This window comes from Lytechinus variegatus, chromosome 2, assembly GCF_018143015.1.
Source record: "Lytechinus variegatus isolate NC3 chromosome 2, Lvar_3.0, whole genome shotgun sequence".
Lineage (NCBI taxonomy): Eukaryota > Metazoa > Echinodermata > Echinoidea > Temnopleuroida > Toxopneustidae > Lytechinus > Lytechinus variegatus.
In genome coordinates this window covers 3,317,803-3,605,092 of record NC_054741.1, presented here as the reverse complement: position 1 = coordinate 3,605,092, position 287,290 = coordinate 3,317,803, and the positions used below count along the sequence as shown (strand labels likewise).

Below are 287,290 nucleotides of genomic sequence, written 5' to 3'. Positions count from 1 at the left end.
CGGTCCGCTGCTCTTCATCGTAATTCTCCGTAGCTCAGCCGCCTAAACTGGCGGGGTGGGATTCAGCCCGAATCCACAATGGAAGTGGGCGTGCACAGTCAAAGAGCTGAGCTTGACTGAGTGAGAGAGAGTGAACTCGAGTTTGAAGCTTGGCAGTGTCGTATAGGCTCTGCCTTTTTTTGTAAATATATATTTTTCAATTTTTTCTATATTGATTTTCCCTGGTTTCGAGCTCTAAGATTGTAATGATATAATTATGCTTCAATTTCTTTGACTGAGTGTGACTATGGTGTGGATGTTTGACTTTGAGTTGCTCAAAAATATTTTACGTGGGTGGGGGCTCGGGGCGATTTCACTCTTGCCCCCGAAATGCGAAAAAAATATATTCGGGGTGTAGCTGTGTGGGCATGCCGGGCTGAGGCTAGCCATCAATAATTTTTTTTTTTTGAGAGAGGGGGGGTTAATTTTTCACTTTAAATTGATCATGTTTAGGCCTTTTTTTCCATTTTATTTTTCATATTGAGTTTCCCTGGTGTAGAGAGGCGAGTTTTAAGTTGCAATAATTAATATGCTTCAATTTCTTTGACTTTGAATGTGACTGTGGTGTGGATGTTTGAGTCGAACAAAAAATACTTTTACGTGGGTGGGGGCTCGGGGCGATTTCACTCCTGCCCCCTAAATGCGAAAAATATTCGGGATGTAGCTGTGTGGGCATGCCGGGCTGAGGGTAGCCCTCAATAAAAATTGGTTTTTTTGGGGGGGGGCTTAATTTTTCACTTTAAATTGATCATTTTTCAGCCTTTTTTTTCCATTTTATTTTTCATATTGAGTTTCCCTGGTGTAGAGAGGCGAGTTTTAAGTTGCAATAATTAATATGCTTTAATTTCTTTGACTTTGAATGTGACTGTGGTGTGGATGTTTGAGTCGAACAAAAAATACTTTTACGTGGGTGGGGGCTCGGGGCGATTTCACTCCTGCCCCCTAAATGCGAAAAATATTCGGGATGTAGCTGTGTGGGCATGCCGGGCTGAGGGTAGCCCTCAATAAAAATTGGTTTTTTTGGGGGGGGGCTTAATTTTTCACTTTAAATTGATCATTTTTAGGCCTTTTTTTCCATTTTATTTTTAATATTGAATTTCCGTGGTGTAGAGTTGAGTTTTAAGTTGCAATAATCAATATGCTTTAATTTCTTTGACTTTGAATGTGACTGTGGTGTGGATGTTTGAGTCGAACAAAAAATACTTTTACGTGGGTGGGGGCTCGGGGCGATTTCACTCCTGCCCCCTAAATGCGAAAAATATTCGGGATGTAGCTGTGTGGGCATGCCGGGCTGAGGGTAGCCCTCAATAAAAAATTGTTTTTTTTTGGGGGGGCTTCATTTTTCACTTTAAATTTATTATTTTTAGGCCTATTTTTTTGTACATTCTATTTTTCATATTGAGTTTCCCTGGTGTAGAGAGGCGAGTTTTAAGTTGCAATAATTAATATGCTTCAATTTCTTTGACTTTGAGTGTGACCGTGGTGTGGATGTTTTGAGTCGAACAAAATACTTTTACGAGCTAGGGTGGTGGCTCAGGGCGATTTCACTCTGCCTCCGAAATGTGAAAATGATCTAAGTGTATCTGTGTGGGCATGTCAGGCTGAGGGTAGCCATCAATTAAAAAAAGTGTTTTATTTGGGGGCTTGATTTTTAATCAATTATTTGTATTTTTTACAGGATTTAAAATAAAACTGATTTACTTTCTTTAATTTCATTTCTTGGTCTCAAGGGTGGATGTCAGGCTGCCGGGATGGAATTCAGCCACAATTGCCAATGGAAGTGGACATACTTGTACAGTCGTGAGCTTGGAGACTGAAGCTTTGCCCTACAGCTTAGAATATTTTTTAATCAAGTTTTAGGCCACTCAGTCTTATTCCCATTTGAAATATAATCAGGGCCGGATCCAAAATTTCCCTACAGGGCCGGGGGGCATTTTGTCTAGGAATTTTTGACAAAAGGTCTTTACTGCCAAATCACAGTAATTTTTTCTCAGGAAAAATTTGACAAGCAAAAAAAAAAAGAAAAAAATGTTGTAAGTTGCCTTTTCAGTACTTTTTAAGGGGGCAAATGTGCCCCCTCCCTCAATTCGCCACTAGAACTTATGTCCATATTATTTAGTTTTAATTTTTACAGGAGGAAAGAATACCAAATTAAATAATTTTTATGTTTTGCATTTTTACCAATTATTGTTTATTCAAGTAAAATGTATTTAATTTAGTATTGTTCCAAAATGCATCACCTAATTAACTTGTTTGAATTTAAAATGCAAACCTGAATAAAAATAAATTATGAACTTTGAATAAATAGAAAATAATATGTTATATTCTGTAAATTGTAATATTTTCAAATCATATTTTATCTCCATTCTTATCTTATCATTGTCTCCCTTTCTCATTATGTTCATCACTCTCATTTCAATTAAATTTATATTCTATTACTGGAATAAAAAAAGACAATACTCAACAATGAAACATCGATCAATAGAAAAAAAACAAAGAAAAAGAGGGAAAATACAAAGAAATGACAGGTACAAGGAGGGGGGGGGGGGGGGTAACAACAAGTCATTCTTGTCTGGGTTTTAAAAACAGGAGAAGAGTCGTCAATATAATATTGCAAATAGCAACTATGAAGAGGGTTTGGTTTTTATCAAATAATTTTTGCAGTTCCTTTGGAGTGATGTTGTTTTTGTTTCACCCATTCTAGAAAGTGAACTTTGTATCTAACACTAAGTTGCCCTAGTGTTGTTTTCCAATCTACACTTTCTAGTTCCTTGTATCAAGTATGGATGAAATCATTTAAGGTGTACCAGTTAGAAAATTGTTGACTTTTGGTATATATTTACATTATTTATGCAAGTTGCAGGTATGATCACCTTCTCAATGACTCTTAAGACAAGCTTCTGCAATTAATAAAATATATTGTATTTACTAGATAATTTGAACAACTGGACCAAATTGTGGCAAGATTAATGAGCTATATAAAAGTGACAATGGGGAACCCGAGGCTGATAATGATATGATTTGAGCAAAGAAACAATAAAAATTTGATCAAAATCGGATAAGGAAAAACAATATTATCGCTGCATTTTAAAGAATGATTTGTATTTTTCTGGTGAAACAGGTCTGGCGTTTCTTCATGGATATTTAATCAGCAACCTCATACATGATGTCATATCCTCACTTGTTCTTTGTATTTTATTATGTGAAATTAGATTAATTTTTTAAAGTTGAATTCAATAACCCCGCTATTTGTTATCAGATTTTTATGAAATAAGCACTTTGATATTTGAATGTTGCTATGTCTACATTATTCATATATAAATATTTTCATCCCGGAGCATCCCTTTAAATGATTTATTTATTATTTCTTTTTCTCGAGAAAGAGTATAGTCTCTACAATAAAACAAGTGGAATGCCTCTGGCGGTCTCACCTGCATCACGTGATTCAATATAACAGTAGTGCTGACTTTGAAAACTACTATATACAACTCGCACAAGATGTTCAGTGATACTGGGTTACTCTTATTTCCATGTCTTATGAAATATACCAATACACTTAAAGATATATGGTAATTCAACAAATACCCCCAATGTGGCCAAAGTTCATTGACCTTACATGACCCTTGACCTTGATAATGTGACCTGGAACTCGCTGCAGGATGTTCAGTGATATAAGTTATGCTGTCATTTAATAACCTTCGGTTATTAAATGACAGCATTAAGATTTGATGTTGATGCTGCCGTCGGAAAAGCGGCGCCTATAGTCTCACTCTGCCATCCAGGTGAGACAAAAATCATGACATGCACAGTGATGAAAAATAAAGCAATAAAATGAATTTAATCAAAAAGAAAAACCACATGCTATGTAAAAGAAATTGAATTTAAAATCATAAATTCGTCATTTTTATTGAATGAAGAATTTAATTTATTTATAATTGGAAAAAAAGGATTACCCCTATTTTCTTTCAATGTAACCAAAATACTTGTAGGGCCTAATATGATTTTTCATCACATGACATGATTTTGAACAAAAACCAAGCCATATTTTTGGGTTACATGTATGTGGGACGGAATTTACATGGCGGCATTCGTGGGACGGATTTTTCTTCTTAAATCTATCTCTGCCGGCTATTCACCTTATCCCCATCCCTCCCCATCATCCTCGTCCCTATCATCATCCCCTTGGGCGCAAAACTGTCCGCAAAGGTAGAGGGGACCACAGGCTGCAAAATTTGACAAACATTTAAAAAAAGGTTATCGCCCAAATGTAGGGTAATTTTTAACCCCAAAACAATTGACAAGAAAAAAGAGGGGGTTTTCAATAATAAAAGGTCATTTAGTCCTAAACACATGTATCATTTCAATTGTGAATGATTCATTATTTTGTTCTCCATGAAGAAAAATAGTAGGGTGGACATTTGGTATTGTGTCCCCCTATTTTTGGTAGGGGGACACGTCCCCCCCCCCCGATTTCCTCCCATAAACATCCCTCACATCCTCGTCCTTCTCACCATCTCATGCACCCCTCTTCAAGAGTCATCATCATCATCTCTCTTATTTATATCCCTCATGCACCTCCTATTCCTTCTCATCATCAAGGCCCACCCCTTATCATCGCCATCCCTCACATCCTCATCTCCATCTCTTTCCCTTTGTCCCTCTCATCATCCCCTCCCCCCCTCATCAAGAGTCATCAAAGATCCTCATCCCTCTTATCATCACCATCTCTCACCTCCTCGTCCCTCTCATCAAGGCCCACCCCTCGTTATCGCCGGTATGCTATCATCGCCATCCCTCACATCGTCCCTTTTACCCTATATCCAAAACTCTGCTCTCTACACAAAGGAAACTTAATATAAAAATTAAAAATTAAATTGGCATGCCCACACAGATACACCTAGAACATTTTCACATTTCGGGGGCAGGAGTGAAAATGCTCGGAGCCCCCATCCACGTATTTTTTGTTCGGCTCAAACATCCACACCACAGTCACACTCAAAATCAAAGAAACTGAAGCATATTAATTATTGCAACTTAAAACTCAACTCTCTACACCAGGGAAACTCAATATGAAAAATAAAATGTACAAAAAATAGGCCTAAAAATAATTTAAAGTGAAAAATTAAGCCCCCCCCCCCAAAAAAAAAATTTTTATTGAGGGCTACCCTCAGCCCAGCATGCCCACACAGCTACATCCCGAATATTTTTCGCATTTAGGGGGCAGGAGTGAAATCGCCCCGAGCCCCCACCCACGTAAAAGTATTTTTTGTTCGACTCAAACATCCACACCACAGTCACATTCAAAGTCAAAGAAATTAAAGCATATTGATTATTGCAACTTAAAACTCAACTCTACACCACGGAAATTCAATATTAGAAATAAAATGGAAAAAAAGGCCTAAAAATGATCAATTTAAAGTGAAAAATTAAGCCCCCCCCCTCTCAAAAAAAAAAAAAAATTATTGATGGCTAGCCTCAGCCCGGCATGCCCACACAGCTACACCCCGAATATATTTTTTTCGCATTTCGGGGGCAAGAGTGAAATCGCCCCGAGCCCCCACCCACGTAAAAATATTTTTGAGCAACTCAAACATCCACACCATAGTCACACTCAGTCAAAGAAATTGAAGCATAATTATATCATTACAATCTTAGAGCTCGAAACCAGGGAAAATCAATATAGAAAAAATTGAAAAATATATATTTACAAAAAAAGGCAGAGCCTATATGCTATACGACACTGCCAAGCTTCAAACTCGAGTTCACTCTCTCTCACTCAGTCAAGCTCAGCTCTTTGCTGTGCACGCCCACTTCCATTGTGGATTCGGTCTGAATCCCACCCCGCCAGTTTAGGCGGCTGAGCTACGGAGAATTACGATGAAGAGCAGCGGACCGTTCATCGGTTGTTCGCTTCTTGCGACCAGAGAGAAAAAGGTGAAAAACTTGATCAAAATCGTGCAAATACACCAAATTTTATCCTTGTGATGAGAAAATGGAGGTAATGGAATACAACAAAGTCCATCTTCTGCGATAAAAGTGGTACTTTGAGGAGAAATGATCACAATATCAAGTCAGTTATTGAGCGGGGCCGAGCCGAGCACCGACACAGTTAATACACGCGCGCCTATGGGAATCGCGAGCTGTCGAAAAACGCCTAAAATTACACTTTTTTTTTTATTTCAGCGAAAAAAAAAGTAATAGAAAGTGAAGAACATTACCATCAGACCATATCTCTAGAAAATCTTTACAAGAAATTTCGAAATTACGGAAAAATAGACGCAAATTTGTGAGAAAAAAATCTCGTACTGGGTGGGACAACTCGGCCCGCGGTCCGAGATGTCCCGTGGTCCGAGTTGTCCCGTCCCCGGTGATATTTTATTCGTCGATCCGTTATTAAAAACTAATGTTTAAAATTTCTTTCTACCTCGATATCTCACGACTTTTATTGAATGAAAATCGATTTTAAAGCAAGCTAACGAATTTATTTGTTTATTATAAATTAAAAAAAATAATATCCCACATACAGCGCATCACAAAAGATACATTGTAGCTAGGCGACACGCAAGACGGTCCTTAATTGGTCCTTCCAGGGGGGCGTTTCATCAATATTTTTGTCCGACAAGTTGTCCGATCTGACAACTTTCCTGGATTCTGATTGGTTAAGAAGCACTGTTACTATAGTAACTGTCGGTATTTCTGAAAATTCATCTCAGGTCCCTCGGAGAGGACCTTAAGCCGTTGGTCCCCTGGTTGCTTGCTCACAGGCATTCGTGCTTTCTTAGCACTCAGGTAAAATAACCTCGGTATAACTATTAAACCCCATATTGGAATTCCGTTATGCAACTCCTTTTCATGATAATATCGGCATAGACCATGCACACTGTAAAAACTGTGGTGTTAAAACTGACACCGATTGGTGTCAATAGAGGACCACACCCTGAGTTGTTAAAATTACACCCTAAACATTGAACATAACAACAAAGAGTGTAAATGTAACAACCAAAGGTGTACACTTATAGGTGTAAAACTAACACCACCAATTTAACGGCACCGGTGTAAAATAACTGGTGTGGTCCTCTATGTACACCGGTTACTGACACCACAGTTTTTTTGCTGTGCAGGTAGAATCAGAAAATGAGCTTGATCAGATTCTCTTGAATCCTGAAACAATTGACTCATCGATCAGTTTTAAACTCTCTTACTGGGAAGAATTTAATGATTAATTCTTCAAAGAAAAACCTACCAAAATTTGTCAGCTGTTTTAAAAAATAGTAAGATTTTATTCTTACAATCTTGATCGTAATAGTTGATTCAATTAGTTCAATCGTAAATTGCCATGAAGCTGTAGGAGTAGGTTTACCACCCTTTCACACGGTACCAAAATAGTAATTTGAATGATGATTCCAGTGAAAACAAAAATTCTAATGACGATTTTTAGCACGTGTGAAAACCAAACTAGAATCATGAACGCTAATCACAATTACGAATTCAAATACTCCGGAGGTGAATTCCAGTTAAGTTACACTCACATTTACGGTTCGAATTTTACGTCTGAAAGGATTAACCTCTAAAACATATTTTGAGGGGCGGAGCTCACGGACGTGACCTTTATTGTGCTGTATAAGCTTGCTAAATAAGCTACCGGGGCTTTGCCCCAGACCCCACGATTAACCTTTAGATGGCTCTATAACGCCCCGTTCAATCACGTTATCAATGGCATACAGGGGGGGGGGGGCTTAATTGGTTCCACACCCAAGAGCAAATGAAAAAAATTATAGCAGACAAAGTATAATGAAATGAATGGAAACGATGCAATGTGTTATTTGCTGAATATAATGGAAAAATCTATCACATAATTGGAATCTAATTTCAATAGGCATTTTTTTCCAGCTCGCTTTGCACGCTGGCAACTTTTTACAAATTTTTCCATAATTGCTATGTTTTGCCCCCTCAAAATATTTAGTCCATTACGCAACTGGGTTGAATAAAAGTTCTGTGCAAAAGCTATATTCTGTATATGCCCGCCAGTTGATTAAAATAGCGGCAATCTGCGAGGTTTAAATGGCTTTGATATCAAGAAGTTCCGGGGGCTCCGCCCCGGACCCCAACCGCACAGCACTGCGGATGGAATTAGGGTTGGGCCATGGCCCCAAAAAGCTCTGCAAACAATTAAGAACAAACAAAAAGGAGAAAAGAAAAGCAAAGGAAAAGTGTTGGATATGATTTTATTTACAGAATAATAATGTCAAAAATAGCTCAAAGTTAGATTCTCATGAAAAGGTGATTTGTTTCTTGCTCACTTCACTCGCTCGGGACTTTATAAAGCAGCATTTTAGCACATGTGCTATACTGTGCACCCCTGTTTTTTTTTTGTTTTTTTTTTACTCTTCACGCTACTGTCGCAAAGAATCCCATACAGACCACAAGAAGGGAATCTAAAGAGATAAATATATTATTCTCTGGGTATCGAGTCAAAATTTATCACAAATTTGATTTTTTTTTATTAAAAGGGTCAAAATTTTTGCTCGCTCGCTACGCTCACTTGCAACTTTTTTTAAAGATCAATTATGCCCGATACGCAATGTCTGGCCTTCTCAAAATAGTCGCCTCATTACACCATTACGCCTTTTATACCATAATATGACGATATCCTAGTCCAGATTGGACCTTGTTGTTTGGAACAAGTTGTTGGGGAGTCAAGATGAGTAGATTGGCGCTAATTAGAGATTGGGAGACATGTGCCCTCTATGTTAGCTTTTGGGAAAGGGCACTTCCAAACAACAAGGTCCAATCTGGACTAATGAGATCCCTGGATGAGATCCACATGCCTCAGAGCCCGTTTTCTGGCTTTGGCCTTTAAACGATCTCCGAATGACAATTTCTTTATATTCATCAAGGGGGATTCTCTTTGTTGGATTCGAGCCTTTCACGTATGGGGGCATGCTGATCATGACTCAACAAAGAGCCAAATATACAAGCAATTGTGCCCTAGCTAGTGAATTCGGCCAACTAAGACATTCATATTGCTAAAGATTTAGGCAAAAGACTACATTCTGTGACTATCTTGATTTGGGAGGAGGATGAGTGGGGTGGGAGACTAACCAAGATTCGGAGCTCATCAGAGGCCTGACACAAAATGACATCAGGCAAACAATAAATCACAGGGGCCGCAGAACGGTTTTCAAAGTCGCCCCCCCCCCCCCGCTTCCGCGGCCCCTGAATCATTGTCTTGCTCAAATATAACCTTAGCTAACCTTCACCATGTTAGCTTTATTTTCCTTGTCAACAATGATAATAGATCTAGAGTTCGCTCAGCCTCTTCCTTTTTAGCTATCCGGCTAATTCAAACTAAACTAGTAGGCCAAACGTTGTTAGCTATCTTCCCTGGTCAGAGCCAGAATCCAAACGGACTCAGTCTAGCTTTCCAACATGTCACACGTTCGGGAGTTTGATTATATCGTAGTGGGGTGTGGCGGGATCGGGAGTGCCACCGTCTACTGGTTGTCAAAGAGAGCGGGAAAACGTGAGTATAGTAACTCTTTGGTATCTTAGCAATAGTAGTGACAGTACAAAAATTATGGATCCTATATTGTCTATATACTAAATGCTGCATGCAGTGTGGTGTGCGGTTTTGACATGTTTGAAGTAGCTCAAGCCGGGAAGAAAAAAAAACACATTCAATGGCTTGTGTAATGAATCTGGTGTTGCTATGTCAGTCAGTTCGTAAATTATCTTATGTAATGCACGTATCAACCCCCTCTCCCTTGTCCTCGTTAGAAATAAACACTGATCAATCGCATTCCAGGGGCGTATTAGCTTACGGTATGGGCAAAAGAATCAAGGAAATTGGACTACGAATGATATCTCACATTTCAATTATTTCTAAAGTACCCTCATTCCAACAAAAAGAAAATAAACATGTTATGTTATCATGGGGAACGTGCTTTTAATCTATCTAGTAATTGACATAAGTTATATCTAATTGTCAGGTTTTGACACTCTTAAGGCTTTATACATGGAACGTTTACATTCAATTTTACATCATAATAGGCCGAAGTTCATTTTTTCTGTACAGTAGGCCTACTATATTTTGTATAGTGCAGTTAGCTGTTAGTGTATCGGGGGGCCGTTTCATAAAGCTGTTCGTAAGATAAGAGCGACTTTAAGAACGACTGGTGAACCTTTCTTACGCGCTAAACCATCGCCAATTCAATATACCACTTACCGCAAGAAGGGATCACCAGTCGTTCTTAAAGTCGCTCTTAACTTACGAGCAGCTTTATGAAACACCCACATGTTGTACAAACGATGTAATTGAAATGTAGATCTGTCATGCATGTATTCGAGGGCCGCACCGCAGGGTATTCAGATGGGGGGCAAAGGGTTTCCCAATTTGTTCTCACTAAAAAAAAATGAAATTCAGTCTTGTCTTTTGAATATATTATAAACATTTCGTTTTTCTTTCTTCCTTTGCCTTTTATTTTCTTTCCACCTTTGGATCGCTTAAAAAATATAGGTAATTAACCCGCCCCGAATGTATTTAGGGATCGCTGCATCACGATATTGTCCTGAAGTTGATCTGAACTGAGAAAATTACTAAAACGAGTGATGTACATAATGAGTGAGCTTACACAATATGAGTTTATTAAAAAAAAACAAGAGCACGGATTAATGGCCCACAAAAGCAAATACCTGAGGATACGCCAATACAGACATAAATACCTTCCCAACATATTATTTTCCTTTCACAACCCAAACCTTCGGTGGGTCATTGGATCCATGTCATCAGTGATATATGACACACTGAGGTTGGACAGGATTCCTAATCACATTTTACACAAAATCTACACTTGATTTTGAAACCAAATCACTGAAAAGAATAAGATTGATTGCAACGAAGGATGTGATTACAGCGCGAATATCAGAGCTACTAAATGTGGTTGGATATTTTGTGGTAGAGTCCATGGATATAAAAACTGATGAATATGGAAGCAATCATCAGAGGCAGATTCAGAGGGTGGGAACATCCGGTCTTCCCCCTCTTGATATGTTTGACAACCATATACAAAAATATTTTAGTGGAATATTACGTGTCTACCCTTGAATAAATCACCGTCGTTTAGGTGTAAACAACTTTATGTTTTTTTTGGGGGTGTTTTTGCTTGTCAATTTTGTTTGAATAAAAGTATCCCCTTTAGAAAAATCCTGGATCCGCCCCTGATAAGCTAGTTTGCTATTTGGACAAGGGCGCCTTTTAGTGAGATTTAAGCTAATGAAATTCTTACATCCGATTAACGAGACCGTCAGTGAGAATTATCTTTCTGAAAACATGTTTTGTTACATAATCATATTCATCAAAATAACTAAAGGATTCTTTCGTCATGATAGGTTTGCTAAAATTGGTTTTGCAGTATGAAATAAGCATCAACCAAAGGAAATAGATATCAAATTCATATAAGAGCGAGGGGGATCAGTTTAAGGTGTTTTGGAGAAAAAATTCCGGTGGTGGAATATAGACTCAGTTTACGATAAATGCAAAACAGTTTCTGACATTAGAGCGAGCGAAACGAAAAGGACAAGAGTGCGACATTTTTCAATATTCTGTCACAGTCTGTGAGTTTGATTGAATATTATAACGTGTCACTTAAAGGTCCCATCTTCAGCTCCAGGCTGACATCATTACCAGAGTACCTTAGCGATAAGTGGCGTTATGAGCCCCCCCCAAAAAAAAAATGAGGGGGCGAACGTGTGTATACTGGGCAAAATGTATATCTATATAAAAAAAAAGTCGCGAGCGAGTGGAGCTGAGCAAGACAAAAAATGTATTTTTATTGCGGGGGGGGGGGAGCATTACAATAGAGGCTTCAGAGCTCTTTTTAATACCATAAGCATGATAAGGAAATCTATTTATAGAATCAGCTTTTTTTCGAGGTTCTAAATGCGGAATAAAAAAATAATAATAACTGGCACTTTTTTGTAAGTGTTGAAATGAGCCCTTAATTGTCTACAATGCATTATTTTGGTATCTCACATGTTAAAATGAATAACCTATTTTTTAATCAATGTCAGCTTAAACTGTTTTATATATCAGGAGTGCTTGGACTTGAGCAATTCAAATTGGGGCATGACAATGGAGGATCACAAGATCACTCGAGGATTATGTAAGTTATTCATCATATTAGGCTACAAATGTATGTTTGCTTATTTAATCTTTATTCCTTTCCTACAGTGCGATGCCTTGGGTCTGTGGATTAGTCTCCGGACTTTGGACCACATAGTCCGGGGTTCAAGTCTCACCGCGGTTTTGCATCTTTTGGTGGGTCATTAATTTTCATTAGTACATTTCAAGCTCTCTACCCTGTCCAGTATAATTCATTGAATACCTGGCGCTCGATCAGAACATACAGCCGTGCTAAACAAGGTCAAGTATGCATCGCTTACAGAAACATTGCATTAAGTGCTATATGAATGCTACAAAATATTTATCACTATTATTACTGTTATTATTATCATTGTGATTATTGCTATTTTTTATTTTTATTATTATTATCATTATTATTCTACATTAAAATTATAACAGTCGTCTTTCATACAACGCCTGTGAGTACATCCCTTTGGCAAGGGGCACCTACGAGGCGTGGGGAGAAGCCGAGATGGACTCCGGGATTCAGCTTGTTTACAAGACTGGTGGGCTAGATATCGCCAAAAAGGGCACCCCTGGATACGCCGTCTTGGAAAAATTTGCTTTATCAATGAAGGAACAAAATGTCGAGTGAGTATAATAATAACATTAATAATATAGGCCTACCTTTTGTAATTTGCATAAAAAGGTAAGGAGAAATGAGGGACAAGCCAGTATATAAAGTAAAGTCAGCTCGCGCTTCGCGCTCGCATTGTGTGGTGAATGCATCCTGTGATGATAAAAAAGTGCTTGAAATGTCCCATTTTCATGTAGGATTATAAAAAAATCAAATTGCGTATCGCACTCACACTAGACCGACTTTATATATGGGTTACTTTTTCATGAATTCCTACAACAGTCCTTTGAAATGTACCTTTCACCCAAGTATACAAAAAAAAATCACTTCGCGCTTCGCGCTCACATTACATACGCATCCTATAATTATAAAGATTGCTTAAATTGTCACGTTTTTAAGGTCGGCCCCGGGTCGGCCTATCAAAAATTTACAACTCGTGCTCATAATACTTATCCTCTTCATGATTTACTACAACAGTATACTTGAAATATCCCTTTGCCAAAATTACGATAACTTTCACGGGGACTTTTCTAAGGTCGCACGTTTTTTGGCAGTATGAAAACAAATTAATGGAACGTTTAGCCCCGCGTAGTTGGGAGCGGCCGCCGTGGCCGCCCGTGGGTGGCTGCTGATCGAGCTAGCGATTTTGAATCTCGCGCCTTGCTTGCTGATCAGGGGTCCGTTGCAGAAAGAGTTGCGTTTGAACGCAAGTCAAAAAATCAATCGCAAGTCCCAAATGCGCGCTGTTGATTGGTTGAACATCAAGATGCGCATGATTTTTAGAGTTGCGATTGATTGCAACTCTTTCTGCAACGGGCCCCAGACCGTACTGCGCGTGCTCGTATAACTTTAGAAACTTATCCCGAAGAGTATGTTTTGGGAAGATGGGAATGCGGGTTTAACGGGTATTTTTTAGCCTGAGTAAGTTCTGGTAATTAAACGGGGATTCTTGTGTTTTATAGGCGATTTGAAACGTACCCTTTTGAGGTCACTTGATAAAAAACACAGTAATAACGCTTCGTGCTCTAATATTAGTTGTATAAAGAAATCTTTATTTATTTATTGACGAAAGCCGGATCCGCCCCTGAATTTAGGCCTAATTCATCCAAGAAATCATTCCCAGGGCCCTGGACTTACGTCAAATGTACAGCAACAGAGCAAATGCGCAGTGCAATACAAATATCATTAGTACTGTGTGATCCGCAACATTTGCATGAATTAGATGTTCACAGTTCAAGATTGATATTTGAAGGCAATAAAATACCCCATTCCACATCATTACATGCCATAATCTATATCATAACGATCTGAACTGACATGACCTACGCATGTTGTACCCATTCATGATTTCCTCAAATATTTGACATTATAATTTTGCTTAATCAGCATTTTTTTTTAGAGGGAAAGAGGTAAACAAGTAAAGGGGTGTACTTTGCGATTTCGCAAATCCATTTTGGCAAGAAAATCACCACCGAAGCTCTCTCAAAAATAGTTTCACACATTGACAAATTATGTCAAGATTAGGGTGGCATAATGATATTGATTATAAATTATATGCTCCGGGTAGGCCCTATATTTCTGCCAAGTAAGAATTAAAAGTATAAAACCTATAGGGGCTTCGTGTATACATTATATCTAAATATTTTGAATCGGGTATTTTACATGGAACATCCCTGTAGAAAGACCACAGTGTAACAGAGGGTGTGTTCAAGGGCGCCGGAAGCGGGGGGGGGGGGGCAGGGGGGGCACTTGCCCCCCCAAAGAAAATTTTGGGGGGGTAAAACGAGATTTTGCCCCCCAATTTTCCCCTAAAAGTAGAAAAATTATATTATTTAAGGACAAAAGTAAACGATGAAGGCACTTTTCTGCCTAAGAATTGTCATTTCTTTTGTCAAAAATGAAAAAAATTCGCCCCTGACGGGGCAATTACACATCATAGTAAGCCTTGCGTCTTTTGACGAACATGTCCCTCTGTGAAACATACCTTTGATAAGCCCCTTTTCCATCTTATTACAGTGTGATAAACAAGACCGCTGAAAGACCTTTGAAAGACCATGAATTTTGGTTGATCTTTCAGAGGTCTCTCAATGAACCTACAATGGTCTTTGAGGTCTTACGCGAGTCCTGACCAATCTTTCAGTGGTCTTCATGGGCTCCAAAACTTCTTGAAACGGTTCAAAACAGTCTTACAACGGTCTTACAGGAAAATTGTCTTTCAGTGGTCTTTCAGCAGTCTCAAGATTTTTGCGGAGATCACTGTAAGACTCATGAGAGATCATTGAAAGATCATTGAAAGACCATTGAAAGACCAGGCAAAGTCCATGGAAAGAATTCTGAAAGATCACTTATTGCATAAAAAATCTCTGAAAGACCATTGAAAGATCTCGAGAGGACTAGTCTAAGACCAGTACGACAAGAAATATCTAACTAGTCTTTCAGAGTTCTTTGAGGGGTCTTTCTGAGCCATTCCACAGAGTCGACAAATTTAATTGATCTTGAAGACCGCTGTAAGACCTCACCAATCTTTCAATGGTCTCCGTTCTGTGGAATGGGGGCCTATTATAGTATTAATGAATACATTTCAGACTAAAACCGAATGGCAAATTTGCATGCTGTGTCGGCTAACAAACGCGCGGTCGCCCAGAAACGCTCAGACCGGGGTAGTGTTTCATAAATATTTTCGTCCGACAAGTTGTAAGATCTGACAACTTTCCTGTATTCTGATTGGTTGAGAAGCATTGTTACCATAGTAACTGTCGGATAAAACGTCCTACAAGTCCTTTCATGAAACGCTCCCGGACCTGGGGAGTGTTTCATCCGACAAGTTGTCAGATCTGACATCTTTCTCTGATGTTGATTGGCTGAGAGGTACTGTTACTATGGTAACTGTCGGATGAAATGGGACTTTTCGGATAAAACGTCCGACAAGTCCTTTCATGAAACGCCCCCCCCCCCCCCCCGATATCATCAACGCGCGTGAACGCTAGTTACTCGAGCAACACATGGAATCTGAAAATAGCTGTATAACCGAAAAGTTTAAAGAGTTATAGAGGATTGAGTAGTTGCTTATTGGATAAATCAGAAGATGCTATGATTCGGCGAATGGAGTGCAGAGCAGGAGTACTCATCTATCAACTAATCAAGCCTCTTCTTCAACCTTTTCTGGTTTACTGTCTTTATCAGGACTACGCTCATTTGAACAAAACATTACTCGACTTTCACTGTCTACTTCCTCCTATCAATTTCAATTCTTCCTCTATCCACTTTTTCTCTTTTTTTTTCGAAAACTCCACATGGTGTACCGTCAACCACATCCGCTGTTGGAATGTAATTGTTTTCTTCTATAATGTACATTATGAACTGCCGTAGTTTGTTAGTTCATGATTATTTACCAATGAATATTTCCAGGAATTCGATATTCATCATTTCCTAGTTATGGTCACATTTTCCCCAGAAAATATGTAAAGAAAAAAGAAGATTTTGAAGGGGTCATCCAAAAGTGCTTCCCAGCCATACAAAACATGCCAAAGGAAACACATAAATCGAGTAATGTTTTAAATTTTCAGAAAAGTTTTAAATTGTTAGACAATAATTAAGCAGGTCATATTTCTTTTTCCTCCAGTTACAAAATATGAAACGTTTTGCCTATGTATGTATAATCAGGGACTCTCTCCAATGCTGAGGTCAGAAATGATTTAAATAGAATGGGTATTTAAGCGCTTATCGTCGTCTGCCACGTCAGAACACCCGCCATTTTGAATGTAAAAAGACATTCATTGGAATGTATTTTGTTTCTGTTGTTACGCTTCTTCTGCTTCTTCTTCTTCTCGCGTCGTCGGTGTATGTAAATGTACATAAATAAATATTTCTGAAAGGATATTGCATGAAAAATGTAATTTTTGGTATTTTGAGTCAATATAAGCGTATTACGTAATTTAATTGATCAGACACGAAAACCACATTCCGAATTAAGCGATCGTTTTGCGCGTAGATTTGATAGGTTCTCATAAACTCTGAGTAGGCCTATAGTCTTTCGTAGTGAATTCTATGTTTAATTCTCAAGAAATTTATTTTTGAATTCTCTTAGAAACGTAACTTTTAAACTCCATTTTTACACAAAGTCCTTACCGTGGGGGGGGGGGGGGGTCCCACGCCCTCTACCGCTCGATCGCTTCGGTATCACACGCTGTCAAAAATATTGTGCCCCCTTCGGGATTTTGCCCCCCCAAAACTGAAAGTGTTCCGGCGCGCCTGGGTGTGTTCACACTGCACTGTGGACTTTGCGATGATGTGATTTTCAATTTGATAACAGTTTTTAGATTCAACATTAATTACAAGATAACATCATTCAGACTGGGCGCTGTGGAGTGCGCCTGCATTCCAAGCTATTATACATACTACATATACTAGTATTATAAAGGGGAACTTACGAATTGATTCAAAGGTTCGTGGTTCGAGCCCTATGGTCACGTCTCTCGGATGGTGGCGTTTAAAGGTCGGTCGCAGACGTAAATAATCATATCTGATTGATGCATGTCTGTAAAAACTCAATTACACACACCCTCACACACACACAACACTCACACACACCCACGCTCACGCCCTCCCTCATAGAGCACTTCGTGCACTTCTGCAGTGTGAGTGCTGACAATAATTTTGTTCATGCAGTGGATTCTGAGAATATGCGATTTACAATGTCAATTTTGAACTTTTTAAACAGTTCCGTGAATAATTGATTTACAATGTTAATTTTGAACTTTTTTGAAAGTGTAGCTGTGAAGATTACTTCACATAGTGTGTGACACACTGTGGGATATTTATTGTGATCTTTCTAACATGAATGGTTTATGTGTATGACAAAGCTTTGAGAGATACGAAGGAGAAAGCATCAGGAAGAAGTTCCCCCAGTTCGCCGCCACACCCCAGTGGACCTGTCTCTATCAGAAAGAATCTGGGCTAGTAGATGCTGCTATGGGTAACGCCGTTCATATTCAACTAGCCCGAAAGAATGGGGCAACTATCATTGACAACGCTGCCGTCCTAAGCATCACCAAACAAGGCAGTCTGACCAAGGTATTTTGTTATCATTGCCTTAATATTTTTTCGAGTAAATGTCTGTATTGTAAAATACTTTGATATAAGAGATGAGACTTTGGGGAAGGGGGGGGGGGGGGGCAGAGCATCAACGACCAAGGGGAAAATGAAAAAAAGAAGGAGAAAAAGAAGGGATTTTTCTATTTCGGGTAATCTTGTTATAAAGAGTTATTTCAAAAAGGTTATCACTAAACAATTTAGCCTTGTTGTATAAGAAAAAAAAACAGAAATACATAACTAACTAAATATATATATATTTGTAAGATTGTCAATTATTCCCCTTGGAAATAGGTTTCCACTAGTCAAGGTGATTTCCTGTGCAAGAAAGTGATAGTGACAGCAGGGGCCTGGATGAATGATATTCTTTCTTCCATTGGAGTTAAAATACCACTAACAGTCACCCAAGAACAGGTCACCTACTTTGGTACTCCTCACATGAAAGAATTCACAAAAGAAAGGTTAGAAAAAATAGGATGGAACGATAAGTTTGTAGAATACTGGGGCGGCGCCATAATAATATTTTTTTTTGGGGGGGGGTAGGCGTGCAAGACGATGCATAATGGTTCCTTAATATTTGTTTCTCAAAGGTTTATTATAGATACACAACCCGATTCTTTCCCTTATATGCTCATTTTCCTTCTTTCTTTTCTTCTTTTCTCCCTCTTTAATTTTGTCTCTTATTTCTTTTTTGGGGATTCATTATAAATCTAAGGGGGGCAGACGGCCCTACCCCTCCCACCGTCTGTGGCACCGCCCATGGATTGGCAGATCTGTTGGAATTAGATTGACCTTACTGCTCACGGTCACCAAAGAAACAAATCCCTTTGGGTATTTGCATAAATTTGAAGCTCAAGAAAAGATTGATGCTGTAACACCAATGAAATCTACTTCAAACCGTACGATGATATCCGATTCCAAATAACCTATGCATCATTCATAGGGACATGGCCATTCGCAGCGGGAGGGGGGGGGGGGGCAGGGAGCAGTTGCTGCCCCCCAGAAAACTTACATTATTCTATTGAAAATTTCACAATATTCAACAAAAGTGGACAAAATCCTTCAATTTCACTTAACAAAATGGAAAAGCGCCCTAAAAACAAGCTCAGTAGATTGCTTCGCTTCCTCGCTTTTTTAAAGAAAAACTACGCATGCTGCCTCCCCAGCCAAACATATCTGCTTACGGCCATGTATGGGGAAGATATCAAAACGTATTATTTATTTTCATTTCATTCTCGTTCAAAGCCAACGAAGATTTTTGTTTTTTTTTGGGGGGGGGGAGATATGATAAGTATTTGAAAACAAAAAGTACGTGAGAGGGGCAACTGCCCTTTCCCTCGATGTACGAGCTAATTAAGGCCGTGATTTATGTCTTCATAGAGTGATTATAGATGTCTTAACTATGTACCTCTAGGTGTCCAATATTCATCCTGCATACTGGCCAGAAAGGAGAGCCATATTTTCTTCCGTTGCATGGAAACACCGGTTTCAAAATTGGGTTGGATGTCGGCGGACCGGTAGTCACTGCTCAGTCAAGGAACTTTATACCCGATCAGAAACGACAAGAGATGGAGAGGAACTATGTCGCCGAACTATGTCCCAGGGTAAGATATTGATAGTTTATAGAGGTCCAGGACCGTAACCAAGGGGGAGGGGGTCCCTGGGTCCGCGGAACAACGCCTTTGCCAAAAGCAAAAAAAAAAAATAATAATAATACCGGTACTAATTAAAAAAAAAAAGAATGAAAAACGGGAAGGAGGGGAGAAAAGGTATAAAAAAAGTAAGAAAAGTGAATGAAACAAGGCGCTTAAAAATCTAGTTTTGAGTAAATATTTTCAAATTATTCTGCTGGCGATTCGAATTTCATAATTTTGTTTCAGTGAGATTTGCAATAATGCATCCTGTTCATGATCACAATAGCGCTGAATATAAGAGAAGAAAAAAATATGGTACTGGCGATTTTTTCGATGGATAATATTGCAATGTATTTGTTGGGATATAAATGTAATTGAATACAGAAAATCAAATGTGTCGAAGGCCTTGGAGAGATCCAGAAAGATACCAACCATTATGTGAATTTTTTATGAGAGTATGCATCTGTTTGTCATTAAAATTTAATGTGATATGTTTTTTTTTCAAAAGCCAAACTGGTAATCGGAGAAAATATTATGTGCTTTAAAAAAGTTCTACTGTAAGCAACCTTTTCTATTTTTTTCATAAGGAGGACAATAGGAAAAAAGATATGTAACTATTTTGAAAAGAGGTATTACTTTTCCAATTTTCATGTTGTCTGGGACTTGTCCATTTTGTAATGATATGATAAAAATGTACACCAAACAATTGAGGAAATTACACCCTTCAAAATGAAATTGTTGATGTTAGCTATGTGTTTATACAATATAACTTTCTTTCAGTTGAAGGCCTATCGCGATTTTTTTCGATGGCTTTATTGTAACGTATTTATCGGAATATTAAGTAATGAATTACTGCAAATATCACTATGCGAGCGAGCACAATTTTGATAGTTGGAAGACATAATGATGACCAAAATCGTCTTTCAAGGTGTGTGTAGTTGTAAGAGAAATGCAGCGATTGAGCGAAGCGAGTGAGCGCTGAAAAAGTTTCAGTCGTCTGAAATGATATGCATATTACAGAGGATGATAACGGTAAGTTATCAATAACGTAAATTTTGGAAAAAGGGAATAAAAGAAGACAAGAAATATAAAAAGCAAATGAGGATTAAACAGTTCAAATTTTGTTCAATGAAAACGCATTTGCACCCTGGTTAAAGGTGAGATGAGAATGGTAAAAAATGGGATTATGATTATAGGGATTAAGAGTGCTTTATGAAATGATTTTATTACATTTTATTTATTTCTGCATTCACATAAGTATTAGAATTACAGGTAATACATATAACAAAATAACAACATTCGCATAGTATGAATATTGTAAATAAATATCAACAAGATGTGTAATACATTTTTTTCAAAACAAATGAATGCAGGAGACCGCCATCGTGAGCTATTAGGCTTGATGATGATGGAGGCCTCGTAATGATTATAGGCCATCTCAGGCCACCCCCCCAAAAAAAAAAAAAAATAATAAACAAACGAACTAACATGGAAATAGTGATATGCAAATCGAAATAAAAAAAAAATTGCAGAAAGGGAGGATTTTAGATAATATTTTGAGATGATGCAGCATTCAAAATTTTAGGCCAAATTCATATGTGAAATATTCATTAGACTGTTATGGAATAAAAGTGATTTAAAGTGTCATATAATCATGATAAACGGATGAAATTGTAAAGTGTGTAGAAAACATGGCCGCCGTTACTTGCCTCTGTGTTTCATTAACGGCATTGGTTTTGTCAATTTTATCAGTAACTCAACGTATACGTAACTTTAAGTAAAGGTATGCCTATATTGTCTGTACAAATTATCCCCCACTTCCACAAAGATTCTAGGCTGTGCCCCCCCCCCCCTCCCTTATTCACGCCAGTTTATTCGAAGGATGCTTTGATTGGTTTATGATCAAATTAATAACCACATATAAAAGTCATTGCTACCATACAATTCATAAATGGAAGTATTTATAGCCATATTTTCACGATGCAGCGGATATAACCTTAGGAATACGTTAAAGGTAGGGAATTGTCATGGCCAAAATGTTGTAAGATTAGATGGAGTGGGGGAGCGGAGCGACTGCGCGAAAAATTGAGCATTTTTAGAATGCAATATTGGGCAAATTTAAGCACTTTGACTGCGTTATTTTGGTTTTTGAATGATAAATTTTTTCCATCATATAATACCACAAAGAGTGAGTGGGGCGCGTCCCCCTGTCCCCTGGTTTATCTGCCCATGAATAATGCGTTTCTCCTATTCAAAGAATACGTGCGTTTCATAGTTTATCTATCCATCTCACGATCGAAATGTAATAAATATGCCAACTTGCTCAGAAGCATATATTTTCTTCGCTTTTAGGCTGTTGGACCGATTCTCTATACTAAGACCTGTTTGTATACGCTGACACCTGATAGAAACTTTGTGATAGACAACTGCAGGAAGGTTGGCCACTCAGATGTCATCTTCTGCTGCGGAGCTGGTCATGCGTACAAGTAAGTGCGGTTTGCATCGAATGGTTGCGAGAACGTAACCCGAATTTTCGTGAAAACACCTCGTGCTGTTTGTGAAATCTACAGACTGGAGGAGTATTTTCCGGTACGCCTTTTTTTTTTCTATTACAGATAATAATTGTCATAGCTATCTTCGAACCCTTGAGTGTATGTGTTCAATAATTCTCTGACCATATCACAGTACGAGTAATTAGAAAATTGCGACGGTCGTCCCGCTTATAAAAAGCGAGCGATAATCAACTCGTCTCAAACTAGCTTCCAATGTCATTACCAACCTGGTTATGAAAAGTTCTTGAAGAAAATTTGTTTACAAGAAGTACCCGTACCACTAATTGTAATAAAAATCGAAACCTTATTTTTGCTTCGTAAAAATCATAACACTTCGGAAATACCTATTTTATTTCATAATTGAAGTTACCACATTCATCCATAAAAGATATTGTTTTTTCGCAACTTCTCAAATACCTTTGAAGACTTTACACATTAGCATTCTCCCGCCTAAGCTTTCTAATTATTATTTCAGAAAAGAAGTTCATTCGGTGGTTTAATAGCCAGATCACTGGTCTGATTCAATCCGGATCATTTAGTAACTGCAGTTTTTCGACTCTCCATTTCACATGTGGGGTTCCACAGGGCACTGAGACAGTTTATCCAACCCCCTTGTTATCACTCACGGTGGCATTCCCAAAACCTAAAATTTACCTTCATTCATCATGTTTATACGTTTGCTCATGATGACGGTAGCCTAGATGTGGTTCGCTATGAATTTGCAAATAATTACGATGTATAGCTAGGTTCAAGACCAACAAACTATATGATTCCTTGAACTTTCGTTAGACCAACTTGATTTTATTTTTGCGACAAAATCAATAGTTTACTTTACAACATCATAATTACGTATAGATCTAGCTTTTCTTGTAAATGTTTCTGTAACCAGATTATTGGGAATACAAATTGATAATAAATCATCATTGAAACCTCACTGATTGCCATCATTACATTTTACTTTCAGAAAAATGACATTTGATACAACACTTCCAGATATTTTACCCATCAACAAGCACTTTCTCTTTCTCCCAATCGTTCGGAATTAAGACACAGGAAAAATTCTTTAAAATCATAAATCGACAGTTTCGTGATAGTAGCTCCTTTTGAAGTGCCACCAACCGTATAGTGTATGTCTCGCTTTTTGACAACATAGGTAAATCCCTTTCCGTTGTTTGTCTTTAGATTTTCGGCCGTTCTTGGCAAGATTCTTAGTCAGCTTGCAATCGATGGGAGAACGACGTTTGATATCTCTTGTTTCAACATGGATCGTGCAGCCATCAGTGATCCCAACTATCCAGCCAATTTCCAGCTAGGTGTAGATGTCGGGGACAACGTCACTTCCAAGCTCTGAAGAACTTTAGAAATGGCGCGGTCCGGGGGAGCGTTTCATCATGAATATTTTCATCCGACAAGTTGTCAGATCTGACATCTTTCCATGATTTTGATTGGCTGAGAGGCACTGTTCGTATGGTAACTGTCGGATGACATGGGACTTGTCGGATAAAACGTTCGACAAGTCCTTTCATGAAAGAAACGCCCCCGGGACAGAATGACTCTTGAATGGAACGTTCTTAGGCCTACTCCGTGATACATTCACACCCGTGAAACCGACTCTAGACCGATAAAAGCTATCTCGTTATTTCCAATGACATATCTATCGGTGGGTTTGGGTAGTTTCATTGTTGTGGCTGCAACATCATTTATTGACCCCCAAGCCAAGATATAGGCCTACATTTTCTGGTTACCTGAAAGGATCAATTAAATCTAAGTCAAGGCTTTGAATTCCATGTCATTCTCCTCATATATAGACCTACTGCATCCACAAAAGAGTGTGGTAAATGGAAAATAAAATACTTGATGCATCAGACCGTTATATAGGAAATATAAGTTCAATTCCACCTTATTTCATTTTATTAGTCTATCATAACGAAACACATATAGAAATGTTTCTTCGATTCACTGTAACGTAATATATTAACATATACATAGCAAACGTGGCTATGAGTAGCATGAATCGGTTGTCAATAAAACAAAGACAAAGACGGGGAAGAAGAAGAAGAAGAAGACTTTTTTTTGACTTTTCAAAGTAAAACTTTATTTACATTACATATAATAAATAATACAAATAAAAATATACAGACATTGATGCACTTAATATGTCAAGTGTTTGTGAGGAAGAAAGTGAATAATAAAGAAATAAGATAAATGGCTTCATAAGGTAGTAGTTAGGTTCATAAGGTAGTAGTTATTTTCCAAATAGATAAACGGATATTTGCAGTATAAAACATAACATAGAAAATTAACCTATTTACAAAAGGTCAAACTCTTAGATAATATATATACGAATACACACGTGTAGAGGATTTAGAATGTTTTATGTAATTAAATTGACATCAAATTTAGATTGAAATCGGAATTGGCATTGGAATTGGAACTGTTACTAATATTGTAAATTTGAATGGAATTTGAATATGAATTAAAATCAGTACTTAAATAAAAAAAATAATTTCTCTCAGCATCAACTTTCCATTGTAATTATCGAAACAATTTTTTATCCTTACAACTGTCTTACATTCTTCATATTTTGAAAATAGACTTTACATTTTCATGACATGACTGTACATTGTCTCATCGAGACATTACATATTCAAAATTTTACTTTATTATTCAATGTATATACCATCATCATTATGACTACTGTATACTTGCTTTACATACCGTCTGGCCAAATATTGCGCAACAAAATGAATTGAATTGATTTGCATTGATCCCAACTTCAGGCCATCGTCAATAATGGTACCTAGGTATTTGAACTTGTGAACTATTTCAATTTCCTCTCCATTGATTCTAAAACGTGACAATCACGTGGTTCTAGTTGTTAATTATTTCTAAAGTCAAATATCATTTGTTTTGTTTTTGTTGCATTGAGATCTAAGAAATTATCCTTACACCAGTCAGTAAACAATTTTTTTAAAGGTGTTTTATTGTTTTTTTCTCTCAAATTAAATGCGTACTGGGCGTTGTGGCGTGCGCCTGTAATCAAGATGTGGGGAAGTTACAAATTGATGCAGAGGTTCGAGCCCTGATCACGTCCCAGACGTCACAGACGTAAATAATCATACCTGATTGATACACGTCTGTCAAAATCTCAAATCACACGTGCAATACAGTTCACAAAGTCACAATTGTAAAAATATATCGCACAAATTACTTTATGCACATCATGTAATATTATTCAGACACTGTATCTTACCAGATGAGGTGTGACCAGGGGCGGATCCGGGATTTTTCAAGGGGGGGACACATTTTCCCCCGAGGAAAAAATTGACAAGCAAAAAAAAAGGTCTTCACTTTCGAAAGGGAGAGCACACTTCGGTTTTAAAGGCATTTTCACATTACAAATTTTAATTGTGCCCCTCAAGGGGGGGGGGCACAGGACAGCTGTGCCTCCCCCCTGGATCCGCCAGTGGGTGTGACTCACAAATATCTGAGAAAAAACTTATAAAAGTATAGGCGCTGTTCTACCATCGAGCTCTATGCACAAACACTCACACACTCAAACGCTCACACACTTATACGCCCTTGCATTCGGTGCTCGCGTTCCGTTTGAAACGAGCAAAATGTAAATTACCGAACATAATCTCGTGAGCTCTATCGACTCTATACTTAGGCCCTAAGGTTTTTGATTTGATTTCAGCATTTTTCCAGCAGAATGTACAACATAAACAAAGTTGTGATACATTTCCTTTTACAAAAATAAGCCCTAAGGTTTGATAATTTACCCCGTGTTACTGATAAAATCACGCCTTACATTAGCATCCCCTTTCTCCACTCCCTGGGGAGTAGAGTTCCAATATTAAATTAGTACGATAAGTGGCTTATGTGCCGGGGGGCCACTTAAATTGACGAGTGGATACCATGCGCGACCAAAAAAACACGTAAAAATGATGTCCTTTTCACGATAGGGCACGTTACGTACGTAACGTGAAAAGGGTGTCAAAAACACAAAAATAATGAAAAAAGGGTATCTATTTCGCTAGGAAAATAACGTGTTTAGGGTCAAATTGGCGGGGATGATAAAATAAAATTAAAATGTTTTATAAAGGATGTCCTTTTTGCCCGAACACTTCGTGTTTAGAGTCCGATTTGTGGGAGGTGTCGAAGGTGGGGTCGTACTAAACCAAATAAGGTAAAGCCGACGACCGAAGGACCTAGCTGTAACAATAAAAAATTCCTGTACTTGTTTAGGGGTTCATTTCAGGGAATACTTTCCAAGAGTATCATTTTGTTTCTAATACTTGTTAAGGGTAGGGTTTCACACGCCAATACTTGTTAAGGGGTGCATTTTCATAATATGGAAATTACGTGTTTAGGGTGCTTTTCGAGACCTCATGGTCGCGCATGGTATCCACTCGTGAATGGAAGTGGCCCCCCGGGCTTATGTGATATGTTAAAATTATTACAATCATCTTATAATCTTACTATAACAATAAACGTTACTTTGCATAGACTGGTCAATTCGCTCGGGAAATGTAATTAGAATATCACTAATATGGTGCAATTATTAAGAGAGATACACAACTAAAGATTTTTGTTGTTTTGGTTTGCACGTGATGAAAGAATTCATTTTGACAAACAATCAAAAATAGAACTCTTGAAATCGAAGTGGGTGGGGGGGGGGGGCATTTGAGGAAAAACACGTTGTAAGCCTCGTGAGCGACGGCGAGCCCTGACAACTTGTTGAATTCCTCGCGTTGAGTTAATTTTCTTGGCGGTTTTGCACCCTTCACCTGTATTCAGCGACGATGCGGTCATTCGTCAGTTTCACCCTTCGACTGAGGCGTCATCATCGAATTTCCTTACCAATTATCTAAAATAAGTTGACTTCGACAGAACGAGATATTTTTATATGGTTTCAGGATTTCAGCGAGAGTGTAAATCTAAATCCATTTGATCACCAGCACCAGAACGAAAAGTAACAAGCATTAACAACTTGAAAGGCTAGCGGGAGGCTAAGATTTTAAGAAAATGTAAGTAAAACTCGTAATTTGATAATATAATTCTATGCTTATTAATGTGTTATTATTTTTTGTGCTTAACCTATATCACTCATTAATTTTATAAATCTATCTTTCATTTAAAGTGATGTCTCAAATTGCTATTGTTGCAAATGATGCAAGAAAGTTAAAAACGTGACCATCAATAAAAGGAGTTAAATGAGATAAAAGTTAATGTTTCATTGAAACAAGTTTTTGAAATAATGTCAGTCTTGGATTCTCTTTCATGGTATGAAAAATTAAGTTGTTTGACTTTGTCATATCTTTCATTAATATCTTGAATCTACTATAAATAAGGGGAAAACTAACATTTATTTTATTCACTTATTCATTTAAATAGACGTTTGCAACATTTTCTTCTCTTTTCGCAAAATATCACTCTTCAACATAAGTTATAGTTTCATCTTTAATGAAAGAATATACATTTATAATATATACACGTTAGCAGAAGAAGCTTTAACTCACTGAAGGCAGAAAATTTAGGTGTAAATAATTTACATGTATTTTGAGGTTAAAAGAAGAATATTACAAAGCCCAAATTTTCTGTCAGAGGCTATTAAGTACGATGAAAGAAATATCAACGTTTCTTTCCTGAATAAGTGGTTGATAATTAGAAATAACGCCTTCTTTTCTACAATAGTTTAGTCAACATGAACATTATTTTATAAGGAAACATAAAGCCTCAAGCTATACAACACTCTTAGAAAAAAGTACGAGTACAAATTGGAACCCTGTCCCGTATATCGAACCCTCGAGAAAAGGAATTCCTCCCCAAGAAGCATCTTTACGTGCTCAAGAACCTTAAATTGTTATACTTAAATAGATTCTAAAGTGGCTGTGTAAGAACATTTAGAACCTTTTATTGAATATACGAGACAAATATAAAACCCTCTAAGAACCTCCTTTCAAAGAGTGAAATAATGCGCATTTTTGTAAGAATATTGGTAAAACGCAGATTTTACCAAATATTTTACTCGACAAGCAAACTTGCATTTTCTTGGTTTACCTTTCGGAGCATGGGTTGCATAGATTGTATCAATTTGTTTTCAGCTATGATTTTCATACTATAGAATAGATACTAAATAACAATTATAATAAAAATAACCATTATTACATTATACATATGTTTCCTTCTAATAGAAAAATAATTTTCTGATCAACCCAAATATAGCAACAGTATTATCGGGGAAACTGAATTACAGACAGAACACTTAATATTTAGACTGTCATTATAACTTTATAATGGATAAACATCCGGGTGCAATAGTGATTATTGTTCATTTATCCTTCGTCAAAAATACATCATCGGCATGTCTAATACAAACAGTATGAAATTATTGTTTTAAGTAGGGGGCCTATATGGGAATACCACTATTACTCCTTTGTACAGTGCGTATCAAAAAAAAGTTTACACTTTGAAAAAGCCCTGTGAATTAAAAAATATACAACATGTGGGTAATTTTTTCACATATAATCTTGGATTTAGGTCTCATCTATCAAATGAAAATAAAAGTTTTGTCAGAATGTTACACTTGAGTGAGCACTGTCTATTTGTGTAAAGCTCGCAGAAATCTGTTTGCGCAGAAATGCTTGTTTTCATACTGTGTCAAGTGGAAAGGGCGAAATCAAACTTACCCTGCGAAACATTTCTCATACATTTCCCTTGCACTTGTAGTCAATTGAAATAAAACGGATACATTAAAGCATTTTGTAACAATTTTGCCACCCAAATTGAAATGTCAACACTAAGTAAGCACAACCTTTACCCTTTTTGTGCCAGCTGGATCTGAGGACATAACTGAATCTGAACAAAAGTTTATATCAGACATCTCCAGCATTTTTTCACTAGGTTTTTTATCATTGAAAGTGGGTTTACATTTCATTTTTCATTTAATACTTGTTTCTCCACACTTTCCCCAGCTTGACAATGATTAACGAAATGAAAATCAAGCCTAAGCCATTTCATGTAAATCACAGCTCAGTGTAAAGCAAATATCGTCACGATGGCCTCGGTGTGTGGCGGAGTGGGGTGGGGCAAAATGCACTCTTCGAAGTGTTTTGGGCAAGAAAACAAGTGAAAAAGGTAGAAGATATCTTCAAATCAATTTTACGAGCTAAATTCAACGTGTTCTTCATGATTAAGGTCTGCTTTTATTCGCATAACTAATTCGAAGTTCTGCGCAAATCATTTTTCACTAACTTTTCAAAAGTAAGTGGTGCTCACTCAAGCGGAAATATTTTTCGACAGTTAAATCGTCATTTGCTTAAATGGATCTGTACCAATGTTAAAATAATGTGGAAAAATCTTCAGGATATTACAAATTTATAATTTTACAGGATTTTTTCAAAGTGTAAACTTTTTTGATACGCACTGTATAATGACAAGGGACTGATGAATGGTAAACCAGAATTAACGTTAGAGAAGCAAATCAGACTTTGGAAGGAAAAAGTAGCCGCACTGCTGAGTAAGAAGATGTGTGTAACGATGGGCGACGTGTCGCGACGGTGAGGGAGGGTGTGTGTGTGTGTGTGTGTGTGTGTGTGTGTGGGTTTGTTCATGTATATATGAGGTTGATCGAGTGATAGATAATGAAAGGGGGAGGAGGTATAGATTGGGTGTGCGCCAGTCAGTGCGTATGGGTTATACATAAAAAAGATCATGATCTTATATGTCTTGATGAGCTAGATGTGCAATCCAAGGTTATGATATGATTAAAGTTCACAATGATAGCGATGATGAAATTGATGTTGAAGCACGATTAAATAATAAGAGTCACTGTAACGAGTTGAAATGTCTGTGAAGACAATGTTGATGATGATTAACATTCCATTTCAGCAATCCATAGGTTAAAAAGCGTTCATTAAAACAGCTTGATGATCTCAATGAGAACTGAGAATTCCCCTCTCAAAGTATCTGCAAACATTTCATTGATGGCATGCAAATAATTCCACAGGGGATCAATGTTGTATTCCAGTTGAAAATAAACTATGCTCTGACATAAAATCTAGCGTGAATTTCTGAGTTCTGATGTAATGTCATGATGATCTTGAAGAAACTGCCTGCTTATATACAAATTATTCACTATTCTGGAAGCTTCTAGTATTGTCTACAAAAAGAACATTCTCCTTTCTAGAATAGTCCACATCTGGATGACTCTTGAATGACCTCAGTGAAATTAATAATGTAAAAAACATAGCCAATCCTATTGTCCTTTTCACTGCCACTAGCAGTCTATTGTCTATCTTAGTACATTCCAGAAATAACAAAGATTATTCTATCTCATTAAATAGCATGCCTAACAAAGCTTTACTGAGACATTCTGGGATATTCTTAATCATTATATGCTATGAATATCCTTAAAGAGGAAATGACTAAATAAATGAATGTAATCGCTCTTACAATTCTACTGATATATAACAGTTACTCTTCAAGGGTTTTGCCAATCATCTTGAGAATTTTTCAATTATTCGACTGATATGAGTGACATGATTTCTACAGCAGTCATAACAATTCCTTTTTAGTTAATTTAGGGATTAGAAAGAGGAACAATGATATGAATAATCACAAAGATATCACGGCTAGGTTTCGATAGCTGTCACACCAATTCAATATATATATTTAAGTTATTCTTATTCGAGTGCGAAGTAAGGAATCTGTCCTTTGGATTTTAAAAGAGTATATTTCACTACTGTATATAAAATGAAAATATATGACGAGCAGTGGAGTTCTGTTATCTGAGAGCATTGCTCACTCTTAAAACAAAGGATATTCTAAAAGAACTTCAGAAAGTAGATTTAATTCGAAGTGAGTGAGAGTAGTCGATGAGAAAGGTGGGGTTCAAATTCAAGGAGTATATTTCTACAGTGCGTATAAAAAACGGGACAGATTTGAAAAGTCTATAAAATTTTTGTTTCAAATGATGTCCATATTTTGGTTTTAATAGGTGCTCTGAAGTATTTCAAATGCCATTAATTTTTTTGTTTGTTTCGTTCATGCTTGAGCGAACACGGAATGTTTTTGTCTGTGGTTAAAAACGAGGCTTGCGCCAAAATGGCTTAAAAATGATAAATATGATGATCGGACTTCTTGCTAATCAGCAGACTTCCTTGTAACATTTTCATTATCTTTGCCATAATATTTTAGAATTATGCGGTCAAAATTCATTTTCAAATCTATTTATATGCTTGAATTGTTCTGTTGTTTCTTTTTAATATGTTCTCTTTTAGCTTTGAATATTCCTTAATTCTTCAAGCAAAAACTTTTTTTTTCAACCGAAGTATGGGAGAGCGTGTATCTTTTTTTTCAATTCCTTATATTGTGTGCTACAAAGGTTATGGTGCCTTTTGAACAGTCCCATACAGATGGGCGGTGGCTCGGGGATGCCCCCCCCCCCTTAATTAAAAAAAATCATTACCAAGAAAAAAAAGTGGAAAGGAAATATAAGGAAAGATAAAAAGTAAAATGTGATATTATTTTCTGAATATGTCAAAATCTATCACAAAAATTGAGATTGTAACAAAAAAGTGGGAATATTTGCGTGCTCGCTTCGCTCGCTCACAACTTTTCAATACATTTTACCCGATCTGCCATATCTAGCTCCTTCAAAACTGACTCGATACACCATCATTGCTATGAAAAGACATGAATCCCTTCCCGTTTGTCCTGTCAAGCGTATAATTCAACTTGGTCAAGGAATTAATAACCCTTTGAAAATGGATTCATGTCTTTTAAAGGTACCGTTACATAATTTGTTTCACATAACAAAAGAATTTGAATAATTACAAGTTTTCCCAATTAATAATGCAAATCTACTTGCTTGTGTTGACAAAAAGTCTTCTTTTCTTGCTTATGAAGGAAAATTCAAAGGTTAAAGAAGTTCAAATAAAAAAAATCAAGTAGATACATAAATTTGTAAATAAAATATGACAGCATAATTCACAAATTATGACACAGATAATGAAAAGGTTAAGAGGAAGTTTGCTGATTAGCAAGAAGTCTAATCATCACATTACTCATATTTTGCCATTCTGGCCCAAGCCTCTTTTTGAACCCTCGACAAAAAGTCCCGTGTTCGCTCAAGCATGAACAAATTAAAAAAAATGCATTTCAAAGATAAGATTTAAGAGCATCTATTAACATCAAAATATAGATATCATAATTTGAAACAGATTTTTATAGACTTTTCAAACTGCCCCGTTTTTTTATAAGCACTGTAGTACCCTGATCTTAGAGCATCACTCATTCGAAAAATGCAGGGCCTTGTAAGAACACTTCCCAAAAAGTAAATTTCGCTCTTGTAAATGAGAATGAGAGCAAAAAAGACGAAAGTTGTGAGTTCATTTTTTAGTAAAGAGTAGAGATTACTAATCATTTCTCGAATACACCCAATTATATGAATATGAAACCAATTCATCTTGCAAACCAATTCATCTTGCACAACAAACTCTTTACATGGTGTAGAATTGATGATTGTAGATGAGGGGAAAGTGATAACAAAATGTAACATAGTCATTATCTTATGGAGACCCTTTCCGCTTACCCCCCCCCCCTCCGATATACGTTAGACAATGTTAGAAGACGTTGATACAAGCCATCATCGAACGACTCCGCTACATAATTATACAGAGAGAAGGTCTATGTAAGACTCGTGGTCACACATAATTATTACAGGAGACATACTCAAGCTTCCTCTTGAGGAAAATTATGACTACAAAAACGTGATTACTATATCTAGAAGTAGAAGTTTACGAAATCAATGCACATAATATAAACGAGGGGGGAAGGTCGACAGTTATTCAGGTGGTAAGAGTGATTAAATGAATTGGAATTGAATGAGATCAGGTTTTTTTCTGTTCTCGTTCGTTAGTTGATTGAACCCACAAGAAGGCTAGCTTGATTGAAGGACTGTCACGTGATGTTGCCTTGTGTTGTTCATGTAACTTGAATTTACCGCGAACTCGAGATTAAGATGACAAAATCTTATAACAACTATTACTCCCTATCCTCCTTCTCCTCATCCAACTACAACAACAACAACAACTACTATCACTACTACTTTTACATCATTTAAAAAAAAGATGTGGATATATTTGAATTTATTTCGTTCCAAATGTGCATTAGAACACTCTTATCTGAATAATCTTAGCTCGCGGGTGATATGATTTTGAATTTTTGCGTATATGCTTTAACTTGCATTCAGCATTAGTATTAACTCAAACTTGAGTAATTCCAAGCATGATTCATGCAATTTTTTTTTATAAAAACCAATACACTTTCAATGTTTAAGGGCAAGCCAACCACGGCAATCAACGGTGAAGAGTAAAGATGAGGAATATGAAGCATATATGATCTGAGAGGCGCCATGCTAGCTCATGCCATCACGCGTGAACCATGCATATCTGATCGTAGATAATGCTGCGGATTGAGGGGAGGGGGGTAACTCAACAAGAATAATTCGATTAAAAGTTATTATTTTTGTAAGGTACGAATAACAACGGAACAGGTCGAATTACTTCTTGCGATTTCCTTCATTGTTCAACTACCAAAAACAAGACAAGGACTCTATGTGAATATTCTGATAGGACAAGGACGATTGTTATTTGAGATACGAAAATGAAGGATGTGAGCATTTTTACTCTCTGCTTTTTCACTTTCTGCTTTTTCAACCCTCAAACCGAATAAAAAAAACCATTACCTGTATACAAGTTTTGATCAGACCCCACGGATTATCCAGCATAAGTTTAAGTCGGTCGATATAAGGAGGTAACGCAGAAGGAAATTGAAGTTGCTTTTTATTGCAACTGATCATTTCTCCTTCACCCAATGCAAATTGACGGACACAGGTGCCCCCTGTATATGTCGCCGCCAGCATAAAGACGTATCTCGGAAGAAACAAAATCGCGCCCTTTTGGTTGTTGATTCTCATGTGGTTTTATGCCATTCATGTCCTTCCTGTGCCCCTCACAGGAGCCCCTTCTCCCTTTTAACGTGCCCCATCCTAAATATAACATACCTCTGCATGTACGCCTTGTCTTATCAGGTCATCAGTGGCGCCTGGAGAGGTACACGATGTGCTACACGAGATGAAATTGCGTGCTTAGATCATTGATCGCGTGCAGATTTATATCATTTTTTTTTGCCTTGTACTGTCAAAAAGGGCGTTACTGAGGTATGAACTACATTGGTGACATTTTAGAGAAAGTGTGCATTTTAGGCCGAATTCGCACAACCTGTTTTACTGAATGTGATTGATGCCATCGACCACATTGAAAAGGTCGAATATCGAAATCTTTCAGGGCTATTAGTTCTGCTTGCATGGTCAAGGCGTCTTGATGAAAAGACGAGAATGGTCTGAAAATTGGCTGTATAGTGTGATAGTGTATAGTTTAAATAACTTTAATTGTGTCTACCTCGTCTTCTTTTCATACCGACAAGGTGGGATGAGTACAAAAATTAAGTTCTAGAGAATGATGTTGATTCCAAAAACAGAAAAGTTTGCCTCCCCCCAACCCCCCCCCCCCCGTAATGTTGGGTAATCTAGGCTGCTGTCTACATGTCGGGTTTCATACCAGTAGGCCCACCCATGATCATGCTAAAATAAATAATCAAATGTTTGGCCTTTGGGGAGGCAATGCATCATGGGATCGTATCAATGGCGTAATGTGCCAGACATTTTGAGGGGGCCAGATATATCGAGAAAAGTTTATTTAATAAAGTTACGAGCGGAATATTACTACGAAAATCTAATTTTGCCCTAGATTTTTATGTGATATTCAGAAAAAAATGTTTTCTTAGTTGCGTTTAAATATAACTCTCTGCAACGGGTCCCGAATAGATACGCTTCTTTCCTTTTTTACCAACCATTTTGCAAGAAAAAAAATCAGATTTGTTTCCTGCCTCCTTCTGCAATTGAAGAGGTCTCCACCGAAAACGTTACCTTATCTGTCCATCTCCATCAGAATGAATATTTTAATAGTCAAACTCTGTCGAAGTGTTAGAGTGGAAACTGTGTTAGTAGAGAAAGATTAATGTTTGCGCTGAATAAAAAAAAGCAAAAATACCTGACCCACTGCTCTCCGATTCGAATTCTAATTTCCATAATTTCCACGTCCTCAATGGCAAGAAGAGATGATGTTGTAACTCGTCAGAAAGTAGGTTGCCTTTTGGTCATCTCTTTCTCTTGATCTATAATAATAGGGAAATATTTGCTCCTCTCCTTCGAAAGTAGGTTATATCACCAACCGTTCTCAATCTCTCTCGTTTTGTCTTTTTTTCATTTGGTTATATATCTAAAAAAAAAAGAAAAAAAGAAAGAAAATGGAACAACTCTCCACAAAGACTCGACTTCGCCACGGTCAACGCTGGTGAAAAGGCTCTTGACTTAACCGCAAATAAGGTAATTATCACGAACAAGACTGCTTTTGGCACAAGAATGGATCTTTCGAAGAAAAGGACCCTACACTATCGAATATTAATGAAAACGGTGTATTCCTATTTTGTCCACACATCACGATACTTGATTGCAATGATAAAGCCATCACCAAACTCTTCTTTTTTTATGTAGAATGCAATTAATTACCATTTCTTTATTGGTTAGTTTATTTTCATCCCGATGCATCAATAATGTTTGTGTTCCTTCTTTCTCCTACCACATATCCTTCTCTGTCAAGGATTCCTTTCTTTTCTTTTCCTTGTCTACTCAAATCTTGCGCCTTACCAACTCATTTATTCCCACCTTATTCCACCTCTCCACTTCATGGTGCAAATTGTTATAAATAACCCCTCTCTCTCTCCTACCTATCTCCCTTTTTCTTATTACACGCCCCCCCCCCCCTTCTCCTGCATTTTTACCTTTCCTTTTCTCCTACTCCTTTTCTTGATGCCCACTATAGTAACCACTGCTTGAAATTCTACTTAGTCTTAAAGTTTGCAAATTGCTTTCCATTATAATTGAATTGTGTTTTGACAAAATTGATGTACATTGAAACAAAAACGATAAGATGAAACAAAGAGTAACCTGGCAGTAGGGGTACCGAACATATGATGATGATAATGATAATAATAGTAATAATTATAATAATAACAACTTTAAAGATAATAGTAATAATAATAACAATAATATGCAACATTTATATAGCGCTAAATACAAATGTTTCTAAGCAGTGTATACTATTGCCCTGACTTAGCACGGTTATCATGATCAGACGCTCGAGCATTAATGAATTCCTTCCTACCGGGTACCCATTTACTACATCTGGGTGGAGAGTGGCAAATGTAGATAAATGCCTTGTTAAAGGACGTGAGTGCTACGGCGGGACTTCAACCCCGGTCCCTGTAGTTCAAAGTCCGGGGACTTATCCACTGAGCCACAACACCTCTACAATATAATAATAATATAGTAATGAATAACACGTCATATTCACATTTACCCGGGGTAACCACTTCAGCTATCAGCTGGTCTTCCATCCTGGGAGCCATGCTTAACATAAAGGACAAATACGAACAAATGAAAGCATTTACCCCGGCGCTATACCTTTTATGCAGATAATGGAGAAATGGAGAAGCAAAGACGAAAATGTATGATTAAATGGGGAAATAGGCTTGAAGGAAAGAAGAATTTGTCCGTAGAGTCTGATATGCCCATACGAAACATGATATAGAAAAGTTTTAGTCCCTATGTTACACCATCCACAAGTTTGTTGGAAATAAACTAATCTAAAGCCTGTATACATGCCTAAAGCCTAGCTAGAATCTTTGAATCCACAGGGAGGCCAGTGACAATACGAACGTTTTTGAAAGATATTTCAGGTTTTCATTACAGGTAGAAACGTTATAGGTTCCTTAAAAGAACTTAAAATGCGATGTTTTCCCTGGTCAGGTCCCTGGAAACTTTTTTTTTATAGCGGCGGATGCTGATGTAAATTTGACAAGCCAAAAATGGTTTTCACTACAAAATGAAAGTCAGTTTGGTCTAGAGAAATTTGACGAGCAAAAAAAAAAAAAAAAAAGAAAAGAGAAAAGTTTCACTACAACATGAAGGGCATTTTTGTCCAGAGAATTTGACAAGCAAAAACAAAAAGAATTCAACATCTTGCCACATCTACCGGAATTTCAGAGGGTGTTGCAGTGCCACCTGGGCATTTTTTGTAACACAAACAAGACAAAGGTTAGCAATTAATCGCTAAATGAAATGGCCAATGAAGACGATCGTTGCATGAGCATTTTACTCAGTAGACCATAATGTAGATTGACATTAAGGAACCAAATTAGCGATTAATCGCTAAAAATGAACTTGTTAAGGGGCACCGGTTGGGATTGGAAAATGTAGAAAAGCACCTTTCCAAATAAATGTGGGATCCGAACCATGAACCATTGTGGTCACAGTCCAGAGACTTATCCACTGATCCCAATTATTTCTAATGTCAAGAGTCTCCGACATTAGCAAAATAGTCCCCAAATAAGCCAAAAGCATTTCCTCACTATAGAAGAACTGAATCTATTGATCTTATGATAAAGGTTATTCCTGAGTTTAAGTCATACCCGTCAAGGTCTCTAAATTGTTTGAGATGTAGAAATAATGCACCCTTTTCCCTTTTTTCTAGAACGAAGAAAGCTAAAATGCAATCATGCAATATGAATGATTGACTTTTCTTGTGAGGCGTATTTTGTGTGAGTGGAAGTGGGTCGCTTTCTTGTTTGTTTGTTTTCGTTTTTTGCCTTGTGGAGAAAACTGAATACCGATTGCCAAATGACATGTATTGAACGAATAAACATATTTACCCCTTCAACAGCTAATCGAATAAGAAACAAGCAGCGAAACAAATGAGATTTCGCATTGCATTAGCTCACTTAATTAAAACTGATGTGAATATAGCTGACGTTCTCGAGCAGTTTTCATCCTCCTTATTAAGAAAAAAAGATGAAGCTTGTCAGCATGCTACTGTTGTAGAATGATGTAGCACATCTCCATCAAATTATAACAATTTGTAATGATAATTTCACAATTTGCATTCTGTTAAAAAAATCAAATTCAGCCTTAAGTTTTCGGAAAAAATTGAAGTATACATAATTCATATCATAAAATTAAAAGGAAAAAGTGAGTATGTGGATTGTGTGGCGTCATTTGTTCCCTCACTTGGATAAAGCTCATGCTGAGCACACACACCCTCGCACATACCCACCCACACACACATTATAATATGTTCTCTGTACGCATGTACCTATATGAAATAAACCTAACTTATGTTTAGTAGAATCCATGTTTAAACGAAGTCCTTGAATACTCGTCATATTTTAGATCCTTGAAAACTGCCAAAGAATCATGCAGATGTAACCCATCGTACCTCATCCTCCCGGGGGGGGGGGGGGCACTTCCATTCACGAGTGGATACCATGCGCGACCATGGGGTTTCAAAAAGCACCGTAAACACGTAATTTCCATATTCTGAAAATGCACCCCTTGGCGTGTGAAACCCTACCCTTAACAAGTAGGCCTATTGGAAACTCTTGGCAAAAATTCCCTGACTGAAATGAACCCCTAAACAGGAATGTTTTATTGTTACGGGTCCTTCGGTCGTCGGCTTTACCTTATTTGGTTTAGTACGACCCCACCTTCTACAACTCGCGCAAATCTGACTCTAAACACGAAGTGTTGGGGCAAAAGGAACATCCTTTATAAAACATTTTAATTTTGTTTTATCATCCCCGCAAATTTTACCCTAACACGTAATTTTCCTAGCGAAATAGATACCCTTTTTTATATTATTTTTGTGTTTTTGACACCCTTATCACGTTACGTACGCAACGTGCCCTATCGTGAAAAGGACATCCTTTTTACGTGTTTTTTTTTGGGTCGCGCATGGTATCCACTCGTCAAAGTAAGCGCCCCCCGGGCTCCTCCTTCATTTTGTTCTTCCTCCGCTTTTATCGGAGATAAGCGCATCCCATCCATCCAGTACATCGCATTTGAAGGTTAAATTACAGGAAAGAGATACGTTTCATGTGAATTTTACATAAAAAACAACAGAGTATCTGTTACAAGCTGACAGCAAACTGGAAGGAAGATTAATAGCTCTATGGTTATAGGAGTACCTCTCTACTATAATTGCTGTTCTTGATGGGGTCATATAATATTTCATCTTGCAAATGCCTTCCTTTCAGTTTTGCAAGAAGGTCGATTTTGTCGGATAAGAAATAGGCACAGGATCCCACAAAAAGATCACTATCACTCGGTAAATGTTATTTCATTTTCAGTTCAAACAAAGGCCGTACAAAAAATGCAAATGTTACTGTTCTTTGGTTGCTTTGTCAGATTTCCTTGTCTCTTAAAATGTGCAATATTGGTAAGGCAGTAAACATTAAAATAGTAATAAAAATAGTAGTAGTGTTAAGAGCATTACTAATGGTGGTAGAAACAATAATGATAGTTTTGAAAATGATAAAATGGTAAAAACAATGTTAATAAATGATGATATATATATTATATATATATATATATATATATATATATGTATATATATATATATATATATATATATATATATATATATATATATATATATATATATATATATATATATATATATATATGTATGTATATATATATATATATATATATATATATATATATATATATATATGTGTGTTGATTACGATTTCATCATAAACCTTATAATTGCACTTAATACTTTATCGAAAGTTGTTGAAAGGTTTGGATAACAACATTGCACAAGATGTGTTTTAACAGACCTCTCTTGTAAAGACATTTTGTACTGAAGAGACCACTCTGGGAAAATGAAACAAATGAATACACTGATACTATTATCAGTAATTCAGAAAATAAAAGAATATGTGTTATGTAAATTTTGTCATAAATTCAGGGGCACAGCACGCTTAGAAATTGGTCCCGTCGCTTTTTGATTAACAGTTGTTTCTGATGATGTTTTATCCATTCAGATTTACGAAATGCCAGCCGAATGCCCCACAGGGATATCTTATTGGTCCTTAATTCGTCATTATTTTGTACGAATTATATTATACTTTAAGGTTTGCATGTAAATCCAGTACGGTGTGTCGTCGCTTCTGCACAAATAGATAAGAAAACATTGATTATACAAAAAACACGCTCAAACTTTAACGAGTCTTGAACCGCTGATCAATAATCAGAATACTGCTGAGTAAACCTTTGGATAACCATGGACCAAGACAAGTAGGTCCGTGGGATAACGCAAGTTAGCAGATGGGATTCAGCTTCACCTTTTATTATCAATGAATGCTGCCAAAGTTAGTGAAAATTAGTTTTCCCTATTCATATTGTACATAATAGAGTATACAATGGCCTATGGCGGCCATTTTGAATATCAGGAAAATAAAAACTTTGTCAAAAATTATTTTTTCAGAGAGTATTTCACTCCTGCCACACGATTTCATGCATTTCATAGTCAATGTGCGGAAATTTTAGGATTTTCATGGGTAATTTGCATATTTTGGCGGCCATATTGGATTTTGCCAATTTGCGGAAAATGCTCAAGGTTACACGAGTGGCATCATCCAGATTCGTAATCAGCACTCTCAAATTGACAAAAAACCATCAAAAAATATTGTATATATAAAAAGGTTTGGTCAAGTTTCTATGGCGCCTATCCTGGACTACATGGGAAGTGTGACCTTCCCACGAACCCAGGCACTGGGACCGTTGGAATTTGCCATTGTGTGGTCTCTTCGACCAATCAGAGTGCAGTATTCTTGTTTTCAAACTGCTTTATGCAGCTTGCAAATGAAAAGTGTGATCTTGACTCGATTAAACCAATTCTTATTTTGAAACCTATATTAGAGCATACATCAGCTTTATCATGATATAAAAATCATTTGGGCTCAAACAAAATTAAAGGGTGAAAATAGCAGCTTTTGTCAGGTGAAAATATTTATTTGTAGCATATTTCAGATCAAAATTTTAACCTATGTTACAAAATCTTTGAATAAATCCAAACACATGACCTTAAAGAATGATTCTTCTTCTTTACAATGGTACCAAATTTATGAAATTCGATGCACAATTAGAGCAGCAATGACTGAATGAAAAGAGGTGTTTTGGTCCGCATCAAGCTCATTAAATATGCAAAACATCTCAAGTCATGAATATCACTTGGATGAAAGAAGTCACTTTGTTGGGACCTGCAGTCTGACTGTGTAATTTTTCCTTCTTTTCTTTTCTTTCTCTGTAAATTATCTGTCTTTCTCCCCTACTTTTGCAATATACCCTTTCTTGCTTTTGTTTTATGTCTACTTTACATAGGCTATGCCAACTGTCAGTGACTGTTCGTTTGGCCAGCCATTTCTTATTTAACCCCATTTAATGAAATCGAATGATGAATATATATCAAATTAAAGGAGAAAATAAGAAGAAAACGATGGTGTTCATCATTTATCATGGAGACCGATGAAAGTCAGCTAATTGATAGTTTAAAGGTCAAGTCCACCTCAAAAAAAATTTGATATGAATCAATAGAGAAAAATCAGACAAGCACAATGCTGAAAATTTCATCAAAATCGGAAGTAAAATAAGAAAGTTATGACATTTCAAACTTTCGCTTATTTTCAACAAAATAGTTATATGAACGAGCCAGTTACATGCAAATGAGAGAGTCGATGATGTCACTCACTCACTATTTCTTTTGTTTTTAATTGTTTGAATTATACAAAATTCCAATTTTTACGAATTTGACGATTAGGACCTCCTTGCCTGAAGCACAAAATGTTAACATAATGGAATTCCACGTGTTCAGGGAGGAATGAAACGTCATTTCACATGACAATGACGAGAAAATAAAATATTTCATATTTCATATAATACAATACAAAAGAAATAGTGAGTGAGTGATGTCATTAACTCTCTCATTTGGATGTAACTGGCTCGATCTATTTTGTTGAAAATAAGCGAAACTTTAAAATTCCATAACTTTCTTATTTTACATCCGATTTTGATGAAATTTTCAGTGTTATGCTTGCTGAATTTTTCTCTTTTTATTCAAATCAAGTTTTTGTTGGGGTGGACTTGTCCTTTAAAGTTCTCTCTCTGAATGCTTCATACACGCATAATTACTTTTTATGAAGTGCATGAGTACGTGATTGGCTCTCCCACGTCAAGCTCCACTTGCATGCAAAACCTGTTGCGAGGGTACTTTTTCTCCATACTGTCGCTGAATACTTCGACCACGAAATGAAAGAAAACCCAGAATCTAGATTTGGATTTGTAACTATATACAGTTACATGTATATCATTATTTTCCTTCTTTCGAGTAAATTTTGTTGGTTGAGGGAAGAGACTCTGTCTTGATGTGGTCATGTTGGAATTCATTTCATGGATTTGACCCGCGGGGCAGCTAGCAGCTGCATGAGTTGGTAGCAAATCAGCATGCAAACGAGTTGAATTGTCTGACCCATCATCACCGGCGTAATTCCGCTAATTTACACTCATACACGTCACTTTGTTGCTTAGCAGAGCTAGAAACTTCATCATCGATTTCTTCATCTTCAAAACCATCAATTTCAAAATCCAAATTTAGATAAACTTCTGGGTTTTCTTTCATTTGTGATCGAAGTATTCAGTACCATCGCAAAAGGTTTTGCATGCAAGTGGAGCTTGACGTGGGAGAGCCAATCACGTCTCTCGTACACACATACACGTCATCAAATTCGAGTCAATTCAGAGACCGATGCGATGATATTTCGGAGATGCGTTTTAGCGCTTTCTAATTGGCGATTTCACCCTTATGTATTATTTTTGTTATTTTTGAATGACCAAATAATAATCCTCATATTATCATTACCGTTCCACTGATATATAATAAGGTCATATTCATAATCAATTTAACCATATTACTTCCGGGGTATTTTACACCTTGTTATTACCGGGAGGGGCCATTATGCACCCTGAGATCTCAGCATCTCGCCCGGTTGCCTCAAAAATTTGCACAAGGGTCAAGAATTTTTGTGCATTGTATAGCTGCAGCTAAATTTACGGTATTCCTTTTTTTATTAATTAATTAATTTATGCTAATTTATGCGAGAAATCATAGATTTTGGTATTTTTCACTAAATAAAGACTTTGGAATAGCATTTTTGAACAAATCTCTTTCATAACTCCTTCATCAATTTCTAAAAGAGGATGATATGCTAATTATTTCTTATGTATTTTTTTTATGTATTTTTTTCTTATGCATTTCTTTGTTTTCATATGCGTATATGTTGGTGTGGGTGTGTGTGCATAAGTGAGTGGGTGAGGATGGGTGGGTGTGTGTGATAATTATTTACACTATTTGAAACAATGATGATACTATATTAACATAAATTGGATAAGCTCCTGATATACACAGTCATATAGAGAAATAGCCAAATTTCATTGACATGGTGTTCGGTAAACGTAATCTGACACCCGCACAGTAGGTCCGATTGCCGTAAAATTTCGTTTCAAAAAATTGAGGCGTTGGGATGTACCGACAAAAATTTGACAGGGGGGGGGCATAATAATACACCTTATTACAACAACTTCGGTTACACTTACACTCTTTGGTGTTATGCACAATCTCTATGGTGTCATTTTTACACCTCAGGGTGTGGTCCACTATTAACACCAACTGGTGTCAGTTTTAACACCACAGTTTTACAGTGTACATCTTGGATCAACCTATGACACAATCCGAAACATGTGACTAGGCCTGATGTTAATATTCTGTTGGCACAAACAACCTGTCTGTGCGGCCGGTACCTTATTATTGACAACTGGCTCCTGTGTCATGCAAAGTGTCGTATTGAAGTCAGCAATATGTGAGGTCACGAATGGATAAATAGGGAAACATCTCTGCCCGTATTCTGAACTGTAGTTCAATTTAAACTATTCTCTATAGATTATCGGGTCCATGGTTTGATGGAGCACCAAATGGTACCAATGGATTTCTGTGAATTATTACTTCAATTGTGTAGATATTTTATATTCATCATTAAAGGACAAGTCCAGTCCAGGAAAATTATGATGTGAAAACAATGAAAAATGAGCGTAAAGTTTATGTGTATGTTTAGTTATCAAGAAAAATAAACAGGAAAACCAGTAAACCAATAAATCATCTTCACTTAAAAGTTCCTTTTCATTGTCATTTCGGCCACAACTTGGACAAAGCTTTTCTTGATTAATAAACATACCCATAAACTTAACGATTATCGTTTGTGTGAATGCCCAGTCTCTGTTTCAGCAGGTACATATAATCACCGGACTTGGCGCAAATGGATTTTGACACTTTTTCAAACAATGGCTGTTGTGCACTCAACCATAACAATAACACTGAAACAAATTTACCAAGTGACAAAGGAATATATACTCTATCCATACATGCTAGAAATTCTCTCTGAATCCCACATTTTCATGAAAAATACTTAATTTAAAAAGTGTAACATTTTTTTTCTGACTCGCACTGTAGTTAAACTTGCCATCACAAGTAACATGAGGCTTGTCGCGATATGCCCAATATGGTGTTTGCGTGACTTGTTTATCTAGAGGATTGAAAATAGCGACATAATTAGGGGTATAATTAGTCCAAACCTTTATAATTCATCCATGGGGGCGTCGAATGTATCATAAATACCTGATCAAATACATAAAAAAACAAAAAAATACATAAAAACAAAATCGTGCAAGATTATAATCTCTCACAGAGAGAGAAAAAGTGTCCTCGCCATGGATAAGAGATTTTTCAAGGCCTTCTTGAAATAAGGAGATTAGTTTGTTATGTGTCTAGCACCACTATTGTGACACTAAGTAACTAACATATTTCAATGTACGGTAACTTAAAGCCATTGACGTCATCATGATGGCATATTGAAAACAAGGTAAACCGAAATCATAACTAGTCGACAGTTCTGTCGATATTTTGAAGAAAACAAAATTCTGCATTGCGGGCGCTAATAACGTGGTGGGTCGACGAGGGAAATTTTCTCATAATAGATTTTCCCTCTTTTCAAGATGTTTGTCAATTTCAATTGTAGACCTCCTGCTCAGCCATTTGTTGCATGTAAACTGCAACATACCCTGAATATATGACCAAGTTACGTTTAATAACAATAATAATAATTAAAAAAAACAGATATAAGAATATCAGGCTGCGGACCCTCCGCTCCGTCATGTTCGTGGAAAGATAAATGCGTATGCACCACCACGCATGATTACATTAGGCTAGTAATGATAACAGTCGTACAATAATGTTTACAATGTGTGACCTAAATATCATCTCATGTGTTTCATGAGAGAAAGCATCGAGGTGAAATACTGGACATCAGATGCATGTATATTTTTAAAGTTTGATTTATCTTACCATTAAAAAAAACCAATTCCAGTCTATGTTTGGTACTTTCTTTTTAGGAAAATGTTTCAGTTGACGCTTGATATCGACGCATGTGACCTTCATTTCTCTTTTCTCACAGAAGAAAGTGGCATATAGACGGTACCACGATGGGCTCCTTGTCCGATGATAGTTTTGTGACGGATGAGATGACGTCACAATCTCCCCAAGTACTCACGCCACTAAGTCGAACAGGGTATCTGCTTACCGCCCTCTATCTGACCTTTGTGGGTAGGTCTAATATTTCCTGAAAGCTAATCCTCAATCTTCATAGTTATCCCGTCACACTGAAATTTTCCCCCATTCTTTTCTTTCTATTTTTTTTTACTTCTCCCCCCTTTATTATGTTTTATTTCACCTCTTTTCCCTTTTTTCAGACTCCGTTGCTACCATTCTGCCCTGCCCCATCCTTTGGTACACTGGCACCCGATAACCTTAATGTTTTGCACCCACTACATCTCCCCTCCCTCCCTCTTGACTCTCAATTTTTCGATAAACACGATTTTTCTTTTTGCTCTTCTTGCTTTCCCCCAAACATTTTCTCGTGCTCTTCATTTACCCCTTTATATGAATAAGATACATGAGTTAATATATTTCAATGTGAGCGCAAATCCCCAGCCGAAAATTGTTAATATGCTGTCATGAAATTGGGATTTTAAGTAGTTTGTTATTGAATTAAAGTTGAAATTTTCACAACTCACTTATCAAAATGCGAGCGTGCAGCGCTAGCTGATACGTTTTCACAATTTGACATGAATAAGGATATTTTGATAACTATATGGAATACAGAAAAATAATAGGTACCTGACAAATCAAATTTTGTGAGCGCGCAGCGCGAGCAGAAAATGTTAATATTCAGACAATGAAAAAAAATAAAGAACACTTTTGATAAATGAAAGTTCGATTTACGAGATGAAATATGTTGCGTATATTGACTTCAAAATTTTACATATTAAGTTCCGTATAATTAATAATTATATGGAAATAGCGACACGTTGTTACTTTGACTAGTTCATCTCTGATACTTTTAAGTTTGCACTGAAAAAACCTGGCAAAATCGTTTGCCAAAATTTCATCATTATCATGACTTGACAAACAATTGTCTGTTGTCTTAGATGTCAGATCATTCACAATCTTGAAAAGCATAATTACATAATATGTAATTATGCTTTTCAAGATTGTGAATGATCTGACATCTAAGACAACAGACAATTGTTTGTCAAGTCATGATATGATGAAATTTTGGCAAACGATTTTGCCAGGTTTTTTCAGTGCAAACTTAAAAGTATCAGAGATGAACTAGTCAAAGTAACAACGTGTCGCTATCCATTGATCTGCCAAAAGGCTGTCCCTCATCAATGATAGAGTTTGAAAGTGTGACTGAGGACGCAGTTGAAGGTATGATAAAATCATCTTCGTCCTCTACATCTCCTCTGGATCATTTGCCAACATCACTTACCAAGAGATGTGCTCAGATATTGCTTCCACTCATCACGGCGTCAGTTAATGTTAGTCTTGGCTCCGGAGTTATGCCTGTCAGCTTGAAGAGAGCTGTTGTCACGCCACTGTTAAAGAAGACCGACGCCTCACCTCAAGATTTGTCAAACTACCGCCCCATTTCAAATCTATGTTTTCTTGGAAAAGTGATTGAAAAGGCGGCAGTGACACAAATTCAGGAATATCTTAGTGACAACAACCTTCATAGCCCCCTACAATCAGCATATAGACAGTTGCATAGTGTTGAAACTGCACTTGTCCGTGTCCAGAATGACATACTGTTGGCGTTGGATCAAAGGAAGGAAGTTTTGCTTGTGTTGCTCGACTTCAGTTCGGCATTTGACACTATCGACCATGCCATCTTGCTTGTTCGTCTGAAACATCGTTTTGGTCTTGATGGTGTGGTTTTGAAATGGCTGACTTCTTATTTGTCTGAGAGGTCTCATGTTGTAAAGGTTGGGGATGCACTCTCAAGTCCTGTCGTGAATAGCAGCGGAGTACCTCAAGGATCAGTCGTCGGGCCACTCCTCTACACACTTTACAGTGCTCCCATTGCTGACATTATTTCTGCTCACGGACTTTCTACGATGTTATACGCTGATGACACTCAAATTTATGTGACTTATTCTGGAAGCGATCAGCAGACAAACATTTTGAAAGTTAATAACTGTTTGAAAGATATAATTTCATGGGCATATATTAACAAGTTAAAGATAAATGCAGATAAGACTGAACTCATTAATTTTTCGTCTAAGTTTAATCCATCGTTGTACCCTGCATCCATTAAAGTTAATGGTCTAAATGTCCTTGAGACAGTAACAACAAGAAACCTGGGTGTATTTATGGATCACCACTTGCAACTTAAAGATCATCTCAGAATCACATGCCTTTCAGCAATGGCTGCAATTAGAAAAAATTGGCAAATAAGAAATTTCCTAGACAAGAAAACCACGGAAAAATTGATTCATGCATTTCCTCAAGGATTGATTGCTGAAATGCCCTGTTATTTGGTTTACCGGGGAAAGATCTAAAAAAAAATTACAAATAGTGCAAAACAGTGCTGCAAGACTTGTTGAACGAGCAAGAGGCAGAGATTCTACCACACCCATGTTGAAACACCTTCATTGGTTACCGGTAGAGGATAGAATTATCTATAAAGTTTTAATGTTATGTCACAAAGTCATCACTCATAAATCTCCCTCTTACCTGTTTGATATTATTAGCTCCTATGTACCCATCAGAAATCTCCGTTCTTCAACCAAAAATCTCCTTAATGTTCCAATTACGTCAACCCAAACATACGGCTCTCGTGCATTTTCAATAGCAGCACCTGTCTTATGGAATAAGCTTCCTGACCAATTAAGAGGAATTGGAAGTTCTGATAGTTTCGGGAGAGCCCTAAAAACATATCTATTTTCAAGGCTTTAATAATAATATGGTTTTTAGTCTGGATCTGGATGTGTGTCATCGTTTCATCTCTGCACCCATGTTTTTGAAAGGTGGATGCAGAGAGGAAAGCACTCACATACGTCCAGATCTGGACTTGGTTATGTACCCCATGTTATATTCCTGCTTATGCATTGTATTGTAATTGTGAATCATTTACTTATTCTTGTATATATATGTTCTGTTTATTCATAATTTGTAAAGCGCATAGAGAACTAGACCAGTTATTATGGGCTTAATAAGTATCCTCTATTATTATTAATATAAATCACCTAAAAGGCAATGCGAGCGCGAAGCACGGCGAGCGAAAATTTCTTGCAATGACATGAAAAAGTTTTTTTTAAATTGTATTCGATTTCTTCCCCTCATCTTATTTATTCACTCGTTTTCCTCCTCTAATGTGTACCAATTTTTCTCCTCTCTTTTCCCTTGGCTTTTGGGGTCTTTCTTCCCCCCTTTTTTTGCTCCGCCAATAGGGGGAGGAGGGAGGGGAGAGGGTGTGCCCCCTGGATCCAACTCAGGAAAAAAAGATCTGTTACCGAGAGTGATGACATGCCTTCCTTTAAGGATACATTACAATGGAATAGTGCTGGAAATATATGGCTGAATTCACTTTTGTATAAGAAAGAAATAAAGCAATAAATATTAAAGAAGAGGAATAGTCCAGGATAGCTAGCCCAATAGAAAATTGACCAAACCTTGTTTTTTTATATATACAATATTTTTTTACGGTTTCTTGTCAATTCGAGGGTGCTGATTACGAATCTGAATGATGCCACTCGTGTAACCTTGAGCATTTTCCGCAAATTGGCAAAATCCAATATGGCCGCCAAAATATGCAAATTACCCATGAAAATCATAAAATTGTCCGCACATTGGCTGTGAAATGCATTAAAATGTGTGGCAGGAGTGAAATACAATCTTAAAAAATAATTTTTGACAAAATATTTATCTTCCTGATATTCAAAATGGCCGCATAGGCCATTGTATACACTATCATGTACAATATGAATAGGGAAAACTAATTTTCACAAAAATGAGCGCTAAACTGCAAAAATCGCGATGTATGAACGAAGTAATATGCAAATCATCATTACTAATGAGATATATTATTTATTATGTCAAATATGGGAACATTGCTGTATTTCGATATCTAAAATAGCCGCCACTGGCCCAAACAGTATTGCGTACAATGGCAATGGCCGGGGCCAAAAAAATGAGAAGATTGAGCATTGAAATGCATATTATTAAGATAATCGAGTGGATTACTGACAAAAAAACTTAATTGTAAATATGCCATTTATGTGGTAAATGCTGTATTTTGAAATTCAAAATGGCCGCCATAGCCCCTAAATTCATCATGTACAATGCGAATAGAGAAACTAATTTTCACACGAGTAAGAAACATATAATGTAATGTAATTGTGATCTATGAGTAAAATATTGTTTGACAACATGTTTTATAGCAAGACATATCATTTCTTTTGTCATGCGTGATACTGTATACTGTATTATGAAATCCAAAATGGCCCCTATAGGCCCTATCAGTATTATCTATAATGTGAATTGGGACATATAATTTGTAGAAATTTGGATTTGCTTGACTATGACATCCATATAATCCTGTTGTAGGAGTAAAACGTTGTTTGAAAACATTTTTTTTAATCATCGCATTTCTTCTTTCATATAGGTGATAAATACTGTATTTTGACATTCAAAATAACCTCTACAAGCCCTAACTAAATTATGTAACATGCGAACAGGGAAACTAATTTTCACAAGAGTGAGAATCATAAAATGCATATAACTGTGATGTACGGGTAAAGATATTGTCTTAAACATAATTTCTAACTAGATACATCACATATGGGTCGTGGACATGGTGGAGGTAATAAATGCCGTACTTTGAAATCCAAAATGGCTGCCATAGGTCCTAAAAGTATTGTGTACATTGTAACATGGGACATATAATTTTGACAGAATTTGGCTTTGCTTGACTCTAAATATTGCATATAATTGTGAATTGTGATGTAAAGGTGAATTATTGTCTAGAACCATGGTTTCTAACTAGATATATCATAATGTTGTGTAATTAAGGTGATAAATGCTGCATTTTTAAATTGAAAATGGCCACCATAGGCACTTATCGTATAATATACAATTTGGGTGGAGACAAATGATGTTCACAAAAAGAGCATATGACAGCCATTTTGAATGTTGAAATACAGCATGTATCACCTAAATTACATAAGATATGATATGTTTTGTTATAAATCATGTTTTCAGACAACATTCCACTCATATATCACCATTTGACCAAGCAGTCAAATTCTGTTCAAATGATTTGTTCCCATTCATATTGTGTATAATACCGTAAGGGACTGTAGCGGTCATTTTGACTTAAAAATAACCGTATTTATCACCTAACTGGCAGAATAAATGTTATATCTTAATAGAAATGATGCTTTCAGACAATATTTTACTCATAGATCACTATTACGTGCATTTATGGTGCTCACTCCTGTGAATATTGGTTTCCCACTTTGCATTTTACATAGTACGGTTAATGTCGATGGCGGCCATTTTGAAAGTCGAAATAGACTATTTAACACAAACTTGAAACCTGAATGATATATTTCGTTAGAAAATACGTTTTTAGACAGTATCCAATTAATTTAACACATATTTATGCATTTTAGCGCTCACTCTTGTGATTTCTTTTCTCCCATTTCTCATTGTGTATTATACGTTTAGTGCCTTTGGCAGCCATTTTGAATATCAGAATACAACATTCACCACATACATGGCATATTAATAATATATGTCGTTAATGATTATGTTTATAGTCAGTATTCCAACTGTTTAATCTTCATTATAAGCATTTTAGTGATCACTCTTGAGAATTTTTTGGCCCCCTTTGCCAGTGTACGCAATACTGTTTGGGCCAGTGGCGGCTATTTTAGATATCAAAATACTGCAATTTTCCCATATATGACATTACAAATGATATATCTCGTTAGTAATGGTGATTTCCATATATTACTTCGTTCATATATACATCGCGATTTTTTGCAGTTTAGTGCTCATTGTTGTGAAAATTAGTTTTCCCTATTCATAATGTACATGATAGTGTATACAATGGCCTATGGCGGCCATTTTGAATATCAGGAAAATAAATTTTTTGTCAAAAATTATTTTTTAAAGATTTTTTCACTCCTGACACACAATTTCATGCATTTCACAGCCAATGTGCGGACAATTTTATGATTTTCATGGGTAATTTGCATATTTTGGCGGTCATATTGGATTTTTTGCGGAAAATGCTCAAGGTTACACTAGTGGCATCATTCAGATTCGTAATCAGCACCCTCGAATTGACATGAAACCATCAAAAAATATTGTATATATAAAAAACTAAGGTCACGCCTCTTCTATCCTGGACTAGAAAGGAGAGTGCAAGGTGTTTGCTTGAAACGCGGCATCTCTATTATTAATCTATTTTAATCATTCCTTGGACACAGGAGTCGTAGCTTCAATAGGAAACATCACTGTCCTCTGTGTCCTCTGTCGGTACGGTACATTCCGGAAACGATCCGTCAACATCCTTCTCATGAATATGGCCATAAGCGATCTGGGTGTGTCGATAGCCGGCTATCCGCTCACCACAATATCCGGATACCGAGGTAAATGGTTGTTCGCGGACATCGGATGCCAGTTCAGCGGGTTTTGCGTCTACACGTTGTCTTGCAGTACGATCAGTTCCCACGCGGTCGTTGCGATCTATCGATACATCTATATCGTCAAGCCAAACCTTCGTGAGTATTCGTGAGTGTATTTGGGAAGGGGGTTGGAAAAACTACAACTTTCTAGGTGATCAGAGAAGCGTTTCATCAACATTTCGTCTGACAACTTCCCTTTACTTTAATATTGTCTGAGAAGCACTATTACTGTTGTAACTATCAAAGAAAACAAGACTTGACGGATAAAATGTCGACAAGTTCTTTCATGAAACGTCCCGCTGTATATATCTCCTGTAAAGAGGGCATATTAAATAACTTTTTTTTACAACACAGCCATTCATCATTAACTAATTGTGCAAAATATCAACATTCTTATATTTTGGGGCCATTGACCTCTTGATGTCATAAAAGATTCAATCTGACTTACATTCCAACCATGAAATGAAGTTTATGACATGAAGTGACCACTGGCGTAAATTCATGTTGATGGGGCGGGGGGGGGGGGGTGACTGAAATATTTTGGCTTTTTTTTTTGCAATCATGTTTTTAGATATGCAAGGAATTGTCATTGATATGTCCACACTGGCGTTCCGTGGGCCACGGCATCGTGGGGGCACCAGCAAATTTTTTGAATCACTGAGTGAGCGCGCGAAGCGCGAGCTAAATTTTTTATATTCACACCTAAAAAGGGTCATTATAATCAAATTTATGTAATCATGATAGGTACCTGCCTTGCTAAACAATGCGAGCGCGAAGCGCGAGCTGAAATTTTCGTATATTTTGACCCCAAACAGCGAGATTTTAAGGAATATATTTTAGGAATCCATTAATAGTATGCATATCTCACCATAGTCATCTAATGCGAGTGCCAAGCGCTTGCTGATTTTATTAGAATTACATCTGAACACATGAAACACTTTTTGTAGTCATTGTAATCATGATTATCATACGCATCTCACCAATCAAATATTGCGAGCGCGAAGCGCGAGCTGAAAATTTAGATAATTCAGACCTGAAGTGGGGCATTCTAAGGTTTCTTTGTAGGAATTAACTAGGACCATATAGGTATTTCATTAATAAAATGATGCGAGCGCGAAGCGCGAGCTGAAAATTTTGATATTCAGATCAGAAGAAGGGACATTTTAATTAAGGACTGATTTTAGGAATACATGAAGAGTAGACATATCTCACCAATCCAATAATGCGAACGTAATCACGGACAGGAAATGTTTATATACGAAGACCTTAACATGGGGCAATCACTTTTTGAGTCATGTAAAAGAAGAATATGTCACTACATGATAACTCAAGTGCTAGGAAATATATTTGGTTTATATTGACTTGAAAACGTGATGTTTTAGTACAACAGGATTATATATATATCTTGTTAAACAGACAATGCGAGCACCAGGAACAATGAAGACGTAGGCCCTGGGCAAATTATGTTTCATAGATAAAAATGTTTCTTATGTAATGTAACATAAATAATTATAATATATCATTATAATGAATATTTTCTTCTTTCCCACTATACGTTTCTCTTCCTTTCTCCCTCATTTCTCCTTTTCCCCGTTTTTTTTTTTTTTTGGGGGGGGGGCATGTGCCCCCCCATGCCCCCCGACCGTTAGTTACGCCACAAAATGTTTTGACATTCCATCTTAATCCCTCCCCCAAACCCCAACATTGATGAATTGGAAGAAACGAGGGGTTTCTCTTCAATGTAATAATAAGGACAGAAGTATTTCGTTTGCAAATGGTGAACTGGCTCTTTATTTGCATTTTATGATTCAATAATATTGTTTTATTTGTTAAGCGGTATTTTAGGAAGAATTTTCACCAACAAAACAATTATCTCTTGTGATTTTTTTTTCATTTCTTCCATAAAAGTGTGGGGGGATGTTTGTACAGGCCATCCCCCCTCCTCGAAAAGTGGGGGATATATCCCCATCCCCCCGGGATTTACGCCAGTGGAAGTGACATTGGTATTTCGTTTTTAGTCATAATTTTCAAAATTTAGAAGTAACTTAGTCCACATTAGCAACAACAAAAAATAACCAAATGCCCCATTTTCTTCCTACGCAATCAGGTCCGAGGCTTTCGACATGGAACAGCTGTCTATGCCTATTCGGTATTTGGGCCTTCTCCCTGTTCTGGACCGTCGCGCCCTTCTTCGGCTGGAGCAGTTACACCTACGAGCCGTTCGGCACATCGTGTTCGATAAACTGGTTTGGTAACACTCTAGGTGATAAATCCTATATGATAGCCTGTACAGTCTTTGTCTTCATCCTCCCGATCGCCATCATGCTTTACTGCTACATAAAAGTAGCTAAAAAGTGAGTTTTTCTTTGGAGGGGGGAGGGGTATAACTACTTTTGATTGGATTTAATTTGATTTATTGATATCCTTTTCATAGCTTTACTTACTATCATGATAAACAAAACAAATTAAAAATATTACAAGACACAATAACAATATTATAATACAATTGTAGAGGATTTATGGAACACAAGTAAAAAGAAGGCTCAGATGATTTTTATTAAAAAAAAAAAAACAGAGTGACATGGCCATGTGAAGCGGGGGCGCTAAAGATTTTCCCGGTGGTGCTGTGTTTGTTATTCTCCATAGGCAGCACCCCTGGAATTCGGTAGTTGTGGAAAATGGAGAAATATAACAAAAATTTCCTAAATTTTGTATTGAACCCCCCCCCTTTTTTTGCATGTCAGATTTCTCTGGACTGAGATGACTTACATATTTATTGTGTAGTAAAAACCTTTTTCCTATTTTTAATTTCTTGCTTATCAAATGTACATCAGCACCCCGTGTTAAAAAATTGTTCCCAGTGCCCTGCGGAGAGGCTTAATTGCGAAAAAAGCAAAGCAAAAATTGTGACTTAACGCCCGGCGGTGAAATTTCTTCGGCGTACGCTATACCATCCGGTGCGATCCGATTTTCCTTTGATATGAACATTCCTACCTATAAAATATTAACAACCTAAGTTCCAAATAGAGGTATGAATAATGAAATCGAATATTCCGGTGTATTTTAAGCTTTCCTGACATGCCTGTGGGCACGAATGAAATACCAATTCCAAATCGTAATGGCGCAATCGTCAGCAGTGATTTTAAGCTGACTGTACTTTACTCCGACCAAAAGGCTTTAAAAAAGCAAAAGTCTGATTTTAGCATTTTGCCAAACTTCAAATGAACTAATTTTACTTCTCGGGGCTTTATTATTTGATGCGAAATGTAATTTGTTCGTAGTGTGCTGAGGGCTTGATAAACGCCAACGCGCGTTTCATCAATATTTTTTATCCGTCAATTAAGTTGTCAATTGTGACTTTCCTTGTTTCTTATTGGCTGAGAAGTAATGTTACCAGATTAACAATGCTTCTCCGCCAATCAAACTCAAGGAAAGTTGTCAAGTCTGACAACTTGTCGGACAAAATAGGCCTAGTTGATGAAACGCTCCCATGAGGGACAATTCATGAAACGATAGGACAAGTCCCATTTTATCTGACAGTAGGATTTGCGCATTTGATTAAAAAATTCTATGGCACTGCCTTGAAAATCCCCACATGTTTCTAAAACTTAAAAAAATCTCCCTATAAAAATTCAATTGTGTATAAAGTATAGGACTTATATTTTCATTTTCTGCAAAAATCTCAAAATCATTTTTAAAAACCAACATTGACTGAAACGACGATTGGGGCGAACGCCGACGATATATGGGGGCACATGTCCCCTCAACCCCGCCCATTTGCATTCGCACCTGATAAGATGTAAGTGTAATAATAATAATTATTATTATTATTTGTTTGGCGTCACCTGTGCCTGTGAGGCGAAAAGCGAACTGAATCACTGTGACCCGCAGGTCTCTCCTCCCGATATAACTGATTGGGGGGAATGCAGGTGGACCACTACACCGGGGTTTCCCCCTACTCTTACACGAATATTTATGTTCAATCTGCAGAATCAAAGGTATCAATCCTTTGCGAGCAGAGGAGAGAGATATGGGCGTGGTCGTGTTCGGGAAACTTCGAAAACACGAGGCAAAGATCGATTCCCACGTGACAAAGGTGAGTCAGAAGGATGAATCCATGCCCTGAGAAGCGGGAATGCTGTGTATGTTCTATTTACCAAGTTGACAAAAAGGTTATGGCTCCCATCTGAAGTAGATTTTGGAGGAATTTATATATTTTTTGCTTGTAATTTTTATTATGACGATATTCCCCTGAACAAAACACTAGCACCACCTATTTAAAAACTGTTTCCAGGGCCCTGGATGAATCCTCGTCTTGAAAAGCAAATTTCAATCTACCCGTGAGCTTTCGTCTTAATACTTTCTTCCAGGTGTGGCGACTTAGAATTTTGTTGCGGGGATGGCAAGACTATTTAAAATGACCGGCATTATTTTATTTTCATTAATGAAATTTCAGGTTCAGGCGAAATCGGTGCTCTAATTCTTTTTTCCTTCTTTATCTTTGTTTGGTCTTCCGTTTTTCTTCCCCATCTTTTGTTACGTGATAAATCAAAGGAGAATTCGCCCCTGTCCACTTGCAGGAATACCACCTTTAGTTTCTCATTCTCATTCATGTTGGATTTATCAGCTTACCTCTTACTCAGATAATTCATAAGTCATACCTCTCTGGGAATAATAGCTGATGCTAGAGCAAAGTGAACATTTTCATTTTATTTCATATGTTTCATTTTCTACAAAATATGAATCAACTACAATCTTAATAAGTCCATTTCATAATATATCAAGGTCATTGAATCAACATAAAATAGACTATAATATACACAGGATTATAATTTGCGAAAATGGAGGATCCCACTAGAAAGCTAAGCTTGTATCTTCTGGGCTCCTCAAAGGAAGATATATCATGTATATTGAGACATTTTTTTAAATATGTAAACGGGTAACAAAATTTTAAGTTTAATAAACGGGTTCATTGGATAGAGAATATTTTCAGCTTTCTATAACTTTAACACAGAATTAGACCATGGACCTACTACTCAGAGTATAGTAGGTACATGGTTAGACCAATGTCTCAAGCTAAACCGTACTTCCGAATACGGTTTCCTTTCTGGTATAGGGTTGCAACATTGGGTTATATCCCACGTCTTTACACAATTGGGGAAGCCTACAAAGGTTTAAACACTTTCAGGAGTGTGTGTGTTTTTACTTTTAATCTGGTTGTCTTTTACGATCCATTTATCCAGATATGCTTCATGATGATGGCAAGTTTTATCATTGTTTGGACACCATACGCTGTTGGTAGCATATGGGCTTCTCAAGTCGACAAAGTAAGTGCAGCCGCTTCAGTCGTCCCGACCATGTTCGCCAAGAGTTCGTGTATGATCAACCCCATAATATTCCTCACATCAAGTTCCAAGTTCCGGCATGACCTGGGCAAGTTGTGGAATCGCCCATCTCCAGAACACACCATCCGATTCGAAGAGCGCTCTCGGGAACAACGTTCTTTTTACGTCCGACAGAGCGCCCTCTCTGACGCCATGGGAAGCCATTCTGCATCTGTCTACTATGACAAGGAGCGAATATACATCGGAGAAATGCATGCGGCGAGCATCCAGAAAGAATCAGACCTCTTGCAACGTGACCCAGAGGCCATATCAATAGGGTCGTCTACGAATTCTAGTCTGCAATTTGTCCTCAAAGATCGACAAAAGCGCTATAAGAAAAAAGCGGGAGAACCTAGCAAGAAAGGTGTAGATACTCCCCATTTCCCATATGACGACAGTGAGAGAGGCGTCATTGGCAAATGGATGAGGCCGAGATCGCATTCAGTCGTATCTGACAATATCAACAGAGATGCCATTCAGTCAGTGAAAAGACCTACCAAGAAACGATCTGTGTCTCAGCCGGACATCCACGGTGCATCGGCAGAACTTTTCATCGTGAGTCCTACTCGCAGTACAAATTTTCAGAAGTAATCCAGATACCAAATTCTGGGGTTAGAATGTACAACACCAAACCGGTGTTAGTTCACTCATCGTGTTATCTGGACACAGAAGAGTGAACCTTTAAATCTTTAAAGAGATTTGTTTATAAATGGGTACTCTCTCTTATTCATGTTGATTTTTAACAAGAAGTATTACCTTTTCAACAAACAAACAAAAGAATAACAGCTTCAGTGTCAATTTATTAAAACCAAAGTCCCTATTCTGAGGTATGGCTTATGTGAAACCAATTTCGAACATTTAAAAAAAAGAATTGGAAGTAAAAAATGTGAAATTCTTGTTAGCATTGTAGGTTGCTCATGTTTCCTGTGCACTAGCGTACCTAAGGGGCGGGGGACAGGGGGGGCTGACCTGATGAGTCACAACTAATGCAGGGGACGTGCCCCCCCCTTTTGAGAAGCAAAATTAATAATTTGTAATGTAAAAATGCAATGAAAACAGACGTGCGGCCCCTCTTTTGAAATTTTGACCTTTTTTTTTGCTTGTCAAATTTTTGCGGACGAAATATCCTCCAAAAATGATGATAATAATAGCCAATTTTTATAAAGCACTTTTCCCAGAATGGCCCAAAGCGCGTTACAGCATATTATTACCCCGGTCATTGGATTCACTCCAATCAAGCACGAAAAGTGCACAATTTCCACTCCCTGGGGAGCATTCCTTGCATTCATCGCAGCCACATTATGGCGCTGACAAAATCAAACATACAATATCTTTCGCATCCTACCGGGTACCCATTTAGCACCTGGGTCGAGAGTGGCAAAGTGTGGATTAACGCCTTGCCAAAGGACGCTAGACCGCGGTGGGATTCGAACGCACGACCCTCTGTTTACAAGGCGAGAGTCAGAACCACTACACCACGGCTCTTTCACTTTTGGAAAATCCTGGGTACGCCGCTGTTCCTGTGCTTTCCCAATGATCTTAATATGATTGGGAAAACTATTCTAATATAATTCGCTGGCAAAATGATTTGAGTATCAAATGATCTGATAAATAACTGATCAAATACTGGAACAGAAGTGTGTCACAATAGACCAGTTCGTAGTTACTTCATGGGCAATTTTGGTCAAATGACCTTTCATTTCTTTCATCATGATAGGCAGATTTCAAGGCAAGATATTACGTAAGCTTGCCTTACATGGCAGGATGAAGAAATTGAATAGACCAGGTGACTAGAATAGCACACCAATGAACACTTAATGAAGGTATTTGTTGCATTCCTACTTTGAATGCATATCTTAGCATGTTGCACAATGTACTTGACAAACTGTGAAATACCAGTCGTTCGTGGAAGCATTATTTTTTGTGGATGTAAATGAAAACGACAATTCAAAAGAATATATGAATAATCAAGTCATCAAAAGTGGTGCTCATCTAATTAGATTTTGAAGCATATTACTTTAGTACAAATGACCTTCTTCTGATCATGCGTAGAATCTTTTGATCATGCGCAGAAAGGAACTACGAACTGGCTTATTGGCTTTCGATAATCAAACCACAACTTTAGACCAGAGTTTAAATTAAACACGTGATCAGAATACAGACCCAATAATTGTTAGATTATACTTTAGATTAGACAACATTACCACGGTTTATTTCCAACTCCTCCTTTGGACCCTGTTTGGAAGATACTTTTGGCCCGGTCATTAAAAAACATTTTGAAAATAAAAATTAGTAAATCCTGCATTGCAATGTTATTTCACGTGAGAAAATTCCCTTCATGTCCAAGCTGTCAGTGGCTGCGCAGTAGTAGTAGTAGTAGTAGTAGTAGTAGAGACGTACTTTGAAGCTGACGTCAGTCCCGCAATTAATGGTATGTTTATCACCACCAAGTGGATTCAGGCCGGTTTGAGCACTAAAATAGCGTACAATAGTAGCTAACGAACAATTGACATGAAAAGTTAGGCGAGCGAGTAAAAATTTGACCCTAATAATAACTTCAAAAATTGTATTTCTCCCTTTTCCTATCCTTATGTTTAAAAAAAAGGTTCACACCTATTTTCCAAGAATGCACATAGCATAGCAGCGTGTGCGCTGTAATCATAGTAATTACGGCAGCCAAGCTACAGCTGGGGTAATAATATCCAAGTCCTTTGGAAGCGCATAGAGACATTATTCATAATTGTGATATGCGCTATACAAGAACTGTTAATTATTATTTTATTATTTATTATTTTCCATTTATTTGAATACAGGATAAAAGAGCACTGTCGAGTAATGGATTTGCCCACGGGCATATGTGCCGTGACTGGGGATCGAACCCCAGCAGACTTTCAGATGTATAGTCGGCGCCTTATAGACCACTCGGCCAAGGCACCTCCACTTTCCTTTATGTTCCACCTTTTTTCGTAGTAGTGAATATTTTGGGGTTCATGCCCTTAAGCCCCTATCTGTTTGCCAGTGGAGCCAAGCGAACAAGGGGAAAATATCCTTTCTATCTACAATGACAATATTAAGAAGATCCCATGATGAACTGTATGACGTCACTTCAAAGTTCATCACAACTACCCACCTGGCTAATTCCATCTTCCCTGAAGCAATCTCCCACTGGAATAGTCTCACAGCCGATATGGTATCCTCCAAAAGCATTGACATACTTAAGTTAAACTAAACATGCAAAACCTGTAACAACAAAAAAGAGAGTGATCATACTCCCACTCTCGTCAGCCCTGAGTTACCCTTCCTGGTGGAGGACTTCATGGAATGGAACTACAAGGTACAAGTAATATTATAACAGGGTTTTACGGGGAGTGCAGTTTTTAAAGGGATGGTCCAGGCTGGAGATATTTATATCTCAATAAATAAAATAAAATTCACAAGCAAAATGCTGAAAATTTGATCAAAATCCGGTATATAACGAAGTTATTGAATTTTAAAGATTTGCATTCTTCCGGTGAAACATTAAACTAGGCATGTCTCATAAATATTAATTGGGTGGGCTAATAATGTCATAATTCCATTTGTTCATTTTGCATTTTGAAATATAAATAAGTTTTTTGCAAAATTTTTCTTCCAAGAAAAAAAAAATTGGATTGACAGCTGATTAAGTGCATTAGATATTTTTTGCTGCAACTTATTTCATCAGAATGGAGACACATCATTTGCACATGTATGAAAAATGAAATAATTATTATTTCATGTAATAACATAAGGAAAAAAGTCCACCTAATGAATATTCATGACGATGTGCATAAAACTGTTTTCACAAAATATTGATAATCTTTAAAATGCAATAACTTCGTTTTTTGTTATCCCATTTCGATGAAATTTTCAGCATTTTGCTTTATGAATTTTACTCTATAAATATTTTCAGCCCGAACCCTCCCTTTAAATAATAATAATAATAGGCATTTATATAGCGCCATCTATCTAGAAATATTCTATTCCGAGGCGCGTTGTTATTGTTATTATTACCCCGGCTTTAGCTCGAGCTGCCTCTCAGCGCTCATGCTTTCAATGAATTAATCCTGCCGGGTACCCATTCACCTCACCTGGGTCGAGTGCAGCACAATGTGGATAAATTTCTTGCTGAAGGAAAGTACGCCATGGCTGGGATTCGAACCCATGACCCTCTGTTTCAAAGTCAGAAGACTTATCCACTGGGCCACAACGCTCCACTAATCGGCAATGACATCCCCCATCAAAAAATACTAAGGAATGTTGTAACCGACAACTACCATTTCGAGGAGAAATATATGAGCATATGAAGCACTTAATGAAGTTGTCATTTAATTTTTCTTTTTTCAAATATTTTATTCATGTTCTAAAAAAATAAATAGAACTTAATCATATTACGTGAAATATATATTATGGGAGCTACTCGCATATGACTTTGATTAGATTTATTTTCATCTACATAACAATATAATATAACTGTAATATTAAACAGATATTGCTTACCTAGAGTTTGAATATAACATTTCCTCTCCCCGACGGAGTTATATTTTTCCCAAGGGATTATATTTTGCCCGAAGCGCGCAGCAATGAAGGAAAATATTCTCCCGAGGAAAAAAAAATATAGCTTCTGAGGGGAGTTGAAATGTTGTTTATTTAAACGATAGACCAGGCAGTATCTGTTATATTATAAAATCTATGTGGATTCGCCATCAGATATTAAATTTATCACCTGCCTGGCTCCAACTCGAAATTCTTACTACAGCTCTTATCCATCTACGTCATAATAGAATTTGTTTTTTTTTTAAATACATCAAGCGCGTTCTTTATGCAATCGACGCGTTAGCACTAGCGCGTAAATCAAATAAACTACCTGATTACGCAACTTGTAAACAGCGAATGACGTCACCTTAGCGAATATAACGCCGCAATTGACTATTCACTGAGGTGACGTCAAAACCTAACGCTAGTATATAACAAATGCGATCCTCGCAGCTATGGTCACGTGATGGTGTATTGACCTATCACTGATTCGAATCTACATAACCTATGTAATATAATCATATTATGAGCAGAATGGACAAATACGAAGTATTAAAATGTCAATTAAATATTAAGAAAAAAAGAAAATCAGTCAAGACTACACTTGCTATAATTATACAATCAAGAAGAAAATACTGATGATAATAAAAAATAAAGATGATGATGAAGATGGCGGTCATGATGGTGGTGGTGGTGATGATGGTACTGGTGGTGATGATGATAGTGGTGCTGCAGTGGTGATGATGATGGTGTTGGTGGACGTTACTTGATAAAAACTTAAAGTCCTAACTCTTTTAAGTACGGTACAATCTATATTCTATGATTTTTAAAATGTATATTTACTGTTCAAATTTTAATCTACGATTCTAAGCATTAACCAATTTCACTCACGCGTAGAGTCACTTGAATATTTATCGCGTCTATTAAGAACTGTATCATCAATTCATCGAACCTTCACGAATCTTCACCATGTTTTTACTTTATCTACTAATATTAAAGCTAAATCATATTCAGGGTGAACTTCCCCTTTAAGGACCTCCCTCCAAATCTTAAAGCAAATTCTGGATACATTTTGCGTTCATTTCTTCTCTTGTGTTTTCCTCCTTCACCCAACTTCTTCTTCCTCTAAAGTACACCCACCCCACCCCACCACCACCACCACTTCCCCCCTTTTTGCGATCTGCACTCAGATCAAAACTTCAGCACAAAATAAATATCTGCTGAAAGTGTATGAATTTAGAGACTTCATACATGAAATGATTCTGAAAAACATTTCCAAGTCGTTTGCGCATGTAATTTTTTTTCGCTCGGTGGCTACGATCACTCGCATAATATTGAAACCAAAATGTTTTGGGGCAGGGGACCGACGAGACGGGATGATACTACATATACCAATTCCCAGATGCATTATCAGTATATACTCCCGCTGGCCAAGATATAGGTTGTATTGTATTGAAATTACCAACGTAGAATTTTTTCTAGCCCCCGGCAGAAGCCCCCTCCCCCCAAAAAAGAGGGTTCTAGTCTAGAACTACACTTAGAACTTTTTTCTGGGATGTTAATTTCCAAATGGTAGCGATCTTTCAGATTTTCTTCTTTTTTTTGGGGGGGGGGCGTTGATTTAGATATGCCTCCCCAATGTATACTTCCTCAACCGCCCCTTCCGCTAAAACCCCCTCCAAAACAAAACTTCTGCATCTGCATTCACAAGTTTTGTTGCTTCACAGTTTCAGCACAAACAAAATATCAGTTCAAATAGTTTGAAGTGTGAGATTAAACACATACAAATACAATGGTAATACATTGCAATTTTACTTTTGGGTAATGCTAGTCTGCGAAGTCAGACCCCTTAAACTTCAGAAGTTCTTCTTCTAGGCCCACTTTCATTAAATCATCAAACTCTTCAGATCAATTCAAGAAACTTCTAAAAACATACCTCTTTTCTGATTAATTTCTTTTGAATGTATTTTTATTGTAATTATTATGTACTCTTGTTTAAACTCGTTTGTAAACGCTGTGATATAGTTAACTATGGAGAGCGTACTAAATGCTAGTTATTATTATTATTATTATTATTAGGCAACTACTCACCGCCAACAAAATTGTCTGCCATTATTTTTTTTAATGTCTCTGGCGCTGAGCACGACAATATCCCACAAATTTCAAGAAGTTTCTTTTTCAGCTAGGCTATCCTAGTTTTGGGCGTCCTTTTCATGGCCCTTTTTGGCCACACCCACCGCCAACGGTAAACTCCCGATTCGTCTCGTGCCAACTCGGCTAATCATTACATGGTCTACCTTCATTCAGTCTGTTGGGCGGTGGATCTGTATTAGTTATATTTTAAGATGTTTTAGCAATTACATTTATGAACACTTCTCATAAAACAACAATAATAATGACGGCAATTCCGCACCCAACTTTTTAGCTACGTGATCAAACGATAAATAATCAAATGCTAACAAGAAATGTGGTTTATGATTTCGTATAATTAGGCAAATGCCCTGTTTCCTTAAACATGTAGCAAAGTGAAATTAAAATAAAAGCTCAGTTACATTCAGGAATATCATGCATATTATCTTTATCTCTATGCTGTTCAACGTGTATTCCGAAGATAAATGCGATAAACAGGTTCAAATTGTTTGGATTGATATATACCTTAAATGAACAAAGAGATATTATGACACCTTTGTATTTTATCTTGTATGTATTAGATTCTTGATTAAGACAATAATGCATATATTGAAAATAAACTTCAAACTCAAAGCCTGCAAACATGTGATGTCAGTTATGTGATGAAACGGAGTCACATCAAGAGGTGAGTGAAGACTATCAAACGTTCGTTGTGTTAGATGAATTTAAAAGTCACGAAAACCTTCCGGAAATCGACGATACCGGGATAAAGACGACGGACGTCGATGACCATGGATGAAATCGTGGACCTAGGAAGTATCAGGGGCCCGGGGGGCCACTTACATTGACGAGTGGATACCATGCGCGACCAAAAAAACACGTAAAAAGGATGTCCTTTTCACGATAGGGCACGTTACGTACGTAACGTGATAAGGGTGTCAAAAACACAAAAATAATTCAAAAAGGGTATCTATTTCGCTAGGAAAATTACGTGTTTAGGGTCGAATTTGCGGGGATGATAAAACAAAATTAAAATGTTTTATAAAGGATGTCCTTTTGCCCCAACACTACGTGTTTAGAGTCCTATTTGCGCGAGGTGTAGAAGGTGGGGTCGTACTAAACCAAATAAGGTAAAGCCGACGACCGAAGGACCCGTAACAATAAAACATTCCTGTACTTGTTTAGGGGTTCATTTCAGGGAATATTTGCCAAGAGTATCGTTTTGTTTCCAATACTTGTTAAGGGTAGGGTTTCACACGCCAATACTTGTTAAGGGGTGCATTTTCAGAATATGGAAATTACGTGTTTAGGGTGCTTTTCGAGACCCCATGGTCGCGCATGGTATCCACTCGTGAATGGAAGTGGCCCCCCCCGGGATCAGGGGGAAAAATTAAGAAGTCTTGCAGAATGACAAAACAGCTTCTAATTTGAAGTTATAAAAATATGAGTACATTTCGGCTCCACCTCGATAAACACCACTGAGGTTATAATATGTGCCGGCAGCATCGGGGAAATGATGATTCGAATTCCCATACAAAACTGTTGATGAGTGAAGCACAAAACTGCTGGTAGTTATGCCGAAAGTTTCGGGGAGGTAAAGGTTCGAATCCCTATTAGAATAAAATAAAGCTGTTAAGCTCACGCATGAATGTAGCGATGGAATGAGACTCTGACTAACTGAACCTACGAGAAAAACGCCCTGAATAACGAGTTATGATTGATTGCCTGGTGTAACCAACAAATGACATCGTGCTTTACAAATTCCTTCTTTGGAAAAATAACGGAGACGTTAAAGTTCATTTGTATCCAACTCAATTAGGGTATACAAAATGTTGATAAGCTCTTTAATTAAAGGGAGTGTCACTACAAGTCTAATGCCATTCCGTCCATCAACATTTCGTCTAAGAACCATTTGGTCCAAAAATTCGTCTTATTTCGTCTAATAACCAGTTGGTCTGACACCCATATTTTTCATTTATTTCGCCCAAGTAACACTTCTCCAATGGACCAAATTGTTTGTGGACTAAATGGCTATTGGACCAACTATTTTTTTAGACGAAATGGTGAGTGGATGAAATAGCAATTAGACCATGTGGATAGTAATTGAAGATAGACCAAATGATAGTAGACGAGTTGGTAATTAGACGAATTGGCATTAGACCAACTTAAACCCTACCAACGACCATACGGATGCAAAGAAGACATAAAAGATTTTTTTTTCTATCCGTTGAAAAATGCCAATGCATCCTTTGTGCATTTATTGCATTTAAGTTCTACTCATCGAGCATCTGTCCACTGTTATTTGCAGCTGAAAACGGAAAGAGGGAGGAAATATAAGGCACATCGTTAGTAGCAGGAAATAGAATATCGTATAAAAGTATTCGAAACCCCCGATTAGCCCACTTCCATCCGCTTTCATCCCCTAGGCTTCCGATGAATATCCGTTTAACCAAGGAGATAATTATCTCCTTGGTTTTACATCCCAGCTTCATACCGCATACATTCGTAATTCCGAAGATTCGTTAATCCGAATACGAAATAAGGTTCGTAATTCCGAAGGTTCGTGAGTTTCGAAAACGAAATAAGGTTCACAATTCCGAAAGGTTCGTCAGTCCGAAAACGAAATGAGGTTAGCAATTTCGAAGGTTCGTCAATCCGAAAACGAAATAAGATTCATAATTCCGAAGGTTCGTTAGTCCGAAAACGAAATAAGTTTCGTTAGTCCGAAACTTAAATAAGGTTCGTATTTCCGAAAATGAAATTAAATCATTTTGGTAACAAAAACGGTGTTGTCATTTCAAAATAACACGATATTATGCAATAATAGTAATAACGATCGATGATACATGTGTGTGTTGTGGCAAAATTGCATGTATTGCATTAAAAAATAGGCGCCCGGATCAGGTCGAGCATATTTTTCAAATATGTGTTCGTGCTTCTTGCTCGCAGTTATTATCTAGTTACATAGACATCTCGTTTTGAAGATCACAAACATAATTGCCCATCATATTGAAAAAAAATATAGCTCGCACTTCGCCCTCGCATTGTTTAAAAAGGGCTTATGATGCATTACATAATCATTTATTGTATAAGAATAAGGCTAATTATTGACTGTTAGGACTACTTTTTCAAAGAATCAAACAAAAATCAACTTTTAGATGCAGATGGGGGAAAATATGGGTGAAAAAAAATTCGCCCCCCCCCTATTAGCGAAATTGGATCCGCCGGGTGGGGGCACTTGTACCTCAAAAAGAAAAATATCAGGGAAATGCTATTTTTTCCAAAATGGGAATTCCCTTTTTCAAAAAAAGTGCCGTTCTTTGAAATTACTCTTTTTAAAGTATACATTTTAGTTTAGTTTTCAGGCTGGAATACTAGAAATTTTCAGCTCGCCCTTCGCTTTCTCATTGGTGAAATATGTATCCTAAAGAGGTCACTAAATGCATTCTTTAACAGGTTTTCCTTTTCTGGTCAGTATATTTGAGCTCGCGTTTTGCGCTCGTGTTAATTCTTTAAATAGATGCACATCTTTTTAATAACAACAGAAACCTGTTCGGATTTTTTAATTTTCATTTCTTATTGAAATGCCCTAAAGTATTAGCTTGTGATTCACGCTCGCAACACCACGCAATGATGTCATTTAAAAAATAATTGACCCCCAAAATGAGTTTTACAACTTTGAATTTTTTCTAAGCTGCTCGCTCATTATACTCTCTCGTGAAAAATAAAGCCTACATCTTTCCAAACTCAGAAGTCACTTCAAAAGGCTTTTCTGTCCTTAAATACTATAAAACACACAATGACTTCACAGATGCTAATTTTAAGGTGAAAATATCACCAAAGTGCCCATTTTTTGACGCATGAGTTTCATTTTTCGGCTTTGCCCCCCCCCCCAAACGAAAGTTCGTTCGGCCGCCCTTGCCTTCCCATTCTCATAACAACTGAACAGTAACGGTGTCCCCCCCCCTTCCCACTTGCCCCTGCTTCTGCTTTCCCAGATTTATTTTTCGGATAAACGAACCTTATTTCGTTTTCGGATCAACGAACCTTATTTCGTTTTCGGATTATCGAACATTCGGAACAACGTCACAAATGTTCGGATTAACGAACCCTTTTTCTTTTTCAGATTAACGAACATCGAGGTATGGGCAATTTTTTTTCAGAATTACGAAGTGTAACCGCTACATACTACCCACATCCGTTCCTTTTTGTTCTGCTCTCGCAAATTTCATCTATTTTATGAATTTATGGAGTGGATAAAACGGCTTAAGTCACGTAATTTTGCTTGTCCGCTTTGTCCTTATGCATGGATACCTTGAATGGTTTCATTCTAAAGTGAGCGGTTAATGACGAAATCAATCAAATATCTGACCATCTTAGACATGACACGAACTAAAAATGGAGTCATTAAAATAAATGAATAATTTTTACTGAAATTCCCTTACAAGTCATGAGCTCGTATAATAGTAACCTCATTAGAGAGAGTACCTTTTCAAGGTTCAACAGTCTGGGGAAGTAGTTTTTTTTATATGGCGTTTAGCGGCCATCTTGAAGAAGTTGGATTTGATCTGGAGATGATCCTATATTGAAAAATTATTAACAGAAATGGAGTCAACATACCAAATAACTCACGAAAAGAGGTATTATTCATGATTCTGGGACAAAGGGTTGAGAAGTTAATTTTTTTAAATGGCATCTAGCGGCCATCTTGGATTTGACCTTAAGATGACATTACATTGCTAAATAGAAAGTAGAAAGAGATTCTTCACACCTCAAAACCTCTGAACAGAGGTATTTCTCGTCATTCTGGGGCAAGAGGATCAAAAGTCAATTTTTCAAGATGACATCTGGTGGCCATCTTGGATTTGACCAGAAGATGTACTTATGTTGCAAAAAATGATAACAGAAATCGGTTTTACTCACTTTTAAACCCCTAAAAAGAGTCATTACTCATCATTTGGGGGAAAGGGGTTCAAACGTAAGGTTTCAAGATGGCATATGGCGACCATTTGGGATTTAGGCAAATTGGCAAAATTTCTCAAACGGTAACTTTGGGCAACCAAGCTGAATTTGTTCATTTTACGTCGATCAACTTCCTAGCTGACAATGGCTGATATGATCAGAACTAGTTGGTGGTAGGAATATACCGCTTTCAGAGAACTCGAGAACATCTCCCCCCCCCCCTCTCCCCCCTCTCTATCTCGCTCTCCCCCTCTCTCTCAATACCAACATCACTCCCAAAGGAGCAAAACTGGACAAATTATATTGATGCAACCAACATCAATTTGCTGTTTTCTTTACAGATTTCTTTATCTTGCACCTTTGCATCGCATGACAACAAGCAACTGAATGTTTCTCTGTATACTTGAAAAAAAGCAGCGTCACATATTTATTTTTAATCATGAATATGCATGGATTATATGACAATTAATGCCTAGAGATCGTTTGCGTTTTGGATAGCTCTGCTCCGCCTCCTACACAAGCTCTTGTAGGGGTTCTTTTAAAAAGACCCAATGGGGATGTTTCCTCGCCATCAATATCGCGGATACGGCCGTTGTGATTACGCTCATTATCCGTTCATTATTTTGTAGCAGTCAGACGAGATAACTTCAACGCCCCTTCTGAATCATCAAATTCATCGATGATCATCGCGTGGAATTCACCTATGCAACCTTTTCACTGTACAAGAAACTAGATCACTCACTATTCTCCGAGTTCGAAACTGCTTCTTACATGTATAGCTCTTGCTAGATGGACTATTTTGTACTCGGCCAGTAGATAGCCCTACATCGTTTTATCTTCCATGTAAGTATGATTAAGATTCTTGGCTATGATTTCTTTTGAAACTTTTCAAATTACCAGAAAAATCTTACCACCCGTGTTTTTCTTCAACACAAAGAATGCGAAAGGGACCACACATCGATAATAGGAAGACAAGAGTTTTTAATAGCAGCATAGATTTCCGTATTGTATTTTTTTTTCACTAATATGGTTTGTAGTATATATTTCTATGTATTGTTTTCAAGACTACTATATACCAGCCCAAAGGTCGATTCAAAACGTATAAAATAACATCGCTAAACAAGGTTAGAATATTCAGGATGCATTCAACATGAATTCGAAGCTTTACGTCTAAAAAACGGTGTAGATTTAAACATTCTTTTCTTCAATAGAGAGCAAACATTGATTATATTCATCGTTGAATGTGTAACACCCCCATTTCACAAAAGGAAAGGGCAAAAATCACCAATTATATTGCAGACAAGCAAATACACTGATCATACGATATTTGTCCTTTTTTATCTGAAATCAACACCAGCATCAGTTACCATGGTTATCAAAAATCAAGGGCAACTGAATGCGAGTAAACACACCTTTAGTTCAGTAAAAAAATATTCATGTATCTTCATCCACTCCACAGTAGCCGCCATATTCACATGACCATACATGTTTTAACGTCCAGTAGATAACTCTTTCTGGCGAATTCTTGATTGTTAACAGTAGTATAATAAAACCGAAGTTATACATTTCAAGTTTCTAAATAATACTAAAATAATCCTTTATTCTCTTCTCTGATCAAACGAATTTGAACATAGTAAAATATTACATTCATGATCATAAATTCAAAACAGTATCAAATCAAATTACACCATAATTACAAAGCTTGGTTTGAACGTACAATTATTGTGATCAGCACATCCATACATTTGACAATTCTTAACTAAAATGAAGAAAAACAATGTCATGAATAAATTCAAAATCAATTCAATTTATTCTCAAAATACCTGATATACATATTGTCTAACAAGATTGATTCCATAATTATTTGTTTTTCAAGGAATACATATTATTTTCTCTTATATTCATGCACATTTAATATATATTTTCAATTGAAAAGCAGTACAACCTAAAATCAAACAAATTATTCACCACTTTTTTGATGATGGTTATATCACCATGATCACACACACAAACAAACAAAATCTTGAATCCTGTAAATTATCATAAATAAGATTTATGAGAGAAGATTTAACATTCATAATCCTCGGACCCCTCCCACACACTCACATCCCCCACCAAACTCACGCACGAACATCCTTGCACACCCCCCACACACACACCCTCCCTGATCAAATGCATTTCATCTGTCCGCATGAGTGTCATGGCAGCTGTCATGAATATAAGTGCATATCATAAGTTTAGTCTGATAAATAGATAAATTCGGAATGCCTCGTTGTTATGAAGTGTAATCATTTTCCCATTTCCTCAGGTGACCCGATAATTTTCCACTTGCCTCTGTTATTCTTTTTTCCTCATTTTGTTTTTCCAATATTTATTTCCTAATCTCTTAAGAGGGTTGGGGTCTTTTTTTTAGCTCAACTATGCTTAAAGATCATAAATTTAATAGGAAAAATAATATGATTTAGTAATGGTCCTTCCCTATATCAAAAACCTTAACTCCAATATGAATATCCTTCCAATTAACATTTTCAATTTGACTTACTTTAAATGAATAACCGCAGTCTCTCCACAAAGATCTTATGCATTCAAAGGTAAAGAATATGTGCTCATATGTCTCTTCACATTTACCACAGAATGATCATAGATTATGTGCTGATAATTTACATGTAATTTTTTTTGTATTATATACAAGTTTATATAACAATCTAAATTGAAATTCCCTTAACTTGCTATTTAAAGTAGCTAACATGGGTCTTAAGAATATTGTATCAGTATCTTTTTCGGAAAAGTTTTATGTCGTTTTTTAGGTTTGTGCGTGCTCATTACCTCTCAGATTTCATGTTTAACAAAGCTTTATAGATTTTCGTAGATGTAATAATAGCTATTGTGTTCACATTCCCATGAAACATAGATAATTAAAAGCTGTGTCCCCGCACGTATCTGTTCTTTCCACGTTCCTGGAATGTTTTTCATACATTGTATGGAGATATCCTATCTCATCTTCTTTTAACCCCATCATCAGGAAGGCTCTAAATGATGTAATTTACAAAAAATCTGAGAAATAAACTTTCTTCAAATAACATATGTCCGTCCAAACGTACATTGAAGAATATTTCATTCTTTTTGACGTTTCCCTTTTAAGCAATCCTAGCACCCCATATTCCAACATGTTTCTGTAAAAAAATGGTAAGGACAATCTGCACATATTTGAATGTTTTTAAAAAGTATTAGTAAACCTCCACAGTCACATGTCCTTTTTTTAAAATCGTCTCCATCCTATTTTCGAATCTCCTATCATGAGTCTCTTTAACCACATAATCCTTTGTGCAACTACAAATGAGTGAAAGTTTTTCATTCTAAGCCATCCTTTTTCGTAATCTATTCACATAACGTTCCTTTTTATTTTGTCTCTCCCATTCCATAAACATTCAAACATTAACATTTCAATGTCATGAAAGTCCACGGAGGTACTGGAGTGAGTGACGATACAACATTATTTTCGAGATTGCAAATGTTTTTAACAATTGTATTTTACCAATTAGAGTGAGATCTCTCTATTTCCAACAATTCAACAAACTTTTAATTTTTCTCTTGATAATTTATCCTTTCCTGTACCTCCACATCCAATGAAAAATTGATATACAATATTTTAAGGACTACTGCTATTTTACCAAAATGCATTCTAACTTTCTTTGGTGAGAGGGGCCTAACAACAATATAAAAGTTTTTTTTTTATTTGTTCTCAAACCTGATATTTTTTCAAACTTTTAAAGGTTTTTTTTCTATGTTATCTATAGATAATGGATCTTAACAAGTATTGGAAACAAAACGATACTCTTGGCAAATATTCCCTAAAATGAACCCCTAAACAAGTAGGAATGTTTTATTGTTACGGGTCCTTCGGTCGTCGGCTTTACCTTATTTGGTTTACTATGATGACCCCACCTTCTACACCTCGCGCAAATCGGACTCTAAACACGAAGTGTTGGGGCAAAAAGGACATCCTTTATGAAACATTTTAATTTTGTTTTATCATCCCCGCAAATTCGACCCTAAACACCCTATTTCCTAGCGAAATAGATACCCTTTTTTCATTATTTTTGTGTTTTTGACACCCTTATCACGTTACGTACGTAACGTGCCCTATCGTGAAAAAGACATCCTTTTTACGTGTTTTTTTGGTCGCGCATGGTATCCACTCGTCAATGTAAGTGCCCCCCCCCCCCCGGGTTTCCATTGCGAATCTTGAAAAATAAATCGATAAATTAAAAGTCAAGTTCATCCCAGAAAATGTTGAAAACAATAACATATAAAATTCTGACAAGAATAGCACTGTGCTGAAAATTTCATCAAAATTGGATTTAAAAATAAATCAGTAATTGCATTTTAATGTTTTCAAAAAGCGTTTATATGCACGACTCAGTGACATGCAACTTAGAGAGTTGATTACGCCCCGCACTCATCATTCTCTGTTGTGTTTTTCTTTCTAGTTTGAATTATACAATTTTTATTTTTTCACAGATTTGACAATGAGGACAAACTTGACTGAACCACACAATGTTTAAACAATGGTAATTGCACATGTGCAGGAAGTAATAAATAGGAATGAAACTGATAATGAGGAGAAATTTCAAATATTTCACATTTCATATAACAAAATACAAAAGAAATAGCGAGTGGGTGATGTCATCGGTTCTCTCATTTGCATAATGACCAAGATGTGCATATAACTGTTTAGTGAAATTTAGCAAAACTTTAAAATGTCATAACTTTCTTATTTCCGATCCGTTTGATGAAATTTTCAGTTTTATTCTTGTTTCATTTTTCTCTTTCCATTCAAAACATCTTTTTGTTGGGGTGGACTTGTCCTTAAGTAAAAAAAACAAAAAGAATTAACAAACAGATGAATAGATGAATAGGGATAAACTTGATACATAAACGAATAAATGTTAAATTGATGAATAGATGAATGCGTAAACATGGTAAATATATCAATTCATATTATAGTATAAAAAAGTTTTTCCAGCAATCCCAAACTTCATAAGTTTTGTTATTTTTATGTGTTCATGTGATTATTTACGGCAAGCTGCGCTGAAATAAGACGGTTTTAAAAACAAAGTTTAAAAAGAACAGATTTGTTTGATTTGATTTTGATTTTATTGTTTACTTCTGCAATCACATCTTTCGTATATAATACATTTTCCATAACATAACAAACATAGTATATTGAGAACTTTTTTGTCATGAATCATAACTAAGTGTACTAAAATTATCATTACAAACAAAACTGATCTCATACCAAATTAGTTAACATTTACAATTTGCAGGAGAAGGATTGTCATCATAAGCAGATTGCTTGAAAAAATGACAACCCCAGTTTAAAACTCATTGATTAATATAATACATTAATACAGCAGAATCGATATACAGTACATTTCATGAAAAACAGCAGTAATGTAATTTGAGCAGTGGAGATGGAGATGATAAGGATGAAGATGATGGTGAAATGGTGAAGATGAAGGCGATGGAGAGGATGATGATGGTGATGATGCTTTAATGATGACACATCGACACAGAAATTTTACTTCAAATATTCTGATATCAACAAAGATTTAACGTTTGCCTTAAATGAGTAAAGAGACGTGGATCTTTTTATAGATTCTGGTAGAGAGTTCCACAAATCAGGACCATGGTGTCTTATGGATTTATGGATCTCTGCGCAATAAGCAATTTGGGGTTGATTAAATGGAAATTAGAAGAGTTCCGCGTAGGGTATGAATGGATAGATGTGTTCATAGTGTAAAAATTGTGAAATAAAGGTGGGAGCATGTTATTTACGTATTTGAACATAAGCAGTAAGCTTTGAAATTAATATATGTCAAAAATAGTTAGTCTTTAGTTTATGGAATAATGGATTTGTGTGTGATAAATATTGCGAATTAGTACAAATTCGAATTGCTTTTTTCTGTAATAAGTATATTGTATTAATTTTAGCTTTTGCACACTTTGCCCAAACTATATTGCAGTACGATATATACGGCAATATTAATGAATTGTATAGTAAAACAAGTGTAGTATGAGGAATAATGTTTTTCATTTTTATAATTAAAAGTACACCTACGTTTCTGGAGATGTTAGTAGTTATACAACGTATATGTTCATTCCAATTTAAATTTTCATCTATTGTGACACCTAAAAACTTTGTTTCTTTTTTCCTTTTGAGAGGAATAGTATCTATGCTTATGTCGTCCGGAAACTCAGTAATATTTGAACTTGTATGCTTAAAATACATAAAGTTTGTTTTGTCTATATTAAGTGAGAGCCTATTACATTTAAACCACAAAGATAGTTTAGGTAATTCACGATTAAATGTATCTACTAAAGTTTCTAAGCTAGTGTTTGAACAAAAAATGTTTGTGTCATCGGCAAATAATACAAATGATAATAAAGGCGTTACAGTAGTCAAATCATTAATATATGTAAGGAATAGTAAGGGGCCAAGGATCTATCCTTGTGGAACTCCGCATTTTATTGACTGAAAGTTAGAAGAAATATTATTGTGAGTGACATATTGTTTTCTATCAGACAAATAACTCTCAAACCATGATAGTGTGATTCCCCGAATTCCATAATTTTCAAGTTTTAAAGTAAAATCTGGTGGTCAAGAGTGTCGAATGCTTTGCTTAGGTCCATGAATACTCCTATTATGTGTACTTTATTTGTCATTGCATTTGTAATGCTTTCGTATATTTGTATAAAAAAACCTGATCAGTTGAATGCCCTTTCCTGGATCCATATTGGTTTGAATTTAGAAAATGAAAAGCATCTAGGAACTTATAAAGTCTTTTGTAAATAATCTTTTATCTTTTAAATTTTTATCGTAATATTTCTGCAATTTTGGGGTAAAATTTGTATAAGCAATATCTGAATTTGACTCATTAAACACATCTAACCATTCCTCAGTCGCAAGATCACTTTTAAACGATTCAATATTGATTGGTGATTTATTTCTATACATTGTAGATTTAGGTGAATTTTCTTTTGAAATATCATTATCACATAATAAAAAAACGGCAAATGATCACCTATATCAGATATTATCAATATTTTGTTCTTATAAATGTGTGTGATTTTTAATCCTAATGCTTTATTTTGTTGGTATTTCTTGAAATTAATATTCCTCCTCAAACAAAAATGATTTTAACATAAGATTATGACGGCAACAGAAAAATGGTGGCTTTGAAAAGCAGACAATGTTAAATAAGAAGGGTACGAATTTTGTTAACACTGTGAATCACCACCAACTTTTGCCAAGCATGATGTTGTTCCAATCCCAATATATATTCCGATAATTTGGAAAAGGCCGGGAGCGTCAGTAAGTTCTAGCTTGATCAGGGGCGGAAATCAACGACAACGGTCTGCAAAATTTGACAAGCAAAAAAAAAAAAAAAAAAGGTCATCTCGTCCCAAAACGCACGTTTTATTCCCATTTTTGTGATATATATATGTATATGTATTTCTTAGCGTAACCAAAGACCCAAAATAGGAGGGGGGACATTGGATATTGTGTCCCCCTACTATTTTGAGTAGGGGGACACGTCCCCCCTGGGATTTCCGCCCATGAGCTTGATCAAAATGTACTCATGCAAGACGGCAATTGCTGGTGAGGTTATAATTTATTCGCCAAAGTTGTTCACCAATTACCTAATGTTGAATTTCTGCCTAAAATGAGTAAGTTTAATGTTTATTTTTGCAGTTTCAACTCAATCTATCTGATAATTGACTTTCTTGACGGATTGTAGATATTTATGATGAGAGATTTTCCATTAAACTTGCAAAATAATCGCAATGTCCTATGGCTTTTGAATAATTCGGAGCTACTAATAATGGTCGGCATCAGTCTTGTCTTGTATAGTCTTTTATAATGGACATTTTTTTTTCTCATCTATTTCCATGAATTCCATTAAATAAGATAATTACTCCACAAGCATGCATATATATTTCCATGGGTTGTTCCAAAGATGTCTCAAATCTATCGCCTTGTCGTTGAAGTCGGATTGTTATAGAGAGAGGAAGGGATGGAAAAAGCTTGTCGATCGGGTTGGTGGGGGTAAGTCATGGAATGATGGCAATTAGTGGGTGAGCGATCAATTAATGGGGGATGTCTGTGTGTGTGTGTGCGTGTGTGCGTGCGTGTGGGTATGTGTACGTGCGCGTTATTTGACTTATCCACACTGGAAACCGAGGACCTTATCAAAGAAACTGACACTCGTTTAGTGAAAGTCTTTTCGGAAAGGATGATCATAAATGTGTGATTGGGGTTATTAGCATGATGAGTGTAGAGTCTAGCGATGTGCGTATGTGTGTTGTACATGTGCAGGAATGTAGCCAACATTAGTAGGCCAAGCAAGAAATTGATCCACAATGTGCTGCACTCAACCCAGGTGAGGTAATTGGGTACCTGGCAGGAATTTATTCCTTGAAACGCAGCGCGCGTAACAGCTGCACTGCTAAAGCCAGGGTAATTATGCTGCATATAGAGCGCTTAGAGACTTCTGACAAGCAAGTATTCAGCGCTATATAAGCAAGTATAATTATTATTATTAGGTAGGCGTGGGTATAGCCTAAATTCTTTTTTAATAATCGACGTTGGTGAAGGTGATAGGTAAACTTCCGCTTCGAGGCGAGCTGGATGGAGCTACCTTTACGAAAATGCGAGTAATATCCAGCTTGTCAAGAATGTGATAGTTTGCCTTCTCAAATCATGAGGTGATTATAATGCTTTATATTCCATCGTGGGAATTACTTCAACGAAGAAACCGATATTCATTCGTCTATACAAGAAGAAGTATGTTTTTAAAAAGTCAGTGTCAAGTTTGACACCAAGTAGAGATGCGGTAGAATGAACAAAGATGAGGAAGCTATTAGGGGACGACCCTAAATGTTCTGAAGCCCATTTTATTTTCCTATATACTGTATAACCTCGATGAACGGTTGCGCGTGTATGGGAGGCCAAACAGGCCACTAATATGACAACTATCTATCTGAGATTAGTTTTGTCCAACACAAATACACCAACCAGAACGCATATGAGGGGCCAAACATGCCACTAAATATGACAAGTATGCAACCATACATCTATCCGAGATTTGTCCAGTACATGTTTAGCTTTAACATACCAAAACGCAGGAAACTATACATCTATCCCATGCACTGACCCAAGCCAAGCTCGTTTAAGCCCCTTTCACAATCGACGTACGACCATTTGCGACCTTTTGGTCGTGCGACAGGCTGCAACAAGCATCAATCGCGAGTCATCTCGTAAGATCACACAGAGGCTTTCAGCTGTCGTACAACAAAAACAACCAGTAAACTCCTGTGCACGAGTAAAGCCAGACTGAGTGCATGATTTTGTGTCACGCATTGGCACGACTCAAGTCGTGCCAGTGCGCAAACTAGTCGTGAACTGGCGTGAAGTGTGCGTAAACACGTCGTGACACGTCGTGACTGCGTGCCATGTCGGGACGAGAATTTTGAAATGTTCAAAATTTTGGTCACGACAAAATTTGCGACCGGGTCGTGAACTATGCGCAAACTGTTCGTGAACTCGTCGGGACGATGCGTGCCAGTGCGTGGCAGTGCGCGCCATGCCACGTCGTGTTCACGAATAGTTCAGCACGACACCGTCCGAATTGCGCAAACTCGTCGTGCCAATGCGGGAAGTGCGTAAACTATGCGCAAACTATGCGTGAACTCTTCGTGCCAGTTCGTGTCAACGTGGACACTGACGGGCACGCATTCGTGAACTTGTCGTGAACTTGTCGTGAACTATGCGTGAACAAGTCGTAAACAGTGCGGGAGCCTCCCAGTTCGTGCCCCAAAATGGCACGACTTGCCACGACAAAATCGTGGCCAATAGTCGTGCAAGTGTCAGCCTGGCTTAAGTCGCACATGCTCTATTGTGCTCGTGCGATCACATGTGTTACACGAGGGATTGCGAGTGGAACGGTCGCATACATGCGAATGCAACAGTAGTGCAATGTTGTAAGCCTTTGCGAAGGTCTTGCAACAGTCTTATGGCCTATATATTATCGCGCCCAGTCGCAAGACTGGTCTCTGTACACATGTAGGTCGCTAGCACATGTGCAAGTGTTGTACGACCTCCAGTCGAGTAAATGCGACTACTTAGTTGTGCCACCTCTCGCAGCAAGTCGTACAACGTTGAACAACACTCATTCGATAATCTCCAGGCCGATGGTACGATCTGATACGAGTGAATCGATCGTACTTGATCGCGTTTGGATTTTGAACATCTTCAAAGTTCAGATGAGACCAGTCACGACCACCTTCAGTTCGTGCGATCGTCTACAACGACTGCGAGTGCTCGCAAGACAAGATCGATCATGCGACAACAGGAAAAAAAACTGTTGCAGGCGGTCGTAAACAGGTCGTACGTCAATTGTGAAAGAGACTATGTTGCATGATATGGTTGTAAAGTATGCAAAGCAAACTGCCATTATTCCGCGCAACGAAACGTCCATGCATCCATGCCAGCTAATACTGGTATAGTTTTGACCAATCAAATCACAAGAAACTATACATCTATGCCACAATTCAGTGCAAACATATACATCCCTACATACATGCCAGTCCAGCCAATACATGTAACGGTTGTACAATCTTAAGTCGTGTTGCGACCGCTCCTGCAACAGTCTCATGGTCTGTTATAGGAACCAGTCGCAAGACTGGTTTCTATAGGTCGCTAGCGCACTTGCATGTGTTGTACGACCTCCAGCCGACTTAGGGTGACCAGACGTCCCGTATTTCCTGGATCGTCCCGTTTTTTGCTCCTTTGTCCCGGCGTCCCGACAAACCTTCTCGGGACGCCTATTTGTCCCGTATTTCGGAATATTGAACAAAATATAGTTAATACATTTAAAAGTGACGAATTTTCATCAAAATTACCAACATATGGCGAAGAAGCTAGAGGCAACAATTTTATAAAATTGACAACTGTAAACTTTTGCAAGATCTGCGGTAATTTTCTTGCTAATGCAGGCTAGGCTTGTAGGATCGGAGCAGATTCTCAACGATGCAAACAATCTCACGTACATGATAAACAGTTTTTCCACCAAAAAAATCACACACTCGGCGGCAAATGATTTATATTTATATTATGGATTCTCATTCGGAGGTGCAACTTATTGAGTTTTCATAACTAGATCTAGCTGTTTCAGCTTTCGTTTAACTGAGCCGTGTGATCATGATGGGAGAGATGATATGCCTGTGTATGATGTAGCGATGTTTCATCTAATTTTTAAAGTTTGACAATATGTTTCACCTTGAAATTTTATTCATTTCTAAAACATTTATTTTTTTATTAAAAAATATATATTAAAAAACAACAATTATTATGATTTTTGTTTGATGATTGGATTTTTTTTTGCTTGGAGTTTGAATTTTGGTCCCCTTTCTTTTTTTCGTTATTAATCCTGTATCCTTCCTGATTGCCCTTTTTCTTCCATCTATCTTTATTCCTATCTTTCTTTCCTGATCCTTTCTCTCTCTCTCTCTCTCTCCCTCTCTGTTCATTTTTCTTTCTGTCGTTCATTCTCTAATTTCCTTCTTTTTAATTTTTTTTATTTTCTTTGCTTCCTTTCCCTTCCTCTCCTTTTTCTTTTTGTTATTTCTCAGTCTCCCGTTATTTTCTCTTTTTTTCCATTTTAGATCTCATCCATTCTTTCCTCCCATGACCTCTCTTGGATCCTTTTAATTCTTTCATTCTTTATTTTATGTTTTCTTCTAATTCTTTTCCCTTATTTTCCCTTCCTTCCTGTTTTTCTTCTAGTCGTTTCTTTCAAATGAAGGAATCCTTTTTCCTTCCTTCATTCTTTCTTTCCTCATTTTTTCTTACTTTTTTCCTTTCCTTTATTTTTCTTTCACGCATTTATTCATCCTCCCTTCCTTTCTTTCTTTCTATATTCATTTTTAAAGAATGATGGAAACCCCTTTTCTCTTTTATCCTTTCTTTTATTTTCTTTTATTCTAACTTTCTTTTATTTTGTTTTTTTTCTTTCAATCATTTACCCCTTCATTTTTTCCTTTCTTTCTTCTCAATTCATTTCTTTTCTTTCGTCTTTTCTTTCTCTCCTCTCCCTTCCAACTCTATACATTTTTTTCACAAGTCTAATACCTTGGTCACATTTGCTCTACGGCGAGTCGAAAACAGCCGTTTTAACATTTTTGTCCACCGACATATATAGGTGGTTCGCATTACAATTAATAAAACGGCTGTTTTCGACTGTTCGTACGGCCGCCATAGAGCAAATGTGACAAAGGTTTAACACTGTGTAGCCTTCTTTGTTTTGTTTTTTTTTGTTAAAAGACCTGGCTAGCTCGTGCAGCGCGCTTTGTCGATTGTCCCGTATTTCATTTTGTAAAATCTGGTCACCCTGAGCCGACTATAAATGTGATTCGTGTCTATAACTCTCGTATCAACATGACCAAGTCGTGGGACGTTGAACAACACTCGTACGACAATAACACGACTGGTTATCAGTATTGTTATGTTAGTGGACGGCTCTCGCATCAAATCGTGCAACGTTGATCAACACTCGTACGACAATCACACGACCAGTTATCGTGTTTGAGTATTGAACATGTTTAGTTGCGACCCGTCAAAACCACCTTAATTTGGTGCGATCGCCTACGACTGCCAGTGCTCGCAAGACATCAAGCCTCGATCGCCCAACACCTGACAAAAAAAAACTGTCGCAGGCGGTTGCAAACTGATCGGGTGTCAATTATTGTGAAAGGGGCTAAATGCTACCCACGTATTCTTGTGACATTCTAGTTTCATTTTCATCTTATGATAGTAAAACACTCGACCAGACGATATTATCTCATGGCCATCATTCTTAATTTATTCTCAGGAGACATTTTATTCGCCGTCAACCATAATACCGTAGTATAATAACGTAGTATAACATCTTCTGCGGTATAGCATCTATTCTAGGACGTGACGTGGTAGATAACAAGGGAATGTTCTATCAAAGAAATTCACTGACCAAGTAAACGGAAAATATTTCTTACCGTTGATTTCTGAATATTGAATTTGTCAGTTGAAAGTTTATATAGGACAGTTCAAAGATTTAACTCTGCTTGTTGGAACGGTTTGTGGATGGTTGATTTTATTCTTATTTGAATAATGCTTATTTGTTGTCACAAATCACATAGGTCACATACACATTCTCGTAAAATACGAAATTGTCTACGTAATAAGTGGGTAAGACATGTGATTTTAGCATTTTAGAATACTCCATATTGACAGGGGCGCTTCATTGATTAGCCCATTGAGGTGCATCGCGGAGGTGCATTTTCTGGAAGAAGGAGCGAGTAGAACTACAAATTCATCTTTGCAAATTGTGAACATGGCGAAAGTTCGAGCAAATAATATACATAACCGTAGATTTTCATTAAAGGGGAATGAAACCTTTAAAACAAGTAGGCTTGTGTCAAAACAGAAAAATCAAAGAATAAGAACAAAGGAAGTTTGAGAAAAATCGGACAAATAATGAGAAAGTTATGAGCATTTGAATATTGCAATCACTAATGCTATGGAGATCCTCCCATTGGCAATGCGACAAGGATGTGTGATGTGAACAACTTTCCCTTTGACGGACTATAAAATACCCTCAAAATGTCTCTTTTTGCCTTTGCTTATGGTGATACAAATTGTTTATTCATGATGTATTCTTTAAAAATCCGTACTACATGCCCTACAATAGATAGAACACGTGATCTTCTAATAGAAGATTAAAGAGGCAATTTAAGTGAAATATACTAAAGTAATGCATGGGGAGAGTTGTTCACAAGTAACATCACACATCTCTGTCGCATTTTTAGGATCTACATACCATAAGTGATCGCAATATTCAAATGCTCATAACTTTCTCATTATTTGTTCGGTTTTTCTCAAACTTTCGTTGATCTGTTTCTTTGATTTTTCTGTTTTCACACAAGCTATCTTGTTCCAAAGGTTTCATTCTCCTTTAACGAGTTCCCACAATTCTAATTAGAGAAAGCTTTACATGAACGATGGCGAGCAAACCACAGGGTGTGTCAAGGTTTTTTGGAATGGACTTTTATCACGTGGCTCAATTAGCCTGGTTCCCGGAGGATAATCATATGGTCAAAATTCAGTGCTTCCATTTTTTAAAACGGAACTTCCTGGCAAAGGCGGCGGAAGTGGGTGGGGGGACAGGTCCCCCCTCAATTTGAGGTAGGAGCGCGCCCCCCTAACTTTTTAGTTGATAACCTTTTTTGTGATGTGTCCATTACAAAATTTCAGGTGGACCCTCCTTAAATTTTTTTGGATTTTGCCGCCAATGCTTCCTGGAATTTACTCTGAAAGTTCTTGGAATTTTACAAAATATCCTGGAATTTCTGAACGGTTCTCCAGTCTTCCACAAGTTATCATTCTCTTCTAAACACACATAAAATATGAAATATCGGGCCAAGTGCCGTAATTGAACCAAAAATGTTGAGGGGGCGAAACAAATCGTAACGGGCAAAGTTTATAAAGAGTTGCGAGGGAGCGAAGCGAACGAGCAAAAATTTTGTCATTTTAATTAAAATTGTCCAATTTTGTGATAGATTTTGACATAATATTCAGATAATTAAATATCATTCTCGAAAATGATATACTTCCAGGAAAATTTCCTGGAATGATCCTGGAAAAAGCAAAACTTCCTGGAATTTCCTGGATTCCAGGAAGAGTGGAAGCGCTGGGTCAAATGAATGTCCCAAAGCCCTTGAAAAAAAAATGTTAATAGTTCAATGAACAAATTGAAGTCCCTCTCAGCCGACACAGAGGAGGGGGATGGGGTAGGGGATTGCGTTAGGTAGAGTAGGCCTACCCGAAATTTATACCCCATATTAATCTCATTTTGATATTATAGGGTATAGGATAATGCTACTATCTTGAATGAATTAGATGGATTAGGGGGTTGTAGATCTAGCAACGAATTTTTGGTGATCTTAATGTCCATGGATTGTGTTCCTATCGGAATAAATCCTCAGATGAATTTTAAATTTTCCACATGTAAAACATGTTTGACAATATACATTGTAATCCAAACACATCAGTTTTGCGAGAAAAGCACATTTTACATTTCATGTTTTTGTGATATTAAAATTTTTTTATTTTTCTAAAATACATTTATATTTTTATAGTACAAAGAAGCTTAGTCCAAGAATATTCATAAAAGAAGTAAAATTGGCACTGATGATGTAGACTTGTACACACAACATACACCTAAAATCTGAATGCATTATTTTATGTGATAATTACCAAATCCTAAATCTTCAAAGTGGATTGAGCTCCATTTCGAATAAAACAAAAATTTGTAATAAATTTTGTCCACCTTCCAAATAACATTATGAAAGGGATGTGGTGCATTTGACTTTTATGTATTATACAGTATCTATCTCTAAATATATCTTTTTTGTCAAAAGTTCATTAAGCCCATTTTGGAATTAAGCTCTTCCTGCGTGTCACTTCTTTTTTCCCCTGCAAGTGCCCTGTGTTCTTTCTGACAAGTTCTCAAACGCTCATTTGCGAAGTGTCCTGCTCAAGTGTACCTTTTCATTTAAACCCATGACGAGTTCGTCTTTTATGTCCACTTTACATTATGGTCAATGAATCCTTCAGTTTTCTAATTTCATTCCGTTTGTTATGCTTTTCTGCTATTCATATGTCTTCTTTGCAAAATGGTCAATTAATTTTCCTTTCCATCTTTCTCTTCTTTTTTACGAGTGTTATCATTTCGACCTTTACCTTAAATATTTATTTCTTAAAGTTTTCAACAACTATAGTTGTAAATCTTCACTATGATTTACCAAACTGCCATTTGCCCGACACGCTTTAGGCCGGCTTTTATCTCTTAAGATTTACTTATATGTGGTAAAATTGCATTAGTTCTTAGTCAAATGGTGCACAGATTTCCAAGAGGTATAATTTGATTAATTTTGTCTACAGAGGGACGAATTTTGAAATACGTAACTTTTTATTATACCAAATAAATTCAAATTACTCCATTTATTCATAATAATCAAAATGAATGTTTACATTTAACGCATGTTTCCAATTCAAAACAGTTTATTATGTACAATACATTAGAAGCGTTGTGGCCCAGTGGATTGATCTCCGGACTTTGCGACAGAGGGTCGTGGGTTCGAATCCCAGCCATGACGTAATTTCCTTCGGCAAGAAATTTATCCACATTGTGCCACACTCGACCCAGGTGAGGTAAATGGGTACCCGGTAGAAAGAAATTCCTCGAATGCTCGAGCGCCCGATCAAGGTAGCCGTGCTAAGGCCGGAGTAAATTAGCAGGGCCCGCTGGGAGAACAGTTTTCGGAACTGAAGTGGCTGCCCTGGGTAACTATGCCGTTATTATTATTATTACTATAAGAAAACATCTCAATATTATACCATCGTGCTTGCCACACGCACGGGTGTATCTGCTTGTAACAATCCGTTGTCAAGCCCTTTACCAATATATCCGCTTCTCAGTATAAAAAATCAATTCTTGATATCATGAAATACAATTGTTGATATAAACAAATACACTTATATTTACATATTATTTTACAAATTTACACTTATATAAAGAGCAAAGACTCGCTAATTTTAAGGTCAGATCGTTGAACATCGAATGGTAGCCAGGTTGACCACTGTTTGAGAGGCTAATCCGCACCAACAAAAGGTCGATTTGAATAAAAATAAGACATTCAAGCAAGCTGAACGCTAAAAACCTCATCAAAATCAAATGGAAATTAAGAATGCTATGAAAATTTTAAAATTTCTGTCAGCCTTTTTGCAAAAGAAAGAACTGATGACATCACACAAAGACCCTTTCTCTTAAAGGACAACAAAAACTTAATTTGAATAAAAAGAGAAAAATTCAACAAGCATAATACTGAAAATTTCATCAAAATCGGATGTAAAATAAGAAAGTTATGACATTTTAAAGTTTCGCTTATTTTTAACAAAATAGTTATATGAACGAGCCAGTTACATCCAAATGAGAGATCGAGAGTCGATGATGTCACTCACTCACTATTTCTTTTGTTTTTTATTGTTTGAATTATGAAATATTTTTATTTTCTCGTCATTGTCATGTAAAAATGATTTCATTCCTCCCTGAACACGTGGAATTCCATCATTTTAACATTTTGTGCTTCAGGCAAGGAGGTCCTAATTGTCAAATTCGTAAAAAATTGAAATATTGTATAATTCAAACAATAAGAAACAAAAGAAATAGTGAGTGAGTGACATCATCGACTCTCTCATTTGGATGTAACTGGCTCGTTCATATAACTATTTTGTTAAAAATAAGCGAAACTTTGAAATGTCATAACTTTCTTATTTTACATCAGATTTTGATGAAATTTTCAGGATTGTGCTTGTTCGATTTTTCTCTATTGATTCAAATCAACATTTTTCTGAGGTGGACTTGACCTTTAAAGTACATGTATATTAAATTAAAAAAAATGCAAGTTTCTTCTACTACATGAAACGAGGTTTGATTCTTCACTAAAATGTGTAATTCCCATTTTGCATTGTGATTCGATGAAGATTTCCTTAAATGCCAATTGAAAAAGACTGAATTATTGTATGATCGATAACAAAGAATAACAAAATTGATCATTGTGAAAAGTGAGAGAAATTTTGATATCATATCCGACTTAGATGACATTTTTAGCGTGGTGCTTGATCTTTTGTTCCATCCAGTAATTCATTAACATGCATGCTCTTTCTCGCAGGACAAACTCGAATTGAGCTTATCAACAGATGGCGACGACGACGGAGTCATATCACTCCGGAACAGAAGCCCTTTCCAATCTCCAGCCAGAGTACATGACCCCTCTGTCTAAGACCGGATACCTACTAACCGGTATCTACCTTACAATTGTCGGTAAGTACCGATGCATCTGCCTGATAATGTTTGTTTTCTTTATTACTGGAAGTCAAGATACTGCCAAGATCTACATAATACATTATATCATTACTAGATATTCCAATTAACGTTCAACATTGTGAATATACTTATACAGACTCGCACCCAGGGGATTCGAAAATTTTAAATAATATACGCATGATATATAACATCTTGTTCATGGTTACAAAACGTGCTTTCACAGATTGTTTTCAGGTCGGAATGTCAAATATTTCAAAAGTACAGTTCTCTGTGACAAATAGTTCTTGAAGTGTATTATCGGTAAACACTTGGTGGTGTACTGTACTTCAAATAAAAAGTAACCCCGCCCCACCCAAAAAATGATAAAATAAATGAATAAAGAATTCTTTAACCTGAAAGTGTGTCCTTATATTGGACATGTTAATCAACATAATTTAAAATCAATAGCTACACAGCATTTTCAAAATAATGTAAGACACCAATAACTAGATTTTTTTTCTTTCGTAATTTGTAAGGCTATTCTTGACTTTACAATGAGCTTCATGGAACTGCCTAAGATCTGTCTGTTGTATAACGAGATATTCAGATACAATAGGACATGATGGACCGTTTATTATACCGTACAGGCTTTGAGAAAGTACACACTAAGAAATAAAGGTTCAAAATTGAACCTTGAAAGGTTGAAGCAAAATCAGCACCCTATGGGTTCAAAAATTGAACCCCCTGATTTGGGGTTCAAAAATTGAACCCTGCGGTTGGGGTTCATTTTTGCACCCTGCGGGTTCAAAACTGTACCCCTAAATTTTAAATTGAACCCCTAGGTGCTGATGTTGCATCAACCTTTCGGGGTTCAATTTTGAAATTTATTTCTTAGTGTGTATAATAGGAATTATTTATCCGAGGTTGGACACTGGCAATAACTATACGAGGGGCAATGCCAGTCTAACCAAAGATTAAAATTCCCACTATGCTTTCGAAAGAAACGCCTAATATATTTGTTTTATATCCCTCTTTAACATGTGGACCCAGTCCTTGTTGATGTTTAACCAATCTAGATCAAGTCTAACGTTGTCGGACCCATTCTTACTCTAGGCCTGTCGAGCTAATGCTGAACAGTTCCTGGGTAGGCTATACGCGCGGCTTCTACCCGACTGTACTGAATGAGAGGTCTGCTGCGCTGCGTTATCCGTTGTTATCCAACTCCCAAGAATGTTCTGTAATCTGATTGGTCCAAATCGGATCACATGATATTCAGCGAATTGCACTATTGCATCCAAAACGCACTATCCTGCGCCTTTACGTCATACCAAAAGTACTATCCTGCACTCTGACGTAATACCAAAAGTACTATCCTGCATTCTGACGTCAGAGTGCAGGATAGTGTGAGGTCTGGAATTGTATAGAATAATTAAGAACTTAGATCAAATATAGCATTAGAGGCAACTCGGTAACATGGGTGATGAGGGGGAGAGGGTTGTATAAAGCAAATAATGCACGCACTTCGACTTGCCAAATGGACTATACCGCACTCGGTCCTGGACTATACCGCACTCGGTCCTGCGGACCTCGGTGTGGTATATCCATTGGCTCTTCTCGCACATCGTTCATTATTTTGCCCTGCATGTACGCGCTGAAACGTGCATTATTTTGTATACTGCACTTTGCACTCAAAGTGTAAAAATACGCGCTTTAGTATCGGATCTTGACTCATCTTGTTAGGTATGTTTATTCAAAATTTAAGGATCCTGTATGAATAGCCGTCGGAATTATATTTTCTGCATTGTAATCTAGACCCAATTCCACAGTGTTTTTGTTTTTGAATTGTCGGTAAGTAATTTGAGCGAGAGCTCGTATTTTACTTTATTTACGATCGATTAATTGCGGATGATCGATCTGGCTTAAGTCAGAGAGCTTGCGCAGTTCAACGTTGAGAAAAAATATCGAGCATGAGCATGCGCAGTTCTTCCCTTGAAAGTATATCGAAAAATATACGGAGTTGCAAGAAAACTATTCGGAGCTATTTGCAGCGATGTGTTTTCCTATTAAAATTATACTTTGTCACGAATTGACCAATCGTTTATCCAGAATAGGCCAACTCATGAATATTCATAAGAGGGATATAAGATATTTCAAGCATCATTATCGTTCACCTTTGATAACGATAAGGAGTTTTCACTGATGACTTTGGAGAATTTAAGAGCAGAGAAATGAACCGAGGACTTTCGCAACTACAACGGAGACGGATGCAAGAACACAGTGAATGTATTGAGAATGCCCGTCAAATGACAAAGCTTGGAAATCGATGTCGTAAATTGGTGAACCGGAACAGAAGTTTCGTCGCTAGTACAATGATTTTACGAAAATATATCGTTTGTCCAGGGTCCAAAATAAAGTGTTATTTTGGTTCACCAATTATCGACATGCAGACTTCTTGGTTGCCCTTTGCCATGAAGGGTGGTTGACAATACATTTCTATGTTCTTGAATTCCTCAAGCGTCTAGGAAGCGAAAACTATTTGTCAAATAGGGTCAACAACACAGAAGTCTTCGTCGAAAACGGATGTATCAACACCGACAACAAAAGTTTAGTCCTTGATTCTGGACAAACGACGTATTTGCAATTTTAGGTCAGCTGTGAAATTAGAACGAAACTGCTGTTCCCGGTTCACCAATTTACTTAAAAGATTTCTTTCAGCTTTTATCGTTTTTCGACTGGCATTTTCAATACATTTACTATATTCTTGGATCTTCCGTGTGCCGCTAAGCGAAAACTCCTTGTTATTGTAACACGCGATATCTCATTATCTGTACTGTACTTTGCTTAAAGAAGAGTATGATCAAGTGATTAGGAAAAAGCAATTGAAATCCCAGAGATTACTAAGATCAGGAAGATATATGAAAGACTCCTCCTTCCATTCTCTTCAATGGATAATTATAGTTATAGTTTATGGTTACTTAGTTTTTGTGTTCTCGCAATGACAAGGACTCCCCTGATAATATGCGGAATTTGGAGAAAAAGCAAAATATGCAGACCAAATCTAAAATGTCATTGACAAAAATAGAATTGAATAATCTAGCAAGGAGAATGTTTAGTTGACATTATATTTCATTTTCTCTCTATTCGTAGCTCTTTTGTTACTTTTAATTCTATAAAGTTTGGTATGAAATCAATCATAAATTATTGCCTATTCAAGTGATTGTTTTTGTGCAATTTTCTTATCACTCATGTTATAATATTGTATAACCAAATTTATATGTGTAAGATAGCATTTATCGGTACACATCCTGGTTCCTATTGAAAAAAAATGATCAGTAAAAGATAAAGCAATAGAAACGAGAAAGATAATGGATGAGATAAAAGGTGAAAAGGTTTTTTTCTCTCCTCTGTCGTAGCAAACAATCAGACACAAATTTTGGAATAAAAAAAGACAGCTTTATTTTAATGCAAGTGCATATTACATAATACAGTGCACTCCAGAATGCTCTTTGAGAAATTGGAATGCGACTTTTGCAGGAAAAGGTGCGGAGATATTTCCTTTACGGTAATCGAGCATGTTCACACCTTCACTCGCCCTTTTTTTCAAAAAGGTGCAATGTCGTCCCCCCCTTCAAAAAGGTGCAATGTTGCACCCTTCCAAAAAATGTGCAATGTTGCCCCCTTCAAGAAGGTACAATATTGCACTCTTCCAAAAAGGTGCAATATTGCACTCTTCCAAAAAGGTGCAATATTGCACTCTTCCAAAAAGGTCTAATATTGCACTCTTCCAAAAAGGTGCAATATTGCACTCTTCCAAAAAGGTGCAATGTTGCAATTAAAAAGTGCTCCCAGTGTAATATTGGTGTGCACATTTTATAAGGTGCAGAATTGATCATATTTGTCTTAATGTGTATTGAACTCCCATTATGTATTACTTTCCCTTATCGTAATGTAAAATAATTTCTTTCCTTAAATATACTGGGATTGACAATTTGTTTATAATGAAATGAAGACGCTTATTTCAAAATCTCAAAATTAGAATAAAGGTCTATTCTTTAATAAGATACAGGACCAAAATGTATATAGGCCAATTCTATATTTTTTATCATGTAATACAAAAAAAATGAGTGTGCGACATCATCGACTCTCTCATTTCCATCATTACCTGTGCTGTGTATGGAGCTTCTTTTTTTTTGGGGGGGGGGATAAATGAATTATTTATAAATTATGTTTTAAATAAAATCATTAAATGTCATGCTTCTTTTATTTTCATATTATTTGGTTGTTAAATTGTTTTCTATACATTTCATCCCAATAATCTTTTTGATGTGGTGGACTTGCCCTTTAACACAATTAAAGCACGGTTGCCAATTGTGTAAGTTTGATATAAGTGGTGAATCATAAACTTAAAGGACAAGTCCACCCTAACAAAAAGTTGAATTGAATAAAAAGATAAAACTATCCAACAAGCATAACACGGACAAAAAAAATCATCAAAATCGGATGTAAAATAAGAAAGTTATGACATTTTTAATTTTCGCGTGATTTCACAAAACAGTTAATGCATATGCAAACGAGGAGACTGATGACGTCATCCACTCACTATTTAGTTTGTATATTATTATATGAAATATTCTAATTTTCTAATCACTAGTGTCAAGTTAAATAACGATTTATTCCTCCCTTAACACGTGGAATAAGCATTGCTTAATATTATATGGTTCAGTCAAGTTGGTACTTATTGTCAAATTTGTAAAAAAAAAATAATACTGTATGACTCAAACAATAAAAAACATAGTGAGTGATGGCCACCACTGACTGACTCATTTGCATGTCACTGAGTTGGGCATATCACTGTTGTGTGAAAAATAAACGAAACTTTAAAAAGCCATAACTTTCTCATTTTACATTCGATTTTGATGAAATTTTCATCGTTATGCTAGTTTTGGTTTTCTGTATTTATTCAAATCATCATCTTTTCTGGGATGGGCTTGATCTTTAATGATTTCAACTTCATTCCATAGTTTTTGTATATATCATGAATCCAGGAGTTTGGGTAATATGCAACTCCGGAGTGTCAGGTGTGACGTCATCAGATGGAATGTAGTTTTACGACAAGTTCTTTCAGAGATCAAAGATAAGGGATCCTTTGACAGTGAATGAAGAATCTAACTTGCTTTTGAATAATATCGTGTACTAGTTTCTGCATGCAATTATCTGTCAATTTTTACAAACTTTTGCTAAAAGTAATTTTGATATTGACCTTAGTTCATAAATTTATAACGATTTGTTGTATTTCATATCTAGGTACGATCGCGACGATTGGCAATATCACGGTGATCTGTGTGCTGTTCCGTTATGGGACCTTTCGGAAGCGGTCCATCAATCTTCTCCTAATAAACATGGCGGCCAGTGACTTGGGCGTATCTGTGACCGGCTACCCTCTTACAACGTTATCGGGGTACTGGGGACGATGGCTCTTCGGGGATGTTGGTTGCAAGTTCTACGCATTTTGCGTCTATACACTTTCTTGTAGTACCATCACAACGCATGCAGTCATTGCATTTTACCGATACATCTATATTGTGAAGACTGACCTCAGTGAGTACCATCATTCTTAGCCACTTTACTTACACAAAATAGTTTTATCTGATTTACATATAACAGCGAGTTTTCGCTCAGTGACCTACGGGGAATTACAAAAATACATATTTGTGAACCGAAACAGCAGTTTCGTCCTAGTCTCAGAGCTGATTAAAAATTGCAGATGTATCATTTGTCCTGTCTAGAATCATTGACTAAACTGCTGTTTTGATGCCCTTTTAAGATGCACCAATTTTAGACAAAAAAAATTATTTGTTGTTCTTTAATGACGGGTATTTGACAGTATTGTTCTTGGGTCCTCCGTAGGTACGTCGCTAGGAGATATCCGAAAACCCCATAATCATGATAATTATGCATCAAATTCGCATTCCGGTCCGAAACATTGGATTATACTAAATATCGATATTGCAGTTTCCAGATACCAGGGATGGTTTTGCCACTTATCGCTGCCAGTGCGCCCGCTTTCTTGATGCAATCCTTGACAAAATTTCGTTGCACTCAAACAGTTGTGTGAAATTTATCAAAAGTACATATACTGCATCCTACCTCTCCCCATTTCTTTCCCTTTTCGCTCTCTTTGTTACGTCTACCCTAATAAGATAATAAGATTGAGCTCAAAGACTCCATAATTATGTTTTAATCACTCTATTCATTAAAAAAAAAACAATGCGCAAGCGTGTGTAGTCTGGGCCCCTTAGCACAAGGCTTAGTGATTGATCATTGGGACTGATTTCTACAATTAATTGCATTAATTATGATGATCAGTCGTGTTCAACGCCATGGAAATCTGCTGGTCCAGCAGTGTTTTATAATGGTGTCAAATTTAAAATGATAAATTCTAAAAATTTGTGTGTCAGTTTACAAATTAAATTCGAGGGAGCGTAGAAAGTAAGACTTGACTTGAAATGTAAACAGAATTTGATATATCTAAAAAAAAACTCTATTCACTCCCTAAAAATATTGATCATTATCGTCATTTCTGAATATTTCTTGAAACAGGGAATGTTCACTCATGCTTTAATGATGATTTTTTTACAAAGCATCTTATCAAAAAAGGCACTATAATATTGCTTCCTTGTCCCTTCACAGGACCGAAATTGACTGCGAATTTCACGTCCATTGTCATCATCTTTATATGGGTATATGCCTTATTCTGGACTTTGACTCCCTTTGTCGGCTGGAGCAGTTACGTCTACGAGCCCTTCGGTACTTCTTGTTCTATCAACTGGTTTGGACGATCATTCAATGATATCTCCTACATGGTGGCCTGTGTTATCGGCGTCTATCTTGTCCAGATTATCGTCATGGTCTACTGTTACCACCACGTGGCTAAAAAGTAAGTGATCAGCTGTTTTCAGAAAATGAATAAGAAAAGCATTGATGTAAAAATTAACAGTATTTTAATATGCCGAAGGTGACGAAAACGGCCCATGAATCTGGAAACGCTTCTAAAACGTCGGCAACGCCAAAAGGCAGATTTTTTAACGCGCATGCGTATTGAAAAAGCTGTACTGACTCATGCCCGGGGAGGGGGTATACTCTGTATATTGTGGACAGTGATCATGATGCGCCGCGGAGGAGATCCCCGATTTTACTCTCGATTTTCCGTTCCAGGGCATACCATCCCCCCCCCCCGGCAGCCAGGGGAGCGTTTCATCAATATTTTCATCCAAAGTTGTCAGATCTGACATCTTTCCTTGATTCTGATTGGCTGAGAGGCACTGTTCCTATGGTAATTGTTGGATAAACTGGTACTTGTCGGATAAAATGTCCGACAAGTCCTTTCATGAAACGCCCCCAGGTGCCAAATAATACCCGTTCCGAGGCATGAAGATTCGCTTTCCTTTCGCTCCAGGGGATGACGTCATCTTCCGAGCATTTTCCGAAGTGTTACGATTCTGCTCTTTCGGCTCTGATTCGTGGGCTCCCGAAGCGGGCCCGAAGCCTTATTGTGTATAGCTTACACAAATTCGAATGGGTAGCAAGCAGGCGACATGCAGTGCACGGTGCGGTACAGTGGCGCTGGCCTGCACCTGGGTACGTACGGGTACGTATCATAATATAGATGCAGCTAGTTTGGATGGACACATACCTGCATACCCCGGACGCACACACCCTTTCGATAATTCAACTGATCCAAGACCAAGGAATTTAGAATGCCCAAGTAACAAGTTTCTAGGGCTCTTTAGAGCATCAACATTTACTAAAATATAGTTCAAGGGCCCCTTGATTTGTCGTGTTTAGTTTCAGGGCATCATGAAAATCATTTACAAGAAATAGTTCCAGGGACCCTCTTTTCGAACATTTTAATTAGTTCCAGGGATCCCCACTTTCATAACGAGCAGTTCCGGGGCCCCTTAATTTCGACTTGCCAGTGACACATACGTACCACATAGTGCCCCCCCCCAACCAGCCTTCCAATACCTCGAAGTCGAAGATTCATGAATTTTGATATTTTTAACATAAAATACACCCCCCCGAAAAAAAAAAACTTTTACAAGAAAATATTTTGTCTGACCGGTTGTCACATCTAAGAACTTGCCATAATGTGTTTTGCGTGACAAGCACAGTCCCTGTGGTCAATAACAGAAATAGCATTTGCCATATAAAATATTGCATGTAACGCTCCACAGATCTTTTCTATGCATTATTCAGTTTCACTATGTAATATCGCCGGAATTTGGAAAGTTATTTTACATGTTTTATGAGGAATCAGAATAGCAATGTTTCCATTTAAATTTTACATAAATTTTTACAAAATGGCCGCCAAAAACGGGGATTCGACAATATATCGTATTCCAAGTAATATAGAATCATGATTTTGGCAAGAAAACCACAATATCTGAGGTCAAGAATCTATTGGAATGAAGATAACCAACTTTATTTAAGAAAGAAATTAATTTTAGTGATTTTTTTCTGACTTTTCTACGTATTTCCAGATTCGAACTCACATTAAAGCTCGATTTAAGTTTTTCAGATTAAACGACCTGAACATACCTTTTAGTGAGGGAAATGTTAAACCAGTGTGTCATTATGTGCTTTCACTAATTTTGTTTCAGGTCACACAAAGTCAAAGGTCACTTAGGTTCATTGAGCTTTGACCATGTTACATCAATTTGAAATCTTAACCAAGGTTAAGTTTTTTGAAAAGTAATAACTTTGTGAGGACATGTGTAATAAACTATTAATGGTCATCTGGCGTGAGTTTTAAGCCATAAGTTCAATGTCACTAAAGGTCAATACAATTTGACCATGTTTTGGTTTTACTAAACAAAACTTAACCAAGTTTAATATTTAATTTTCACATAATGGTCATCTAGTAGGCCTATCGACAAATCGATAAATGAAATCAAAGGTCAATGGGGCTCAACTAAATACCAAATAAAAGTTTCAAAAAAATGTAAAGAGTTGAGATTATTTTGTTAATACCCTAATAATACTTAATCACGGTGAATAAAAATGGTTTGCGATGCTTGTTGGATATGTGAAATTAAATGAATTGAAAATCATATTTTTAAAGGTAATTTGAAGGCAATAAACTTTTTTTTAAATCAAACGGAATCCCTCATTAAAAATATTCATCATACAAGTAAGGTAGTTGTTTTCGAAGTCACTCCTGTTATGCTGAATTATGTCGTGTAGGCGATCCCTATAAGAATTCAACTTCGTTTAAGTTGACACAATCTATTGACCCTGAATGACAATTGATCTTCACTAAGTAACCCGAAAATCCATTTGTGTTTGTGATTCTTGATAACTATTATGTAAAATATTCATGAAAAATGTCCTTTTACTTTAGAGTTATGATGACATTCCAAACCATACCTTGTTTAAGATTGTAATGTTGATACCACAATGGGTAATGAAGTATCAGTAATCATCTAAGTTTCAGGCGGTCACTTGACCAAGGCCAAAATTCATTTACATGTTCGTGGTATCAACATTAAAATCTTAAAGTGAGGTTTTAACGTGAGTATTCAAATATTTCATCATAAAAACGTTATCAAGTATTTGCAAACTGATGAATTAAATTTCACGTCACTAGGTAGTCAACTGTTTTCAACTTTTACAAATTAGAACGTCTCTGGCAGCTTCACCTGTACTTCATAATTCAATATAGCGCCAGAGCTGATTTTGAATAGAAATATCATTCACGTAAGATGAATGAATTTTCAAAAAGAGAAAAATAGCATTCATCTTAAATCAAAGTTCCTTGACCTAATATCACCTTTTACCTTGATTGAAAGACTTTATTTTCATTTCAGATCATTTGTGGTATCCAAAACCATCTTACTCAAGTTTCACTTGTTGTGAAAAGTATTTTTATTTTTAGATTATGAACAAAATATACATTCTCATCCAAGTTGATAGATCTGAAATGACCTTTGACCTTGACCCATTGACCTGAAAGCATACTAATCTAATACCTGATTCCTGATAATCATTTTATACTAGTTTAGCTATTGATCGATAATTTCATGATTATTGGAAAATGAAAATATATATTTTTTTAATAAAGCGGATTATTTTTATACCAAATGATTCCTTGAACTCAGAAATGATAGTTAAGCTGCCAATATTATGGTTCTTGGTAACCTAAAAGCCACGATACCATCAAAACCCAATGTTTGGCGGCCATTTTGTAAAACCTAAAATGGTCGACATATACTGAGATATCGGTTCAAATGGAAACATTGTTATTCTAATTACTTTTACAATAAACTTTTTAAAAATGTATAGTTTTCAATTTCTCCAAAAATATTTGGCGACGGCTAAAAATGAGATCTCTCACACTGACCGTATTGTGAACGAATGCACGTGCCATGGCACGCAATGTGTTGAGTACGCTCGGCCATCATAGGATTATGATAAGTAGAAAACATGTGGATATTAATGTCAATAAGGAGTCGTATAGAAAGACAAATGAGAACATCCGGAAAGAGGGGTGAATGACATCGATGAGAAGATGACAGAGATTCAAAAGAGTTGGTCACGTGACGAGGATGCGGGGAGGTACTACAGTGCCGATATATAAAAAAAGTTTACATAGACCTGTAAATAGATATATTTGTAATATCCTAAATTATGTTCCACATATAAACATTGGTATAGAGATCTCTTTAAGTAAATAATAATATAGGATTTGTAAAGCGCACTTATCCACCTTGCTAGGTGCTTAAGGCGCTCCTATAATTATTACCCCGGCTAAGCTAGTTTACCGATTCTGGTGCGCACAGCTTTTTGAGGAATTACTTCCTGCCGGTACCCATTTACCTCACCTGTGTCGAGTGCAACACAGCATGGGTAAATTTCTTGCTGGAGGAAAGGGGAGAGATAGAACCACTAGACCACAACACACCCATGACGATATAGCCTGTCGAAAAGTCTTTCCGCTTGAGTGAGCACCACTTACTTTTGAAAAGTTCGTGAAAATGACCTGTGCAGAACACGGAAATAGCTATATGAATAAAAGTAGACATTAATAATGAAAAAAAATGGACTTAAGCTAGATATCTGTTACTTTTTTAATTTGTTTCCTTGCCCAAAACACTTCATAGAGCATCATTGCACCCCCCCCCCCGACCTCGAGGCCATCGTGATGATATCTGCTTTACATGGAGAGTGAAATGGTTTAAGCTTGACTTTCATTCTGTTAATCATTGTCAAGCTTGGGAAAAGTGTGGAGAAACAAGTATTAAATGAACTATAAAATGTAAACCCAATCAAATGATAATAACCTAGTGAAAAAATTCTGGAGATGTATGAAATAAACATTCAGTTATGTCCTCAGATCTAGTTGGTACAAAAAAAAGGATAGAGGTTGTGCTTAAAATGTAAATTTGGGTGCCAAGGTTGCTACAAATTGTTTGAATGTATCTGTTTCATTTTAATTGGCTAAAAATTCAAAAGAAATGTATGAGGAATGTACCGCAAGGTCAGTTTGTTTTCGCCCTTTTGGTTTGACACAGCGTGAGAACGAACATTTCTAGCAAACCGATTTTTGCGAGCTTTACAAAAAAATTGACAGTACTCACATGTAACATTCAGAATTTTTACTCTCATTTGATAGATCCAAACCCGAACCCAAGAATATATGTGTAAACAAATATCCCACTTTTATGGAAGCTTAAAAGTGCCACCGAGATGTTGAGATAATTATCTCGGGAAGTCGACATCTTGATAGCAAAAGATAAGATGACGAGATCCCAGATCTCATCATGTTGACATCTTGTAGAAGAGATGATGAGATGACAAGATCCCGGATATCATCATGTTGACATCTTTTAGAAGAAATGGTCAGATGACAAGATCTTCGATCCATGATCATGTCATCTAATCATCTCTTCTACAAGATGTCAACATGATGAGATCCGGGATCTTGTCATCTCATCATCTCTTCTTAAAGATGTTGACATGATGAGATCCATGATCTTGTCATCTCATCATCTCTTCTACAAGATGTCAACATGATGAGATCCGGGATCTTGTCATCTCATCATCTCTTCTTAAAGATGTTGACATGATGAGATCCAGGATCTTGTCATCTCATCATCTCTTCTTAAAGATGTTGACATGATGAGATCCGGGATCTTGTCATCTCATCATCTCTTCTAAAAGATGTTGACATGATGAGATTCGGGATCTTGTCATCTCATCATCTCTTCTAAAAGATGTCGACATGATGAGATCCGGGATCTTGTCATCTCATCATCTCTTCCAAAAGATGTTGACATGATGAGATCTGGGATCTTGTCATCTCATCATCTCTTCTACAAGATGTCAACATGATGAGATCTGGGATCTCGTCATCTTATCTTTTGCTATCAAGATGTCGACTTCCCGAGATAATTATCTCAACATCTCGGTGGCACTTTTAAGCTTCCATACACTTTTGTACATTTTTCCATTCCCAGGACTTTTTCGAAGTGTAAACGCATTGTACGCACTGTATAGCTCGGTAAAGAAAGTGATGCACTCTTATGTGGCCCGTTTCATATAGAGAGTTACAACTGCTGTAACTGTGTAAATTATGACAACTACCATGGCAACAGGGCTCATCAGCCAATCATAATCAAGGTTTCCATGGTAGTTGCCATAATAGCAAAGTTTCAACAGTTGTAATTCTTTATGAAACGGGCCCCTGTGGGTGTTTAATGAAGTTGAGCGAGTTACGAGCAACTTTCTTAAGGACAACATCAACACCAACGAAGACCTGGGCCCCGTCTTACAAAGCGTGACGATTGATCCGATCAACCCTAACTCTATGGAAATCCATCAGTGTCAAAACAATTTCTACAGGAAATTTGCACAATTTCCTTTGTAAACAAAGAGAAGCACAGTGAATTTTCAAGAAAACAATGAATGCATGAAAATAAATCATGGTACTTTGCTGGCTGTCCATAGTTACGATTGATAGGATCAATCGTAACTATTTGTAAGACGGGGCCCTAATTTGTATCATTTACCACAAGAAAGAATCACGGAACACCCACATTCAGTGGCGTAACTACCGGGGGACATGGGGGCCCGCCCCAATCGGCTGGCATAAAAAACGTGGAAAAGGGAGGAAAAGAGGTAGAAAGAAATAGAAACGTAGGAGGGGATAGAAAATGATTGTACATTATATCATGACATGTCATATTATTCATAGTAACTTATATTACATAAGAAATATTTTTTATGAAAAATTATTTTCTTAAGGCCTATGTGTTCATTATTAATGGTGCTCGTATAGTATTTTAATGAGATATATAATCCCGCGGTACTAAACATCCTGTTTTCAAGTCAATATAAACGAAATATATTTTCTCGCACTTCAGGTTATTATTGTTTTATGCAGTGACATATGCTTCTTTTCTTCATGGCTACTTAAATTGATTGCCCCTCTTCAGGTCTGAATTAAAAGAAAATCAGCTCGCGCTCGTAATATTTGATTGCTGAGATACTGATCATGTTCATGATTACAATGACTACAAAAAGTAATTTATGTGTCTCATTTCATTTAGTGTATTTCAACACGGTAAACGAATTTCAGCCTATGGCTGTTCTTCTGAACGTCCGTGCATACATATTAAAATCACATTACATTTAAGATACATAATACGAAATGAATATACAAATAAAATATCATCAATATTACAGAGAAAAACAAACAAACAAACAGAACAAACAAGTTTAAATGTTATTCTAACAAATCGTCAAGAGTTTTTTTTCATATCATTATGAAACATAATTTGCTCAGGGCCTATGTTTTCATTGTTCCTGGTGCTCGTATTATCTGTTTAATGAGATATATAATCATGTTGTGCTAAAACCTTCCGTTTTTTCCACTCAATATACATCAAATATGTTTCTTCGCACGTCGAGTTATTATTGTTTTATGTAGTGACATATTATGCTTCTTTTTCATGACAATTTAAAGCGATTGCCTCATTCTAAGGTCTTCATATAAAACATATCCTATCCGTGATCACGATTGCATTAGTGGATTGGTGAGATATGTCTGATCTTCATGAATTCCTAAAATCAGTCCTTATGTCCCTTTTTCTGATCTGAATATCAATTTTTTTAGCTCGCGCATAATTAGGTTAGCGTAATTATGGTCTAAGTGAATTCCTACACACAAGCCTTAGAATCTCCCTCTTCAGGTCTGAATTTAAAAAATTTTCAGCTCGCGCTTCGCACTCGCAATATTTGATTTGTGAGATGAGTATGATAATCATGATTATAATGACTACAAAAAGTAATTCATGTGTTTAGATGTAATTCTAACAAAATCGGCAAGCACTTGGCACTCGATTAGATGACTATGGTGAGATATGTATACTCTCAATGAATTCCTTGAAAATAGTCCTTAAAATATGCCTGTTTGGGGTCAATATATACAAAAATTTCAGCTCGCGCTTCGCGCTCACGATATTTGTTTGGGGAGACAGGTACGAATCATAAAAATGGCTTAATGTCCCTTTTTAGGTCTGAATATCAAATATTTTAAGCTCGCATTATTCGATCAGTGAGATGCATATCCATTCAATGACATTTTTCTTAATTTATATGTCAGGTCAGTATACGTTACAACTGAGCGCGATTCGCGCGCTCACTTAGTGACTCAAAATTTTTGCTGGTGCCCCCCCCCATGCCGTGACCCACGGTACGCCACTGCATGTACCGAAACTTCTTGGAATAATGTATTGAGTTCATGTTTATAATTACAGATACTATAATCCTATTAAGTTAAAGGAAATACTGTCGCAACTTCTGTGGTTCAATTCACACATTTTAGTCGATGGAAAAATTCTTTATATTCAAAGATGGTCCGAATCTTCTTTAAACACTATTTACGATTTTCTAACAGAAGATGGACTTTTTAAATCTTTTGAAGTTACAGTTGAAAACTACCGTTACACATCCACCATGATATAATTCTTTATCATCTGCCATACCAAATGAATGGAAAAGAGTTAATAGAAACAAATACATAAAACAGAATACACCTTTTGAACCACACGACGATCGATTACATAAGTTCCTTAAACACAAAAAAGTTTCTAAACTATGTTATTCTCATTTCATAAATATTATACTTTAGATGTGTCAGAGACAGATCAACGATACAAATGGAAAAACGACTTTTCACTGCAATTATCAAATAATGAAATTTGGAATTCTCGTTTTACCCTGATATACAAATCGTCAATAGATAACAAGCTAAGGGATTTCCAATTCAAATTTATATACAGAAAAGTGTCAACAAATCGTTACTTATATAAAATCGGAATATTTGCTTATTATAAATTTTCTCCTTTCCGCCCATGTAAAGAGAAGCTACAAGTAAGAACCATGCAAGTCGATGAAGTGCATAATTACGTTACCTTTATGGATACTCATAAATCTTATTACTCAAGATCTTTGGGAGGCTTTTCCATTCTCTGTTCTAGCAAGTTAAAAGTCGTTAACCTGCCTAAGCTATCGGCAGTAGACTAATCTTTAAATCCAAATTGTCTTCCTGAAAAAAATTGAAAAAATGGTAACAAGATAAGATTAGTAGTCCTCACCATCCATTTCATCAGTATTTCTCATTTAAAATGGAATGGTATCATTGTATTCATATTTTGTTGTGCGTGTTATTGTCACAATAAAACGAAACTTTATTATCATGATGAATATATAATGCCTAAAGAATGATTAAGTCGACAAATGCCCTTTTCTCTCTCGAAAAAAAGCACTTGCGTATACGTACGAGCGCGAAACACGAGCTGACTTTTTATTAAGAAATAAAAAATGGAACATTAAAGATTTTGTAATAATAAGTGGTGTCTTCTTCAAATAATTCGAGTTCAAAGCGCGAAATAAACTCTCTCATTATACTGACCCGATAGGCAACCTTTTAAGCACATTTTAACATTAAAGAAAACTGTGAAGGATATATATTGATATATATTCATCCACAATGTGCTGCACTCAACCCAGGTGAGGTAAATGGGTACCGGTAGGAAGTAATTCCTCAAAAAGCTGTGTGCGCTATGAACGCCTAGCTTAGCCGGGTAATATAGGAGCGCCTTGAGCACCTAACAAGGTGGATATGTGCGCAATATAAACACCCTATATTATATTATCTAGATCTCACATCGGGATCTCACCATGATGCTGGCGCGAATGGCGAGCTGATTTAGGGGGTGGGGGCGATTTAGACCTAAAGAGGGATATTCTCAGCAAAATTACTAAGCAATTAGTACAAATATAAAGCTCGAGCTGAAAATAGGTAATATACTAACTCGAAAAGCGGACACTTTAAGGACTATTTTCTGTAATTCATGAAGATAATACGTAACTCACTAAATTTGCCTGTTAAAATGCGAGCGCGTAGCGCAAGTTGATTTTTTAAAAAAATCTAACACTTTTTTGTCAGAATGAAAAAAAGTGCGTATCTTCTTTAAGCCAACAATGAAAACTCGAATCGCAAGCAAAATAATTTGTGCATATCAAAATAAAGCTCCATGTTTTCCTCGAGAGAAGATTATCTCCCTGGACAGGGAATACGAGCGCGAGCGAGTTTTTTTTTTTAGTTTTACAGATTAATAACCTGATTTTTCATCTCCATTTTCATTTTACCCCCTCCCACTATTTCATTCACTTTTCGTTCCATTTTTATCTTGCTTCTATTTTTTTCACTGGTCCTTCCCTTTTCCCTTCTTTTTCTTCTTCGCGTAGCGTGAAGCCCGCGGCAGGTGGATACCAGGGAGCGAAGCCCCCGGCAAGTCCAGAATTCTAACATTTCAAGAGGGCATTAAAAAATCATTTATGTGAAATCACTATCATAAAATTGTCAAGTTAATCTCATTAGAATACTTTTTGTTAAGAGGTATAAGAACAGGTATCACTGATAGTACTTAGAAATACAGTGCATCCCGCAAAAAAAAGGAAACCCGTTTTTGGAGATAGATTTCACAATTATTAAATAGAGCCTATGCTTTTACTATGAATTTGATTCTCATGGCAAGATCTGAATCTCATCATTTGAAACCAACAGCTTAGCACGTATGCATATGACAGATAACAAACAAGAAATATCAGAATTTGGGCAGAAACTCACGTGTGAATATGAATCCACTCTCATTTCAGGGGTCAGTGAGAGAATCTTAACAAAGAATACAAAAGAGCGCGATCGTCGTACGTATCACGCACCAATCTTGTCCGATTTCTCTGCGCAACCTGATTTTGACATTAAAATTTCAAACTCATCTTGCTCATTTAATTAATGCGTTAAGTGTTTGTATCAAATTGGGTATCAGAATAAAGAATAATGATTGAATTATATGATTATGTAAATAAGATATCATAATTCATTTGTTTTTTGAAGAATAACGACATGGGAATCCAGATTTCCCTTTTTTCCTGAGACGCACTGTACATTATGCATGTATTATATGAAATGGGAATTAAAGAGTTTTAAAAAGAAAATGCGAACGAGCGAAGAGAGTGAGATTGAAAAGTTTCGCACATTTTCAGCTTCAAATCCTACATTCATTTTTTCTTTCAATATGTTTGTGTTTTCAGCCTTTTCTTCATATTCGTCATATTTCTTTTACATTACATTATACGTCATCTCGCCAAGTCGACTTATCAAAAGTTATATGTCGACATGGCGAGGTACGTTATCTCGCCAAGTCGACTTATGAAAGGTTATATGTCGACATGGCGAGATACGTTATCTTGCCAAGTAGACTTATAAAAAGTTATATATATAACGCCAAACCAGTTTTGTTTCAAGACTTTTCTGGTGTGGACTGATATAGATACCAGGCTGGTGTTAAAATAACATCGGTGTGTTTGCAGTGTACGCCACTGCCTTATTCTTTATCATTATTTCTTTATACATCTGAAATTCTCCTAGCAAAATGATTAATTGCTATACTGTAGTAAGATAACACAACCACCTTCATTGTCGCGATTTCCTTGACCTATTCCTTTAAAATTGAATTTTGTTCTGTTTCTATTTCCATCCATCTTATTAAGAATCAGAGGAATAGACCCAGAACGAACCCAGGGAAAAGATTCAGGTGTCAACGTCTTCAGGAAACTCCGAAGAAGAGAAGCAAAGATAGACACACATGTCACAAAGGTTAGTCATGCTCACATACTGACGAGAAATGACCAATGAAATTAGTCACGAAAGGGAATCTCGTCTTAATCAAAACAAATGGAAAAATCTACACTGTTTATTCATGGGCGTATGTATATAGTCAAATGACAATATTTAGTATTTAGTTTATGCACATGTGTATCCCTGTTTTGTTGACATTGATTGTGTATTTACAGGCCCACTGTCATTGTTTCAATGTTATTTTAGAAAGACCAAAGCATTTCGCTTATGCCTCTGTATTGCCGTACAATCGATTCTTTTACCTGGTGTAGTTAAAAAGATTTCTGAAGTACACAAGAATGAATAAAGATAATTTGAAGAAAGGATACAAAAATGATACATGTCTGGGGTATCTGAATTTCAAAAAAAGAAAATGACATGTGTAGTTGGGTTTTGAAGCAGTACGAGGGTTAATTTATATGAACAAGTTCACGCATGTGTCAAGTTAGAAAAAAGCAGGTCCGAAAAAAAACATATTGGTGAAAATTTGGCGGCAATCCATCAAAGAATAACCGTATTTAGGATAATTCAATATTTTGTGACGTCAAATGCATGCAGCTCCCTCCCTGTACGTGATACAAATTCAATTCACTCGTCATACGTGAACTCATAACAGCCAAGATTCAAGAGGTCGACCACCCCAAAAGGTGTATTGCTGGATCCATCTACTTGATCTCCCGCTCTCCGCTAACATTTTTTAGAACATTTAATCCATACAAGCACGGTCTACCAAATTTAGGTCCATTTTCATCTCATTCATTTTTTTTCTTTACCCAAGACCATGTGTTTTTTTTATAGTGTTAAGTTGATATTAAGTTGTTGTCTGACTTTACCTTTGACTATCATAACTACTTAGATCTCTTTGATTGTTTAGGCTTTTCTACTTGACATAATTGAAAGGGGACAAGTCTATGACAAAATGTATCACCCATGAAAACCCCCGAATTTATTTCTTTATTTTTCACTTTCTTCGCTCGAAAATTCAATTATTTTACTCAGTAGACCTGAAAGTAACTGCCCAACACAAAACTCAGTCATCTTAACCCTAAAAGGACTGGGCATTTTGAGATGTAGAAAGGACTCTAATGAAGACTGGGGGACCTCCTTCAGGCGAGCGTTTCATGAAAGGACTAGTCATACGTTTCATCCGACAAGTCCTGTTTTATCCGAAAGTTGCTATAGTAACAGTGCTTCTCAACCAATCAGAATCCAGGAAAGTTGTCAGATCTGACAACTTGTCGGACAAAAATATTGATGAAACGCCCTCCTGATCTCAGCTGCCGTTCGCGCGATCACGCAATTCTTTAAAACATAAACTACAAGCCAGTATTAAAAGACATTTCTGAAAATAATTTCTTTTATCTATTACGAATAGATTATGCAAATTCATTCGTGAAAACATTATTTGCATATTAAACACCCAGTTTCATTTCAAATTTTCTTCTATTTTTTCCAGATGTCATCTCTGTAATCCGATTTAAAGGCTTCCACAAAGAACATTGCAAATGCCAATTTTTCCCTATATATTTCTTTGTTTTTAGAATTTCTTATGTAGGCCTTTTTCTATTCATCTTTTGTATTTTTAATTGTAATTTAACATCTAAATCGAGCCTTATATCAGTTAAGCAGGCCAATTAATGAAAAAAAACCTTGTATGAATTTCATCTCCCATAGACTTTGTACACAAAGTATAAAAATAAAGTCATTTTCGGCATGACATTGTCTCGTAAAAAGTCATGTGGCGTCGCAATGCTATACCCGTATGTCGCAAATTCGGTCCCAAAAGTTGCGCGAGACTTAAAAAAAAAACGTCATGCGATTTTTCGGCCCTATCTTTTTGCGTTTCGGAAATATCGCGCGAAGCGTTGAGGGGGGAGGGGCATCATGCCCCCCAGTCAGTGGCGGACCGTGACCCGGAGGAGACAAAGCATTGGAGGGGCACATAATTGTTCACAAACAATATAGTGCCCCTCCAATCATTGTCTCCTCCAGGTCACGGTCCGCCACTGCCCCCAGTCCTTTTTTGGTTAAATTTTTATCCTTGCGACGCCAGAGGTGATGAAGATTTTCTTGCAGTCTGTTTTTATAATTTCTCAGTTATTGCGAATTTAATTCTAAGCATCATCGGTCGCACACCGATTTATTCTCAATTAAACTCATTGAAAAATATAGGTCATTAGTTTGTGCGGTTTTAAAAGTAATATAAGCCGTGAAAAAATTCTATTTCGATTTTAATACTTTGATTTTTTTCAGATGTGTTTCATGATGATGATAAGCTTCATAATAGTCTGGACTCCTTACGCAGTTGAGAGTCTGAGGGTGGCTCACGTGCATCGCATCAGTGCTTTTTCAGCTGTCATCCCAACAATGTTCGCGAAAAGTTCTTGCATGCTTAACCCCATCATATTTTTGTCATCGAGCTCCAAGTTCCGACGGGATCTGCGCAAGATGTGGAGTTCCCCTCCGTCCCACGAATCGCTTCGCCAGGAAGAACGCAACAAGACGCAACCCTCGCTCTATGTCCGACATAGCGATATATCCTCGGTATACCGAAACAACACTGCTTCCGTGTACTATGACAAAGAGCGAATCTACATCGGTGAAATGCGCGCCACCAGTATACAGAAGGAAGCTGAACTCATGCGACGCGACCCGGAAGTGCTCTCGATTGCGTCATCGACAAGTTCTGACGTCCATTTTGTGGTGAGGGATTCGAAGAGGCCCAAAAGGGCCCTGGGACCGCGTGGCCCTGAAATGTTTACAGCTTCTGGGTACACCAACCACGCGAGTTCAACGAGTGATAGTGCTGGACAGTCGACGTCGTCTGGCACAAAGAGGACTGGTTTTGGAAGTCGTAAAGCGTCAAGACAATATTCCGTAAAGTCCCAGTCGGAAGAAACTGCAAATTCGGGAGAAATATTTACTCTTGACGGTAGTGGTTTGGAAATGATGAGCTTACGAAGGCTTTAAGACTACTATATAAGATGTAAATGTTTGGCTATTCTGTTGATATCTTATTTAAAAAATGGGGGGAAATTCACTTTTGGATGTGTATGCAAACTGTTCCAATTCTTTCCACTTTGAAGATAATTGTTGATTATTGTCACGCACATTGGCGTCCTATGATTATCCCACTGGCTTTAAGTGAGTCACGTTTGATTTATCACTCAGGTGTTTTGTCGTGTTATCTGTACTTTTCTACACATCGAAGTGTGTCTTACTGTGGATTATCTTATGTGAAGGTGTCAGGTACCCTATTACCTTGCCGACTACAGGTGTATTCTTACAAAGTACCTGTATCCCCAACAAATTATTTATTTTTGAAAAGCTGACACAGATATTTGCTTTACACATGTTTGCTTTAAGATAAAGAAATAATTGTCATTCAAGGCTTTGGCTTCGAAAACAATGATTTTTCAATAAATGACGTTCTACTTATAATTTCACAAGACTGGGGGTGATTAAAGTTTTGATGGATTATTTCAATTCTCTTATAGGATTTAAGAAATATTCAGAGTAGAATTGTATAAATCATGGATTTAAGAGATGATATAGTTAGAAAATTCAGGAAAGTATTGTGTACACTACTCCACCTTTGGGGTACCATGCTTAAAACTATTATCATTTTGTTCTACTCTTCAACATACACATTTCCTCAAAATGTCACGCGAATCCAATGATTAGAATTGAAGTTATACTTTCAATATTATTTTCATGGGAAAAATTATCATTTCGTGCAATTTTATAAGGAAATAGCTATATTACTTATTATTGAGCACATTTGTAAAGTCCCATGTGTTTTACATAGTAAAACTCCTTCGGCCGTTTTCGAATTTTATGTTGATACGTTTTGTCCTTACTCCCCTTGTTAAAAAAGAGGAAGAATATTGAAATATAACAAGTAGCACGGCGAAGGACATACATCATATTAGCTGTGGATGCAAAATATGAATATCATTTTAAAAATGTTTTGGGCTCCTGACACATAGAATGTTTTTTAATGTGTGGTATCTACGTTACACTTTGTATTAACCAATCAACTATACCACCATTGGGACGATTTAGGTCCGCATCAACTGCGCGCATGTTTATAGAGCAACACCAATTCACCGCGTCACCAAGTTTGTCACCAGTCGATTGATGTACCTTTAAAACAAAATGTTTACCAGTCGATGTTTAATGCAACATTAAAGTAAAAATATGCACTGTTATTTCAATTGTTTTTGATAAAATATTTATTTCGCTTAACGATTTTCCAGTCATAATGATAAACCCGTTCTTGTTGCTTATATTGCAATTATGTGTACCTTTTCAACTGGTGAAATGATTCATCGGAATGTTTTTGAGTGATATTGTAAAGTAAAAGACTTATCACTATAAGCCAGAAAATTTATGTTGTCTCATAATAACAATAATAATTATAATATGCAACATCTATATAGCGCTTAATATACATATATTTTTTTAAAGCGCTGCATACTATTACCCCAGTTTTAGCAAGGTTACCCTGGCCGGACACACGATCATTCAGAGAATTCCTTCCTACCGGGTACCCTTTACTACACCAAAACAATAACATAATAATAGTCCCCTTAATTGTAGGATAAAATTGCGGACAAAGATGTAGCCTTAAATTTGCGACGGTCTTTGGCAGACTTTCCGTCCATGACGACGTAGGAGACAGGTCTATAATCAGCGTGCAGTCACACACACGGATGCGTTGAATTCTTGATTTTTTTTTCTGTATGTTATGAAACTTAGTTTAGGGCTCGCGTAAATACAAGTTTTGTTTTTTGCAAGCCCCTCAGTTTGGTTCTGAAATACAAAAATCATCCGAGGTAATTGTTTTTGATGAGTTGTGTCCCCCATCGTTATGATTATATGAAATTATGGCTTGTAATATTTTTGAATTTGTGATGTTATATTTATCATAATTTTGTATAACTGTGAAACGGAAAATCAATGAATCATATAAAATTAACCTCGTCAGTGTGTGTGTGTGTGTTTTTTTTGCATATAATCATTATAGTAAAAAAAATGGGGGGGTTCTGTGAACCATCATGATATATTTAACGGGAAGTGTGTTTAATGCAAAACAAAAACACCTTTTGCCTTATTGGGGCTCCAAAATGGCGAATTTCCCAGGACTCTGGGCAAAATACAAAAAAAGTAGTGTGACTTCGGCAGCCCCCTGGTTGGTAGGCTTTGCTGTGCCACCACTTCTTTATATGGAGCTGATAGAGAAAATCTATTCTTTCGTCGTTAAGTGATTTCTAGAAAACAAATGTTTTTTTTTTCTTTATCTACATAGCCGTCATACCATTTTGCCACATTTGGGGCTCCAAAAAGCACGAAATTTTAATAGTCAAGCTATGGATGAGGGTGGGGTATCTTCGGCGGGCTCTCGCGGGAGTACGCTTTAAGGTGTCCAAACGTAATTGCATGTAACATGCAAAGCCAATGCCTCCTCCAACTTTGCCAAGAGGTTTCATTAACATATAATGTGCTTTAACATGAGAAAACGCCTTTTGCCCTCATAACCGTAATATACACCGTTCCATCGCTTCGCACATTACATGCATTTATGCGTGTTAGTCATACCAATGAAAGGAATGCCAGCGATCGCATTGTCGTCTGTATCATTACAGTGATTTGGACACTGAGGTTGCTTTTTTGGGGGTGTAATTTTAATGAAATATCGAGAAATACATTTAGAAGTATTTGCCTTTTAAGCAAATTAAGGCATTAATACTGTCATGAAGCATATCAGTATTCTCGTTCATATTCCGTCTTTCGTGTCGAATGCTCATATTTTGCATTAGTTGATGATGTTTATTATAAAACAGAAAGACATAAAAGCACATGCAAATTTTTGACCATCAAAAACATGAAAATGTTGGCATAAATCCTCATATTTTTCAAATTATATTCATCGGACTCTCCAGAAAAAGATTGCAATCGATTTCTACCATCTTAATCAACATGATCAAAGTGAAAAGTGTATTCATTTAAGATTTTCCTATTGTCTGTGGGAAAAAATATGGAAATAATTGTTTATCGTAAAAAAATGCAGATGGCCGCCGAAATTGCCAATTCTGAACCCCATGGGCAAAATTTTGCAAGGGAACATCAAGATTCATTAACTATGTAATTCAGGTAATACAAAAACGGTGGTTAAAACAATATCAGGATGGTGCATGGGGACCGCCATTTCCCACTAGGCCATTTCACACCCACTATCAAAATCATGATCAAGAGGCCCTAGCAACTTTGAAATTATAAACCAAGCTTGATTATGTGCGTCACGTTTCCTAACAGTTGAGAATGATATCAGGACCATCAGGTTTGGAGAAAGATTGATTATGATTAGGGAATATCAGACCACATACAAGATAGGTCTATACTTGACAAAGAAAAAAACCCCGCAAAAAATAGATTGATGATGATATTTTTATATTAGCGAACAATAATTTATGCAAGGGAGAAAAAGAACAGCAGACTTTACAATCATTAATGATTTAGAACTCAAGATGTAATTGAAAGGTCTGAATACATTTGATGTTTCCGGAACAAAAGAATGCAATTTGAGAGTAAAGGCAAGGGAACAAAAGGACGAGGAGACGGGGAATGAATTAAAGAATGAATGAAAACAAAGAGGAAAGGGGATAGGAGAAATGGGGGGAAACTGTTGTCTGTAGATTATTGTATTGATATAGAATAGAAAAAATAGGTACAAAAATAAGAGGGAGAGATAGAGAGAGAAAGAGACGCATGGACGTGCATGGTGAGTGTGTGTGTGTCGGGGGTATATGTATATACGTTGATCTGGGTAACACAATGTGTAGGTGAAAAGAGAATGGGTAAATTAGGTTTGTGAGTAAGGACATGTGTTCACCTGGGTGAGGATGACGGCGAGTGCTAGTGGGTGTGTGTGGGTGGGTGTGCGTGCGTGCGTGAGGACTATGTGGTGTGCTTAACATGTATGTTTGTCTGTGTTAGGGGCGTATATGTGGGTTGAGAGGGATGTTTAGGCGTGGGGGTGGGTGCTTGCGCGTGTATAAGGAAGAGAAAGACTCTGTCTGAGATGCACCATGTATACAAGACACCTTTTTATTATGTTTATGCAGTCTATACGAGAACTCATATTTCAATCTGGACCAAAACCTAACTGAAAATAACTACGAAGTGTATAGGTATATATACTTAATATGGAGTCGTTTTGGTGTAGTTGTTTAGACTCTCGTATCTGAATAAGATGGTCGTTAGTTCCTATCCTACTTAAGAAGTTAAAGGAACAGTCCGGGCTGAAAATATTTATATCTAAATATATCTAGAGTAAAATTCAAAAAGCAAAATGCTGAAAATTTCATCAATATCGGATAACACATAACGAAGTTATTGAACAGTTTTATGCACATCGTCATGAATATTCATTAGGTGGGCTGATGATGTCAAATCCCCACTTTCCTTTTTCTTATGTCATGAAATCATAAATGTTTCATTTTTCACACATGTGTAAATGATGTGTCTCCATTATGATGAAATAAGTTGCTGCAATAAATAACTAATGCACTTAATCAGTTGTCAATCCAATTGTTTCAGTTCTTGGTAGATTTTCTTTAAATAAACATAATTTCATATAATAAAATACAAAAGAAGAAGTGGAGATATCATCAGCCCACCTAATGGATATTCATGAAGACATGCCTAGAACTGTTTCACCGGAACAATGCAAATCTTGAAAATTAAAAAAAATCGTTATTTATTATCCGATTTTGATCAGATTTTCTGCATTTTGCTTTGTGAATTTTACTCTATTTACCGAGATATAAATACTTCCCACCTGGACCATCCCTTTAATTTCTTCCAGTGAGAAAAAATGTCATACACTCAGTACATTGCTGTAATTCCTTGAAAGGCAGAGCGAGTAACAGCTGCCTTTGGTAAATGATAACTGTAGTTTATTAGCAGACGTCTGCTAATTATGTTTCAAGCGCAATATAGGTAGAGAAGTATTATGATCATCATATTTACTATTTCGACGCTGTCAAACCTTTCTACTTATGTCAGACACTATTCATTTAATTGTGGTTAAAAAAAATTAATTATGATAAATGCATTCCTCAACTATGTATTCCCGCTATGACACAAGTGATGGGATTTGAATCCAGAACCTTTTCATTGAAAAGGGGGAGGGGTGCTTTATCATTGCTCGTTATCTTTTGCCCATAGACGATTAGCCAAATTCACCCACCCCAGCCTCACGCACTGATTAGCAATAATTGCACATGATCATCACAAGATAATTTCGAAATGGCACCGCTTATCATCCACTTGATCCCAAACTCTAATATTTGCGTACAGTAGTCCAAGACAGAGCACGGACAGGCAGGGTGATTATTACGCAAAAGAATAGAAGAAAACATAGGTTACTGTTCATAATAGGTATAATTTATTACCATGGAAACGTACCATTATCTTCAACTAGCCGTTTGCCTATTCCTGTCAAGCCTTGCAACGAGCCAGAGTAAGTTTCGGCTACGCCTATGTCTTTATTTCTGTTATATTTTAATGCAAATTGGTGATCTAAAAAAAATATCATTTTCTAACGACGAGGATTGAATTGATATTACAAACGTAATTTGCGTCAACTGATCGCGAGATTGATATTTTCGAATAAAATGCTCCAAGAAGGTAATATGGTTAAACGATGCATCCATTATTTTCCAGCAATTACCTGTTTACGACCTTTTTATCAGTTCTTTCGATGAAATTATCTGTGGTAAAAATCATTAAAACTATACTGTAAAAACGCTGTTTAAATTTTAAGCACATTGTTTATGTCATTCTAATAACTATTGTTTAAACAACTGCTTAAACTTTTTTAAACAACTGTTCAGACTTTTTAAACAAGTTGTTTGAAAAAATCAAACAAGTTGTTTAAAATTCTCAAACAATTTTTAGCTAGAGTGACAGGCTTAAACAATGTGCTATCTTTTTTTAACTGTGTAACTGGATTGACAAGAAGTAACTTGATATTTTTATATACTTGTATTTAAAAATAAGCACATGAACCCAATGTTTTAATGTTTGCACCTCTATAACTCTAATTAGAATGGATGGATGATTCAGCCCCCCCCCCCTCCCCTCCTCGACATTTGGGCGATAAATCTGCCGCGCACAATTTTTTGACCGCGTCGCTCTCTGATTTCTTCAAGTCTTGCGCAACGTTTGGGTACGCGATTCTGAAATTACGCAACATTTTCTAAGTGCATATGCAGACCCAAAATTGCTCAAAGACGTGAATTTGTGTACACTTTCATCCAATACAAAAATAACAATGCTTTAAGCCAAAATTCATGAATGTATCATTATTTTTCATTTAACTGATTAAAATCAATTAATTTCATCTTATTTAGGTAAAAAAAACAGTTCCCGACAATTTTCATTGAAAAAATGTCGAAAAACAAAGAAATACATACGAAATTTAGAAAACAATAAAATACATAAGAAAACAAATGTGATGATAAGTTTTTTTTTTTATTATTATAAATAGTCTGTGAACCACAAAGTAGCATTTTAGTGGCATTATTTAGTTATGGAAAATTCTTATTTTTTGCATGAATTAGCATAAATAATTCAAAATGATATTTTGCGCAGAATTTGACTTTATAGTTTTGTAGATTAATGTGCGTGCAAATTTTCGTTGTAATCGCGCGATTGACGGCCGAGAGACCCCCCCCCCACCCTGTCTTCTAGGCGTCGAAAGACCCTAGTCTATATAGGCTTAAGTATACTTTTTGCATGGATTTTAAAGAAATTTCAAATATTTTGGATGATTTGTCATTTCACCCCATGTTTCAGAAATGAATGCTTCTAACCTTAAAAGAGCAAATGCATGTAAAAAATGATTGATTAATCTTTTGTATACAATCCTGAACTAGACTGTAAAATTTGATGAAATTTAGGTGGATTTTAAGTGAGTAGGTCTTGTAAAGGTTTAAACTCAGCGTTGTCGTGATTGTGAGCTTGTTAGGTCTAAAATTGCACAATTCTTTTGATTGCGTAATTCTCAAGAACTGTCAATTTAGTGAACCTCGGAGCACGATAGCAAAAATCAAGCACATGAACCATGTTATTTTTTTTTTTGCATTTTTGGAATATTTAGCTTATGAACATAAGGTAACTGTGCAAAATTTGGTGAAAATGGCCGTGGATTTCATTTTAATTGTGCAACGTCCTTTACCCTAAAAGGGCGAGGGGGGGCATGATCCCCCCCTCGACGCTTCGCGCAGTATTTCCGAAACGCAAAAAGATAGCGCCGCAAAATTTTAGGACTTTTTTTTTAAGACTCGCGGAACTTTTGAGACCAAATTTGCGATATACGGGTATAGCATCGCGACGTCACGTGATTTTTTACGAGACAATGCCACGGCGAAAATCGCTTATTTTTATATCTTGTGTATAAAGTCTATGGGAGATGATTTTCATAAAAGTGTGATTATTTTTGTTGTAATTTTTATGCTTAATTAATTGAGGCTTTAATGTAGTTGTTAAATGGTCTGAAATAATTTATATTAAAAAAACAATGGAAAAGAAAAGATGAGATCTGGAAATAAAAAGAAACATTGAAGTGACATTGGGTATGAATAAATTTGCATATTTTCTTCATAATGAAATAAAACAATTATTTTCATTTTTTTTAATACTTATTACTATCTTGTAGATTATGTGGTAAGAGATGTGCGTGCCAATTTTCGGCGCGATCGCGCGAACGGCGGCCGAGATCAGAAGGGGGGCAATGATGCCCCCCCCCTCCCCCGTCCTCAATTCATCTCAAATAGCCCAGTCCTTTTAGGGTTAAAGATCGATAGAGGAAAAAAAAATCAAGCAAGCATAACAATGACAATTTCATCAAAATCGGATGTAAAATAAGAAAGTTAGGAGAAGGTTCGCTCATATAAAAAAAAAAGGTATATGCACAACTCAGTGATATGGAAATGAGAGAGTCGATGGTGTCCCTCACTATTTCGTTTTTTTTTATTGTTTGAATCATACAATATTTCAATTTTTACAGATTTGACAATAAGGACCCTTTTATTTGAACAAAAAAATATTTATACATGTTTAGGAAGAAATAAAACTTCGTTTCATATTCCATGTAATGAAATACAAAAGAAATAGTGAGTGGATAATGTCATTAGTCTCCTCATTTGCATACTTATTTGGATGTGAATATTAATATGTTGTGAAATAAAACGAAACTTTAGGATATCATACAATTCTTATTTTACATCCGATTTTGATGAAATTATCAGTGTTTTGCTTGTTGAATTTCTCTTTTTTTATTCGAACCAACTTTTTGTTGGGGTGGACTAGTCCTTTGAATGAACCCCGGCCGATTTAAAGGGGAATGAAACCTTTGGAACAAATAGGCTTGTGTAGAAACAGAAAAATCAAAGAATAAGAATAAAGAAAGTTTGAGAAAAATCGGACAAATAATGAGAAAGTTATGAGCATTTGAATATTGCAATCACTAATGCTATGGATATTCTCCTATTGGCAATGCGACAAGGATGTGTGATGTCACTGATGAACAACTTTCCCGTTGGTGGACTATAAAATACCCTCAAAATGTCTCTTTTTGCTTTTTCTTACGATGATACAAACTCTTTATCCATTATGTATTCTTAAAAAATATGTATTACATGCCCTCATGTAGAAAGAACACATGATCTATGGATAGATGTGATGAAAGAGGCAATTCAAGTGAAATATATACCAAAGTAATGGGGAGAGTTGTTCATCAGTGACATCACACATCTTTGTCGCATTGCCAATTTGCTATCTCCATTGCAATAGTGATTGCAATATTCAAATGCTCATAACTTTCTCATTATTTGTCCGATTTTTCTCAAACTTTTGTTGATCTGTTTCTTTGATTTTTCTGTTTTCACACAAGCTATCTTGTGCCAATGGTGTCATTCTCCTTTAAGGATACGGGCTTGTAATTTTCCTCTTCACGAAAAAGTGGAAATTTTTGCAAGTACAGAGCCGGTTTGGAAAAAACCTTTACACCCTCCCCTTTCTCTCTCTGTCCTTCTCTTATCAAATATGATAATAATAATTATAACATTTATAAGGCGATTGATAATGTAATACCTCAGTCAAATTTGCACTTCGGTGGACGAACGGCGAGTCGAAAACGGCCGTTGTAACACTTTTTTTGTGTGTAAAATAGCTACATATACAATGATATATATATACACAACAAAAAAAGTCCCCCCTTAAACAAGCATCAATAATTTCCGAACCAATGCGAGTTTTTAGTATATTTTTACGTGAGCGTATAGATACTTTTATAAGCTACCCTCTGAGTGAATGTTGTGGACTTATTTTGCGTCATGCTTCAGTGAGCACCGTCAGAAGGCAAAAATGTCACTTTTCAAAAGTCACAAGCCAAATATCATGACTTTGATTCCATTTTACTGGAACTAATTCCACATCATGAAAAATAGTCAGAAGGCTTGTAAAGGTACTTTCTAAAGTACGATACAACTTTTTTGCTAAATTTCACGGTTGAATAAACACAAGTCCAAATTTGCAATAATTTGATTTTTTACACATTTATATCAGTAAGAATGAAAGAATATGATGACAGTTATTTTTGGGAAGAGTATCTTCAACAATATTCATCGTTTCACGGTTCAATGAACATTTATTAAAAACAAAAAAATACGATTTTAAAATATCATAGGCAAGTATTGTTTCATTTTGGTAACTGAAAATGATCTTTTCTCAACTTTTTCGTTATGTTCACGACCATTTAACATGCTTCAATGACTCAAAGGCGTTTAATTAAACATTCATGCTTGAATGAACATGTGGCATGTGATGCTCTCTTTTTTACGTTATTGGAAAAAATGCAATTCGGAACTATGGATATCTGTTAAAAACCTCCTTGCATAGTTCATTTGATTTGATTTTTATGAAAATCCCGATGTTTAATGCATCAGTGAGCACATAATATTCGAAAATTATGCCGTGAGAAGAAAGTTCAAAGCCTTGGCCCCACTCTGTGCCGTGTTGAATGGTTATTGTGGTGTGCGCGCCTTTTGGATAGTGTTACTCTGAAGCCATGTGCGAAGTTTCATGAAATAACTGTTGGCAGAAGTAGCAAAAACCGTCCATGAAACAAACCCTCATTTCATATTTGTTAAAATTTTGACTTCTTCTCTCATAGACTTGTGTACATTATGGGTGCATATGTTTAAAGAGAAATTCCAGTAGTTGCAGTAAACACTGATTTCATGAGAAAGTCTGTAAAACAAGGCTTGATTGTCAGTATATCATCGAGGATCTAGATCTGGTACAGTTTCATTAACTGAACTTTGTGAATCTTGAATTCTACGCTGAAAAATGTCCACACCGAAGATCCCCAACACAGATAAACGCACGTGGGACAATGTATAATTATTGCTGAGAGCGTCGGGCCCGACGCTCTACCCGAATCCTGTGCTTATTTGCTGATTTCTCAGCAATTACACAATTTCTTCCAGAATCCTTTGGCACATGCGTTTTATTTATACAAAACGACACTTTGGTGGTCATTTCATTGGAATCTGTACGAACTCATTTTGATATCTTTACCAAAACTAGCATTTACCTTTAAACCCCTCATTCAATATGGTGGAACTTTTTTCAAGGCTGTCTTTAGCAATGTCATTTGGGAGTAATGTTTATTAACCTATGGGCAGAATTCTGTGCAAAAATGAAATCGATATGTTTATTCATGGATGAGTGAGCACGCATCAAAGTGGGAAAATTGGTATTTTCAATGCAAATTAGTGGTGGACCCAGAATTTTAAAATGGGGGAGGGGCCTATAATCGGGGGAGCCACCAACATTTTCAAATTTTAACATGATCTATAGCAAGTTGTAAAGGATACTACCATAACCCCCTATGATGATACGTCACAATACACAATACGATCACAATCGTATGGTCATTTTTACATTTTTTGTACATGCTTTTTGAAAAAGAGGGGGGGGGGGCTGAACCCCCTCCCCCCGCTTCCGCGGCCCCTGCAATACAATGTGCTCACTCAAACATGAACATACGATATCAAAATTGCGTGTGGAGTGGCTAAATGATGGATAGTAAACCAGTATAACACCACAAAATTCACCTAAAAAACAACTTTTGTCCAACATTGTATTTGCACAATCTGAAACACGACTCTTGTGACTTTCAAAAATGGTCATTTTAAATTCAATCTTTGATTACTCATGCATGACTCAACCGATCAATTTCATATTTCCCCAGGAGTTGCCCAACGAGTGTAAAAATCCACCTACGAAATATCATATCTAATAATAAATCCGTTCAAAAGTTACAGCGATTTGATTTAGGGGGGACTTACTTTTTTTGTTGTGTACAGATGGTTCGAATAAAAATGAATAACACGTCTGTTTTCGACTCGCCATATGGCTGCAGTAGAGCAAATGTGACAGAGGTATTATCAATAACTGGAATAGTAAGAGCATAAGTGTAATCAATGAAACCAAATTACCAAATCTCAGATTGAAAAGAAACAAAAACATCATGAAGAAAAGATGTGCACCTCCATTTAGAACAACCCACGACTGATATACAGAGTGTACATAAACTAGATATTAAAAAGGTGAGTCTTTAATTGATTGAGGGAGTAAGCATTATGGATGTATGATATTTGCTCAATCAATTAAAGACTCACCTTTAGGACCTCGAGTCTTGCCCCAATCCAGTGGAATGAACTATTATCATACATCCATAAGCATTATGGATGTATGATAATAGTTCATTCCACTGGATTGGGGCAAGACTCGAGGTCCTTTAGGGTTAGCTGTAAGGATGTTGAAGAATGAAGTGGTTTGAGAGAGCTAGATGAGCGTAGAGAGATGAGGTCAGTGAGATATTTAATAGCTAGGCCATTGATGATTACCAAATCTCAGATTGAAAAGAAAAAAACAAAAACAAATGAGACAAATATGTGCACCTTCAGTTAGAACAACCCACATGATTAAATCATGTCATGAGATGAACTTTGAAAATGATGCGCTTGTGTATCGGAAGCCAATGATTTCAGAATTGGTGTAATAATGTACAAATTTTCGAAACAGAGTCACAAGTCGTGCAGCAGTTTTTTGAATTATTTGGATTGTACGTAAATATAAGAGTGGGATTCCAGAAAAAGCAGAATTACAGGAAACAAGGTGATGGGAAGATACAAAGGCACGGGGAGGTTAAGCAGTTGTGGGTCGGTCGAGTAGCTTCCTGATTTTCCCATCTTGAAAATACCAAAGGATGCAGAATATGCATTCTTTAATATGTCGTTGAAATGTAAGGTTCTTGTCAATTTTCACCCAAAGATCCCTTACCAACTCTTGTATTCATTGAGAAAGATTTTATTTTTATGTGACCAGGCTTTGATGTCCTCCAAGCATGCAGCTATCGGGTTTCTGCGCATCTTCATCTTTGCCAGTAGGCTTGTATCATCAGCATACATCATGTACATGGCATGTCGAATCTTGAGAGTGGGTTGTCAGTATGCAAGATGAAGAGGAGGACCTTATGTATTTCACTTACCAAATGATGCGAGCGCGAAGCGCGAGCTGAAAATTTTTTATATTCAGGTCAGAAAAATTGACATTTTAAGGACTGATTTTAGGAGTTCATGAAGAGCAGAAATCTCACCAATCCACTAATGCGAACGTTAGCACGGACATAAAAGGTTATATTAAGACATTAAAATAGGGCAATCACTTTGTAGTCATGAAAAAGAAGAATATGTCACTACATAAAACAATAATAACTCGAATTGCGAGGAATTATATTTGTTGTATATTGATTTGAAAACGGGAGGTTTTAGTTCATCAGGATTAATATATCTCGTTAAACAGTCTATGCGAGCACCAGGAACAATGAAGCCACAATGAAGCAAATAATGTTTCATAAAGTTATGAAAAAAATGCTTCTTATGTAATGTAACATAATATAATATAACATTATAATGAACAATAATTTCTTCTTTCCCCACTACGTTTCTCTTCTTTTCCCCCCTTTTTTTCTCCTTTTCCCGTTTTTTTTGGCCAGCCTATGGGGGGGGGGGCACGTGCCCCCCATGCCCACCCCCCGTAGTTACGCCACTGTCCAGGAACATGGAGTGTCACCCCCGAAAGTCTCCAAGTTGATGCTGCGAAATTTTCTTGAGGAAACTCTCTTCTTTGGGGTCTGCAAGCAAGGAAGTTTCATTAAAGCAACAACAACAGAATTGTCAGATAGGAGTGAAGACATTGCATTAACATTAACTATTACACTTGAATCTTTTGTAGATCGGAGGTCCAGTGTATGACTTGCACGTTGAGTGGAATTGTGGACTTATAAATTAATAAAAGATTTATATACTAGGGTCAAGCCTGCTTTCGGTATTTTAGGCCTATTAACTGATTAATAGCTTTAGATTAAATGAATTATCGAAGAAAAAACATTGCTGGAAAAGAAGATAACTCGTCGTGCACAAGCATTGCCGTCAAATGGAGAAGAGAAGAATTCCGACTCAGATTCCCGATCCATAGCTCATTAAATTTCATATTACTTTGAATTGTTTTATGGGTGAAGTACTTCCATAGCACCTGAAATATGCAATTCCTCTGAAGACTAGTAAATGAGTTGTTATGGAATAGAACTCATTAACTATTTCAAGGTATCTTATTTAATGCTAGTTTTCGGCCAGTAGGGCCTTCATCAGGCCTATTATGTATTGAAACAAACAAAACAAAATAGAACAAAACCTCACTAATGAAATCATAATCGGATTGAGATTTTTTTGTATGGTTTTGTTCTATTTTGTTTAGAACATATTCTCAGGATGCTGAAAACATTTGATAAAGCCATACAAGTTTGTAGTATTTAAAAAAATCCTTACAGTCCTACTTAAAATGTTGTATATCGGGGATACATCTCATGAGGAGGATACATATATCAATACACAGAGAATGTGAGTGCCGAGAGCGAGCTGAAATTTCTTTACATTCTGACCTGAAAGCTTGATATTGTAAGCATTTTTTGTACCAATGGGTATCTAAAAGAACAATTGACGCGAGAGCGAAGCGCGAGCTGTTTTTTTTTATATTCCGATCTGAAAAAATGACAGTTTAATGGACATTTTAAATGAAGAACAAGATATATATCCACCAAAAGATTATCGCGAATCGAAGCGGGAGTTCTTTTGAGGTTTAGAACTGAAAACGGGACATTCTATTCACCTATTTAATCATGAAAAGTATGGGTTTCTGCTACAGAAATTATGCAAGCGCGAATATTTTAATTGGTGGAGCGATCGCCCCCCTGCCCCCCCCCCCCACCGGATCGACGCCTCTGCTTAGTTCCCCAGCCTTATAACATATTCGTTGCTAGAAAAATATATAGTTGGAAATACCAGGACAATTGCTTGACATTGGCATTTTTATTTTTACACAAAGCTAAAAATCCGAGAAAACATCGCAAAAGAGTTACATGCTTGCAGGGGCGGAAATCTCTCCCAAAAGGTAGGGGGGACAAGGGTCTGGAAAATTTGACAAGCAAAAAAAAATAGGGTATTACCTAAAATATAAAGTCATTTCGTCGAAAATATATTTGACAAGCAAAAAAAAAAAGTCATCTCGTGCCAAATCGCACGTTTTATTCCCATTTTGAATGATATATTTCTTGGCATCACCAAAGACCCGAAATAGTAGGGGGAACATTTGATATTGTGTCACCCCTACTATTTTGAGTAGGGGGGACACGACCCCCCTGTCCCCCCTGTAATTTCGTATAGAGCGGGTTAGATTTTCCCTTTACAAAATAGCCAGAGGGATTACAACAACCCATAGAGATGTATATTATTACATCTCTATGCAACAACCCTGACCGCGAATTTAATGCGCACGGCCAGTCAAAACGTCGTATCGCTTTTCACGCGCAAAGTCAATGCAGTTCCTAGTGCCGATACGACGGTTTGGCTGTCTGCGCGCATTGAAATCGCGGTCAGTCAAAACGTACACGTTTCCAATGGGATTTGCGCATTTTATTAAAAAATATGGCAACGCCGTAAAAATCCTCTCATATCTCAGAAAATAGAATTAATTGCTGCCTAGAAATTTATTATGACTACAGTAGGACTTGTACTTTCATTTCATGAAAAAAATCTCAGAATCGATTTTTCTTTTACCAAAATTTTCTGATACAACGGCTCGGGTGACCGCCGACGATTTTTTAAGCGATAAAAAATATGTTCGTAAACGTTCGACGCACAATTTAGTGGGTTGATTTTACACAGGAGCCATGCGATCATGACAATTAATGGTAGCAAGCATTTTGGCGAAGCAAAGAGAACTTAAGCGACACTGTCTAACAACCGTTTGCACTATTTTGCAAACGGTAGCAACTGTTTGCAGAAAATATAGATTCAGAAAAAAGAATAAGCATAATTTATTTGTGACAAGAAAAAGTCTTTAAAACAACTTAACATTCTTGCAACCTTTTCCTCTTTATTCACTTTGTGACCTTTTACAAGTTCAAGTTTCAAGTTTATTTATTCAAAACCAAAAACATCACATCATAATCAAAATAGATGTACATACAACATAAATGAGTACATGAACATACATCAATCAGACTGTAGCATATACGAATTAGTTTTAGGACCCCTTTAAAAGCAAAGCTTGTGAGTAGGGCCCTAGAATACTTATGATTATTAACATAAAACATAGGATATACTAATCTACAAGATACAAAAGAGAGAGAAAAAATGTATAATAAGGTTAAGATGCTAAAAATAGAATGGAAAAACTATTACAAACACACATACACACAAGCACCCTCACACAACCACATCTAACCACACATGAACATAATTATTAAACATAGATTCTGAGTAGGTCATCAACTTAAATGCAAATATATCATATTGAAGGAAAATAATCAAAATCTGTCAAGAAAACAAGTTTTGGATAATCTTTTGAACATGAAAAGAGTTTTACTATTTTTTATATCAACAGGTAAATTGTTGCACTCTTTAATATATGATATATGAAAGGAGGTCAGAGTGACATTTGTTCTCGCAAATGGCTGACGAATAAGATCCTTTTGACGTTTATTATAATTATGTATTTTTGAATTCTGAAGAAATAATTTTTTTAAGGTACATTCTTGGGGCATTGATTGTAGTTTGAACATGAACAATGCACAATTAAACGACACAAGTTCACTAAGTGGTAGCATTTTTAGACGAAGAAATAACGGAGTACTTGGATGTCTATAATTAGAATTTGTTATAAGTCGTATTGCCCTTTTCTGCAATATTCTCAATTTATCAAGATAAGACTTGTGTTTCCCCAGGCAACATTACAATATGTCAAATAAGGTAGAACAATACTATTGTATATTGTTATCAGTATCGTTTCAGGTAAAATTGATTTTAACCTATAAATAACGCCTACACTGCGAGACACCTTTGTGCAGACAGCATGATTTTTCCAGGATAGTTGCTCATCGATATATAACCCAAGAAACAAAATTTGCACTTGGTTCAACATCATGCATGACCACCTATATGAAGACAAGTTATACGCCCTGGTAGCTTTTTACCCTTATAGAGCGGAAAATTATGCATTTGATTTTTTTTTCAACAATAGCTTATTGCAACAAAACCATGAATACAGCTTCATTTCTTGATTTGCAACCAGTAACAAATTTTCTATTGACTTATCAAATAGCATCAGACTGGTATCATCAGCAAACAAGGAGTATGAAAATAATGTTGATGAATGTATTATATCGTTTGTATATATCAGAATCAACAGGGGACCAAGAACAGAACCCTGCGGTACAACATAGTTAATCGTAGCATGTTTGGATGCTATCTATCTATATATCTATCAATGTATCATAACAAATTGTGTCCTATCACACAAATAGCTTTGGAACCATGACAATGCTACACCACGAATTCCATATTGTTCAAGTTTCTTGAGAAGGATATCATGGTCAATGGTATCAAATGCCTGTGACAGATCTAAAAAATATCCCCAGACAATATTTGTTTTCATCGATAGCCTTTATGATGATACTCAATAAGTCAAAAACACCCATTTGTGTGGAGAAGTTTCTACGAAATCAGCACTGCTGCATGAGGAATCAAGATGTTCTTTCTAGATAAAAAGTCTTTTAAACGTTTATAAATTATTTTTTCTAGAATCTTTGAAAATATTGGTAACAATGCTATCGGCCTATAATTTACGACAAACCTTTGCGAACCCTAGCAAAATAAAAAAATTCACTACGTTCACAAGCATTTGCCGCTCAGTGAGATACCCCATCGACTGTAAACAAATATATTTTTCCCTTTTTTTCAACCATGTCAACTAATATACAAATAATCTATACTTCTGCAGCTGTTTCTATGGCTGCTGCTGACGCTATTACTGCTAATGCTGCCATAACTATACTTTTACGACTTTCATTTCATCGAATAATGATGGTAATAATGAAGAATATTTATCATTACAATTATCAATCAATGCAAATAGCCTACTTAAATCTAATTAAGAATTTTGAATATCTTATATTGCACATGCAATATATCGCAATTGAATAAATTGAACAGAACCCATATTTGGAGTAGATGATGTTAAGCTAAAGATAACATTCAAGAACACACTTTACTGGCCTGATTTAACCAATACGAGTCTACACGAGGAGGGAGTACAATACAATTTGAAGGGAGACAGATGTAAGCCGCAAACTGTATGTGGAACATAATATGGCATTTTAACAATTTACTACGCAAACTCTTTCTATAACGCAGAGGCCCGTATTCTGAAGTCGGGTATAACTTAAACTTAGGTTTAAAGTTGTGGTTTAAGTATGGACAGCCAATTGTTACATAAATCACTAACGGTAGGGATACCATATTTCAGCTCATTTTGCTCTCAAATCATTTATAATTGTCTATGAAGTATATATAAATGATTTCCTTCACCATCGATGAATCAGGAAAGAGCACAGTAAACATAAGAAACATAAAACGTAATAACAATTTTGACACTTTTGGCTTCCCATAATTTTAGCACAGAGTTAGACCACGGTCTAAGTTAAACCCGACTTCAGAATACGGGCCAGAGTCTATTGTCAAAAGCCCATCAAAACAAAGCATTCTTTGTCGGAAATCGGTGAATCAAAGCAACAGTATCGTCCTGGACAAACGACATATTTGTCCTGTCCGAATCTTGATACGATGCGCTGTCCTGTTACACCAACTTACGACAATGTCCACTAATCTGTCCAATGTGATTTGACCGTGACGGGCATTTCCAATAGATTCTGAACATTGCAGACAGCGTTTGGAAAGTGATCGCTAAAATTCGCTAATTATGTTTTACTGCCGACGTTATCGCTATGGATAGACAATGTGGATTATTGTTGCCTAAACATTTTGACGTTGGTGATGTAAATAAAAATCCATTTCGCTCATTTAACTCTCATTTCGAGTAAGATTATATGGGATTGCTTAGGAACCACATCTTACCTCTATCATCACCCACGTCATATCATTATATTAGTTTCTAAAGATATATTAGTTTCTAAAGATATATTAGTTATATTAGTTTCTAAAGATATATAGAGAGCCATTGCCAAATGATTAAGGTCGTTTCACTGCCACAATGATGCCCAGATATTTTTAACATTATGAACAGAGTCAATGTGGTGTACGTGACAACTAACAAGAAAACTATTATCGTTTTTTTCTTCTATGATATGACTTTAATAAATGTTCACAATTATTGGATGCAGACGAACTACCGTAGAAGATTTAGACTTCTGTTACCCCTCCCCTATTACCCTGTCTCTCTCTCTCTCTCTCTCTTTATGTCTCTTTCTTAATTCGCTCTCTTCCTAACCCAATCTTTTTATATCCATGTTCCACTGAGCAGCTGAGTGTGAAATTTCATAACGTTGCACTAATTGCAATATCAAGTCTAAATGAATAAAGTCAGATGAACAAAAATTTATTTGTAGCATTATATCATTTCATTATGGTTTACTCTGAGGGTTCTACAGATCCAGAAATATTTAGGGAAACGGTTTACTGTGTAGTTTCTCTCATGTTTATTTACATTTACTTATCATTATTTTGTTTACTACAAAGCAATCAGCATGAGAATTGAGAACAATCATATCGGAAAAATGTAAATCATTAATGAAAATACAATTCAAATAAAATTGATTTTAATGAACCTTGATTGCTTGAACAATCGAATTGTCAGATTAAAACGATTGAGTGGAGAGATTGAATTCAAGTGTCGAAATCATTTCACGATTTTATATTTGTTTTATATTTTTAATTATGATAAGACGATTATTTCGATTGTAATATAGCTGGTCGACCAAAGTCGAAAAGCTTGTCACTCCTTTGCTAATTTCAGAGTTGTCCTATACACCTCGGCTAGTCTACATCGGGGGGAAGGGGTAGTTTTATATTCATAAAAAATGTGGGATTAGGAATATCCGCTTCGATTAGGAAATTACACATTTCCGTATTGATTAATGACTGATAAATTATATTCCATGTCATTTAATTTATTTGATGCTTTGAATTTAAAACCTAACCTTAAAGAAGAATGAAACCCTTGGAACAAGTTAGCTTATATAAAAGTAGAAAAATCAAGAAATAAGATCAATAAAATATTGATAACAATTGTATAAGCCATAAGAAAGTTATGACCATTTGAATTGCGAAAGAAATTGAGATCCTCCCATTGCCAATGCGATCAAGATTTGTCATGTCACAGAAAAATACCTCGACACTTGAATGTCGCCCCAATATATATATTTTTTCGTCTTTTTAATTGAAAGTGCAAACTCTTAGTCTATCACTTAATTTATGCAACCTCTATTGCATGTGGTTCCAAGAAAAAAAAACTTGTTCTATGGATCGATCTGATAAAAATCACGATTTAAGTATAAAAAATTAATAATAATAATTGGGGGTGTGACATCACAAATTTTGGTAGCATCGTCAATAGGAGAATGTCCACATCACCTCGACGTTTAATGTTCATAACTTTCCCATTGTCTAATTGTTTCATTGAATTGTTTCTTTAATTTTTGTGTTTTTCACATCAGCTAAGTGAGTTTCATTCTCCTCCAATTATCTTCTTTATAGTAACTTCCTTGCCCTTTCCCCATTCCTTTAAATAAAAATCATTAGGTATCACAACTTTCTAAACAAAGTATGATACATTTTTAGAGTTTTTTCTACTTTCCTTCAAGAAAACAGGTAATGTTGTGTGTTAATTGATAAAAATCGAGTATGCTTCAAAGCAAATAATTCACAGTTTGCAGAGCAGCATAAATTTCATAAACTACCAGCGGAATTACTCCACACCATCAAATGTATTGTCTATTTCGGGATCTAGCGTGCATTTTTTAAACGCGTGACTGTCTCCTTGAAAGCATTGAATAGCTTTAAAATAACGTCACCCTGTGGGATATAATACATTGTTTTTCACATTGATACCGACGTCATGCAGTAATACATATTATATATCTGACAATGATTACTGCGGATTATTGTTTAGAATCATCTCATGTACAGGTGTATTCAAACCTTTGACTAATATTCGTATCCAAACAGTATACATGCAGGCGACATCAGCGAACATTGTCATAACAGAATGCAATTGATTAAAAAAGGTGCAAAATAAAAGTGTAACTTAATAAAGATCGCAAAATTAGATATAAAAAAAGCTATAGAGATAAAGGTGAAACAAAATAATGCACGTAAGCGCGTGCATGCAGGGCCAAATAATGAACGATGTTCGAGAAGAGCCAATGGATATACCGAACCGAGGTCCGCAGGACCGAGTGCGGTATATCCATTTGGCGAGTCGAGCACACAGTTCATAATTTAGGTCCTCTATGCACAAGAATGCGTGCATTGTTTGTTTTATACAACCCCCCATGTTACTGAGTTGCCCCAAATGCTATATTTCATCTAAATTCTAGATAATCCAGACCTCGCACTATCCTTCACTCTGACGTCAGAGTGCAGGATAAACTTTTGGTATGAAGTCAGAGTGCAGGATAGTGCGTTTTGGATACAATTGATAGTGCAATTCGCTGAATATCATGTGATCCGAGTTGGACCAATCAGATTACAGAACATTCTAGGGAGTTGTATAATATATATTGACGTTTGGCAAACAGCAACTAAAGAATTCCATGTTTATTTGCAGGAAGTTTAAAGGCTGAAAATTATGTGATTCGAACAGAGGAAAGTGGTGGCACGGAGCCATCAGCTCACTTATTGCATGTTTATGACGGCATGCTTTTTACAATAATATCACCGAACTTTATCGTAATTAAAAAAATATCATTATTTTCACCAGATTTCAAAGAATTTTTTAGCGCTTTGCTTGTTGAATTTTTGTTTATAAAAATTATTTAGATATTCTAATTTTCAGCCTGGAGTACTCATTTAACATGCCAGAACACCCAAATAAATAAAATATGAAAAATGTCAGATGGAAGAAAAATAAAGGTTAACCTGGATTGATTTGAATTAAATGATAGAAGGGGATACGAGAAATAAATATAATTGGTGATAATCGATGACGATATCGTTTCGCAATTCGTTGACGTGGTACAGATGCTGATTACTGGAACCAAGAAGCGCAATCATCTCTCAGAGATGCGATCCGCCTGACAGAACGGAACGTCGATACCGCCAAAAACGTCATTCTTTTCCTGGGTGATGGCATGAGCATTGAAACCCTGACTGCGGCCAGGATCCTCAAGGGCCAGCAGGCCGGGGGCCTGGGGGAGGATGCCAAACTAGCGGTAGAAGACTTCCCACATTTTGGCCTGGCAAAGGTTCGTGTTCAACGTAATCTGTTCCATGATAAGAGACTACAAATAAATTGTTGTCAAAATGTCCCTTACGACACATATGGAATCATCCCTCATCTTATTTTATTCACTCTTAAACTATTTAAAAAATATATATTTTGACTGACCGTCTTTGTCTCAGTAAAATTGTCCTCTTCCTCTTCTTTTCCTCTCTTTCCACTTCTTTTTTCTCCTCCCCTTTTTTTCTTGTTTTGCTCCGCCTATGTATAAATCCAGATATGATAACGAAAAAAACCCAAAGATTCTCCAAAACAATATTTTCATAAGGATCCATATACAATGAATGGAAAAGGAAATGTATTTTAGATTTCTCTCTTTACTTTGCAGACATATTCAACCGATAAACAGGTCCCTGACTCGGCCGCAACGGCGACGGCTTACCTTTGCGGTGTAAAAACAAAGAAAGGTGTTCTTGGAATCGATGATAGAGTGGAAAGGGGTGATTGTGTGTCTTCTCTTGGAGGGGAAGTTAAATCCATTCTTGAAATGGCACAAGAAGCAGGTACAAAACAGTTATTATTTCATTTCTTCATTTATTTATTTAATATTCTTTTTAGGGGGTTGGCTCTTGCTTTCCTAGCGTCATCCCCCCCCCCCATTTGTCAACAGATATAGGCCTAAATTTGAATTCAGATATTAGGAGAAAAATAACTGTAATGCTGATTCGAATTATGTCTGCTTAGATAAGTCTAAACCTTTCATATAAGCCTAATATCTGATATCATGCAAATCCAGCAGATTTGACGGATTTTATCAGCAATAGCTTAACCAACAAAGTGATGAAACCGGTAAAATATTATGAAAAAATGCATTAGGTGATTATTTTTGTTTCGAGATCGAACAAACGTCACAGTGGCGTCCTTTACCCCCAAACGGCTGTACGGTCAAGGGCAATCATGTCCGCTATTTGTGTGAGCGTATATGGCTGAATTCAGCGCAGTGTACATGTAAAAATAATGAAGATGATGACGATGATAATAATAGTAATAGTAGTGATTACAAACAAAATAGCAATAATAATAATAAAAGTGATGATGATGATGATAATAATAATAACAATAATAATGATATTAATAATAATAAAAATAATAATAATAATTACTACAACAAAGTAATAACATTTATGAGGCGCCGATTATCTAGTTTCCTATTCAATGACGAACTATGTATACCCGGCTGTAGCTCCAGTTGCTAAATGCTCTTGGCCTGGTGCATTCAGGGAACTAAATTATTCTGCCAGGTACCCATTCGCCTCACCTTGGTCGAATGCAGCACAATGTGGATAAATTTCTTTCTGAAGGAAACACGCCGAAGCTGAAATTCGAACCCAAACGTTAATGAACCCAAATGTAAACGGTATTCATGTTGGTTTGTACACACACACACACACACTTTTTTTTAATAATGTTTTTATTCTGATTTCATGAACAAAAAGTTACATAACATTTCAATTTAACATTTCAAATCATATACTTTACACTTCATATTTTCACTTTTTTTCACTAACTTAATAAAATCCTGAGTCATATAATTATATCTTAAAAAAACAAAGAAATCAGTTATTATAAAAACACACACACCCACCCTCCATCCCACACACACCCTCAAACGAGGTCTGAAGTATTAAGATCTAGACTGTGCTAGAAACCCGTTCGAGGCTTGCGGAGATACATTAGCGCGATTACTATTCACAACCATGCGTAATTTTGTAAGCCTTTAGTTTCAAGCAGAAGTTAAATAATATTTTCTCCAAAGAATAAACCCTGAAATCTCCAACGTCTCTACCTAAGCAGCTTCCTCTTCTCATCTTTTCTCCTCCTTTGTTTCCATCTCCTCCCACATTTATTATTTCTTTTGTCCAGATATGGACACCGTTAAGACCCACTGGCTGAATATAATGTATTTGATTTGTAACTTTATTTTCTTCGCTCATCCCCCTCCTATATTTCACATTGTCCACTTTTCCTCTAATTCTTTACCCCGTGATTTTGCGCTAATATTTGGCTTTTCCTTTGTAGTCTGATTTTTTCTTTAGTGTCCGATCTCCATACGAACTTCATTACAAGCTCTGCTTTTTATGCAGGTTCCTTCATATTTCGCTTTATTTACTGCCATTATCTTTGTATTTTCTATGTAATCAAATGTATTTCTTGTATTATGTTATTATTATGTTATCTTGTGAAGTATGAAAATAAACTCAATTCAATTTAATCTTCTCTCTTCCTATCACCAAAATGTTTACTTTACTTATTTAGGTCCACCTGTTTTTTGTCATCTTATTTTCTGTTCTTGCTCGTCCCGTTTTGCACACTAGCTTTGAACTTTTACGGTTTTAATAAGTCTCTGTCCTGTCTTGCCCAACTAAAGTTTATCAAAGGCTATATATCAGTGGTTTTAATTTCAAAATTGTATAGGCATAAAGAGTTGGACCCCACTAGCATATATTTTTTAAATTATTCTGTATATAGCTTTGTTAATTACGATCTGAATTTCATCAAAGAAAAGTGGCATTGCCATTGAAGGGAATGAACTCACATAAACATGATAAACATGCAAGCTGCGGTGCTTTTAAGAGAGTTCCCTTTTCCCCAATTCTATATTTATATTTAACTTTACGTTGCCAATTTTAATTAAAGTGTAATTGCCTAAATACGATCAATCAATTAATCAATCATTCACGCAAGTCTGACAAATTATATAAAAACTATTGCAATATCCAGTTGTAAACAAACACTGTCCCAATTTCCCGCTGCCTGCGCTTGTCTCCAGAATGTGTGTGTGGATGTGAGGTCAAGGGGGGCGTGTACGCGGCAGTCAATAATTTCAGAATAATGCAATATTCTCATAACATCCAATGTTCATATGCAAGCAGGTGACGGCTTGTAAAGTCCACAATAACTAATTCACATTTAATCCCTTTTATTTCATGCTTCACCAAGTTTTCATTTAAAATATCACAAAATAAAAACAGAAAGTCATAACAAAAGAACATCATTTTATAATGGCTCTATAAAATCCAAGACTGGTAAGATTGATTACTCCACTAAACATAAGCTCGTGTAGAACACGTAAAAGCTGTTAGATTGAACACGTATCATTAATATCTTGGGTTTCGGTTGGCGAGATGCTGCAATTGCATTCGTTTTGCCAGACTGTTACAAAAGGTCAAATTCATTCAACCTCTAATTATAGGGAAGATGTGGTTTATATCCACATCACATGTACGAACACGTGCCCATCTTGTGAAAAATATCATCACTCTTCTTAATACCATTTCACATCTAAAAAAAAATTATATATAAAGCATATTGCAGCAAGGAATATGTATTAAATAATGTGTCTCTTTATGTTGTTTTTTATGTTTATAGAAATTTCCATCTGCTTTATCCTATTATAGATTAAGCCTATAAAGGCATATTCTAAATTAGTTTAGCTTGGAAGTTACATGAAAATTATTATTTTGTATCACGTGCCCGCCATTGTGACGTAAAAGCCTTATAAAATATTAAATTGTAATTGTAAAAAAAAATCCTCTAAACTTTGTCTTCTCCACTTATATTTCATTCTTTTATTATTTTCCCCTCATGGCTGTAGGAAAATCTGTCGGTTTTGTCACAACCACCACCATCACACACGCATCGCCAGGCGCCCTCTACGCCAAAGTTCCAGATAGAAAGTGGCAATCAGACATGGACATCCCCCTGAAGGAACGCAACCTTGGTTGTGTGGATATGGCGAAGCAGTTCGTTAGCAATAATAATATTCAGGTCAGATCAAAGCCTGCCTGTGTCCCCCTTTTGAGAAGCACAGTTAAAATGTGTAATGTAAAAATGCCGTTAAAACAAAATTGTGCCTCCTTTTGAAAGGGAAGACTTTTGCTTGTCAATTTTTTCCTAGGGAATCCGCCCTGAATTAAGCATGGTAGTTTAAACTATTAAACAACTATTGTAAGCAGTGGCGTACCTAGGATTTTCCAGGGGGGGGGGTCAAATTCGTCCGCCAAAAAATTTGACAAAAAAAAGGTCTTTAACCGCATGTAAAAGACATTTCGCACCAGAAAAAAATTGACAAGCAAAAAAAAAAGTCCTCAAGTACAAAGGAGGGTGACACTTGTGGCTCCTCGTCAGGGATCAATTGTGACTATTTAGGGGGGGGGCATGGATACGTCCCTTGCATGAGTTGTGATCCCCCCTTAGGTACGCTAGTGATTGTAAGGTTCATAAAGTAAACAGTGTTGTTTAAAATGTTAGTGTTGTTTACTGTGTAATTGTATTTTGTATGAGAATCACGATAGTTTTCTTTGATTCGCTCAAGGTGCTTTCAAGGTTGATAATTTGATAATCATATTTCATATTTTGTACAAGCTTTCTAATGATGTGAACACCGATTATTATAATAAGCATCGTAATTCAGTGTACTGTGAACCCTTTAATAATTACACAATCTCAGCCATGGTAAGCGAATTCTCACCAGGAAGGAAAATTCAAAATGGGCGCTAATGATTCAATTGTAAAATATCATTAAAATCGTGGGTCATGGTCCCATTTGGAAACTTGAATATAAACATCAAACTTTAACTATTTCTTAACAACATTTAGAATAAGACCCGGTTTTCTTTCAAATCAAACAAAATATTAAAAAATACGACTAAAAAGAAAAATAGAATTCGACACACCTCTAACAGAAAAAAAATGGACCCTCAAATTCAGTTCGGTTTGTTAAATCGCTTTTGTAGGTTGCCCTAGGTGGTGGAAGGATGAAATTCATGAGTAGAGCGAATCGAGATCCGGAATATCCGAGCTTGCCGGGAACTCGTATTGACGGCCGCAATTTGATTCAAGAGTGGGTCAATAACAAACCGGATCCGGACCGAGCCAAATACGTATGGAACGAGGCGGATTTCAACCAAATCGATCCCGAACAAACCGATTACCTTCTTGGTGAGTAACAGTCTTCTGTTATCAGAAAGGGATATTAAGATCCGATATGGGCTCAGTTCTCAACTACTTTATTGTACTCTGTTTTTAAGAGATGATGAAGTAATTGAATTTGTATTTACTATCATTCATGTCTGGCAGGATTACTACCCAAAATGGAACATTGCCAGCAGAGCGAACCGAGATCCGAAATATTTGAGTTTGCCGGGAACTCGTTTTGACGGCAGCAATTTGATTCAAGAGTGTTATATAGATCCACTTGAATTATAACATACCAACATTCACTGCTTTACACATTCAATTATTCATTAAATGACAGATGCTTATCCTCTCAAAAACAAATAGCTTCTCTACACAAATAAATCTATAGGCTAAATTTTCTTCTGTATTACTATCTCATATGGTAAGACTATTAATATAGCCTTCTATCAAACACAATCATTGAGAGACAACCCATAAGCATTGGTTAGTTCGTCACCCCCTCCCTTTAGTTGTATAATTTCACTAAATTTAGAACTTTTATTAATACACATGCAATAATATTAACAGTTTCAAAATGTGAAAACCCTCAGAATTTGACAATTTCTAGATCAATTGTACAAATTCCCACATCTGCTTGTGATGTTATGTGTCACTGTTGCGGCCACAAGCAGCCAGTCGAGTAGTTTTAAATGATATTTCAATAAATATTGCAACGTCTATTTTTTGCTTTCCCCGTAAAGTTTCGCTCTGTGTCTGCTCAGAGTGTCCGACCAGAGGCAGCGAAAATTAATTATCGTTACAAAAGAATTTTTCCTAATTATCTGGGGCCCGTTGCAGAAAGAGTTGCAATCAATCGCAACTCTAAAAATCATGTGCAACTTGATTTTCAACCAATCAAAAGCACGCATTTGGGACTTGCGATTGATTTTTTTTACTTGCGTTTAAACACAACTCTTTCTGCAACGGACCCCAGGCAGTTTAGTACGTAGTTAGGTAGGAATCTTTTGTCTATAATCTGCAAGACAACTTCAATGAAGAATGTGTTTATCATAATGTTTATCCCTGAGACATCGAAGGCTTTAAAGGAACTTTGTTGAGGGTTCTCCGTCTCTTAAAACTCCTTGCAATTAGTAATTACACTCATGTAATCAACATGCGTATGTGGGTATTTATATCACGTTTGATGAGATCAGCCCTGGGATTCTATTTTAGGTCACATAAGATCTACCTACGCCGTTTATTTATAAGATACTTCAATGTTATCTTCCCTGAAATGGAGATGTTTTCATCGGTTGGCCTATTTATCATTACAGGAAAAAGAGAAACAACCTATTGGTAAAAAAAAATAATTGAGGTAATGATGCACAATTTGTCCTTTGTACAAAGCTGACTCCAGCAAACACATACGAAGGGAAAACCTACATTTATTTTGACATTTTAAAGATAACTGCATACGGATACACAGATCCTTAAAACTAAGATTTAATTTCTGTGAATGTAAGGATGTTTATTGCAGCAAAATCTATAAAAAAAAATGCTTTTTACTTTTATAGCTCCCCTTTGACATTTGGTTGATTATGTCCCAACGTCTTCTGCTATAAATTCTTATACGAAGCACACTCTAACAGTTTTACGTTTGTTTTTACTTAGCGCCAATTTGTTTTTATATACCTCGGTCACATTTGCTCTGTGGCGGCCGTATACGGCGAGTCGACAATCGTACTTGTATTCATTAATATTCATACTATTCAGCCATGGCGTAATTTCCTTCAGCAAGAAATTTATATACATTGTGCTGCACTCAACCCAAGTGAGGTGACTGGGTATACCCGGCAGGATTAATTCTTTGAATGCACTGAGCGCTGAAAGGCAGCTCGAGCTAAAGCCGGGGTAATAATAATAATAAAGAATGCGCCTCGGAATAGAATATTTCTAGATAGATGGCGCTATATAAATGCCTTTTATTATTATTATACCACGAATATAACAATGGTAGAATAATATTAAAATGGCTGTTTTCGACTTGCCGAACGGCCGCTGTAAAGCAATGTGACCGATATTTTAGATGTAATCCCGACCTTAATTTTGACAGTTTATAATTTGTCTGAAAGATTGTAGCACAACAACAACAACAACTACTACTACTACTACTACTACTACTACTACTACTACTACTACTACTACTACTACTACTACTACTACTACTACTACTACTACTACTACTACTACTTCTTCTTCTACTTCTACTACTACTACTACTACTTCTGCTAATAGTATATAGCACTACAACTACTACTACTACTACTTCTCCTTCTTCTACTACTTCTTTTACTGCAACTCGACTTCTTGTCTCTAATAACTACCAGCACTACTTCAACTTTTACTGCTACTTCTACCAATACTACTGCTACGGCTACTTCTACTACAAAATACTACACTGCAACTACTATCATGACTATATACACTGTAAAAATTGATGTGCTAAGCACTAACAGTGCTTGAATATACATGTATAGTGACTGCACTGCGAGTGCTGATTTTCTAGTTTAAATGATAGCAATCATGTTTTAGAATGGAATATGCCACGAGTTGGGAAATATTGCACGAATCAAAAGATTAGTGCAGTATGTCTCAATGGACTCGACTTTCGAATTCATTCTCATACCGATATTTCGAACTTTGATAGTTAAAGGGATGGTCCGGGCAGAACATATTAATATCTTACATAGAGTAGAATTCACTGAGCAAAATACCGAAAATTTCATCAAAATCGGATAACAAATAATAAAGTTATTGAAATTTAAAATTTAGCAATGTTTTGTGAAAACAGTCGTCATGAATATTCATTAGGTGGGCTGATGATGTTACATCTCCACTTTCCGTTTTCTTATGTTATCACTTTAAATCATTTTTTTTTTCATTATTTCATACTTGTGTGAATAATATGTCTCCCTTATAATGAAATTTATATACTCAATTGTGTTCTTTAAATTTATGATTATTTATATATACATATTATATTTCGTAGTATTTTCGACCTTGTTTTGTTATGTTTATTATATTATTGTTATGTTCATTATATTATTGTGAAACGGAAATAAATAAATCAAATCAAAAATAAGTTGCAGCAATAAATATCTAATGTACTGAATCGGTTGTCAATCCAATTTTTCTAGTTCTTGGAGGAAAAAATTTGAATAACCCTAATTTCATATAATAAAATACAAAAGAACAAGTGGGGGATGTGACATCATCAGCCCACCTGATGAATATTCATGACAACTGTTTTCACAAATATTGCTAAACTTTAAAATTCAATAACTTTGTTATTTGTTATCCGGTTTTGATGAAATTTTTGGCATTTTTGCTCAGGGAATTCTACTTCTCTCATTCTCTTTCTCCTCCCTCTCACGCTCAGGTCTGTTCGAGTATGGACTCATGAAATTCGATATCCGTCGCAACAACGACACCGCGGGTGAACCGAGTATCGCCGAAATGACCGACAAGGCTATCCGAATCCTTAGCAAAAACCCAAAAGGATTCTTCTTGTTCGTTGAAGGTAACAGAGGGGCGACGAGACGGGAAGCCGGTACTGGTGGGGGGGTTGGGGTAAGGGCATTGACGTCCAGATTATTATTTGATGACCTTGCCAAACATTGTAGGTATGTAATATAACTTTTTAAAATATCCTTCCTGCTCGTTGTAGGTAAGAGCGGGACGATTTGGGGCACGGGGGTGGTGCAAGAGGCTTGGCATATAAAAAAACGATTCTCTTGCTTTCTTGCTAGAGCATTGTTGGCGCATAATCATTAAAATTTCTTTTTTTAATGCCAATTGCTGTGTACGTGCATGGACAACAAATGAAAACAGAATGACGTGAACACTTTAGATACTTTACAAACAGTAATTATGAAAACTCAACACGGAGAAAATCTGAAGACAGATGTTTGAACAATCGATTTAGGTATTGTTTACAAACGTGGCATTTACATGGAAATCCAACATTACGAAAAGCATTCCTCAATTACAGGTGGACGTATCGACCACGGGCATCACTTTGGCGTGGCTAGTCTTGCTCTAACGGAGACGGTAGCAATGGACAAGGCAATCGACGTCGCTCTCGGGCTGGTTGACATCAAGGAAACCATGGTCATGGTCACCTCAGACCACGCCCATACATTCAAGATGGCTGGCTACGCGGAGAGGGGCAACCCCATATTAGGTAATGATAATTTTAAAAAATTATGTTGTAGTGCTAATCGATAATTTGACGCGACATTTTTTTGTCAAGTCGACTCAATATCTCAGTTATCACCCATCAACATAATGTTGATAAATCATGGCGTTGTGGCATGGCTTGCGCCGTCTGTAATACAATCTACAATACATTCAATTTGGTAAAGTACAAAATTGATGCAGAGGCGAAAACTGTCAGGTCGACCTAAAGCAATTTAATCGTATCTGATTGATATTATACGCTTCTGCAAAAAACTCATTTACTCGTACATAATACGAAATATTGTCATGCAAAATGTATTTACTCATGGCGACTTGGAAAGATACTTAATGCCAACATGATGACAGTTTAGGGGCGGCGGAACTGGGGGGGGGGGCAAATGTCCAAAAGTTGAGCTTGATTCGCGCTAGTAACATCTCGCTAGGATGCCCTTTTTACAGTAATTAGGGCCATCACTAAAAAGCGCGAGTTACACAGCTTCAGATTTGAAAATTTTCAAGAAGAAGAAGAAAAAAAAAAGAAAAGGAAGCAGAAAAACATTTTGCTTTGTATAGCGCCAATTATATTGGAACGACTATCCCGAAGCGCAGATTATGGCACTTTACGGCTTCCTTCTTGGGTATTCGTAATGATAAAGTTATATGAATAGATCTAGACACTCTCACTAAATTATATAAGGACAGCGCAGAACAAAGAAATGCTAACGTACAGTCCTGAAGTCTTTTCTCCGAGTCATCGTGACTGTTTCAGTGCATGACGTCATTTTTTTCCTGCTGATTCGAAAGAAATGCTAAAATTTCAAATTTTCTTCACGAATTCCGTGATGTTTTATTCATACTCTTTTTTTTTTAGGCAGGGCTGATGGAAGAGCAACTGATTTGGGATCGTATACTACTCTCGGCTACATGAATGGCCCAGGTGCAATCATTTCATCTCTCTCATACCGACTTCTTGGAAGGCGCCCTCCCGTGACAGACTCGAACACAGGTTATTTGACCCCCCCTTGATCACAGACAGCCCCTTCTGTCTCCCCTTTTCCCTTCCCAATTTATATCTCCCCTCCCCTATCTCTCCTTTATTCCCCCTTCTCAATCTCCCCTTTATCCACCTCCTTTGTGAAATGTGCAAGACTATAGGCCTACTTCTTATGCCCCATCTCAATACAATTAAATTATCTATCCGTAGATCATGGCACTTTCTATAAGAGGGCATGTCATACAGATTTTTAAAGAATACATCATGGATAAAGAGTCTGTATCACCATAAGAAAAAGCAAAAAGAGACATTTTGAGGGTATTTTATGGTCCATCAAAGGGAAAGTTGTTCACATGTGACATCACACATCCTTGTCGCATTGTCAATAGGAGGATCTCCATAGCATTGCAATATTAAAATGCTCATAACTTTCTCATTATTTGTCCGAATTTTCTCAAACTTTCTTTGTTCTTATTTTTTTATTTTTCTGTTTCGACACAAGCCTATATTCTTGTTCCTAAGGTTTCATTTCCCTTTAACTGTTTGGAGCTCACGGTTTAGCCATTCTCTTAAAACCAGCGGTGGCACAAGATGGACCGGGGGGCAAGGCGAAATAATGCTAGGTCATATTCTTTTCTCAGTTGAATTACAAGGGTATTTTCCCAAGTCTTCGCTTTTCTCTCATCTCTGCCCCCCCCCCCCCCTCTCTCTCTCTTTTACTATAAGCCCTTAATTGGCTTTAGAACCGCCCTGGGTTGAGTAACAATAAGAAAGGCTATTTATAATGCAAGTTTGATGTAATCTTATTCATGTGTTTTTTGATTAATTTTAAACGTTAAAAAAATTTGAGGACTGTTCCGGTATGCTGATGTCACCAAAGGGGATATATTTATCCCACAAATTTTGGAATAGGCCTATGTTCATCTTGTTCCAACAGGAAGAATGCTTTACCTGCAACAGGCAATCGTTCCGATGATCACCGAGACCCACGGCGGCGATGATGTCGCTATCTTCGCTGTTGGTCCAATGGCTCATCTGGTCCATGGCGTCCACGAGCAGAACTACGTATCCCACGTGATGCAACGAGCCGCTTGTATCGGGTTCTACGCCGACAACGACTGCCAAGGACTTCCGGCCGCCGATGTTCATGGTGATGGTGGCGCCACTGCTCTGGGAAGGGATGCTACCCTTCACATTCTGATTTTTATTTCAGTCGTCATGGCTTTGGTTAAGGTCGCATAAGACCTTCAAAATCGATTGTTAGCAAAAGCATGCTAGGAAAATATTCGGATGTTCAGGGGAACATCAAACAGGGGAATAAACATTTAGATTGATATCGGCATTCTCAAATTAGGGCTGTTCTACACTGTAAAAACTGGGGTGTTAAAACTGACACCGATTGGTGTTAATAGAGGACTACACCCTGAGGTGTTAAAATTACACCTTAGAGATTAAACATAACACCAAAGAGTGTAAATGTAACAACATATAAGGTGTTGTAATAACACCTATAGGTTTAAAACTAACACCACCAATAATTTAACACCGGTGTAAAATAACTGATGTGGTCCTCTATGTACACCGGTTAACATCACAGTTTTTGCTGTGTGTACTGAGGGCTTATGGCACCAAATAATTTGGATTTAACATATTCATCTGTTTTATTCAATACTGGAAAATTATATAGTTAGGTCGCTTAGGCGTATGTTCGTTTGATCACCAGGCAATTTAAGTTTGATTAATGTTCTTGAAAATGCCTAATGACAATGTCAAACCGGTTCAATTTTTCTGATTAATTTGATCGATCGAGCCGATGATACTGTGTATAGATTAAAGCCAACTATACAAAGCTACGCCCCATAGAGGTGGATTAAACGCAATTAGTAATAGTCGCAATCCATTCTCTATCTAGTCAATATCTACAGCTAATGCCCGATTTCCTTTTTATTGAAGAATACAATTACAGGGACGATAATTAGAGTTTCTCCCTTCAACTATTTTCATTCACTTTTCTTTTAAATATTTAAATACAGCCTCTAGCATATCTTAAGCATCATATTTAGAAATAACATACCCTGTTTTTTTTTTGCATTACAGTTCCTGAACTGAAATAATGACATCAATAAATAATATATTCCGACCATGTGTTTGTCTAAAGTCCTTTATATCTTCCGGTAATTTCGTGGTCATGAAAACTTCTATCATTTCGAAGTGGATATAGAGACAGAGAATATGAATTTACATGAGATTAAATAATCTAACTGTTACTATGGTAACTATCTGACAAACCAGATTTTGTCAAACAAAATATCTTAACTTCTTAAATGAAACACGCCCAGTGCCTACTGAGATAAGAACATTAAAATGATTGGGCAGAAACTGGCGTATCTACACTGAATAAAAAATGAATAAACAACGGGTATGAATTGTATGCAATCTTTCGTACGGTTATATAAATTTATTTTTTTACCAGTTGAATGCAAGAACAGAGAGAACAAAAACAATTACGTGCAGCAAGTAAAATGAAATAAAATATGTTACATTAATCTTCAGTTAATAAAAAATCGAACCTAGTTACTAAAATGTTGTCTTCATTTCCTCATCCTTTTTGCCACTCCAATTAGTATATAAGAAGTATTCTGTCTCTTTGTTGAGTGCAGATTATTTCCTAAAACCTTGCAAATCAGGATTATTTTCTGAAAGTTACATGCATAAATACTTTGATGTAAGGAAAAATATTAGTGACAAATTTATCTCCAGATTGTTCAAATATTTTATAAAAATCTGAAACATATAAGATTTTATGGGCTTTGTACAGTTATTGATAGCATTCAATGTTTGATCCCAAGGCTGGATTTTACGATATAATAGGCCTACATACAATAAAGTTTCGGTTCGGTGTTACAACAAGATTGTGTTGAGGGGAGTCAATAGAGATATATTACTCTTTATCCCACTTCGTCTTTATCTATTTTTATGCAAAAATCCATTCAAGCAAAAGCCTTATACAGATTTTTTTTTGTTTCTTTGTGCGTGTAGTATCTGAAATTGCAACACCCACATTATGACAAATTCCTAATTATTGCTACTTGAAAAGATATTAGCAATCTATTGCAAGAAAAAAAACGAAGAAAGAAAGTCAGTTAGGGGAAGGAAGGAAGGAAAAACCAGTTTCACTGGCCCAGTTAGACCAGTATAATTTTAACTGGTAACTCTGGAAATTGGAACATCGGTTTACTGGTCTTACTGGTCCAGTTAAAATTAAACTGGTCTTGAATTACTGGAATTTTGTACTGGTATCCAATATCAGCTGGTCTTTACTGGTATTTTCTACTGGTCTGACTGGTCCTCAAACTGGTCGAATTGGTCCTCGTACTGGTCTTACTGGATCACTTTTTTACATGCATTTGGTTTGTTATATACCATGGTCAGTGAAATGTGATGGAAAAGATGGTTAGTAAATTAATCTTTCTGCTGTTATTTTAAATGTGATGTAAGAAATTACATATTTTCATTGTGAATTAGTTCACACACTTATTTAGAAAGTTTTTAAACAACAATAAGTGCCATTGCAAGGACATTCCATTCTAAATCCTGATTTTTCTTTGAAAAACAGGAATATGCAAATGAGGTAAACCACGTGACCAGCATCATCCAAATTACTGGTATTACTGGTCTTGACCAGTTCAATTTCAAACAATGAATTACTTTAGACCAGTTGACTCTATCAGAGGAATATATCTTGCTTTGTTCTTAATTATTTAAAAAGGAAAAAAATATTTTAATGATAATGTTAATACTTGATAATTATGATCATATTAATAATAATAATTACAATATCAATAACAATGATAACGGTAATGAGAATGATAACAGTTATCATAGTAATTATGATAATTATAAAAAAAAATGATGATAACAATGATAAATGATAACGGTAATAACTTTCTCTGAATTGCAAGATTAATTTTCCATAATTCATATTATGATCTGACTTGAAATAAAGTCATTATTTATTGGACCAGTACAACACCAGTTTGATGAAAAACAATTTAACTGGTATGGTTTGAACTGGTCTCCAGTTGATTTTTACTGGTCCAGATAAAAATCAACTGGTCCAGTAAACATATACGGAAAACCAGTAAAAATCTACTGGAAACCATTTATTGGACCAGTAGCATCAGTTTGATGAAAAATAAATTAACTGGTATTACTAATTGCTTCAACTGGAATGCAATTATTGGAACTGGTCTCCAGTTGAATTTTACTGGTTCAGTTAAAAATCAACTGGCCCAGTAAATATATACTGGAAACCAGTAAAAAAAAATACTCGTCTAACTGGTTTTTCCTTCTGGGAAGCTAGTGTTAGGAAAGAAAGAAAGAAAGAAAGAAAGAGGAAGGAAAGGAAAACTTAAAACTTAAAGAAAGGAAGGAAGGAAAGAAAGAAATGAAGGAAGGAAGAAAAGGAAGAAAGAACTTAAAGAAAGGAAGGAGGAAGGAAGAAAGAATATAGGAAGGAAGGACGGAAAGAAAGAAATGAAGGAAGGAATGAAGAAAGAAAGAAAGAAAAAAAGAAAAGAAAAGAAAAGAAAGGAAAAGAAGATCAGTGCCGAGACGACGGGATCGACGACGACATGGAGAGAGAGGGCGCTGTCTTATTTGATTTATTGGTGTGATGTTGTGTTGACAACACACAGACGCCGATTTAGATTTGCAGGTAAGCCTTGAAATTTTACTTCAAATACGTCAATTTTCTAATCTTTTACTAAATTAACTTTGTTCAGAATCGTATAATTGGAGTCGATGATCGAAGGGAACAGCAAGGCTCGTTTCTGAGTTCTGACCAGTTTTTATTCATGATTCAATTTTAACCGACTCGGGTATTTCGAGTGCGAGCGCGGATCCCAGCTCCCCCGCCGCGCCGCCGCGGCGCGGCCCACTGTTTGTGCCTGAACAGTGCTGTGCTGCTGTCGCCTTTCTGCTCCGGATAGCGGTACTAGACAGGTGAACATACTTTCAGTTGACAGTGATTAATGACAAACTCAGATGATGTATTTCTTTACTGTACCTTAATTTCAAAGATATGTTTATAACAGGAAAATAATAAATTGAGCCAAATACAAGTACGGTACTCCAAGACTCCAAATAATACTAGTACCGTATAGGCCTACTCCAATCAGTAGAGGCGCACGGCCAATATGGGAGACTCTCTCCAATAGGGGAGACAATCTCCCACATTGGAGACTTGCTTTGCAAAAGGACAAAAGAAACAACACCAACAAAAGCATGATTTTTTCCACCCAAAATTTTGTCTCACTGAGGTCAGAAGCCCATTTGTTTTGTGTGTGATTGACAACAAAAATCCTTATCAAAACAAAAGTAGACGGTGAATTTTTAAAGTAGACGGTGAAAAGGGGTAATTTTTCATGAGGAATCTGCTTATCACTTTTTCATTTGCCGCCAAGGTAATCCTTTTACAGCAAATGTAAACAAAGGAAATTGGTCTCCAAAACTGGAGACTTGTCTCTGAAATTGGATATCCAAAATCTTTACAAAAGTCTCTGATATTGGAGATAATCTCCCACATTGGAGACAGTCTCCAATGTTGGCCGTGCGCCTCTACTGCCAATTGCAAACCATGGCATGATGCCATGTTTTTATGATTTTCTCTGCTTTTTGAATTTTGCGATTCATTAATAATCAATTGCAGTGCACTGAAAAAGTCTGAAGTAAAAAAGGAATGGTGGTTGACTTTGTGGGTTAGAGAGATGTGATGGCATGAGATACCGTAATCATACCAGTGAGTGAGCGCAGGGCCGATATCTTAATCCATCCTCTGCCTGTTATTGGAGGGGGGGGGGCAGAGAGCAAAAAATTTCCTGATAACTACATGTAGACCTAGGCCTATAAGTATAAGTCCAGAATCAGTGACTTTGCTAAGATTTAATTCAAGGGGAGCGTGTGAAATACTGAGCATGAAGGGAGAAGCTGTGACAATTCCTTGTCTGCTCTTGCTTGTTGTACGTTCTCCTATAGGCCTAGGCCTTTTTATATTTTATCCAGAATCTGTCAATTCTGACAGATCACCTAATAACAGCTAGGATGCTTCTCAGTTGTTGACCGTCACCATGGCGCCGGATGGGGAGCAGCTGGGTTGCATTCATCCACATGTGTTGGCTTCTTGGGTTCTCTATCTCAATCACAGGTACCCGAATTTTCTTTAAATTCGTTTTTTGGGTATACTGCCCAACGCCCCACAGTAGGAGCCAAACGGGCAGGAAGTGCGCAGGTGTTGATGGCACGGAGAGAGATCTGCTCACCTCTCGATATCTGATTGGGGGTTGCAAGTAGACCACTACACTGGGGTTTCCCCCTACTCTTATTCGAATAGTGCAGTGGGTTCTTAACATGCAAAGGTGGTGACTCTCGGCCTCTACACGGGGCCTCCATTTAATGTCCTACCCGAGGGACGGAGTGTTATCCATGTAACATAGCCTGCATCTATGCAACAGGGGAGAGACGTTTACACACAATGCACTGGCTTCAGTCATCCGTCCAACTTATGTGGATGGCACAACTTATGTGGATGCTGAGTGACGCACGCACGTAACGGGCGATGTGAAAGCACATGATTCATGCTCCACACATACACACAGCATAACACACAGACTTAATATGCATGAACATGGATCAATGCATAGACTAATACACAGACTAATTCATATAGGCTACTACAGGTATATGGCAAAATTACTACAGCACTTTGCAGCAAGGCTTCATTTTTTTCATTTTTTGATGTTTCACTTTCCTTAATAAACAGACCATGTCCTATCATATTTTTGCATTGACGCCCAATGGCGACAATGCATTGTTCTTGTTCCATATTCCTATTCCGTAATCTTCTTCTTCCACCAAAATCCCATTTGTTTAACACATGGTTTTGTTAGCTCTACCCTGACTCCGTCCTTCATCCAAATTCAACCAAATTTGGTAGACATGTTGTCCAGCATCCCTAGTTGTGCCTCTCGTCTTCCATTTTCCAAAATCACTCATGCATGACCATCCAGGCGCCATTTTGTCAATTTCAAGTCCATTTGCATACCATTCTTCATTCTTTCATATCTCAGTTATCCTGCATGCTAAAGACTTCTAACAAATTGCTATAGATAGTCCAAGAGTTGCTCCGTCATCTGCGACATATAACTTGACCTTCAAAATGCCATCTTCATGCCTTAAATTCAAATCCAAAATAGCCTTCCTTCAAAAACTTCATATTTATTAAAATGTAAAGTCAAAAAATCGTAAAATGGCCATAACTCTTGTTTTTATTCATTTCGAGCTCATATATTCAGGAGTTGATTACAGTACCATATCATACATACTACTCAGTTTTCACGCATCACTGATTTTTCGTCATTGAAATAGCGCCCTCTAAAGTTTCAAAAACACTTACCTTTGAATGCTCCTCATTGCGTCATGCATGGCCAAACCCGTACCCTTTCTTGGATTTAGGGTCTTCAAGATATGCCCTTTCATGCCATTTAAAAAAATATATACCTTACAACTGACGAAATATCTGAAAAATGCTCCCGAAAATCAGCAAAATACCCCAAAAGGCACTTTAATGCCAGCACAACTTCAACTTGCTCTTATTTCCTTATTATTGAAGCTTATTCTTTCTAACTTGGCAGATCTGAGTATTGATATATACTTCAACAGTTCGTTAATGTTTTGTAACAGAAACTAACAAATTGCTGACGTCAGCTTAAAATTATTGTGCAAAACCTTCATTTTTAATGTCTTTCTTTATATGGCATTTACTTCCGGTCTATTGCCTGCACACAAATAAAAGTGGTATCAATGTCACCGCATTGGAATACTCTTTCCAGTGATACCAAATACGACATAGGTTACAACAGAAAATTTCAAGATAAGTCAATCTGAACACATGGTATACTGCTCACTATGCACACATTATCAACAACAGAATTGTACACAGTGTCTATTGCATTGATAAACTCAGTTCATGCATGCACATCGTTCTGATATGTACTTAACACTGGGTTACGTTAATGAATTGTCAGTGAATTTGTATGCTTATTTCTATTACTCTCTCTACGTCTTTATCTCTCTCTCTCTCTCTCTCTTTGTTCAGCGGCCACATGGTCTAAAAATGGACGAAATCTGTTTGACTCGAGAATGTAACTTCCTATGGAAGGCAAAATCTGCCAAAATCCAATTTGATTAACATGTAATTTTTGTTAGTCTTCGCCTGCCTCCGTTTCTCATCCAAATTCATTTTGATTTGATAGACATATTGTCCATAATTAGTGACCATAACCTTTAGAAATAGCGCCCTCTCGTGCAAAGTCTTGAAATAGTTAAATTGCCATAACTTCCTTGTTTGAATTTATTTTGGTCTCATGTTTTCAGGGTTTGCCAATTGTATCATTTCACATACTCCAACTGTGTTTTACGCATCAGTGATCATTCCTTTAAGAAATAGCGCCCTCTAATATTTTGAGAATGTATATCATCTAGAGTTTTCTCTTGATCTCCTGTTTCTTGCCCTCTATTAAATCAGAGGCGTCAATGCATGCACATCGTTCTGAAACGATTGCAGTTCTAGTTTTCCTATATTTTCATTCTGGATTTTGTCTTGCAGATACATGTAAGTTGCCAATAAAATTTAGCCATCAGTCATCATGGCTGACCTGGATACTGACGTTGACCTCCTCCCTAGTATCAGGCAGCTTGTGTCCAGTGTAGCAACGTCCATCCAACGGTCATCTAGCTTAGCAGCAGCTGAGGATATGATGATCCATCTGGAAGGCACGGATGAGAACTTCCATAGGTAAAGCCGAGTACAAGGGTTATTTTTGAAAGGGAAGTTCACCATGATAATGTTGTTAAAGAGGTTCGATGAAAATCTGTAAAAAAAAACAATTGAATTATTAATTTTATGATTACTTTTTTAGTTTCGCCATATACATGTTAAATAGGTATGCACATTAAAAATCAGATTTGATATTTTATCTCTTTGAAACAACCTCGCAAGACGTCAAAAAATATCTGCGCCTCTAAAACCCTACATCTAAATAATAATCTTATTATATTGGATGGCTCAGAATGGAATGCCAGAAATATTCCAAGAGCTTGGGCAAATATTCCCGAATCGTAGATGAGTGGAATTTTGGCCCTAACGAGTGGAATATTTCTGGTATTCCATGAAATAAAGCAATCCAATATAATTATTATCATCTATCCCACCCCTAACAATCAAAAGGAGGGAGAAATTTGATTGAACAAGTTCGCATTGCTTTCATTATTTGTATATTTCATTGTTATATATTATTAAGCCTGAGTCAAATCGATTTTAAAATCGGTGTTCGATCGATGTCATCGAACACCGGTGCAGATTTTGCAAAATCGGTGCATCGAAAAAAAAAAAAAAATATGTCGGCCGGCCGATTCGTTTGGTTTACACAATCAATCATCAAAATATCAGTAATGTCCAACTTTACTACTACTTACTTGATTTCTATTGCCCCCAAAATGAAACCGAATGAGTAATTATGATGCTATTCACCATTAATTTGAAGTTTATTTCGATCATAGTTCGAGTCTTACTCGTCTGCTCGTGCCGAGATAATTTATGCACGATGAATTCATGAATGGAAGTCATGGCCATCGATCGTGCATGCGCAGTTCTGTTCTTTAATCAAACCAGAAAATGGCCGGAAATTGACGCGATCAACGTAAAATAAATCTTGCTTTCATGAACAATATTAAAATCATGACCATAGAACATTATTTAATCGTAATATTTAACAATAATTTGCATATGATAATCATTAATATGAATTTAGAGCTTGATGTGAAACGTTTGTATTTCGTTTCAATTTTCAATGGCGGACATCTCATGACGATCGGCTTGACTTGAGTCGAGCTATAGTGCATTTGTCTAAAAAAAATAATCATCACGTCAGGATTGATTCTCGAACATTGTCTACATGCAAAAACTCTGTTCAAGTTCGTAATATCACCATATAATAACATTTAACATGACAAAACAGAGAAAATTGCGTTTGATATTTTTTCCCATCAATTTGAAGCTAGTTTGTGCCCATTTTTGGGCTCTGATTTCATGAATGGGAAAATATGTCATACGTCATCAAACACGCATGCGCATTGTGCTTATTTTCTCGGAGCTTGGAGGAGACGTCCAGAGATGGAATAACAATAGAAATAATCCCAGTATTATTTCTTCCATATGAACATAACATACTTTGCTGACATCGTCAATATTCTTAGTATGACCATAAAATCTTGTTAAATCGTAATAATTTAGATGAATTTAGGGCTCGATTCGAAACATTCGTATTTATTTTGATCGCATGCTCATAATTGCGTCTAAAAACTGGATTGTCATTATTAGGATTAATTCTCGAACATCGTCATAACTCATATTCCACAATCTTTCCTCACAATCGTTATATCAGCATTGAATAGCAATTCAAATGACCATCCAGAGAAAATTACATATTTATTCCCATAAATTTATTTGGAGCTCATTTTGGATCCAACTACACAATCTCAGGCAAGTTACAGCGCTCTCCGTTGATTGCACTTGTTTGCTGGCGCTGACGCCAAGCACGTTTGTCGTTTCGGGAGAGTGAGTGTACGAGCTGCGGACGGGGCTGGTGAATGGACTGCGAATGCTAGTCGACCGAAAATCATTCGGATCGACTCTGCGTGATTCATGTCTTTATTATTGTTTCATTTTGAACTTATATGTTGTCATCTGCAAATATCATTGTTGAAGATATTTTGGGAAGAATTCTGCTTTGGTCCCTGGCCTTTTTTGTGTGTTTTGTGATCATGGAAAATACAAACGAACTTTGCTCTGTCATCTGCTTGTGCAACGCTCACCCGGCCAACGCCAGCGCATACCGTCAGTGCGTAGTGCATATGCAAAGCGCTTCGCATCGACGCAAAAACAAAAGACTAAATTTTCCCCGCCTTTAATATTCGATGCATCGATGTTCGATCGAATTAGAGCTGTCGAACACCGGTTTTCAAAATAATCGATATGACTCAGGCTTATATATTATACGCGTTGTATATTTCACGCATTCGCGCTTGCGCACTATACTGTTAAATATGCTCATAGATTATATTCAATAGCAAAATTTGTACAATAATAATAATAATAATAATAATAATTTGACCATTTATATAGGGCAGTCATTATGTAAATATACTCTACTGCGCTGTAGTGTAACAGAGCTCCCAACAATGCTACTGCTCAAACAAATTAAACAATTATGCATATAATACAATTAACCAAAAACTTCTGAAAAAAGATGGGTCTTCAATAGATGTTTATGGCAGATCTTGGGGCAAATTTAGAATAGATGGTCACCCAATAGTATTCTATTTTGAAAATTTTGGCTCATGAGGATGAAATCACCCATGGCTGTGCTCAAGAACTTAAGCAAATGTATCTTCTGTACTTGATTTTGAAATAATGATAATAAATGTTATATTTTCAATATTCTTTCAGGTATGAATTAGTTAAGTATATCAAGGGAAGGATTGAGACTGTGTTAGGTCCTCTCATCGAGGAGGAGATCGAGAGGAGAAACCTAGATTTGCCAAACAGAGCCACTGAGGAAGCAATGGTTCGAGATGTGACGGAACGGGTCATCAATGATCAGCTGTGAGTATACACCATAGTCCAATAACATAAACCTTAGCGATTGATCATGGGGTTCATTATACAAATGATTGCATTGTGTATGCAGGGAAATCCACCCAATGTCAAGCTAGGTGTGGATTTATTGTGAAATTTGTCACCTGTTTGATTGCGTTTTGCCCCAGCTGTGTATGGGTCAGTGGGAGTGTCAAGATGTCACTGGCACTGACAAACTCATTGCTGCCAAGTAGTACTGATTTTCAGTGATTGGCACTGAACAATAAGAAGAATCCTGGTACTGATAGTTTCATGCAAAATACTGATTCTAAAGTTTCAGTTTAATGCTTTCTGTGGTGTTTGGAATTACAAATTTCCTTATCAAAGTACTGATTTTTCAGCTTTTTAATTTCTAAAATACTGAAATATTCCTGTTGATGTTGACAGCTCTGCAAACCAAATGGCAGTGAATGGACTGGTGACTTTACTTAATGGTTTTCTTTGATAGTCTTGATAAATATATAGATGATAGTTATGGGATCATAATACAAAAGTGTAAAACAGAGAAGGTATCGAAAAGGATTTCAGTACACAGTTCAATTCTGTTGAATAATATTCCATCTGCAGTAATTAGGGTTGCAACCTTGCAATCATTAATTTCATTGTATTGGAGAAACCGTAGATCTTAACCCAGGTTATAGGACTCAACCCGCTAAACTTTATTTTGTTTTTATCGTTCTAATTTGTTGTCCTTTGCTTTTTTTTTCTTTTGTATGTGTTTGAATGTAGCAGGGCCCTCTGGGAGAACAGTGTACGTCACTGATGAGGATAGCCTGGATAAGACTTTATAATAATAATAATATAAAGGATTCAAAATCTCACAGTAAAATCTTTTTATCTTTCTCACAATGGGAATTATGACTTTTAATCAATTTGCCGTCATTCTTTCTTTTAATCTTTTGCCTAATCAGGTGCACGGACATGATGCATTCGTTGAAGGTCAGCACCCGTAGTGCTGTAGATCGCCTGATTCATGCATATGATGACGACAAAAGGCAGCGGACCAGTCAAGGTTCTTATGCCCCATCTTACCGGTATCCAGAGAGGACCACCAATAGTTTGAACCCCTCCAGTGGTGATGATGAATCCTCACTAGATGACTCCTTTAATCAGGTAAAATGATCTTCAGGGAAGTTTTTTAATGAAGAAAATAGTGATTTTTCGCTGAATTGTTTCTTTTGAGCCAATCAGATGCAAGGATTTCAGTAGCTTATAACAGTTATCAAGTGAAAAATCACTATTTGTTTGATGATTTGCGGATTGGACAAAAAACTGACGTCGGGCAGGAATGTCATACTCATTTCTCAGCAATTACACATTTTTTTCCAGAGCCATTTGGCATATATGTACAGACACTAGGGTGGCCATTTTTGTCTCACCTGCGAAGCAGAGTGAGACTATAGGCGCCGCTTTTCCGACGGCGGCGGCGGCGTCAACATCAAATCTTAACCTGAGGTTAAGTTTTTGAAATGACATCATAACTTAGAAAGTATATGGACCTAGTTAATAAAACTTGGCCATAAGGTTATTCAAGTATTACTGAACATCCTATTAGAGTTTCATGTCACATGACCACGGTCAAAGGTCATTTAGGGTCAATGAACTTAGACCATGTTGGAGGGATCAACATCGAAATCTTAACCTGAGGTTAAGTTTTTGAAATGTCATCATAACTTAGAAAATATATGGACCTAGTTCATGAAACTTGGACATAAGGTTAATCAAGTATCGCTGAACATCCTGCATGAGTTTCACGTCACATGTCCAAGGTCAAAGGTCATTTAGGGTCAATGAACTTTGGCCGAATTGCGGAAATCTGTTGAATTCCCATCATAACTTTGAAAGTTTATGGATCTGATTCATGAAACTTGTACATAATAGTAATCAAGCATCACTGAACATTTTGTGCAAGTTTCAGGTCTCATGATTAAGGTCAAAGGTCATTTAGGGTCAATGAACTTAGGCCGAATTGGGGTATCTGTTGAATTACCATCATAACTTTGAAAGTTTATTGGTCTAGTTCATTAAACTTGGATATTATAGTAATCAAGTATCTCTGAACATCCTGTGCGCATTTCAGGTCACATGACCAAGGTCAAAGGTCAATGAACTTTGGCCGAACTGGGTGTATCTGTTGAATTACCATCATAACTTTGAAAGTTTATGGATCTGATTCATGAAACTTGTACATAAGAGTAATCAAGTATCACTGAACATCCTGTGCGAGTTTCAGGTCACAGGTCATGTAAGGTCAATGAACTTTGGCCATGTTGGGGTTTTTTGTTGAATAACCATCATATCTCTGTAAGTTTATTGGTCTATTTCATAAAAAGTGGACATAAGATTAACCATGTATCACTGAACATCTTGTGCGAGTTAGAGTAGTATTCAAAGTCAGCACTGCTGCTATATTGAACCGCGTGGTGCAGGTGAGACGGCCAGAGGCATTCCACTTGTATAGCATGCTGTTCACACTCAAGATTTGAGATCATTACCACGAATGATATTTATTTTCAACACCCCCCCCCCCCACCCTCGCCATTTCTGCAGAGCTCTTTCATGTTCATGAACCAAGAAGAGTTCACCACTATTACAGAGAACCTGGACTGCGGTCAGCCCCTTCAGCGGCGTAGGGATGCCTTACAGACCCTTCTCCAGGTCCCTCCTTCAGATGTGCTTGCCTGTGAGAACTGGAGCAGGATGAAGAAGGGACTGGTAGCTGCTCTAGCTGATCCTGATCAAATCCTATCGGTAAGTATGGCAGTGAGTCCAAACTTCGCGGATGTCCATACTTCGCGGACGGTCATTATCTAAAAAACTAGCCAATATCCTTAAAGGGGAACGAAACCTATGGAACAAATAGGCTTGTGTAGAAAAATAAAAATCAAAGAATAAGAATAAAGAAAGTTTGAGAAAAATTGGACAATAAATGAGAAAGTTATGAGCATTTAAATATTGCAATCAGTAATGCTATGGAGATCCTCCTATTGGCAATGCGACAAGGATGTGTGATGTCACTGATGAGCAACTTTCCTTTTGGTGGACTATAAAATACCCTCAAAATGTCTCTTTTTGCTTTTTCTTATGATGATACAAACTCTTTATCCATGATGTATTTTTAAAAAATATGTATCACATGCCCTCATGTAGAAAGAACACATGATCTATGGATACATGTGATAAAAGAGGCAATTCAAGTGAAATATATACTAAAGTAATGGGGAGAGTTGTTCATCAGTGACATCACACATCCTTGTCGCATTGCCAATGGGAGGATCTCCATAGCATGAGTGATTGCAATATTTAAATGCTCATAACTTTCTCATTTATTGTCCGATTTTCTCAAACTTTTGTTGATCTGTTTCTTTGATTTTTCTGTTTTCACACAAGCTATCTTGTTCCAATGGTTTCATTCTCCTTTAAAATCATACATCATCAATGTGAAAAGCGACCTAAAATTACCCTTCAGTGAAAGTTTCTTTAGGATGAGTTCAGTATTCATGAATATATTGGTTTTGTGCGCGAGTTAAGTGCGCGAAGTTTGGACACCTCATCATACATTTTCACTTTTGCAGAATGAAATATGATCAAATAAAACAAGGCTTCAGATACTTATCTTACCTTTTCTATTGTGAATGCAATTTTTTTAAGACTGAAAGATGATAAAATCAAATGATGCTTCAAAAGAATGATTGTGTTGATTTTTCAGATGTTTTATTTGGAGAGTGGAAAATGATCAACTGAAATAACACTTCAAATTATTCACTGGACTTATTTTATTGTGGATTTCGTTTTTATAGCATGAAATCTGAGCAAATGAAAATGAAGCTCAAAATGATTCATTTTACTTTATTGTGAATACCGGTAGTATTTATCAAGGATGAAAGATGATCAATTGAAATATGGCTTCAAATTATTTTTTTGGATGTTTGACGCTATTGTCATTTCTCTTTGGAAAATATAGGATAGCAGCTTGCGATTCCATGCCAGGATGTTTGGTTCCAACTCCCACAGTGTGATGAGAGAGATGTATACCAATCTTAGTATGTTCAGCCTTTCATTGAACTTATTATTGACAGGTTACTGTATAAGATATTGTTACAAGCTACTGAAAAACAGAAGAACGTAGCATTTGGTATTAACATCAAGTCTTGTGATAAGGGCCCTTGAAAAGATTAGCTTGTGAACTGACCAAGGTTTCCTATTTGTAAAACATGTCATCGATAACAATTGGAAATTTCTCAGACAAGTTTATTATCAGCCAAAGAAACTGTACATGGTTTCTATAGCACATACATGCTGAAAACTGTTCTAATAATTTTGTATTTTTATTAAATCTAATGAATTGGACCCTCGTTTACATATTCCCTTTCCCTGACACCCCCCATGACCCAAATCACCCTTGTCAGTTTTCATTCTATCAATTGCGATGCCATGAAATCATGTGTAAATGCACTCAAACCAACTTCATGAGAATAATTCTCTGTTCAACCGGGGTATCATATGTTAAACCAAATGAAATTTGGTAACAAAAACCACCTTTTGTGTGGGACGAGTACAAAATGCATGCAGGTATACGTCAAAATTGAATATCTAATAGGATTTTAGGGCTATTAAGAGGTTAAAAAGAAACAGACTGCTGAAAGACCTTTGAAAGGCCATGAATTCTGGTTGATCTTTCAGAGGTCTCTCAATGAAACTACGATGGTCTTTGAGGTCTTACCCGTGTCCTGACCAATCTTTCACTGGTCTTCATGGGCTCTGAAACTTTTTGAAACAGTTCAAAACAGTCTTACAGGAAAATGTTCTTTCAGTGGTCTATCAGCAGTCTTTCAGCGATCTTTCAATTAACTTTCAAAGGTCTTAATAGTCTTTCAATGATATTTTGGCAGTCTCTCAAGATTTTTGTGAAAGTCACTGTAAGACTCGTGAAAGATCATTGAAAGACCAGGCAAAGTCCATGGTAAGAATTCTAAAAGATCACTTGTTGCATAAAAGATCTCTGAAAGACTATTGAAAGATCTCTATAGGACTAGTCTAAGACCAGTAAGATAAGAAATATTCATCAGTCTTTCAGAGTTCTTTGAGGGGTCTTTCTGAGCCATTCCACAGAGATGACAAATTTCAGTGATCTTGAAGACCGCTGTAAGACCTCACCAATTTTAAGTCTTTCAGTGGTCTTTCAATGGTCTCCGTTCTGTGGAATGGGGGCAACTTGATTTCCAGTGCTAGTAGTCAGGAATGGCTGAATTATCACTATGACAACTAATAAAATCACTATTATCATTATACTCATAGTCGATCATCTAAGTAATGAGTTCAAGGTCCTAGGAAGCAAGGGTGGTATGGCAGTGCAGTATGGGATAGACGCTACTCAGAACCCTGCCCAGAAGCTTTTACGAAGGTTCCGTCTCGTCAACGAGTTCCAGCTCGAGATACCCAAATATTGGATCAGATTTCCTGACAAGTAAGATGATTATTATCAAGGCCCAGATTCATAACACCTCAATGGACTGTATTCTTAACCCAGGTCTAATTTACACTCTGGTCAATGGTTTTGGTTTAACCCTAACTTAGCGGGGGAAAGGTCTTTTCTGTCCACTCTTTACAATTCAGTGTGATTTCCCTGTTTATAAATGACATTTGTGCAATTTCATGTTGGAAAAATAATGACAAGGATGGATTTCAATATAGTCGATCTGTTGATGTTGATTGGATCAATGGTAACTCTTTGTAAGACAGGGCCAAGGATTGGGGTTAGTTTTGCCAGCTTAGCACAAAGAGACTATAGGTGACGCTTTTCCAATGGCTACACCATGAACGTTAAGATCTTAACAACTTTTTAAAATGTTCTGATCAATTTGAAAACACATGTAATAAGAACCTGTTTTATGAACTTTGGACAAAAGGGTAATAAAGCATCCACTGAGCATTTGGCGTGACTTTCAGGTCCGATGACCACATTCTGTTTTCATTTATATTTCAGATTTCTTCAGGATCTGACCGATACATCGCTCAATTTCCTTGTTATGAAGCCAAGTAAACCTTCTGGGGCCATCACACCCATGCACTACATAGCATTGCTGGACCCTAAAGCACTCTGGTTCAAAAAGTGGATGGTATGTGAACAGATCCTTGGTTTTCATTTTGTCCAATTATTTGTATATAGTATTTCAGCTATGACAAAAATCTCTCTTTGCATTTCAGCATTTTTTAAGAATCAGCAGACCCACCCCCCTGTCGTCTTAGGCATCCAAATACCCCAGACTTATTAGGGTTAAATCACATTGATGCTCAATATTGATTAATTGACTAATCATTTTGTCTGTCCATTCTCTTAAAAATGTAAAGGACATCAAACATGTGTTTGTACAATTATTATTATTACATTGTACAAACAGTGTGTATACAAAGATTAAATTGTAAGTAGGAAATGTACAAAGAACTTTTCATGTAACATTTGATGAAATCAAAAGGAGAATATTTGGTCTGATATTGCTTTGCATGAAAAGGGTTGTCACAAAAATATGATTTATATTTAAAAGCAGAATATGCATTTAAAAGTTTCAAGGATTTTATCAGGAGAGAAAAATATAAACATATATCAATATTCCTGAAAGCAATGATTTTTATGAATTGTTTTTTTTATAGTTTGATTAATGTTTTTTTTTTTTTTTTAAGGGGTAATGGTTCCCCTATCTCCCAACCCAGTACATTAGTGTTTTGTTTATCCCCCTTCTAGCATGGACATTACAGCAGGACTGTAATTCTTGGTCATCTCAAGGAGAGAAATACTCTGGTAAGAACAAACGTAAGAAAACTTATCAAAGGATTCATCGTTGGATGATACAAGGTAAATGATTGGTTGTTCATGTTCATAGGCAGGCATCACACAGCACGTGCTGTGTTACCCTCATGGTATTGGAGAAACATGAATAACTAATCATTTACCTTTATCATCCAACGATGAATTCGTTGATTTGGTATATAATATATATGGGATGGCTTGAACCCAGATCACTAATAGTCCAGTCATTTTAACTTTTCACTTGGAACAAATTGCAACAGAATTTATTCCATTGCAGAACATTTCTTTGAAGTCCATAGAAGGCCATACTAAAAGTCCCAGAAAATCCGATAAACATAATGGTAAATTTTGGTCATATTCGCTCATTAAGTTTACGTAGCAGACGACGCTAGTGTATATTATGTACTCAGACCCGATTACAAATCATATTAATTCCGGCCTCGATATACTATAAACATTGACTTCCTCAAAATATCGCTATATCATAAATATCAGTAAGCAAAGAGTTATACTACAAGAACATTGTTATTATTAACATTAAATACATAAATTCGATTCTGTTTGGACTGTATTAATTTTTAACAGAAAAGGGTCTAGCCACGGAAACTATCATATGCTAGTCACGTGACATTGTGCATCAAAATAATGACATTTTCTGCTTGCTCGATCCCAGAGTTCAAGAGAAAAACAAGATGTAGCTATTAGACCTGCCACATCATATTATACTACTTTTTAACTATATACCGAAGTCACATTTTTTTCCGTATTTTGCCAATTAATGGGAAAAATCTGTCAATTTGGAGCCCCTGAAGAGGGAAGGGGTCGATGCGCCGTATTTTGCCAATTCATGGGAAAATCTGTCAATTTGGAGTCCCTGAAGAGGGAAGGGTCGATGCGCTGATAGATTATAAACCTACTCATCTTTAAGTTTCAAATAATAAAAGCGACTTAACCATATAGCAGAAATGCCTTTGGTCTGAATAGGGGGGGTCAAAATCTGCGATTTTGTTTTAAGAAAGAGCAAAAAGGGTGGAGAGACTTCGGGAACCCCTAAGGGAGGTAGGCTTTGCTGAGCCAGCACTTCTTTATTGTAGTTGATAGAGGAAAATCTACTTTTTTATCTTCAAGTGGTAACGAAACACTGAAAGAGGTTTGCTATAGAGCAGAAACAACGTTTGCCTCAATAGGGGCTCCAAATTGGCAGATTTTCCCCATAAATTATAAATAAAATAAGGAGGGGAAAATAGGCAAAAAGGGATGGGTGATTCGGCAAACCCCTGAGAGGTAGGGTTTGCTGTGCCAGCACTTCTTTGTATGTAGCTGATGGAGGAAAATCTAATTTTGTTATCTCCAAGTGGTTCCAAAGTGGTCTACTGCAAAGGGGGAAACGCCTTTTACCTCATTGGGACTCCAAAATTTTACAAGAAAGGGACAAAATACGCAAAAGGGGTGGGGGATTTCAGCAGCTCCCTAAAGGATGTAGGCTTTGATGTGCCAGCACTTCTTTATACGTAGCACATAGAAGAAAGGCTACTCTTTTGTTTCCAAGTGGTTTTAAAGCAATAAAAGTGGCATACACTGTAGCAGAAACATGTTTTTGCCTCAATGAGGGCTCCGGATTTATAGATTTTTCCATAAATATGGAAAAGGGGTGATTGACTTTAGCGAACCCCGAAGGGGATAGACTTTGCTGTGCCAGCACTTCTTTAAATTTAGCTGATAGAAGCAAATCTATTGTTTCTATTGCTTACAAAACAATTAAATCGGTTTACTGCAAAGGGGAAACGCCTATTGCCTCAATGGGGCTAAAAATTGTGCGAATTTTCCAAGAAATGAGCAAAATACAAAAAGGGGTTGGTGACTTCGGAAGACCCCTGAAAGGGTAGGATTTGCTATGCCATCACTTATTATATGCAACGCATAGAGAAAAGCCTGCTCTTTTGCCTCCAAGTGATTTCTAGACAATAACAGTTTTTTTTCTTTGTAGCAAAACACCGCTTTGTCACATTGGGGGCACCAAAAAAGCACGATATTTTTAATAGTTGAGCTACGGATAAGGGGGGTAACTTTGACAAGCTATTGCGGGACTATGCTGTGATGTTCTTGAACGTAATTGCATGCAGCATGCAGAGAAATGCATCCTCTAACTTTTTCTAATAGATTTCATTAACATAAAAGTTACTTTCATATGAAGAAAAAGCCCTTTGCCCACATATCAATTTAAGTAACACGTTTGTATCGCTATACATGTACGTCATTACGCGTGTTAGTCACACCAACAAAGGCGATGCAAGACCGATTTAATATATTGTACTATCTTCAAATTAAGGCATCCAAGCGATCGCATTGCATTTTTGCAGTCGATATTAAAGAAAGACTGGGACACGGAGGTTTGTTTTTGGTGTCACTTTATCGCAATATCGCATAATACATTCGGATGTATTTGCCCTTATTCTAAGCAAGTTAAGACATTAATACTGTCATGAAGCATATCAATTTTTTTCGTTGATATCCCTTTCTTGTTGAATGCTGATATTTTACATTAGTTGTTAATGCTAATGATAAAACAGAAAGATTTCAACACACATGCAAATTTTTGACCGAAAAAACTTAAATTTTGGCGTACTTCTCACATTTTTCGAAAAATATGAACCGGACAGTCCCGGAAACGATTGCAATCGATTTATGATATTTTAATCATAGTGAATTGCGTATTCATTTCAAGATTTGTCCATTATCTGTACAAAAAAAATTAAGGATAAGGCATATAAATTAATTTTGGCAGCCATCTTGGATTTATGCAAAATAGATGCCTTTCCCCTATTCGGAAAGTTTGGGACTTTGAGTATGTTGTACTAGGGACCTCACAGAAATGCATTGTGATTAAAAAAAAATCTGTTGCAATTTGTTCCAAGTTTGGTCAAAATTTGGGCTAAAATGACTGGGCTATAAGGGCACTCCGGTGGTCTAGTGGTTATGACACTGGTCTAGTAATCTAGAGGTCGTGGGTTCAAATCTCACCCGGTCTGCCTATGATTTTCTTTTGACAGGCAGCCACCACACAGCAGGTGCTGAGTTACCCTTGTGGTACTGTTGGAGAAACACAAACAACTAATCATAAGAAAACTAAGTGTTAAGTTCAAGCATACAATATGTTTCTATATAATGGTTTGAGTAATTTTGTGGAGGTTGGCAAAAATATGTGCTTTGGTGTCCGACATACAATCAGTGAATGCAATCATGTTTTTTAAAGAGGAAACCCTGAAAATTTCATTTCATAAACATTATATGCTTTGCACTTTATGAAAAGTTATTATTTTTCCTTCCATAGCATCCATATGGATGCTTATGACTATAGTCATTGTGTCTCATACCTTGCTTTATAATTGTTTTGATCGAGAATGAAATAAATTCAAATTGAATTGAATTACCGATGCAATTAAGCAACCAATTTTCTTCAAAATCTCAGGTGATTCCTGTCCGAGGGAATGATTGTTTTTTAAGTTGAACAATCCCTTTTAACTTGGAAAGGAGATAAAAGTTAGGATATTTGTGTTAATTCAATTGGCTTCGATTCAATTAAATCTATTTTGCAAATACCAATCTTGTACATATTACTATTATTTATGGATTATTTTTTATGGACAATTCCAAAAAGTATGAATATCCAACCCGTGGCGGGATCCAGCTGATTTAGACAAAATAGTATTGAATATTGTGCAAGAAATATATGAATTTAGGCCTGAAGGTTTATTGCATCCAATGCATTTGGATCTGTGACTGCAACCCCTTTTGTAGGATCTTGAAATGATTTATCTCTAATATCTAGGTCATTCTAGGTCATATGAAAGTTGTTGAACCTTTACCAAAGCTTCAGACAGGCTTTTAGTAAATGTCAAATCTTTCCATTTTGCTCCAATAATTCAATATGCATCAGTCAGCAACATGAAGTTTGATCACAATTACACATTTTTAGAGATAGCATCATTATTATCATATCAATAACAATCTAGATATGTCAAATCATATGTCATAAAATTGATGAATTTTTTAAAAAAGTGAGTAATGTGTTCGTGAATTATTATGTATTAAATCAAATGCTGACTTTGATTACTTTTTAATTTTTATCTTGCATTTTATTGTCCTCAGCTTGTGAATGCGGTAACCCAATGTTTAGACTTTGTAGATTCCCGGGCTGCTTGGCTGGACTCCGTGAATGATCTCTCTGATCGCTTCAACATGAGCACACTCGGTGAGGAAGTTAAACATTACAATTGAATTAAAGGGGTCTGTTTCATGAAGACTAACAATTATTGTAAATTTGCTATTGTCCAAGGAAACCTTGACTGTCATTGCATGCTGAGACATGTTACCATGGTAATAATTTCCAAGTTACCATAGTTGTCACTCTTTATGTTACTCTTAAAAGGGCCCCATATTTTAATGATTAGATTTTATTTTAAATAATTATTGTAAATGCTGATGGCCAGATTAAATTATGGAAGAATTTCTTTCTCCAAATGATTGAAAAATATCATTCACTAATCTATAGTTTAATGGCTTTATCTTTTACATCATGCAGCGTCATGTGGAGCTGCCTAACATAAATTTTAAAATCAAATAACAGCATTACCTTTTTTTTGTTGTAACATGTTTTTCTTTTTAAAAATGTATTTATTTAGAATTTTTTTTTTTATATATCTCTCTTTCATAACTTTTACAAAAGTACATGTATTGGCAATTGGATGAATGTAGGTAGGTTGGGGTATCAAGAACAGAGTAATTTTAAAGTAATTTTTAAAAGTACAAATATGGTGATCACTGAATACAGTTTATCGTTCCCAGAGGGAGGATATGGTTTTATGGTTCACGTTGCCAAATTCCTTTTTTGAAGGGGGAGGGTGCACAAGTTTTTCAGCTCTGGTCAAGCATCTCATTCAGAATGTTACCTAATCACATGATTTTTATTTTTTCTCTAACTGTGCAGATTCTTCTCGTAGAACTTCATACACTGAGAAGGAGCTTGAGTTCCTGGTCTTCATTCAATCTCTGTCTATCCTTGGTAGACTTCTAGTCTATGCTAATGGCAGGAAACTCTTCCCCATCAAGGCATGTGGCAAAGAAGGTAAGTCTATTGTTATCAAAGGCAAAGGTTTCTTTTCAATACCAGGGTAGCATTTTATCAGTAATTTTTGTCAGACAACTCAGTCATGACATCATTCCTTGATTTTGATTTCCCGAGATGCACTGTAGTGGTAACTGTCTAATACATCGTCCGACAAGTCCTTTCATGGAATGTTTCCCAGAATGGTGCCAATGTTGCCATGGTCCCTGCCCAAATGCTTTTGTACTGAATCTGCTCTTACTGTAAAATAATATCTTAAGGGACAAGTGATTCTGGTAGAAAATTTGTAGTTACTGAGTATTGAGCAAATTAATTATGGTGTTCCTGCCAGGTTACATTATTTTCCCAAGCGTACATATTATACATACGTTTATCTGTGTTGTTTTCTGCAAGGGGCTTTGACTTTGATTTCTGTTCATTCGTGAATTTAAGTGTGAAATATCCATAAAAAATTGTGTCTTAAAATGTTATTACTTTTTTCACCTCCTTCCCTTCTAAAAAAATAAAATCAGTGACTCTAACAGGGCTTGTGAGGAGTCTATTGCCATTGATAACCAAGAGGTCATTCCAGGTCAACATGCCTACTGATACTGGTAAGTTAAGCATAATTTCTATTCTGGGGAGGATCTCCCCAAATTAGCAAGGATTAGAATCCATAAAAAATAAATAAAATAAATCCAAAAACAACCCACAGATGATTTTTTTTTAATGAATGGGGCTTGTACTTTGTTATGATAATCCAGTCAAGTACTGTAATGTTAAAAATTTTTAAGGGTATCTTAGCATGCCTGTTACAATAAACAGAGTAAGATATCTCCAACAAGCGTATCTGTACACCAAATATCTTCCTTCATTAATGATGTTTATGGTCAATCCCTCAAATGTAAGTAACAAACTCAAGTATTCAAATACATAAAGAATGAATAAACGCATCACAAGTCAAGATTACTTGAATGTTCTGCCCATGATGTGTTTGCAGGTGCTCCTAGCCCAGCGATGCTTGTTACCGAGATGTTGAAGATCATTAGCACAGATAGGGCAGCATGTGTGGAATGCCTCTGCAAAGATGAGGTGGTCTCAGACATTCTCCAACCTGTCAATGACTGGCTCCACAAGGATCAGGTAAGGTGAAAGGTCATATCCTCAGGCCTGTCAATGACTTGCTCCACAAAGATCAGGTAAGGTCATAGGTCATATCCTCAGGCCTGTCAATGACTGGCTGCACTACTATCAGGTAGGGTTAGAGTTCATATCCTCAAGCCTGTCAATGACTGGCTGCACTAGGATCAGGTAGGGTTAGAGGTCATATCCTCAAGCCTGTCAATGACTGGCTGCACTAGGATCAGGTAGGGTTAGAGGTCATATCCTCAAGCCTGTCAGTGACTGGCTGCACAAGCATTAGGTAGGGTAAGAGGTCATATCCTCAAGTTTGCCAATGGCTGCAGAAGGATTAGGTAAGGTCAAAGGTCATTGTCCTTAATAAAAATATTTGGTTGTATAGCATTATCTTGTACCAATTGACATCCCTTGGCACCTCCAATGGGACCTGTATACTATTACCCTGCCTAGCCATGATAGTTACAATAATGGGGAATTTACCAGAGCAAAGATTTATGAATATTACTTGTCTGATTGATTGTTTTTATGCTTTACATACATGTAGCCATCCAGTGATCTGACAATGCTGTGTGTAGCCGAGGTACTATCGGCCATGGCCAGCTGGGAGACTGGCACTAAACTTCTACTCTATGGAGAAAATGGCTCAACATTCCAACATACTCCGTGAGTACCTTTTCCATTGTACCAAGACACGGATAACAGAAGGACCTAACACACTTTTTAGTGATTTAGGGATTTAAGAAAATCACTACCAAGTAATCAGCAACACTGGAAACCATGTAGCCTGAACAACAGTTCAGCTTCTTCTTGCATGTTAAGCAGAAAAACTTCCATCTCAATAGATTTTTGCTTGGTAGAAAACTATGAAGCATTATTTTCTGAGAATCGCTGTCTTTTGTTAAAGGGAGGTTGAACTGACTGACACTTTTTGTCTCACCTGCGAAGCAAAGTGAGACTATAGGCGCCGCTTTTCCGACGGCGGCGGCGGCGTCAACATCAAATCTTAACCTGAGGTTAAAGTTTTGAAATGACGTCATAACTTAGAAAGTATATGGACCTGGTTAATAAAACTTGGCCATAAGGTTAATCAAGTATTACTGAACATCCTATTAGAGTTTCATGTCACATGACCAAGGTCAAAGGTCATTTAGGGTCAATAAACTTAGACCATGTTGGAGGAATCAACTTCGAAATCTTAACGTGAGGTTAAGTTTTTGAAATGTCATCATAACTTAGAAAATGTATGGACCTAGTTCATGAAACTTGGACATAAGGTTAATCAAGTATCACTGAACATCCTACATGAGGTTCATGTCACATGACCAAGGTCAAAGGTCATTTAGGGTCAATGAACTTTGGCCAAATTGGGGATATCTGTTGATTTCCCCTCATAACTTTGAAAGTTTATGGATCTGATTCATGAAACTTGGACATAATAGTAATCAAGCATCACTGAAAATTTTGTGCAAGTTTGAGGTCTCATGATTAAGGTCAAAGATCATTTAGGGTCAATGAACTTTGGCCGAATCGGGGGTATCTGTTGAATTACCATCATAACTTTGAAAGTTTATTGGTCTAGTTCATTAAACTTGGACATTAGAGTAATCAAGTATCACTGAATATCCTGTGCGCGTTTCAGGTCACATGGCCAAGGTCAAAGGTCAATGAACTTTGGCCGAATTGGGTGTATCTGTTGAATTACCATCATAACTTTGAAAGTTTATGGATCTGATTCATGAAACTTGTACATAAGAGTAATCAAGTATCACTGAACATCCTGTTTGAGTTTCAGGTCACATGATCAAGGTCAAAGGTCATGTAAGGTCAATGAACTTTGGCCATGTTGGGGTTTCTTGTTTCTTGTTTTGCAACTTGGTAATGTAATTATTGTTGTAGGAATGTGTAGGGTAGTATATTAGCATGTTATCATTCAAGTGGGCATGTTTTTATGAGACTTCACTGCTTAGAAGCAGAATACTTGCATTGTGGATTCCGAACGTAGCCAGATTTGAGTAGTTGAGGATTTGAGATGGTGTTGTTAACAAGGCTACTGGTTCAATACTGCTTTAAATCCTTCGGGTTGTCGACCCTTGACATCCATGCTAATGACTTTATAAGTGACAATCATGTGAGAACCTAGCACATACAAGCTTTTTGAAATGTATGCTTTCATCTGTCACAATTGTTCTATGTCTCCCCCCCCCCCCCCCGCCTTTTCCACCATGCAGGACTGCTGCTGTGCATATCATCTCTGAGTTCTGCAACAGGGCCATGGACCAGCCCATAGCCACAGAGTTCCAGACCCAGCCTTCTAGGCCAGTCATAGGGGTCTTCTTGTACGTGTGCCGTCAGCTCTACAGTACCTCTGAAGGTTTGCTGATACTCCATCCATACGGCCTTCACCATTCGGTGGCAAATGCTTGGAGAGAGGTACGTGTATCAAAGACAACAGGGGAGTGTTTCATGGGCCACTGATTTTCTTGGATAAATTTGTTCTGAGCCAATCAGATGTATGGATTTTGGTAGCTTATAACAGTTGTCAGTGACAATTTGTTTCATGTAGAGCTCCACAGTTAGACCTCACTTGTAAAGTTGTTATCAAAGGAGGTGTAAGAGATAGTCAGTGGCTTTTTAGTACCTCCAATGGTTTGGTACTCCACCCCCAGCCTTGGATAAGATATTTAATTGTCCTTCTTTTCTGTTCATACATGTGTGTTTCAAATGTTATTGCATTCAGACATTGATCATTATGATCCTAAGCTTCATGACAGTAAAAGAATTTTATTGAAGTATTGAATGAAAGACCATTGGAAAAGCAGGGCTTGAAAGATTAGGGTTTGTTTTGTGCGACATAAATGACTTTAACATAAAAATATGTATATACTAAAAACTAAACAATAACAGAAATATTATCTATTGCATAGGATGACATGAGTATAGAACAAAACAAAGAATATGTGGGTGAATATACATGTATAAAAGGGGTAACTGAACAAGTTTCATTATTGATCGATGTCAGATCTTGGGACTGAAATTCCCAGTCTGGTAATAGATTTGGTTCTGCTTGAAATGAAAGTAGTTACCACTTGCAATAATCACACAATCATTCAATATCTATATGTAACATAAATTTAATTCAGAGCAACCAGCTCTATAAATGTACATATAGTTAAAGAAATTGAATAATCAGAATTAAATCATGAATCACATGCATATCAACATAACATCAAACTGTATTTAGCAGTTAACATCAGCATGAATTAACCTATACTGAATATGTTGCAATATGTATCTAATGAGAGTGATTTATTTATATTTAATCAAGGCCTAATAATTTGGCATCCAAACGTGACAATATTTTTGGTTATTAATTCCACCAATTAAGTTTCATCAAAAGAGGGTTTATACTTGGATGAATACCTACACTGGACCGTAGTATATCTAATCTGGTTATAATTTAAATAGTTCAGAATAAGGACCCCTTCGACATCGTCAATGACTATCGTTGGTCCGATGAATATAGTCGTCTAAGAGCGAACTGCGGTGGCTTCGACGGCGCGAAGTAAAGCGAGCGAACTCTCGACGAAAAGCCAGTCCAGATTCGCGGACGAAATGATGAGGGCTGAGAGCCACAGTACGAAGATTGCTACGATGAATCACTAGTCACGAACTCTGAGTTCGAGGATGAAGTACGAGCCCAGCTCGTCCCTAAAGAGAGTAAATAAATAACCATCTCCTAATAGACAAGGTCCAGTAATAACACTATAAATGTTCACAAGTCAGTTAAGATATACTAGCTAGAATTCACTGAGCTACTTACGGAAAATAATGTAAAAACAAACTACGGTATCTTTTATCCCTAAATAGCAAAAGGAAATCTCTCTTCTCATAGAAGTATAACTTCTCAGTTCAATGAATATTTACATCAACTATATCATATACAACATCAATACACTGATCCTGGCTATTACTCTTGTTCAGTTCACAAGCCATATATCACATAACTATCAGTTTAGAATATATGGGAATCGTCATTGCCATTGAGCGTATAAACCAACAATTCTTCCATAATAAAATATCTCATTTAGTAACATTTAATTACTTCATCTTTATATCATCACTTCATGTTTAGTTGGTTTCACAAAGTTTTCATTTATGAAATATGATTTACTATACAATACAACAAAGCATTTAATATTCTTTGCACTTTAGTGTTCAATACTCCAACATTAATCATAAGCAAAATAATTACTGAATTTCTGTTTTCTTTGAAAACACTAAGTTTTGCTTTTAATTACAATAATTAATTATACCAATAAAAATAGTGAACTTACAGTTCTTTGGAACAGTCGTGCCTGGTGAGATGAGGGCAGATGTGGTGGCTTTACCTGGCCTGTGCTGCCTGGATCCAGCCTGCCAACGATGGGGATTAAGACTCCGCTGTGCCTGCACTACACAGCCTGCAACATACACCCAAAGTAATGGCCTACGAGAACCACACCCTCACACTCCGAGTTAAGACCAAATGTGGAAGGGTCTTCCTCTCCCGAGAATCAAACGATTTCTGATTTGCTTTTACTCAAACACCACTCCATCATGACTCTCACAAAGACAAAGTCATTAACATTCTCAATATTCCTCTGCTTTACTCTTCCACGCTGAACATATCCAATTAAAACTACTTAACTATCCAAGCTTTAATTTCACCTATTCAAAACTCCCATCTCAAACATTCTCAACAATCTTTTCCTCTCATACATAAAAACAAACATCTATAGAATTTTAGAGACCCATTGAACTTAACAAAATATATCAAGTTAAATGACCCAATGCTCATGACCTAAGATTGTCAAGAAGTCAAAGTAAAATTCTAATCCTTACACCCCAGCGGGTTTGATCACTTACTTAAAGATACAGTTGATTGACTCTGGGGCTATGACAAGAGTCAACCACCCAAATTCCTTTTATTATATACAAGCTGAATGGTTACTAGGGGTTAACACTAAATAGACTTACAGTCGCATTGTGACAATCGATGTATTCCTCCATACTCACTGAGCTCTATACAGAATAATTAGATTGTCTCCTGTAGGGAATAAATTTCCTGGTGTCACATCAAAATTTGCTCCACATTTGCTAAAGACTGCAACACAAGTCCTTTGTGTTGCAGATTCTTACAAAGCACTGTAGGGAACCTAGTTGAGAGCCTTTCTTTTATATGACCAAATATGCTAATCAAGCTAAAATTATTTGCTGTCTGGTCTTTACTTTGCTAGGTAAGCCGAGAGGTTGAAATGGGTGACACACCTGTTATGGAGCAATCCGATGTCACCCCTGAGAATATGGCTGCCAGAGATGCCTTCATGTGGGAACAAAATCTCCTTGACAACCTTCTCAACTTTGCTGGGACTCCAAAGGTAAAGCAAAAAAAAATGTTTACTGTAACAGGCCTGATGACTTATATCTTTTTTATTTAAAAAAATGTTTTGATTCACCTTAATTTTCATTGTTTGGCCTCCATCTTTTCTTTTTACTGGTGAATGGCAGGGTAAATTTTTTTCGATATATCATTGAACATAAATACTGCAAACGAATAGTTTAGGCATGAGGAAGGAAAAGGAAAAAAATGTGACTGACCCATTCCCCCAACCTATTACTGTAAACAAACATTTTTGTTAGGGTAAGACCAAAGTTCTTATTATGCCAAGCCACCATTGAATCAGACCATGACCAAGCAAAATATTTTTCTTGTTTTATTGTTGAAATTCCATTATAGTTTGGTCCAATGTCAGTGGAATAAACAAGTTTCTTATCAATTATATACCATAATCTTCTAAATCAAGATTTTTTTCAGACAAGGGCCCGATACAAAAATATTTGAAGTTTAGCAAAACTGTAAAAAGTCAAATTCTGAAATGTGCTGACCTGATGAGGTAAAGATCAAGTTGCATTTAGTTTATGGAAATATGTTTGGTTATCAACTCTTTCTGCTATGGTTTTTAGATTGCCGAAAAAGCCCCTGAACTCTTCATGCGTTACGTTCGCATTATTGCACATCCGTAGGCGTGTTTCGTTCGCATTTTTGCACAACCACACATTTCCCATAGACGTCCCCTGTCCCATTGTTTTTCGAACAATTGGATGCCCCGGATCGTGCCTAGCTACAATGTATAGCCTGGCGTTTGTGTATACCGTACGTGTACCGATCGATTGATCGCGCGTGCGACATTAGTTTAGCGTTCGACGGATTATCGCAGTTTACAAATTACAGAATCTTTGAGTTTTCCCAAAAAATCAATACATCCTGATCACAGCCAGGAAGTTCATTGAAAAAGGAGAGGAGAAAATTAATAAAACCCTCCTCACAAACAATACCATGGCCAGGTTTATTGTTAGGAGTCTGTGACTCATGGCACGAATGTGAATGAGACCCTTTCAATGGAGTGACCTTGACCAGGCAAAAATTTACTCTCTTTTATTTTCCACTATATATGGGCTATTTTTATCAGATTATCATGATTTGGTATCAATACAAATCTTATATAATGAACAGTCCAAGTGGAAAAATAAAAATCATGCCACTAACACAAGACCAAAGTAAAAGGGGGGGGGCTTAATTTTGTTGGAAGTATTAGGAGAAAGCATTTAGAAAATGTGATTTACTATACATTTTTCCATAATTTATCCAATAAATTTATATACAACAAGAAAGCCCAGGAAACACTCTACAAGTTTGCTACACAACATTTTCTTTCAAAATGATAAGATAAAAAGTTATGGCACTCTAAATAACAGAGTGTATTATAATGCGTAGAGGGGATCACTAATAAAATAATGCAACACACAGGGGGTTTACAGGTGAACGCATGAAGAGTTAAGTAATTACCTCTGTAGAATTACATTGGAACAGGTTCTGTGGTCTAGTGAGGTTGGATTTAGACATTTACCTGAATTTCAAAGACTTCATTCACCCCATGTGCCATGATGATTTCAAGGCATTTATGTACATTAGTCATTCAACACCCAGGTGTATATGGTAAATGAATACCCGGTAAGAAGGTATTCCTTGAATGCTAGAGTGTCTGACTATGGTAGCAGTGCTAATGCTGGGTTTATGGTATGCAGCGCTTATCAACATTGTATATAAATTCATACTGGCATCGGCTCTCCCGGGGAATGGATATATTGTAATAATAATAACAGTAAACTGCTTGTATATACCGCTTAATACATCGGAACGACGTGTCTAAGCGCTTTACAGATATATTATTACCCCGGTTATTGGATTCAATCGGCCATTACCGCACACAATGTGTGCACATCCTCCACTCCCTGGGGAGTATTCCAGTCAGTCGCCTGTGACGCACACACAGTACTGGGACAAGCTTCATTGACTTTCACATCCTACCGGGTACCCATGTAGCACCTGGGTCGAGTGGCAAAGTGTGGATGAACGCCTTGCCAAAGGATGCCAGACCGTGGTGGCATTCAAACACACAACCTTCTGTTTACAAGGCGAGAGTCATTACACCACGGCTCCTCCACTTTATGAAATGACCCCAGACTTTATGAAATGAAGCATTGGAAATATCTGTAACAGAGTCATCTTTTGAGGGAGAGCAAATTCCATGTGCCAGGATAAATTATTTGGTAAGGCCTGCTTAGCAACAGGCAACTGTTGGGCCAGGGAAAGTGAGCTCATTACTTAACTACCGTCAGCCAATTTGTAGTGGCATTACAAAATGACTCCTGCATGGGGAGCGTTTCATCAATATTTTCATCCAACAAGTTGTCAGATTTGACATCTTTCCATGAGTTTGATTGGCTGAGAGGCACTGTTCCTATGGTAACTGTCGGATCAAATGGGACTTGTCAGATAAAACGTCCAACAAGTCCTTTCATGAAATGCCCCCCTGGTCATAAATATTGTTCTACTCTTGGTGATTTGTATCCAAATTTTGTCAAATTTCCCCTGAAAAGAGACGATACTCTGCCTGTAAGCGCTGTTCAGATGTTGCATATTATATTTTATTTGATTTTTTTTATATGAATAGGGCATGCTCCTACTCCAGCAGACAGGTGTAATCAATGAATGTGTGGCTTACATGTATGGTAGATACACTAAGAAACTTCAGGTAAGCTCTTCAAATAGTGTTCAGGGTTGGTATTCAATTCAAGACCAAAGCCACAATATACTTAGTATTCGGCTAGAGTAAAATACTTACCAATATTTTCTATTCAATTGCCCATTTTGGCTAAGTATTTTGCTTAAATCTAAGTCAGCCCCATACCTGGTTTAAGTCTGGTTTGCAAACAATTTACATATGAACATAACACACAGTCATACATGCTGAACACAGATAATGCACACATTATGCATTATTAAGTCTACAATTCATGATGGTACAATTTTTGTAAGTATTTTGCCCAAATTTGGGTTGATAAATTAAGATACTTCGATGTGATCTAAATGCAGGTATAATAATTTGCCCGGCCAAGTAAAATGCTAAATAATTTACTGAGTCAATCATTACTTTGAATTGAATATCAGACCTGACATCTTCTTACTCCCGCAAACTATTTGATTCATGCCATTGTCCAATAGATAGAATTTTGATACTAGCCGATGATTAACAAACAGGTATAGAAAATACACAGTATGATAACAATGGACAGATCAAGTCATACATGTTGGCAAACTTGTGTCAATGCTCAATTAATGATTTATTAATAGGCCTATTGATTTATAGCAATTTTATGCTGGCCTGTTTATAGCCGCACCTATTCAAACTCAAGACAACTTGTGAAGTTTAGGCCTAAACAATACATCTGCTTCGTGAGGTATCTGGGTGCAATTGCCCTCACCCCCTTACCCCTCTGCAACAGATGTCTACATAATTGAACTTTGGTGTGTTATTTATTATGTTGTTTTGTCTTACCTGGAAATTCAATAAATAAACTTAAAGTTTTGAACTCAATGGTGAAGTAAATTCACATTTATGGAGCAGCTCCATATGATCTTCTATGTAACCAGTCACCCAAAACCAACAATCAATCGCCAGGGAAGTCATTCTGTCAATAGCCAAAATGATGATTTGGTCTTTAAAGAGTTAATATTAAAAAAGTTGCTTATCTAATAGAGTATCTCTTCTTCATTCTGTCAAAATTTGAAATTGTAAAGTTGAATAAAAGACATACAAGAGTTTCTTTGACATCATATTTTTCAGACTATTTGGAAGTTTCACCAAGAATGCTTAGTGTTTGCATATCTAATACCAAAAACTCAGAACCTTGTTTTCTCCTTATTCTCTGAAGCTCTCACTGATTTTCTTTTACATTCAACTAAGTTCATGTGTGAGTTTTGTTGATCAATCTTGACAAGTAATGTAGCCTATCATTTTAAAGCTTTAAAAACTCATTCTTCAAGCTCAATAAAATCTTAGGCCCGTATACTGAAGTCAGGTTTAACTTATACCACGGTCTAACTCTGTGCTAAAATTATGGGAGCCAAAAGTTAAAAAATTCTGTTCATATTGTATATTTCTTATGTTACAATTTCATGTCCTTTTTGCTTTCAAAAGGAAGAAAAATGCTTCAGTTATCATTCCCAGACAATTATGAACAATTTGGCTGTCATACGAGTTAATAAATTGAATGTGTACTGTTAGGGATTTGTGCTCCAATTGGCTCTCCATAGTTAAACCGCAACTTTAAACCAGAGTTTAATTTAAACCCTAGTTCAGAATACGGGCCATAGAGTTCATTTTGGGCAAATTATTGTTGGTTTTGATGTAACCGGTCACATACTTTGTGTTTGGTATTTTACCAGGTGAGCAAGATGGAGAAGTTTGGTTATGGTACCATGGTAACGCAGGTATCAGCTACTGCTCCTGGGATGGTTGCCCTTCAGAGCTCTGGTGAGTACACCCCTCCCACCCCCACACTCAAACACACCCACCCATTTTCACTGTGACTCTCCTTGTTTACAAAGGATATTGTGCAAATTTTCTGTAGAGAAAATTATGACACTTATGAATTTCCATATAATAATAATAATAATTGGCATTTATATTGCGCTTTATCAATCTATGACTGTTCAAAGTGCTTCACAATTATTATTATCCGGTCACTGGATTCTTAGCATTCCAAGCAGCCTGTTAGGTGCAAACTTGCTAAACCAACCACAATGACAGTTGCTTCCTACCGGTACCCAATTAGCACGTGAGTGAGAGTGGCAAAGTGTGGATTGAGGCTAGGCCATGGTGGGATTTGAACACACGACCCTCTAATTACAGGGCGAGAGTCAGAACCGCTACACCATGGCTCTTCAGATTGATTGGATCAACCGTAACTGTTAATTAGTTCTTTCTCGTATGATTACTACAAAGGGCTTCTTTCTACTATTTGCTCTCATTCAATTTGTATTCAATGAGTACAAAATTGACAAGTTTCTGGAGATATATCCTTCCCAGCCAGTCTTTAATTCACTTCACTAGCTACCTTTGAAACAGATTCAATTGTTCAAATTACTCTTACATGTATGTATATTGGATTTAAGTCACCAAAACTATCAAAATACAATCACAAGCAGTCAAATACTGAAATGTGTAACTGTTTACATGTAAAAATAGAAACATGACAAAATATAAAGTACACATAGCTAAATATTCAAAGACAATACAGATTCATACAAATGAAAAAGAAATGTATGATAAGATGAATGCCAAAAGCCATAACATAATTACTACAAGGTGTCACCAATGAAGAATAGGGGGAATGAAGGATTAAGGATGAAGGAGAAGAGAGGAGAGGAAAAGGATGAGAAAAGGGAAGTATATAGAGATACGTCAAAAGAAAAAGGAAAGCAAGAGGTAGAAACTGGAAAGATATATAGAGGCAACCTTAAGAATAAAAACTTTTAAAGGTCAAGTCCACCACAGAAAAAGGTTGATTTAAATAACCAGAGAAAAATCAAACTAGCATAACGCTGAAAGTTTCATCAAAATTGGATGTAAAATAAGAAAGTTAAGAAATTTTAAAGTTTCACTTATTTTCACAAAACAGTGATATGCACATCTCATTGACATGCAATGTTTCATCAAAATTGGATGTAAAATAACAAAGTTATGAAATTTTAAAGTTTCACTTATTTTCACAAAACAGTGATATGCACATCTCATTGACATGCAAATGAGACATTCGATGATGTCCCTCACTATTTGTCGTGGGTTCAAATCCCAGGGGTCGTGGGTTCAAATCCCAGCCATGGCGTAGTTTCCTTCAGCAAGAAATTTATCCACATTGTGCTGCACTCAACCCAGGTGAGGTGAATGGGTACCTGGCAGGAATTTATTCCTTGAAATGCCACCGCGCTGTAAAAGGCTGCGGGGCTAAAGCCAGGGTAATAATATCCAAGTCCTTTGGAAGCGCATAGAGACGTTATTTATAATGTGTTATGCGCTATACAAGAACTGTCTATTATTATTATTATTTCTTTTGTTTGTTATTGTTTGAATTATACAATATTTAATTTTCTACAAATTTGACAATAGGGACCAACTTGAGTGAAATATATATTACACAATGCTAATTCCACATGATCAAGGGGGAATTAATCAATGTTTCTCTTGACCATGAGGAAAAAATTAGAATATATCATATTTCATATAATAAAATACAAAAGAAATAGTGAATGGATGACGTCATCAGTCTCCTCATTTGCATACCGACCAGGATGTGCATATAACTGTTTTGTGAAATTAAGCGAAATTTTAAAATGTCATAACTTTCTTATTTTACATCCAATTTTGATGAAATTTTCAGTGTTATGCTTGTTGGGATTTTTCTCTTTTTATTCAAATTAACTTTTTGTCAGGGTGGACTTGTCCTTTAACAATGGTCACTAAAATGTAAGGTACATAGGAATTGAAGCAAGCACAAAAAAGGGAAAGTAGAGATGAGGATAAAGACTCCATGGAAACTGACAAATATTACAGCATTGTCATTATTATCACCATTATTATCTTGATTATCTACACAACATTCAATAAACAGGCTTCAGAGTATTTAAAGGTCAAGTCCACCTCAGAAAAATGTTGATTTGAATCAATAGAGAAAAATCAGATAAGCACAATGCTCAAAATTTCATCAAAATCGGATGTAAAATAAGAAAGTTATGACATTTCAAAGTTTCGCTTATTTTTAACAAAATAGTTATATGAATGAGCCTGTTACATCCTAATGAGAGAGTTGATGATGTCACTCACTATTTCTTTTGTTTTTTATTGTTTGAATTATACAATATTTCAATTTTTACGAATTTGATGATTAGGACCTCCTTGCCGGAAGTACAAAATGTTAAAATAATGGAATTCCACTTGTTCAGTGAGGAATGAAACTTAATTTCACATGACAATGACGAGAAAATCAAAATATTTCATATTTCGTATAATAAAATACAAAAGAAATAGTGAGTGAGTGATGTCATTAGTTCCCTCATTTGCATACCGACCAAGATGTGCATATCACTGTTTTGTGAAATGAAGCGAAACTTTAAAATGTCATAACTTTCTTATCTTATATCCAATTTTGATGAAATTTTCAGTGTTATGCTTGTTGAGATTTTTCTCTTTTTATTCAAATTAACTTTTTGTCAGGGTGGACTTGTCCTTTAACAATGGTCACTAAAATGTAAGGTACATAGGAATTGAAGCAAGCACAAAAAAGGGAAAGTAGAGATGAGGATAAAGACTCCATGGAAACTGACAAATATTACAGCATTGCCATTATTATCACCATTATTATTTTGATTATCTACAAAACATTCAATAAACATTTTTAACAAAATAGTTATATGAACGAGCCAGTTACATCCAAATGAGAGAGTTGATGACGTCACTCACTCATTTCTTTTGTTTTATTGTTTGAATTATACAATATTTTAATTTGATGATTAGGACCTCCTTGCCGGAAGTATAAAATGTTAAAATAATGGAATTCCACTTGTTCAGTGAGGAATGAAACTTAATTTTACATGACAATGATGAGAAAATCAAAATATTTCATACAATAAAATACAAAAGAAATAGTGAGTGATGTCATTAGTTCCCTCATTTGCATAATAATAATAATAATAATAATGGGTATTTTAGAGGCGCTAAAAACAAAAAGTACCATAGCGCGTACAAAAGTATGAAACATTTAATATTTGCAATGATTACAATACAATATTCAAGATAAAAAGGAAAAATATTAAATATTGAGGAAAAAGGTATGTCTTAAGGGATGATTTGAAGCCAAGAACACTGGAAACATTTCTTATTGAAAGAGGGATAGCATTCCAAGTCTTGGCAGCTGCTACGGCAAACCGTTTTTCGGCAGAGGAGAGTTTTGACAAGGGAATGCAAAGTCTGCATGTGTCAGTGATTGAACGAAGATTACGAGTGGGTGTGTATAATTTGATGGTATTATTAAGATATTCAGGTGCTAATTGATTTAGAGTTTTGTATACGTATAAACAGACTTTAAACTGAATGCGTTGGAATAGAGGTAACCAGTGGAGTTCCTTAAGTAGGGGTGTAGTATGAGTTCGGGATCCAAAGCCAAAAATTAAACGAGCGGCACGATTCTGTATAACTTCAAGCTTTCTTCTATCTCTAGCTGACAAAACAGTATATAAAATATTACAGTAATCTATAATATATAATATATAAACTATTACAGTAATCTAACCGAGAAAGGATAAGTGCTCGCACAGCATGGTGACATGTCTTAAGATCAATAAATCTACCGACCAAGATGTGCATATCACTGTTATGTGAAATGAAGTGAAACTTTAAAATGTCATAACTTTCTTATCTTATATCCAATTTTGATGAAATTTTCAATGTTATGCTTGTTGAATTTTTCTCTTTTATTCAAATCAATTTTTTGTTGGGATGGACTTGTCCTTTAAGTAATAGTTTTACTCTAAGAGCACTTAGGTCACTGGTGACCCTCTTTGTATCATTAACTCATACATTTGCAATAGAACTTTACATCTTCAAAATGCTGGAATGATTTGCTATATTACATGTAGACAGTTTCCAACACTAGCAATTTTCAAAAAGGAATTAAAAATCCATCTCTTTCGTAGTTTTGAGATTTAAATAGGTCCACTCAATTAGTTTATTGTTATCATGTTGGGCCTATTGGTTAAAGCACAGTGTAAGTAGTAGTAATGATGATGATTGATGAATGATGATCATGATAATGATTATTATGGGGTCATTCCATGCCAATTCACCCAATGAATGTGCAATTTTGCACCCGACCGTCTCAGAATTCGTTGTAATTTGGTATACATAAAATTCAACATGGCCCAAGCACAAAACAAAAAAATTAGTCCAATCGGTCCGTTGGTTCTCGCGCTACGGCCCGCCCTTTTCTCCTTGTTTTGACAAAAATGGGCGTGACCTTCAACTTTCAATGGCCACTGCGTCGTTACGTGTTGACCAATTTTCATGAAACTGGTACCATTTGATAGGAAATTCAGAGAGGAATCCAAAACATGCATCGAATAATGTATTGGAGCAATTTATAAGGTCATGACCTTTGACCTTCACTTTGACCTTGAGTTTGACCCCCGGACAAATAATTTTTTAACTTGATTTTCGTATATGTTAATTATTGGTATGATATTGACAAAATATGTTAAAATCAATGATGATATTTCATTTCTTCACCTTTAAAAACTCTTCCAAAGATACCATGAAATTTCACTCTAGTCCCACACACTGATATTCATGTTAGTAAAGTGTTTACCAGTTACATGATTTCTTCCAATCTTCAGTTACAGCATGCAAACACATGGAAAGAAATTAAGCTTAATCAGTTTACAAATAAAAGACTAAACCTTTATGCTAATGAATAGGTATCTGTTTAGGCATTTTATGATTCAGCAATATATATCATATACATATATATACATGTATATATTTTGATGATAAAAGTGAAGACTTTACTACTATGAATATATATGATATATATTGCCGACCATCAAAATGAATATATATTGATGAACATCAAAATGCCTAAACAGATACCTATTCATGAGCATAAAGGTTTAATCTTTTATTTGTGGACTGATTAAGCTTAATTTCTTTTCATGTGCTTGCATACTGTAACTTAAGATTGGAAGAAATCATGTAACTGGTAAACACTTTACTAACATGAATATCAGTGTGTGGGACTAGAGTGAAATTTCATGGTATCTTTGGAAGAGTTTTTAAAGGTGAAGAAATAAAATATCATCATTGATTTTAACATATTTTGTCAATATCATACCAATAATTAACATATACGAAAATCAAGTTAAAAAATTATTTGTCCGGGGGTCAAACTCAAGGTCAAAGTGAAGGTCAAAGGTCATGACCTTATAAATTGCTCCAATACATTATTCGATGCATGTTTTGGATTCCTCTCTGAATTTCCTATCAAATGGTACCAGTTTCATAAAAATTGGTCAACACGTAACGACGCAGTGGCCATTGAAAGTTGAAGGTCACGCCCATTTTTGTCAAAACAAGGAGAAAAGGGCGGGCCGTAGCGCGAGAACCGACGGACCGATTGGACTAATTTTTTTGTTTTGTGCTTGGGCCATGTTGAATTTTATGTATACCAAATAACAACGAATTCTGAGACGGTCGGGTGCAACCACCGGGTGAATCCAGATGGAATGACCCTATGATATAAAAATGTCATTTCATTACTGAAATATTGATTTTGAAAAATAAATGATCCATGAATATGTCAGAAAAAACCCAAATGCCATTCAATGGTCTATTAAAACTGATTTGAGTCCAGGGAGCTGGGAAGATGTTTGAGGTCACATGACCAAGGTCATTTAGGGTTAATGAACTTAGACCATGTTGGGGGGTCTTTGTTGAATTACCATCATAAAACTTGGCCCTAACCCTAATTGCATCTAAAATTGTACATGTATAAAATGTGAACAACTTTTCTACATATTTAGGTAAGCATGCCAAATGTTCCTTATTTTGAATCCTGCCTTGGACATAAATTGTTGTTGGAAAGGAGAAAATAAATAAAACAGAATGGTGAAACTGAGAAAGAAATTGGATAGGCAATATGAAAGTTAAGTTTAAGATTGAGATCCCTAAGACTTTGTAGATTTCAAATTGACAACTGGGTAAGTAAATTATGACAAGGGGCAAGGGCAACTTTCCCATAGGCCATGTACTTAATTATCAGGGATTTGTGGTTTTCTCCTAAGCACCAATTCCCCTGAGGCAATAATCTAGATATAACCCAGATAGTATATTGCTTTATGTCCTGATGAAAGAAAAATGTAATTTGAAGTAAAACTTTTGAAAAAATGACAATTTAGCCATATTATATATTGGAGTACACGGAAGAGTAGTCTTTGCCATTATTATATCACTTAGACATCACAAATGTGGCCAATTTGAAGTCTTCATGAGCATGATTACCAATTATTACAACTTCTAAAATTCATAACTTTATTATTGTTTGTCCAATATTGTTTGAACATCACCTATCAACTTGTCTGATTTTTCTTTTTCCTCTAAAAACAAGTTTTTACTAAGGTTGGATTCCCTTTTAATCCTACCAATATTCATGAAATTTTAGAAATTGTTTGATCTTTTAAACCTATATTAGTGTACATTTGCCCTGACACTATAATAGTAATGAAACATTTTTGTATAGTGCAAAACACATAGGCAAAATTGCAAGTCTCATTAAAGAGCTTTTACATTTATTACCCAAGCATATAAAAAACTACTGTATTCTTTTCTGGACAAAAATAAATCATTCATTCCCAAGTAATAAGTCTTAAGTAAAAGTCTCTCAGCTGACCATGCAATTGTAAAATTATACAACAAAATAGCACAAAAAAGCACACCTTTGATTTTTACAGATCTACAAGTACATGTATTGAAAGCATTCAATACCATAGATTACAATTTAAAGACATCTACAGAATTAGAGAGTTTGTTTTATTATTTATACAACATAAGACCATATGTTGATTTTGATTCTGAATCATATGAAGTTTGTACCATAAAGTGTGAATACCACAGGGCTCTACAATGCTGGCCTCGGAAAAATGTCACGATGCTCCCGAGGGTGACTGCGAGAGGCCGTTGAGAGTATCTGAGGGGAGTGGATGAGGGTATGCACCTGCAGCTGAATAAAATTTCAATATATCCAAACTGTATTATTACTCTATTATAACATTTTGCCATATTTTGATTATATTCATGTATTGTAAATTAATTTCAGCTATTGGTATACAGTAAATGCAGAAACTTCTGCAACAACAACAAGTTAGGATTAAAGGTATTTCAAAATAATTACTTTTGCATTGAGAGAAAAAAAAATACTTTCTTAACTCCTCACATGAATATATTATAATATCCTGAAGTGTACCTGATGAGAGCGTGATGCTTTAAGTCCTTGTTTATTTCCATGCTGTCCAGTTTTCTATGTCCCCATCCACACTAAATGGTCGCTGGGCACCTCCTCTACAACTTTGGAAAAAATTTGAATCCCCGACATACTTGACAGGAGTTGATTCAGACAATTTTGGGAGGACTTTGCAAAAAGACTGAGGCTTCAAATCAGGGTAGACTATCTCGATGTGACCTTGCCTCCGCCAGGCAAAGAATTCATTGTAAAGACTGTCATTCTTGTCCACTTTCAGGAGATAGTTTACAAGTTCCTGCTGCGAGGAAAAGTCACCGATGTGGATGAAGGAATTGGGGGGAGCTATGTGCTCATAAGTGGCACGTGTACCTCCATAAACAATTGGGACTACACCATTCATGACACCATTCAACCAAAACTTTTCGGTCACATATCCATCACATTGTGCATTCTCCAAGGCGAGAATGAATTTATAATGCGATCGCTTCCTGGCGCATTCTGGGGACATTCGAGGAAGGCAGTCAATATTCTCACCACATCTGCCATATGTATCAAATGTTATCAATTTCTCTAGCCTTTTCACCCAGTCAATTCGGGGCCAAAATGTGTTTTTACAGTTGGAGGCAACCCACACAAGAAGGTCAGTTTTATTTTCGGCATAGTTAATTGATTCTATGTCTGTCGGCTCTCCGAAAATGTACCGACCGTATGGAAGGTGTACATCAGTGTCAGAAAAATAAGTCATGTCAATATGATATTTGATTCTGTCAATTTGTGGATCAAAGTAATTCAGCATTAGAGGACTTTCCATGGAATAAAAAATAATTTTTATGTTAGATGGCAAGTCCTCCATTAATTGTTCTGAAAATTTGTGTGTTTCATCTCTATGAAGTTTAGGCTCAAAATTTAAAAATATGGCATCGCTGTGTTCCAGTACAGTGCGATTTTCTATTGACTGCATTCCTATTATGACTACATCACAAGCGAAGTCTGGACATTCTTGAAAAATAGTGGGATGTTCTTTGCTTAATATGATTCCACTGATATTAATCGTATTTATTTGATTTTGTGTGTCTTTTAAAAGGTCCTCAATCACAGCATATTCAGTCCATCCTCTGTACGGTGCTAACCATACAGAAAAATATCTTACACACCGGTTAGAAAGTCCAGAATGGTTTGTCACAGTTGTATTAGATGATACAGCCACGTATCTATAAGGATAAGCATCATATTTCTTTCTTGTAGACGAATATGCATATAAGGTTGATTTCGTAAGCAGTGCACAATACAGCAATAACAAACCTCCGCAAATTCCAGCTAGAATGCAGAATTGACGTGGAAACATCCTGCTCGTTCTGTAAAATATGATTATAAAAGAAAAAAATTATAATAATTTACAGTTATTTCACAAAAAGAACACATTTCCTAGAAAAGAAATAAATATACAGATAGAAATATGTAATATTCATTTGCTCGTTGTTCCTGCTGCAATATTGTTTGAAGTGCGCATCAATAGATATTCATGTCCGAATGAAAAAAAGAAATCATGACAGCTGTTTAACCCGAAATAGACTGGGCTATTTCGACGCCTAAAAAGACTGGGGGGGGGGGCTGATTCAGCCCCCCCTTATGATCTCGGCCGTTGATTGCACGATCGCGACGAAAATTGGCACACGCGTTACCCATGGCATTATCTACAAATCTATAACATCAAATTCAGCAAAAAATCTCATGTCTCATTAATTATGCTAATTTATGCGTAAAATCATAAGTTTGCTCTAATTAATAAAATAATGCCCCTGAAATGCTAATTTTTGTTCCACATACTCTAGATAGGCATCTGATCAAATTGATTTTTAAAAAATTTCAAAATCAAATTTATTTTCTTATGTATTCTATTGTTTTCTAAATTTCTTATGTATTTCTTTGTTTTTCGACTTTTTGTATTTTATTGTTTTTTCAATGGAAATTGTCAGGGACTTTATTTTGACCATAAACAAGATAAAATTCATTGATTTTAAGTAGTAAAAGGAAAAATAATGAAACATGAATTTTGGCTAAGAACACTATTTGCATTGGATTTGTACACAAATTCACGTTTTTGAGTAATTTTGGGTCTGCATACACTTATGAAATGTTGCGTAATTTTGGAACCGTGTACCCGGGGGTCACAATTTTGGTCTCAAAAGTTGCGCGAGACTTGAAAGTAAAAAGTCAGCAAGTGACGCGGTCAAAAAATTTCGCGCAGCGGATTTATCGCGAAAAATGTCTTTTTAGGGTTAAGCCCAACATGTTTATACCCCATCATCTTTTAACAGCAATAGACTTCACCCTAACACGCCCGAGAGTGTGGTAATTGTTCACCTCGCCATTTTCCTCTCACCTGCATAGCAGAGTGAGACTACAGGCGCCGCTTTTCCGACGGCGGCGGCGGCGGCGTCAACATCAACATCAAATCTTAACCTGAGGTTAAGTTTTTGAAATGACATCATAGCTGAGAAAGTATATGGACCTAGTTCATAAAACTTGGCCATAAGGTTAATCAAGTATTAGTAAACATCCTATTAGAGATTCATGTCACATGACCAAGATCAAAGGTCATTTAGGGTCAATGAACTTAGACCATGTTGGAGGAATCAACATCGAAATCTTAACCTGAGGTTAAGTTTTTGAATTCCCATCATAACTTTGAAATTTATGGATCTGATTCATGAAACATGGACATAATAGTAATCAAGCATCACTGAACATTTTGTGCAAGTCTCAGGTCTCATGATTAAGGTCATAGGTCATTTAGGGTCAATGAACTTTGGCCGAATTGGATGTATCTGTTGAATTACCATCATAACTTTGAAAGTTTATGGATCTGATTCATGAAACTTGGACATAAGAGTAATCAAGTATCACTGAACATCCTGTGCGAGTTTCAAGTCACATGATCAAGGTCAAAGGCCATGTAAGGTCAAAGAACTTTGGCCATGTTGGGTTTTTTGTTGAATAACCATCATATCTCTGTAAGTTTATTGGTCTAGTTCATAAAAAGTGGACATAAGAGTAACCATGTATCACTGAACATCTTGTGCGAGTTAGAGTAGTTTTCAAAGTCAGCACTGCTGCTATATTGAACTGTGTGATGCAGGTGAGATGGCCAGAGGCATTCCACTTGTTCCAAATAAATCTGGCGGGCAAAATATTTTCGACTGCGCCGTTCGCTATCTTTTTACTTTTAAGTCTTGTACAACTTTAAGGATCAAATTTGTGACACCCTGGTACAGTACATGGTTACATGTACGAAATCACACAAGATTGTATACTACGCAACATTATGTAAGTCCTGTCATACTAGACCGGCCAAAACGATTTTTTATACTTTGGACGGCAAAATTTGTTAATGCTTGCTAATGCTTGGCGTCCGAGCTAAAAGTTTTGCAAAAATACCCAGGAATAGCGTACGGGCGGATGCCAAGCGCAATTTTGCGTGAAAGTGTCATTTTTAGCGTAAAATCTGAAAGACTGTCGAAAATCACGCATTTTGATATTTTGACGGATTATCATCATATTTTTTATTATCTTTGATATGAAATTATTTTCATTCAGAATTTCAAATTATAAGTCTACTAAATATGCATTTCAAATTTGAATATTACACACACACATATGGCACATTGAAACATAAAACCGCGATTTCCTCGAAATTAAAGTTTGTGAAAACTATCAATAGTTTGAAGTTTTTTTACGCAACATGAATTCTTCGATTTAAATGCGTTTATCCATCGAATGTATAGTAAATGTCCTAGTGCCACAAATATTAAAAGAATTTTCAAGTAAGATGCTAGATATCTTATTTTATGTTATCCGAAAGGAGACAATGTGCATTTTACCAGGTGCGCATTTTGAAAGAAAAATTGAAAATACCGTACATTATGTACATAATTACATGTATAAGTACATACTAAAGCGAGTTTATATTTACATGTATAAGTCCATAATAAAGCGAGTTTTTAATTGGATAGCACAATTTGTCAATTCCTTGCATCCCAGATAAAAGTCTTTCGGAAATACTGAGGAATAGCGTACGGGCGGATGCCAAGTGCACTTTTGCGTGAAAGTATCATTTTTAGCGTAAAATCTGAAAGACTGTCGAAAATCACGCATTTTGATATTTTGACGGATTATCATCATATTTTTGATTATCTTTGATATGGAATTATTTTCATTCAGAGTTTCGAATTATAAGTCTACTAAATATGCATTTCAAATTTGAATATTACACACACATATATGGCAATATGAAATATAAAATCGTGATTTACTCAAAATAAAGGTTTGTAAAAATTATTAATGGTATAATGTTTGTGTTCCGCATCTCAATTTCGTCAAGATTTAGTGCTAACCGAATAAATACTTAATAATTGTTGTCATGTCACATATAGTGAAAACAAACACTGAAATAAGATGCAAGATATATATCATTTTATGTTATATATGCGAAATATAACAATGCACATTATTTTATCAGATGCGCATTTCCGATAAAAAAATAAACAGCGCACAATATTACATCGATATTGCACATCTTATATCAGTGCGATACTCGTCATGATATTATATAGGATTATGTTTGCTTTTGTAGAGTTCGATCTTCTTGCTATTTCCACGAATGAATTTGTGCTGAACTTAAATCTACCTGTGGCGATATTCAGAAATAGGTCTGATATTTAATTTGCCGTTACCATGGTAGCATTAATTTTACATGAATATCTATATCCAAAATCATAGAAAACATACATTATGTATGAATAAAGCGATTGAATTAGCATTTTCAAACCACTCTGTCATGCAATTTTCAGTGTAATGCTTATTGGATTTTTTTTCTCTTTTCAATCAAATCAATTTTATGTTGTGGTGGACTTGTCCTTTAAAGTTCACATTTCAAATCTTAAAGCTCATTTCATCACAGTGTATTGCCATTTTGGGAAATGCCATCGCACGACCATTATGACAAACAAATCTAAAGGCTAATGACCAGCGTCCAGCGCCTATATTGTAATATATAGATGGTCGTACAACTGCATTTCCCAAAAGGGCATTGGTATGTCCAGGGCTGCCCAGGGTCGGACTGTCCGGCCCCCGTCTTAGACCAGGATGTATTACAACATGGACCTGTGATAATAGCAAATGCAAAAACTTTATTGAAGTAAAATGAATTGAATGACAATTATAATTTGCAATGCAAAAGACCAAATAACATTTATTATTCAAATTTTAAAAATAATAATTATAGCAGCGGGACATGGAAACAACTGAAATTAATAATTCAAAAAAACGCCATCCATATAGCTCATCGAACCAAAATAACGTATGACCTTGATCATGTGAACTGAAATTTGTGCAAAATGATCGATGATACTTAAATACCCTTATGTTCAAGTGTAATCTTTAACTGGATCAATAAAAATAAAAAGTTATGATGACATTTAAAAAAATATCCCCATATGGCCAAAGTTCAGTGACTCTAAATGACTTTTGACCTTAATCATGTGATCTAAAACTTGTGCAAGACGATCAGTAATACATGAATATTAAAGTGTCATTAATTTTTTTTCTATACGTTCAAAGTTATAATGAAATTTTGAAGATGTAACTTTGGTTAAGATTTCAAGGTTGATATGACGCTGTTATATCAAAACTACCGTCACCTCCACCGGAGAAGAGGCTCCTTTAATCCTGCTCTGCTATGCCGGCGAGACAAAAAAATAGGTACTGCCGTGCAAAGGCCATTTTTTTAAATATACTTTGATAATCAAATAACTGAAGTAAAATGTAGATTGACAGAGTGGTTTAAAAATGCTAATTCAATCGCTTTATTCATACATATGTATGTTTTCTATGATTTTGGATATAGATATTCATGTAAAATTAATGCTACCATGGTAACGGCAAATTAAATATCAGACCTATTTCTGAATATCGCCACAGGTAGATTTAAGTTCAGCACCAATTCATTCGTGGAAATAGCAAGAAGATCGAACTCTACAAAAGCAAACATAATCCTATATAATATCATGACGAGTATCGCACTGATATAAGATGTGCAATATCGATGTAATATTGTGCGCTGTTTATTTTTTTATCAGAAATGCGCATCTGATAAAATAATGTGCATTGTTATATTTCGCATATATAACATAAAATGATATATATCTTGCATCTTATTTCAGTATTTGTTTTCACTATATGTGACATGACAACAATTATTAAGTATTTATTCGGTTAGCACTAAATCTTGACGAAATTGAGATGCGGAACACAAACATTATACCATTAATATTTTTTACAAACCTTTATTTTGAGTAAATCACGATTTTATATTTCATATTGCCATATATGTGTGTGTAATATTCAAATTTGAAATGCATATTTAGTAGACTTATAATTTGAAACTCTGAATGAAAATAATTCCATATCAAAGATAATCAAAAATATGATGATAATCCGTCAAAATATCAAAATGCGTGATTTTCGACAGTCTTTCAGATTTTACGCTAAAAATGATACTTTCACGCAAAAGTGCACTTGGCATCCGCCCGTACGCTATTCCTCAGTATTTCCGCAAGACTTTTAGCTGGGATGCAAAGAATTGACAAATTGTGCTATCCAATTAAAAACTCGCTTTATTATGGACTTATACATGTAAATATAAACTCGCTTTAGTATGTACTTATACATGTAATTATGTACATAATGTACGGTATTTTCAATTTTTCTTTCAAAATGCGCACCTGGTAAAATGCACATTGTCTCCTTTCGGATAACATAAAATGAGATATCTAGCATCTTACTTGAAAATTCTTTTAATATTTGTGGCACTAGGACATTTACTATACATTCGATGGATAAACGCATTTAAATCGAAGAATTCATGTTGCGTAAAAAAACTTCAAACTATTGATAGTTTTCACAAACTTTTATTTCGAGGAAATCGCGGTTTTATGTTTCAATGTGCCATATGTGTGTGTGTAATATTCAAATTTGAAATGCATATTTAGTAGACTTATAATTTGAAATACTGAATGAAAATAATTTCATATCAAAGATAATAAAAAATATGATGATAATCCGTCAAAATATCAAAATGCGTGATTTTCGACAGTCTTTCAGATTTTACGCTAAAAATGACACTTTCACGCAAAATTGCGCTTGGCATCCGCCCGTACGCTATTCCTGGGTAATTTTGCAAGACTATTAGCTGGGATGCCAAGCATTAACAAATTTTGCCGTCGAATCCTTATCTAGAGCACTTTTTGAGGTTTGGCCGGTCTACTATCAGACTCAAATTGCTCAAAACATGAATTCATGTATAAATTCAATTCAAATTGTGTTTTATTTTATTATTTCTACGTTATACTTCCTAAAATCAATTTAATTTACTGTCAATATCTGGGATATATTCATTTAATTTGCTACTTCATTATGATTAACTTGCACGCCGAATAAAAGTAGTTTTTCTTGCGCAGGCGCGTCATCTCCCTATGCACGCACTATCCCAAGATCATCAGGCAAATAGGCATCCATTGCCTCTTTTACTTGTACTTTCGCCTGCCGCCATGATCAGACGTTAGCTAAGAGCACTCCCACTTTGCTTTTTTAAAGTGTCCCTTGTTGACATATTCATCTTTGCATTTACTGCTTTTTTTCAATCCTTTGCCTTTCGGCTTTAGATTGATTTCATTTATATATGTATATTGATCATGACCTATGATTTAAACACAAAGCTTGAAATATTACATCACTTTGCCACTGGATATGTTTCGCCCATTTCGACTAACCTGACGTGAAATATATCTCACAATATTTCTTGTCCTTTCAGTCTATTCCAGAATTGTCATTCGTTTTGCTATTGATGGATCTTGATTTCAACACATTAAGTTTGGATTTCAGCTTGCACTTAAGAACAAATATTAATGTAAGCAGTCTCAAATCAATCATCGTATGAAGTTATTACCTTAATGACGAAAATTGATACTTGATAGAATGGCAGGCTTTAATCTCTGATATTGTATATACATGTAGTTGATAATGCAACGAATGATTTCCCTGCTGTAGTCTTCCCAAAACCAAGAATTGACTCACTCCCTGTGGCTCCTGTAGTCTGCATGGACTGACCCAAACTGACCAGTAGGCTGGTTTGGGTCAAGAGGTTAGCCACCCATCCTATAAACACTGCAGACTTGACATATTCATATCCAAGGACGGTTAGTACTGAGATGGTACCAGGGAACTATAGGTGGTTTCAAACCGCCTCGATCATAAGAATCCCCGTTTAATTACGAGAACCTTTTAAGGCTAAAAAATACCCATTAATTATTCCTGCATTCACACCGCCCCGAAACATATCTTTCGGGATAAGTTCCTAAAGTTATGAGCATGCACAGGTATGATAAGCAGGCAAGGTGCGAGATTCAAAATATCTAGCCCAGCAGCCATCCACGGTGCCCTAGCCCAACGACACACTTTGTCAAGTACCTACTATTTAGCGGCTATTTTCTTTCGGGGGAAATTATGCGTAGTTTGCTTTCACATTTTCTGATCAGGGTAAATTTCCCGATCAGAGAATACCTGGAACTGATGAACTTCGAGGCAGTCTGAAACCACCTATTGTACCATAAACGATACTCAAAATGATACTCACTTAATCTAATTTAGAGAGTCAAAAGGGTCCTAAGCTTTCGATCCTAGCAGAATCTTCGTCGTCGGAGGCAAGATGACAAATATATAAAGTGGAACAACCATAATATAGACCACAGACATTCAACAGCAACACTAGAAACAAGGAGACAAAAGGGGCATTAGTGAGTAGAGATGACCAATCAGGTTAATGAAGGGGATGAAAGAAAAGTAGTAGGCAGACACAAAGGGAAGTTAATGTAAGGCCAATGAAAGACCTCAAGCCAAGAGGGATTAGGATATGAGGAAGGCAACATCAAACTGGATCTGGAACAAAACAGTGATAGAGGGTATGAGGAAGAGATGAATAACAAGAGAATTAGGGTGTGTTTATTCAACACTTTTTTACCCTAGAATCATGATTCAAATCACGATTCTGCAGAATCACGATTGCGTTTAGTCTTATTTCAGGCCATTTAACTATTGATTGAGCTAGACAAGTACCAGATCAAATATCAAGTCTGAATGTACTGTTAATTGTGACTAATGTAAGTGAATTAAAACAAAATTCATCGTTGGATCGGTTTTTGATGAGCTATGATGTAACACGCGAGTCAATGGGGGTCTGTAATACTCATGTGAACCCTATAGGGTGCTCATTCCCTCATTAATGATCGTAGAGAGCTGATCGAGGTATCAATTTGATCAGAATTATATCATTAATGGATAAACATAGAAAAAACAGATATTGTTTGCTGCGTAAGGCCTTTACGCATGAAAACGTGCACGCAAAATATTTAAATGCTCAAAATGACGTGAAACGTACCCAAAGTTAATTATAGGCAATTTTGAATATTTTTCAATTTTGTGTCAAGACCTTTGAAGAAATTGACAGTTGACCTTTGACCTGAAGTTTATTTGATGTAAATAAAATTGATTATTGATAATCCGTTATGTATATGATCAAATAAAGGATTTTGCAAAATGGCGTCTAGAAGACGTTATCATGACTTGATGACAAGCTTAGTATTGCATCTCTATGATAGACTTTATACATTAAGAAAAATTCAGCAAAATTGAGTAGCCAATTTTGGGAGAAAAGATGGCGACAAAAAATGGTGCGAAAAATAAAGAATTAAATGAATAAATAATAAAGAAAATTCTGACAAAATTAAGAGGTGATCTGACGGAGACAGACCACCTAAATATTTTATAGAAAAATAAGAGAAAATACCTCTAAATATAACTGCTGGTGTCAGAGTCGTGATGTAGAGGAGTCTTTTCCTGGCCTGTTTTTGAACAGATTTCAAATACAGATAGTAACAAGATTGTTGCTACACCCCTCCATACATTCGGTCAGAATGCAGGGTCTGCCTTGGCCACATGCATAGGCAGTGGAGTAGAGGATTATCTTTTGTGTTTGGGGGTGGGGGACGCAGCAAAAACTTTCATCCCTCCAAACACAAAAGATAATCCTCTGCTCGATCCAGCCTGATGGCCACATTACCAACCAAATGTATTCATGCGTTCCATAATTTATAGTTCACATCAGTCAAAAAAAGTGCTATTCAATTCTGGTCACTCTTGCATGAGAGATATTGTTCTCTTGGTCAGGGCAGGTACTAAATGGGTAAATCAGTGCTGCTGTAGGGAAAAATGAAAAAGAAAATGAGAAGGGGGGAAAAAGGAAGGGAGAAAGAGGAAAGAAAAAGAGAAAAAAGATCTCAGTTTGATTCATCATGTTTATGATTGCAAAACATTTTGAGAATGTCAAATTTTCAGGTTGTAAAAGAAAAAAAAAATCAGTTCACTTTTGCAACAGTTGCTTAGTTCTATGCCAACATTCTCATGGTTACATTGCTGCGAATGTACTGTTTTTGTCTCGCCCACCAGAGGTGAAGGCGAGACTAAAGGCCCTATCTCACCAACGGAGACGTCACCGCGACAGTCTCCAACTTATCAGTCGCTGCAGTCGCGGAGACGTTTTGGAGACAAAAATGGCTTGCGCTCTCACCAAGGAGACCTCTCGATGGAACGTTTGAAAGATCATACACCTGACTTGGAGCAGGAGGAGGGATATCAGCACGCGTTCAGTCACATGGTTTCTAAAGTGGGTCAAACAGTGTGAAGAAGTGTCGCGGAGACGTCTCCGCAATGTATTATAATTTTTTTTGGTCTCCAGCAGGTCTTCGCGATGTCTCTGAGTCGTCTCTGAGACATCGCGGCGACGTCTCAGCAGTCGCGGATATCATTAGTCTCCGAGACGTCGCAGCAACTGATGGAGACTTCTCAGAGATGTCTCGGAGACGTCTCTGCAACTAGCAAAATTTGTAGTCGTGAACTCGTCGCGAATTAGTTTCAAGCCCAGTGAGATACCCCGTTATGGATCCAAATGTCGTCCGTCGTCAGTCCGTCACAAAACTAATGACACATAACTCCAAACCGTAAGTCGCTTTTCAACCAAACTTGGATGGTAGATGGACTTGGGGGACCTGCATGCTATGCTGCAGTTGGAGGTCACATGGTAAGGTCAAAGGTCATTTTCAGGTCAACATTAAAGTTTACATGCAAGACTCTCTTATGACACCTTACTCCGCAACCGTAAGTCGCTTGTCAACCAAACTTGGATGGTAGATGGACTTTGGGGACCTGCATGTTATGCTGCAGTCGGAGGTCACATGGTAAGGTCAAAGGTCATTTTCAGGTCAACGTTTAAGTTTACATGCAAGACTCTATTATGACACCCAACTCTTCAACCGTAAGTCGCTTTTCAACCAAACTTGGTTGGTGGATGGACTAGGGGGACTTGCATGTTAGGTTGCAGTCGGAGGTCACATGGTAAGGTCAAAGGTCATTTTCAGGTCAACGTTTAAGTTTACATGCAAGACTCTATTATGACACCCAACTCTTCAACCGTAAGTCGCTTTTCAACCAAACTTGGTTGGTGGATGGACTAGGGGGACTTGCATGTTAGGTTGCAGTCAGAGGTCACATGGTAAGGTCAAAGGTCATTTTCAGCTCAACATTAAAGTTTACGTGCAAGGCTCTTATGACAAGTGTTATCATCCCAGTCATTTTCACAATGAAGTTTCGATACAATTCTGTTGCGTGCCCTCGCAAATCACGTTATTTCTTTTCACAGTCATTTTCGCAAGTTGGCGAGACACAAAATCGCTCTTGCCTTTTTATGTAATAAATGCTTAAGTGAAATTTTTCCTTTTAATAATATTAATGATGAACAATTCTATAATACTTGCCATATGTCTCTTAATGACCGTGGAAATACATTTTCAGATTCATTCCTACATGAAATGGTTAATAATGGCACACCAAAGTTATCCTTGAATAATGATGAGCCTTTTGATCTTATTAATTTGTCAGACCAGTATTTTACTATAAACAAATTTAATGAAATAACAGATCATTTAGTAAAACATATTCTATCATACATCTCAATTGCAGAAGTCTTAATAAAAATTTTGAAAAATTAGACATATTTTTAAATGAAAGTGAACATCACTTTGATATAGGAATATCAGAGACTTGGCTAAATGATTCATCTCCTTTATCAATGCTTCAATTAGAAGATTATTTATTTTAACATTAACACCGAGTTGGTAAAAAAGGTGGTGGAATTGGAATGTATATCAATAAGTCTGTGCATTACAAAATTAATGATTTAGCTACACAATACAGTACTTTTGAAACGTTATTCATTGAAGTTCCACATAAGGGTAAAAACAAATTGATTGGTGTCATTTATCATCCTGACAAATCTGTTGATGGTTTTTTAGAAGATTTCACATATGTTTTTCAAAACAATATTATGAATAATTATGAATGCTACATCATGGGTGATTTCAACTTACATGTAGATATGTTAAAAGTTTCACAATATACTAAAATCGATGCTTTTTTCAATTTGATGCTTAGTTATTCTTTTCAGCAGCTTATTGGTGCACCAACTCAAGTTACAGCTTCATCTGCCACTTTGTTGGATAATATTTTTTAAACTCAGATTTATTTATCAATGCTGGTATTCTCATATCTGATATAAGCGACCGTTTACCTGTTTTTGCAATTACTGGTTCGCTAACTAGTGTGCCACATGAATCTATACTGTACGCTGTATTAATGATCACACAAGTAATATGTTTTATAGTGAAGTTCAAAATCTGTCATTTAGTTTAACTGATGATGTAAATAGTTCGTACAATTCATTTCTCACAAATTTTACCAATTTATATAATAAATGCTTTATTAAAAAGAACGTACTAAACAGAAAAAGATATGTAATAAAAGAGTATGGATGACGCACAATTTAAAAAAGCTCTGCCAGAAAAAATAAGAAATTTATAAAAAGTTTTTACAATATCCTACACAGTATCGTGAGAAAGCATAAAAAAGATTCAGAAATTATGTAACCTTAAAGCTTAGGCAAGCTAAGGTGGCTTGTCAAAGGTGTGCGTGCGTTTTTACCTTTATATTCTGCGGCGAACCCGCTCAGCGTGCCATTGTCCATTTTTCTTTCCTACGGGTCAGTGCTCTTGCCATTTAAGACGACAGCGTTCCCTTTTGCAGCGAAAACGGAAGCGTGCGCTTTTATCTTTTCTTTTGACACCCCCCGGTTGGCGCTCCGATAAGATGTTTCTGCATGAGCGCCCTCTATGTCCACGATATCGACGTCTTAGGCAAACTATTAAACGAGCGATCTCTAGTCACTGATCTGGATATCGTTGTGTCCTTGTATCGGTGTGCGTAGTTCAGTGGGGTATATATTTTCAAAAGTTACGCTTTCACATTTTTTTGATAATTTTTCGTTTCGGGTTTCAGTATATGACAAAATTCAATAAGATTTAGATTTCATTTCTTTAATAGAACAATTAAGCTTTAGCCCTTTAGCACGAGCATGTTGTTTTATTTTGAAGAACATACCGTTAAGAAATTGAATTTCTGAAAGTAAGTGTTCAGGCGAGGGTAAGATTTTTTTTCATCACACTGAGCCCGCACAGTCAGCATTGTCGGGTAAAAAGGAAAGATATGGAATTGACCTTAACATCTTTGTAAACGAAATGCAAAACCCCACGCAAAAGATGCAATATAAATCATACCTGGGTCCAAAAATCATGGCGTTTAAAGCATTACACTGAAACGCTACTGTGAAAAAAACAACACTAAAAACATAAAATGCAAACGTTTTTTGGTGGAAAAAAGGCTGAAAACTAAGGGCAGCGTTGAAAATCAAATTTGAGCTTAACATAGGTCTAAGTTTAATTTAGCCCTCTTGTCAATTTGTTTTTGCTGTGAAATGTCCTTTTTTGAGGACTCTTTTTGGGCGATTTTGCCCCCCCCCCCTTGTGGAAAATCCTAGGTGCGCCACTGCATTTGTTTAAACATTTGAATTCTAGAAACTTATATATTCACACATAATACAGATGCCGTGCAAAACAAACGAATAAAATATCATTTATTTGAACTTTAAAAAATAAATTGGATGCTCAAGCTGTCATATCGGTCATTGTAGCTTAAATGCACAATTCTTGAATTTCATTGCTCGAAATTCAGAACAAAAAGTACCTTCGTTACTTTTTAAGACCATTACAAACATCTTTACCTTCGAACGAAATCAAAAGCACTTAAAAATGAATATTGAAATTATCAAAGTTGAGGTAGTCTTGACCATGAATAGAGTTGAGTGTTTATAGAGGAATTATAGCGTCTTCTATTAATCACATTCTACACTTTAATGACCGATGGAAAATATCGCGTGAATGAAAATGCAAATTAACACATTTAAGTGACTCCGACATGATATTCGACAGGAAAATCTATAAAAATCTTTTTACCTGGGATCCGTCTTTATTCTCTTATATAAATTTCCCCTGTGATCTAGAGTGCTCTGTGACCTAGTGTTCTTGATTACCATCCTGGAGCCACATAACCGAAGGGGGGTCTGGGGCTGAGACCTCAACAAGTACCATGATTTTATGCATGGTGACCCCACCCCTTCAAACCAGTCCGCTGGGGGGAGGGGACTTAATTATTTCTTTCAATTTTCCTGTTCTACTTATAATATTCAATTTTGTCAACTTAATTCTGATGGTTCCTTTTTTCATCCAACTTTATTTCTTCCTTTGAATTTTTCTAAAACTTTTCTATACCTATTCTTTTTTAACCTTCACGTTTGACTTGAACAATACGTGTATATTGCCGTTGATTTCTTCTTCCTATCAAATATTTAAATTAATCTGCAATGTGTGTATGTCAAATTATTGCAAATTAGATTCCCAGTGTCTAAGGTAAACATAATTTACCGACGTATAGTAATACGAAAGCCTCTTTGGCCTAGTTTCCCTTCCAACTTTGTACTTCACCTGTTAATCGTATAGCTGCATTCTGTATAACTTGCATATTTAAATATGCACCAAAAAATAAATTAACGTACAGAAAATGGTAATACCTCGGTCACATTTGCTCTACGGCGGCCATACAGCGAGTCGAAAATACTAGATCAACAAGAATGGAGTGCATGCTGGTGCGGATCCTGCCGGAGTAACACAATACAATCCAATCAGCGCCGTATTTATTTTGAACAATAGTTGGGCTCTCAAAAGTATTGTGGTCTATTTTGTGACCTCTACTAAAAGAAGTCAGTGGGTCTATACGGGGGTCTATATTCTGCACATCAGAGGGTACAGTTATGTAGTGAATCCCGGGGGGATCATCCGGTCCGTGTGCCCCTCCCCCCCCCCTTTGAGAGCCTTTATCAAATTTGTTAATGTAAATATGCCATTTTTACACAAGTGTGCCCCCCTTTATTTGAAACTCACAACATGTATTTTAATGAGAACATGTCGTTCATACACAAATGAGGACCTTCACTTTAGCCTGGTAAACAGAGAGTTGGTAGGCAATAAATATAACTCAAATGTTCACATTAAGAGTAGACCTATAAAGAGGGAAGTTACATGGTTAATCAAAAATGTGTTGATAAAATATCAGTCGAACGTTATGTTATAATCTGCTTCGCCAAATAGGTTTTATGTAATATTGCTCTTTATAAAGGCAAGCATTAAACTACATTAAATGTCGAAATGTTAAGAAATATAATGGAAACCATATCAAAATGCACATTACGAAAAGAAACAAAATCAAGGTTCTAGTATGGGGACAAAACGAGAACAAGAAAACTACCCATTTGATGCTCATTTTAATTCCCCGAAAGCCGGACGTTGAAAATGACATGGGCCAGCACATTGCAAGCTGTATTTAACGGCTTACCCCATTGACAAGGTAGATTTAAATTACCCCATTCTTGATTGGGGAGATTAACGTATATTCTTGAACATAGAGGTGGTCTGACGGGTTGCGGATTTCAATAGAAAGATGACCTCTTGCTTATTCACTCGCCTTCCTCTTATGTTTTCCTCTTCTTTTTTTCTCCTCTCTTTTTTCTTTCTTTCCCTTTTTTTTGCTCCGCTAATAGGGGGGGGGGCCCTTTGTAAATGTAAATCCAACCAAGAATCGGATCTATACAACATAATGTCTAAAGGTCAGGGGAGGATCCATGACGGGGGGAAAAGGTTCCGCTTTTAGGGGGGGGGGCACTCTTCTGTTTTGGCTGCATTTTGCATTACAAATTCTAATTATGCCTCTCATAATGGAAGGGGGCAAGGGGCGGCTCCCCCCCCTAAATCCCCCAGTGATAGAAGGGTACAGGAAGTTTGAGGATGCTGATTCATTCATGGCATACAATTTTCGAAATAGACGACCACAATTTCGTAAATATCCAGTCCACGTGCATGCGTACTCTCATTCCGAAGACGCAAGTCATAAAATAATTTCACCCCCACTTGATCACGGTTTCTGCGTGGACACAACTCTGCTTTCTCATGAATATTGATTTCGATGCAGAGGCAGAAATCGGGAGAACCCCTCTCAAATTTCTGAGTTTTTTCCACTCTCTCAACTGTATTTCCTCCATTTTTTTCACCCTTCCTCTTACTCCATCCCAATATTATTTTCTTATTTCTCTCTGTTTCCCCTTCCTTTTTTCTCCCTTTGACCTCTTAGTTTCTTTTTCCTCTTTTCACAATCCCTTTTGGTCCCGTTTCTTTAAAACATGGAGATAAAGAAAATTAAGAGACAATATGTTATCCTGGGGAAATAGTTGCCCGTCAAAAATATGAAAAAACTATTTAAAACAGTTTCTAATAAATCTTTGTAAATCTTTTGTCTTTCTATGCCTAATAGCGCTAAGCTGTTCCGGTCATATTTATTTAATCATTCTATTTCCTTCTGTTTTTTTTTTGGGGGGGGGTTCTCGACACCTGTTTGAGATGCGAGTAATAATTAATATTCCAAGTCGACGTGAATTCTACGAATGGCTTGGGCCTACGAAACGAAAATATGTGGAATCTTATTTTCCCACCTAAAACATGAATTGACTGTCTTCCAATTACAAAAAAGAGATTTTCATGGTTATTGCAGCAAATTCGAAAGATCAGTAATGATTTTTGACACATGCGTGATTTTTTTTAAAGCTACCGTGGCTTTATGAATGCACCCGATAGATGCGAACCACAGTTCAGAACAATGACCCGAACTCTCGATCCGACAGTCAATATGAACATGATGAAGGCACACATTTGTTTTGGTCGTAGAGGGAGCTATTTAGAATAGATTCTTCGGCCTTTCGACAGAAATTAAGACTTGCAGGAAAGACGAACAAAAGAACGGTGGCATTAAAGGGCCTTTGATGGCGGCCGTTCCTTTGAAGACAAGGGAACGTTGGGGGGGAAAGCCGAAGCGAAAACCCGGATGCGGGAAGAACGATGAAGAACGGTGCATGGACTTTTGACAAGCTACCTAAGAGTAATTTTTTATTTCAAGAAATTCAATGATTTCAAAGACAATACAAGAAAGACTTGGCAATGTATTAATACAATTTTGGGAAAAAACAAAAGATCATCTTCAAGCAATAATTCTATGACACTGAATGGTGAAATTGTAACTAATAAAGAAGCAATTGCAAATGCCTTTAATGATTTTTTTGCTATAATTGGTACTAAATTGTCTTCTCAACACATTAATAATTCTGACACTAATTTTGCTTCTTATCTAGATGACCCCAATTTGCAATCGTTATATCTCAAACCAATAAAACCAAGTGAAATAATTGATATAGTTTTAAAAATGAAAAGCAATACATACAAGTTCTGGTCATGATTCTATAGGTATCAAAGTTGTCAAGAAAATAATTTGTTTACCAGTCATTTGCGAAAATCTTGGTCATATTTTTAACTGTAGTATATCTTCTGGCAAATATCCTGACTTAATGAAAATAGCCAGAGTAACCCCAATTTTTTTTAAAAAAGGTGATACGAGTGAACTTAATAATTATAGACCAATCTCTGTACTCTCAATATTTGTTAAAATACTCGAAAGATGTATGTATAATAGAGTTGTTTCTTTTTTTGATAAACACCAAGTTCTTTTTTGTACTCAGTTTGGTTTTAGATCTTCTGCAATATTGGAATTGATTCATAAAATTACGCAAGCAATAGAAAGGAAAGAATATACATTAACAGTTTTTATTGATTTGTCAAAAGCTTTGGACATTATAGAAACTGGTTTCGAAGTTATTTGAATGAATGACAACAGTATACAGTTATAGATGGTATGGAATCAAAATACAATACAGTAAGATGTGGAGTGCCCCAGGGCTCTATACTTGGTCCCCTTCTGTTTTTGATTTACATAAACGACTTGCCAAAATGTTCAACCTTATTAGATTACATATTATTTGCAGACGACATCAGTATTTTTCCTTCCAGTCCTGATCCAACTCAACTTATCTATACCATGAACACCCAATTAATAAAATTACATCAATGGATGTGTGCCAATGAGCTGATTTTAAATGTAGATAAAACTATGTAATATTTGGTACACGTAAAATTAGTAATAACATCCCAAATATTTATTATTATCATGGTATTATTAATAGAGTGTCAAGTACTAAGGTAGCTTGTCAAAAGTCCATGCACCGTTCTTCATCGTTCTTCCCGCATCCGGGTTTTCGCTTCGGCTTTCCCGCCCAACGTTCCCTTCTCTTCAAAGGAACGGTCGCCATCAAAGGCCCTTTGATGCCACCGTTCTTTTGTTCGTCTTTCCTGCAAGTCTTAATTTCTGTCGAAAGGCCGAAGAATTTATTCTAAATAGCTCCCTCTACGACCAAAACAAATGTGTGCCTTCATCATGTTCATATTGACTGTTGGATCGAGATTTCGCGTCACTGTTCTGAACTGTGGTTCGCATCTATAATGGAAGTTCTGGTGCATTCATAAAGCCACGGTAGCTTAATAAAAAATCACGCACATGTCATTAATCGTTACTGATCTTACGAATTTGCTGCAATAAACATGAAAACCTCTTTTTTGCAATTGGAAGAGAGTCAATTCATGATGTTTTAGGTGGGAAAATAAGATTCCACATATTTTCGTTTCGTAGGCCCAAGCCATTCGTATAATTCACGTCGACTTAGAATATTAATTATTACTCGCATCTCAAACAAGTGTCGAGAGCCCCCCCCCTCCAAAAAAAAAACAGAAGGAAATAGAATGATAAAATAAATATGACCGGAACAGCTTGAAACTATTAGGCATAGATAGATCAAAGATTTATTAGAAACTGTTTTAAATAGTTTCTAAAAATTTTTGACGGGCAACAATTTCCCCAGGATAACATATTGTCTCTTAATTTTCTTTATCTCCATGTTGTAAAGAAGCGGGACCAAAAGAGATTGTGAAAAGAGGAAAAAGAAAACTAAGAAGTCAAAGGGAGAGGAAAGGAAGGGGAAATAGAGAGAAATAAGAAAATAATATTGGGATGGAAAAAGAGGAAGGGTGAGAAAAAAAATGGAGGAAATACAGTTGAAAGAGTGGGAAAAAACTCGGAAATTTGAGAGGGGTTCTCCAGATAAGCGATTCCATGTCCCTCGACATCAATGTCCGATTGTGTTAAAAACGACTGTCATCGATTAATATTAATCTTTTTTTTTCGTTGTTTGACCAAATGCGTGCGCATCCCGATTGCTGCTTCTGCATCGAAATCAATATTCATGAGAAAGCAGAGTTGTGTTCTCGCAGAATTCGTGATCAGGTGGGGGGGGGGTTAAAAACATTTTCCCCAAAATTCATGACTTGCGTCTTCGGAATGAGAGTACGCATGCGCGTGGACTGGATATTTACGAAATTGTGGTCGTCTATTTGAATATTGTATGCCATGAATGAATCAGCATCCTCAAATTTCCGTTACCTTTCTACCCCCCCCCCCCATTATGAGAGGCACAATTAAAATTTGTAATGCAAAATGCAGCCAAAACAGAAGAGTGCCGCCCCCCCCCCTTGAAAGCGAACCTAATTTTCCCCCCTGTCATGGATCCGCCCGCGACCTTTAGACATTATGTTGTATAGACCCAATTCTTGGTTGGATTTACATTTACATAGGGCCCGCCCCCCCCCCCCTATTGGCGGAGCAAAAAGGGGAAAGAAAGAAAAAGAGAGGAGAAAAGAAGGGGAAACATAAGAGGAGGAAGGCGAGTGAATAAGATGAGGCGAAGACTTAGAAAATAACTTTAATAATCATTACGCTACTGGGACAACCAATTCAAAGAAATAAACAAATATCAACCTTGGGCGGCCGATCGGGGAAAATATGGGTGAAAATGAAATCATCCTCCCCTATTGGCGGAGGCTGGATCCACCCCTGATTTAGATTTACATTTTATTCACACTATCGATCCCCTCTCGGGGCATGAGTGTACAACATAAAAACATATAACAGACTAAAGTATAACTTCATTTAATTGGTTTAACGTATTAAACGTAATGTTCGGAATTAAAGATAAATACCAATTGTGGTAACGATCAGAAAATTAGTTCGATCAGAATGCAATGAATTTTACCAACGAAGTGTTTGTTTGTATAAATGAAAAATATTTGCCAAATAGCCCTGTGAAAGAAAATGGTAAAAGTGCTGAGAAATGAGCGATATAAGCACAGAATTCCATCAAATGTCAGGTATTTTTGAGGCAATATTATAACACACTGTACCACGTATGCTTTAAAAAAAAAAAAAAAAAAAACAGGTACACACCTAGTTACAAATAATGCGTGAAGCATTTCCATTTATTTGAATGCAGGATAAAAGAGCACAGGTGTCGTAGCCGGGGATCGAACCCCGGACTTTCCATGTATAGCCAGGCGCCTTAGACCACTCGGCCACGGCACCCTCACATGTTTTAGCAATCATCAGAATTATCGATATTGAGCGGCGATTTCATTATTCTACAAAGATAAGTGCAGGCGCGGATCCAGGAGGGGGCCGAGCCGGCCCCGGCCCCCCTATTTTTTGACAACCTGCAGAAAAAAGTGTTTCTTGATAGAAACTACGAAAAGCAGGAAGAAAAGTAAGAAAGAGCTATTATACCCATGATGTGTAATTTACAGCCTCGTAACGGCCGGCCCGACCCCGAAAGGAAACAAGAAAAAGATGAGGGGAAGAATTGGAAAACAGACTTTATATAAAAAAAATTCGCTCGCGCATCGCGCTCGCATTAACTGTGTAATGAATCCCATTCAAGAGGATTAAATGGCACTTTATATATCCAGTTCTGAAATCAATTTGCACACAATATTTTAGCTCACGCATCAAGCTTTCATTTTTTTGTTTGATTTACACAAATTGTTATATCAAAATTTTCAGCTCGCGCTGCGCGCTCGCATTGTTTTATTTGTGAGTAACCTATCCTCTTTGGAAATTCTTTCCAAAATTTGTCAAAATGCTCCTGTATCATGTCAGTTTATCAAAAAATTAAGCTCGTGCTTCGCGCTTGCATTTAATTGTTTGAGACATGCAAACAAGCTTGTTCTTTAATTTTGAATAAAAACGCACTTAGACCGTCCAGTTTTCAGGTCGGAATATCACTCATTACTTAATTGGTGATACTTGTATCCTCTTCACTAATCACTAAAAACAGTCCTAATTGAGTCCCTTAATTTTCACGTTTCGGCTCGCGCTTCGCGCTCGCATTGTTTAGTTGGATACTTATCTTTGTTCATTATTATAAAAACTGCTCAGAATCTTCGAATTTTTTTGCACGCGCTTCGCGCTCGCATTTTATATTATGACCACATGAGATACCTTATCTTGTTTATAACAATAAAAACTAACATTTACTTAAAACTTCAGTCTTCAGTTAGGACTACCCCCTGAAAAACCAACAAAAAATAGAATTATGGCGGCCAATAGAGAAAAATTTTGCTGAAAATATTTATCGGCCCCCTATTGGCGAAAGCTAGATCAGCCCCTGAAGTGCACATTAATGTACTAGATTTAGATTTATGATAAATATTTCGTATCGAAATCGTCATGTAATCATATTTAAAATTGCTCCTTATATCTTGTGCTGTTCATGGTCTATAACCTCCCATAGTTATCGATATCGTCATCACCGCTGTTACTATCGCAATCATCTTCATTTCTCTATTATAAGTATTATCTTCGTTAACATTTCTATTATTTCATTATAATTTCATCTTCATGAATCGATGGGGTGGGAGAAGGAGGAGAAGACTGAGAATTACCAAGGAGAAGCAGACGTACATGTAGAATGGGGGAGCAGTAAAAAGGGATGATAATAATAATGAGAGATGAGGAAGGATACGGAGAGGAAAAACAAAGATAGAGAAAAAAAGGAGATGCAAGAAGAAAAAGAAGAAGAACGAAGGAAAAGCAGTAGGAGACGTATAAGAAGAGCAGGTGGGCAGAAGAACAAGAAGAGAGGAGACGTAGAAAAGGGGGAGGAGGGAAAAGAAAGAAGCAGCAGAAAAGAATGAGGTGGAGAAAAAAGAATAATAAAAGACGACAAAGGATATGAAGAAGAAAAAAAGATAAAGAAAAGGAGGAGTAAGAAGAGTAGATGAAGAAGGGGGCGAAGGATGAGAACAAGAAGAATAATAAGGTGGAAAAGAAGAATAACGACGGAGAAACAGAAGAAATAGAAGAGGGGGGGGGGGTGAGTTTGTTCTAAAGTAAAATCAATGTGAGTAGAATTAAATTAATGTTTTTATCTATATTGCAGTGATTACATCATACAATACTAGGATGCCATTATGTTCAATAATTTAAGCTTCAAAATTCTGTACCTTACGGGTGAAGATATGGGGCCGTAAGCTGCAGGGAGACATGTAGAGTGATATATTAGCATCAGATCATTACTCTAAAATAGATGGAACGTGATTATTTATTTATAACTAATATTAGTTAGTACACTTACTGGCCTAAAAGCCAAAGCAAATAAGGTCATGATATAAACTTCTCCATCAAGAGAATTGAACATTATTGACCTTTCAGGATTGCTTGGCATTGATACTCATCGAACTGTTCTTAGTCATTGCCCAGGCCTATGATCATGAAAGAGCAAGATCACTCACCCGTATAGTAGAGAATCATTGACAATAGCATGCTCAGCGGGTTCGCCACAGAAAACAATGAGAGAGCTAGACGCTCACAGTCTTTAATTCCCCATATCCGCTGTCGTGATTATTGTCGTAATTTCAATAGATAAACCTACTTCAAAAGACCGTTGGCCCGCCCGATGGGGAATCTTTTGTAATAATGTAGTGTATTAAAGTACGTGTATGCAGTAACTACCATCCCGACTTCTGTTGTGCTATTTAAAAGATTTCTTTCACCATCATCGAGGAGCGATTAGCGTGTAAAATCGCATAAATTATCTCACAGAACGGATATAATGTTCATGATTACCAACATCACCATAATCATTACTATTATCTTTCATATTTTTTAATGATATAAACTATAAAATTGATACTGGAGAACGATTGGAAATAGATAATGAATGAATGATGATAACAGTGATGATGATGGTGATAATTAGAACTTTGAAGTGATATTAATGGACATGATAATACGAATAACATGAATAATAATATCAGTGATAATGTAAACATTAACAAGCGAAGATGATTGGTATATTTGAGGCAATGAACCATGTATAACTTGAGACGCGTTTTTCCTTTATCATGTTTGTTATAAAAGGGTTTTCATATCATGATCCTGAAAGACATAGATTATATTTAGATTAAAAAGAAAGAGAATGGATAGCAATCTAATTATGGGAAAGATTTTGCGGGATGTCAAGTCCCGGGGGGGGGCACTTACATTGACGAGTGGATACCATGCGCGACCAAAAAAAAACACGTAAAAAGGATGTCTTTTTCACGATAGGGCACGTTACGTACGTAACGTGATAAGGGTGTCAAAAACACAAAAATAATGAAAAAAGGGTATCTATTTTGCTAGGAAAATTACGTGTTTAGGGTCGAATTTGCGGGGATGATAAAACAAAGATAGAATGTTTTATAAAGGATGTCTTTTTTGCCCCAACACTTCGTGTTTAGGGTCCGATTTGCGCGAGGTGTAGATCGAAGGTGGGGTCGTTCTAAACCGAATAAGGTAAAGCCGACGACCGAAGGACCCGTAACAATAAAACATTCCTTTACTTGTTATTTAGGGGTTCATTTCAGGGAACATTTGCCAAGAGTATCGTTTTGTTTCCAATACTTGTTAAGGGTAGGGTTTCACACGCCAGTACTTGTTAAGGGGTACATTTTCAGAATATGGAAATTACGTGTTTAGGGTGCTTTTCGAGACCCCATGGTCGCGCATGGTATCCACTCGTGAATGGAAGTGCCCCCCCCCCCCCCGGGTGTCAAGTCCGATGCAGTATAAAAATTGATTGCATATCGCGGTCGATGCGATTCTTATATCAACGATATCATCCCCAAGAGTCTATCAAGTTATGAGTTTATGTGCATTTTTAGCAAAATTGACATTTGTAATACGAGATTATTCTAATTTTAGAGTGCTGTAACATCCGAATTGCATGGCATTCCTGCTACGTACGTTTTGAATTCATCGGACATTTCGATTTCTGGATGCATGTTATATCAGTTAAAGCGGTGTACGTCTGAATCATATTGATTGTCATTTGTATTAACTTTATGATAACGTTGATATACAAAAACAGAATTCATCAGGTTCTTTATCATTACACCAATGGTATGAACTTATGCACATATAGGCCTACGTCTTTTGCTTGATAGAACACTGACACCCCCCCCCTCCATTAGAGCGAGAACAATATTGTGCTCTTTCATTAATATTGATTTCGATAAGGAGATCGGGAAGCGCACGCCATTAATAGGAATTTACATTATTTGTATACCACTTACAAGTGAAGCACAAAACATGTATCTAAACGCTACGGAACAAATAGAAAGAGAGAATGAATTTCACCAAAAATTAAAGTAGTTGCACAGTTAACAGTAGGCTGTAAACGATAGGGGGCTTCACATGCGGCGGGAAAGGCTATTTACCCCCCCCCAAAAAAAAAAAAAAAAAAAAAATTGAATTTCTCTCTTGAATCTGCTTGTTTAGTACTTTCTGTTAGATTGTTCCTGAGTTGGATCTAGTGGGGGGGGGCAAGGGGCCCGCCCCTCCCTCCTCCCTCTATTGGCGGAGCAAAAAAAACGGTGAAAGAAAGAAAAAAAGGAAAAGAGAGGAGAAAAAACATAGGAGGACAACGATTGAATAAATAAGATGAGGGAAAAACAATTAAAAAGAATTCTTTCATGTCATTAAATAAAATTTTCGCTCATGCTTCGCGCTCGCATTGCCTTTTAGGTGATTTACACATATGGAACTTAAAATATCAAATTTTTAAGTCAATATACATAACATATTTTAACTCGGAAATCGAACTTTCATTTTTAAAAAGTGTTCTGAAAAAAAAAATTATTGTCTGAATATTAACATTTTCTGCTCCCGCTGCGCGCTCACAAAATTTGATTTGTCAGGTACCTATTATTTTCCTGTATTCTATTTTAGTTATCAAAATATCCCTATTCATGTCAGATTGTGAAAACATATTAGCTAGCAGGGGCGGATCCAGGATTTTGAAATAGGGGGGGCGCCAGCGGCGAGGGAGCGAAGCGACCGAGCGGGGGAGGGTGTGGGAGGGGGGATACCCCCCTCCCACGGCAAGGACTTTTTCAAAAAATCATGTCCAAAAGTCGTATTTTGAGAGCACCTTTAGAAGAAAAATGCACACTTAAATCACTGTAACTTCATGACTAAAAGACACATACTGACTCATTTAGGAGCTGGTTTCCAGTCACACACCGTATAAGCGGTCATTCAAAACATACATTTGGCAAAGGCTCTTCACTTGCTTGCACGAAAGTATTTTTATTCTCCCCCCAACCCCCACCCCCCCCCCCCCCCCCGTCACATAAAATCTTCGCTCCTTACGCTGACATACAGCTGCCTATACACAGCAAACGCGGAGTGGGGTCGACTGGTGATTGAGAATATACAATTTTGCTCCTTGATAATTCGTTGGAATGATTGCTTCGGCGAAACTTAGTTGGGGGCAGGGGCGGATCCAGCCTTCGCCAATAGGGGGGCCCGGAATTTTTTTTTCAGCCATATTTTCCCCGATCGGCCACTCGAATATGATATTTGCCGGGATTTTTGGTATCTTTAAAGGGGTAGTCATATTAGTCACTTCTAAGCTTTATTCTTATGAATAAACATAAATATATAATACCATAATCATTATTTATATAATGCGAGCGCGAAGCGCGAGCTATTTTTTTTTGGGGGGGAATCTTATTTACTTTTTTCTAAAAGTTTTGAACATTCTGGGCAATCCTGAAAAAAGATGTGTATGCAAGTGAATAATTATTACGAACGTGAAGCGCGAGCAAAAATGAACTGATGGAAAAGGTACTGTTAAGGACTTGCTTGCAGTTAGCCATGAAGACGTTACATATTTTTAAAAATCAAATAATGCAAGCGCGAAGCGCGAGCTGAAATTTTTTGACATTTTTACCTAAGGAATGGAAATTCTAAGCACTTTTTGTAACTTAACAGACTTTTTGTAACTTAATAGAATAGGTATATAACTAAAAGATTAGTGCTAGCGCGAAGTGCTAGCGCGAAGCGTGAGCAAAAAAATTCGTGATTTAGACCTACTGAACGAGACACTCTATTCGAGTTTTGTAAATCATGAAAAGGATGAGGAAGTGGGGATCTTCCTTACATTAATAATGCGAGCGCAGAGCGCGAGCGGAAAATTTTTATATACGTTTTGAGCTGATCGAAAACGTATTTGTTATGGACTGCTTGAACTTAGCCATGAAGACGTTACATATTTCAACATTCAAATATTGCGAGCGCGAAGCGCGACCTGAAATTTTTGACATTTCTACCTGAATTATGGAAATTTCAAGCACTTTTTGTAATCGTGGAAAGGATAAGACAAAAACTGAACATTATTGATGCGAGCGCGAAGCGCGAGCGGAAAAATTCTGGACACTCTATTCATGTTTTGTAAATCATGAAAAGGTTAAGCTATTGGAAATTTTCATACATTAATAATGCGAGCACAAAGCGCGAGCAGACAATTTTTTATATTGTTATCTGAAACTGGATAATTATTTAAATGGAGAACAAGGTGCGTATCTGAATAAACGTGTGTTTGAGATATCGACCTAGAATTTGGGTATTCTAAATACCTTTTTTTTACCATGAAAATCAATAAAGCGAGCGCAAAGCGCGAGCTAAAAATATATGATATTCAGATCAGAAAAGGGGTCACTTTAAGCTCTGTATTGCAAGCACTTTGTGGAATTGTGAGGTGAAGAAGGATCACAGTTAAAACAGAGCTGATATTTTCAGTTATTGTTACTTTGAGTTTTGACATAGGACCGGGATATTCTATAAGGACATTATGTCATCATAAGAAAATGATGACTATCTTCCTATTTCTCTTCCTAAGCATGAGAGCGCTAAATCTATTAATATTATGGCCTGAAAATTGGACATTTAAGCACTTTTGTAATTATGTATAAGATGCACGAGTTTAAAATATATCAATGCGAGCGCAAATCGCGAGCAGAAATTTATGATTAATTGTCATCAAATGGTGATTTTAAGTAGTTTGTTTTAGAATTAATATTGAGATATACATAACTCACTAATCAAAATGCAAGCGTGCAGCGCTAGCTGATACGTTTTGACAATCTGACCTAAATAGGGATATTTTGAGAACTTCATGGAATACAGGAAAATAATAGGTACCTGACAAATCAAATTTTGCGAGCGCTCAGCGCAAGCAGAAATTGTTAATATTCAGACCATAAAACAGAATTTTTTACACTTTTAAAAAATCAATTTGTAAATAAAACAAAATAATGAAAGTTCAATTTCCCAGCTGAAATATGTTTTGTATATTGACTTCAGAATTTGATATTTTAAGGTCCATATTGAGCAAGATATCACCTAAAAGGCAATGCGAGCGCAAAGCGCGAGCGAAAATTTTATATCCCGACATGAAAGATTTAAAAAAAAATAATTTCCAAGTCTTAATTCCCCTTATCTTATTTTATTCACTCATCTTCCTCCTCTTATGCTTGCCTTCCTTCTTTTCTCCTCTCTTTTCCTTTTTTCATTTTTCCTTCCTTTTCCCCTTTTTTTCTTTTTTTTTGCTCCGCCAATAGGGGGGCCCGGGCCCCTCGGCCCCCCCCCCTGGATCCGCCTATGGTTGGGGCGCCCTGGATAATATGCCTCTGAATCTACCAGAAAGTGTAAAAGTTAGTTTACATTAAATACAAATATGTCTGACCTATACATTTCAGTGAAAACGTACATGACCAAGGCAGAATGATAATGCTGCGCACGTGGCGCCCGATACAGGGCTTCATCTTTGAGTGAAGAATAATCTCGGGGATAGACATCATTCGCATCGTTGACACTTTCTCTCGCGATCTGTTACTTACAATTTACATGTATTTGCCATAAAGACGGACAAACGCATGTTACAAAAAACACAAAATTTCGGGAAAAAATGATATCCCATCCAACATCTTCACACTGGTCACTGCACTGCAACTCCCGATTACAAGTGGTGCAACTTTCCAACCAATCGACTTGCGCGCCCTGGAATTCCGGAATTTACATATTGCAATACAGTATGACAGAGGTGCATTTGTGCGAACACAAAGGCCATGAGCGTAAGTTAAAATATAGTTTTGACTAGATCTAGCCCTTGAAATTGACTACATTGTACCAATCCAGTAAATATAACCATCCAAAAAAAACAAAAAAAAATCCGGCGAAAATAGGGGGGGCGCGCGCCCGGGGCGCCCCCCTCTGGATCCGCCACTGGCTAGCGCTGCACGCTCGCATTTTGATTGGTGAGTTATGAAAATTTCAATATTAATTATATTACAAACTAATTAAAATCTCCATTTTATGACAGTTTATCAACAATTTTCGGCTGGCGATTTGCGCGCACATTGATTTTTGAAAATATATCAACTCATGCATCTTATTCATAATTATAGAAGTGCTATAATATTGACAGATTTCGCGCTCTGATTAGGCTTATTAGATTAATAAATTAATTTAATGATAAATTGTCCCTTTTTCAGAATGGAATATCAAAAAGTTTCATCTCGCGATTTGATAAGAAGAGAAATAGGAAGACAGTCATAATTTTCATATGATGGAATATTGTTCTTAGAATTTTCCGGCCCTATGTCAAAACTCAAAGTAATAATAATGAATCATATATGTTCCTTTTTAAATGTGATCCATATCCACTCACAATTCTCCTACAAATCTCAAATTTTCCGCTTGCGCTTCGCGCTCGCATCGATTACTTAGTTATGTATGTACCTTTTTCATGATTACAAAAATTGCTTAGAACTTCCATTCTTCAGGTAGAAAAGTAAATATTTTCAGCTCACGCTTCGCGCTCGCATTATCTAATTGTTGAAATATGTAACGTTTTAATTTACGGATAATTACGAGCAGCCGTTAACAGATTCCTTTTTTTTATCAGAACGATCAATGCGTACTAAATTCATTCATCTCGTTTAGGATCAGAAGCATTGCCAGAATGCTATTTTAGGACAAAATACATGAAATAAAAAAATTAAAAAAAGCGGGCGCTTCGCGCTCGCACTATTTAGATTAGGCTTGTGAGATTATTTTACATTTATTTTTACATTTGATTTAAAGAATAAAGCTTAAAAGTGACAATATTTGGTTTACATATTATAAAGCGCCTTCTTATATTCCAATTTTACCTTAAACGTAAGTATTTTATTTTCAAACGAAGTCTATGAAAAAGGTGCAGTTAGGCTTTCATTTTGATGCCAAATAGTCTCATAATTGGGATTAGTTGCAAACACGGTTTTCGAATAGAAGGCACATCGGGGAACATCAAAGTAACAAGACAGTCACCAGCGCTGACAAAGTGATAATCTCCCCTTGACATACCCCTATATACCAATCAAGAGGTCATCTTTCTATTGAAATCCGCCACCACTCAGACCACCTCTATATGTTCAAGAATATAGGGTAATCTCCGCAATCAAGAATGGGGTAATTTAAATCTACCTTGACAATGGGGTAAGCCGTTAAATACAGCTTGCAATGCACTGGCCCATGTCATTTTCAACGTCCGGCTTTCGGGGAATTACAATTAGCATCAAATGGGTAGTTCTCTTGTTCTCGTTTTGTCCCCATACTAGAACCTTGATTTTGTTTCTTTTCGTAATGTGCATTTTGATATGGTTTCCAATATATTTCTCAACATTTCGACATTTAATGTAGTTTAATGCTTGCCTTTATAAAGAGCAATATTACATAAAACCTGCTTGGCGAAGCAGATTATAACATAACGTTCGAATGATATTTTATCAACACATTTTTAATTAAGCATGTAAATTCCCTCTTTATAGGCATGATAGGTCTACTCTTAATGTAAACATTCGAGTTATATTTATTGCCTACCATCTCTCTGTGCATTTTAATCCCGGGGGGGGGGGGGCACTTACATTGACGAGTGGATACCATGCGCGACCAAAAAACACGTAAAAAGGATGTCTTTTTCACGATAGGGCACGTTACGTACGTAACGTGATAAGGGTGTCAAAAACACAAAAATAATGAAAAAAGGGTATCTATTTCGCAAGGAAAATTACTTGTTTAGGGTCGAATTTGCGGGGATGATAAAACAAAGATAGAATGTTTTATAAAGGATGTCTTTTTTGCCCCAACACTTCGTGTTTAGGGTCCGATTTGCGCGAGGTGTAGATCGAAGGTGGGGTCGTTCTAAACCGAATAAGGTCAAGCCGACGACCGAAGGACCCGTTACAATAAAACATTCCTTTACTTGTTTAGGGGTTCATTTAAGGGAACATTTGCCAAGAGTATCGTTTTGTTTCCAATACTTGTAAAGGGTAGGGTTTCAAACGCCAATACTTGTTAAGGGGTGCATTTTCAGAAAATGGAAATTACGTGTTTAGGGTGCTTTTCGAGACCCCATGGTCGCGCATGGTATCCACTCGTAAATGGAAGTGGCCCCCCCCCCCGGGATTTTAATAACCAAATATATTTTGAAAAGGGGTGTTTACCAGGCTAAAGTGAAGGTCCTCATTTGGGTATGAACGACATATTCTCATTAAAATACATGTTGTGAGTTTCAATTAAAGGGGGCACACTTGTGTAAAATGGCATATTTACATTAACAAAATTGATAATGGCTCTCAAAGGGGGGCCGGCACACGGGCCGGATCCCCCCCCCCCTGGATTCACTACATAACTGTACCCTCCATGTGCAGAATATAGACCCCCGTACAGACCCACTACTTCTTTTAGTAGAGGTCACAAAATAGACCACAATACTTTTGAGAGCCCAACTATTGTTCAAAATAAATACGGCGCTTATTGGATTGTATTGTGTTACTCCGGCAGGATCCGCACCAGCATGCACTCCATCCTTGTTGATCTAGTATGCTAAATACCTCGGTCACATTTGTTCTAAGGCAAGTCGAAAACAGTAATTTTAACAGTTTTTGTACCAGCTAAATATAGGAAATTTGAATAAAATGAATAAAACGGCTGTTTTCGACTCGCTGTATGGCCGCCGTAAAGCAAATATGACCGAGGTATTACCATTTCCTGTACGTTAATTTATTTTTGGTGCGCATTTGAATATGCAAGCTATACAGAATGCAGCTATACAATTAAGAGGTGAGGTACAAAGTTGGAAGGGAAACTAGGCCAAAGAGGCTTTCGTGTTACGTCGGTAAATTATGTTTACCTTAGACACTGGGAATCTAATTTGCAATAATTTGACAGACACACATTGCAGATTAATTCAGATATTTGATAGGAAGAAGAAATCAACGGCAATATACACGTATTGTTCAAGTCAAACGTGAAGGTTAAAAGAAAATAGGTATAGAAAAGTTTTAGAAAAATTCAAAGGAAGAAATGAAGTTGGATAAAAAAAAGGAACCATCAGAATTAAGTTGACAAAATTGAATATTGTATGTAGAACAGGAAAATTGAAAGAAATAATTAAGTCCCCTCCCCCCGAGCGGACTGGTTTGAAGGGGTGGGGTCACCATGCATAAAATTATGGTACTTGTGGAGGCCTCAGCCCCAGATCCCCTTCGGTTCTGTGGCTCCTGGATGGTAATCAAGAACACTAGGTCACAGAGCACTCTAGATCACAGGGGAAATTTATATAAGAGAATAAAGACGGATCACAGGTAAAAAGATATAGTATAGATTTTCCTGTCCAGTGTCATGTCGGAGTCACTTCAATGTGTTAAGTTTCATTTTAATTCACGCGATATTTTTCATCGGTCATTCAAAGTTTAGAATGGGATTAATAGAAGACGCTTAATTCCTTTATAAACACTCAACTCTATTCATTGTCAAGACTACCTCAACTTTGATGATTTCAATATTTATTTTTAAGTGCTTTTGATTTCGTTCGAAGGTAAAGATTTTTGTAATGGTCTTAAAAAGTAACGAAAGTACTTTTTGTTCTGAATTTCGGGTAATGAAATTCAAGAATTGTGCATTTAAGCTACAATTACCGATATGACAGCTTGAGCATCCAATTTATTTTTTTAAAGTTCAAATTAATGATATTTTATTCGTTTGTTTTGCACGGCATCTGTATTATGAGAGAATATATAAGTTTCTAGAATTCCAATGTTTAAACAAATGCAGTGGCGTACCTCGAATTTTCCACAATGGGGGGGGGGCAAAATCGCCTTAAAAGAGTCCTCAACAGCTATAAAGGACATTTCACAGCTAAAACAAATTGACAAGCAAAAAAAAAAGGTCTTCAACTTCTCGTTGGGGGGGGGCAGGGATAGGTCCGTTGCATGGGTTGTGACTCGTCAGGGGGAGGGGGGGGGAGTCTGCCCCCTGTAGGTACGCTAGTGAACATATATATAAGAGGGCTAAATTAAACATAGGCCTATGTTAAGCTCAAATTTGAATTTCAACGCTGCCCTTAGTTTTCAACCTTTTTTCCATTGTTATTTTTTGTCACGGTAGCGTTTCAATGTATATCTTTAAATGCCATCATTTTTGGACCAAGGTATGATTTATATTGTATCTTTTGCGTGGGTTTTTGCATTTCGTTTACAAAGATGTTAAGGAAAATTCCATATTTTTCCTCTTCACCCGACAATGCTGACTGTGTGGGCTCAGTGTGATGAAAAAAAATCTTACCCTCGCCTGAACACTTACTTTCAGAAATTCAATATGTTAACGGTATGTTCTTCAAAATAAAACAACATGCTCGTGCTATTAAGGGCTAAAGCTTAATTGTTCTATTAAAGAAATGAAATCTAAATCTAATTGAAATTTGTCATATACTGAAACCCGAAACGAAAAATTCTCCCCAAAAAATGTGAAAGCGTAACTTTTGAAAATATATACCCCACTGGACTACGCACACCGATACAAGGACACAACAATATTCAGATCAGTGACTAGAGATCGGGCGTTTAATAGTTTGCCTAAAATGCCGATATCGTGGACATAGAGGGCGCTCATGCAGAAACATCTTATCGGAGAGACAACCGGGTGGTGTCAAAAGAAAAGATCAAAGCGCACGCTTCCGTTTTCGCTGCAAAAGGGAACGGTGGCGTCTTGAATGGCAAGAGCACTGACCCGTAGGAAAGAAAAATGGACAATGGAACGTTGAGCGGGATCGCCGTGGAATATAAAGGTAAAGACGCACGCACATAAGTTCTTAGATGTTATGATTGATGATAAGTTGTCTTGGAATAATCATATAAGTCATCTATGTGGTACCATATCTAGAATTATCAGAATTCTTAGAAAATTGTAATTTTTGCCCAGAAATGTTCTCAAATTATTGTATCATTCTTTAATATCTTCTCATTTAAGTTATTGTTCCACAGTGTGGGGCTTCTCATCAAAATATAATCTTAATCGTATATTTTGTCTACAGAAAAGGGCACTAAGAGTTATAACTCATTCTCATCAAATCCTTCTTCCCCTCTATTTTCCAAAATTAATATTTTTTCAATCCATAGTATCATTTCTTTACAAACTGGTTCTTTCATGAATAACTGTTTTCATGGTAGTATACCACCGTCAATTTTAAATTATTTTAAATATTGAATCGATCCATTCATTCCCATAATACACAAAATAGATGTAAATTTCATCCTCCTCTGTGTCGAACTGAGCTAGCCAAATCAACCATTTTTTATCAGGGCCCTATACTGTGGAACAATCTCTCTGTTAAACTTCAGACAGCAAAGATGTGAACTTTTCAACTTTAATTACACTGAGCAACCCTTTTCTCTTGACAAATAATCATAGCCTCTCTGTTTCTTTTCTTCTTCTTTCCTGTCCTGTCTTATGCCATATGGATGTATTTTTATGATTATGTATGTATTATGTTTAATGTATTATATACTACCTACTATGTGTGCTTATGAATGTTATTTTGGTCCACCACTATTTTTAAAATGTATTTGTATATTGCTTTGCATATATTTTAATTTTGTGGAAATAAATGAAATGAAAACTAAAAAAATGCTTATTAATTTGTTGACCGATTTTGATTTTTTTTGTTCAATCTGAGAACTACATGAGGTTCACTAAGGTTCTACACAGAATTTAGAAATTTAGACTAGAAAATTATTTATGCTAATTTATATGAAATTTATGCATAAATCACAAAAATTGCTTTTTCCTCTGTCATTTCTTCATCAATTTAAATTCTGTTTCCTCATTTCATGTCACAAATGTAATTCACTACAGTGTCAACTGGGCTGAAATTAAAAATTGTGTTAAATTTTGTTGCAAGATGCTAGTTAAAAATTTTTTTTGACTTGCTCTCATATCTTTATTTCTACATCAGTTGTGATCACACTTCTTACAAATAATCCTTTGGTAATACCACATACATGTGTCATGTGCTCAATGCTCATGCGGATGACGGGGTCAAAAAGGTGCAGGCCATCTATTACCCTTTTTACACAGGATTTTCTTAGCCCCGGATTATCGCTAACCCTATTTTGTTTTCCTTTTCACACATGCCAAATTGTTATTGCTAACCCCGGATAAGGAATGCTTGATTTTCACACACGAAACTCGCTAACCCCAGACTAGTGGTAGCTCATGAATATTCACGAGCGCAGTGAGGGGTCATTCGGGTCATATCCAAATTTGCACGCTTTAAATACATTTGTCGATCATTCGTAGTACAAGTACTTCACTCGGAATTGTTTACCGACCATACGATAGACCTGTGTTCGCTGTTGCTGGGCATAAATGGGAGCGCTTAGCCCACTTTTGTTTTACACTAGCGACCTTAATCCCGTACTATCACTCTTAGCACCGCAATTACTGGGATAAACCTGCTTTTTTGCAGGGCCAAATAATCCCGTACTAAAGCCTACTTTGCAAAAATGCTGTGTAAAAAGAAAGTGGGCTAAGCTTAACCCCGTACTATAGGTGGGGCTAAATGGCAATTTAGCCGCACCATATTTTGATGGGATATTGGTGTGTTTTCAATTAAGTACACACGAAATCTGTATTTCATTTTGTTGCTAGGTTTCATCAAGGCTTTGGTCACTGAGATGTGGTCAGTTTTAGAGTGTGGAAAGGATGACCATCCATCTGTCCAAAGACCGGCTCCTTACCCTACCCAACCTATGGACAGGATATCACATAAGGTCAGTGAAAGGCATATATGATTTTACTCTTAAAAATCTGAGCTACAAGGTCCCACTTGTGACCTGTGTCTTTGATATTATATGAAATTTAAGCCCAGAAAAAAAAGGTTGCACCTGAAAATTATTATTTACTATTGCTTCAAGAAAACGATATATAAAGTGGCCTAGAAAAAAATTTCGCCGGAAAATGATTATTTAGTGCTAAAAAATGGAATATAAAGTGACAGGAAACACCATCATAATTTCCTCCCATGCACTAACATGTTCTATTTATCTCCCCCGAAAAGATTAAATAAATTGTGATTTTTTAGTCAGAGATTTCTTGAAAGTGTCTGCATGATTTTGATTTTTTTTCCATCTTGGGTGCTTTTGTTTCATCTGCATAGCAGAGCAAGACTACAGTATAGGGGCCACTTTTCCAATGGCGGTGGCGTCAACATTGAAATCTTAACCAAGGTCAAGTTTTTGAAATGTCATCATAACTTAGAAAGCATATGGACCCAGTTCATGAATCTTGGACATAAGAGTAATCAAGTATAATTACTGAACATCCTGCTTGAGTTTTAGAAGGTCATTTAGGGTCAATGAACTTTTGCCATGTTGGAATTGTCATCATAATTTTGAAATTTTATGGAACTAGTTCATGAAACTTGGACATAAGAGAAACCATTTATCCAAGAACATCCTGTGCACGTTTCAGGTCACATGACCAAGATCGAAGTTCATTTAAAAGGTCAATGATCTTTGGCCATACCAGGGATATTTGTTGAATTGGCATCATAAAGTTTATGGATCTATTTCCTGAAACATAGACATAAGGGTAATGAATTAGGAATTATTGTTTTGAAGAAGTCTTAGGTCACCTGATCAAGGTCAAAGGCTATTTTGGTCAATGGACATTATCTTAGGAATGTTTTATTTTGTGAATAATTATTCAATAGTTGTTTTCAACATCAGCACTGCAGCTATATCTAATCACGTAAATGCAGGCGAGACTACCAGATGCATTCCACTTGTTTCATCCATATGAACAATATTAAATACAAGATGAATCTAAATGCTGTATTTCTTTTTGTTTGTAGTGTTCGCCTTTGTCTTTAAATGAAATAAATGAACTTTGTTGACATGCGATTGAGAAACATTTTCTTCTGATGGGATGAAAGGTACATATTGAATATCTTCATGGTGTACAGTGAGTCCCATAAAGAAGAAGAAATTTATTTTCTGGATAGATGTCGCATCCATTTCGTCAAACCCCCCTTTGGAGAAAGACCGCAGTTCAGATTGCAAACTGCGGTGTTATACCCCATTTTCCATTTGGATCTCTTAAAAATCATTTCCAAGCCCTTATCAACCGCGCTTGGCCAAGTAATCCATGGGTAATCCCCGCTGTCTCACCCCCACAGGCCAGTATATGAGCGTTGAGCAAAGGACGAAAAGATAAACAACAGCTGTGCTATTACGTAAGACTTCTCTGCCTGTAGTAGGACCTTCGGAATGAAATTATTTTATTCCATATTTAATCACGTTTTCAAAGGCATATCATATTCAGTAATCCAATGTTAGTCCATTTTCAATTTCGAACGAAGAAAATCAACCTCGAAATAAGGAAAGTAAGCGAATAAAAATGACGGCATGCTTACAGGAACCGCACTCAGCGCTGCGCATGCATCCCATCGTGTGTGGCCCCCTGCTGTGACTGTATATGCCGGGCTGTTGTGTTATCTTCGGACCAATGTCAAGAAACAGGTGTTTTGATACTTAAATTGTTGCTTGGGGCAGTTACGTTTGTTGTACTTGGAGAAGAGAATTGATGAGAAGGGGAACTGGGGTATAGTGTTCTCAAATGGAAGTTTTTTGTCATGATCATTTTTTTTTTTTTTCAAATTTCAAATTTGACACTAATTTAATGAGCAAAATCTCTTTTTTAATTTGAGACCGCATTCTATCCAACATGCATGGGTAGCAGTCAGTCGGCAGGTCCCCCGGGGGGGGGGGGGCTATTCTATTGACGAGTGGATACCATGCGCGACCATTGGGTCTTGGAAAGCACCCTAAACACATATTTTCCATATTCTGAAAATGCACCCCTTAACAAGTATTGGCGTGTGAAACCCTACCCTCAACAAGTATTGGAAACAAAACGACAGTCTTGGTAAGAATTCCCTGAAATGAACGACAATAGGGAAAGACACTACGATCACAATTGATAAAGTGCCTACCATTTATTTATAGGAACATCATGATTTGACACGGTGCTGCAAAGAGGACGATTGTTTACATTAACCTCAACACGTGAACCACCACAAGCTGGCGCTATAACACTTTACATACAAGAGTCGTAATTACACATACTGGCATGACGACTTCTTTCCTTTCCTTCCCATCATTCATAAAATATAAAAAGGAATGTACCTATATATGATTATCATCAAAGCCAGTAAAAATTAAATACACATCTAGTGAACAATAAACGGTATATTAAAAACATATAGCCACAAGCCCTTTAACTCTTAACATGCCACGCACACTACTAACCCAAATGCCACAGTGCTAATCCGATGCTAATCCCCTGTGCCAGCCACAAAACCCCCCTGTGCCACATTGATTTTGGGATCGCGAGTCGTATTCACTCCTTCCAATAGTCATGATTACAATTGCTTGTAACTCTCTAACGATTAGTTTATCCACAAAATATTGTGTAGTAAAGTTGTAGGAAATTTCATACCCCTTATAATGATGTCCTCATTATATGGATTTTTTATTATCTTTACTGCTAAAATATGGGTTGTATCAAGTAGTTTCATTTTGTGGAGTGTTTTGTATGGATCAAAAACCTAGGTCTCTTCCCTCTCAGAGGCGGAGCCATATCTTGTAAAAAATGTAGAAATACTCGAAAAAGTCGAATGTAAACCGCGTGAGTAAGTTTATCTGTCAGAAAGCAGAGTTCACACTGCACACAATAGTGCTAATTACGGCGTGCATGCGATGCGCAATACAATGCAGAACGGCGTAACAATGATTGTTATTCCGAATGTGCGCAGTCATGCACGAAGCAGGCGAGGGTAGGAAACAATGCAAGCACAAAGCAATCAATAGTAGGCGTGTGAGCACGAGTCTGGCATGTTATAGTAGGATACGTAGCATGCACGAAGCACTCAATGAGTTAAATCATCAACAGACACAATAAGCATTTGTAAACAGCTTGTCTTCAAAATGCATTTAAAACATCAAACCAAAATTAAAGGACAAGTCCATCCCAACAAAAACTTGATTTGAATAAAAAGAGAAAAATTCAACAAGCATAACACTGAAAATTTCATCAAAATCGGATTTAAAATAAGAAAGTTATGGCATTTTAAATTTTCACTTATTTTCAACAAAATAGTTATATGAACGAGCCAGTTACATCCAAATGAGAGAGTTGATGACATCACTCACTCACTATTTCTTTTGTTTTTTATTGTCTCACCTGCGAAGCAAAGTGAGACTATAGGCGCCGCTTTTCCGACGGCGACGGCGGCGGCGTCAACATCAAATCTTAACCTGAGGTTAAGTTTTTGAAATGACGTCATAACTTAGAAAGTATATGGACCTAGTTAATAAAACTTGGCCATAAGGTTAATCAAGTATTACTGAACATCCTATTAGAGTTTCATGTCACATGACCAAGGTCAAAGGTCATTTAGGGTCAATGAACTTAGACCATGTTGGAGGATTCAACATCGAAATCTTAACCTGAGGTTAAGTTTTTGAAATGTCATCATAACTTAGAAAATATATGGACCTAGTTCATGAAACTTGGACACAAGGTTAATCAAGTATCACTGAACATCCTGCATGAGTTTCACGTCACATGACCAAGGTCAAAGGTCATTTAGGGTCAATGAACTTTGGCCGAATTGGGGATATCTGTTGAATTCCCATCATAACTTTGAAAGTTTATGGATCTGATTCATGAAACTTAGACATAATAGTAGTCAAGCATCACTGAAAATTTTGTGCAAGTTTCAGGTCTCATGATTAAGGTCAAAGGTCATTTAGGGTCAATGAACTTTGGCCGAATCTGGGGTATCTGTTGAATTACCATCATAACTTTAAAAGTTTATTGGTCTAGTTCGTTAAACTTGGACATTAGAGTAATCAAGTATCACTGACCATCCTGTGCGCGTTTCAGGTCACATGACCAAGGTCAAAGGTCAATGAACTTTGGCCGAATTGGGTGTATCTGTTGAATTACCATCATAACTTTGAAAGTTTATGGATCTGATTCATGAAACTTGTACATAAGAGTAATCAAGTATCACTGAACATTCTGTTCGAGTTTCAGATCACATGATCAAGGTCAAAGGTCATTTAGGGTGAATGAACTTTGGCCGAATCGGGGAAATCTGTTGAATTACCATCATAACTTTGAAAGTTTATTGGTCTAGTTCGTTAAACTTGGACATTAGAGTAATCAAGTATCACTGAACATTCTGTGCGCATTTCAGGTCACATGACCAAGGTCAAAGGTCAATGAACTTTGGCCATATTGGGTGTATCTGTTGAATAACCATCATATCTCTGTAATTTTATTGGTCTAGTTCATAAAAAGTGGACATAAGAGTAACCATGTATCACTGAACATCTTGTGCGAGTTAGAGTAGTTTTCAAAGTCAGCACTGCTGCTATATTGAACTGCGTGATGCAGGTGAGACGGCCAGAGGCATTCCACTTGTTATATGAAATATGAAATATTTTTATTTTCTCGTCATTGTCATGTGAAATGAAGTTTCATTCCTCCCTGAACTAGTGGAATTCCATTATTTAACATTTTGTGCTTCAGGCAATGAGGTCCTAATCATCAAATTCGTAAAAATTGAAATATTGTATAATTCAAACAATAAAAAACAAAAGAAATAGTGAGTGAGTGACGTCATCGACTCTCTCATTTGGATGTAACTGGCTCGTTCATATAACTATTTTGTTGAAAATAAGCGAAAATTTGAAATGTCATAACTTTCTTTTTTTACATCTGATTTTGATGAAATTTTCAGCATTGTGCTTGTCTGATTTTTCTCTATTGGTTTAAATCAACATTTTTCTGAGGTGGACTTGACCTTTAAAGTTAAACCGTAACTCATAACCATAAAAATCTATGTGATCTTTCCATTCCATCACATCTATAAAATGATGCTGTTAAAAACTTACAATGCACTTTATAAACGATACATAAAATTATATGAATAGTTCACAGGAGGGTCAGTTTTAACGGCCTACATGCTTACAAATAAAATTGTCTTCATAGGTGCTGTAACATCTATATCTGATCTACTATCACAACCTAATTTGGTTAAATGCCATTCGTCCTCATACTCCATTAGTAAATGGAAAAAAATTCTTCAAAAATCCTGATAACACATTCGGCACATAAAAGAACTATCACTGAATTTCAACTGACATACAAACACCACGAATCAATGTCAGAAGGCATGTCATAAAAAGGATTAAAAACAAATAATTTCCAGTAAAAACAAAATATCCACCCAAAGGCACTCACAGCAAATCCGCAAACACACACAAGCAAAACACTGCTCTTCATGCATTAAAATGCATTAAGAGCCATACAACACCTTTAAAAAAAGCGACGCATGAAAATATCTTTTAAATACATATACGGTAAGTTTTACAATATGTACTGTAAACAACGGCAATAATTATACTAAATCTAAGCATAACATAAAATGATGGTGTAAGCCAACATAAAAGATGATCCTTCAACAATAACAGATAAATCACCTACATACATCTAATATCAAACGAGCAATCCTGAAAAAATAACAATCAATCATGAAATATAAATGCGACACTCATTTATAGCATGCAGACATAAGCTTCAATTAAGAAAAAAAATGCATGTTACTTATACACTAACAATATAACAGCTGAGCTGCCAACTTCTGATAACCTATAACATACTAATCCATAATTAAAACCATCGTTCGCAGGGAAACAAAATCATTCCAGTACAAAAATGGATAAAGTACACATAAAGCACGCCAATCAAAGTTAACAAAAACATATTCTGCCAAAAAAAATGTTGTTATTTTTACATGCTACATATTGTAAAAACATATTAGTTGACAGCTATGTAACAGTACATACACAAATAAAGTTTCAGAATTGTGCTGTAAACCTGAAACAAAACTTAAATTAATGTGTAATCACCTAAACCAACACTACATCTATAAACCTGTAAACTCACTACAAACTTGAAATTGGCATGTATATTCAAAACAAAATAAATGCAATAACAAATAACCATAAACATACACAATTACAAACCATACAAGCATGGACAGCATATAATAAGCATCATTATGTAATATGCAAAAACAAAAATTAAATATAGGGATTACAAAATATCATTCCAAAGTGAACACACACGCAAGGTAAAGTACAATAAAATAGCATACAATCATTCTCACACCAGCAAACCAAAGTTGCGTGCCATCAAGGAGATTAATGAAACAAACCGTACAAAAATATACAATTAAAGAAAAAAAAATTAGTACTACTGTTCATCATACAGCCGCTACCATAACCTGCGAATATACACTGAATGGGGGGGGGTACCTAAAACCAAAAAAAAGAAAAAAGGCATAAAAACAACTCTGTAGAGGCAACTGAGCATGCCAAGACCTCCTGTTGAGAAACAGAGAAATATATTTAATGATTATACCGTTAAAGGAAGAAAACAATACTGTATAAAATAAAGGAGTAAAAAGTGCCTGAGCTAGTCCAAAATAAGAGGAAGGGGTGAGCCGAGCTCTCCGGCTGGAGATGTTCAGAACCGTGGCTGGATATCCACCAAGAACTTCTTGGGAGGGACCCATTTGGGAAGTGTGGATGGGACCCAAGAGAACAGCAGGATCACAGACGTCACCTACGACATTAGGGGTTAGGTTAGCAACCGATGAAAGGAATGATGGCTCTTCTATCAAATGAGGGGGTCCAGGGCCGTTATAACATACAGGTAAATGGACTGTATCAGACCAATCGATCAAATCGGAGTCGGACAGGGTGATGACTTGGTATCCACAAAAAATGTCAGATGTTGGGGTAGCTGTTTGGGTTCGTGACAAGTCCTCAGGTGGGGTATCTACACATTTACAAATGTCAACTTGCTGTAAATGGATGGATAGTTCAGCAGAGGACTCAAGTAAGGGCTGCAGTACGACATCACCAGAGGGCTGAGGACTCAGTGTGGATTTACCGCTGTCCGAGTCTTTGGAAGCAAAAAGCTGTTCGGGTCCATGCGTGGAACGACTTTGCATAAATGGTATAACCTGGTGTTTCGCATCTGCGGCAATATCGAGCGATACAACGCCCGGCTCCTGTAGCGGAGGAATCTCGCCAGCGGCATGCGAACCTGAACTCGGGTCGGGCACTCGTGAATCATAGCGCAATGCATCGTCGCACGCCTGACGCGGAGAAGTCTCTCTTGCAGCATGCAAAACCGAACTCTGAACGGGCATTGGTGGACCATAGACGATAGCTGGTCCATCACCGAAGCGAATTTGATGCCGGGCAGGTCGGACGATTACATCATGCATTTCCATAAAAGGGGTGCCGGCTTGCACTTCAACTTCAAGAGACTCTACAACGTACCCTACAAACAGAAACTGCTGATCAAAATGAGTAAGTACAAGGGAAATCTCTCCAATAAATCCTACACCAGAATTGTCAGCAAGTGTGTGGGAACCTGTAAAACTAGCACCTGGTCTACGAACTGTAGCGTACCTAATCAAGTTCATTGAAGCTCCGTTAATAAAGGTAACCTGGATCTTCTCTTCACCACAAAATAGTCAGCATAAGGAACATGACTTGCCTTATTGGGCACCACTGAAGAACTGGCCACTCTAGAATATGGCATTGTATCACACCTCTGGAACTCACCTGACTCCGATGAGTTACCAGTGTTGCTATTGAAATCTGCCAGATACTCAAATGGCTCGTCTAACACTAACGAGTCATCAAAGCAACCAAGAGTTCTAGAACTGTCAATGGGCGAGTCGGTCATAGATGATAAAGGACCAGGAGTACTACCATGAGAATGGTCATCAGAAGACAAATCATCAGACATATTGCAATTCATGTTATTGTCAAGTAGGCGATTATTAAGGTCTAATCCGAGAAAATTACTACCATGAGTGTGGTCATCACAATACAAATCATCAGACAGATTGCAATTCATGTCATTGTCAAGTAGGCGGTTATTAAAGTCCAATCCGAGAAAATTATCATGTCCATAAACATGAGCGACATGGCGGGCCTGCGCAACACAACGCTGGTCTTCTATAGGAAGAAATGGACAATCCCCAATGTGATGAAGGTGTGCGCGTCTAGCCTCATAACATAGTGAACACTTATGCTTCATAACTTTTTGTCTTTTAATAGAGCTAGCACCTCCCCTCTCATTTGATTCTTCATCACAAGATGAAATCATGCTCATGTGTATGGCTAGAACTACGGTTGGTACTAACACTATTATCCTGGGAGGGAGGTTGACAGAGGAGACCATCCCAATCTTCATCATAACATAAGTCATCATCAGTGTCATGTTCATATTGTGTATGGAAAGAAGTTGTGTTAATAGATCTAGGTCTACTGTCAATATTCTTGGAGGGAGGTTGGCTGAAAAGCCCATCCCTCTCTTCATCACAACTTACACCATCATCATCTCCATATTCATCATAATTACATTCACAAATACTCTCAATCTCACATTCATTTATTTCTTTTGTACTATAATTTGAGTGACTTAAGCTAGAAACATTACAATTACCATTCCTACTGCGTGTCATCGCACGGATGGCGAAGATTCAATCAAGCTGCCACCACGACAATAGGGAAAGACACTACGATCACAATTGTTGATAAAGTGCCTACCATTTATTTATAGGAACATCATGATTTGACACGGTGCTGCAAAGAGGACGATTGTTTACATTAACCTCAACACGTGAACCACCACAAGCTGGCGCTATAACACTTTACATACAAGAGTCGTAATTACACATACTGGCGGAACCCCTAAACAAGTACAGGGATATTTCATTGTTATGTCACGGGTCCGTCGGTCTTCGGTTTTACCTTTACCCTTTACACACCATTTGGTTTAGTACGGCCCCACCTTCCACCCCTCGCGCAAATCGGACATTATACATGTACATTTGAATTTTGTTTTATCATCCCAGCAAATTTGACCCTAAACATGTAGCTTCCCTAGCAAAATAGATACCCTCTTTTCATTATTTTAGTGTTTTTGACACCCTTATCACGTCATGCTCTATCTTGAAGAAGACATCCTTTTTACATGTTTTTTTGGTCGCGCATGGTATCCACTCGTCAATATAAGTGCCCCCCCCCCCCGGGCAGGTCCTCAAAAAGTAGCTTCTTTTATCCAAGTGATTTTCATGACTAGAGAGTTTTTGCATTGTTAATGAGCTTGATGCGGATGAAAACATCCCTTTTTGTCTCACCTGCGAAGCAAAGTGAGACTATAGGCGCCGCTTTTCCGACGGCGGCGGCGGCGGCGGCGTCAACATCAAATCTTAACCTGAGGTTAAGTTTTTGAAATGACATCATAACTTAGAAAGTATATGGACCTAGTTAATAAAACTTGGCCATAAGGTTAATCAAGTATTACTGAACATCCTAACAGAGTTTCATGTCACATGACCAAGGTCAAAGGTCATTTAGGGTCAATGAACTTAGACCATGTTGGAGGAATCAACATCGAAATCTTAACCTGAGGTTAAGTTTTTGAAATGTCATCATAACTTAGAAAATATATGGACCTAGTTCATGAAACTTGGACATAAGGTTAATCAAGTATCAATGAACATCCTGCATGAGTTTCACATCACATGACCAAGGTCAAAGGTCATTTAGGGTCAATGAACTTTGGACGAATTGGGGATATCTGTTGAATTCCCATCATAACTTTGAAAGTTTATGGATCTGATTCATGAAACTTGGACATAATAGTAATCAAGCATCACTGAACATTTTGTGCAAGTTTCAGGTCTCATGATTAAGGTCAAAGGTCATTTAAGGTCAATGAACTTTGGCCGAATCGGGGGTATCTGTTGAATTACCATCATAACTTTGAAAGTTTATTGGTCTAGTTCGTTAAACTTGGACATTAGAGTAACCAAGTATCACTGAACATCCTGTGCGTGTTTCAGGTCACATGTCCAAGGTCAAAGGTCAATGAACTTTAGCCGAATTGGGTGTATCTGTTGAATTACCATCATAACTTTGAAAGTTTATGGATCTGATTCATGAAACTTGTACATAAGAGTAATCAAGTATCACTGAACATCCTGTTCCAGTTTCAGGTCACATGATCAAGGTCAAAGGTCATGTAAGGTCAATGAACTTTGGCCATGTTGGGGTTTTTTTGTTGAATAACCATCATATCTCTGTAAGTTTATTGGTCTAGTTCATAAAAAGAGGACATAAGAGTAACCATGTATCACTGAACATCTTGTGCGAGTTAGAGTAGTATGCAAAGTCAGCACTGCTGCTATATTGAACCGCGTGATGCAGGTGAGACGGCCAGAGGCATTCCACTTGTTATTCTGCCATTGCTGCTCTAAATCCTGACCAAATTTCATGTTTTTGGTATCTTTAGAAAGAAGAAAAATCATTCCTTCAGGTTTCAGGTCATGTGTCTGCATATTCAAAAAGATTTTGTAATATAGGTGAAACTTTTGATCTAAAACATGAAACAGAATTATTATTTTCATGCAAAGAAAAGTTGTTGTTTTTACACCTACTTTCTGTTTGAGCCCGATTGATTTTTAAATTATGATAAAGCTTAAGATCTAAGCTTTAATATGATATAGGTTTTATAAGAAGTGGTATTCTAGATAGGTCAGCATCCAGCTTTCCATAGGCCAAGTACATTTAGCAGCTTAACAAGAATACTGCGCTCTGATTGGTCATAGAGACAACACCTCCACGCACATTTCAACGTTTCCATACTGGGCCTCTGCAGGGTCACACTCACCATGTGGTAATCTCTTCAAATTACCTGCGGCTGTTTTGAAAACATTTTCAGCCAATCAGAACTCTGGATTTTATGCTACTCAGAAATCTTGTCTTGTATCTTGATGGAAAAAATGGCTACTGACCCATCTATAAGGTGCCACACATCAAGAGTGACATTGTATGGAAGTAGAGACCTTGAGCTGTCTGGTGATATAAATAGTATTTGTGTCCAAAAAGTTTTGCACAATTTGCAAGAGAAACAGAGGAAGCAAATTCTTTGTGAGGCATATTTTCAGGCCTGAAATTCACTTATCAAAATATTTTATTAAAAAAAATTACCTGAACGAGTAACATTTACTCTTTCCTATGGTACAAAAATGATCAGTTTTACTCGAGGAAAAACTTGTTAGATTCATGAGAAAAAAAGTCTCACAATTCACGAGATTTTACAGGGATATTAATTCAGCCACAAGAGGACTTGGATAAGTCTTGCTCATTAGCATAGGGACCTGCAGACTGACTGTTAGATGAGATACAAGAGTTAATTTGACGCCACTTTTTATATGACCGTTCTAGACGGGACGTATTATGGTATCACACTCGGTGTCTGTCCATCTTCTTCTTCTTCTGATAGAGTACAGTCCAACGGCTGGTGTATCATTGTACTAAAATGTAATAATAATAATAATAATGGTGGCTACTTATATAGCGCACAGGTCCACCTTTCGGTGCTCATGGCGCTTCAAGGAAAATAAACAGAAAACACAACAGTAATAGAAAACAAACAAGAATAGAATTTCAATTTTCCTGAAAAAAACACAATACTAAACTGTTAATGGGAGATTAAATAAGTTTTTAGCTGGGACTTGAATGTTTCTGTAGATGAAATTTGACGTAATTGGATAGGCAGTTGATTCCATAGCTTTGGTCCTATAACAGAGAATGCATGGTCCCCCCATTTGTGTTTTGTTCTGGGTGTCTGGAGCAATAGGGCATCAGATGATGAGCGAAGACTACGTGAAGGCTGATATTTTGAGATATGTGGGGCAGGTCTGGTGTGGAGTATGTACAGTTCCATTTTAAGGCCGTGTTTATGTTTCCACTTTTTAGGCCAGAATTAGCGCTTCCATAGGTGATTAGACCAAAACACGGTTGTGTCCATGCTTACATTCATTTAAACAACTTTTTAAAACGCCTATCGTAAACTCATAAAAAGGGGCGTTTGTAAATGTCGTTTGACCAGAATCGGTCTTTCTGGGGATGTATAAACAGAACAGTGATCGTAAACGTGTTAAATGAGGTCATTTAGTACATGCTTCTGGTGAGATGAAAATCAGTGCGCCAATACAGTTGCATTGCTCCATGGTCGCATGTTACCTCCATGGAATTACCTCTCATCTTCCTTGTTACATTTGCATGTGTGATAATTGATTTAAGTACTATCACTAGTATTCTTCCAATTTGTTGAGAGATTTACAAAAAAAATACCTGGAACATGAGTTATACTGAGGAGACATTGCCAGATGCCCCAGTAGCATAAACAAATATATGTTTTATTATTTTATTATGTATACTTTAATATTCTTTTTTTTCACTATTATCTTCACCATGGTGGAAATGGCTATGTCAATAAGCTCCATGCAATGACTAAAATATTGGAAATTGTACAATGTTTAAATAACAGTCTATGTACCTTCCCATATAACAACACTCAGAAAAGAAAAAACTTTCAAAAAGGGTGTGCCCAATTTGACTTCGCTTTCCTGCTCATCGAAATTACGATGCAAAGCCAGCTGGAGTTTGTGATTTTGCCTCTGAAAAGTTAAACATAAATAGCACTCCAAGAACCATGTTTACGATCGGCGTTTTGAAACGACGTTTGAAAACGCTGATTCTGTCCTCGCAATGGAAGCATAAACACATCCTAAGAGATTTTACAAAGCTACTAAGTGCACATAAAATCCATGCTCCTCTCTTAGCTAAGCGGGATGCACTGTTTCTCTTGCTTGAAGAGGCTTACAGATGTGACGTTGGCTAGTTCATCTGTCAAGGAATTCCATAATCTGATTTAGACTGGGAAGGAGGACTTCTGATAGAAGTTGTGTGGGTTACTGATCACTGATGTGCTTTTTCAAACTTGATTAAAATCTCAAAATTTGGGGGCAACTTATTTAAGTTGGCAGTCGCAAATAAAATGGGATCACATCATATTGATGCACTTGTCATCTATGAGGTCCTTGCTGATCAACAGTGTCTCTTGTAACTTTCACATTTTCCTTCCAGTACTTCCTAAACATGGTGAATCTGCTGTCAGCGTTCCCAGCTGTCTATGAAGTCCTCTCCAAACAACCACTGAAGAACAAAGACTCCTATTCCTTCAGAGAGATGCCTGAAACTATTCCTGTAAGATATCATAAATTATAACACATTCAAGCCAAGTTTTTTGATACAATAAAACCCAATGAATATTCTTCCAGATGTTTGCCTGCCAGCATGCAATACTTTTAGCATACAGGTCGTATTACTTGTCTAATGTTTTCTACGATAACCGTATCAATGGAAAAAGAGTGCAACATTGTTGCATTATTGAACTCCACAAGGCCATTATCCAATTCAAATGCACGAAATAGACAACGCGTGAAATTACTGAAGAGGAGATGAGGGAGGAAGGGAGGGCAGGGGGGAGAAGGGATGGAAGGATAGGACGGGACGGAAGGAAAGAAAGATAGGAGGGAATGAAGAAATAGAAGAAAGAAACTGGATAGAGTCTTGAAGAGGACTGAAACCAGATGAGATACTTGTACAAACCTTCATTGTGGTAGAGTATAGTTAGAAAGTAGTATATGATCACAGCTTTTTTAATGTCATTTCAGGATGTGATTGATCGGTTGATCTTAGTAGACTCTGAAGCAAAGGAGCACTCACTCTTTAATGTTGAAGAAAGCAACATATTTGGTCTTAGGTAAGCATACAGTATAGATATGACATTGTACCTGAAGTTATAATAATAACTAGCAATATATTTGGCACGAATATTACTTTTTTTCTTTAAGGAAATTCCACCTGAAATATACTTTGATCCCAACGGCATCCCATTCATGTTAAGCCAATGAACTCTTTTATTTGATACCAAATTCGTCATGGTAGTATTTATATTTCTGAAGATATAGTAAATTTTATGTTTGGCAAGAGAACAAATTTCACTGAATTCCATGGGTGAATGTAAACTTTTGGCCTCAACTATATATTTGGTATCATTTGAAGGGTAATAGATTTACTGCAACTTTTATGAATGTGCATATTTGTTTAGAAGCTACTGTTTAGATGCGGTCATTGCCTGGAGAATCTTTGCAATCTTTGTGTGTTTGTAATTCATGCACCACCTTTTTTCATAGAGGCCTATATTTCCTTCTGCATCAAAAAGCTTACCCATGTAGGCCCTTCCATCCACCATGAGTATGAATTGAAAAAAAAATCAAAGAAATATTTAACTGATGCACCTCAAGGAAATGAAAGATGAGGATAATCGGTAGAACTACCAGTGAGATTCCAGGAAATTGGAAGTGTTTAAATGAGGGTTTATCACTTTGAAGTAGAAACACATTGATTAGTACATGATGTTGAAATCATGTTTCTGACAGGGCTCACGAGATCAATGCATGAATTTGACATCTCAATTTCATAACTTGCGCGTATGTACCTGATGAGTCTTTTTGTTGTAATGTGTGCAATTATGGTTAAATAGTATTCAAATATAAAGTTGTTTTTTTCCTCTTATAGATTACTGAGTGTGTTAGTCTCATGTTTGGATACCTTTCTGCTGTTAGAGACTCAATATAGGATTTGGGATAGACTTCTAGAAGCACAGATGAACAACTGTATGGAAAAGGGGTAAGAAGGCCTTTTTTGTCTTCTTTTCATTCATTTGGCCCGAATGGGCAGATGAGCTTGTGCCATGGCATGGCGTCCATGTTCAGTGTCTCTTTTCTGTCATCTGCGGCCTGTCAACAATTCTTCAACTCAAGTCATTTCTTGTCTTGTTAAATTCTTGTTGTGTTATATAGTAGCGCAAGGTTAGAATTTCTATCGTTGAAAACTTATTGAATGTGCTATTGATTTGCATTTTTTTAGAATTGCAGAATGGTAAGGTAAACTTCTCAACAGAATTTTTAGTTCGTCATGACTCTATATATTTTGATTTGAAAATAGCACAAAATATCTCAAAGAGTATTTAGCATGTGTATCGTCATTTTGAAATTGAGGGCCAACAATCAGATGTCACATATGAATTAGTAGAGTTTGGAAAACAACAGGTCTTTGTTTAAAAAGATAATGGTTTTGCCTGGGAGATTATGTCACAGGCAACATCCGTGTCAAATTTTTCATTTCGATCATGCAATCAATAGCTGAGATCTAAGGGGGGGGGGGCTGAATCATCTTACAGACCAATTTGAGACGTAAAATTGCCCAGTATTTTGTAGTTTAGAGTTAAAACTCAGATTAACTTATAAGAATACCATCTTGGGTATAACATTCCTAACTCCTAACTAGATTAAATCAGTGTATTGTGTTGTTACCCTCTGAAGCGATGTCATGGTGGATGCACTATCCATAGAACGGACCCACATTCTGGTCAGGTCCTACGTGATCGGTGGTCCCAGGGAACGCATCCTACCACCCCGGAGCCTTTCAGATGATCAGGAAGAACCCTTCCCTTGGCCGATCGTGACGAGCTTCCCGGTACCCAAGGAGTATATCCCTACTGTCTCCAGACAATCGGTGCAAAAGCAAGGTAATATTGCCTGCTACCTTCTTCATTATTTTATTCCAGTGTAGATGAAAGTGAAATAAAACGAAATAAATAGAAGAGAAGAGAGGAGGGAAAGCAGAAGAGATAGAAAGGAGGATAGAGAAGGGGAGAGGAAAAGAAGGAGTAAAGACAAGAAAATAGAGTGTGTTTATATTTTCTCATGTGAATAGGGTGTGTGCACCTGTGTTCACACTATCCTCCATAAGAAAGTGTAATGTTGTTCCTCAGTTGTCAAGAGTGGGCGGTAAGCAAAATATCATCACTCCAATCGGACCTGCCACAACTGCCTTGTGGGGTCTTACAAGGTAGTTCTTTTGTAGGCGCTTTGTTGTTTATTATCAAATTATAACTGATAGTTCTATGTTTTATTCTCTCACTAGACAATGACTTATGCCGAGCCTTGTCCAACGTAAATAACACCATTGACTGGTTGACGAACTGCAGAGAAGGCTTCCTCACTGTGCTCATAGATAAGCACGATGCCCTCAACTCTAAAAGTAAGGAACAATTAAAGAACAGGACCCTGTTTTACAAAGAGTTACAAATGATACGATCAGCCATGATCAAAATGATTTTAGAGTGTTTTAATTGATAAACTACAAAGATTGACTTTGTTATGCTTTCTTAGATTTGAGGAGTGTTAGGTCAGAGGTCATAGATCACCTATAAATTAAAAATCTTGCAATGATCAAATAAATTATGATTGGATTTTAAAAAGATATCCATCCCATTATGTTCAACAGAACTGTCGAACCCATATTTAAACATTTCTTGAGACTGACTGGTTGACATATTGACCTTTGACCTACACTTCCCAATTATTTCAAATACATAAATGCATGTAATGTAAATGCATAGGGATATGGTTAGTTTTATGTTTTGTACTGTGAAAGGACAGAATATTGATAATATTGTTTTTGAAATTTTAGGCTGATGATCTCAATTTCTCAAGCTCTTGATAGTAATTTTTGTTTTTTATAGAATATTAAAAGTACCTTCTGTGAGATGGGAAAAGTTACTTTGTTGAAGAACAGTTGTTTGTAGAATATATGGATAGTTCATTGTTTCCATTTCTCCAACAGGGTTCTGTTTCATATAGTCTTATGATAATCAAAACTCTTCCATTAGAGTCAATATTATGGAAATCTTTGTGCTAATAAGCCGTTAGGCCAGGTGGAAATTAGACCTAATTGGTATTGGACAAACTTGGACTAGACCATAAAGGGATGAAACCAAAGAGAAATAAGATAAGATGGATATAAACCAGTATTTCTTTTTAAACTTTGTTTTCATCCAGCCTTGGCTGACCTTTTAGAGCAGGTAGTCAACGTCCAATCTGAGTTACCAGAGTTTCAGATCATCCCGACCCGACAGGGTGCCATCAAGGACAGTTCTATCAAGAACCAAAAGCTTTCTAGTCTCCAGGAGCTCGGCATCAGGATGGCTGTCAGGTAAGTATTAGTGGTGGGATTATTTCGATATCAAAATTATGCGATATTGAAAAGCATTGAGTAGCCAGGAATGGTTTCGTTAAAAATGTCATGGTAACATGATTTGACCAAAATGCTGTTGATTATGAAAAGCTAATCACTATTCATTGACCAAATCTCTTCTCTGTATTTTTGAAAACAGAACATCTCAGAACTTCATGGACAAGCACCAATGAAAGCCTTGCTTTTCATAACTAGTTGTTTCAGCCTGTTTTGAGTCTTGTTGTGATTGGTAGTGGGAAGAAAGTTGCATGATGCCTTGATGGTTCATCTAATTTTTAAGTTTCACAATGTTTGATTTTCACTTTGAAATTGGACATTTCTTCGCGAAAAAAATGTATATGGTATCTCCCTCAAAGCCAGCCAATGTTATATAATTATCTGTGTTTCTGTTTGAACAATTTTTGAACCTTAATTACATTGTAAATACATCGCAAATTGGCCTTGCCATTTGCTGATTGATTTTTATTGATAAACCAATCTACTCAGTGAACCCTTCTCCACACCAAATCTGGTCCAGGGTCCTAATTCAGGAACATTACCAATATGGTACATTTTCCATCAAATGATTGCTTGTATAAGAATCCTTGGTTTTAATAGGTTATTAGAGCATGGTTCCCCTTGATAGCTAGCATTGAACGGTCTAGTTGTGATTGTAGTAACTTTTATACAACATGACCCAGGTGCATGTCATCATGTCCCAAATCCCCCCGAAGAGCAATCTCATAAATTAATGATCCGTTTGTTCTTTTTGTTGGCATGAACAACCGTTTGGTGATGGTTAAATGGATATCACAGCTTTGTACAAATTAGCCAACTTAGAAATTGCTATAACTTTCTTAATTCTGATTAAGATGGAGTCCAAAGATTTTTTCTCCATTTATTCAAATAATCTATCTGAATAGACTTGGCCTCTATGTCACTACTTTCTCTGTTGCTGTTTATATTATGAATTAGGTATGGTCAACAACTGAAGGTGCTACTCAGTCCTGGTGAAGCAATGGATGATTTGACTTTTCTCCTCAAGAAATCAAAACATTTTCTGCACAGTCAACAAAGAAACATGGCATCAGAGATGCGTATCCTTTGAAAAGTCGTGAAGTATTAGTTTCTCTCGTGGGTTAAAACCCCTCCTATATTCTGTAACATTGGCATACCTAGGATTTTCCATGGGGGGGGGGAATTCGTCCGCCACACAATTTGACAAGCAAAAAAAAACAAAAGGTCCTCAACAGGATATAGAAAGGACATTTCACAGCAGCAAAAAAAATTGACAAGCCCCCCCCAAAAAAAGGGTCATCAACTTCTCATCAGGGGGGCAGTCTGCCCCTGCCCCCCCCTAGGTACGCTAGTGTCTGTACTATTATATGATATTGTTAATTAATTTGCAATTTCAGATAGGAAGGGGTGGTGCTTTGACTTTGAATTTCTTTTTCTGTGAATTAGTTTTCCATTCTAAATTTTCTAACTTTGAATGGACAATAATGTCATTTGACCCTGTTTTTTTTCACTAATAGGAGCTATTATTTTGTTGGTTATATCTAGGTGGCCTGAAATGGGAATTCCTTGGGCATTATTTGTTACTTTACTCCATATATCTCCTGTATTAGGGTGACAAAGATACATGTAGTGTGTGGTGGAAGGTTGATTTATTATTTCATTCCATGTGCTGAGCCATCATACAAAGAGTTGTGATTTATCTGGGACCCGTAACACAAAGCTTAGCAATCATCGTCACAGCATATCTTTATGACTGATTGCATTGACCACAATGCACAATCATCCATGAAAATCAATCGTACGATCAATCGCTATCCTTTGTGTCACGGGACCCTGATCAACCTCAACTATGGAAATCCAATGTTATAATTCTTCATACAGGAAATTAATGCACCATCCCTTTTTTGGAAACAAATTGGAGCACACTGCCTCGTCAAGACACTAATGAATTCATGATGATACACTTTGAATGGATGTGTGCGTTCTAGATGTTCGGGATGGCTGGCTTTCCAAATATATATGTATATATATATATATATATATATATATATATATTCTCTAACTTTGATTGAATGCGCATACATTTAAGACTAGGTTTCCTTAGCAGTAATTCCTGCCATTCCTAGGTGGTCTTCAAGGGGATTACCCTGGTCACGATTGGTTCCTTTGCACCATCTTTCTCCTGTACGGGGGTGACAAAGATCGGGCGTGGTCGGTGGTCCAGAAGATGGCTTCTCTTCTTGTCTCTGCATACATTTGGATGCCTCGACTCCATGCGTCGGTAAGCTTTCGGAAAAGGGGGAGGAATGAGAAAGGAAAAGTTGAGGGTTATTTGTGTCAATTTTACCTTAGAGATAATATAAAAACTCTTTAGATTTGTTATAAATCAAATGTAGATAGTCATGGGTCCTGTAACATAACACTTGAATGTGGGTCTGACTTTTACAATTGCTAATACACATTGATCAATGCAATCATATTCTGTTTTCTGAACTCAGGTTTAATCTAAATGTTCGACTACAGATAGCCAAATTGAAATTGACAGCACAATTGTTGCTTACTCACTTGTAACTGTTTGGGAACAACAAATAAAATAGTCTTCTCCACCTTGAAGGTGGCAAAATCTGATTGCGATAAAGCCAATTAAACAAAATTGATTTTTCATAACCATAGTTCTTGCAAAAAGGATAACTGGATGCCCATAAAAATTAATGCTTTTGATGTTGTGCCACCCCAACATCATGACCTTGTTTGCATATACAGGTTCAACTTCCTGTAGAGTTGGCTATGAGTGGCATCAGACCAGTGTTTTCTACAACATGTTACTTGATAGAGCTGATCCTCCAGACAGAACTACCACAGCTCTACTCTGCCTTCAGACTCTCAGGGTATACACCATCTCAGGTAAACACCTTGCTTGATGATGATGTTCATTATAAAGATGACGGTGTTGGTGGTAGTGGTGGTGGTAATGGTGATGGTGAGGATGATGATGATGATAGTCATGATGTTGATGACGGTTTTAATGATGATGTTGATGATAGTGATGAAGATGAAAATGTTGGTAAGATGATGATGATGATGATAGGGATGGTGATGATGATTGTGACAATGTCACTGATGACATCAGCAATGTTGTTGATGATGATTGTGATGTTGGTGATGGTAATGATGGTGGCAGTGTTGGTAATGATGATGGTAATGGTGATGATGTTAGTGGGGGTGGTGGTCATATTGATGATACTGATGATGATTGTGATAACGATGGTAATGATGGTTATATAGGAGGAGGAGGATGATGTTTATAATGATGGGATTCGCGAGGATGGTGATGATGATCATCATCATGATGTTGATGAAGATGGTTTTAATGATAATGTTGATGATAGTGATACTGATAAAAATATTGATAAGATGATGATGGTGATGATGATGATGACGAAACTAATGACGACAACAATATTGCTGATGATGATGCTGTTGAGGAAGGATGATATGTATGATAATGATGACAAATTGAATTTTGTTCTTCATCTCAACCAATAGATTTGTCAGCACTGGTTGAGTCAGTGCTTCTGGAATTACCTGAACTGGCTCGATATCTGCCTCTATGTTTGCCTGTGTGTGTTGATTGGCTGTGACTATCAGGTCTACCTATGTGTGGCCATCCTTCGCCACATGCAACCTACCATTCTACACCACACGCAACAGCAACAGCTGCAGATCTATCTCAAGGTAGGGATCTATATTGAAATTTGTCTCTTTCTATCTCATTCACCCCCCTCCCCCCGTACTGATCCTCTATTCTTGATTATTGAAAATGTTCATTGCACATTCATATAAAAGAGTATTATTATAAGCAAAGGAGGACAAAAAAATATGTACTTTAAAAATAAGAGGCTACCAAAATATACAACACATTTCATTTACAAAGAAAAAAAAAACAGAATATACACACACACAGTCACATAATCACACACAAGCACACCCAAACATCCATTTTCTCAAGTGACAATTATCGACAAACCTGAATATCAGAAGATGGGTTAGGTAACACACGGGCTAATAATCATTTTATGATTGCATTTGGATAAAGAAACAGTTGAACATGAAAAATAGCAAAACAGCAAAAACATAGCAAATAACAAGATTATTCCATTAAATTTCAAAGAATTCAGAGTAAGACTGGAAGTCGTATTGGGGTAATGAAAGTTGTTTGATGAGCGAGTATTGTACTCTCCCCTCTCTGTCTGTCTTTCTCTCAAATTTCTTTTCAATTTTGGTGTTAGTCATGCGAGGAGGTCCTTGACTGGGCTGCTAACATTCTCACTGATATTTTCATGATTTAATTTGATTTCATGGATATCAGAGAAATATCGTCTTTCACCTGGACTGAAATATGTATACAATTATCTACTAGTTAAAATTACATATCGTAACTTGAAAATGGAATTTAAAAGTCCCTTAAACAAAAATAATATTTAATATTACCATAGTACCATGGCAACGGAGCCTGCAGCTATTTCATATCTTGTGAATGGTTTGAAGAAGTGATAATTCACTTAGAATTTTGTGTCCTGTGTTATGTACCATGATGTAAAGACAGTTAACCCTATCTAGGCCGGGGTATTTTGGGAGTTCCTATGGCCGGGGGGGGCCTCCCAGGCCCCCCCCTAAGATCTCGGCCGTCGACCGCGCGATCGCGCCGAAAATTGGCACGCGGGTTGCCTGGGACATAATCTACAAGATTGTATAGTAATTTATTTCATGCGAATTGTTATTAAGTGATTATGCTAATTTATGCGTAATTAGTATGCGAAATCATACTTTTTCCTCTAACTCCCTAAATAAAGCTCCAAATGTACTAATCTTTGGTATAGAAACTCTTTGTGGTGTCCTTAGCAAGTGTACATGAAAAAAATTGTGATATCAAATCGTTTTCTTATGTATTATATTGTTTTTTGCAATTTCTTATGTATTTCTTTGTTTTTTGACCTTTTGTTTTTCATTGTTTTTTCAATGAAATTTGTTGGGGACTCTTCTGTGATCATAAAAAGCATAAAATGAATACATTTTGACTAGCAAAACTAAAAATAATCATACATTTATGAATTTTGGTTGAAAACACAATTTGCATTGACTTTGTACACAAAATCACGTTTTTGAGCAATTTTCGGTCTGACATGCACTTACATAATGTCGCGTAATTTCGGAACCACATACCCGGGTGACGCAAAATTGGTCTCAAAAGTTGCGCAAGACTTGAAAGTAAAAAGTCAGCGAGCGGCGCGGTCAAAAAATTTCGCACGGCGAAAATATCGCGCGATTTGTTGAGGGGGGGCCTCCGAGGCCCCCCCCCGGCCTAGATAGGGTTAATGCACAAACATTTCTATTTCATAGGTTCTCCTTGAATTTAACTATATAGAAGTAGAATGTTGCCCTTATAATTTCAATGCATTCTTACAATTTCCTTTTTGTATTTCCCTTTGATACAGGAGAACAGCCTTGAAGGATTCCATGTCGGAGATCACCTAGCTTACATGAAGAACTTGGAACGAAAATTCAGAGGAACAGTCCTCCAAGACATGCAGAACCTTAGTAAGGCATGATTATGTTCTAGCATTCAAGAAGATTATGGTCCTGCGATGATTACTCTTCATCAATTAGAGTGGTTTTCATTCTTCGCACTCGCCTTGTGATGTCACTCCTGCATGTTAAAGAGATAGGTCTACGCTGTGTTCTTAAAGGCCACCGCACACCTTACGACCCGACTGGCTTGCGACTGGGTGAGGGAAGATGTGATGTCACAGCTCTTGTCAGCTTGAGCGTTTCAGACCGGTCAGAGACAAGTCGCAAGCTCAATCCAACCTCCAGCCAATCAGACAGCAGAGTTGCATAACGCGTATTATGATAAACGCGCATACGCAGTAGTAAGCACAATTTCTCAGATGCTATGCCAAAAAGCAAAAAGCGCATGCGTGAGTCGCAGATCGGATCGCAAGGTGTGCGGTGTCAAGGCTTATGACTGCCTTGCGATTCATCTCCCCTCACTAAGTCGCTAGCCAGTCGCTGACCAGTTGGGTCGTAAGGCCTTAACACCCTGTATAAGTCACCAGATTTCTCTCTATTCTAAGAGTTTACAAACCATTCAAGATTGCAGTTTTCCAGGGATCTCACCGCTAGTTCTACTTATGCAAGTAGCTTTCAATTTCTAAAGAAGTACAAAAGAGTACACATGTGCACTGTTGCCTTTGGTTGCAACATGTGATGCCACCGGTTTCATGGGAAACTAAAAAGTGATTTGTGTTGAAAATAGATAACTTGCATATTTCCATTTTTATTTGAGCACAAAACATAGATATTGAACTTAATTTGTGATGCTATGTTACAGAACGGCGGCCAGTCAAGTAATTTCGAATCATATTTCAAGAAATATTGCAACATTTATTTTGCTGTCCCCTGTAAAAGTGAGCAATGTGTCAGCTCATATTGTCCAACCAGAGGTAGCAAAAAATAATTATCATTACATAATTATGTTTCCTTTCTTATAGGGAAAGTGTTGGATGGTTCTCCATATCTTAAAACTCCTTGCTTATACCATTTAAATTTAACCTTTTTCTAGAAGACAAGCATGCACCATCAAAACACCAATGTCTTTCACGTCAGAAGGGCTGGCTAATTTATTTCAATAGATATTGGAGATTTTCTGCCCCTATCATTTCAGCAATTTGTTTCCATTGTTGAATTATGTGTCTTTTTTGTATTCCCATATTAATTATCTCTTACATGTATGTACTTACACCTTGATATTGTCTGCTTACACTGAAGGTACTTATTTATTGTAAATATACTGGTATTTAAACAATAAGATATATTTTCTGGAAAAAAATATTAAAGAAGAGATTATTACTGTTGCTTTATATTTCTTGGAACTGCACGATATTTGGATAATAAAGAATTGTCACCAGCTTAAAGTGCACCAGTGTGGTCTGATGATTCTGACTCTCGCCTTTGAATCAGAAGTTCATGGGTTCAAATCACAACCATATAATAGTTTCCTTCAGCAAGAAGTTGATCCAAAATGTGCTGCACTCAACCCAGGTGAGGTAAATGCATACTGGTAGGGAGTAATTCTTTGGAAAGCTGTGAGCACCAGAATCAGCTGTAGTAGCACTTTGAGCACAAGGTGGCTATGTGCACAATATTAACCATAATGAGACGGGGGAGGGGGCTGATCCAGCCCCCCCTCAACATTTTTCTTAATAAATCCGCTTTCAATATTTTTTTTATTGCGTCACTCACTGATTTTTTACTTTCAAGTCTGGCGCAATCTTTGAGACCAAAATTGCGACCCCCAGGTACTTATGCAACATTTCTAAGTGCATGCAGACCAAAAATTGCTCAAAAACCTGAATTCGATTACAAATCCAATGCAAATAATGTTTTAAGCAAAAATTCATTAATTCATAAATTTTCCTTTTACTGATTAAAATCATTTAATTTCATATTGTTTATGTTTGAAATAAACTCCCTGACAATTTCCATTGAAAAAACTGATAAGAAACAAAAACATAGAAATACAAAAAAATTTAGAAAACATACATAAGAAAACAAATTTGATGTTGAATTTTTTAAACAAAGATATTTGATCAGATTCTCATAAAGAGTCTGTGAACTAAAAATTAGCATTTTTAGGGGCATTAGTCAGTTAACGAGAGCAAACTGGATTTTACACATGAATTAGCATGATTAATTAGCAATGAGATTTTTCGCAAAATTTGATCTCATAGTTTTGATTATGCCATGGGTAACGCGCGTGCCAACTTTCGATCGCGTGATGGTCTGATACACAGTTATTCCCATTCTTATGCACTCCATGTGATACTGTCTGCAACTACTCTATACCTTGCAAATTGTATAATCAATCTGGTGAATATTTTCAGATTTGAATCATTCTCATTTTTTTTTTCAGACAATTACCTTGAAATAGAATTGGAAATGTCCAATTCATTTGTTTTCCTTAAATGAGAAGAAGGCAGGTCAGGGCTCCATTTCATGAAACTTTTCAGTACTAACAAACTGTCATTCTCTGACTGTTGCCTTGGTTACGAGGCTATTATTGTTTGGCCAATCAAATATCTCAAATTTAGTTGATGTTGGCAGTTATCTGCAGACAAAAGTTGATGAAACAGCCCACTAAAATTCATGCCTTACTTTGTGTGATTTTTTCCTTGAAAGAAAAATCATTGTAAAAGGCAAATAAGCACTGAAATTTGATGTATCTAATTATGTGTTCATTTCCTGCTATATTTGAACCCAGGATTTCAATCCCTTTCCCTTTAGATATTACTTAAAATCATTTTCCTGTTTTTAGTTTTAAATATTTGCTGAAATATTTTTTTTTCCTTTGTGTAATTTTTTTTTCGTTATAGTTATGACTTGTAACTCTCTTGTTTCTTTTGTTCAATTGCCCCAATACTTCATTATGTAATTATTGAGCTATCAATAGGAAAGATGCGGGGTTGTATCTTAACTATCCATGCTATTTATGATTATTATATCTTATTTGTTGTAAATCTGTAATACAATTATATTTCTAAAAATATGACAATAATTTTGTGTGTGGATATATTGATGAAATTATGGATCTGAATCGATTAACTTAGTGATTTTGTGTAGTAGCATCATATGAATGTTAAGTTTTTCTGTAATTGTAACAATTGAATTTTCCCTTTTATTTGCCTATATTGCAAATTCTGATTATTTATTTGCCTTTTTAATAGTACTGTATGTAAATGTAAATATATACATGTATATACACCTGTAAAGTTGTCTTGATATTTATTTGTATGTATGAAATCATAAAGATGAAATAAAATTTGAAATTAGAAGGAAATTTATGAATGTTGTCATTCCTTGGTCCATTGATGGCTGTTTGTGAAGGTAGATTAACCCATTGCCAATTAAAACTGAATAATACCTGTACGAAGTCTACGGGAATTACAAAATTCAGTGTTCAACAGGTTAAAATGGTGGATTTGAAAGATGTTTCGTCGTTCTGAAACTATAACAATATCATCATAACCATAATGTAGAATAAGAAAGATACCCCATTCGCACTTTCAAAAAAGAGAGTTAGCACAACACATATAAATGGGATGTTGATAATATCACATATAATTATTTGCATTTTGTATTTCATTTTTTTTGTATGTGAAGATTTGATAATGAAGGAGCTATCTGTTGATTCACGATGCATTGTGATGATTTTATATAGGAAGCTGATGAAAAGGCATATCATTTATCTGTTTTTCCTATTATTTGATACTCCTGAAATTTTAAATCCTGAGTTTGGGACAGTATTGGCCCTAAATTAATTTGCATACATCTCTTCTGCATATATTTTTCAAAATGCAATCAATGCCCGATTTGACATATGATTTGATGAAAAGTTGAAACCTGAAATTGCTATGTTTACATTTTTAAGGGCAAAATATTAAATGGAGGGGGAAGCCAACTTTAAGACAAACTTTTTGATTTGCCCTGCTTTTAGACACTGTTATCTCCCATTTTGGTATGGGTATACGATGGTTCTCTTGAGCTACGACCATAGAGCTTGCCAAACCATTTTATGCATACTATAGAATTCTGTAGGTCAGGGAGAATTGATTTCATATGATACACCATGGAAAATATGAATAACTATAGGGGCACTAATGTCCTGCGATTACTCCTTGGGCAAAGTATAAGGTTTTTCTTTATTATTACAATAGTTAATGGATTAACTAAGAAAACCTTACTGCATCAAAAGGTACAATCATACAATTCTTTTTGTAGTGTAGTAGGTTTCACAGTACACCATGTATCTTTCTCATTCTTTTTGTCATGAATGAATGAAACTTATTCTAAACACATACTCAACATTTTTGATCCATTCATTCTCCACAATGTCATATGTTGATATACATTACATTCAATGAAAAAAAAGATTTAAGTTTGTCCTCATAGGCTAATGAGGACAAACTTTATCTTTTTAATTGAATGTAATGTATATACACTGTACCTAAATTCAACTAAGGCCTATATGAAGACGAACTCAATCTTTATTAATTGAATGTAATGTGTATACCTAAATTCAACTAAGGCCTATGAAGACGAACTTAATCTTTTTTAATTGAATGTAATGTATATACCTAAATTCAATTAAAGCCTATGAAGACAAATTGAATCTTTTTTAATTGAATGTAATGTATATACCTAAATTCAACTAAGGCCTATGAAGATGAACTCAATCTTTTTTAATTGAATGTGATGTATATACCTAAATTCAACTAAGGCCTATGAAGATGAACTCAATCTTTTTTAATTGAATGTAGTGTGTATACCTAAATTCAACTAAGGCCTATATGAAGATGAACTCAATCTTTTTTAATTGAATGTAATGTGTATACCTAAATTCAACTAAGGCCTATGAAGATGAACTCAATCTTTTTTAATTGAATGTAATGTATATACCTAAATTCAACTAAGGCCTATATGAAGATGAACTCAATCTTTTGTAATTGAATGTAATGTGTATACCTAAATTCAACTAAGGCCTATGAAGATGAACTCAATCTTTTTTAATTGAATGTAATGTATATACCTAAATTCAACTAAGGCCTATGAAGATGAACTCAATCTTTTTTAATTGAATGTAATGTATATACCTAAATTCAACTAAGGCCTATATGAAGACGAACTCAATCTTTTTTAATTGAATGTAATGTGTATACCTAAATTCAACTAAGGCCTATGAAGACGAACTTAATCTTTTTTAATTGAATGTAATGTATATACCTAAATTCAATTAAAGCCTATGAAGACAAATTGAATCTTTTTTGATTGAATGTAATGTATATACCTAAATTTAGCTAAGGCCTATATGACAACGAACCTAATCTTTTTTAAATGAATGTAATGTATATACCTAAATTTAGCTAAGGCCTATATGACGACGAACTTAATCTTTTGTAATTGAATGTAACGTATATCAGCATTTAACATTGTGGAGAATGCAATGGATTAAAAATGTTTAGTATATGTCAAGTTAAGAATAAATTTCATTCAATTTGTATTCATGACAAATATATATATATTTACTATTGTTAGTAGTAGTATTATCATCATTATTTTGATTATTTTTTTCATTTATTTATTTATATGCCACAGCATATATAGCATGACAACATTAGCAATTAACTGAGAGTTTAAGAGACAAGTAATAGTTTTAGGGATGTGCACATAGCGAGGTTGTTGGATGTCCCATTGCTTACAGTAGATAACTATATATTGTTTGGTTAGTTACCTCAGAAGGTATTAATTATTTTTATGTTTAAGCACATTGTCATTAATATATTATTACTGGTACTCATCTTGCGAGTTTCTAATTCATGTCATGAAATGCCTATCATTATAATAAATTGCAGTTCCTATTCACGATGTCTTTTGTAAGGCATTTATCCTCATTACCAGGTCTCTCGGAGAGGACCTTAAGCCGTTGGTCCCATGGTTGCTTGCTCACAGGCATTCGTGCTTTCTTATACCTTGGTCACATTTGCTCTACGGCGGCCGTACGGCGAGTCGAAAAAAGCAGTTTTAACATTTTATGTAGGAGCCACACTTAGGTGGTTTGTATAAAAATGAATAAAAACTGCTATTTTCGACTCGCCGTACGGCCGCCGTAGAGCAAATTGTGACCAAGGTATTAGCAGTCAGGTAAAAATCCTCGGTATAACATTTCTACGTGAAGGTCGCCAGCTTGCAACAAAGCACAGACAGTGACAGCACTCTCCGTCGATCGACAGTCCGATGTGTTTATATTGCGCAATCACATTGCCAAGCCCATTTGCGAAACGGAACTCGGGCAAACCTTCTCGCCGCACAGTAGGCGAATTCGTTTGCGAACTTCAGTACGTTCGTACCCCGAACTCACCCGGGAGGTTTCTCAAGTGTGGCGCTCGTGTACGGTACCTCAATCCTTGTCATTGCTCGGAATCTACGCGGATGAACTTCCTTGCAGATTCTAAACTTGAATTTAATACTGGCCTGCTAGATAATTGTGACAAAGAGAGTGACAGCCTTCCAAATTCACAGATCGCAGTGACTGGATAGATCATTATCATTAGGTGAGACTCTGTTGTGATATTTTGAAAAATCATTGCATGCTGAGTGAGGCCAGTGAGTGTCGTGAGATTGAGGTTTGTTTTGATTTGGCTCCTATTTTTTATGCCTCCTATTTTTTATGCCTATGGCGAACCACAAAATTACTGGTCCAGCAGGTGAGGAAGACTTAATGGATGAATGTATGATGAATAATTATGTAGACTACGTGACTACGTAGAAATCATGAAAATACAAACATCCAGTCTGACTAGATGTGGATTTCATACAATTTACAAATTGTATTGTTACAGTATTAATTTTATTAAACTTGGATTTGGAAGAACCAATAATTATGAGAATTATATCTAAATTTTGTTGGGGGAGGGAGGGGGGTGGAAGTGCATAAAAAAGTCACTGCCATTAGACAATTAACAGCATCCGTTAAAAAGTTAAAGAAAGGGTGTTTTTGCGATTAGGTGTGGAACGCGAATAAAATGTCCAAAACACCAAAAACTAGAAAGCCCCTACATATAAATCACTATGGCCAGAAATGTGAAGTATGTATTTGGTAAATTTGGGACATTTGCACAAAAATCCCAGTTTTAGGTTGTGCTAATCTTTAGACTTCTGCTCAAAATCCATGTTTCCTTGTGGCATGTGCCCTTGAATCCTCGTTCAGGGTGGTTTCAAGATAATTCTTGCGGGTCCATAGGCCTACTGTCCAAGTTTTAAATGGGGAACTTTGTCTTTAATGGATCGTACATGGATGTGCATGATCCATTCACACACCTTATGAGAGAGGAAGCATTGTGTAATTAGACTGTGACTGTAAAATAATAATAATAATTTCTTATTAAGCGCTTTTTCAAAAGTTACAAAGTGCTGTACAAATGACAAAACAAATACAATCGGTAAAAACTTTAAACAAAACTACACAAAATGAAACACTACTTGCAATATATTAAACATGTTAAAACAAATGAGATTTAAGCATCTTCTTAAACACATCAGTAGAAGAACATTGTCTAAGTTTATGGGGTAATCTATACCAATATTTGGGGGCAAACACAGAAAATGACCTATCACCTACTAATTTCAATGTTCGGGGGATGTGAAGAGGGATATGTGATGATCGAGTGTTGTACATTGATTGGCGAGCCGTTAGGAGGTCTGACAGGTATGGTGGAGCTTGATCATTAAGACATTTGAATGTGATAGAGACTTATGCTCAATTCGATTTTTTACTTTCAGCCAGTGCAATTCTCTTATCAGGGGGGTTGTCTGTGTATATGACGGTTGACAGTAAATGACCCTAGCTGCTTTGTTCTGTAATTTCTGTAGACGACATGTGAAACTAATTGTTTTACCAAAAAGTCACCAGATTGCTTGAGTTGTGTATATGTCTCACACAGAGATTTTCATAGAATTTCATAATATGAGCTCACTTTCATCAATTTTCTGTAAATTATCTTATTCGAGATGATTGCCTCATAAAAAATGTTTTCAATCTAGTAGTGCACGCATTGTTTGAAGTCCCCAAATCGATATTTCTAATAATATCCAGTAAATGTTTATGTCAGTGAGATTATAAATTTGGGAATTGCAAACAGTGGCTTTGTTAGTATTGACATTGATAGGTCATAGAGTACTTTGTTATCAGATACTATCATTTCCTCTTCAGCACATAACATACCAGCCAACCCTGACAGCCAAGAAATAGGAACAGATTACAAAAAAAAAGAAATAGTCGAACATTCTTTAATTTCTTACTTGAAAATGTTGACAGAAACAGGAACACAAAAATGGAAAAACCCCAATAAACTTTCAATTATGACAAAGGTATTCCCTTTTGGGAGAATGACCATTCATCATTGCACATTAATCACTGAAGCAAGCAAGAAGTTGAAAATACATTACAAAGAAAATACATTACATGTGGTTTTCCTCCACTGCTCTTTGAGTAACTTGGCATACTCAACAATTTGCTTTGTTAACATTGATTTAGAGTTCTGATCATAGGCCTACATTTGTTTGGATTGAATTTCAATATATGTTTAGACCAGGAAGTTTTTAAATATTTTTTCAATGATATCTTGAAGTATGGAGAAGTGATGGGATTTTGAATGGGTGATCTTTTCACTTCCATGTTTTTGAGGAGAAGATGTGGATCAGGGGGGGGGGGTAGTCTGCTGGGCAAACCCTTCACTCAAGTTAAAGAGAAATTCCAGTAGTTGCAGTTAACACTGATTTCATGAGAAAGTCTGTAAAACAAGGCTTAACTGCCAGTATATCATCAAGGATCTAGATCTGGTACAGTTACATTAACTGGACTTTGTGAAATCTTGAAATCTACGCTGAAAAATGATCGCACCGAAAATCCCCAACACAGATAAGCGCACGTGGGACAGTGTATCATTATTGCTTAGGGCGTCGGGCCCGACGCCCTACCCGAATCTCGTGCTTATTTGCTGATTTCTCAGCAATTACACAATTTCTTCCATAATCCTTTGGCACATGCGTTTTATTTATACATACAGACACTTTAGTGGTCATTTCATTGGATTCTGTACGAACTCATTTTGATATCGTTACCAAAACTAGCATTTACCTTTAAGGGTCTGAATGTGCAGCCTACTCATGCCTTATGTACTAAAGGCCCTCTGTATGTGCTAGTCGTTGCATAGAGACACACTTGTTCAAAGTTCCAATCAGGGTCGGGGGGGGGGGGGTAAAGGGAGCAAAAAAAGGATGCTTATGAAAAAGCTCACTGTGAGTCAGTGGTGATGACATTTTGTTTGAATCTGTGTCAATATAAATGTCTTTTTAAGTGCCCCTCCCCGTTTGAAACAAATCTTCAATCCGCCTCTCTACAGGAGAGATATGACTGAAACAATTCATGACTGGAGTGCACAACTGTTATGAGACCTCCCATATCTATTCACACAAGGTATTGCACAACTTAGATTACTTGTTTCTCCTGATATACAGTGCGTATCAAAAAAAAGTTTACACTTTGAAAAAATCCTGTAAAATTATACATTTGTAATATTCTGAAGATTTTTCCACATTTTAACTTTAATACAGATCCATTTAAACAAATGACGATATAACTGTCGAAAAATAGTTCCGCTTGAGTGAGCACCACTTACTTTTGAAAAGTTGGTGAAAAATGATTTGCGCAGAACTTTGAAATAGTTATGCGAATAAGAGTAGACATTAATCATGAAGAACACGTTGAATTTAGCTAGTACAATTGATTTGAAGATATCTTTTACATTTTTAGCTTGTTTCCTTGCCCGAAACACTTCGAAGAGTGCATTGCGCCCCACCCAACTCCCCCAAACACAGAGGCCATCGTGACGATATTTGCCATACACTGAGCTGTGATTTACATGAAATGGCTTAGGCTTGATTTTCATTTTGTTAATCATTGTCAAGCTTGGAAAAAGTGTGGAGAAACAATAATTAAATGAAAAATGAAATGTGAACCCACTTTAAATGATGAAAACTTAGTGAAAAAATGCTGGAGATGTCTGATATAAACTTTTGTTCAGATTTAGTTATGTCCTCAGATCCAGTTGGCACAAAAAGGGTAAAGGTTTTGCTTACTAAGTGTTTAAATTTCAATTTTGGTGGCAAAAAATGTTACAAAATGCTTGAATGTATCCATTTATTACAATTGACAAAAAGTGCATTGGGAAACGTATGAGAAATGTTTCGCAGGGTAAGTTTGATTTCGCCATTTCCCCTTGACACAGCGTGAAAACGAGCATTTCTGCGCAAAGAGATTTCTGCGAGATTTACAAAAATGGACAGTGCTCACTCAAGTGTAACATTCTGTCAAAACTTTTACTTTCATTGGATAGATGAGACCCAAACCAAAGATTATATGTGAAAAAATTACCCACATGTATATTTTTTAATTCCCAGGGCTTTTTCAAAGTGTAAACTTTTTTTTGATACGCACTGTATATCAGACTGTAAATTCTACTTCAAAGGCTTGAGAATTCACTTGAGCATCAATTCTCTTTAGAATCTTGTCCAATGAAATTGCAAATTAACAGATTGTCTACATCAGTTATATATCAGTTACTTCTCAAGCACTGAAGTATATATACTTCAGTGCTTGAGAAGTATCATGGATCTGATGTGAACCATTCTCTTTTAAATCGCAAGTCCTGTTGACAAAATGAATTCTACAAAAAAAAGACACGTTATTTCCATTGAAATACTAATATTGAGTACCTAATTGTCTTGCAAAATATGAACAAAAGTTTCAATGTGATGGTGAGAGTACTAATAATAAAGTCAAGATTTAAGCCCCAGACACCAGCTGTAATGATATCAACCAATTTATTTATTCTCCACAAAAAAATATGCTACCGGTACTGTAACTACATAAATGTGTGCCCTGCATGTTTTGGATGCTTTGGCATTTTAAATATTGCCTTTTAAATGCCCTGGCTTTTTATAGGCTTGAGATAAAATTCATGTTTTCAGTCACCCACTCACCGGGATAATTGTCTGACCACTAATTATTGTGATGCAGCTGCACACAGAATGGGTGCGAAAATATGAAATGCGGCATGCACTAATTATCCGTTCATGGTGTGGAAGAGATGAAGAGACACAAGCGAGAGAGAGGGGGAGGGGTAGCAATGGGTTTCGCAAATGAAGAGAGGGAGAGAGAGAGAGAGAGAAATAATTGGAGTAAGAATGAGATGAGAAAGAGATAGAAAGAATATTAGGGAGAGAGGGGAAGGAAGGAGGGATTGAAGAAAGGTGATGAATTTTTGAAAATGATGTCGAAGGTGATAATGATGACATACCTGTACCTATACCTGTACTACTGATAATAGTAGATGATCAGGATAACAGAAATGATGTTGATGGAATTGATGGTGATTTTGATTGTTATTATGCCTTATGGAAAAAGATAATGTATAATTTGTTGTAAAATAGTCTGATGACATAAAATCTGTAAGTGGTCTGCAAAAGAATGATTTTTATCATTATTGTTATAGTATAGAACTTTCATAGAAAATTTACTTCATGAGAAAATCTATTGTATGAATTGAATGTCTTTCAAACTCAAAAAAATACTACAGAACTAACACAATTAAATGGAATAATTTTACCCCAAAGGATTCTAATTACTCGCAAATTGGCAACATTTAGGACACGGAAATAGGGGGAGGATGTTGACATGTCTCAACTATGCACATTGACGTGGCTCTTAATCCAATATCGTCCACGCACAATCCAATTGCATGTAGTTGCTCCTTCTTCTCCTGTTTCATATAACTGACTCCTGAGTTATTTATATCCCACTCTTACATGTGCGTCAATCGACCACTGGTACAATCAGAAATGTCTTTCATTTGTTTATGAGTCTCAAAGTAGTAAGTCATTGTTAAAAACTTGTCTTTAAGTAATCTTACCACGTTGTGTGATATCGCATGAGTGGATTTCGAGGCTTAATGCTTATTTGTGACTTTGGAGGTGAGCTTCTACTCGGTAGATAGTTTAATGGGTAAAGAAACAATTCTTCAATTAAACCCCACCCGAGAGATTGAATGGAATATTTCAATTTAAATTACTAAATCTGAAGTTAGTTATGTTTTTAACTGAATTCCAGTATAATCCTGAGTGAAATGCCTTTACCTAGTAAATTAGACTAATACTTTGTAGTTTTTTAAGTATAAAAGTAAGTATAAAAGAAAACTTTAAAGAGTGTTTACTCATCAAGGAAAATAGAAATTAGGAGATGCACTGGGTTTCAACAGCCACTGAAGTTTGGATAAAAAAAAACACTGGAAAAATGAGTTATATCCATTATGGCTTTTATTTCCACTCGGGTGAAAAATTGATACCACTTTTGAGGTATAATTTGCATTAGATGTATGGCATTGTTGGGGAGCTCTTTATTCAGTTTCCAGTGCTCTTTTGGGGTATTCCAAGGGAAAAGTAAGCAGCCCTTAGACCCCATGTATTTTATTTTCCAGTTATCTTATCAGAGGTTTTGATCTGATTCTTGAGCTTGATCTCAAACTCAAGTTTTGCTCTTGATCTTTGAACTGAGACTTTCTGATCTTGACCCCAGATGTTTTGATCTCATTCTTGAATATCAGAGCTTGATCTTAGACTCAGAAGTTTTACCCTTGATATTTGAACTTTTGAATGAATTTTATCCTGATATCAGTGATTCTGATTTTATGCTTGAGCTGTTGGGCTGGATATCAAACTTAGTTATGCTCTTGATCTTTGGATCTTTGAACTCTGATTGTCTGATTTTCTTAACAAGTTACGATCTTATTCTTGAGCTTAAACTCAGAAGTTATTCTCTTGATCATTTGACTACGATTGTCCAATCTTCCTCTTTAGCTGCAGAGCCTGATCTCAAGGTTAGCCTATAGGCCTAATCTTGATTATGAACTTTTATTGTCTGATCATGATATCAATTACAAGAGTTCTGATCTTATTCATGAACTTCAGAGCTTGATCTGAGACACAGAGGCTGTACTCTTGATCGTTGAACTCTGATTGATTGATCTTGATATATGAGCTTCTGATCTTATTCTTGACCAGGAAAGCTTGATCTCTTAAACTCATATGCTCTTGGAATCTGACTGTCTGATCTTGTATATCAGAGGTTCTGATCTCATTCTTGAGCTACAGAGCTTGATCTCAAACTCAGAGGTTTTACCCTTAATCTTTGAACCTTAATAGTCTAATCTTGATATCAAAGCTTCTGGTCTTACTCTTGAGTTGGAAAGATTGATCTCTTAAACTCATATTTTATACTCTTGAACTTTGAACTCTGTCTGATCTTGATATCAGTGGTTCTGATCTCATTCTTGAGCTACAGTCTAATCTCTAAGCTCAGAGGTTATACTCTTTCAATAGGTGGTTTCAAACCGCCTCGATCACAAGAATCCCCGTTAAATTACGAGAACTTTTTAAAGCTAAAAAATACCCGTTAATTATTCCTGCATTCACACCGCCCCGAAACACATCCTTCGGGATAAGTTCCCGAAGTTACGAGCATGCGCAGTGTGGTCTGATAAGCAGGCAAGGCGGGAGATTCAAAATCACTAGCCCAGCAGCCACCCACGCCGCCGCGCCCAACGATACGCTGGGATAAAAGTTCCCGTAATTTGCTTTCACATCGCCAAAATACCTGCGACCTTGGAAAAATCCCCACGAAAGTTCTCTTAATTTCGCCAAGTACCTACTATTTAGCGGGTATTTTCTTTCGGGGAAATTACGCGTAGTTTGCTTTTACATTACCAAAATACCTGGTATTTTCTGATCGGGGTAAATTTCCCGATCAGAGAATACCTGGAACTGGCGAACATCGAGGCGGTCTGAAACCACCTATTTTGAATGCTGACTGTAAGATCTTTGCAAGATATAATGGAGTTTTGGTTTCTATTTCATAAAACTTGTTATAATATTTTGTGCAATAACAGTTAAAAGCTGCTGAAATCTGATCAGCTGATAGTAAATTTGTTTTTGGAATTATGTATTTTTTTCTTACTACAAGTCTTCTTGACATTAGACCATAATCTCAGTAATATTGAGAAGATGATCTTTATCCTAATCTTGGAGTCTCTGATCATGATCTTAATCATAGGTGCTGGTCTTGAAGTCAACTCAGCCAACTGATTCTGCAATATCAATTCTTTTATTGATCATACCATATTTTGGGGCTGTTCAGTTACAACGATCCCGCTACACACCAAGATTCGTACTCCAGTTACCACGAACAAAGGTTTTTTATCAATTGCCCTGAAAACCTGTCAAATATACGTAGAAGTGTTGTTGAATAACTGTCTTGCCTTCCTTTTTTGACACTCTTCCAATCAGCTGATTAGCATCACAAAAAGATAGTTGATGAAATTCTTACCCACAAGGGTTGCTTTACAAAAATGGAATTGCAAGTTTAGGCTTTACTGCCAGTCAATGGGTCATTATAATCACTATAAATAATACAAGGGTTGCAATTATGTATTCAAGCACTACTTATAAATTTTTTTTTTTGGGGGGGGGCTTCAAATATTTTTGCTTTTGCTTACCCCAACACTCACATGCTTAGATATTTTGATAATGCAAGTCTGTAGAATTGATTATTGAAAAGAAACTTAGTCTATTAAAGTAATTATCCCATTTTGTACAAACTTTTCAACTTATAAGCAGGTGTACATGCATGTATAGGGGCCAGCCGGATGTATTAATGTTGGAAATTAACACAATCATTTTGAAATATTAGAATATTACATTATAAATGTCAGATAATTGTGGTACGGGCCTTCAATCACACAGTATTGACTTCGGAAGCCTTTAAAAGCTCTATATTTTGTGTGTACTAAGATTTATGTCCTCTTGGTTTTTAATGAAGTCATTCCCTTAAATGTATTTGGAATTTTAAATAACATACATGATATAGGATTATAATAATGAAGTGATATGATAAAGGTATTACATGATAGGAAAATCCAATTTGTGCTGTTTTATTTCAAAATTTGTGCTTTATCAAGCAAATACAGGCAACATGGAGGAGGTGTACACATGTAGATGGTAAATTACCACTTTGACTTTATCTACTTTCCCTTTGGTCTCTAATAACATGGTGCAAGCCTAGTTCAGCTCAATTGGTCTACATCTAATTGCCATGTAGCCCATTTGTATAATTTCCAGTTGAGCTACATTCCCATTTAATAACACCACTTACATGTATATGTAGATTGAATTATGAACCAAATTTTGATTCTTAATGAAGTGAATATTTATCTGTAGATGCTTGATTAAGTGGGGAATTAGGCCATTTGCACATTTGACTAAATTAGTTAAATGGGTACTGGACCAAGTGTATAGACCAAAAAACAATTAGTCCAAATTGATTATAAACCAAACAGGTTTAGCCCATGTAGTAATAGTAGACCAACTTCTTACAGACCAGGTGAATATAAACCATGTAGGTAACTTGATTTCCACTGAAAGATTCATTCTGCCTCACCAGGCACATGTAATGGAATTTTTGTGCTAACATCACAAGTATAGTCAAATGGATGCATGGGGGAGCTTATCTCCTCTATCCTTTTCCCCATCACTTTCAATACTTGTCAACTTACATCCGTGCCTCACCACGGTAACGTTTGTCACCCGTGCAAATAGCATTTTGCGTCTGTTTGGACTCCGAGCGACCCGCGTCTGCCTGATTCGCTGTTCTGGTGCGAGTACAGGGAGCTTGGGACCCATCCTGGCCGCTGGGAAAAAGTACCCATGTTTACCCAAGAAATATAAATTGGAACATAAGCAGCCCCCTTTTCAGCATGGTGCTGTGTAGCTAGTGTCTGGAAATGGCAGGTTGGATGGAATGCTTGTTTTTTAGCTGTCTGCTATTAATCTAGATGCTTGTAAGCAGCAAAACAAAAATAAAATAAGCTAGGGCTAAGGGAGATCAGCCCCCAAAACTTATATGACCACTGTAAATAGAAAACAAAATAGCTACCATCAAATGGTATTCTGTCCATGGTTGATGGTGTGTTAGAGTCTCTGAAAACAATAAGTTGACTGTTAAGCAGCCCACGCGAGAGAGATTTTATTTTTTTGCACTGCTTTTAAGTTGGCAACCCTAAAATAGGACTCATGATTTACGTTTAATATTGGGTAATTATTATGTTTACTTGGTACGAAGCACTGAAGCAGTAATTCAATTCAATTCAAATTTATTTTCAATCAGTCATAAAAATACATAAATAATACAGATTTAGATAGAACATGGGATGAGGAGTCCTTGGAAGTTTTAAGAAAAAATCTGTGGGTGGGTTACCACCATGATATAATATAAATCAATTTAAAACATACCTAACAACAACAACAAATACCAACATTAGAGAGCACTGCAAAAATGCTGATCAAATGTTCAATCACTGCTTTTCAGGCCCATCAATACAACAGCTACTCCCAAACAAATTGTTTTAAAAAGTTCATTTTTAGCAATTGTTTAAAAGTTTAAACAACAGTTGCTAAAGCCTCGGAGCCCAAACAGGCCCACTCAAAACCTTGAGCAGTGTTTACACAGTGCAAAAGACAAATATGGTATGAATGTTAAAAAGAATAATAATATAGAGTATTTATATTGCGCACGTATCCACCTTCTTACATGTAGGTGCTCAAGGCGTTCCTATATTACCCGGCTAAGCTAGGCGTTCATAGTGCACACAGCTTTTTAAGGAATGAGAATGACTACCAGAACCCATTTACCTCACCTGGGTTGAGTGCAGCACACTGTGGATCAGTTTCTTGAACAAAAAATCTGAAAAGGGTTAATAACAATAGGTATACTATAAATCTATATTTTCAAAGGTCATTTAAGAAAAAAAGAAGACAGCTGCTTCCATATCCTGACCAAATTACTTAATCATCTCAAATGTCAACCAGAATGAGTGGTTATACTACAGCAGCATAACACTGGAACAGAATCCAATCTAACTGTGCAACTGGAAAATAACAGAAGTGAAATGATTGGGATGGAATCGTGAGGAAAAGGTCTAAGGGGTGAGGCTTTTGTCTCTGATAAACATTGTTACCAATGCCAATTACAAGCAATAAACATGGCACCTTGAATTGAAATGTCAAGAAGCATAGCTCTTGACGGAGAAGGGCCATTCGAGTGGCTTCTCTCTAGAGATGCTTTCACTCCATCACACTCACAAAAAAAACCATGGAAATAAGCGTGTGTTCAATGTCTATTTTCAAATTTAAATAGCAACATGAATCATGATTGAAAATTCAATTACAAAACACCTGCGATGCACTGTTCAGGTAAAAAATATTTGTAAATCATCTTTAAAATTTTTACCGCTTTCGTTAGGGCAGCTTTAGTGCGCAGTTTGACCCATCACAAGAAAAGTCAATTCTGGTACCTGTCTGTGTCGGCTTCCACTGCAAGAGCAAATTCAAAGACTTTTCAAAACTCAATTGTTTTCAATGTCGCATTTGTGATACTGAAGGTTGTAAAATCTGGGCTGATTGCATATTTACCAACGTGTCTTTTTGACATTTAAATAATGATTTGAAAGACGTTTACTTTTACTACCAGGAATGGAGAAGATTGAACACACCTTTTGTCTCCCATTATATCCGTATTTTGTAATCATGCTTTTGATCATGATTCATGTTGCTGTTTAAATTTGGAAACTGACATTGAACACACCCTTAGCTAAATTTCCCCAAATGTAACTGTGCATGAGCAGTAAAATGTCATTCTAAGCTAAACCATCAAGGTGGATTTTATATTTGCTGATGTAAGCATTTTTAATCTAATGAATTATGTATTCCTTAAAAAAAATTCATTGCATCCAAGCTGAAGAGTAACAAACTGTTCAAAATGATTGGTATTAGACAGTAGTCCATTAATTGTCAATGAGCCAAAAGCGGAACTTTCTATTACATGTTTATGATCCAATCATTACGTCACTGAGGTCAAATCGGGTCACATCCCTGAGGAGGCTGCAGTCAGCCGAAATTTTTATGTAATTCTCCAAGATTTTTTCTTGTTTGAGATCAAAAGAAAACTTTTTTGTTATATTCAACCAACACAGATGAACTTTCATGACCAATTTCCAACTTTGACCACTGATGCAATATTCTAGTAACCCGAATTATGCCATGGCTGTCTATCTTAGAATTTAAATACTACAGGATGGTATGTTTGGAAAGCTTCTGCAATGTCATCAATTGAAGGAGTTAGTGCTCATCATAATTCCTAATGGAAAATGGGAAACAAAAAGTAATTCAAGAAAAGTTTATCAAAGCTAGCTCTGGTAATCGGCTTTAAGAGAACTTTTGCAAGCCTCAAAATACATGCACCTGGGCTGGTTTTCAAGTTACATATAATACTACTTGCTAATTTAAACAGGTATTTCACTTAGAATTTTGCTCAGATGAATACCGGTTTTTGCCATTGAATTCATCAATTTGGGTAATAGTATATCAGGCACCTCTTGGGGAAAATTAAGCAAATTTATTTCAAAATCTGAATGCAGGTAATAGATATTGAATGCAGTCATCCCGAGCCGCACTGAATTAAGTTTGTTTTTGTTTTTTTGCTTGGCAGGGTGTGAAAGCATTGTGTGTTATGTGAATGGGAAGATGCCAGGGGAAAGGAAATTGAAAGAGTTGAGTAAAGTCAAGATCATAGGTGTACCGAGGTGACTGATAAAACGCAGTAAAGACTCAAGATGAAGAAGCAAAGGGCAAGTCTAAGAAGTCATTTCAAGTAAAACTTGCAATCGATTGGAGATTAGATCTCAGTCTCATAATCAATCATAAGCCTTGTGATTTAATGTTTGCTAGTGGTCATTGGCTTCTTCTTGCACTGGGGCATATAATTGGTTAAACATATTTCAAATTTGCACCTAAAAATTGCAATCAATTGTATTAAAATTAGCCTCAATTAAAGGTGGCCTACATGTATTATATACCAATTCTTTGAAGTACGTTTCTTGTTTTACCAGACCCCCATTTCATAAATAATTGATGCTTATGGTTATTTTATTGTCATGGCTACTTCATTTACCCTGGGACATTAATTGTGATTGGCTACTGATACTTGTTTTCATTACCATTGTTTGAATGTTCGGAATCCAAATCACCATTTGGGGGGGGGTCGAAGTGGTGAAGTAGTAGAGATAATTGTAGGACATTGCTGAGAATTTGAGATAGAAGGGAGAGAAAAAGACGGACAGAGAGAGGCATATAGTTGAAGTGAATAGAAATATGAAAGAAAGAGATGAAAAAGGGAAAACAAACATGCCATTCTTGCAAGTTACTTGGAAATCTGGAATTTGATTATTATCTGTCGGTGGCGGGTATTGATTAGGACTCCTTCGAAATGACATTTTGGATGATCACGTTGTTGTGTGGAGTGCATCATCCAATATTGATTGAACTCTACTATTCACAAATTGATTGCAGGAGAGTGTGAAGGGCAGAGAGAGAGGGGAGAAAGAGAGAGAAAGAAAGAGAGAAAAAGAAAGAAAGGTGGAGAAAGAAAGAGAGGGAGATGGAAAGTAGATGGGAAGATAGAGGAGAGGGGGAGAGAACATGGCAGATAGGACATAAAAGGAGAGGGAGGGATGTGCGATGGAAAATGAGAGGAGTAATATACTTTTGTGGGAGAAGAGTATGTGTGTGTGTGTGCGAGGGAAGGGGGAAGAGAAGATATAAAGAGAGTGGGTGTGAGAGGGATAAATGCAGAAAATGAGTTCTGATCAGGTGATGGAAAGAGATTGATTGAAGGGAAAGGGAGGGAGAGAGAGAAACAGAGTGAGAGAGATATTTAGAATTAAAAGGAGAAACAGAGATGAAGAATGAGAGATAGATAGAGAGAGGGGGGAAGATGGAGATCGCAGATCAATAGAGAGGGAGAGCAGGGAAGAGAGAGAGAGTATCTTCTTGATAGGCTCTTTTGACAGAGATTGGTTAAGATATTATTGACCAGTCAGTCACCCCAAACCAACAATATGTCGCTGGGGAAGGTTCTCTGTGAAAAGCGAAAAAAAAGGTGTCCAAGAAGTAAAAATTAGAAAATTGGCTTATCTGGAAGAGTAACTCTTTTTCTTCATACTGTACTGTATTCATAGAAATTCGATTTTTTAAAAGTTGAATAAAATTATTTATTTTCTGTACAGAATGGAAGTTTCCTAGCGATTGCACAGTGTGCACATCTCATTCTTGAGTGAACCCAGGGTTCGATTGCACGAAAGGGTCTTTCCAAGGACCATCTTTCGTGTCACCCATTTTTTTATGAGGCACCATGTGAAACGCATTTCTAATAAATTATCTGCAAACTTATTTTATTTGACCGTTACAACAAACAAAATATTTATTTATACAATGATGTGATATCTCATGAAATTGTATAAAATTTGATTTAAAAGTAAAATTTCAGAAACCCCCGCTTATAGCGCATCATTAAAGATGGGCGACACGAAAGACAGTCCTTGGAAAGACCCTTTTGTGCAATTGGCCCCAGAACTCCAAACCCTGTTTTCTTCTTGTTAAGTTTTCTTCTTGTTAATTTCTTCTACAGTTAAAGCATCTATAGGTCATTATTTATCAAATTTTGTCAAGTGATATATCATTTTAAAGCTTAGGATGTGCTTTATCGACCTGGATAAAATCTGAAAATTAATGTATTTTTTCTTAATAGCATAGTTGGTTTTGGGGTGGCAGGTCCCATTTATCATTTGGAAGGGCTGTTGAAGTTTGATAAAAATTTTATCAAATCGAACAACCACATGTTTTACATGTATATTTTAATTTGGGGAGTGTTTCATTTAATTTGGGGAGTGTTTCATCTGGAATTTTCACTGACTATGTTGCACTTAGCCAATCAGATAATAGGACCTTGTATAGTAGCTTATAACATCTCTATGGTCAGTCTGTGGATTTCTCTTCCGCCTCTGAATTAAAGCGATGTGAAATGGATCTAAGCATATGTGCTCTATCTAAAGATAAACGTATGCTCCATCTGCACATCCGCATGCTTAGGCAAGCTATAATTCAAGATAATTTGATTATATCTTCAGAAGAAGCATTCAAGGAAGGGCGGTTCTTTTTCCAACAAGGCCGGGCAACATTTGTTTTCATAAATGTACTAAAGGCGATATCCACCGTCATGTGTAGACAGACAATTAATATCATTTCATACTGTTAAATCATTTTGTCCCTTTAATTTTTTTTGATGGATGAAAGTTCTCTGAAAATATAAGAATGTGGTATATTGGGTTAATGATGTTTCATTGAATTGGAAAATGGAATTTTCTAACAATGATTTTATGCTTTGGTTGTAATAATCTGTTTTAAGGAGTGAATATGGCTAATATTAAATGTTTTTTATTTCAGACAAGTTTTGATCATATGTTCAAGGATTGATTCATGCATATATTGAAATTACTTCAAGCATTTGCTTAAAAATGCTTGGGATGAATAATACATGTATGTTATCATTACATAAAGTAGCTTTGTTTCAGAAAGAAGAAAAACGCTCCTTTTAATTGAGGTCAATGACATTGCTAAGCTCATACTCTCATGCATTTCTCCACCCAATTGAAATTTTTGTCCAATATCATCAGTATATCGCACTCTTATTGAATATTCATTCAAACACACACAAAGGACAAAAGATGAATTTGCATTAATTATGATAGTCATAAGTTTTCAATGATTGGGACATTATAATGTTTTTGTCGCTCTCTTGTTTTCATAGAGATATCAAGTTCATTTAAAATTCAGAGCTAATTTCCATAAATGAATTAATCACATATTTTTATATTGTGTAATGAATAGTAAAATTATTGATATTTTGTGGCATAATTCAAAACTGCATTTTTCTACTCGTGTATGGCTCGTTCAATATCTGCAACCTGAATGCGCTCAAGGGCAGCCAATATTATATAATCATTATTCCATAGAGGTGTGTGCAAATTATCCTGAAGGCCATTTCTTCATTATAGATCAAACTTCAATTTCATGTGCTTGTTATGATCGTGTATGATTTATCCCCATGCATGCAGAGCATTATTTATGTCATTACAGTGTCATGGTGTAGTGTTTCTGGCTCCTGCCTTTCAATTCAGAGGGTTGTGGATTCAGATCTTACTTCAGGCATTAATTTCCTTCAGCAGAAATTTATCCACTCTGACTGCACTTGACCCAGGAGAGATGCACGGATACCCAGAAGGATTTATTCCTTTGTTGACTTCAGCGCCTGTACAGTGCTTGATATGATCTTAATTTTGATAGAGTATACAGAGTCATAACTGCCCCATATTAATAATAATAACGCAGTTCTTGTATAGTGCATATCACATTATGTAATAACGTCCCTATGCGCTTCCAAGGACTTAGATATTATTTAGCCCCGCAGCCTTTTACAGCGCGGTGGCATTTCAAGGAATAAATTCCTGCCAGGTACCCATTCACCTCACCTGGGTTGTGTGCAGCACAATGTGGATGAATTTCTTGCTGAAGGAAATTACGCCATGGCTGGGATTCGAACCCACGACCCTCTGTTTTAAACTCAGAAGACTAATCCACTGGGCCACCATGCTCCACATAAAAGCTCTCAATTCAATTCAATTCTATTCAATTCAATGAACGGTTTATTCAGCAATAAAATTCAATACATGATATACAGCCATGTTCATAATAAGAATGCACAAAGTTCATCAATGGGCAACATTAAGACAAAGAAACAAAATTATCATACAGGTACATGGAAGAAGTTATGGTGAGCTTAAAACAAAAGAAAATAAATCTATTTAAAATGGAATAAGATTGAATGTATAATGAAATAAATGCAATTACAAAAATTGATAACAAATACAGAGAAATTCATCCATGTCTTGCCAATATTTTAAATGTAAAGGTCAAGTTTATATGTTCATAATGATCTCTTTTAATGAATAATAAGGGGTCCTTCCTACAAAATGTGAATCAGTATTCCCTTTAATGGGGAAAACATGGTTATTGCCATCCGGGCCGTGCACATCCGACCGATTTTCATCCTCCATGCATCCTCGTTCAAAGGAAATTCATTTCGTCGTCATCCCAATATCAGCGAGATGCTGCGGTAGTAAACTCGTGTAAGGTAGACCCAAATTTATGAGCGAAAAAAACCCATCTCGGAATGGAGGTGGTTATTGAATCATGACTGGGTGTACTGCCTCGTAGAATATCCTCTCAAAAGTGGATTCTCATCTCTCTCTCTCTCCCTCTTGTCTTTCCCTCTTCTACCTCTCCCCTGTATTCTTTCCCCCCTCTCTCCCTCAACTCCCTTACCTGCTTTATCTCATCCCCTCTCTCTCTTTCTCTCTACCTCTTTCTCTGCTACTTGGGATGAGAGTAACCTTTGACATTTGGAGCAATGTGGGCATGTAATGAACAAGAAATCTCAGGCAAGTATGAAGGAAGATGGTTGTTTTTTCCACTCCTCTTCCCATAATCATAACATCAAAAACAGTGTGCAGTATTTGACACAAAAAGCAGATAGCTCATGGAAATCTATGAAAAAAAAGACAGGGAGATCCCAAATCGCATCAATTTCATTCATTTAATGCATACAATTTTAGAAGTGGCTCAAAATTCAGAATAATGAATAACAATAATCTGACCTTGCCCATACAGCTGCCTTGGTGAAATATGGCATCAATTTCAGAATTCGGCATTTTGGAAATTGTTATTCAATTGTGGAGAAGTTGATATTGAATAATTGGGATTTATGACTTTGGGATATCTATTTTGTTAGTTATTCTAGGGTTGTCATGTCGTGACCTCTATTCATCTGTCAGCACGTAATTCCCTTCTCTGCGCTGAGTGCATAGGAACTTCAAATATTTTTTGTAAACAATGATGATGATGATGACGACAACGATGATGATGATGACGACGACGAGGATGACAATGGTAATGATGATGATGATGATGATATTGATGATGATGGTGGTGACAGTGATGGTGATAATGATTGATAATTTAGATTATTATTATTATTATTATTATTATGGAAATGATGATGGTGATGATAATGGTAGTGGCAATAGTACTAGAGTAACATTTGAACAATGGTTATATGAATATCTAAACTTTGGTCACAATCCGAGTGCATGTATTTGCTAGCACATGCATGGCAGCCTTGAATTGACTCAAAGCAAATTTCTGTAATCCATTCATCCATTAAACATTTTCCTGATCATCTCTAGCCATAAAACTGGGCAGTATAGGCTTTTGTAGTCATATGTATGCAATAGCTTCATTGAAAGGGACATTGCCTTGTTCATGGTTTTGGTTTTGTATGGTACAGCTATTGTTATTAAAAGATTAAAAAAGTAGGCCTATTGGTAACATGAATCCACCCATTGTTGTTTAAGGAAAATCCCCATTCATTTTGCATGTGATTTAGCTTTAATCAACAGTTGATCAGTTCATATTTGACCCATATATAGGTTAATAAAATCCTGGTCTTTAAAACAAGTGCAGATAGCCCCCTAAATGTCTTTTTGAATTAGTGGAATCCCCCTCCCCACACTGGTGAATAAAAGATGACATGAATTGGTTATAAAGAGACTGATCAACCTTCATGCTCGGTGGGTGATTGGACAGTGTTAGTGTAGAAACAGAATAGATGTCAGGTAGTCTCATTTTGCCTGCAATCATCGGGGTGTAAAAACCCACCTTTTAACTACCACCTGTCACTATTATTCAACATTTTCTCAGAATAATGAACATTATTTCTACTTTTTTCTTGCTTTCACATTATTTTTTGTGGGTTTGTTTCTGATTGGTCTTATGCCAATTCGTCCAATTCTCAAGTTGGCTACTATCATTTGGTCTACCATCAGTTTGTCCAATATCTGCATGGTCTAATTGCCATTTTGTTTTGTAACCAGTTGGTCCAATAGCCACTTAGTCCATATACCATATGGTCTAATTGAAATAAGTGTTAATTGGTTATAAGGAGAAATGGTCATTGACGAACTGGTGATTAGACAAAGTGGTTATTGGACCAACTGGTTATGGAATCAAATGGCTGTTAGATGAAATGTTGATGGATGAAATGGCATTAGACTATTAATGAAGTTAGACCTTTTGATGAGTGGATGAGTTGGCAGTAGACGGATCGGTAGTATTTCCTTTTGTTTGGTGGGTGGAAATCATGCACTTTTTCACAATTGTTTGTAAATTGATAGAGTTACAACTCTATTATAACTTATTACAACTCTATCTATAACTCTATTGTAGCTTTGGCATTATTGCAACTACCATGGTAACGGGACTCAGCAGCCAATCACAATTAAGGTTTCCATGGAAGTAACAGTAAAGGCAAATTTACCGTAGCTGTAGCTCATAATGAAATTAGCCCCTAGGATTGGTATTTTCTACTTCTAATTTGATTTATATTTGTCACTGCTTACAGGAAATGCAGTCAAAAGTTGTTATTTATGATTCTACATAAAAGTAAATCATAGAGTACATGCATTAGTTAATGTAACCCGTCCTATATTTCAGATTCCCTTTCTTTCTCTATGTCTCGTTTATTAAGTTCTTTTTTATACTTTTTTTCACTCCTTGCTTTTACCATGGACCTACTTCTTTGACAAAGTAGTTTTTACTCATTAGTAATGCACATAATTTTCTCTTTGTCCGTTTCCCTGTCATTTCCCTATCATTCATTCTGTTTTACAGACCTATCTGTCTGGATCTTTTGTTTTATGGTTTGATAGATTTATTTCAAACTCTGAGAGCTATATAAAAACAAAATGTGTATTTGAGAGATTGAACTTTTATAATTATCACAATTGAATTTACTCTGCTATATTATAGTACCTAGGTTGTCTCTATCTCTCTCCATCTCTCCTCTTTCTGCCTTTTCCACTTTTTTTCTTTCTCTCTTTTTTTTCTTTCTGTCTTTCTCTCTCTCCCTTTCTGTATTTTTCTCCATTTTCTGTTTAACCTCTCTCTTTTCTTTCTCCCTTCTTAATCTCTCTTTCTTCATTTCTCCTTTTCTGTATCTTTATCTCTTTATTTTATTTCCCTCCCCTATAGGTAGCGCCCCCTTGCCTAATTTGCCCTCCTACCAAAATCTTGCCTCTTCTCAGCCTTCCTTACTTTGGTTTTATCACATTGGAACGAATCACCTTCTGAAATGATCCCCTTTGCCTTCCATCAAGAGCAACTCGTGCACAAATACCAAATATCATTTTAATGATCTCCACTCTGCTACAAATTGCCTCCCTTTAATCATGTTCTAGTACCTCCCTCAAGATTTGCCAAAATCCATCCACTTGTCTAGGTATTAATTTAATCCTTTCCGATTTCTTGCCCCAATTTCTGGAACAAGATGAACCTCCCCCCTTCCGCAAGTGTGTGGAATGGATACATTAATATTATTTGGAAACCGCATATCATATATAAGTCAAATGGTATAAATATAAGGTGTTGCCACATGTGGAGCATTTTGAAAATTTGTTTTGACCAGGTACATTTAAAATCTACTATGGTAGATCTACAAAATAGTTGAATAAGAATAAGGAGGAAGAGAAGGAGGAGGAGGAGAAGAAGAAGAAGGAGAAGGAGGAGGAGAAAAAGAAAAAGAAGAAGTAGAAGAAAAAAGGAGGGGAAGGAGCAGGGAAAGAGGAAAAGAAGGAGAAGGGAAAGGAGGAGGAAAGGAAGAAAAAGATGGGGAGGAAGAGAAAGAGAAAGAAGAGGAGGAGGATGAAGAGATAAAAGAAGAAACTAAAGTCTATTAAAATCAACTTGCGATTTAATATAGCATGAAGGGAAAGTTAGGAGGAAATCATAAAAAGTTAAAATCTTAGTTTCTAAAAATGACTTCACTGTCAGTTTACTTTTCGTTGTTTTAGATCTCTTCTTCCTGGTGTTTAAAAAAAAGAATTTCATGATAGTGTTTTCACATCTACTTAAGATGAGACTGTAAGATGGACCTTTAATTCAACTTAAATCTTCTACTTTATTAGCTTTGATACTGCTTTTACATTCATTCATTCATCTTTTCAAATCTCTTTCCTACAATGATGAATACAATGGATTTGTTGAAAGATGGCAGTCTTTTCACATCTACTTTAGATGGTGACTTGAAGACGGATCTGTACAATACAAATTTCATCCTCTATTTTCAAATGTTTGTTCATTTATTCATTCATATTATTCACATAAATGTCTCTCAGTTTCCTCTCTTGAAAAAGGCAGGCTTTCTTTTCTGCTCATCTTGCCGAAAAGTGTAGCGTACTCCTGCCGTGTATTACCCACCTACCTTCAAGGCTGTGCACTGTGACGGTTTATATACCAAAATAGACCAAGTAGGCTTAAATCTTGTTATTAATTCCACGCCCAGACACGACACATCCCGTGGTTGCTCTAATAGAGGAACATTTCCAGGCAAATGTCAGTTAGGATGAACCCTTATTCTAGTGGATGATACTATAAATATCTTGTGCATTTTCCATGGACTCTTACCATGTTAGAATTGAATTGAGAGCAGAGCTATTTATAGCCCCACAAGGCAAATTTTAGAGAGCGCAGAGTGACTGACAAAATCCTTCTATTTTTAATGGCCCTATTTCGGGAGTATCGATCGGCTCCTTTTTCGCTGAATAGACAGATAAAGTCCCCAGTCGGACGGAGGGAGTGGAATTCATTTGGGAGGATCTATTTACATTGAAATAAGACCCTGCAACATAAGTGAGCATTCTTATACTTTGAATTAATCATCAATTACATGATAAGATATTCTATTTCAGAGTCTGAAATTGGACATTTCTTCATTGTGTTACTGATAATTGAGAAAAGTTTTGTCGCATGTTTTCCCCTTGTGTTCATGCAGGTTTCATGTTTGGCAAATACTTAATGACAACTAGTTTTCTTGTGAAACAAACAGAGATTTTATTTCTTTTATGGAGTGGCATTTTGTCATATCAGTTGTGGATCCTTTTCTTAAACTAAACTTATTTTATGAATTTTAGGCATACATAATCGAATTTGGGCCAGACATTTTTTTTAATTGACCTGGTCTTTGTACCTCCAGCATACACGTATTTACATGTATGTGATAGATGTAATTCCAACAATTTTTTCTGGCTGAAATAATGTCTGCTGAAACAGGCTATTCTACACCCCCCCCTTCTTGCCCCATCATAATTTTAAAATCCAAGAAACATTTTAAGATAATGACACATGTAAGTTCTGGTACTTTTTATGAAAAAAACAGTGATTTTTCACTGACCATTGTTATAAGCTACCCAAAATGCTCACACCTGATTGGCCAAGAGCAAAGCAGTTGGTAAAAAATCACTCTCAAAACTTTTCAAGAAATGCACACTAGAGTATATTTTTGTCAGTGATTCTCAACAACAGATTTATTGGAGTTTGCCTTGTTTTTTTTTTTAAAGAGTCATAGGGAAATGTGAATAAATGTGAATATGCTGAATTTTTATCTAAATGAAACTAAATAACAAGAATATCAATATCTCATTAATGTAATCACCTTGAATGAATTGGCACCACATTGGTGTTAGATGTATGAACTTTAACACCTAAGTTCTGTCACTGATAGAAAATGTATCTCATATTGGACAAGACTCCTGAAGAAATACCAAGATTGACAAAGCCTGCTGCCTAGGATAAGAAAGGATATGACAGAGATTTTTATTGAGCAACTGCCATACTCACGGTAGTGGTGGTTGGTGGGGCTTCTATATTTAGCTGTTGTCCCAGAGTGGTGTTTGCACATGGACTAAAGCAATGCTCGTTGTGAGGGCAGAGAAAATTGCATTGGTGTCTACCTTTGGCAGGGATAAATTGAGATTTGGTTTATCAAAAAGAGAAAACTGGCTATTATTAGGGATTTTAGCATTTCATGTGTTCTTGTTTTATCTAAGTTTATTTTATTTTTCACCACACTTTGGCCCAAATTCACAAAGGTGGTTTTTATAACCATTGGTTGAACCATGGTTTATGCAGATTTTCCTGTATAGATTATGCTTATTTACCATGTATATTGAAAAGATGTCCAATGACGATGCACCTTTTTGTCATAGTGCAAAATTTTGATGCCTGTTGCCATGGTTATCCATGTTCTTTTGTTCATGAGTCCACTCTCAAACAGGGGACTCCATGGCAACAAAGCATCACTGTTTTTTCTATATTTTTTTTCACTTTCCCCCTTCTTTTCTTCCTTTCTTACCAAATAGCCATATATCTTGTTTTTCTCTTTCCTTTCTTTTTTTTAGCACGCATTAGCAACTTGATGAAAATACAGGGCATTTTGGTAAATTTCTTCAGAATGGAAAACCAAAATACAATTAGATTAAGTCATTTACCATGAACTCCGCACTCTTTGTCTAACTGTCATAAGCTCATGAATGCATGAAGCCAACAAGTGTGAAACTGCAGTTATCCCACTATAGTAAAATCACATCTTGCTAATTGCTCCTTTCTCAATAAATACTTTAAATTAAGCATAATCAATATAAATCTGCCTAAACCATGGTTTCTGACCCACATTTACAAAATCAACTGTGCCAATTTGGGCCCTAGAGTTGTTCGATGTTGGTACACTACGGAGCAGCACTGAATAAGCCCAGTATCGGCCTTTTCTGGGTAGCTATACAACTTAGCAATATCGTAAATGTCGGGGAGACCTCAGTAAATCAAAAAATGATTTTCTGATGCCAATGTAACCTAACTTCTTGTTGCCAAACTAAAAATGTCTTATTGGTTTGTATTTTTTTTTTCTTTCTCCCTCCATCTCTCTCTTTTTGGGGGCAATATATGGTACAGTACAATTGGAAAATTTGATGTAACGTACAATTTCATTTTCTCATTATTTTCCTGAAAAATATTGATTTGTGTTTCATATTGGTTTGACCAAGTACATGTGCATCTCTACATTGCTTTACTGTGAGATAAGCACTAGCAAATGAATTTCATCTCAGGAGAATATGGTAACTTTGGATGTCTTATCTTTTATTTTACTCTTCGTTAAAGGAACCTTGCTTAGAGTCAGCGGCATAACTTTCAGGAGGTATCACACTCTATAAGGATACTTTGCATCTTTCACAGCCAGGCTCGCGAAGACCCAAATGTTTTGAAAAACATTATGAATGCTGCACGTTATATTTATGATACATTAAATTATTTCAGTGAAAAATATCTAGAAGACTGGTATATGTGATAATAATTCCAACCTCCCCTTTTTGATAATAATAAAAGTCCGCTTTTTATATATTTATATATTTTTCATATCCAAGCAACGTTTCTGTAAAGAAACTCTTTACAGATGCGGCATTGGATTGCCCAACACACAGTCAGTGTTAGCCCAGTCTCCACTCCCTGGGGAATGGATGAATGTATGAAAGTAAAGTCCCAGGCAGGATGAAAATATACATGGACCAAGATTTCAACAACAGTTGCTTCTCATATACATGGACATAATAAACATAATTTATCAGGACCTGAATTTCATTGTACAGTGATTACAAACCTCTTAAGATTATTTCTATGATTGGAAGTAGCGTCCTGTATGACATAATGACATTTAACTATCCAGAGTCAGTTTCTTACAAGTATTTGATTTGTCATAACTGTAACTTTAATGCAAGGCTTAAAGATGATAGTATTAATAGGCATTTATACATGCATAGCACCATCTATCTAGAAATAATCTATTTTGAGGCGAGCTGTTATTGCTATTATTATTGCTCTGGCTTGAGCTCGAGTTGTCTTTCAGCACTAAGTGCATTTAAGGAATTTATCCTGCCGGGTACCCATTCACCTCACCTGGGTTGAGTGCAGCACAATGTGGGTAAAATATCTTGGATTTGAACCCACGTCCCTCTCATTGAAAGACAAGAGGTGCAAACACTAGACCATGAGGCCCCCAAGACATACTTGTGATTGGCTGCTGAGCCCTGTTACCATGGTATCGTTCATGATGCAATAGTTGTATCCCTTTGTGAAGCAGGCCACTCAGACACCAAAGACAGGATTGTCATTCCTTCATCATTATACTCCACATCTACTTTAGATGATTCTAGCCGATATTGACTGACCGATAGGCTTGACCGCCAGTCAGTTGCCGCCGATGGTCACTCTATACTGGCGTCTCCAGCTGGTCCCTCCTGGTGGGTGCAGGAAGTCCGCACCGACCTCTCTGACGTGAGGTCACATGACCCAGTGAGTCAACACAAGACCAGCTGGTTATTTGTTCAGCAGAATTAATACTCTACACGCATGGGGCACGAGGCACTGCGGCTTGTGTTCTCTGACAACAAACATAGGAGTAGTGGAGCTGGTGCAGGCTCCAGACCGTAGACTTTGCTGGGTTTTTTTTTTTTTTACTGAATCAGGATGAGAGATAGATGTAGGATATTTTGTAGTTTTAGATTAGTTGTAGCAATTGGAGCTGATGTGTATGTTCTGAAGTCTAGACCATATACTCAGCAGGTTTTTGCTCAATTTTGGAGGAGAGATCGACTATATCATATGTATGATATTGTATAGTGTAAAGCTAGGTAGGTCTGCCTGTAAATGAACCTTTCATGAGAAAGTCTTTAAAAATTTATTGAAGATTTATTTAAAATGTTAATCTAACTCTGGTTCATTCACATAAACATAGCTCTGTTACATCAAATGTGAAATCTATGTTGAAAAAATGATCTCACTGAAGATTAGCACGAATATATGTCTTATGGGACAATATATTATAACTATTGTTTGGAAAAAGACACATTGGGTTCTTGCGGTAATTTCCATTACCAGTTCCTAATCCTAATTATAAACCAAGATACCAAATTAGAAATGTAGGAATTGTTTTGCACACTTTACAGTTTATACAAGTAAAGCTATATAAGATAACTATAAAATAATTAAGAACCTATTTCTTGTTGATTGTCTCTAGACTTTTATTAGAGTTGATATTCAGTGTTTCCATATTTTCTGGACTTTCAGGCGTCTCTGGAGCTGTTGTGCCTTTTCTCCGAGACTACCTTAAGCTCATGTTTGCAAAATATTCTTCAATTTATTCCTTTATTTTGATGGATTTAGAGTCCAAGCTGTGACTGCCTCCTGTTTTGTCACCAGACTATAAAATTGTAATAACATGCTTCATGCCCAGGGCAATAAACTTGAAAATGGCTTACTTATGAGTTTCTCATGGACTATTTTGATCTTGTTTCTCTGATTAATGTTTAATTGAGAAGGAGGGAGAGGGATGGAGGGAGGGAGGGGGCAGGGAGGAGAGGAAGCAAGAAGGCAGGCGGACAGGGGAGGAGGTATAGGGAATGAAGGGGGCAAGGGGGACGCAAGAAGAGTAAGAGAAAAGGGGTGAGGCAGGGAGGTGTAGAGGCAGGGTGGTATGGAGGGAGCAAGCAAGGAGGCAGGAGGGAGACATGGAGGCATGAAGGGAAAGAGTTAGGGAATGAAGAGAGTAAGAGGGAGGCAGGAATAGTTGGAGAAAGGGAGGTATAGAGGCAAGGGGTATAGCGAGGGTGCAAGGGGGAGGCAGGAAAAATTGGAGAAAGGGAGGGAGGCATGGATGTATTCAGGGAAAGGAGGTAGGGAGGTGAAGAGGCAAGGAGGTGAACTGTAAGTGATTAAGCTTGGAGGGGTAAGACAAAACACAGAAAAAAGAAATATTGCTCAATAATTATCATAATGAAATATAGTTCTTTTCCTCCCAGTTAAAATGTTATTAATGTGCTCATTATTATTTTAAAGGTTGGGGGAGATTGTGCCTTGGGAGTATTGTGTATTTATGCTTCTTCAATTTTATTTCCTTTCTAATCTGATGGGTTTTTGATAATTATATATCACACGAGCCATATGCTGATTTGACTTTCATATAAGAAATTGATGCACATTATCACTTAGTCATTTTTATCTTCTTAATTTGCAATTGCCATTTTGTTACAGATTATCCTATTGAAATATGATTAGCTAATGGCTATGTTATACATGATGCCATTGTAATATAGCATCCCCGAACCGGCACGTGGGATATAGTAATAATAACAACCAGTTTCCCAGGCTATAATATACTCCTACTCCCATTTTCTACGATGTACATTTCCCCGTTCACGTTTTGTGGATTTCATAAACGAGCAATCGCTTCCAATTTAGGAGACGAACTGTCCGTTTTAGATTGACGTCATCCCGGAGAGGGATCCCGGTGCAATCAACTTTGTACACCGGGTCCACTAGCTTGCTTCTTCTCACTCTATCCTCCTCTTTCAGAGTTTCAGGTCAAAATTGAGAGAATGGTATAGTGTATGACGTCAACGGGCACCTTGCGTTTGGGGACTTTGTGATGAGGCCTAGGGGTGATTAAAGGTCGTGTCAACTCTTTAAAAGCAGCGATCTACACATGACTACGAACACAATTTTATGTGCACCCCTTTTTACTGTAAGACAAAAAAAATCACTTAACCATTCTGGTTGAATTAACATGGAAAGGGATTTCGAAACATTCATGTACGTTTCCGAGCATTTGTAAATACTGTAATATTCATTTCTAATTAACCTGACAAAGTTTAATCCTGGCATTTTTAGGGAATTACTGCTGGATGGCACTGTCAAACAAAATTCATAAATTTACTTCTTTTTGATAGGTTTTGTGGATAATTTTCTTCTTGTGTCCTTTCTATGATTTGGAAGAGACATGATCGTATATGTTTTTTAAGACAAATACTGAAGGTCAATATACAATATGTGGTCATCCCCCCCAAAAAAAAAAAAAAAAAGAAAATCAAGCTGCATAGGGTTTCAGAAGAAAAAAGGGTCATTTCACTGTGGAAGCCTTCTAACATTGCAATCAATTTCTTCCTATCACTGCTTGATTGGCCAATCTCAAAGAAGATCAAGGAAAAGAAATTTCTCATCCAAGGCCATCAAACGCTAAGATTCTTGCGCAAGGTTTTTGGTTTGGTTGATGTTCGGAGATAAATGAATGGAAGTCAGTTCTCAATCAAAAAGAGTTTCATTCATTTGAATTCATTTAATACTAACAAATAAAACTTGAGGTTTATCGTGATAGTCTGCAGATGAAAGCTATAAAACTGTTTTAAGGGGATATCAAGCTATCCAACTCGAATGCGATCTTTTGTCTTGATTGAAAGAAAATAATTTGATAGGCATTTGTATGAAAATTATTGGAATAAAAGTCTACTGCAGCCAAAGTAGGACATCCAAAATATTTCCCTTTTTTATCATGACCTTACTACCTCAAAATATTATTTTCAATTAAGAAATTTCTTGCTCTAAGTATATTTTTTATACCTTATTCCATGAAATTTCAATTCATATATTTCCTCTAATGATAGGACTATGTAAAATAATCATAATGGTACTATAATGTAATAGCTGATTTGTTCTTGCCATAATATTTAAAATATGTGAATAAAGCTTTGATAAAGCATCAATATTGTGTACTGGAATATCATTCCTAACTTATGGGCTGTTCAATACATTTTTGTCAATTGATTTTTTTTGGTAAAACTTTGAATTACATACGTGTATACAAAGGGAGGGGGGGGGTCAGAAAGGATCAAATGTAAAAAATAAAAACCTGGAGGCAGAGCAAAAGCTTGGAAATTTTGCAAACTGCAGTTGAGTTCCAGATGATGAAATTTGTTGGGTTGTATATTAATGCACAAAAAAATGTAATTTGATAGTTATGGAAAAAATGTATACAGTATTCCACGTACATCTACATTACACTGTATTGTTAGCCTGCATTGGCTCACCATCACACATGGGGCTTACATGTGTCAGTATATGATTAATACAGCTTTCGCCAGCCTTCGGGGGTGGTGGGAGAACCTACCTAATTAAATCTGCTTCACTACGACGCACCCTCTATTCCATTTCTTATTTGTTCTTTTATCCTCATCCCGTTCATCCACTCTTATGGAGCAAGATAGCCTTTGTTTATTTTCCGTTCCATAATATTTCTAAAGTTTCGAAATACATGCTGTGGTACATGTCAAAATTTCAAGGATTTAAAATAAGTGCGGATCGGATGTGTATATGGTGACCAGATGAATATTAGGTTTATTCTTGATCAGAGACCCGCCAGAATACTACAAGGATTAGTTTTATGGTAAGAATATTACACATTAAACTGTATAGCAATTGATGGTCGTTGAAAAATTGAGGGCGATAGGAAGTTGGGTTATTCTTTGGTTTAGAGGTGGTATGTCAGAACACACCCTTTTTTATTTTCAATGCATGCTTTTTACAAAAACACGTCTTTTATGAAAATAATTCAACATGCACCCTTGGGCGATTCCTTCCGCATTGTACGTCGTCCCTTAGCTGATTGCTTGAGCAATAAAAAAATATTTTTGTCATCAATAAAGTCATAGTGGGTAGCAATGTGAAAAACTGATTACCAACAAAAAATGTTTGATTATCAGTGAATTAAGGGTTAAAATGTTGTTGTCGCACGGGATATTTCTGAGTCCCATTGTCACACAACATTTTCACCACTATTTCACCCATGGACAACATATTTTTGTTGGTTGTCATTCTTTTACATGTCTACCCAGTAGTACACAAAGATTAAAATTCCTCATTTACTTAGACAAAATGTTGAGAAATATTGTGAAAAGGGCTGAATTTTCTAGCACAGAATCGCCCCCCTGTTATTCATTTATTTTTTGTGATTTTCAAATCACACGCTTTCGAAAGCGTGCATTACATACAGTGTCAAATAATGTTGATGTAACATAATAACATTAATGGGTGTTTACTAACACTATGATATTTAACACTGGTGTAAAGTGTTTTGTTAATCCTGTCAATGGTGCTGTGAGAGTACCACACACTGGGGTGTGGGGTGATAATCCACGAAGTTTGAATATAACATCAAATAGTGTTAACACCAATGGGTGTTAAACTAACGCTATTATTTTTAACATTGGTGTAAAATTTTTGGTTCATTAGGACTGTTGTAGTTTTAACACCACTGGTTTTGCAGTGTTAATGTGGCTAAACGGGTGGCTGGCACTTGCAGCGATGAAATGGCGAGCTGTCTTGTGTTTACAAATGGTATGGCTGACATGACGGCTTATAAACAGACCTTTTCAGAATGAGTGAAATGAGGGTTGTCCTAACCTATTATAACACTGATTGAGAAGTTCATTTGGATGAGCAATAAGCAGGGCATGTGATTTATCCTACATATATCAGACATCATGGGAAAAGTGCTTGTTAATGTTATAATACATTAAAGATGAATACCATCTTTAGAGCTACTTTAAGAACGACTGGTGAACCCTTATGCGCTAGACCATTGCCAATAGTATCCGCCATTTACCATGTGAAAGGATCAACAGTCGTTCTTAAAAGTCGCTCTTATTACGAACAGCTTTATGAAACACCCATCAGTTGTGGTAGCTGTCTCAAAAAAGTTTGAACAGAACCCAATAAAATGACCACCCAAGTGTTTGCATGTAAAAAAAATAAAAATATGTGCCAAATGGCTCTGGAAAAGGGTGTAATCGCTGAGATATGAAAAAGTAAAGCACAAAATTCCTTATGTCCATGGTATGTTTCCAAACGATATTAATAAACTGTCCCACGTAAGGCTTTTTGTGTTAGTGATCATCAGAATTATTGTTTTTCAGCTAAGATTTCAAGATTTCACCAAGATAAGTTTATTTGAATGAACCAGAACTATGATATAATTATAAAGATAGCAACATTCAACCTTGATTTTCATGATGTAAATGTTTGTTGCATTTACATTATTTTACCTTTAATTTATTACAGCAGTCTCCTGGTTCATATACAATTTTTAAAATAAATCACACAAATTCTCTCACAAGTTCATCAACAGCCAATCTCATTGAATTATTTTAGTAGATTTAAACTGTTATTCCAACTACCCAGTATACAAATATGAAATGAGCACCTAATATGCAAGGAGTTCTTCCAACCAGGGAGCTTTTCATGAAAGAAGTTACCAAAGGTTTTAATCTGACTAAGTATGTTTTATCCAGAAAATGCTTCTCAACAATCAAAATGGAACAATTTCAGATCTGACAGTTTGTCAAACTGTGTTGATGAAACACTTTCTTGTTCACCTTATGTTTTGAAGGAAAATACAGATAATTTTAATTATCCTTTGGGTTGGAATATAGGAATAATTTTGTGTGTGACTTAACATGTAGTTTCATATCTAATAAAGATATTGTGATAACAATTTTCAGGTAACTTTACAAGGAAAACTTTCTCTTATTGTAAAGCTTTATTTATGGATCTTCATATGTTCATCTAAGATGCACAAAAGATAACTTTGTAATATGGTTTCGCTCCTTTAGAAGTATTTACTTGCTGATTGTTATTTTGGAGGGGAATTGTTATTTTGATGTAATCTTTTAATTTTACTTCCCTTTTTGCACTGTTGATACTTTTTTCTTTTCTCTGGATATTGATTTGACTTTTTTGTGTATTCTTTCTTTTTTCTGTGAAGTAGATTAGAAAATTAATTATACCTATTATCCAGATGATTGTAAATTGATACACTGGTCAAATAACAGTTTTTCAAATGCTGTTATAGGGCTGAATATTGAAAGTTTTAAGTGGTAAATTGTGAAACCTTGAACAAAAAAACCCAGACACACAATAGATTGCCTTGAAACATCATCAGCCATCACTTTGTTATTATGTTATGTAGGCCCACAATGTCTAATTTGATTTTATTATTAAGTGTGAAGCCTCGAAATGCGGTTCAACAAAATAAACTGTCATTCAGAGTTTCACCTTTGCTTCAAACTCTTCTCCCTTGAGCATCTATCACATGATTCTGCTTCCTCCCCCTTCCTACTTGCAACTGATGAAAAGTTTCCTTTTTCTCTCTCTCTGTACTCAGTTTTTTCATGTGTTAAAACAGAAGGTAACTTTGATTGATAAAATTCAATGATGAAAATGATAATAAAAATGATAATTATAATTATCATCATTATTTACCCAGGATAGCCACTCCATAACATGATATGCTAATATTATCCATCCCTATTTCAATACGTTGACTGTGTGACAAGAAAATAGAAAATCTCATTTTATAAATTCTTTGGTATGACTCTGCGGGGAATTGAATCCAAGAACTCCAGTTCATGAGGGATGCACTCTACCACTGAGCCACCAAAATCATAAAGCATGTGCAAGGTCTTAACGTGCATGTTTTCAATAACATATTGTCTTTCAATGCAAATCGTTTCTTCAAAAACAAGCCCAGACAAACTTGTTTTGTTCCTGCCATCTCTCACCAGAGAAGGTTAACACTTAATTACATCTTTGTATGTTATCATCCCCTACGAGCATACTACGAATACTGCCTATATTATACACGACCCTGGAGTGACCGATGTAAGCCAGTCTCTTGTCGCTGGTAAACGAAATCGACTTACAGGACTCTTGGTACGCTGAGGGGATTTTGTGTTTGACCACGCAGAGTCCACTTTCGTCGCCGTGACCTTATCAGGCAAATAAGCGTTGTATTGGTGTAATTAAGTTCATGGCAAGACCATTCTTGATTTCCGAGACGTCAATAATCCATCATGGATCTAGAGGGATCCCTGGATATTGATTAGAATTAGGGCACTACGCTTTCTCGGGTCAGTTGGTACATGGGGCTGTTCATTCACACGTGCAACACCCTCCCCCCCCTCCCCCCCTTCGCACCCTCAATCAGCCCAAATAATGATCCATAGGTATAGGCAGTTAAACACACATGGATGAATACATATTTATTGTATCCCCTAAGTATGTTACTCCTAGGTGAATCTACCCCATATTCATGTTTGGTCATAATTGATGTCTTACCATTTCCTTATTTACAGTAAACACATACACCCACCCTCACGTACTAATCACCTACAAACAAAACTGCACAATTCTGGATGGATGGATTAATTGAAATAACCAAATCTATAGATAACCAGCAGCTTTATGAAAGACTGGTGATCATTTCTTGTAGTAAATGATACACACAATATTTTCACTAGAGTTGATTTAGTTTCTAAGTAAGAGTCACCAGTTGTTTGTGAAGTAGCTTGTACCTCACTTAGAGCTTCATTAACACCCACCAGAACTTAATTCCAAATTATAGAAGCTGATCTATGTCGTACTCATTTCAGAGTCAATAGATGTTGAAAAGCCTGTTTCTGTTGTGATAGATGACACGGTTAGATGCCTGATAATTTTCACTTTACAAATAGCATCATTAGTCACCCTCTTGTTTCATTTTACACATGAAGGCAGCCATTAATTTCACAAGCATAGGCATACTCATAGAAATGAAATAGATTTCCATAAAAACAAAATTTGTTTGATATTTAGCTAATATATAGCTAAGTGCGGATGCTGGTGCAGTACTCCCTTGGGGGATAAATATATGTATCTGTTAAATTTACAGATACTGATAAATGTCAACCAGGATGAATAGAATACAGCAGTTTTGCTCATTATTCAGCCTCCTGTTTTCGCCTCAAATCTATCATCACTAGTTTTAGTCTTTAGTTATACTTGTAATTGAATATTTTTATGCTTTACCAAGAAAAAGCAATTTCCAATAATGTTTGAATTTTAGGGGTTGGTTTGTGCAATTTGTGTCACCTTCTTTCAAGGTTGGATAATTCAATTCTGTCTAATACCATATGTTGTGGGTGGCTGTGGCCTCGACAAAAAATATTGTAATCAACTCGAAATATAGTTACATGATACTAAAAAGGATAACTTAATCTAATGAGAGGAATATTTAAAGAATGAGTTAATAATGAATTAATGGATGGTCAGATGGGTGAATGAATGAATAAATGATGGATAAAGAAAGAAAGAGAATAGGAAGGAAGGAAGAAAGAAAGAAAGAATGAAAGAAGAAAGAAAGAAAGAAAGAATGAAAGAAAGAAAGGATGCAAATGGAAGGAATAACTTAAAAGTATTTTGTGTCAATGGCAATATTTCACTCCCAATCACACCCACACACACAATAACATGCTCAGGACTCTGGATTGCATTATGTCTATACCGCTCATTAATTGGGCGCTCAATAGTGGGGGAAATTAAATGGAAGTCATCCTTTTGATAAGGACATACCGCGCTATCTCCTCGTTGGTTCGTGTGCAGGTTGGTATTAGCTGCAGATGCCTACGTCCAATCCTGCGGGTACTTTTTATCTGGGGCTGGTGATAAAACGGTTCAGAGCATGTTTATTTTCACTGTTCTTGACATTCATCCTCCTCTAGACGAATACCGCTGTCCGCTAGCATCTAGGCGTGTAGGTAGGTAGACTCTCCACTTAAAGATAAATAAAATACCAAGTACTTTTGGTCAACACTGATTTCAAGAGAAATTGTGTAAAATCAAGATTTATTGTCAATATATCATCCTGGATGTGGATCTGATATAATCTTAACTTCTTAAAATCCTGAAATCTTAGATAAAAAATTAAAAACCTTCACACTGTTGCTCACCAACACAGGTAAGTACATGTGGGACAGTGTACTATTATTGCCTGGAAAATATCCAACATTTTGACTCCAATTCCATGCTCATTTTTGCTCATTTCTCAGCAATTACACAAAGTCTTCCAGAATCCTCGGCACATACTTTGTATATTCATGCAAAAAGACACTTGAGTGGTCATTTGATTGAATTCTGTATGAACTTGTTTTTGAAATTGTTATAAATGACATTTGTCTTTTTAAGTCTTGTTGTGGCGAAGTATTGCATGATGTGAACGGAAGAATGAGGGAATTGATTCAGCGATAGATGAGAGGATTTGCTTCTGAGCACTCAATTAATTGATTGATCGAGGTGTAGGTGGCTGGGTGAGAAGACATCTAATAACTATATTTGTTGCTGCATGACTGCAAAATGTTAGAATGTCCATTAAAAGCGATTATTTGTGATCTGCATTAAAATGTTCCATTTTTCATTGAAGTTGTAATGAGTGCATCGCATGGATTATGTACATGTGTGTGTTGGCAATAACTGTAGAAAACATAAAGAAATCAATGCATACTTTGAATTTGAAGATACCTACGTGATCAAATGTGTGATATGTCAGTTTTGTCTCACCTGCATAGCAGAGTGATACTGCAGTGCGTATAAAAAAGGGACAGTTTTGAAAAAGTCTTATCAAAATTTTGTTTCAAATTATGATGTCTATATTTTGTTGTTTATAGATGATCTGAAGTCTTATCTTTCAAATGCCATTGAAAAATATCAGTTTTGTTCATGCTTGAGTGAAAACGGAACACTTTTGTGAGGGGTACGAAAAAAGGCTGTACAATACGTTATTAAAAGCAAGGACAAAATGCTGTCATTTGTTTTGAAAATGAACATTATGACATTGGACTGGGAAGAGTAATGTTAGAATTTGAGCATAGATCTGCACAAAGTGAGGAGTGCAATCAATAATTATATCTATAACACCGTCAGAAGCATAGCTGTCCTGTATCCAATTTTTATCCCCTAAAATGAAAGTAAATTGTGTTATTTAGAACACACTGCACTGATGAATATAACTTTATAGGGGGGGTCACCCCTATGATAAGTTATATTTTTTATTTAAAAGCTGAAAATTAGAGATAAATATTAGTGAAGTTTTGACGAAATTCTGGTAAAGAATAAGAGAGTTATGAATTTTTGAAGGTTTTATTTTGTGACATCACTGACAAACAGCTCCTGCATGTATGAATTTTAGACAATGCCTCTTTCTCTAGAATTTGAAAGTGATTTTACTTATAGGCTGGATATCACTATACAAATCATTTCCAAACCCCCTTATAAAAGAAAAATATATATATTTTCATCCATCATGTTCCATTGAAAAATTTAAATTGTGAAGGAGATGCTTATTTATATACACATGAGTGCAAATGATATGTACGTACATGCACTATACTCAGTACATCACGCACCCCCCCCCCCCCATTTGCCACAGAGCAGACTATAGCATGCCAAGGGCAATTTTGGACGATTGCGAGAAAAAATTTTTCATGCACTTTGCTCAGGCATACACCACTATACAGTATGTGGAGCTACATGTATTCCTTTGTGGTGCAAATTTTTCAGGGAGTGTTTCGTGAAAAAAATGAAAATCCCTGATTATTTTTTCATGACATGCTCCCCTGACTTCAATGCCTGTGGAAGCTGAGAATGAGTTATTGTTTGGTACATGAAAGAAAGATTGTATTTGCATTTTTTTTACATCAATCAAATCTTATTATTTAAAGCAGATTTAAAGGATAAGTCCACCCCAACAAAAAAGTTGGTTTGAATAAAATGACAAAAATACAACAAGCATAACACTGAAAATCTCAGAAAAAGGGGATATAAAATATAGTTAAAACAGTTGGAAATGTCACTTAATTTCACAAAACAGTTATATGCACATCCTGTGGCCTGTATCACTAAGCGCTAAGATGCGTCTTAAGCATCCATAAGTCCGGTTATAGGACTTAGTGTAAGATGCATCTTAGCGGGAGTTTCACAAAGACCACTATAAGACGCGTACCGTACTTAGTACCCATTTAACTAAGTTGCATACAGAGCGTAGCCCACGTCTCGTCAAGACGAGACGTAGGAACTGTTCTTAGTGTAATGTCATGTTTCTTAGTGGCCACAAACTGCAGGAGCGCTTCGACTTCGACCCTTTGAAGTCCTTGCTTCTTTTTCTAGGCGTTTCATTAATTTTTGGGGGAAAATGCATATTGTTATTAATTTATTTTTATGAATTGCCCAACATCATGTCATTGCCTGTCTGTACACTACCAAATATGTTTATAGTAGAGAGGGGGAGGGGGAATGAGCACTATTTTTTGTACTCAACACCCCCCTCCCTTGAGAAAAAACAAAAAGGTAAAATTTTTGTTAATCTTTTGTTTTCGTCGAGGTATCAAATACAACTTCCACTGCATACATTTCACTTTCAATATTTTACTTCTATATGTTGTCTTAAGAAAAAGGTTAATACCATACCTTCCCCATTATCCTCCTACAGTAGTAAAAATCATGTTAAAGTGACAAAATTCCTCCTCCTTTCACTTTTTAGTCGCAGACGATGCCGGACGAAAACTTGCGGGAAATTACTACTTTTTATCTTCACACAAGGTCGAAGGACACGAAATTAGGCTTCGTAGACTCAAAATCCAGACGTTTTATTGTTGAAGACGCGTCTCACACAGGACTTAGTAAAGAACGGTTTAGTGGAACTGACGCACCAACAGGACGCCAGTAAGACCCGTCTTAGTGTATGACGCGTCGCAGCGACACTAAGTCTCGTTACACTAAGTACTGTTTAGTGAAACAGGCCCCTGGTCGGTATGCAAATGAGGGGATTGATGATGGCGTCATCCACTCACTATTTTGTATTTTTTTTATGAAATATGAAATATTCTAACTTTCTGCTAATTTTTCTGTAAAATTAAATTTTATTTCTCCCTGAGTATGTGGGATTGTCATTGTTTTAAATATACAGTCAAATTAATCCTTATGTAGAATCTGTAAAAATTAATTTCAAACAATTTCAAACATTTCAAACAATAAAAAAAAGAATTAGTGATTGAGGGACATAGTCGACTATTTTTATTTGCACGTCACCGAGTTGTGCATATGTAACTGTTATGTTATAAATAAGCGAAAATTCCAAATGTCATAACTTTCTCATTTTACACCTGATTTTGATATTTTCCACCCGATTTTGATATTTTCAGCTTTATTCGTGTTTGATTTTTATCTATGGAGTCAAATCAACATTTTTCTGTGCTGGACTTGACCTTTAAGAATACCATAATCATATGTGTCAGACTCTTCAATAACTACATGTATGTTAATGGTTCAAATATTTCCATCTTCAAGTTTTATTTCTTTGTCATATACTGGATGGTCTAAGGTCTCTCATCATTGCTAGAATTGATTTTTGAAAATTAATGAAATACAGAAAATAAAGATACCATGTGGATTTGGACATACCTCTGATATTAGACAAGACATTCCCCATGCCCCTAAATCCATTACACAAATATGCCTAACTCATTATTGTGTTTATCCATGCATCATGGGGTCCTGTTAAGAGATTACAAGATCAGCCAGGGCATCTAGAAAGATTAAGACAGTAGTATATTTATTTGTTTTGATAGAAAAAAGCATTACAAAAGTACAGGAACCTGTGTTCTATTTGTCAATCAGATTTCAGTAAGTTTGATGCTTGAAGGCAGTGTGAAGGCATATTGAATTTAAAAGTGCTTGCACTTTTTGATTGATTTTTTATTCTATTCTCCCCCCCCAAAAAAAAATTGCAATAAATCTGCATATGTGATGGGGGGATTTAAGGACATTAACTTTTTGCTTGATTTCATTTTATTCTATTGATTCATTCTATTCCCCTCAAATGACAATGCTAAATCCATGTAGCATAACAGGAAAACACATTTATGTTGATGTCTTAAATATCCATAGACATCTCATATACACAATAAAATGTATAATTATGATTTATTTTATATGAAATAATACATACATTGAGGAACACAAGAGAAGTGGAAGCAAGTTGCGTTTTGGTAGAAAAATCTGTCCTTTTTTATGGTTTCTCTCTTCATGGGTTGAAATCAATTTAATTTTTAACCATGAGCCAAATTACAAATATGACATGTGGAGAGATCGTAAGTGTAGAATATTTCTGTAAAATCAATTTTGTACGATGAAAAATCTTGTTTATTGCACAGGGTACCTTGATGAGTATATCACAAGTATGAAATAACTTCGGTGGAAAGTGTTGAAGAAAAAAATGAATTAAAAACTCATAAATTCATGACTCACAAATAATTCAATCTCATATTTCCATCAGAGAACTTATGATCATCCTAGTTACCTATTTTTACCAACGCCTCTACAGCTACAGCCATCTGTTACTCTTTGATTGCCTGAAAGCCTTTCTTTGTATCATGAGGAATTCTATGCAGATCTGCAATTTCCGAGGTTCAGAAGCCATTGGGCATTATGACGAATGAGAGGTATTCTTGGTGTTACTCAATCAGCGGAACGTGTACATCACAATTTTATATTTATGTTCACTTCTCATGCATTCCTGAACCGTTGACTGAGTGGATTTACACCACGTCATTTTGCAGATAGGGAATTGATAAATCAGGGCCCTGATGTACAAAGAGTTACGATTGAACCGATCAATGGCAACTATGGACGGCCAGCAACGTCAACATCTTTTATGCATGTTTGTTCAAAATATTTTCTAGCTGTGATGTATATTCATGCATTCATTGTTTTCTTGAAAATTCACTGCGCTTCTCTTTGCATAAAATAGGACATTGTGCAAATTTTTCGTAGAAAAATATTATGACACTGATGGATTTCCATAGTTACGATTGATCGGATCAATCGTAACTCAGAAAGACAAGATATGAACAGGGACATATAAAGACAACCCCTCTGTCTCCCTAGTCTAGAGTACCCTGATCACAATACTGAAATCAGAAAAAATATATTCACAGAATTTGGATGAAGATGGAATTCATGGAAAGAAATCTCCAGGTCCCCT

General features: G+C 36.4%; 7 protein-coding genes, 1 long non-coding RNA gene and 1 other non-coding gene across 12 annotated transcripts; 8 read left to right on the top strand and 1 right to left on the bottom strand.

Moving 5' to 3' along the window:
* The first annotated feature begins 9,351 nt into the window (after nucleotides 1-9,351).
* On the top strand, nucleotides 9,352-23,525 carry LOC121409366 (monomeric sarcosine oxidase-like). Its single transcript, XM_041601301.1, has 8 exons — nucleotides 9,352-9,562; nucleotides 12,131-12,200; nucleotides 12,620-12,811; nucleotides 17,660-17,870; nucleotides 18,183-18,349; nucleotides 19,303-19,492; nucleotides 21,875-22,008; nucleotides 23,257-23,525. The coding sequence occupies exons 1-8, from the start codon at nucleotides 9,469-9,471 to the stop codon at nucleotides 23,423-23,425; spliced, it is 1,227 nt and encodes a 408-aa protein (XP_041457235.1). The 5' UTR covers nucleotides 9,352-9,468; the 3' UTR covers nucleotides 23,426-23,525.
* Nucleotides 23,526-45,617: 22,092 nt separating this feature from the next.
* On the top strand, nucleotides 45,618-58,330 carry LOC121409365 (rhodopsin, G0-coupled-like). Its single transcript, XM_041601300.1, has 5 exons — nucleotides 45,618-45,752; nucleotides 51,986-52,279; nucleotides 54,291-54,537; nucleotides 56,174-56,279; nucleotides 57,427-58,330. Exons 1-5 carry the CDS (start codon nucleotides 45,632-45,634, stop codon nucleotides 58,156-58,158), a joined length of 1,500 nt encoding a protein of 499 aa, XP_041457234.1. The 5' UTR covers nucleotides 45,618-45,631; the 3' UTR covers nucleotides 58,159-58,330.
* Nucleotides 58,331-87,048: 28,718 nt separating this feature from the next.
* On the top strand, nucleotides 87,049-108,908 carry LOC121407085 (rhodopsin, G0-coupled-like). The gene is made up of 5 exons (XM_041598012.1): nucleotides 87,049-87,194; nucleotides 92,481-92,774; nucleotides 93,867-94,113; nucleotides 105,294-105,399; nucleotides 107,674-108,908. The coding sequence occupies exons 1-5, from the start codon at nucleotides 87,071-87,073 to the stop codon at nucleotides 108,388-108,390; spliced, it is 1,488 nt and encodes a 495-aa protein (XP_041453946.1). The 5' UTR covers nucleotides 87,049-87,070; the 3' UTR covers nucleotides 108,391-108,908.
* Nucleotides 108,909-113,829: 4,921 nt separating this feature from the next.
* Nucleotides 113,830-141,804, top strand: LOC121409364 (alkaline phosphatase-like). Its single transcript, XM_041601299.1, has 9 exons — nucleotides 113,830-113,947; nucleotides 130,155-130,378; nucleotides 130,742-130,916; nucleotides 134,009-134,181; nucleotides 135,150-135,354; nucleotides 138,752-138,892; nucleotides 139,364-139,555; nucleotides 140,423-140,557; nucleotides 141,483-141,804. The coding sequence occupies exons 1-9, from the start codon at nucleotides 113,881-113,883 to the stop codon at nucleotides 141,785-141,787; spliced, it is 1,617 nt and encodes a 538-aa protein (XP_041457233.1). The 5' UTR covers nucleotides 113,830-113,880; the 3' UTR covers nucleotides 141,788-141,804.
* Nucleotides 141,805-145,192: 3,388 nt separating this feature from the next.
* On the top strand, nucleotides 145,193-175,407 carry LOC121407084 (protein broad-minded-like). The gene is made up of 18 exons (XM_041598011.1): nucleotides 145,193-145,262; nucleotides 149,211-149,399; nucleotides 152,112-152,267; nucleotides 153,212-153,413; nucleotides 154,851-155,051; nucleotides 156,265-156,343; nucleotides 157,599-157,767; nucleotides 158,287-158,419; nucleotides 159,043-159,099; nucleotides 163,258-163,360; nucleotides 164,096-164,233; nucleotides 164,746-164,826; nucleotides 165,213-165,355; nucleotides 165,897-166,015; nucleotides 167,581-167,782; nucleotides 170,629-170,769; nucleotides 173,407-173,487; nucleotides 175,182-175,407. The coding sequence occupies exons 2-18, from the start codon at nucleotides 149,251-149,253 to the stop codon at nucleotides 175,323-175,325; spliced, it is 2,298 nt and encodes a 765-aa protein (XP_041453945.1). The 5' UTR covers nucleotides 145,193-145,262; nucleotides 149,211-149,250; the 3' UTR covers nucleotides 175,326-175,407.
* TRNAT-AGU lies at nucleotides 162,061-162,137 on the top strand. The gene has a single exon. It is a non-coding gene; the product is annotated as a tRNA-Thr (tRNA).
* A 5,673-nt stretch (nucleotides 175,408-181,080) lies between the features above and the next one.
* Nucleotides 181,081-193,350, bottom strand: LOC121407083 (3-galactosyl-N-acetylglucosaminide 4-alpha-L-fucosyltransferase FUT3-like). 4 transcript variants are annotated; one of them, XM_041598010.1, is made up of 3 exons: nucleotides 192,702-193,350; nucleotides 182,804-184,155; nucleotides 181,081-182,560 (listed from the first exon to the last, which is right to left on the bottom strand). In XM_041598010.1, exon 2 carries the CDS (start codon nucleotides 184,143-184,145, stop codon nucleotides 182,835-182,837), a length of 1,311 nt encoding a protein of 436 aa, XP_041453944.1. In that variant the 5' UTR covers nucleotides 184,146-184,155; nucleotides 192,702-193,350; the 3' UTR covers nucleotides 181,081-182,560; nucleotides 182,804-182,834. The 4 variants fall into 4 exon arrangements, with proteins under 4 accessions (XP_041453944.1, XP_041453941.1, XP_041453942.1 ...); XM_041598007.1 differs by having other exon boundaries at nucleotides 181,081-184,155; XM_041598008.1 differs by lacking the exon at nucleotides 192,702-193,350 and adding an exon at nucleotides 191,493-191,532 and having other exon boundaries at nucleotides 181,081-184,155.
* A 2,479-nt stretch (nucleotides 193,351-195,829) lies between these two features.
* On the top strand, nucleotides 195,830-217,484 carry LOC121407082. Its single transcript, XR_005968866.1, has 3 exons — nucleotides 195,830-195,914; nucleotides 200,341-201,492; nucleotides 216,690-217,484. It is a non-coding gene; the product is annotated as an uncharacterized LOC121407082 (long non-coding RNA).
* A 1,021-nt stretch (nucleotides 217,485-218,505) lies between these two features.
* Nucleotides 218,506-241,813, top strand: LOC121407081 (protein broad-minded-like). Its single transcript, XM_041598005.1, has 12 exons — nucleotides 218,506-218,652; nucleotides 231,979-232,098; nucleotides 232,569-232,657; nucleotides 233,476-233,586; nucleotides 234,282-234,487; nucleotides 234,886-235,002; nucleotides 235,803-235,956; nucleotides 236,953-237,074; nucleotides 238,122-238,276; nucleotides 238,759-238,899; nucleotides 239,542-239,730; nucleotides 241,491-241,813. Exons 1-12 carry the CDS (start codon nucleotides 218,557-218,559, stop codon nucleotides 241,602-241,604), a joined length of 1,614 nt encoding a protein of 537 aa, XP_041453939.1. The 5' UTR covers nucleotides 218,506-218,556; the 3' UTR covers nucleotides 241,605-241,813.
* The last annotated feature ends 45,477 nt before the right edge of the window (nucleotides 241,814-287,290 follow it).

Bases quoted from the DNA above. Each gene is read 5' to 3' on its own strand.
- LOC121409366 (XM_041601301.1), top strand. From the start codon at position 9,469: ATGTCACACGTTCGGGAGTTTGATTATATCGTAGTGGGGTGTGGCGGG. The intron at 12,812-17,659 runs GTGAGTATAATA...TGTATGACAAAG, and splicing joins ATGAAGGAACAAAATGTCGA to CTTTGAGAGATACGAAGGAG. The intron at 18,350-19,302 runs GTTAGAAAAAAT...ATGTACCTCTAG, and splicing joins AAAGAATTCACAAAAGAAAG to GTGTCCAATATTCATCCTGC.
- LOC121409365 (XM_041601300.1), top strand. From the start codon at position 45,632: ATGGGCTCCTTGTCCGATGATAGTTTTGTGACGGATGAGATGACGTCA. The intron at 52,280-54,290 runs GTGAGTATTCGT...CTACGCAATCAG, and splicing joins TATCGTCAAGCCAAACCTTC to GTCCGAGGCTTTCGACATGG. The intron at 56,280-57,426 runs GTGAGTCAGAAG...CCATTTATCCAG, and splicing joins TCGATTCCCACGTGACAAAG to ATATGCTTCATGATGATGGC.
- LOC121407085 (XM_041598012.1), top strand. From the start codon at position 87,071: ATGGCGACGACGACGGAGTCATATCACTCCGGAACAGAAGCCCTTTCC. The intron at 92,775-93,866 runs GTGAGTACCATC...GTCCCTTCACAG, and splicing joins TATTGTGAAGACTGACCTCA to GACCGAAATTGACTGCGAAT. The intron at 105,400-107,673 runs GTTAGTCATGCT...GATTTTTTTCAG, and splicing joins TAGACACACATGTCACAAAG to ATGTGTTTCATGATGATGAT.
- LOC121409364 (XM_041601299.1), top strand. From the start codon at position 113,881: ATGGAAACGTACCATTATCTTCAACTAGCCGTTTGCCTATTCCTGTCA. The intron at 130,917-134,008 runs GTACAAAACAGT...TCATGGCTGTAG, and splicing joins TGAAATGGCACAAGAAGCAG to GAAAATCTGTCGGTTTTGTC. The intron at 140,558-141,482 runs GTTATTTGACCC...TTGTTCCAACAG, and splicing joins CGTGACAGACTCGAACACAG to GAAGAATGCTTTACCTGCAA.
- LOC121407084 (XM_041598011.1), top strand. From the start codon at position 149,251: ATGGCTGACCTGGATACTGACGTTGACCTCCTCCCTAGTATCAGGCAG. The intron at 153,414-154,850 runs GTAAAATGATCT...CCATTTCTGCAG, and splicing joins TAGATGACTCCTTTAATCAG to AGCTCTTTCATGTTCATGAA. The intron at 167,783-170,628 runs GTACGTGTATCA...TTACTTTGCTAG, and splicing joins TGGCAAATGCTTGGAGAGAG to GTAAGCCGAGAGGTTGAAAT.
- LOC121407083 (XM_041598007.1), bottom strand. From the start codon at position 184,145: ATGTTTCCACGTCAATTCTGCATTCTAGCTGGAATTTGCGGAGGTTTG.
- LOC121407081 (XM_041598005.1), top strand. From the start codon at position 218,557: ATGTGGTCAGTTTTAGAGTGTGGAAAGGATGACCATCCATCTGTCCAA. The intron at 233,587-234,281 runs GTAAGAAGGCCT...TACCCTCTGAAG, and splicing joins AACAACTGTATGGAAAAGGG to CGATGTCATGGTGGATGCAC. The intron at 234,488-234,885 runs GTAATATTGCCT...TTCTCTCACTAG, and splicing joins ACAATCGGTGCAAAAGCAAG to ACAATGACTTATGCCGAGCC.